Here is a 288,358-nt window from a genome sequence, read left to right on the forward strand (position 1 = left end):
GCTTTGCTGTTTACTATAACCAATACTATCTTTTTAAAGCCCTTTTACATTTAACATTTTGACAGGCACCTTTCACCAGTTGCTGTGCTGTGAATATTCATTTCACCAGATAGACCACACTGGCATCCAAAGAAGGATCCAGAAAGAAAGTTAAATATGCTCTCTCTCGCATCCAGACAGTAAGAACAACAGCGAAACATTCTGGGGAAGCCACACAGCACATTACTGACTTATGACATTTATCAATGTTAGATGACTACATTAGGCCTCTATGTTAGCAGACACAAAGGAGTGGTTAAAATAGCATGTTGAAAGAGTCATTTGGCTCTCTGAAGTGGAGATAAAACTGAAGATAAAGTAAGTCATTAGTTAACGTGAATAAGGTCTATGCAGCTTTTTGTAAGAACACTTAAAAGATCTTAGCTCTTAGTAACAGGTATGGCATTACTTCACTATCAGGGCCAAAAAAAATGTATCCTCCCCATGTTTTCTGCTTCACAGCTACTTTCCATCCCAGAGAGAGTTCACCCACAGCAAAATGATTTTTCATGCATGCATTAGAGCAGGCACTCCAGCAGAACTCTCAAAACAAAGGCACTCACTGAAATCTGGCGCTGATTTTCAGAGCTGCTGAGCACTTAAGGTTTCCAGTGATACCAGTAAGAGACCAGGATTATAAATATCAGTCTGTAGGTTCTTATTCCAAAGCCTATCTATCAGAAATATTGCTACTTTTGCCTTCTCTTTTTATCCCATGAGTTCTTGGCTGTCAAGATGAATAATTAAAATGACTATTTCAGTCAACTTTCGTATCCACATTACAGACTTTTTCAGCTGGTTCATTCCTCTTGTGATCTTGCTGGTTTTTGAGCAAATACACCAGGGAACATTTTATGCATTTGTTTTATAGCTGCCCCGCTGGCCATGTGGAATAAAATCACTGCAATTTACCAATCTAATCCACTTTCTTTGTTAGATTAACTCAACTTCACCTTCACTTCAGTTTGGTGTGCCTGAATAAACACACAGCTGCATAAGATTGCATCTGCACACCGCTGACACAAAGGCAGGATCCAACAAGATGGATAATAAACAGAGGTAGAAACAGGCAGTGCTATACCCAGCCTTCCACAGCAAAAGCACCTGCGATGAAGTCAAGAGCCTGGAATTACCAGAGGTGCACTCGTTGCCTGGCACTGAGCTCCTGTGAGCAGACTGCAGGATGCTCCCTGTTGCTGCCAGATTTGGAAGCTCTTGGCCTCAAGCATAGCTGGCCTGAAGGAGGTAACTTCCTGAGCACGCTGCAAATGATGTTCCCTTTATATAAATTTAACATTTTCCTGTGCTTGGCCATTCAGGTGGTGCCAGAGGGGATAGTCCTTGAATTGGTGGGTGTCCAAGAGCAGGTGTAATCAAACGCACTGCTAACTGCTGGGAACGTTCATTTCCCTGCTGTTCATGGAACATCTCGGGAGATCTCCAGAAGCAAATATGTCCTAATTAATAAATATTTGAGCAGCAGAATCTCCCAAAGAATTTGCCCAGACCCTGCTGAATGTTAGCTCTTGATACGATGGCATTTACCGTGTGGAAAAATTTAAAAGGCACACTGAAGATTTAATGCAAAAAGAAAAAATATATATATTTATGTCAGACCCTACTCACAGTGGCCATAAGAGCCCCTCACGTGGATTTCTTATACCATATGAGGAAGAAGTTGGTAGAGAAAGAGGCAAGCGATCTGCAAGCGGCTGTGCCGTGGAGGAGGCAGCCTGACCCGACACCACCTCAGAGCGAGCCTCGCAGCTGCAGGGAGCACAGCGCCAGAGCCTATCGCTGACCCAAATGCCGCCGAGCGAATGATATCCCAGAACTTGGCATCCAAATCCTGCAGCTACCAAACACACCCTGCTTGAGGCCACAGCTGTCAATTCTCCACCTAGACAGAGACGCCGAGAGAAGAGCAGTGGGGAAAAAAAAGGCAGGGGCACTAAGCGCAAGCAATAGCCCACATTATATTAAAGTTTCAGATAGTGGTTCTCCATTCCCCAGAGGCAGATCCTGTCTTGCTGGTGGGAGTGTGAACACAGAGGCTCCAGCTCAGACTTGAGCAAAGAGTTATTTCAGAAAAGGGGGAAAAAATATTTTAGCATTGATTGCTTAGCCTCCTGTGTCCTGCAAAACTCTGCTGCTCCTCAGAAATCCCCTGAAATTACCTGTAGGAGTCAGAGAGAGCATTATTCCCATGGTGTTTTTGAAGAAAAATGGCACAACCTAGGAGAGGGTTGGTCTCGGGGACTGAGACCATTGAACACTGGGTTAAGCATTAAGGACCGGGGAAAATAATTTTGCAACAGACCAGTGTACCAGTGATTGCAGAACCAGCAAACAGGACTGCAAGCAAAGTGTTCACTAACAATCACATACATTCTTACAAAACGTCTACTCAGCAGCACGGCAACGAGCAATGTCTGCCTAGCTGAAGAGTGAGCAAACAGACTGCTGAAAGATACAGCTACCTCCTTCATAGTTGCCGGCACGTATTGGCTGGGGTAGCCTTTGACTTACTCTAGGCCGTCAGCTAACAAGCCACGAAAAGCAATGGTAAAATCAGGCACAGTTAGACTTAGCAAATTAAAATGTCTGTGCATGTACAGACAAACTGTGTGCCTGCTGTAACCATGTGTGCAGGGTATTGCAAGATTCCTTCATCCCATCAACGTCCCTGCCACTGGCTTCCCGAGTGCTCTTGGCATACTGAGTATGATCTCTGCGCTTCACTAATCCCCTTTTGTAGTAAAAAGGATCTATACTTCTCTTTTGCTTGAAGGAGGGACATTTGTAATTTAATAGTGGTTATAAAGTACCCTGAGATCCTGGTATGTAAGGTAGTATTTGAAATTGTAAAATAATTGTTTATTACTGCTAAGATCACAAACAGAACAAATTAGGCCATCAAAAAGAAGAAAAAATAATAATAATTTGGGTTGGTATGTTATTTGCATCAGAAATAAAGAAATAATCATCTTCCCAAGTGGTGTTGCAAAGTACTGAAAACTTTTAAATACCACTTATTTGTTACTCTTAGCACAAATAAAAGTCTATTTCTATATAGAAAAGTACGAAAAAATACTCCTCCTCACAGGAGACAGATAACTGCTTATACTTCATTTCTACTGAAAACCATCACACTGTTGTAGAAACTTCTATTTCTCAAAGTGCAAAGTTGGTTTATTATAATAAAATTCCTGCTAGTGCTAAGAGATAAAACCAGAGAAGCCCTCTGTGATTTTACTAGAGCTAGCACACCACGTCAGTAGCAATACAATGGCTTGCAGAAAGTAATAAGGGAGTGTTTCTGAGACTCATTGCCTTATACACTACACCAAAAAACACTTCACTCTCTGAAATCATTTCACGAGTTACCATACTGAAAACACGATTATAATGAATAGAGTAGTTAATGCAAAATCACCATTTTTAAGATCTACCCCAATTTGTTACAGCATCTTTATTAAAAACTAGAGTGCTTTAGGGCCACTCTCCATGATATTAAAATCCTACTGCAGTTAAGGTCAACTGGGCATTAGGACAAAATTATAAAATGAAGTACCCACCCAAATCCTTCTCAGTAATGCCTGTATGAGAGGGTTTGACGTACCTCTTGGGCAGTGTATTGAAAATTAGCCGTAGGTGCCAGAAACAAGACTCTAGTAAGGAGAGAGGGGCATGGGAATTCTATTCTGAGAGTTTGCATGTGTTTACCAACGCTAAAGAAACCTCTCCATTTGTGCCCTTGCGTTTGGCTGCCTTATTTATAACTGGGCTGATGGGCAAGGCAGAATGCATCACATGAAGAAGCTTAAATACCTAAAATACCTGTGCCAAGCAGTAAAATTGTAATACCATCTACATATCTCTAGACAGATTTATAGAAGGACCTACCTTACGGATGTTGGCATAGAAGTCAGAGAGACTGATTCCTGCATAAATTCTCAGTGTTCCTAGCTGCTCAGTGCTGCAAAACATGCGGACCAAGGGCGGGGACTCTCCTCAAATGTTCTTGGATCGCAGGCTCATCTTCACGTTCCAGGATTAAATACGCAGGGTGAGAGCATTTTGCTTCCAGACACTGAGGAGAAACTGATCCTGAGCTAACTGAAGTCAATATCAAACTCCCCTAGACTGCATTAAAATCCCATTGGATTAAACGTACTTTACAGAAGGGGCAGTTTCTCATCTAAAACATCCACACAGCTCTAAATAAGCACATTTCCTTTTTCCTCCCACAGAAACCAAAAGAGATCAGGGTCTTGGGTAAGAGAATATCTTAACTGTATGGTCTCCATCAGCCACTGAAGTATTTTTTTAGACCTGTATAACGTACCGCAACCCTGATACTCAGAAATGACATAAATATTAATACATATTTCACAAAATATTAGCAAGATTAAAGGTAAAATAAAAGAAACTTTTGATTAAGTCTCTGGATATGATTTTCAGGCTATGTAATTTTACACCTGTCCCAAACACATTGCCATTGTGCGAGCGTATGACATGGACATTTCTTTTCTCAAGCTTGTACCCAAGGGAGGTCCCAGCAACACACGTTAACTAGCAATCAGTATCAAAGTTCCTTGTCTTCTGCTACCACTAACAGACACTGTTCAGCTACACAACAAAGCAATTACACCTTGAGAAATGATCAGTTATTAAAAACTCTTCATGTCATAGTATTGTGTGAATTAGGTATTCCGCTATTACTAATGCTTTTGTCAGAAGATGAAGATCTCTTAAGTGGAGAAAGATTCAAAAGAGGAAAGCATCATAAATGTTTAAGATTAAAAGCCTGTACTGCGGCATGGCTGTTAAGAGCACTTGTTACTGCCGCACCCGAGAGGGATAAATGGTAACATTAATATTTCACATCATAGTGATTTCACCAGGACCCATCAGATTAAGTGTATGGTCAAATTCAGACAAATGCACAAACAGGAGAAGACTACCACATCTCAGCTTTACACGTTAATATAGATTATTTTAAGATGAAGACTTACCTCCAAATTTGTGGTGACTTCTCCTAACTAACAAGCTGGTCTATTCCTCGAAGCAAGGTGGCCAACTTTTACTAGCTTAGAAAATGAAAACAAGTCTTTTTGATGCAGCAAAGTCCTTGGCTGTCAGTGCTCAGGCAAAGTGGTAAGGGCTTGAAGCAATACTCTTCAGATTTGAATGCTGAACCCCAAGCAATTGCTTTTCTGAGATCCCCTTGAACAGCACTGTTACTGAGAAGCAGAATTTCCACAAAACTAGAAAATGCAGTCAGCCGATTGCGGAGAAGGAAGCGGTATGGTACACTGTAAATGGCAGTCGCTTTACCTTTCTGCAGCCTCATTACTTAGGCAATGGACATGTCGAACTCTGTGAGTAGCAGCTTTGTGGCAGCGCCCCGAGTGTTTCTCACAAGCTGCTGACCTCTGAGGATGGTGGAACTGAAGACAAACAAAGAGCTCCATGCTTTTGTACAAATGCCAGGCAGAACACAGGTTCCTGATAAGTACCTAGACCAGCTCATAAAAATGTGAATAGATTTTATTTGTCTGTGAATATCAGCGATTATTTACACACATCAGATTTTTGCAGCAACGTAAAAAGAGAACATTCAGTTGCATTTGCACAGGCTCCCTTATCACGTGAAAAATCTTGGTCATCTACAGCCTCCTTAATGGATGGTCAGTGATACTCGGAGACTTTCCTGGTATTGTCATTTTTTTGAGATAGGTTTGAAACCCATTAGTAAGGAGTATTTTGTCTAACTATTACTATTCCATCAATGCAGCAAGCGGCTTGTGATCTACTTGTCCCAATGTTGAAATTTTCGAGACGTGGAAGCATCCTCTGAATCTCCCATGGCCCAACATCTCGGCAGGCACTCTCCTTATTTGTGTGTATTTATTTTTGGTGTCTGAAAGCTGCCTGAAACAATGTGCAAAGGGATTCATCGCACTGTAACTGGAATACTGCTCCACAAACTACTGGCATCAGCTGAAATGGCTGTGGGCTTACAAATATCATCAAATGCCAGTTCCCAGGATGTGGTCAATAAGTTATTTAGAGCATCTTTTCAGAACCCCTTCCTATGTTTTATCCCCAGCCCACGCAAGGTCGGCATCACACAGTTAAAAAAGAGCATGGCCTATTGTGGAATTTACTCCAAATATTCATCAGAGGAAGAAACCTCATCATTTCAGATATATTTTTAGGTGGTGGTATTTGACTTCAACTTCCTCCAGGCCTGTCCCCCTGCCCTTTTGATGAATCACAAGTTATCCAAACTGTAACAGGGTTCCTAAAGTTAAAGTTTTGTGAATTCACCCTGACCAGAACTTCCTATCACTGCGAAGGATCAGAATATACAAAAGGATATGCTTTGACTATAAGAGGTCTTATAGAAGTACATCACCTTGATAGTTTATTTCTCTACTCTGTTTCAGTAAGAATGCTGAAACAATTTCAGTCTCAGTAAGACTGAAAATCATTCAGGCAGCGCTGTCCACTTTCACTCCAGCTATCTGCCTAGCTGGCAGTTGCTATTGAATACTGTCCTAGCTGTTCTAACTTAATGTGTGGTCCATCTCATTTGTCATAGTTCTGCTAGGCTCCTTTGATGGCACAGATGTCAATCACACAGCTCTTTGGCTATGTAGCTTCCTCAGATTCAAGTAGCCAACTTCCTTCTTCTTTCCTTCAGCCCAAGTCTAGGGTTCTCCCTCCCACCAGTCTTGTTACAAAGCAGTCACCTCACCTACTGATTTAATATTACATGTACTGCACAGATCTTGTATAAGACAACTTTCTGTCCCCTACACTAAATTTTTCTCAGCTCCATGGAGGATCCTTTTATTGGAACTGGCTCATTCTCAGTATTCGTCCTCCTTGCAGTTGTTGCCTGCAATTTTATAAGCCAAAAGATTGACGTATTAAGTATTTCCACACAGAGAACTGAGTGCTCTTCAGCAGGGTGTTTTTATTTTCTACTTGATTTTACTTCTGTGTTTCCTATCGGAATTTTTTCTTTGCTACTCATGCATTCTCCTTCAGCACAGCTGAATCCTTTTTTTTAGGATCTGTTTGATCAGGTTGCCATTTAATGCTCTCTTCCAGGGCAGACTTGCATGTAAGTAACTATATCATAAATTCTTGTTTCATATCCCAGCCACCAAAAAAGTTGTTTGTGTGTTCTGCTTGTGCTGAGCTCCTTTCCAAAGGTTTATGTACTGATTCTGGGCCTTTCCAGTCATTTATAAAAAAAAAAAAAAAAGCAATCATTTAACCATTACTCTGTTTTTGTTGGTTTGCTTGCTTTTTTGGCACCACAAGGCTGATCAACCCTTGAAAAAATTTTCATGACCATTCTTTTCATTTCCTTATGAAGGCCAGAAAGCTTTAAAAATCAACTTTTCTTCTCTCATATCATTTGATCCATACACTTCACTTCTATGCAAATCTTAACTAATGTGATACTGAAAACTTTATCCATTTTGTGACAAGCCAAGCTTTTCTTTGAAACATTTTATATTGAGGCAATCTGTAGAAATAAGTCATTGTTGGATATACAAGAAAATGTCACTTTTTTCTATCAAGAGACAAAGAATTTTATTAGCTCTCCTTCCAAACCTCTCCTCATGAATTCCCTCTTATAAAGAAATAGTTCGTGTAGATTTTGGACAATGTCTATTCAGTCATTGTGCCTGACCAAAACAAAGAACGTTATTTTTCTGGCTTGTGAAAAACGTGGCTTGCATTGTTTCTGCTGCTGATTACCCTATCCAAAGGGAATGTCTGCTCCTCCGTCAAAGAGTAAAGAATGCTCAAGCAAGCTAAGGAATAAAAAAGCAACACTTTTGTGCACAAAAATGTGCCTGTACCCCTCTAGGGAAATTATTTCCTAACGTTGAGAAATAATTCGGGATGATCTTCTACTAAAAAAAAAAAATGCTCATATTTTAGGCTGAACTCAGAATGATTGGCAGAGACCTCTAGGAATTGAGTGTTTTGTGCATATTGATGCAATGCAGACAGGGCAGCAAGCGCTGCAACTGCAAGGTGCAAGTGATTCTCAGCTATGAAGTTTGAGTTCCAGAACAAGCAGAAGTGTTACGATTCCGGCGTTCACCCTCCTGCTTCAGAAGGAAGGAAATCGCTCCACCACATCACTTTAATGTGAAAGAACAGGAAATGCCAAAGTATTTTCCTTTTCTAAATCAATCAGTGAGAAAACAGAACAGGTTTCTCAAGACCTAAGAGCGTGCTCTGCAAAAACACCCACAATGTCATTCATGTGTAATCTGAAGCTAGCAGTACACTGCAGGATTAGTCTAACATGGAATACTCTATAAAAGGTCAAATAAGGATAAAATTTGAAAGAATTTCAGGAAAGAGTGATATTATTCTGAATTTAATTTGCCATGCCTTTAGCTGGTCATTTACCATACTCTCATATTGACCTCTTTCTCCCTCCATGATTTAAATTTCCAGATAATCTTAAACACAACAGACTGGGCTATGAAAGAAAAAATATAATTGATATGGGTTATTTTTGGAGGCTCAAATGTTTGGCCAAACTTTAGCAGCATAAAATTCAGGACACATGACTCAGAAGTTGATCCGATCAGCCCAAGGCATTAGACTTGAGCGTCAATAATTAAATCAGGTTCTTACAGAAAAATGTACTTAGGAGTATTGGACTTAATTTCCCTTTTCTTCAACAAAGGTATAATTGTTTCAGAGACTGGAAAATATTACAAAGCAGACTGCACATATTGTTTTGATCCTGTTTACCAAAACGAACGGAGAATAAACGTGAGAGAGTTAAGCAAGAACATGATTTTGAGATTTGTTTATGAATTTACCTATGGAAGGATTAGAGAAACAGCTGTTTGAGGACTCTACAGGATTTCTACAACTGCATGTCTAAGTGGAATGGAAAAACTATAAATATACCAATGAAGCACTTGTTTAGTTTACTGAATAAGCAAGCCATTGAATTTACAGCCTAGTTGCACTGAATTTACTAGTAACTGTCAGTTTGGATTGATCTTACTTTCCATCTAGTCCAGTAGCACGTCCCAGGTACCAACAGCCAGCACCAGAGGCCTCAGAAGAAACTACTTCAGCTCTGCGTTAGGTAACACTAGAATACTCTATTCCTGCCCTCGATCCACACATGCGTAAAGTCCTTCTCTCCTGTATTAAGAGAGAAGAAAACATTCCATTTTAGTCTTCTCTGGACATGAAATATTTTACTAAGTCCTCTCAGTCACCTTTCCATTAAAAGAAAAACAAAAACCCTATGCCACTAGCAAATTCCTTTCACACCTCCTTAAAAAGATGTGCCAAATCTTTTATTACTCATCACTTCCATAATAAAATACTTTCTTGTCAGAGTGTCTCCTACAAAATGTGGTAATTACCACATTGTGGGTAAACTGGTATTCCACTGTTATGAGAGGTTACAGTTGTTTGTTCAGTCAGCTCCTTCCATAACACTCTTAAGTCAATCAAGTGTATTTCAAAAATACCAGACTTTAAATTAGACCAAATATATTAAACATACATACCTGACAAGTGCTACTAAACTTCCTGCAATAGTTGGAACAATTTCACATTCTTTTCTAAACACAAGATTGGGATGTTATTTCATTAAAAAAAATATATTTTTTTTTGAGGTCTCGGGAAAGACAATATCTTTTTGTTCATATTTGCTTTCTGCATTACCGATTGAAAAAAATCTCATACTGAATATTGATAAGAAAAGTACACAGCATTCTAGAGAGGCTTCTCTCCTTGCCATTCACTGTTTCAGTCTAATATTTCAGCTTGGATTTGCCACTGTTTAGCAAGGGAGCCTTTGAGGTGTGTAAAAAATAGTCTATAAAAACGAGACATTAATCATGCCTCCATTCTGACACAAATTCTGATTTTCTGAAATTCAAAGTTGTTTTTTTTTTTCCAGTGATTTAAAGAGAAAATTGAAAACATTTATTCTATTGAAAACTTTACTTTTCAGCAAAAGAAAGTGACAGTGCTAGCCTGGAGCTTCTGCAGCTGCCTCGAACACCTACAACAGCGCAATGAATTCTGTGAGAGAAGGTATCCACGCCAGCAGTCCACAACCAATTAGATAATTAAAAAGGGTTTGTTTTGACACTTCTTCTGTGCCCATAAAGGAAATTCAAATTGGTCTACCTTCTAGCCACAAGTCTAACAAATGGGATGGATTTTAAAAGAAAATCATAGATCACAACGGACTATTGCGGTGCATTACATCCAGGATTCGTACCCCAGCCAGAGTTGCTACTGATGCATACCCCTCTTTGTTGGGGGGGAGGACGGGGGGCAGGAAAGCATAAATTACTCTCCCCTTTTCTGTTGATAGCCAATGCTCTTCAAAAAGCTCTCACAACTTTCACTGGGACACAGGCTTTAATACCAGCTTCAAGTAAATTCTTTAAATTCCCCAGTGCCCTTGTTGCATACTCCAATTTTATAGCTGTCCCCACCTTGTCAAAATTGTGCGTGTATATGGAGCTCCACTCATAATATGCAGGCAGAATCCTCACTGTATTTTTATCGTTACCTGTCTGCAGATACCCCCACACCCTTGTTGTGTACGTAGCAGAACTGCAAGCAAAAGAGTTTGTAATACATGGTACCAGCATTCCTTAGTGTATTACACCTCCAGGTTTCTCAGTCTTCTTTTTGTATTTTCTCTCGTTTCTTCTCTGACTTGCTCTTATCCTCAACAGCTACACTCATAGCGTACAGTCTAAAGCTATAAATGAAGAAGGAAGGGTCAGGCAAGTACACGGTCATATATAAAAGCGTTGCTTTATTTTCACATCAAAACAACTACCTTTTTAATTACTGCTTTGAAAAGGTAATGAGTTTAAAATGTCCTCTGTTTAATCTATTATAAACAGCCCAAGTCTGAACTGTTTTGCTATTACATTTTCAGAGTACACATGAAAGAGTTTTCTTTCCTAATCTCCCACCCAAGAAAAGCATTAGAATCTTACAATAGCGCAAGGAATACAAATACAGAGTCGACTGCAAGCAAATGCGAGGACTAAAAGAGATGCACCTAAAGTTTGGCTTAGTAAGTGTACCTTGAAGACAGGATTGTGGTCAACTCTAAGTGCTGAGACCCACTGAAGTTTTCAGTAAAAATGGGGTCTATTCAGAATTCAGCTCAGTTATTTCATTAACCATCCGATTTTGACACACCCGTTGCGGGTAACATATAAAAAAGAGATCTAGCCTTTTTAGTGAAACACAGAATGAACTGAGCTAATAAAGTGCAAAAATATATGAAAGGCGATACATAAACATTGGTCAATGCCTCTCCAATGATTCCTACCAGCCAAGCATAGATTATGATCCTCAACTGTTCATCATGATGAATCATTCAGTATTGCATTTCAGAAGACATTACACAAATTGATTATGGGTAACAAAAATCTATCTCATAATGGTTCTATGAATCTTAAGAATTTATAATATAAACATTTGCATGTTACCAGAAGTATTTCTTCAGCTCTTCAGTTACACCAATTGTGGGTGATGGAGGGTGCATATCTTTATTAAGTACTCAATTTTTATCAAAATTCCCCAGCTGAAGTGCTGTTTTGACATGAGGTACAGAAGCATGTCCAGGTTATATAAATCCATTGTCTCAAGAACTGTGGAAAAAATAATGTATATGGTGTTCTATTGAAAGAACGTGCCTTTTATGATATATTCCATCTTTGATATACTGCTAGCACACGTGGTCACGGAGATCCACTCCTAACTTTAGGACATATTAATTCCACAAGGATTAGTCAAACCAACAGGTTTCACATTTGCAAATGAGCTCTCTCAAATGAGCTTTGCACTGCCTCAGTCTGATATATTGATACACCATCTAAAAACCAGGTGATGGCATTTTTGAACTCCAGAATTAGATTCAAGTTTCTTGCAGAGTTTTGAAACCTGAAATGAAATATTCTCCAGAAATTTGAAAAGTAAATATAATCGCTCCTATTTATGACAAACACAGTGTTTTTAATTGGGAACACCTTCAGCAGCAACTACTGACTGTACTATCTACATGGAGAATAGAAGGCAAATAGTGTAACACTTCAGGTTAACACATCAGATCTCCTGTTTAAAATTTGTCTGAAAAACTGTTTGTGATAAACTAAACTATGTTTTTGACACAATAAGAATCTATTTTCCCTTAAAAAAAATCCCAAATTTCAAGAAAAGTGCCAATGTCAAAATACTTCACTCAGAAAACTAAAAATGTTTTCACTGCAATCAAAATTATCCAGGAAAAAAAATAGAAAAAAAGAAGATAGATTACTTTTTAAACACACTTACTAATAACACAGAATGAAACATCTAGGTTAATCCTAAAAGCACACACAAATTAATTTTGTACTCACAAATACCACACCTGCTTCCTTTGCATAGCTCCCATGGTCTCAGATACTCATTCTATTATCCTTGACTACTGAGCACAAACACGTAGATGTTATGGAGATTTTTGAGTGTGTTTATTTTCTGCCATGGGTTTATGGAAAATTGTTTTCCCTCATGAAAGGAGGCCTTACAAGTCACGCTCTCCAATATTCCAACAGGCAAAATTTAATCCTACATCAATGATACCAACAAATGATATTCAATGATACCAACAAATGATATTTTGAAGTTAACTAACTAAGCTTTGGTTTTCAGCTTTGAAGCAATATTTCTCCTTCTGGAAAGAGGGAATGCCCAATTTCCAAGCAAAATAAACAGTTCTTCTAGGTATAAAAAGATCCAAGAAAAGAGTACAGTTTTCATCTTTAGGAAATACTGTGGTTCCCGGTTCACACATACTTCTAACCATAATACTCAAACCTAAAATAACAAAGCCCTGTTATTTACTTCAGGCATTGAAAAAGCAGCCTCAGAATAGGCAGTTCATTATTGTCAGTAACAGGCAATTCTGTATTCATTATCATCATCAATATTAACACTGGATTTTCTAAAGATTAGGAAGCATGCTCATAATTAACTTTCATTATGCTTGTTAAACTTTGCTACACATTCAACATGACCTGAGGACAAGACGTCATCCTACTCTATCTCAAAGTACACTATAATACTACAGTGTAGTATATAATACTGTGTAAATCTACATAACATACAGCCATGTAACAGTCTGCCTTGTATTACACAATGTCACAAAATTTTCTCAACAGAAATTTCTGAAATTGCTTTATACAGCCATTTGCATACAATTAAATTCTAAGGCTGGGATTTTGCAACAAGATCATTTACTGTAATTTCACACAATTAATATCTAGTATCTCTCCTAGAGTCACTCACAGTGATAGCTTACCTGAGCTTCGGAATACTAAAGAATCTCCTTCACCACAGCATCTCCAAAATGATGACATGATGTACGTATCAAAACTCTCAAGAGTTCATAAACTGCAGCTACCTAGTTTCAGTCTTGATTGGCCCCAAATCACTTCCAATTCAATATACTGCACAGAGCTGTATGACATTTTTAAACAAAGCTTCAACCTCAATCAAAGTATTTTGAGCTGTTTTCCTATTATTTCAAAATGCATAGTTTTTATGAAAGTCATGATTAACATTTGATTCAAATGAGCACATCATACAGCGAAATGAGAGAAAACAGAACAATATTTTAATGAAACGATGAAATAGAATATCTTTAACCAAGTAAACATTTCATGCTGTATTCATCTTTCAAAGAATGTCATTCCTCCACGTCCAAAGTCACAAACAAAAAAGAAAAATCATTAGGCAACATTTTCCTTCTGTTCCCCCTCCTACCCACCTCTCTACCCAGCCAGTAGAGTTCGTGATATCAGATGATATGTTCTGACCACCACCTGGCACCAACCTGCTTCCAGATGCAGTATCATCACTTTGGACTAATTTTACCCGTTGCATATTTCATCTCCTCCATCCTCACCCACGTTCAACAGAGGTACTCAGATCTAGAGCCTTCACTTTTGAAAGTCATTTGAGAATCCATGCTTGACCTAGAACAGAGGAGAAGTCTTTCTGATTCATCTGTGTACCTTCGTGCCCAGAGCTCTCCTCCTGCATTCACTGCTCGAGGCTTGAGAGAGAGTGTTTCAAACTTTACATAGGTCTCCTTTGCAAGGTCAGCTTCCTTAGCAGTTTTGGGTTTCACACGGAGTTTTAAAACTTTGTATAGTAAGAAAATTATCAAAGGTAAAACAACCACGCATGCTGCACTGCTGGCCAATATCAGAATAGGAAACTGAGATGTGCTTTCATCATTCAACCTATCAGTAGTGAAAATAATGCACTGCTCTTTTGTAGGTGGCACTCCTTTGGGTGAGACACATGCCATATACTGAGTACTAGGTTGCAAACCTTCAATCGTGACTTTGTTTTTACTAGGATCCGTGCTCAGAGGCAACATGTCTTTATCTCCATACTTCGAATACAACACAGTCACTGCGGAGTTGCTTGAGGCATTGGCAGTTTTCCAAGTTAGGGTCACTCTTTCATCTGTTTCACTGATCACCCTCAGGTTCTTCACAGTAACATTTTGCTCAGCCATAGCTGCTGCCTTCAGTGAAGTCTCTTCACCTTTTTCACTTGCCTCCTCGATCTGTTTTGTCTCCTCACCTTTCTTGCTCATCTCCCCAGACTGCTTTTTGCTTCCATTTGTCACTGCCTTTGAAATTTTCTTTCCATCAACCATGGGCCTGGATTGCTTCTTGTCGGTAACCCTGGCACTTGTTGATCTTTCAGTGGTAACCGGTGCTGTGCTGGTTGACATGGTGCGAAGAGGTGTGGTGGTTCTCTCAGGTCCCTTCTTGGATTCCCCCGCTGTGGCATTCTGTCTCTCTGCCTCCTGCTTCCTTCCATACTTCTGTGGCGACACAGTTGTGGTAACTACACCAACCACTGTGACGGTAACGGCAGCTTCTGACATTCCTGCCAAGTTCTTCGCCTTACATCTGTATTCCCCTGCATCCTTGTATGAAATCCCTGTCAAGCTTATTATGGACCATCTGACACCCTCTCCAGGTGTTTCTTGAATTACTGTAGGAAAACAGAGTAAAACATTATAAAAAGGGAGATAAAGAAAAAAGTAAACATTTTTTGACTAGTTTTTTCTTTTTCCTATGAATTATTTCTACCAGAAGGAATCCTACGTATTAAACATTAAAAAAAAAAAATCAACAAATTTACACTAACTATGGAACTCCTTGCCATATTATATTCTTGCAGAAAAGTGCTCAGTTTAGGTCAGAATGGAATAGAATGTCAGGAGGAATTACAAGAGAGTTAGCAGTTTTATTAAATAAAAGAAAAACAAGTAAGGAGAAATCAAAATGACAAAGCCAATTAACTACGAAATACAAGTCTCACTGAGTAAATACAAGTAACACTGAGCACACTAGCTGTTTAAAAAATTTTGGGAAGTTACCTCTGCCATAAGATAATTCAATACTTTGGACTACTACCCTCTTCAGAACTAAGAGTTAAGATAACTGCTAACTACTTTGACGTAACAAGAAACTTTTCTGTTTGTTACTGCATATATATCCATCACAGTACATCACAGCAAGAACAGTATTAGACAATCACAGCCTCATTAGCATTCCAGGTAGGCACTGCAAATAAGCAATAAATATTTTCAAATAACGTAGAAAACATGTTTATGGGAAATCCCACATTTATAGTGCTGTGTTTTAAGTGGCTCAGTTACAGCCTCACTAACTTTTTTGTTATCATGAAAATTTTGAACCAAAAAGAAGATTTCAGTAATGAATGTTCCTTTCTGCTTTCCAGCTTCTGAATTGGTACCCAGCTATCCCAACCTCTATTTCCTCTTATTCTCCCCCCCCCTTCATCCATTTCTTCCCCACACAAATTGTTCTTATTACAGACCACAACCAGAATCAGAACAGTCTGTCGGACCTAGACAAAGAATAGCCAATATGGTGCAATACCTGGTCCACTGTCACTTAGGATAATGATCTCAAAGCACAAGCAACCCAATAATTTCAGGCTCTCCCATTTCCTATAAAATGGCTATGCCTATAAAAAAGCTATTATACCTGTATAGTTCACTGGTATATTGTCTGACCTAGTCCACGTAAGCTGTGGCGTTGGGTACCCGGTTGCATCACAGCGCAGCAGAACATTGCTTCCCAGCGGGGAGGTGATTTTTGTTGCCGATGTCATCACGGATGGCTTAAGACACTGCTCTAACTCTGCTCTCTGGAACAGGATCCCTGCCAGGTTCTCAGGTCCGCTACACGAAACCAGTGGATCAAGAAGGACAACTGAGGTGTCCACAATTTTGGAAAATTCAATTAGCTTTGAAATGCGACAGTCACAAAACCATGGGTTGTCCTGCAAACCTGAAGGAAGAAAGGGAGTGGAAAAAAAATTGTTGTTAGGCAATATCTGAATATTGTGATTACAGTATGACACATGACTATCACCAAGTATAATCAAGCAGAGACATGGGCCTGTTCTGAGTCAATCTTTTTCAATTTTTCTTTTTTTTTTTTTTTGTTAGTTAGTGGGGTACTTTCTGCAGATGTGAAAAAGATTATAGACGTTTATTAAGTTAAACCTTTTCTTCACATAAATTTACAGGAGCATAGTAATAAGATGGCACTACCTTTGCTTAACTTCCCTATTTTCATAGGAAAAAAAGCACTTTGAAAAGATGTCTTAAGACTGATGATACATTTTCACCTGCCTGCAGCTTCTGAAGAAAGAGCTTCTCAGGCTGTTGTACCTTGTCACTTCCCTCTGCTCTTAATGCCCCTTTGGGCTCTTACAGTTTGATCTTCTCAAGCCCTTTCTTCCATGCTTGCAGAGAACATGACGATTTAAGGGTTTAGAGCTTACGCAAATATATTTGCCCTTTGAAAAAAAGGATATGGGCTAAGGAGAAAAAGCTTTAGGCCAATAACATCCTTTTCTGACTCTGAAGCACACCAATATTCTTAGAAATCTGGTTTTAGTTTAGGACAGTCTCTGAAATACATTCAAAAAAATAGGAGAACAGAGGAAAATGGGAAGGACCCTGGAAAAAGTTGGCAGCTATAACATTTTCATGATGGCATACAAGAACAATCCCTCTCTTCTGTTATAGGCTATAACATTTGCCTCTTGGTTCCAACATCTTTGAACAGGAGGCTTCCCCTCTTGATGAAGTTATCATGGCAAAACAGGGCAGCTATTTCCGAGAAATATGTCCAAAACCGCAGCTGGTGTCCATTACTTGGCTATGTTGATCTCAAGAGAGCAACACCCACTTTACCAGGTAGAACACCACCTAGTGTATCACTCAGGAGTTCAAATATTTTCTCATTTGATTTCTATTTTTGGGCATAACTTTTTCATTTTATTCTAGCATTAACAATAAGCAGAACTTACAGACTAAAACGAGGGATGGTATGCAAGAGTCTTTTGCTACTGAATTTACTGATTAGTGCAAGAGACAAGTCACAGTAATTAATTTAAAATTGAAAGAAAAAACTGAAACACTTGCCATTATTGTTCAGAGTATTTCTAGGAATTATCAATTCAGCTAATGGGAAAATTCTGCTTTTCATTTTGGAAGAAACCTACTGATGAAAGAGTACATGAATAATTAACTAGCAGTTCCTTCGATCACCTGACCGAGATTAGTTTATTTTGAGCATCATGGAAGTGATTGGTTAAAACAGTGGTAAACCCCAATTAATCCCCGCTCTTTAAAACAAGACCTGACCTGAAGGGATTCCGCGACTTTGACGTCACAATCCAATTTCACCCCTTCCAGACACAAGAGGTTTTACATCTATTCACCACCTACTGCCTTCAGGAAAGGAGAAGGAGAAATCTAGGAAACTGTATCAGCAGCCACTTTTCTTTAAAGAACAAAAGAATAATCTCCAAAATATACAACTGATTTCCTGCGAATGTCAAACATTCACAAGCAAAAGAGATATCACCTGAATGTCTTCCATATGTCTAAGCACATCAATTATTTCCAGTCAAGCATATGCATGTCACTATTTGTGCTCATCTTTTAAGTTATGGGAGCTTTAGTTTGTGAGCTAGAGATAACATTTTTTCATTCTCACTTGCTTATAAGGGGCCAATTTTCGTCACCGTGTTAAGAAGGAGAGACCATAAGTGCATTTGAAAATGAAATTCCCCTTAAGGTATAAGAGGGGAGACAAGGTCCCCCAGAAACAAGGACTCAACTGAGAGTCCCCTGTAACAAATAATGGGGAAAAGCACGGGAACTCTCCTGTACATCCTCGGTACTGCCTGGAAAGGACAGAAGCACGGGGCTGCTGGGCTACAAGTGGATGGAAGGGCAGGAAACTGTGGGTCCACAGCATTAATCAGGACTGATCTGCAGCACTGGTAGGGATCACATCTCACATGCAAGGCAGCAGGCTTTCCCTTACAGTGAACGATACAAAAAATATTTCTGCTACCTTTCTGTCCCCTGCATGCTTTGCTACAGGAAAGGATTTTATTATTATTATTGCTTCTAATACTAATGCAGTGCTGAAAGATCTTTCAAAGCTATAAACACATGGCTTTCATGTTCTCCCAGTGTCTAAGAGGAGAACCAAAGCTTCTGCAATCTGAACAGAGTAACAGAAACAGGCAAAATAGAAGGAATGGCAAAGCAAAGCCATTAGAATAGGTGGGCATTTAGTCTAGGACACAGGTTTGATCATCTCAGATCATTCTGAAAGACTGGTTTCAGTGGATGAAGAAAGCTGTCATCCTAGAAGAGACACTACTTTTGTGTTTCAGTGCAAAGGAAAGAGCTGTCTCAGCTAGTTGTCTCATCTCCCCATCCATCATGTTGCCCAGTGGAACTGGCTGAAGAAGCAGGACATATATAAATACATATAATACATACAGCCACAGGAGTTCCTTCCTTGCCTCCATGGCTCATTCCTTCTATTTATCTGAGTCTTGCCAATACCTGGCAGTATGCGCATTATCTGCTGTAAAACATACACAGCCATTGTAAGTCATCGAATTGTGTAAATTCCCAAAATAAAAAGATGAAACCACAATTGACTTGGAAGCAAGGATAAAACACTGATTTTGATTACACTTCAGTTAGCTATTGAAGGGAAAACAAATGGGAATGTAAACTTCTGCAATTTCACAGCTTGTGTTTACAAGGTGGTAGAAGTGAGAAAGAACACATGAAAGAATAAAGAAAAGGTTACAAAAAGGTAGAAGTTGAAGAAACTGGAAAAAAAATGTGGAGCTCTAATAAAGCAATGAAATAGGAAATTATTTTCCTGAGGGGATACTAAGAAGAGAATATAAAAATAAATATAAGTCCCCAACAGCATATGTATCTGTTAGAACACCAAGTATTTATAAATTCTGGCTTCTTTTGCAGAAATATTAAGGCAGCTTATTGACCTGAGTAAGAAATATTAACCAAGGCAAAGCAAATGTTGATAAATATTTATGCATTGCGATATACCAACACAATGTATGTTAACATCAAATAAGGATTATAAATTGTTCTATTAAAAAAAAAAACAACTTCCTTTAATCTAGGTTTAGCATACTTTAAATTTGCTAACAGATTTATATGTATGCTTGCTTGTACAGGGGCAAATACGTATATATGTATGTGTGACTGCATGCATATTTTTGCAGCCTTCTCAGTAAGCAGGATTTCCCCACGCCGTGTCAATATGGACTTTAGCGTTTGAAATAGCTATGAGCAAAATTTCCTTTGTAAATCAGTAACCAGTCTCAGACCATAGCTCGTACTTTATACTGTGTTTCAGTTGCTGCAAAATGGGAGTACATGAAATATCCACGTTTTTGGCCAATGGAAATATTCACCACAGCTTGGGCCAACCTACCCAAGGCTATCCTCTAGCTGAAGCTACAGAATTTTTGATCGATGGTTCTAAACAGTAAATCCCACTTCTCTCACTGTGTCCGACACACTGTAATTGCTAGGGAGTAATTTTGGGGAGAGTGGCATCTACCCCATAGCCCAGCATAACCAGTGGGATCCTGATGGACCTGCTGAGTTTCCAATTTTTGGCACCTCTACACGTAACAGAGGCAAGATTTCATCTGTCACTCTGTCAAATCCTGGACCCCTCCGTTCCTCTCAGTGACTCACTGGATGTAATTTTCCATATGGAAAATGTTGCTACCATCATTCACGCCAGAAATATCAATCTCTGTACAGCAGCCAATGCTGAAACTTAGCTGTGATTTGGATCAAAGAATTAGGTCATAGCTCCAGTGCTAACCAAGAGAGGGCCAGATGAACTCACACCCGGGTCCCTTGATCGTTTCCACTGTTTGTTGTCAGCTCATTCCACAGCTTTGTTTTGAACTGTTCCAAAGGGCGATCTCCAAGACAAAAGCAGGGACCAAGCGTGCTCTGGGGACCGCTGCCTGAAGGGAGCATGGGTGAGACCGCATCAAGAATGGCTCCCTCCATCCTGCTTGTTCTCCCAGTGCAAGCCCAGCAGGCTTTGAACCTTCAAACTATGCTGTGCGCCTGCCAGTCCGCCAGGCATGTAACACAGGTGCTGTGTCAGAGTACAAGGGCACTGTTCTGTGGTTTGCAATGCCATTCTTGCTTTACTTCAGCCAGTCTGAGTTGAGAAAAATACACTACTGCCACCCGCTTACATTTTAGAGACACTGAAACATCCCATCAGGCCCACAGAAAACCAAGGGGCAATTCCTACAAACCACGGAAGAGCCAACTAGCTTTAAAACCAGAGCTGGCCCTAAGGATGAGAGCCAGAGAGAACCACTCAACCACGGGGCCAGGAATCATTCCCTGAGCCCCTTCCTTATAGCACGGTGTCACATTGAGGGGCACCACGTAGCATGGTACAATCGAACCACCCTGAAGTGCAGAGTTTGTGAACTGGCACAAGGAGGTGCTAATCTGCCAGTCACCTGGCAAAAGCAGCCCATGGCTTCTCCAAGAGGCCTCAAAGCGCACGCGGGGGACCATAAACTTTCTCTTACATGCGACTCTTGATGCTCAGTCAAGACATTACAGATAAAATTGCCTCCTGGTGTTAGGAAATACATAAGCGCAAATGAGTTTGGGGGCTTTGCAGTTGTTGATGCTGTTAATTAAATACAAGTGACAATCTTGTTTTGCCAGAAGTAGGAGAGGAGCTAGTTCAAGCCATAATTGCTTGCACTAAGCAGAATCTGACTGTTGTTTTCCTGACTAGACAAAAGCAGCATTTATTTGCTCTGGGTTCCAGCTTCTAGCAGTGCTCTGGCTGCAGTTACCATTCCTTGTAGGTGCACGGGCCAGACCGAATGCTCCCACAGAGCACCACTCTTGAGCACCAAAATGAGCACTGTGTGCGATTGTGGGCATCACATTTTTCAGAGAAACTTTTAAAAAAGAGTCTAGAGGGAATCAGTAAATATGGTAGGAAATGGAAAATCTCATAGTCGTCTATAAGAAACAGCTGATAGAAACAGTGCGACTAGCTGAGAAAGGAAAAGGCAAATGGGAAAGGAAAATAACTGAAAGGTTACTGTAAGAGAAGGCAATTAGTTTTTCTGCATGCCCGTCTCATGTAGGACAAGAGGTAATTAGCTTAGTTTGCAGTAAGGGAGATTGGGGTTGGATATTAAGAGAAACTTTCTCGCTGTAGTGCTAGATAAGCACTGGATGAGGTTACCAGAGAAGGCTCTGGAGCGGTCTGCCCGCAGGCTTGGAGAACAGCACCGACTTGGCCAAAGGTTAGGAAGAGCTCAGTTCACCTGGATCTGCATCCCAGCAGGACAGAGGCCTTTTTGAAATCCTTCCTAATTGCATGCTTCTGTGCTCCTGACCTCCGCTTCAGAGGAGAGAAAGAGCATCTGTGGGGTATGACCCTCCTCCCTCAGCCTCCAGCAGTCCTCGCGGAGACACGAGGGGTGTCGGAGAGGAAGCCACGTCACACCTTGCTGCAGTTGTTCTAAGACAACATCTCCTATGGCTCGAGCATTACAGAGACACCTCGACTACTAGGGCAACTTACTTTTTTTTTTTTTTTTCCAACCATACATTCTAAAAAACTGACTCCTCTATAACTGTCGATCGACAACAACCTAAGGATGAGCCTCTGGCAATGGGTGTGAGCGGCATAACTACAACGTTGCAAACTGTTATCTATTAATATAAATAAAATTTACACCTAGTCGAGACTAAGTAAACTTGTCAAAATAACCAGCAACATTGAAAGCATTACACTTTCTAATCTCCAGAGGAGGGGAACTTTTTTTTTTTATTCACTACAGAGTTTCTTATACAGCAAGCTCTGTACGTCTGCACTGAGAAGCAGGCATATGAAGGCTATACACCATCAACAAGTGAAAATTCAGCAAGTTGTCCACAGCTCGCCTAAGGCAGGCTGACTCAGCACATGGACAATGGAAGTACTACCCACCAAACCATAGTCTCAGATCCAAATCTATAATGACTGCACAGAGCCTCCCTCTGAGTGTAATATTAAAAAAGGAGAAGCGAGGCTCAGTTTGTACCCAGCGTGCATTCCTCTCTGCAGAGCTGTGCCCAGTTACAGTTCATAAATGAAAATGATCCAAAGGTTGCACCCTAAGTCTCTGGAAAACTCAGTGCTTGTACCAGAGGGGTTGCCAGGACTAAAGGGAGCTGGCAAAACGTGTGCACAAACAGCCTGCAGATGTGTGGGCAGAGGGGGAGGGCAGGCAGGCAAGGGGAGGAGAGTGTGTGGTTTATTGTTTTTGTTTGTTTGTTTGTTTATATATATATAATTTTTTTATTATTATTATTTATATATATACATATTTTTAGTAGTAGCAGCAGCAGCAAGGGCTACGTAAGGAAAGGAAGCCGAATAACCTCTGGGACTCCCACATGAGGAGACAGATCATCAGGAGGATTAGATCTAGCACAGTCAGCTCCGAAGCTATTGCCTCCTCTAGCCTTCAGTGTGGGGACAGGACAGGGACACCAAGCTGGACTTACAGCCTTACAGCCTTTTTTTTTTTAAAACCCTGCATAAACCAAGATCCTTTCAATGCTGCAGATCTACAGTTCCGTGTATGTGGGGAACTTGTTCAGCCCACGGGCCTCTATTAAGTTAATTACGTACAATCTCATCTGAAAAAGAGTTTCGCGTTACAGTTTCTGCTGTGAAACAAAGCAGCTGAACAGATGAACGCTGAGTAGTGGCTTTATATCAAGCAGGTGGGACTACTGGGCAGCACAGGGCAGGGCAGATCTCCACCCATGGGTACAGCACTCCTGCAGTTAGTTTATGGGGAGCCAGCTATTACCTGGTGCTGGTTTTCCCCCCTTCTGCCTGCTACACTACACTGCAAAAATGCCAAAACATGCACTTACACATGACAGAAAAGAAAGCTACTGATGGACCTGATCCAGCCATGCTCTGAAACTGAAGAGAAAAGGGTTACCTGAAAGGCTATGAAATGAACAGAAAGTGAGAAAATAGAAATAGAAATCAAAAACAGAAATAGAGCACAAAGTCACAAAAAAAAAAGAACTGACATGGTGGTCTACTAGAAACTAGAGATGGAATAAAATTATGAACCATGACAGTCTGGCCGAGCTATTCTTAAACCCTCACCTTAAATACTACAAAAAGTACTGTGAAGTTGTATGCGTTAGAGTCCTGTTTTTCCTCTTGTATTCGCAAAGTAAATTGGCAAAACTTGAGGATAATCAGTCCAGCTTTAGAGCAAGCAATGCAAAGCCAACACGAGTCATGGGAAGAGCAGAGCTGCCCCCTCTCAAACCACCTCTCTCTGCAGCACTGTATTTCAGGACAGACTTTCATGCATTGACTCTAGCTACTCATTTGGCTTGTGAGCCACTGGAAAAAACAGCTGCAAGTGGACACTATCTTTGTTTTAAAATTTTCTATCACCAGCAGAAAATAAACTAATTGCAGAGCAAACCAGAAGGATGACCCGGATTAAAACCCTCCTGAATCCCAGATGGGTACCCTTGCTACGTAACATTTAGGTACACGTTAGGTAGGAACAAGACAGGCTCTTTAACATACCCAAAACGACCCTCTGGGTCGGCACAACGTCTGTGCTCTTGGGGGGGACAGCTTCTGAGAAGGGGGGCCAAATGTCCATCAGGTCTGATGGCAAGGTGGTTAGCCTGTTGCTGGATATGTCCAGATAGGTGAGGTTCCTCAGGTACCTGCCAGCATCGGCCGGGATGCTGGTCACTTTGTTGTTGTGTAAGTCAAGAGTCCGCAGATTCGGCATCTCTGCCAGAGATTCCCAGGGGAAAGTCGAGAGCAGATTACCATCCAGCCGTAGCTCGTGCAGCTGTTTCAAGTTGTAGAAGCTGCTGATATCGATGTTGGCTACACAGTTGTAAGTTACCCACAGGTACTTGAGATCTACTAGGTAGTAAAAGGCTTCAGTCGGGATCCTTCGTATGACAGTTTTTTCTATTCGAAGTTTTACAGTGTCCACAGGAACATTCACGGGAATCTCAAACATGTCAGGGTCATTGCAGAGCACAGACCTAGCATCGTACAACAAAAATAAAAAAGAGAGTTCTGCATTTCTTTATCACAAAACTTATTTCTGATTTAAATGCAAGTGCTATTAATTTCTGCAACACTACCAGCAGAATAAAAAGTGACTAATCAAGAACAGTCTGCATTTAAAATTTAAGGTGACAAACATGGATTTTCTAAAGAGAAAAATGAATATAAATAGCAATGATACTTCTATATGAAATCAAGATTTGTTTTATTCTAAAGCGCGTAAGCAACATCTTCTATCATTTTACTGGCAACTGAGAAGTAGAAGAAATTGTATAAGGAATAATACATGTATGTACCTCAAGTGAGAGCTACTTGACATATTTTACTAAAATTAAGATTATTAGATACTAATTTTTCTGCATGGTGAACAGTCAAAGTATTTATGTATCTTCCTTTACCTTTCAGAATAGACCAAAAATTGAGAATGTTTGCATATTTCTCTAAATGAGAGATTTCTAGCCATATTTCTGGTGTCTTAATAGAAACAACCTGCTTTTCGAAGGTTCTAAGGATGTTCTGTTCCCATGATTTCAGTGAAATGAGATTTCTCAGCATCTTCAAGAATCAGGATGCTTCCCTTCCTTTCGGGTATGTTGTGTGCACACAATTAGTTTAAAGATTCTCGTCCCGTCAAGAAACCTGTCTTTAATTCTTTTCTCCACCTTTTCCTCTATATTCTTCTTCCATTTTACTTTCTCCTCCTGCAGCTTTATACTAGATATGTTGTGACAATAAATAGGTGAAACAGTATCTCACAAAATTGACATGACAACATCAATATCATCAAATTAACCTAATTCTTCATTACCCAAAATTATATGATTTTCCTACAAATTAAGAAAAGAAGAATCTACTGTAGTTATTTAAACCAGAATCACTTTACAGTAGACAAACAGTTTTGTAGAAATAGAAAGGACATTACAGGAGAAGGAAAATCAAGGAGCAGCAAAAAAAAATTGCCTTGTGCAAAACCTGAAGATTTAGAGTAGCTAGCTGTTAAGAACAAAGCCATTAAAACAAAGCATAATGACCATCTGCTCCTATTCAGGAACACTGCTAGCCATGTAACACTAAAGTAAATTATGCCATTATTTCTAAGTAACCATGCTAAACTGTAATTTGCAGTGTACAAGAGAATATTATTTCCAGTGTCCTCAGTCCTTTTGCTTATAAATTGCCTTGTATAACAAATAATAAAATGCATACCTTGTTCCAGTGCCATCACTTCTGCCATGGTAAATGCAAGTGCATTGCGAAGGACAAAAACCACACGCTTCTTCAAGAAAGCTCATTATGAGGTGTAAGTAAAAAAACAGATACATCGCTTCCTCCCAGCAGAACTGACACAAAAAAAAAATAAAAATTGAAAACTTTATTCCTATGCACTCATGTGCAGTGTGCTAGAAATGTGAATGTAGACATCCATTTAGTAACAGCAGATTACATCAGATTAGCTGAGATCTGAAGTTGCTTAACCTTCAAATGTATCCTGAAAGGGATCAGTTAAACCTGCTTGTTCGTTACCATGTCAGAAGAAGGCACTCTGTTTCAAATTATATGCGACATGTTTCAAGGCTATTTTAATATGCAGTTGTGGTTGCAGGGTTAGTACATAAAATACTTCTTTGCTCCTTCTGAAGGAGTTACTGTCCATATGGTGTTACAAGGTTCCAGGAAGAAAGCTAGTACAGCACGAGGATATCGCATGACATTTACTTTAATACCAAAAAGTACAAATTAAAAGGAAGCTTAGATTCTAGAACTTCCAAAAGATCTTGTAGAGATGGGTTTTAACAATAACACGCATGTATTTTAAATAACGGTTACACACTTCAAAGCCACACTTAAGGTGTATGCATACATAATAATATCAAAATAAAGTGATGGAAATGAATCACCTGTTAGTGCAAATTGTACTCAAAAGTCCTGTGAAGTTAAATCTCATGTGGTCGGGTTTAAAATACACTTTCTAAAGTATCATTTTCCCACCACTTTTGGAGACCTCAAAAAAATAATGTAATTGGATTTTGTTTTTCTATATTTGATGCAAATTAATTAATTGAATATTTAGCTTTCCAAAATGACTGTATCAGTTAACGTGGCACTCCATCAGACAGACCCTAGAGCTCTTAGAAGAACAAGAACCTGGGAAATTAATTTTAGCTGCGTAAAGTCACGGTGGCTGAGACTTGTCTGAAGGACCACAGACTTCGGATTGGCCATTGAGAAGATATTTATTCTCAAAACGTGAGAATCATCAAGAATGCATGCAATACCCATCCATAACTAATTCTATACACAGTCATCCTGAATAAATTCATTGCTCTCACTGTGCAAGTTATTTTTTGAAAAATATACAACAGACCTATATAATCATGAGATTGACTTAGAAATTTTAAAAATCACTGTACAGATTTACTCAGTTTTATGTGCCATCTGAGTGTCAAGCTTAAGGATGCATTTTGTCTCATTTTCACGATTTGCTATGCAGTCACCAGCACTACAATTTCATTTTCCATTTTCTATTCCCACAAATTCATTTGATTCTCTGAGACAAAATTTCAAAAATACATGAAATGTCATTAAACTCTTTCAAAATCCTGAAAGCTGACATCAGGTCCTATAGAGTTTAGCTAGATATTCTGATAAACTTAACATGTTCACAGAAACAAAACTTCGCAAGGCTTGTCAATACAGATACTTGGTATAGAAATAAATACAAGTATGGAGAATCCACAGCAATTCAGATCTGGAAACTTTCAAGGGAAGCTGAGAGAAAGTCATTTACAAGAGGAATTAGAGGTGCAAAATCTATGCTACTGAACCTAAGCACTTCCTGCTTCAGTTTCTCTCTGCCCAATGTCACCTTTTCCAACCCTGTAAGAGTCACACTGAACACTTTACCGACCTTTTTTGTTTGGGCCAGAAATATCAAGCCAATAAGCCTCATTGTTGAAAACTAAAGTCTTAGTGCTTTGTTTTTTTCTTTATTATTATTTTTAACCTATCTAAAAACCACTTTAAAATTTGATTAACAGAAAACCAATGGATGAAAGAGGCAAACTGATGTTCCAAAAGATTAATTATAACCCAGATTTGATTCCATTCCACATAATCTATGCAGACAAATGAAATGAGTTTTACGATGTCAGTGGACTTTGTGATATGCTCATGGGCAAGGCATTGTTTATAGTTATCTCTTGTCTTGTTTGACACCGCACCATTGCCAGGATTGCCCTCCGAAACCTGCAAAGGACAAGAAAGGGAAATCGGAAAGGTCATTAGCTGGAGAAACAAGCACAAACAAAAAGTGGATAAGATGGCCTTAAGTATTACAACAGTTTTTGATATTAGTAAAACTTGCTTAGTAAAAGGTTGTGTATTTGGAATTCAAAAGGATCTGAGTCTTTTTCATGTTCAGGGATAACTCAGTCAAGTGTTTCTTCCACAACAAGGGTCACAGCAGCTTTTGCTTATCCCAGGACTGGGTATAGCTACAACAAAGGAAAACTTACAAAATGAGGAAAAAAGATTATGTAATTTCTTTGGTTCAGCAGGATCAGACCAGATAACCTAGGAAGAGATCGCAAGCTCTGCTTGTAGGCTGGTAGTACAGAAAGGAAGGACGCCTCCTTGCAAAACCCAGTTCCCACTTGGAGGCAATGGCTTGGTTAGAGCATTTGATATACTTGCTCAAAACAGCCGAATAGGCTTAACTTACTCACTTTAATGGAAAGTGTCAATCCATCCTAATCAATCACTATGTGGCACATCCCAAGCCAAGAAAGGAACTCCTAAGAAGTTGTACATCACCGAGATGTTACAATTTTTGACCTTAGTCCTTAAAATAACTAGTCTACTGCTGATGAACCCACCTTCCACAATGAGTCCCTCTGTGAAACCACAAGGGTTTGTGGTCAAAATGACCATACAAAATCTTCAATAATGTGTTCTCAAAAATCTTTATCAATTTAGTATCTTCTGATGCTGATCCAAACAATTTCTTTTTAGACTTTCCCGTACAAAAGGTCACCTTTGGTAAATCAACAGCAGCTTACCCTTTCACCTCTTCACCAATCAATTTGTTGTATTTTACAGATGATCTTTCTATGGCTACATGGTATGCTAAAATCATGAAATAGACCATTATTAAATTAGGATCACTTACTTTTTGTTTGCAATGACATAAATGCATGGATTGTAGAATGTGGAAGATTTTGCAAACAGAGGAGCTATGATGGCCATTGCAGGAGAAATTTTCTTTGGGTCCCCAAAGGAGGACCATAAACACACAATGGAATAGGGAGACCATGCCACCAAGAACATTACAATCATCACAACAGACATCTGTAAAACAAGAGGAATACACAAATAACCTGAATATTAAGATCTTACAACGTAACTCCAAAAGCATATGCACCTGTGTGAAAATGGAGCTACCCAGAACCAAATAATGACATGTAAATAAGCACATCTGACAAATTTTGACATATTATAATAAAATCTCACTTTGGGGATTTAAGTGCACATTATGCTTTATTTTGCCATGCTGTTGTTTTGTTACATACAATTTTCCTTCATTGTTAGCATTAATGATTATGTAAATTCATCCATCAAAAAATTAAAGGGACACAGAAGACTTCACACATGAATTACAGCCGCCACTTCAGAGGTGGAAATGCACTGCATGATACCAGCAAATCCGCTACTCCAAAATGCATGTTACAGTAACTGTACCACCGCTTTCATTCTCATATATATCTGGAAAGAGGTGCACCCCAATATCCACCAGAGGGTAGGTATCTATGAAAATAAAATGCCACATTTAAAAATGATCAGGTAATCAACATTATCTAAGTCATCGAAGATACCAACTTTTCCATAAATTACCCTTGTTTAACCACTTTCCAGCTACTTCCTCTGTTTTCTGTTCAGGTGTAGGCAACCTGAAATTTACTTTCTAACCTTGCTAGAGAGAACATCACAAGCTGTTTCCTGAAGGTAAAAGGCTCTGCCAGAATGACAGGTTCCCCTTCAAAATAGACCTGAGATACGCATCAAGAAAAAGAAGTCAGAATGCAACATTTTGCTCATTCTGGAGAGCACAAGTGGACAGGAGTGGGATCAACTGGGACAGGCTTCTCTGGCTTTTGTCAGGGACATAAATCAGTAACAGAAACTGGAATGGAAATCACAAATTAATCAAGATGACAAAACAAATCACCAGGAAGCCAAACAAAACAGCAGGGCTCTTTGTATGCACAGGATGCCCTAGCTTTGTTTACCTATACCCATATTCTGTCCATCAGTGAGGAAGAAAATGAGAAACAAGAAATAAACAACTACTTTGTGCAAGCTGTTCTAGAGTATCACCAACAAGCAAGCTATGACTCTCTCCACAGAAGATTCCTGTTTAAACACAAACACAATATCTACAGATAATTACAATAGAATAGTGATTTTCACATCAAAGAACACTTTCATTTAGAAGAGTTTGGTGCACAGAAAGCTTAAAAGATGCCAAATTGTGAAAAATTAAGCAATCCAGTTCCAAAGAAGGATAATGCTGAACTCCAAAACTTCAGTCTTTTTCCTTTTTTTTTTTTTTAAATGTAACTCATGGTCAACGGTAAAGCATGAAAAATGCATCTTCTTCACAAATGTCAGTGTAAACCTATAACTGAATCCTCAGTTTAATGCATTTTGAAACTTCTTCAGAAATGTGAGATGTTCATAATTATTACTTGTCAATTTTTTTTTCCAGAATTTATCAACGAGAACATTTTCCAAGGAATGTTAAGTTTTTAAACTTAAGGACTTTCTTTTCAGTCTACTCCTAATTTCTGGCTTTTTTTTTTCTCATGTCCAACCATAAACCATATATTTACACAAAATCAAAGGAGCCAGTGCACTTAAAGATTTCTCAAGGACTCTTAAATGTTAAAAGAATGTTAACTTTCCAGGCAGGATGTATCATTCTATGCCATAATTCACATTTGCTACTCTTTACCTAAGAAAGAGAGAAGCTCAACAGACTGAAAAGAACAAGGGATCAGAAGAACTGCACAGCTTGGGAGCTTAGAAATGTGCTTTAATTTGTAGGCCATAAGTGTAAATCAGAGTTGACCAATCCATTTCTGACCAGTTACACCTGTGAACCTGGCAGAGAGCCTAAGGACTCCGCAGTCAAAAAGAGTAAAACTATCTTAGAGAATCCTCCTAGGACATCCCTGAGGTACATTTTTATGCAATGACAGAGGGCAGCAGCAGGGCAAATTCGCATGGCTCCCAGCCTTCAAAGTAGCTATTTATCCGGAAAGAGTATTAGACCAAGAGTAAGGAATCCAGTGTTGTAAGTCAAACCAGGAGTTTTCGCCAAGGCTAAATTTCAGTTAATATTTAGTAAGAAAAAAGGAAAAGAGAGAATGAAGGAAACAGAAATGTTGCACTGTTCCTTTGCCCTCAGAACTCTGGGGCAAAAAAACATGCTTAAAATGAAACATGCCCTCATTTACCATACCTTTGTTACATCTACTTGGTCAGACCAATCCGTGTTGATGCTCTCCAGGCAGTTACTGCTGGTGTATTTTTTCATTGTCCGGGAAACATTGTAATAACAGTAAAACATGACTGTTAAGGGTACAACAAAATTAACAGCAATTACACTCATTGTGTAGGAAACAAAGGACCTGATAAGACAGAAAAACAAAATACAGTAACTTGCAAATATCCATCCGTGAAAAGTTACTGAAGAATATGATATTTTGATTTCATTATGAAGCTCAAAATAAGCTTTTACAGAACTAGGAAAAATTTCTTTAGCCTTAGTTTTTTTATTAGCAGCTACAAGTCTTGCAGTTTTCAAGCATGGCTCATTTTCTTATTTTAACTTATTTTCTGGAGTTGCTCTAGATTATTTCCATTGTTTTTAAATGACTTTTATAAATTAGGCTTCATACTTCCGCAAGAAGTTTGTTTTTTTTGTTTGTTTTTGCGTTTTTTTTAAATACAGTAGTAAATTCAACAGTCTGAACCATCAATACGAAGGAATTTAAAAGAAAGGGTGAGAAGGAATCTTACGCATCATTTTTCCTCCAATTTACTGTACATGTTGCTCCAGTTGGATCCGGAGCATAGCCAGCCCAGCCTACGGTAGGCATGGAAGCCCAAAAGATGGCATTTATCCAAGCAGCAAGGATCAGGGTGGCATAGGTACGGGTAGTCATTCTTCTTCCTGCAAAGGAACACACACAATCACAAACTGTTGTCATGCACAATAAAACAATACAGTTTGAGACTTAGTTCATAGAAGCCTGTGAGTGAATGATTTTTGACTAAAAATACAGTACCTATATCAGGCCTGCAGATTGTCAGGTAACGGTCAACTGCAACAACAGTGAGCAAACCAATACTTGCCATCCCAAAAAAGATATTTAAGGCAGCATAGATCTGAAATTAAAAAAAATAATAAATAAGCAACATATCCTTTCTGAGAAATCTTTCAAAGGTACAAACATAAATTTGTGAACTGAATTTAAAGCACTATGATACATTATATTCAGACAGTGTTCTCTTCTGTAAACAAGAGTACAGAATGAACTAATTCAATGCAACGTAGAGGTAGCTCATTTAAAACTAAACGTTTCATAAGCAACCTGCCTATTTGCTCATCAGAATTCCTAAACAAGGTTTTATTTGGTTTATGTTGACATGAGTCGTGCTTCATATGACCTCAAGAACTCCGAAAGCTTTGGAAGTGAGATTTCACATCAACTTCAACCCACTGTGAGTCTTGATCTAAGGATAGTAAAAGTAAGGCTTCTTGTTAAAGAATGACACAAATTTTGAGCTTGAAATAATTGGATACCCAGGCAGGTGATGTCAGATTGCTATAAATACCTATTATATACAGGCCAAAAATATATAGTGCTATTAATTTTTTTCAAATCACATTTTCAGCATATACCTTCATATTACTGCTCATTTTTCTGAGCACTTAAGCCCAACAGCCTGTTTAAAAGCAGACTTAAATCACGATACACGGTGAGCAAATGGCACTCCCTCTCTGCTACAGAAGCACAATTTGTCAGTTAGTCTTAACTTTTAAAAAATAGATAACTATTAAAGCTAAGCCAGATCTTTAATGGAGCCCTTTAATAGCCTTTCAGGCCTACACCTGGGAAATCCTTAGTTCCATCCTGAGGAAGATGTGTTTGTTAAGCAAAACCCATTAAGGTCTGTCATGCTCACCACCAAAACAGCAGCCATATCCAAAGTCTTTTACCAACCAAATCAGTCAAGTAAGTCAAATTACAATCTTTTTCATTTCAGGACTTCATGTCCTAAGATCTTTTTAAAGCTATTTGAAAATATCTAAGGTTGATAAATGTAAGGTTACATGTCAAAATTTTCAGACTTGAAATTACAAGTTTGGAATGGAATTAAAACCGGATCCTACGTGCAGAAATTGTTGACTTCACAAAACATTAGCTGCAGGTCTAGAGTCAAATTTTGCATCTCCAACTCTTAAAAGAACTATTATCAAGTAGAGCTATTACTCATTTCTGTTTGCGTTTAAGTGCTCAAAACTTTCTCCCTGACTGAATTACAATACCTGGCATCCAGTATATCCAAATTTCCAGCTTCCATGAAGGTCTGAGGCAGCTGACATGGGGTAGCCAATGCCACTGACGCCGATGTCAGTAAAAGCCAAGTTGATAATAATTGCATTGGTTGCTGTCCGAAGTTCTTTGTACTTAACAAAGATCCCTAGCACAACAATGTTACTGAAAATGCTTATCACTCCTGTAGAAACAGAAAGAGAAACTTTACAAAAGATGAAGACAAGCCAGCAGCGCACTTACAAAAGAAAACGCAGCCTATTGCAATATTTAAGTCCTAAACAAGTTTTATATTCAGTCAGGCACAGTTTTGCAAAGCAGAAAGATACCTGAAAGAGAGAAAAGCTTTTCTTATTAGATAACTTGCAAGCCAGGCATTTTCTAAGCCTCATCAAGCAACGTGGACGATCCTTGCGGCCTGCCGCAGCGGCCTAGCTGGGCCTGCATCGGAGCTGTTTTCTTCACCTGAGCAGCTCCAAGCTCTAGGGCTGCATCACAACCATGGAACAAGGCCAGTTTGTGAACATCCTCCTGCCTCACTAATCCCCGTAATTGCAAACCTTTCTGGGAGGACTTGGTCTCGTTACCTTGTTTCTTTCCTTTCTGACACAGGTTTCGCCTCTGCTTTCTTTGCAGAACTAGGACTCCAGAACCCAAGCTCCATATGCCCCAGAAAGTTAAAAATAAGCATTCCCCAAACCCCAATGTAAGTACTTTTACAATTAAATTCTTCAGACAGATGCAACACAGGTGGCACTGAGCATAGTTGGACTGTGCCCAAAGACTACTATTAGGCAACACAAGAAATTGCCAGTAGACAAAGAGTAGTAATAAAGAAATACAGTACTAAAGCTAGCATCTACACCCTCCAGTCTTCACGTCCAACAACTCTGGAATTTGTTTGGGACTTAGTAATGCTACCCACGGTGTGCAGGACGCTGATCAGGACCCTGTGCAATCAGCAAGCTTTTTCTGATCCTAGTGACCTATATTAAAAACCCCACATTCTTCTTTTCTCTGTCTCTTCCTCCCTATTCTAGCCAAATCCTACTGCTCGGCCCTTGAAATAAGTTTACATGGCAATCCCACAAAATGGGGTGGTTTTTTGTTCTGATTTCATTCTCTTTAGACTCAGAAATATTCAGAGCAAACGACTATCCTGTAGACTTCTACCAGCCCATCATTAATAACAATAATAAGAGCTAATAAGGTTACAAATACCATTTTGCACCTCACCAGAGAAAGACTCATAAACCTTATTATCAGAAAAGCAGAATTCCAGAATGTTCAAGAAAACATGGCCGTTAAAACAAAACAAAACAAAAAAAGTAAATAGTAACAGGAATTTGTAAGTTGCTCATAGATTTCCTTGTCTCATACAGCAGTCACAATATCATTGAACCAAATACTAAACTTACAAACACTTGTATAACTTGAGCACCTTACATTACAAGTGCAGAATGGAATGTTACGTTGGTAAAAGTCAAACACCACAGTAACCACGGAAATGCCCCTCAGAAATTTTCTTTTTTTTTTTTTTTCTGTTAAAACATTTCACCCCTGAAGCAAAACACTGTACTTTTCAGCATTACAGAACTGGAGGGGTAATTCTGAAAGGAGCTTGAGGGAATAGCTGTCTCCCTGGATGTAGTGCAAGAAAATACAAAATAACAGCATCTGGCTCTACACAGGACTTTAACTTTGCATCCTTATTCCCACAGCTGTACAGCCTAGCAGACACAGAGAAGTACATACAATTGGGCTCGGTGAAATCAGAGCAGCAGGCTACCCAGCAGAGTGAAACCCAACCTTTGCCCTCAGAAGCGAAATAAGGTCTGCACTGCTCTCACAGGTCCCATGACAGGCACAGGGTAACACTTTCACACCCTCACGTCCTCTCCAACTCTGGACTCTGAAGAGCACACCCATCTTCTTTCAGTTGTTGCCCACGCTGCTCCAGTCCCCTGGCAATACATCACCCTCTGTGATGAGGTTTCTGCTCCTCTACTGGCTCCACCAAGCACCAACACGGTGTTCAGCTTTTGCCGACATACCTCTGTGGAAAGGGCACTGAGGTTTTTAAGTTTTATACAATGTTCTTCCACCCCTGTCACTGCCGATGCTGCAGAACAGTTAAAAGTCTCTAGCAGCAGCTTGTAGTCAGGCTACAAACATGCTGTGTTCAAATACTAACATCAAATCAAGAGGGTTAGCAAGAAAAAAAAAAAAGAAAAAAGAAAAAATCAGTTTCAAGCACTTCAGCTCTACGGTTGAATTCTGAAAACTTCTGCTGGCGTCAATGAACATACCCCATGGATTTATAAATACCAGCACACCCCCCAGTGCACGAAACCAAGGAAGACTTTCCTAGAGTCAAATACACTCACAAAAAGGAGTTCCACTGCAACATTTCATTAATCCATACCTATCTCCTACATTAAAAGAAGCTCATTTAAGAGATTCAGTTGATTTGATTTTAAAATTAAAAGTGGAAAAATGATAATTAATTCTCAGCTATTTCTCTTTTCCATTCTCTTTTTTTAAAACCCCAAGCATGTCTTTTCTCAGGTAGAAGTCTCCTGCATATATAAAACTAACGTTACAGATGATGTTGGAGGTGCATAGCCACACAGATGCCATCACCTATTGTATTTCACACATTTCAGGAACACTGTGATGCCATGAGCCCCTAAAATGAACAAAAGCGGGAAGCTAGGGACCAGATGTGAAATAAGCAGCGCCTTCAATGCCAGCTCTGCCAGCTCTCTGTTTCTCCAGGCAGCAGTTAACGAGAGCTCATTTCTTAGAGGGCAGAAAGTGCAGAGTGAGCCCAAGACTTTTAGTAACCTGATATTGTCAGCCAGGACAAACTCACTGGATTCAGAAGAAGCATGTAGATGCTGCCATTTGGCCTGTGAAATATCTTAGGGCTAGACAACTATTCCCATATTTTTCCCATTAAATCTTGTGTTTTTTTTTCAATATGCAGATAAAAAACTCATATATGACTTGATCAGGGACAGAAGACTTTCTTATTGTTCCTCTTCCCAGTGAAGCGACGAAAACTAAAGGTAGACTGAATGCAAATACAAGCCCCAACAGCACAGCAGGACACGTGGGTAGTAGCATCAAAATAACGAAGTAGGTTAGGTTAGGTCCACGTATAACATGGAATTTACTTTTCCAGTTAGCATTTAAAAATGATACCAGAGCAGTTCACCATTACGAGGTGGAAGATAACCATAAGGCTTCTTCCCGCAGGCTGAGTATGCCTAAAATTAGTATACTGACCATCGCAGACTATAATACCTAGCAATGACTTCTTTCTCAGAAAATAAAGAAATTACTTGTCAAAGAAAGAAGTATTCAAGACTTTTAAAAAGTAACATAATGATGAACACTGTACCTGTCCTTCATTCTTTTTTCTTAGACATCTCCTTATTAACACATTTTCCAGATGTGAGATTTGCCATGGTAAGGCATTTGAAAAGCAAACAATCAGACTTTCAAAGGTGCTGTAGACCTTACTGTCAAAAACACTCCTCACAAAGTAAGCAAAGTTCAAGTCACAGCCAAAAGACTTCTTAGATTCCCCAGTTATAATAAGAAATAAACCCAAGGTGTGTTTTTTTGGTTTGTCTTTGTTTACTTTTTAAAGACATTTAATTTCCATAACTGTTAACCCCACTGCTAACAGTGCAATAGCTTTTATCCTTAACACCAGATGGTCAATCTATCTGGAAAGACCACCTTGTTACATACAGTGTAATCAATCTTAATTAAAATATAACCAAGTATCATACATATCTGCAGCAGCTAACAGATCCAGTTACCTGCAAATAGTATGGTAGCACTGCAGAGTGTATCGAGTCTTCCAATACTTCACAATCGTCCATCTCCACAGCTTCTCAACAGGTCTAGTTATCTGTGTAACTACCAATTTCTGTAAAAATCTGAAAATACCTATTGCCTTTGCATTCAAAAATATTCCCTTTATGAGAACAGGGATTTGATACTTCCCACTTCAAACAGATATGCTAAATAAGACGTGACCATCATCAATACTATTTCATATAAACCCCAAGTACATTAATATTTTAGAGTAATTCAAAAGGCAATTAAAATGTAGAAAATGTACGATACAGTCTATGATTAAAGTATTTATAAATGTAATTTTACGTAATAAAAATATAGAATGCCTCTTTTCAAACAGTAGGTTTCAGCATTTGGTCAGGATGATATTTCTTTGCAACAGCAGTCAAGGCTTCAGAAAAACATAGCTGCAGCTATAACAATAAGAATGTTTTAAAAAAAAAATAAATCCATAATCATTCAAGTTTAGCTAAAGGCCATTGCAGTCATAGACAACGCAAAATGTCAAGCCTTCCAGTGTGCTTTTTCCAACATGTCATCAATGAAAAATACAGCTGCAGGTGGAGTCTGCTCTTCTCTGATTAATGACTAGCTCCCTCCCTCCCCGTCACATTCCAACCCTTCCCCTTACATCCCCCCAACAGACACCCCTCACATGCTCAGACTACACGTATATGACCACGAACATGTGGCCCAAAAGAAATCTCAAGATAGCTTCAAGCACATCACAGAAAAATGCAAGATGTGACAGCTATGTCCTATTTTTATCTCTTTTGCAAGCTGGCATAAGTTAATTCTCACTCTCTTCTATAATTACATATCAACAAAATGTATTTTTCAACGCACAACGCTGGCTTCAAACACAGACCAGAAAACTTATGTTTCTGCACACTTCGTTCAGCCCGATTATTGTCAGAAAACTATGGATAAAAGCTATCAGACATGTGTAACACAAAAATGAAATACCATTGCTGTTACTATACAGAATGAGCATTCAAATCTAGTTCTATTTAAAAAAAAAAAAAAGTTATGCAACAATTTGCCAATGCCCATACCTGCTGTTATTAAGTAAGCTGCAACTATGTTGTGCTCAGTCTGCGTAAAGGCTGAATGAGTTTCATTGTCACTTTGTGAGGAACCGGATGAATCATTCCAATGCATTTTGGACAAAAGAGACTGCCGTCTGTCCTCTGCAATCATTCATCAAGACGAAGAAACGCTACAAAGCCCTGTCAGGCAAATTCTTTCATTATCCAACAGACTCACTGAACAATTAAAAAAAGAGGCGGGGGAGAGCTGCCCCACCATTGACAGCCTCCAAGAATGATTTAATTGGACTAAAGTGCAAAGAAGTTTATGCTCCCAATCTATGCAGGAGAAAAGCTCGTTAATTAAAACAAAGAACAGCACAGAACTGCGTACATTTCCAACAGGATACTTAAACTTTATTCTCACTGCTAAAGAGATTAAGTGTCACATGCCCCCAAACTTTTTGCTTCAAACCTCTTGTGCAATGCTTCAGAAACCTCGGTAAAAATTGACTTGGGTCAGTTGGTCATCAGCCTGGCTTGGAAGTACTTCCAGTCACCAGAGAGCACACAACATAAAAGCACAAATATTGATGTCTTTAAAAAGCGTGGTATGTTTATTCTGAAGTCCATCCCTTCAAATACATAAAGACCTACTTTCTCCTCAAGACTCTTAGTTTGATTTAAACACCCAAACTGACAACACCCACAAGAACAGTCCAGTATTTTCTAAAGCAAAGTGTGACTTTCAGAAAATTCAGTTGTTATATTTTTCAAGCAGCCCGGTCTGCAGAAAACGGGTGTTGAACGTGCCTTACAAGCCTGAACACACTTTCTCTCCCAGACACACACAGGTAGGCTTGGGCAAATTTTCCTAAGCAGAAAATAATTAGACATTTTCCAAAGGCTCCAGCAGTGGGAGATCGTTTTCTTCTCTTCGGTGATGAGGTACCAGCACACCAGCGAGATGCTAAAGGCCTTGTGCAAAACCCTGTGTAAATATTAGCTGCAACAAACCCTTGCCCAGAGCTTATATGCAGCATCAGTCTCAGCAATCAAAGCTGTTTACCACCAGCTCCCCTCTTTACAGTTTTGTTCTTATAGTGGGGATAAAAGTCACAAGGACAAACAACCAGTGCTACTCATCTCTAACCTGTGAAACACTCCTAAAGCTTTCCCTCCCGCTCCTCAGCTTTCCAAAGCAGACATCCTCTGTCTTTCGGCTATTTCAATCTAAAGGTATAAGCAAATGTTGATCTAAAACTTATGCAGTCATGACAATTAGTCGTCATTGCTACAGAGGATCACAAGTCACAGTTCTACCAGCAAAGTTGTTTATGGTACAGAACTACCTTCATCCACTCTCAGTTCCCAGGGTAATCGTATTAATACACTATTTTTCCTGCCAGGAGAGAATTAGGCAGGATCAGGGTGGGAGTGGATTCGAAAGGGAAAATGATCTGTTCAGCAACAAAGCTACTTCCCTAGTGCCCCATTGTCCTGCCATGAAAGATAAAAGCATAATGAAAATTTAATACCTTCACTTTCCTCCCCTGAAACTTTGGCAAGGTTTACAAAAGCATCTCTAATCTCAAAACTTCCACAGAACTTGGAGCTTGCAATGCTGACCGCCTCAGAAAGCAAAGCATCTCTATTCTAATTCAGACAGAATTCCAGACTTGGGTAGCAGAGTTAACGAGACCATGCAGATTTTATACATACCTGTTGGTTAAAATCAGAATTTCTAATATGTGCAGTCCATCCTGTTTCCATCTCTGCTTAAATTTGGCTAATATTAAAGTAACAGGAACTGAGAGGAAAAAAGTCAAAATTAAAGACAGATTACCTAAAAGTAACTTCTTTTCTAGAACACAACAGTTTATAAAACAAAGCCAAAATATAGAGAAATTCACTATTAAAATACACTAATAACCTCAAATGACAGAGCTTTTCCGTTCTACTTGGCCCAGATCAGTAGGAACAAAACGCAATTCCTATTTGAGTCGATTCTTCAATTTGTAGATACCTGCATAGATATGGGGCAATGCAAGACTCATTACGGGGCTTAGCAAGTTGCAAACATTTCAGTTACATATAAAGTATTCAAAAGCATATTTCAATCCACAGGTAGTAAGAGTAGAGAAACTTACTGTTTGCATTAAAAAGAAATCATCTCACATTTATTAAGTGTATCAACACTAGAGGGCTGTATAAGGCAGTGCTTCCCTTTAATCTTACTTCTGTAAACATTAAAATGGTTCAAAACTGAAGGCAAACAATTTAATAAATTATATTTTTACTTCCCACACAAAGTCCCTAGATTTAAACTGCTGATTAGAAAAGTTTGAGTCTGTAAGCAAAAGACTTTTAGCTGGCTGAACAATACACCCTGAAAAATGTAAGGGACTCCAAAAACCTTTTTACTTGTCAGGCTTGATACATTAACCATCCATTTTTCAGTACACCTTTTCTTGCCAAGACAATACTTTGCACTACTGAACGTAGCTCTGCACCACTATAAAAGTGACTGTCAAGTACTGCCTCAGGAAGATGTCCACGACTTCTTGTCAGTGCTAGAGTGCTAGAACGGTGCATTCCGTTCCACAACAGCCGGTGCTGCAGCCCTGGGATAAAACATCCCAATTATCTTCTGCACTTTGTCAAATTTCTGTCAAAGTAACATAACAAATCTGTGAGCTCTATTAAACGATCCTCCCACAGCAACTACAGAAAAGACAAGGACAGAAACATCCCTCCAGATATGACTTTTAGAGACATTCAGTCTTAATAGCTAGGAAGCTTTACTGTACGCTTTGTGTGTTATTCTGTTTAGCAAAAATTTAGAACCCACATTAAAATTATATATATATAAAACCAGAAGTTGAGCGTGGCACAGACAACAGGTTCAAGATACCTTAAGCAATCTGATCCCAGTGATTTACCAGCTGCCAGTCAGCTGAAAGTTAAGCCTTCTGCCTGGGTCAAATACTGCGGTGGCTAACACATTCACTTGCAGCCACGTTCTGAAAACAGGGCTCGGTTATCAGATGTGCTGCCTCAGCCAGCAGCGAGCACGTGCAGGCACTGACGAGCAGGCAAGGACACAGGTAGGGGACGCTGCTACTGCAAGGGTCCTGGGCAGGGAATCCAAGCTTTTGGGGCACGCTGAAGCTGCTCCTGAGCTTCAGAGGAATTCTGCAACTCCTAGCTCACTGCCAGAGCAAGCGACACTCAGGAGGCTCTTCAGGTGGCCCAAACATTTGCCCCCGAGGCTGCTGCTGGCAAGGAGAAAGCTAAGGAGCACCAAACTGTCATTGAAAGCCTTCAGCACCATTAAGCCACCCCTCCCCGCACGCACTTTCAGACTGCAGTGTGATTTGCACAAATATAAAACCCAAACACTTTGCATACTGGGATCAGGAGCACAGCGGCAGAACCACAGAAAGGATTTGAACAAAAGGCTCAGGCGAGGGGGAAAGGTGGCATATAAAATCATGGACCCTGTATTTTATTTCATTCAGCATCACATTGCAGACAAGAAGTGACATTTTTTAAGACAGTAACATTTCTTTTTTTTCTATTACAATTAGCAAGTGCTCAGGTTAGGTGGGATCAGGTGCCATAGCACAGAGGTGGCAAGGCAGACTTGGGATTGGATGGGCCCTACCACAACTAAATACATTCTTACCCAGCACCTCGTAAAAAAGACAGGTACCACCACACAGCAGAAGTCAACATATGAATCCAGACACTGCTTCCTCATACGGCAGCTCATTTCACACCCGATTGCTAAGAATATGATTCTATCAACATTTGAACATCCTAAAACCTCCTCAAAGATTTAAGATTACGAATTCTCTCTGGATATGTGTGTTTATCCCATCCAACTTTGCCTACAGGTGTAAGGCAGGTAATCCACTTCCCTGTAATCAGAGCCAGATCTTTCCTCTAGGACTACTATGGCTAACATTGGTCTTTACTCTCTGACATGAAAGTCTTCTTTTGCCTTGCAACACGGCTTCAGACTTGAGCACGACTCACTGCTCCACCTGCTGTGAGATTCAAAGCATATGCTTCGTCTCCTATGCTGCAGTACCGGCACTTCACCAGCTGCCACATCAACACAACTGAAAGGTGACAGCAGCAGTCGGCTGAGAGCAGGCAGTGAGAACGGCACTACAAAGCGCAGATTTGGGAACAAGAGCGAGGACTGCGTTACCCCAGTCTTCCAAATCCAGAAAAATAAGGAAAGAGCTATGGCAGCTACCCACAACTAGGCACTGAAGCTTCAGTGAAGGAACATGGCACAGCAGAGGATGCAATCACAGCTGTGAGAGTTCTGACAATTCCAGCTGCAACGCAGATCAGTATTGTTTAGTTGCAATGTCGTATCCCAGAGAGAGCTTACAATAGCTACAAGATTTTGTCTGGATGAAGGGCAATTCTAATCCTACCATGCCTCAAGTCAGAGCCCTAAGTTACTTCGGCCTGGCAACACATAGTAACGGAAGTCTAAATGCCTTTAGAAGTCTGTATTTAATTGACCCAATTAAATTTAAGTCTGTAGTAAGGGATACCGACTACTTTGTTGCTATTACTTCCCAATTGTGCTGTGGTTGAATAGTAGACTTCAATTCTTATGAAAGCAGACCTAGCAGAAGTTTCAATATATTCTTGCTTTTACCGAAAAGCATTTTTATCTGTTATCCAACATAGCATGCGTTCAGACTGCATAACTGAATCCTTGAAGCTTTCTTCCTAGCTTGTTTCAAGTTTTGTCTCAGAGATGATTCAAAACTAGGAGTCATGTTTGTTGAAATGACTAGTAAGTGTCCAGTTCTGGCACTGACAAATTACCTTGCTTTGTTTCTGTTAAGCAGAAGGCTACTAGAACTCATTTTCCTGCAACTGTGTTCATTATTAGGAAGTATAACAGTATGATCAATTTCAAAATGTACTCCTTTCCACATGCTCAACATATTTTCCATGTAGATTAATCTACAAACGTCTTTTCAAAAATGCTTGGTATAAGGGTCTGCCAACACTCCCCACTCCAGATGAAATCCAGGGAGGAAGATTCTGCTTCCCTATTCATATTCCATTTCCAAAGTTAAGGATGGAGAAACACAGGGTGCTTCTCCATGCTCTAAGAAGAGAGTTACTAGCTTTTCAACACCCCCCACAATGCGTCTGATTAAAAAGACCGAATCTGTACTGAAGGCTCGTGCTGCCTTTTTCCAAGACTTTTTAAAGCTATGCTTAACTGAAAGCACTGCATGCAGAGGAGCCCTGCGAAGGGCTATTTAATATCAGCCCTCCGCGAGCTCAGAGCACCAGAACATCAAAACCCCAAGAGAAACAGGCTAAGAAGGTGAGGACAGTTAAAAAGCCTTAGCAAGTTTAGTATTGGTGTAATTTGATACAATTAGGTGACTTAAGAATAGAATTAACCTTGTTTTGTTCATTAGACGGTATCTTCTGAGAACAGGTCTTAATGCCTTTGGCTTTCATTGAGATCCACACATAAAAACCCATAAAATACTCTTTGCCATCTTCCTTCTTTCATATATGTTATTACGCATTAAAAAAATCTGTAAACAAAGTTTTTAAGTTGGTAAAAAATAGTTCACTACGGTTATTTAAAAGGCATGTCCATTTTAGAGCAACCAAGACTCCACGTAAAAAGGGGATGAGAACAAGGGATCAGTCACACATGGTAACAGGTTCATACTGACAAATGTGCAAGTAGTGAACCTGCTGTTTCTTTTCCTAAAACACATTTCAAATGATTGTTTACTCCAGACTCCAACACGAAGTCAAGCATTGGCTAAGTCATTTGTCAGAAGCAAACAGTTTAAGAATAACATTGAATCTTGGCTTAGTTTAAAATGTTGAAGCATATTCGAAGCAAGCTTCAGTTCTTTCCGTGTTGAAAAATAGTCATTAACTTAACAATAATGGTCATTCCATAGCTTCAAGTTCTTTATAAAAAGAAATTTTCGGGATCCTTTAGGATTTTTTTTCTTGCTCTTCACCTCTGTAGATGATACGGTAAGACAGCAGGAAGATAATCGTTGTTCCGTTCTTAATATCCTCTCCCTATTTTAAGGAAGAAAAATATACTGAATAATTCACAACCTCAATGCTTTTAAAGCAAATAAGTGAGACACAAAACTATATGAATTGGTAAAATAATTCTTCATTGTTAACTCTTCAACTTATAGTCCTTTTTCATGCAGAAACTAGCATGGTCTTTACAAAGCATCAAAAAACACGGAATACCAAGCTTTGGTTTAAGCTAGCTACTGTGATGCACAGCAACCTTTTTGCATGAAACTACGAATACCGATATGAGATAAAAATGTTTAATATTTAAAAGTTTAGAAATTGGGAGCTATTCTTATTATGGAAATATAAGAACTGCACACTCACCCCGAAAGCCTCCTCCACCACCTCTTCCTCCTCTGAATCCTCCTCCTCTTCCTCCACCTCCTCTGAATCCTCCTCCTCCTCTTCCTCCACCTCTTCCTCCTGAACAAAGGAAAGAAATTACACATAACAAACAATTTACCTGCTCCTAAGAAGTGTAACAACTTACTTCATTTACAGCTTCTGAAAAGAAAACCAAACCCAACCAGAAATGGTTAACTGTGTCATCCTGGTACCTTCTCTTGTAGGGAGCATCTGCAGCATTTTAGGTGTTGCTGAGTATCCAGCGTCTAAAATTCTAAACACGCTAATGAAACTCCAAGATAATTTTTGGCTGTCATAAAAAAAAGTTAACCACAACTATGATATGTGAAATCAATAGAACAACGAACTTTGAAGTATTTGTGCCTCCCACCTGCACAAAAGGGGGCAGGGTGGGGAGGAAAAAGAAAAAAATCTAGTAAGAAAAATACTTAATTCCAGCTTTAACTAAGTAGTACATTACAGATCATGATCAACAAGCAGGGACGGATGAGATCTACCCTATCTTCACCTCTTCTCTCAAAACACTGCATTTCAAGTATTTTGTCCAAACGAGATTTTTAGAGTGTATTACAAATACAGCTTTTGCTGGTTTGTGTGGGTATAATCCACTGCCTTTTACCGCAAGTTAATTAGTGCTCATGCTTTCTCTCTTCGTTATATATCAGTATACTCTCTTCCCTGCACTTTGAAGCAATTACTTAGCTAGCTACAAAAAACAAGCTCCTGCCTTTGGAAGGATGTCACTGTCTCCTCCACTGAGCTATCAAACAGAAAAATGCATAATGTTTCTCTTTAATAAACACAACTGTTTATTCAACTATTTAACTGTAACTTTACCAACAACAAACAAGCAAATGTTCTGCGGCTTTCATTTTTGGGATCTCACCTCTGCCGCCGCCTCTTCCTCCTCCACGTCCACCACCACGTCCTCCTCTACCACCTCCTCGGGGAGCACCTTTTTCTCCAGGAGGCCTTGGCAAAAACCTCTGAAGCGGGAGCAGCTTTGCTGGATCAATGTAAAACTGCAGGAAGAGAATTACTTTAGGCTTTGAGAATAGGCTTTTTAACTGAGGTTAAAGAGCACTTTAACATCTCTCTTTCTTTTCAAACACTCACAGTCTGATCTTAACCCATTGTTATAATAACAAAATGTTAGGAAATCATTAAAATATGGGTGATATTTGTATTTAATGGCTTTCATTCATTACATCTTTCTTCCTTTTTTGTTTTTTAGGAGAGGAAAGAGCATAAAGTTGCAAAATTGAGAAAGATGAGTAAATGAACACATTTTCAAAGTACACGTAGCTTTAAAAGTCAATAAACACTCAATAAAGTATTATAATCTAACTGATGACATATCTAACTGATAACATACACAAGAATTGTGCTACTGAGATTGGCTAACCTTTTGCATTTTTTTAAATGAAGAAGCTTTCATGTTCTCAGACAATTTCACTGAAAAATACTGTGAGTTTCGTTAAGGAACACACCAGGAATAAAACATTAGAATCGCACTTTTGATTATCACACAAAGGAATTCAGACATTTCAGACAATATCTAAATTAGCATTTTTACAAATGAAGGTAAACATCACCACCACAAATTAAAGTTACAACTGAAAGATCCGTAAAAAACATTTCTAATTTTTCCTCATAGTTACAAACGCTGTATTTTGTGGTAAATTGTTTTTCTTCCCATGTATCAAGGCATAAAAAAGAACATACTGGTGAAAAGAGTATATAAAAATGTAATTGTAAAGAAACAAATCTGCTTGGCCAGTAACTATCTCTATAGCTCCAGAGTGACCACAGGGTGTATCTGGAACAGCAGAGATGCTGCAGGGCCTTTGCTAGTGCTGTGCTGGCTCGTACGACTGCCTGACTGGGGGATGAGATGAGGCAGCAGGGGCTGCTCAACCCAAGCACAAGCTCATCCTTATCCTACAGGGATGTGGTGGCCACTCTGCAGCTCCACAGGCAACCCTCTACTTATCCTGTGACTCTTCAGCATGTAAGGGCATTTGTGTGTAGTTCCCAAAGATCGCGAGCTGCTGCTGGCCAACTCTGCTCAATAAAACTCAAGATTTGGAGTTTGGTTCTTTGGTTCTTGGTTTGGTTCTTTGGAGAACCAAGGAGCTGCAAAATACACTCCAGCCCCCTTTTTATTTCTTGGTACACTGTAAGAGGAAAACAAGTTTCTGAAGCTCAAATAATCCTGATGCAGAAAGCAAACCTGTAAGTTAATACATTCAGACTGTGAGAAGGTTTTAAACCTGTGTGTTTACTCCCCATTTAGAGAGGGACAGGAAAATGAACTGTTTTCAAGTTCTACATCAAACCTTTTGAATGGTCAATCAGCCCTTAAAAAGCAAACACCATGTCACACATTTTTGAAGGATACAAAATCTTGTAGCTGTCCAAAGATTTCATCCACTTTGCCAATCTGTTCCTTATTATCCAGGTACACGGGTGCGTTGAAATAAGGCACCCTGTTTTCTTCTGTTTTACACTTACAGATGAGTTCATCTTCACACGGATGCATGAACTCTCCTAATACTGAAATAAACGAAAAACAAGCTGAAGATCTTGAATAGTCCTTTTACGTTAAAGAAACAGAATCTCTTCGTGTAACTTACAAACTACCGTTTCTGGAGGCCCCTGGTCGTATCCGCCTCTGTTGAAGCCTCCTCGGCCGCCTCCCCGTCCGAAGCCTCCTCGTCCACCACGATTAAAGCCACCTCTGTCGCCACCGCCTCCTCCACGATTAAAGCCGCCTCCTCTTCCTCCTCCTCCGCCACCTCTTCCTCCTCCACCTCCTCTCCCACGGAAACTCATCCTCTACCTCCTCCTAAGCTGCGAAGGCACAAAACCACCTGGTTAAGAAGCAAAAGACATTTACGAGTTGATGAGGTGCGAACGAAGGTCACCGGCGGCCCTGTGCGATGGCTAGCTGCTTCTACCCTGGCTAAAAACACGCGGGACAGACATGGGGGGGGGGCAGCGGACACCCCCGGCCCCTCCACCGGGCCCGGCCTCCCTCAGGACCGTCTCCCCTCCCGGCTCGGAGGCGGTTTGGCCGGTCCCCAAGGGCCCTAACGGTTTTAACGGCCGTAACGGCCGGGCCCCACGCGCGCCTACCCCTGCACACGCGGGCGCCGGCGTTGTCAGGGCGGCCCGCCAAGCGCTCCGCCTGCCGCAAAGGAGAGCGAGGGCCGCGCGGCAGTGTCGCAAAAGGGGGGGGAGGTTTTGCCAGGGGTTGTCCTGGCGTCGTCTCCCACCCGGCGTTTACATCCTCTTATCTCGCGCTTGTTGCGTTTTCTTATCTCGCGTCCACGCTAAAACGAGTTAAACTGAGCCGCGTGGCCAGGGCAGGTCCGTGGGTTAATGGTTAAGGCTTCCCCTGCGCCGTTTTCACGCCCGCTTTTAAAAAAAAAAAAAAAAATCGGGCTGGTGGTTAAAAATTAGACACAGATCTGCCAAGGGGCGACCAGGGGGACCCCGGCCGCAGGGCTCCGCTGCGGACAGGGAGAAAGCTCGGCCATGAGGGCGGTTTTCGTGGCGTGCTTGTCCCTCCTTTGGGTTTGTGGAGCGGAGGTAAGGATTTGTTGCGTTGGGGGATCATTAACTTAATTAAATGATACTCGTAAAGCAGTTAGAAGGTCATTACTATGAAAACAAAGCCAGCTGATTTTTTAAAAAAGTTTCACAGTTGTTGTATTTCATACGTTTTTCTCCAGCCTGGTTTGCCTATCTGAGTCTTGCTACTTCGCATATCGATTCTGCCAGGGGTTTACATGAACAGGCTTCTGGAAAAGGTTTTAATCGTGATCCTATCCCGCAGCCAATTTGCAGGCATGGCTGACCCCACAAAGGTGCAGCAATTTCCCCTCTCCCCCTTTTTTGAGAAATGAGACCACAGCCTTAACTTCTAACGTGGCGACGCCGCGTGTTGAAAGGCCTGAGGTTGTGCTGGGGAACCTCTTCCAGCAGAAGTCTGTCATGAAGCCCAGGCAGGCTCGGTGTTCAGCAAACCCCGAGCCTTTCAGAGAAGCCCCCAGGTAAAAAGCAACGCTTTTTGATGGCTGTTCACTCAGGACTTGGGAGAAACGCCTAGTGCGATACGGGAGTTGTGCCAAGCCAGATCTGGCTCACGCTTTGCCATGTGAATCCAAGAAGAATGCGTTGGATTCTACTGACCTGAGGAGAGCAGGAAGAATTTATTAAGATCATACAGTCATTAAAGGGGGGTGGGCGGTGGGGGGAGGATTAATTTCTGCCCCAGCAACATCCCCACTGACTTTACTCAGGCCAGGATTTCTTCACGAGAACTTTAAACTTAGGCTCTATTGATTCGGTGGACACAGTGAAAGCTGATAAATCCCATTTGACGACTGGCTTTCTCTCCCGCGTTTATGCAAAGTCCATCCATACATTTTTCAAGCTTCAACATTCTTCCTACTCATAGATCTTAGTAAGCAAAAGCACGCAGCCAGCAATGGCTCACCTAGACAGTCAGATGGAGGATCAGGATCCATACTTGCAGTCCAGTAACAGCCAGCAACCCCACCACAAATCCACTGCTCTGCAAGATAGAGGAAGAGAACTGATAAGGAGGAGCATTTATTTTTCACATTTCTTGAAGATACTTACACTTATTGCTTCAGCAGTCTTGCCTTGAAACAAATAATTAATTTTAGACTTCTTTATTCGCTTCTAAGTAGTTCCTAAATATTTATAAGTGGTAGTTAAACTCAAAGCCAACTGGACCAATGAAAAGGTCTCAAAAAAAATCAAGTTGCTACTTTTTAAAATTTTATTTTTCTGGTGTTTAAGTCCCCTTATGTTTTAAGTTGTTTACAATCCCGTTGTTGTGGAGTGTTGTAAACCACTGGCTTAAAATGTTTATCATCTGTTGGGTGCTTCAGCCAATGTTTGAAGAGTAAAGAAAATAAAGTGTGTGGGAGACCAGTAAAAGTGAAGGTCACACCAGCGGAACAATCTTAAAAGGAAGAAAAACTGAGAAAGATGAGGTCGCCAAGACAAGGAGATAAACACCATAAATATTTAGCATTTCTTTGCTCATAAGATAGGAAAAGGTTTACAAACAAACGCTTTGTTGAGGTCAGTAGGGGATCTGCAGAAATGTTGGTGCAATTCCTAGTCCTGTTCACTGTTCTTTTATTTATTTTGTGCCTTGCAGAACGCAACACATTATTCTGCAGAAGAACCATTTTCACAGGTTGGGCCTTCTGAGCCAGTTGAGCAGGACACTTACCTCATAGAAGAATGCGTAAGCAACAAATACACGCACAAGTCCTGTGCGAAAGTTTTTTGTCACCCATGGGAACGATGTGTGGATGGAAAATGCCTCTGTAAGCTTCCCTACCAGTGCCCAAAGAATGGCACTTCGGTTTGTTCCACCAACGGAAAGCAATTCAGCACATACTGTCACCTAAAGAGCTATGAGTGCCAACGTCCTGAAGCTAAGTTTCTGAACAAGGGAAACTGCATGTTTACAGGTAGTAGTATCTCCTCTTCCAAAATGTATCAGTCATTCGTTTTTGGCCAAGTGGGTGCTTTACTCTTTTTTACAGCTCAGAAAACTTGTTCATTTCCTTGTACTAGTAAAAATATGAAACGGAAAGTGACAAGTCCTGAAAATTGACAGTACCTGATGATTTTCTTAAAAATAAAGAGATTGAGAGGCCCAGGGTACGCTGCTGCTGGTAGCTTGCTCAAATCATCAGGTAGGAAGGGAAGAAATAGACAAAGGAAAAAGAGCTCAAAGGTTTCCGGTGGGGGTGCTGAGCATGGTGGGAGGCATGGAGGGAGAGGGCCTGCTGAGCACATGAGCAGGGAGGGTATATTTTGGGGAGCAAGAGTCCAAGGAACAGAGTCCTGCCGCTGAGGTCGGGCTGGGGTACGTGGGAAGAAGGTAAGGCACGGTCACCTCAGTCTTCACTCTGCAGATTTCATCAGAACAGAAAGGTGTTCCCCTGCAAACCAGCAGATTTGTACGTTGGCAGGCTGCATCGAGCTGCTTTTCAGTCCCTGACTTTGTCAGCTCAGCCTTTGCCTAAGTACACAGAAAAAGGGCTCTGCAAATGTCAGCAGTAGCAGCCACCGTTCCTACCCATCTTCCAGCCCCACCTCTCCTGCTGGCAGGAGGGGCAGCTCCAGCGCCATCCAACTCTCTTTCCCCACAGAAGCAGCAGCTCAGCCCGTTGTCCTCAGGGAGGCAAAATTTGCCTTTGCATATTCCACTGAAAAGCCTTGGAGAGACTCCGTGCGCTCCTCCTGTGCTCCCCATACAACTGCAATAAGTCGAGGCAGGGGGAAGCAGTGGGCCTTGGCTCCACTGCAAGCAGCACAAGCTTTACTCCAAAGGTAACAGAAACAGGATCTGGCCATCTCACTTGAAGTGTTGCTGGTTGATTATCAAAAGTTCTCTGATGAAAGTCTTAGGCTAAGACGCAACCTTTCCTCAGCAGAGCTCCAATACTCCTACGTGGCATGAACCATTATCCTCATTTGTCCTGAAACTGGTATATTTTGAAAAAGTGACAGGCTCAAAGTCATAAAGTCAGTCCTCAGAAAAATCAAGAATCAAGCTCCTGAGTCCCAACCTACTGCTCTTCCCATATGAACTTTGGGTGTCTGCTGGATACTTTATGTCTCATTTATTCCTGTGTGGTCTTCCCACTAAATACACCTACATAATATAATTTTATTTGGGATTTTTTGGATTTTTTTTTTTTTGTAGAAACGTTTAAAATCTCGGAGTATAAGAATTCAAGTTTGCTTCAAGTAAAGCCTGTGAATATGGAGAACCTTTTTGTATGTGGCAGTAAGTGGACTATGAATGAAGCAAATGTGGCCTGCAGGCACCTTGGCTTTGAATTGTAAGTTTGGGGAATTTATCTCCCAGTAACTGCAATGGATTTGAGAAAGTAGTGATGCTTATATAAGGGTCAGTCACAGCCAGCTGTTAAGGCAAAAATTTGCCTTAAGGCAAAAAATTTGCCTGTTAAGGCAAAAAACTTTTCTTCCAAAGTATCTCGTACTTACTCTTGCACCACTCCAAGGGAAGTCTGCTTTTTTTCCTTAGCCATTGGGAAAATCAAATAAATTCTAAACAATAAAAGCAGTGGCTAATCCATTGTGAAATTACAGAACTTATTATTATTTCTGTCTTCACAGAGGTGCTGAATATTACCACACTGTCTTCAACATCACAGAATACACCTTAAATTCGTCACACTGTTTCCGAATAACTTGCAAAGGCCTAGAGACAAGTCTTGCCGAATGTTTTATAAAGAGGAAACTGAGGAATAGTAGTGATGGATTTGTTAGACTCCAGTGCCAGAAAATTCTCCGAGGTTAGTAGGTTTTGGGTTAAAAATTTATTTAAGGTTCTTCATGTTATTTTAAGTATATATATTTAGGATCTATTTTGTTGAACTGTCAGCCACAGCAAACCTGCAATGAAACCTTTTTCTTTTTAAATAATCCTTTGCAACATTTAAGATAACTGAGGCAGTCTTGAGTTCATGACCTTGGAAAATAATTCACTGTTGCTCCTAGAATATTTGGCAGATGGTGCCCCAAAGTGGACATATTTCACCCACGGTTCTGGTTGTTCCCCCATCTTTCCAAAGGCACCGAGGTATATTATACCGTGCAAGTCTTGCCTCTCACAGGTTAACTCGTCAGGAGACAGGTGATGACCTCCTCCTCTTTGCTTGGGCTACCAGGGAGATCAATTAGGACGCCAGTCGCAATGTAGCCAGACAAGTGCGACTGTATCTGAACTGCTAGTACCTTCCAGGAACATCTGGGGCTCCTCAGTTTCTCACTGATACAAACAGGAATCGAGTCTTTGTTCTGACTTCTAACAGCTTTCCTGTCCCTGTAGTGTGACTTCTTTGGCATTGATAAGCATCTGTCAGCCCGAGAGCTATGGTTTGTCTCAGTTTTTAATTGTGCCACAGAAGCAGCTTAGAGACACTTGATGAGTTCCTTCAAGAGGGGGAACATGCATCACCTTAATCACATAAATCATTTACAGGGGGTTCGAACCTCTTATTTAATCCCTGTCTACAAGAAATGAAGTTCACTTCTGCCACACTACTGAAAGATGGAGGCAGAAAATAAGTGGTCACACTGAAAGTTTGAACAGGAGGCAATGGAAAGGATAAAAAAAGACTCCTCTTTACATTACTGGGTCCCACAACGCCAACTGTTGATAGGCCAAACTATTAAATGAATAAAATGTGTAAGCTGAGTATTTCCTTGGGCAGTTGTGAACCTACAGGCATTTCCACGCTAACTTTATTTTCATCCTGCTGCACAGAATGTTCAGCTGACGAGTTTACTTGTGCAAATGCCAAGTGCATTTCTTTGACCAAAACCTGTGACGGAATCAATGACTGTGGAGACCTAAGCGATGAACTGTGCTGTAAAGGTAATAATTTCCTTTCTTAGCTATTTGAAAATCATTTCAGCAGAAAACCACACCCAAAGAGTACTTACAGTGATGTAACAATAAAATATCTTTTGCAAAGTCATTACGTTAAGGCAACCAAACCATAATTTCTGTATAGGAAAATAATAAAAAAAAAAAGTACATTATTTTCTGAAGCAGGCAGGTGATCTCTGAGGATCTGGATTTCCTCTGAGGATGAGGAAATACAATGAGATTATTTACAAGGCTGTTGATACAAAAAAAAAAAAAAGAAGAAATAAAAAAAAGAAGTAAAAAAAAAAAAGAGCTGTGTTAAATAGAATGAAATGTATTTTTCATAAGGCAAAATCAATAGTAATTAATCAAAAACGTTTTTTTTGTTTGTTTCCAATGAGCTACCTCTAATCCAAAGTAAGATCTTTCTTACATTTCTTACTAATACAAGATTATCCATAGAATGTGTGTGAACAGTTCCCGTTGCATAGGTGTTCATTAACACCTTCATGTTCATGTCATTCTTTCAGCACCTGCAATTCCAGCTGTAACAACTTTTATTAAAAGCAGATCTAGCATAATCTGAATGCAGGAGAATACGTTCAGAAGTTGGGTTTCAGGCGCCAAACTGTAATGTGGGTTACAAATACCATCACTACCCCTAAATAATCTTGATTTTGTATTTTTATAATTGGCAGTACATTTAATCTGGTAATCATGAAAACGTAGCGACAGGAATTTTGGAAATAATAATAAGTACCTGTGGCTTCATTTATTTAGAGGACATTTATTCAAATCCATTTGACCAAAATAGTTCCGTTTCAGCTGTATGGATTTTAGAAAAAGAAGGAGAATTTTAGAAGAAATAAGTTACTAAAGCCAGTAATTTCAAAATAGGACTCAATTCCTAGTGCTACATGTATACCATTCAGTCAAAAGCCTAACTCGGACTCTGATTTTGGAGGGAAATTTGACCCAAGCATCATAAATTCCTCATCTGAGATGATCCATAATGCTGGTAAAACTGGAGGTCCTTTGGCTGAGGTTGAGTGTAGGCACATGGGGGTGAAACTGGTAAGGAGTGATACCCATGTCTAAAACTACAGTACTGAACTTGTAGGGAGACTTTTTTTTTTTTTTTTTAAGTCTTAAAACAAACATCAAGATAGTAAAATGAGGAGAGCCAAGTATTCATTTCATTTTACACTTACAGAGCCTGCTTTCACGATCTATTTATGAACAGCCAAGTCCCCCATAACATGGATATTATATTGTGTTCACATTTTAAGTTGGAATTCTCCTATATTACAGAATGCAGAAACAACAGTTTCCACTGTCGGTCAAATATATGTATTCCAAATAAGAATGTCTGTAACAAAGAAGTTGACTGCCTCACAGGAGAGGATGAAGCTCAAGCTTTCTGCTCAGGTTTCCATTTGAGACATATTTTTATTTCTTTTCCTTTCATTATGCTAAGTTACACCTAGAGACTACACAATGCATATTATTAACTTATTTAACAGGTTAGCAAAATCGAAATGCGTGCGAGAATTAGTCTTTCTGATGTTATGGTATGCTCTACATACTAGGAGACTAAGAGAAGGTTAGGTACTTTTCCTTGCCTTCCTTCTAGAAAAGAATGGCCAGAAAACTAAATGAAATAAAAAACAGATGACATTTTAGGAGATATAAAGCAGATTATGTCTTTTGCTTATTTGGCCATCTATCAAACTGATATCTCATATTTCTGAAGAAAATGTAGACAGAGTTGGCAGGAATATCTTCCTCACATGTAATGAACAGTTAATATAATAATTCTTCTGTGCTGTTCTCCTCACCATCGAAAAGATTTTGTTTTGAACTTAGATGTTTTTCCTTGCTCTGCTAAGAGACAAAGTCTAAAGCCAAAAAGTAAACATTTTTGGTACATGGTAATCGGTAAACTGAACTCGAAAGGTAAACACTGTTGTCAGTAATATGAGAACAGACCCAATCCTCAGCCCCTACTTAGGAACTGAATTCAATGGGCATTTTGTTTGAATAAAAGCTGACAAACCAGATTCGGGAAGCATTTAATTTATTCTCGTGTTGAGTAACCTCCTTTACTCTATTAAAGGAGGTACACAGAATACAGAAGCAGCATCTAAATCAGAAAGAAAAAAAATAATCCTTTTATCTAACGCTCCTTTGGGCTTCAGAAAGCTCCAAAAAGTTGGTGGGGCAGGAGGAGGAATTTCTGGTGTTTCCTGGTGGAGGAGAATGGGCTATCGCTGTAGAGATTAAAAAAGAAAGGAGGCCATTTCACAGGGTCCCTTTGCAGAACAGTTCTGTAGGCAAGAAAATAAGAGTAGATGTCATATAGTTACAAACAAGTGTCTATCTGCTGGATGTAGGTCACTTGTAGGCTGTGGCAGCCAAAGAGTGCCTAGTAAAGGAAACGGTAGGCACCATGCTTAAACGATGTTTTTGTCCGTGTGAAATGGTGCACACCTACACATTTTAAAAGTGTACTATGATTTTGGCACACAAACATACATTTAAGTAACAGAGCAATTTTAAATATTTGCAAAGATTTTTAGTATTTTATTATTCCACCACAGGCAAAGCAAAGCGTGTTGAATATTACAGTATGGATACAGGTAAGTAACTAACCATCCACAAAACACCCCATACCTGCTTATTAGTGGCTTTCTAGCTACCAGCCAGCTGGCCAGATCCAGAACACTCAGATATGTGGACTTGATGATTTAGGAGTACACACTCAGGGGCTTACCATTTGCCTCACTTTCCACTAATTTCAAGAATGCCATAATAATTTATCCTGGCCGAGGATCCACATCTGCATGTTTTGGCAGCTGACAGAGGTAAACTCCAAGCAAATCTATGGGAACTGCTTTTTTTTTTTTTCTGAACGCTAGCAACAGTGGAAAATAAAAAGAAATAATGTGATGCTAAGACATAAGCAATTTTCAAAACAAAAACAGATGCTGAAATTTTTGGTCTTTGCTTTCTTGCTGCTTCAGCTACTCGCATACTCCCAGCACTTGTGATTTCAAGATAAAGATAAACCTGTCTCCAAACAGAGAATGAATGCCTGAATTCTGAGACACATTTTTCCTTTTTGTTAAAGAAAGAAAACTGACAAAGACATTTCTTCCCCAAATAAACTGTGGTGTTGTTAATCACACGTTAACTCGACGGAAAAGAATCGTAGGTGGAGAAATTGCAAGCAAGGTAAAAACAACAAGCAAACCTTAACAAATATGTGCTCATCTGCATTCATTCAGTATCAAATTAAATGGGTTTTATCATTCTTCTGTTAAAATATGCAGAAATAACAAAATCAGCAACAACACTGGTTTCATGTTTTGCAGCAGTACTGGCGCTGCACTGAATGAATGTGAAGAGGAGCACAATTTATAAACTAAAACACCAGGTTGCAAAAAGGAGCATTACAGGATCCAGCAGAATATTTAAAAATGTAGCTAGAAATGACAATTCTAACAGAACAGAATACAGACAAATGTAATACTTGATCGTACCAGATCAGATTCTACATCTGTTCCTCTGACTAGGAATTTCATGACAGAAAGCTGGGGGGAGGGAGGCATTGCACAAAGTCAGAAGATTGAGCAAAACTGCTGTAATTTAGAATATGCACCCTTTATGTCCTATACTATATCCTATTTAATTATACCCTATATATTGGGTAGAGCCCAATTTATGGGCAATTTCTCAACATCAGATTTTGAATTTACAGTCAGCTTTAGTCAAGGAGATGAGGTGATACAAAGGATTGTTTTTCCCTTTATGCATGAAAAATAGTACAATTATAATTTCACGTTATTTGGGTTTTTGTTGTTTGAATAGGGTGAATTCCCTTGGCAAGTGGCAATTAAAGAAACTGGCACTGAAGGTGCAACAGTGTACTGTGGAGGGGTTTATATTGGTGGCTGTTGGGTTCTGACTGCTGCACACTGTGTCAGGTAAAAACAACAACCTGGGAAATGATTCCTTTGCAAAGTAGAAAGATTAATTTGGACATTATTGCCCTTCTCAGCTACTTGTTTGCTAATTCCTGTTTGCCTATTGAATAAAACAACTGAAGACAGCGACTCACCCACATTACTGACAGGGGAGATTCAGAGAAAGAGAGTTTTGGCTGTGAGTAGAAAGATGAAAAAGCACTGATGAGTTTAACGAGACAGCACTAAACACAGAGGATGGCCTTTAGGGGTTTTGCCCTGTGTTAGCTGTAGTACTCAGCAGTAAGTGTCATCAGCCTTGCGTTTGCTACACTTTAGAAAAACCTGGACATCAAGTCCAGAAAGAAGCTATATGTACGCAGTATGAATTTTTATTCTACAGAAACTTTGATAAGATGCAAAAGTTTATGGCTAAGTGAAACACACAGTGCCTGTGCTAGGTTACAAAACATATTTTATTTCATCGTTTCTTTTCCAGAGCAACTCGAGTTCACCTGTACCGTGTCTGGATTGGACTGTTGGATACAATACGGTACGACAGAGAGACAGACACCTACAGGCTAAAGCAACTGATAATCCATGAGAATTATAATGCTGCAACGTATGAAAATGACATTGCTCTGATGGAGCTGAAAGGTCATGGGAAAGGAGAATGCTCCATGAAATACAGCACGCCTGCCTGCATTCCCTGGTCAGAGTATATGTTCAACACTGGTGATAAATGCAAGGTTTCTGGATGGGGACTTGAGAAAGGTATTTGATTTAGTGCTTACTACTAGAATGTATTATTTTTATCACCGTGCTTCAAAGTGTGGTCAGCTTTCATTTTGAAAATGATCACAGGAGGCTGAGCACAGAGAACATCGGTCGTGCTTTGGCACCGGGCTGCCACTTTGTTCTCTTTTCTGCACTGCTTCCTCTGTTGTCTCAACTATTAAGTAAATTGCTGTGGAGAACACCTCTGTTTGAGAACTGCCCTGACCAAAAGAAACGTTCAGTTCCCTGAGCAGGATGACCCCCTGGCAGCACATGCATTGGTGTCGGTAGCGGAGCAGAGAGCGTGGGAGTGGGAGCGGGGTGGCAGGAGTCAGATGGCAGCATTTGGAGGACATGCACGTAGCAAGGAAACTGCTGTGCTGTTCCCCTACACGCTTCTCAAAGGAGATGAGAGCGTTTCAGTACCTCCTAGGCATCCAGAGGTGGCTGAAATTACGGATCTCAGATTTACCTTAGCTGTGGAGAGCTGGTAATGGCATCGAACACATGGCCCACAGCCACTGCCCCGTCCCCGGACCCGAGCCTCAGCCAGCAGTTACAAAACTTGGCACATCCGAGCACATCTTAGCCGTGTACAAGTTCAACCCCAGGAGGGCTGCACGGGGACGGAGCGGTCCAATGCAGTCGCACTTTCAAAGATTTGTCTCATATCACAGAATGATTGCAGCCCTGTGTCAGAGCTGCCGCGTGCTGTTTGTGGGGCTTTTTCTGTCCAAACTCGGTAGCAGTCCTTAAAGCAAATACAGAGCTGGGAATTATGAGCAAATGGACAGAGAACAAAACAGAGAACGTCCTTAACCTTGTAATGTATTGTTCACCTGTATCTTCAAAGTCTGGGCCCCTCTTCTCAAAAAGAAGAACTGGGAAAAAAGGTGACAAGGAGGATTGGAGGCATTTCTCCATTTCGTAGAAAACAATATACTGGTTTCCCGGTGTATGGAGACCTTGATATGGAAAACATGGAAAAAAAATTGAGGAGGACAAGAAAAGGGAAAGGGTAAAAATACAACAAAATGAAACTACTGTATTTAATGCTGCAATTAAACCACGCTGCTTTTATTTTGATACATATGGCCAAGGTACTGCATTACGTATGGGGTGAGTGTTAGTGGCAGTTTAACATACCTCGTCTATAATAGTTAAGGTTATATTCAATAGATAAGCAAATATGTAACTTTCAATTTATGATATTAAATGTGTCATGCATTTATCATTTTTAACTTAGAAAAGATTATGCTTTTCTTTTCTAGGTTATACCAAACAGTATGTGCTCAAGTGGGGCAATGTTAATTTATTTCCGAATTGTTCTGAATTGTATCCAGGACGATTTTTTAAGAAAATGGCATGTGCAGGCAAGCATGAACTTTCTTACTATAATTTCTTTACTATCAAACCCACAGTTTCCAAGGTCTGACGTTACTGGCTGGGAAATCTTTTAGACTTGGAAAATACGATAAACCAAATGCCACTGTGTCACCACTAGCAAAACGCTAGCCATTGCAGCCTATCTGCACCACTGCTCCATAGCTATATATAAACAGTTATGATGACAGTATGCCAAGTTTTGGTCCTTGTGGGCAAATTTCAGCATGCAGTTGGAGTTGTGTTTTCTAAACACACAAGCACTTTGCAGCCCACTGAACTTCCTCCAACCTTTATTTTATCCTGATCCGGGAACATCTTTAAGCAAGTGCCTTTCTTGGAGGACATTCGTAGTTCTGTTGACTAGGATATGACCATTTATCTGCTTGGACATTTGCTACCAGCAAACTGCACCCCAGGAAAAATACTATAAACTTTTCAAACCAAGATTAGTCTGGCCAGGAAACCGGTTGTCACTCCTAGTACTAAAATAAGCATTTTGAGAACACATTTTTGCTTCTCAAGTAACAAAAGGTATTGCCAAATACACTTCTAAAAGAACAATGAGCATTCAACTTACAGGACAGATAGTTTCAACTGTTGTTTAACTCTGAAAGTAAAGGCAATATTTAAACAAACTACTTACCACGAAAAAAAAATCACAAATGATTTGGCTTTTATATCTAGTTTTTATAAGCATGAGGCTGACGCGGATACAAACTTTGGAATTAGGGACGGGTATCCACTGTAGTTAGTTATACAAGTTATACAAGTTATTAATTCAACTGAGTAAGGGCAACAAAATCTAGCTTTATAGGATTAGTCATTCCAATTCTCAAACGTTCAGAATGCTCTTTCTTGGTAATGTAGAGATTTGAGAAAGATGTTACATTTTTAAAAACACAGGGTCATGCTGAGTGTGGGTTCCCTCGTACTACTAGGTCAAACAACCAAGCAGAAAAGAGGAGTAAGGATGTTAAAAATTAATACACTTTAACTGAGTCTCCAGGACAAAGCATAAATTGTATTCTAGCTTGCTGGCAATGTTTTTGTCAGTATCACACCCTTCAATCTTAATTCATTTTTCTTCAGGAGCACTAAATTTGCTGAAGTGCAAAACAAGCAGCTTTGAGACCTCTGAAGCTTGTAAGGAGCACTGAGCCTACACGCTGTGTCTCAGGGCTGCTGTCTGCTGCTCCAGAAGGTCCGCAATAAGTGTCCTAACTGCAAGGACTCAGTTGAAGACAGTTGCGCTCCCTCCCATCCCATCATTCACGTTTCTCCTTGGCCTGCCCACCTCTTTCCATAAGGCCTGTACAGCAATTAATTTTGAGGCTGCTACCTCTCCGTGTAGTTCAGATGAAACTGGCCAATGAACTACTGGGTGGAGAGGACACCAACGGCAGACACCTCAGCATACACACATCATGGTAGCTTCACTTCCATAGGAATCAGCCTACAAATCTTTTTTGCCATTTTGTTCTAACTTTCCTCCACTTTTTATGAGCTTCTTCTAATGATATAATATGCAATATGGCTGAATTCTTCTCTATTGCACAGGGTAAACCAAGAAACATATCACTGATGTCAAAGCAAATGAGCATTTGGGCCAGTCACAATTATAAAGAGGGGCCCTTCGTGAAAAGAAATAGGAAGTGATAGACCAAAGAGGTTAGGAACCTCCAGTACTGGTGACCATTAGGCAAACATCTGTCAGGCAGTGACACAGACCTAAAAAAACTCCTGTGCGTTCCTTTGTGTGCTCGCTTGTATATGAACTTTTGTTTTTGTTTCCTTTTTTGCTCCAGGTACTTATGATGGCTCCATAGACAGTTGCAAAGGGGATTCAGGAGGACCCTTGGTCTGTTTTGATGCAGAAAACGTGGCGTATGTCTGGGGTGTTGTGAGCTGGGGTGAAAACTGCGGGGAGGCTGGTCACCCTGGTGTCTACACAAAAGTCGCCAGCTATTATGATTGGATTAGCCATCATGTGACAAGGAGTCTCATTTCACGGTATAATATCTGAAGCTCAGGAAACAAAATACTTCCTTGTTATCATCCATGCAATAATGAACACTAGTCCTTTTTTACAATCAGCAGCCATGTGCCTTAGCAACTATGAGTACAAATCTTGAAATAATGTATTTTGAAAATGCTTAATTCTCTGTGAATACCACAATTTTGCAGAAGCCTGTAGAAAAAGAATTTTATGGTGACATGACTTCACAGCAAAATTCTCTAATAAATCCATGCTTACTGCAGGGAACTTGAAGTGTCTATCTTCTTGTCATTATTTTTTTCCTTTCTCCATACTTCACGTTGTATTTCAGCTGCAGTTGTTGCTTATTTATTTATTTTAAATGGACAACCATAGTGAAAGCAGTGCTTGGGAAATGACTGCAGCAGCAATATGCAAGCATCGCAGAAAGGACAGCAAGCACAGAACTTGAAAAGAATTCCATCACCTCAAGGTCTAGGTCATTAGAAACCCTCAGGATGCTGCTTTGCTTGGCAGTCGATTCTGTAGGCTTACTGAGAAATTAGACTTCAGACCCCCTGTTAACTGACGGATTGAATATGATCGTGATGTTTCTTACTCAAAGATTACTCTGGTGGTAATTCTTTCAGCTAAAAACTCAGACAATTTTTAATGTAGTTAGTACACTGTGTCTGGTCATCTAGCTTAGGGCAATTTTTGTCTTAATTTAACCACAGCTAGTCACAAAGAACAGAGGAATTTCAAGACTTAACATAAACTAAATAAAAAGTGTCTTTACTGTCTTGGGTTTCCTGTTTATGTGTATTTCCAGCATCTGACAAACTCTTGACATCATATAGGGTTTTTTTGTGTACACATTTATAAAACAATATAAATACATAAAAAGTCTGTACGTTACGCATATAGATTTAATTCTACACAAACAAGTTACAGACCTTAACTTAAAATGAATACTCTCAGCCAGAAAAAAGTTTCTCAAATTAGCACAAGCTTCCTACAGCAATATACAGAAGCATGAAAAAATAATGTGAAAAAGAAAAAGACAAACAAACAAAAAAACACCAAACCACATCCTTACAAGGGCCAGATCCTGTACTATGCAGTCAGGGGGAATTGTGCCACTGCATTAACTGACACGGAAGCTGAGACATTCAGCAAGGGTTATCCACAAAAAGAATTATGCAGTCAACCAGAAGAGACACTAGCACTGTGCTCTTAAAAGGGCCAGAATTCGGTTTTTGGATTGGTACCTTCAACACAGAACTGTTAAATGACTTCAGGACCATCTCAGTCCTGTCAAACCGCTCAAGAGTTTTATAACATACTTCACTGGATTCTAATTTACAAGAGTTTTAATACCTATTTTACTTTATCTCTCTCAATGAATTATCCCATTGAATCAATAGCATTTGTACACACAAGTTGTTGACAGGGGGAGGGAGGTGCTTTTTGTGTGTTTTGTTGCATTTTTTGCTGCTGGTGGCTATGTTTTTTAATAATTCAACACTGTCTGCTTCAGACAGAAGTTTTATGTTTTCCCTGACTTTTCTTTATCTTCCACTGTCTCGCAGAAAAATCAGCATGAATTTATCAAGTAAGGACCCTGTCAATCATCAATAGCTGAAGTTAAGGGTATGAATTACTACTCTTACCTGCCCCTAACAAAGCTTCCTATTTAGGAAGGCATTTAAGCATATTCTTTCCTTGGAAATACTTTGCTGAATCAGGGTCTTTATGTAGTAATCATAGGGAAAGGCTGCTTTCAGGACAGGTGTAGGAAGAGCTCCCTCTTTTGTTTGACTTAGCATACGTCAACTTTTGCCACCTATTTCTTCAGTTAACTCTGATTAATACTAAATGCAGAGGGTGCAAAGAAAAAACCGTATTTACCGTGTATCTTCCCACTCTGACTGTCTATCTGGAGTGTTTTCTCTCCATCTCCCGTTTTTCACCACAGTTACTTTTCTCCTGAGATCCTGGTGCTAGCACGCTCGGGGCAATCCCATGCACCTTAAAACAAAGATTTCATTACAAAAACTAAGCCAGCTCCCACACGGCTCCACTTCACCCCCCTCTAAGGAGCATGCAGGATTTAAATATATATAGACAGGCATGGGTATGGACTGGGAGGTTTAGCAAGCGGGCTCATTTCGGTCGCTATTCTGCAGGCACAGACCTCACATTCCCAGCGCTGAGCACTGAGGAACGGCCACCCCCTACCCCGCCACCCCACTCCTCCAGCGGCCCCCTCAGGTTTTGGGGCGTCCCCTCAGGTTTTGGGGCGTCCCCTCAGGTTTTGGGGCGCCCCCTCAGGTTTAGGGGCGTCCCCTCAGCCTTGGGGTCGCCGCCTCAGGCTTGGCGGCGCCTCCCCGGAGGCGGGCTCGGGGCGGCGCCCGGCGGGCCGATGGCGGCGGGCAGGCGGCGGGGGCTCGAGGCGAGCGGCCGGCCCCGGGCATGGCCGGCGCCCCGCTGCTGCCGCTGCTGCTGCCGCTGCTGGCCTGCGCCTGGCTGGGTGCGAGCCAGGAGGCGCCGCGGACCCCCGACTGGCGGCTGACGCTGAAGACGATCCGCAACGGGGTGCACAAGATCGACGTGTACCTCAACGCCGCCCTCGACCTGCTGGGCGGCGAGGACGGGCTGTGCCACTACAAGTGCAGCGACGGTGAGGGGGCCGCCGCGGGGAAGGAGGGAAATGGCCGCCCGGGCCAGGCTCCTTGGCGGTGCCTGGAAGCGCCGGGCCGCGGCCGTGCCCTGGCCTTGTTGTCGCGAGGTAGCGAAAGGAGGTGAAGGGTCGCTTCCCAGATCCGGATTCGGATCCGGATTGGGTCGGGGCGCGAGGTCTGCGCCCTGGCGGGGGGACGGGGCTTCAGCGGGCTGCGGAGGTGTAAACGCCCGGGTGGTGAGGGTTGTTGTTGGATCCGTTTCGTTCCGTGTGTTTTTCGTTTAACCCTTAGGATTGTCTGCATACTGGCTGTGTACAAAGCATGGAGCGCTTTAAAGTTCATTAGTACTTCGAAGAGCCATTCCTTTTAAATATAATCCTGTGTATTGCACACAAGTCTTGCATCGATTGTAGTGACTCTCATGCATCGATTGTAGTGACTCAAGACTTCTTTTTTCTTAATATAGAAACTAAAGTGAATACTTGCTCAGGTGTCTTATCCCCCCTTGTTGACAAGGTGCTTAGTGCTCCTAAGCCGTAACTTGGAAAGACTTGGTGATATTCAGGTGCTTGAATACATGCTTATGCCAAAAATACAGCCGTCTCAAGCCCAGCAAATGGCTGCGGTGAGTTTTGACGGTACTAAAATTCTGCGGAAAAATATATCTGAGGTATTATAAATTGCCTTTTACAGGATCAAAGCCCTTTCCTCGCTACGGGTATAAACCTTCACCACCAAATGGCTGTGGATCCCCTCTATTTGGGGTTCAGGTAAGTCCATTTTGGGGTTTCTTTGTGCGTGTGGATTTTCAGACATGGAATTTCCTCAATGCGGGTGTTTTCTTCCATATTCTAAGGATGAGACATCACCCATGTACTAAATCCCTGCCTTTATCAGCTCCAGCACGTGCTTTGGTAACAACACGTGGGAAATACTAGTATTATAAATGAACAAAACGTAAATATTTTCATCAGCATCATAAATGTTATAGGGATAAAATAGTGATGATGATTAACTTCTAATCTTTTAACCAAAAATGTTTCGTTCTCACAGTCTTAAAAGCACTGAACAACTGAACAGTAGCCCTGTGAGAGTGGAGGGTTTGGCTCCCACCTTACCAACGCTAATCCATTTTCCTTTAAAGAAAATATGGGTCGTCTTATGTACTGGGTCTGACTGGGATGGAGCTAACTTTCTTCATAGCAGCCTGCATCATGCTGTGTTTGGGATTTGGGGCTAAAACAGTGTCGATAGGTAACACACCTCTGGTTCTGTCTGTTGCTGAGCAATGCTTGCACAGCGTTACAGCTTTCTCTTTTTTCCCTCACTCTGCCCAGCAAGCCCGCTGGGGCTGGGCAGGAAGCTGGGAGGGGACACAGCCAGGACAGCTGACTCAGAGAAGGGATATTCCGTACTGTGTAGCATCCTGGTTAGCAGTAAAAGTGGCGTAGTGGAAAAAGAAGGGAGCAAGGGGAAGGAGTTACCTTCCAAGGTGGCTGTTGCTCTGGAACATGCTAGGCATCAGTCTGCTTTGTTTTTTTTTTCCCTCTTTTGGTCACCTATTAAACTTTTATCGAGAACTGTGTGTTGTCTTGCCTTTGCATTTCCTATTCTCTCCCCTGTCCTGTGAGGGGGCAGGGGTTAAGCAGGCAGCTGTGTAAGTGTTTGGCTGCTGGCCGGGGTCAAGTCAGCACAGCTTACTAGCGGTGAACAGCAAACTACAGAGATAACTGAATGACAGCTGGAGTGATTGCATTAGTTCTTAATTTCTAACTTTTGTATTCTATCATATTCATAGACTGTATCTTCCTTACGTAATATCTCAAGATTCCAATCTTAATTGTACCACCAATGGTGTGGGGGGGATTTTCTTCACAGTTTGACATCGGGATCCCTTCGATGACAAAGTGCTGCAATCACCACGACAGATGTTACGATACTTGTGGCAATAAAAAAAATGACTGTGATGAGCAGTTTCAGTCCTGCCTCTCCAAAATTTGCAGAGATGTGCAGAAAACACTTGGAATATCGGAGAGCGTACAGGGTAAGCTTGAAAAATGCTTTTGTTTTTACGACTTTAACTGAGCTTGTTTGGCAAAGAATCTTTGTGCAGCACAGTAATGCCACATTTTCTTAAGCTGAAGCTATTGCTGAAAGATGCCTTGTTCGGTCCCTCTGTCACGCAGCCCAGACACTCGTACAGCTGAGCAATGACACAGCATAGGAAAATGATCAGGGCTAAAATGGGGAAAAAATAATGATTCCCTTGTAGGAGTACCTAGACAGGAATACAACCTGATCAAAACATACGTATAACTGTAATTGTTGCATTTGCTGTAGTGTAGCTCAATATTCACTGTTTTGCTGGCTGAGTTCTAAATGTCTACTACGTGTCACTGCTAGTAAACAGTAGGACAATACTGAATTGTCTCCTTTTATGAAATAAGATACTAGAATAATATATTGTGATAGTGGAAGCAGTTAATGGTGTCCCTTAGTGCATACATTTTAGGTTTTTCCTGAACAGCCCATAATCCTATGATTGGATTCCTTCTGATTGTTGGCCTGCATCTGATCAATGCATGACATAACCACACTTAACTTGGACAATGGCACTTTTACAGTAAGTAGTCCCACCGAGAACAATCAGTTTTTAGAACAAGCCTCCGTTTGAACTTCTCAGATCCACACAACTGCAGAGAAGTCATCATGCTAGTGCTTTGTGTCAAAACTGATGAATATTTGCTCAATTCTGTTGAGTTGCTGTTAAAGGTAGCAACCTTTGCATAAATCGGGATGCAAAAAGCGAGGGATAAAACAGTTCTTTCATCTTGCCAGAACTAAGTGATGTTTCTAACACTGGTAACATACCATATTCAATGAACTTTCTTGTTTGTTTTCATTGGCGTAAGTAATACCTTCATTCACAACGTTAATGATTCTGTATTGGTTCAGTCTTTGGTTTGACAGTCTGTTCGCTATGCCCAGAGCAGATTGCTTTTTAAAATCCTTCTCAGTTTACCAGAGTCATGTCTAGTAGTTTCATAGTCCATCTAAAGAGTACTTCTCACTTAACTTCTCTTTGCTTGCAGCTTGTGAATCAACTGTCCAGCTGTTGTTCGATGCAGTTATACATTTAGGATGTAAGCCATACCTGGACAGCCAGAGAGCTGCCTGTATGTGTCGGTATGAGGATAAGACAGATCTCTGAAAGATATGGACATCTTACGGTTCAGAATGAAGTAAAAGACTCAGCTGGAATGAAGCGAGACTTTAGCTAAAGCTTTACACTTTCCAGGAAGTAATATGTTAAATGCTGATGTGAATAACTGGTTTGAAAGTTACTGTGATATTCTTCCTCATGTTTAAAAAAAAAAAAAAGTATCAAGTCTTCGTTATCTTTCCCTTTACACTAGAAGCGTGGAAACTGAAATTAGATTCCTTTGGTGGACATACACTGAGGGTATGCTATTGTAAAACACCAGTGCTATTTTAAATTAAAACAAAAATGCACAGTGAGGAAATCAGAGGCACAGAAGAGTTGAATTCTCAGGTGATTTTTAATGTAGGTCAAATGTTAGGTTTCCGAGCAGTTGATGCTCCTGATAAGATCTATCAGGAAAGAGTGTTTTGTGTGAGTTAATATGGCATCTTGCATAGCCAATACTTTCATGCTTTTGGTACAACTGCCTTCAGTTCTTTCCGACGTATTCTGTCCTGTGGGTTTGTTTTAAAACAAAACAAAAAAAAGCCCTAAGCAAGGGTATATATCTGCACTATGTATTTCTACCTGATTCTGTATCAAACTTACTTTTGCAGCACTTTTCAGATCAAATAAGTTGATCCTTCTAAGGCTTGACTGCTAAAATGAACAGTTTGCGACCTAAGGATATACTTCTGATTTGAGAAACTGCTGGAATGTATTTGTAATGTTACATAATTCTAAAAACGATTCAAGTGTTTATTTTTCAAATAAAACGTGTTGTGTATTATATGCATAGAAAGGATATATTGTTCGAAGAGGTTGATTTATATTTGTTTTGTGGCACCACTTGGTTACTATGTTCATATTTGCTTTCATTTAGTCAGTTCTGATTGAAAACTAGAAGAACGTTCCACGGATAGGGTCAGCATGTCCAACAAACCTTTTTATTTAAAATGCCTGCTGTGACACTGGCAGAAATTTCAGCTTGTGTTTCTATCGTGTATTCCCATGACCTCTGTGAGGCTGACAAACATCTGAGCCTTTATTTCTGTCATCGATTTCTTCTGTGACATCTCTAGCTGAAATCATCAGATATCTGTATTATTTGGGATTTGTCCTCCGTCCTGATCTTTTGTTGCTAATCTCCAGTTGTCAGACCTCAGTTAACTTTTGCATTAGATCCTGTCCTGCTGCTCTGTTTTGCCTTAGAAATCCACTGAAGACGACTGAAAATCAAGATACTGCATTGGTGAACGGGGAGCAGAGACTGTGTAGAAAGCCTAAAATTTACCTGACTTGTGAATTGTGATTTCTCTCCGGAAGTGCTTTTATATGTTTTTGCTTTACCGGTTGTTTGTGTCGTTTTTGTTTTTCACTAGAGCTTACTGTACATGATGCAATATAAGTGCCTCAGAATAAAGTTCCTGCTGAAGTTCTTTGGCCATACTTTTGTGTTTGTGACTACTAAGTAACGCTGCAAGAGACATACTACTGCCAAGTTTTATAGAACTGTGTTTGAAGAACTTGTGGTTCCTCTGAATTCGGTGAAATTTATTTTGTCATAGAATTGAAATGATTCTGAACTACCCTCATTGCTTAAAATTAAAACTATGATGCATTTTCACAGGGAGTGCAGAATAATATCACAGTTCGACTAGGTAAGTCAGGTAAAAGTGAACTTCAACTATGTGCTTATATGAATGAACATAGAAGAAAATTTTCACTGTTGGGAAGAGCTGGGCTTTGTTCCCTTCTGTATTAACCTGCAAATACATCATGAAAGTGTTTCATAGTTTCCCTCAAACTATTTATAATACTAAAAAGAGCCTTTACATGGCTAGGTAACATGACAGATGACATGTTAATAGTTCTGATAATAAACCAAAGGAAGCATTTATATTTGAGGGAGCCTTTGCCTAAGTTTTGCCTGTAGCAGAAATCCTTGGTTATAGTTTCCTGCAAATTATATCAAACATATTACAGGCTACAATGCCAAAGGGAAACCTAGATATCACCCTCAGGATTACTAATGTCATTTAACAACTTTTATATATATATATATTATATTGCAGTTTTGGCATTTGGCTCATTACTGTGTGCTTTCATGTAGGCAATAGCACTATTTTTAAATGTCTCACTGATTTTTTTATTTGTTACAGGTTTTAATACGATTATGTCCCTCAGGCTATTTTGCTTGTCTGCATGATTTGAGCAGCAGTAGCATGTCCAAAAATCAAACAACCTTCTTCAATCTGCAGTTTTGATACATCCACAATGCTTTCTGAATAAATAAATAAATAAATAATACCCACTTTGGGTGGATCTACTGCAACAATCCAAGACTTTCTGAACATGTACGTGCAGGTATAACAAAAACACATTAAAATAAGCTGGAAATGCACACCAGAGTCAAACATTACCTCCGTCTTCCTATGTGTGCTCAAATTACTGGTGACTCAGCTGAACGCAATGGCTGACTGAGTATGCTCTTAGCCACTAGCAAAACAAAGTGAAAAAAAAAAAATGTTTACTTAAAATGGGCTTCTTGAGATCTAAGCTAACTGCGGGACTAAGGAATATGGCTGACATGAATGCAAACTGCTGAACAGAGCTGTTTCGGAGCCCAAAATTTTCCGTTTGCTCCTTCATACAGAATTACTGCAGCTGGGGGCTTAGGGGCAGCTCTGGTGGGAGCTGAGAGGTCTGGGGGCTGCAGTTTGAAAAAGAAATGAATCTGCTTGCTAAGAGACTAAATGTTTTACAGCGTAAGAAAGATGCTATTATAAAATAGCATCCTGTTTTGACTGAAGTATACACAAAACCATTTTAAACAATTTTATCTTGATCTAGCTGACTACAGCAGCTTGAGGATGACAGGTCCAAACAAGGGGAAAATAAGCAAAGACAGTTAAAAATACCTGTAGCTCCACCAAAAGGGAGACACCTTGTCTAAACCATGTTATTCACGGAATAAACCTGTGTAAAACAAGCCCGACAAGGTAAAAATACCCCAAATCCCCCTTTAAAGCCACCTCCTGTAGCAGCATTGATCTCTAGGAGCTTGTTCACACTTACACATACCTCCTTTGGTGCCTGTAGCAGCACTGATCTACAGAAGGCTAAGCATACCCAAGGGCCACAGAAATTCAGACCCACAGCATTACAAATCTCCTGAGCTCTGCTACAGAAGGGTGGTTTTGTCCCCAAACCATCCCGGCTCTGTCATCGCCCAGTGATCGGTGCCCATAAGGAAGGGGGCTGACAAGGTGGGCGTTTGTGAAGGCACCCAGGCACGCTCTGTCGGCCCCTTGGCTCTCTTCTCAGCCAAGACCAAGGGCGATGTGCTGCACAAACAATCCGAGGTTACAAACCCACCTCCAGCCTGACCCCCCGGGGCTCCCCTCACGCCTGGGCGCCCCGAGGAAGACGCATGTCGGGCGCCTGAAGCCTCAAGGCGAAGGAAGCAGCCTGCGCCTTTAGGGGGACCCCTCGCACGGTCCTGAGCGCCTCCCCAGCGCCGAGGGGGACGCCTCAGCAGACGACAGGCTCCATCCCGAGGAAGCCATTCCTCCCGTTCACCTTCGGGGAGCCGGGGGCAGGCCGAAGGCTTCCCCTTCCTTCTCCCGCCCCGCGTCCTTCGGAGGCACCCAGCGGGCCGGCCGCCATGTCGGGCGCCGAGCGGCGGCGGGCGGCAGGTAGGAGGCGGAATGGCGACCGCCCGCCCCGGGGCCCAAAAGCGGCTTCTGGGGGGGGCCGGGGTGAGCCCCGGGCAGACCCCCGGAGACGGGGACGTGGGGGACCGGGAGAGGGGCCCGGGCTGAGGGCAAACGGGACGGCAAACGCCGGGCTGGGGTACTGCTGGGAAGGGGCTTGTGAGCCGCTGCAGCTCGCGTCTTCGCGGGGGAGGCGGCTCGGGTCCTGTCACCAAAGCACCACTTCGTTCAAAACACGGGCTACTGGAAGGGTAAAAAATTAAAAGACTTACAGAGGGAAGCTTTCGGTTTCGGTGAGATGAGGCTTGTATTGAAAGGCTCCTGCCCGGACTGCTAGGGCTTGGGTGCTGAGCCCTGTGGCTGAAGCCAGGCGAGTTACAGCAGGATACCTGAAGGGCCGGTGCAGGTGAGAAAGGACAGGCAGCAGCTGATGGGGGTTGCAGCCCTCAGGACGAAGGGCCCACGGTTCTCCTCTGGGTTTCCCCTTCTTTGAGAATACTCCACGCTTTCTAGGCGTTAAACAAAGGCACTAACGTTTCGCCGCACATAGTAAAACCTTGCATTGGATGTTTTAAAGTTCCAACCCTTGGCATTCTCCTTTTCGTAGCAGGAGGCAAAGCTGACCTTGGTAAAACATACCGTTTCTTCCTTAGCATTATTTTCAGTATGTTTTGGGTTCCCCAAGATGCCGTTAGGCGTGCTGTAGAGTCTTTGTGCCATGTGGCTGCCGGTACTTCCCAAGTGTATTTTTGAAATATTATGAGATGAAAATGTATCCAGGAAAACATGCTGTCAGATCCCAGGGTAAATTCAGTGCGTACCTGGTTTTGGATTCCTTTGAAACAGTCCACAAGATTCAAGACAAGTAGTCCCATTGAGAGCAAATAGTTTTTAGAAGAAGCCTGTGTGAGACAAGCAGAAAGCTTTCCATAAACCACTTTTTTTTCCTTTTTTTTTTTTTTAAAGTAGTGTTTACTTGAATGAAGCTGCAATGTGACAGCAGCAATAAAAAGCTCAAGGCTAACCGACTAAACAGAACTAAAAGAACAAGTAAAACATCCTTCTCTAATTTCCTTTGGCCCAGGCAATCTGTGGTCTTTTTATGTCTATATGTCAGCATTTCTGTCTAAAAGTTTGACTGTAACATTTTTAAGGTCTGTTAGGGTTTTTAGGGGTTCCCTCCCCCCTCTCTTTAAGTTGAGGCAAAAGCATCAGACAGATCTCAGGTACACAAGCAAAAATACGGTGTCAATTTAAACATACAGCTCTCTGGCTCATGTTATAAACAAAACCACAGGCACAAGTACTGTTGCTAGCTTTTATCTGTACTTGTTTTCAGTATTTCTGTCATTAATCTGACCTACGTGTTGTTTCAAGCAAACTGACATAGCTCTTTATGCACTGGGTCACTGGTGATATTCATAAAACCCACCACTTGCAAGCATGATCGATATTTACAAATATGAAATTTACATGTAAATAGTAATGCTGACTGGCTTTGAGCTGTCCCCCAGTCTCCTTTGCTACGGAGTTCAACACAGGGGCTTCTAAAGTCAGTTCTAGATTTCTGCAAGTTTTTTCTAACGTCTTTATGAACTTTTCTTCTCTATCAGTGCATATATATGTTAGTTCATTTTGCAAAAGACTTTAGTCAGATGCAAAAAAACAGGGAAAAAAACAAGTATCGTGTATACAAAATAGTTTGTAATATATGCGTGTGTGTGTGTGTGACCATGTCTTTTTTCTGTTCTAATTGCAGGCCATGTTCAGTTGGATAGCAGATCTACATTAACCGCCACAGGTAAAAGATAGTATATAGCTGTCATAATGGGGTAGTTAGTCTCCAGTGGTAGTAGGAGGAGCTGTGATTTTGTAGCCCACTGAGATGTTTAAGCAAAAGGATTAAATATTTTGGCCTAAACATCTGCAGGTCTTCAGTTTTACAGCCTCCCAACACGTGCATGTTCCCTGTCGTTTCCACAGTGTTACCTTTATGTGCATTATTCTACTGGAGATACATATATCTGTATAGCTTAGCAGAAGAAAAGGTACAAATCTTGCATCTTTTCAGCTGTTGTTAGCTGTATGTATGGTTATAGTGCCTTCTGTGACTGATATGCTGCGTCCCAACCTCAAAGAGAACACTCAGTTCTGTATCAGCAGCACCACTGAAACAAAAAAAAACACAAACACGGGGTATTTTTAGATTATGTAAAATCCTAACTATTGGGCTTAGGAGACTCTGTTTAAATACAGCCAGGTAGCTACTTATATACAATCATAACCTCTGAATACATAGCTATATAGATAGCTAGCTAGATATAAAATATTCACATCTTGACCACCTAGAATTCAGACTGTTGGGGTCAGAATTTTAAGAACAGCCTCCAAAATTTTGGGGTACAAATGCTAATGAAGCTGTTAAACTGCATGCCTACTCAGCTGATGTGTGAATGAGCTTTTGGTTTACGCTAACAGCTAAACTTTATGGCTGGATGCACAGTTTAAAATTGTTTCTCTTAATGATTTTTTTCAAATCTCTCTAACAGACAGAAATCAGAACATCACTGAAGTAGATGCTCTTAACAAAAGGTAAAGTTCTGATGGCAATGATAGAGAAATGACCCACTGAAGTCAGTTGAAAGTTGCCTACTTTCTATTAAAAGCGTGAATGGATTATTCATTCAACCCCACCCATTTATAGAATACGTTCTTAGTTTTAACTACATGAGATGTAGAACTGTTCTTGAATTCTGCTGCAGATCTTACAAAAAGTTTTATTAACCAGCTGCTCATAATAAAGTGGAGAGGTAGAAATACTTAATGGAACACCTCAGTCACTCTGCAGTGAAACAAAAGCATTTTGGAATAAACTGTGATCTTTAAGTAACTTCTGCAGGCAAGTGTTCTGAACTTCCTCCACAAATTGCACCAAAACTGAACACAGCAGGAAATAAACAGTAACATGCCAAATATTAAAGCTCTGCCTACAGACATTTCTAGGGCAGCATGACCTGGAGTGTCATTCTGTACACCTATAACACTGGCCTTATCTGTTGCCAGGGCTATTGGCAGAAGTCCTTTAGCTTCTGTTCCCTGCGCCACCGCCTCTTGTCAACAGAAGCAGCAAGATTGTATGCTTTGTCCCTCTAAATATATCCATGCCAAAGCTTGGAAAGGACCTTTTGGGTCCAGGCGTACAGTCCATAGCATGCTGTCACAGACCTCTATGTTATGTGTGCTCATAAAACAACAAAATCACTGAACGCTACTCCAGACTCTTATTTGTTGCCTTAATATTTAAAATTCTTCTACTCAGAAGCTGGGTTGATCATTTGTGCTTGTGCCAGCACTGTCTCTCAGCTTTAGTGCTTTGTTGCTTAATTGTTAAACACTTAGATGAACAGTTGTACCATCTGAGCTTTCATTTTGGAAGGGTAAATAATACCAACTCATTCTCCTCCTGCAAACAGTGCGTATACTACCTCATCAGCCACTATACACTACATAGCCAATTGCTTATGATGCAGCACTCGGTTTATTTAGAACTTGAAGCAAACCTCACACAGTTAAAATTCCAAATAAATAAATATGCGCCATTCAACTATGCTAAAATAATGTTTAGCTAAAAATATAGTGTGGAGAACTGGAGCCAAATCTGAAGGTCTTTTATATGCCTCACTGTGTTACTAATGAGACAGCCTCCTGAAAACTGTAAATGCAAATACATGGTAGATAAACTATTCAACACTACCTGATAGAGCCTTGAACCTACACAATGCGTGTTTTTACTGAACAGCTTAATGTGCCCAAGCTTCTCAAAAAGACTCAATGATTTAGTTTTTTTCTATAATATTACACATTTTGCATTTCTGAAATTGGATTCTCGAAGTTTCTAGTCAAGTTCAGAAGCCTCAGCCAGCAGGAATATGGGACGGGAATTTAACTAGCCACTAACACTCATCAAGAAAATTCTCCATCCCTGGCAACAGACAAACATATGACCCTGCAGAGCAATACAAAATGAACCATCAAAGAAGAGGAGTTGCACTGATCTTCAATCATGAGCGCTTTTATTGGCAGTTAATGCTGCCAGAAAGACGTGGGACTTCTGCAGACAGAAACAATCTGAAACGCAGGTAAGAAACTTGTTTTTTCCACCAAAGCTTAAAAAAATAAACTTCAGAAATAAGCAGTTACCTAAATCTTATGTTTAAGAACAGAAGAAAATATCTCACAGACATAAGCACCTATGCAACCTTGGCAAAGAAAGACATAAAAAAGCTTCAAGGGACATTCCTCTTAGTCACAGAAACTGCTGGCACGTCCTGTGACTTGAGAGGGTCTTCAAAGCAACTTTATGTACTACACCTGCACTGGACACCCGTTTGAGACCAACATCTTCACTTTTGTTGGTTTTTTTTCATAAATAATGCATAAACATGAATACTCATTCTCTCACAGTGAAAGCAATTGAGTTGGTAGGAACTGACATATAATTTGAGAAAAGGTTTTTACTAACGCTTATGTGTTTTAACAACAGCTTGACAGACCTAGGATTTGAAGTCAGAGATTTTGATGACCTGAAAGCAGAAGATGTACTGCAGAAAGTTCATGAAGGTAGGATACTATATATTGGTTATGTCTATTTGTAGCAGAATTTCTAGATATATTTTTCTTCCAATTACTATGTTCATCTAGCTTAAAATACTTCTTGTGCGCCAGTGGAATTGCTTAACATTAAAGGGACTTAAGTGTTAGACTGAAGATACTTTTATTATAATGTAAGCAATCTTCTTTGGGAGAACCAACAAAGTTGCTAGGAGCTGAAAGTAGTTAACTTGCAGCTAGAAGTTAATAATGTACTTTTTACTTTTAGTGGCATTACTCTTCAGCCATGTTTAATTATTTTAACTTCACATCTCTGCAGTATTACGCTATCTGAAAATAGGGTTCGTTTGAAAAATGATTGATCTGAGATTAAATAATAGGATACAAATGTGCCATGTTTTTTACACCTGAAGATCATTTTCTAGTCATCTAAACACCACTTGATATTTCAGCCTCTCTGGATGACCACAGCGATGCCGACTGCTTTGTTTGTGTATACTTGAGTCACGGTGAGAATGATCATGTTTATGCACATGATGGCCAAATCAAAATTGAGACAATCACAAACATGTTCAGGGGAGACAAGTGCCCGAGTCTGGTAGGAAAGCCGAAGATATTTATCATTCAGGTAAGGTTTCTGAATTCGTTGGTGTTGACACTGACCTATGTCATCTTCTTGTAATAGAGAAATCGTTTTTTTCTGAAATAGTCTTCCCATAAGAGAAAGTTTCCTTTTTATTTATTTATTTTTTCATTCCATGACCAATACTCAGCGTCTCTGTAGAATTTAAAGAATCAATTTAAGGCTTTATTGGCTCAGAAATACTGCTGGTGTTAAGCAGTCAAATAAAACCCGTACGTAATCTCCTGTTTCACTCCTTCATTCAAGGGATAGCGCCAGTTGGAAGGGATGTCAGGAGGTCTGTGGTCCAGCTTCCTGTATGCAGCAGTCAGCTATGGGGTCAAACCAAGTTACTTGGGGCTTCAGCCCGTCTTTATCCAGATTACAACTAGCAAACGAAAATGAGAACCAGATTGTACTTTAGTTGTTTATAGAGTGATTCTAAGAATTACCTTTTTTCAAATGAAAGCTGACATAAGCACAAGGCTGCTACGAAAATCACCACATCGATAATATTTTTTTTTCATTAGGACTCATTTAGCTTTTTTTTTAAAAAAAAATCTGATGCCAAAGATGGAAAATATTTGTATATTTCATATTACAAGTAGTACTTGGAAACATTTATAAAATATACTCATCAAAAAGCAAATTAACTTAGTCCAGTTCATAAACTGAGTTCTTTTACAGCAAAAAGAACAATCAGTATAATATTTACCTTCGGAAATCACAGAGAAAACAGCAAGGACAGAACTTCATCACTGTAAAGGAAAGAAAATTTTCACGTTCCTCTTATGTGATATCTCTTAACTAATGCCTGTTACCTGCTTTGTACCTTTTAAGTGTGTTCTTACCTTATTCTCCCTGTATAGCTTTTCTGCAACACTGATAATACCGGGTTAATTTACTGACTTCTCACCAAAAAAAATAATCCTGCAACTAACAACTAGAGAGTGTATAATGATGGCTGTCCTTCAGAGCATTTATTCAATGCTTGTGCAGGCAGAAGGTTAAGTGAGGTGATCCCTTCTCTCTACCCAGCACCTGTGAGGCTGCATTCAGAGTCCTGTGTCCAGTTCTGGGCTCCACAGTACGTGAAAGAAAAGGACTTAGTGGAGCAAGTCTAGCACAGGGTTGTGAGGATGATTCGGGAACTGGAGGGTATCTCTCATACGAGGAGAGGCTGAGATTGTTCAGCCTAAAGAAGAGAAGGTTCAAGGGGATCTTATCAATGTATGTAAATACCTGATGGGAGGGAAGGAAGAAAAGGAAGCCAGACTCTTTTCAGCAGTGCACAGTGACAAAACAAGAGGCAGTGGGCACAAAAAATGCATGGAGCCCCATCTCAACACAGGAACTTTTTTTTTAAACTATGTGGGGTGGTCGAACAGCGGAAGATGTCACCCAGAGAGGTTGTAGAGTTTCCCTCCATCCTTGGAGATGCTCAGAAGCCAGCTGGGTATAGTCCTGTCCTGGACAACTTGCTTTAGCTGATCCTGCTTGAGCTAAGAGGCTTGGGTGAGATGAACTCAAGAGGTCCCACGTCCAATCTCAGTGATTCCGTGATCATCTCAGAGCTTTTAGTGGACTTCATCACCGAGATTTTAATTGATAGAGATCGAAATGGGTCATTATGGATCCACATTCACGGTTAATGAGGAACATACTGAATAGGAGTCCCCCCTGCTTAAAAGCATCGTAGAAACAAAGGTGAGCTTCACAGAGGTGAGGGCAGACTTATCCTTCTCTCTCTAACAGGCATGTCGAGGTGATAAACATGACGATCCAGTTATTGTTCAGGATACAGTAGACGGCACAGAAGAAACCATTGTTAACGAGACTGAAGTGGATGCAGCTGGTGTCTACACCCTGCCTGCTGGTGCAGACTTTCTCATGTGCTATTCTGTGGCACAAGGTAAAGTTCTATTATTTTACATGTGTGTGTCTGATACTTCAATAACAAGTTTGGACACTTCCTCATTCTGCAGTCAAAATGAGTACGGTTCCAGGTCATCTGTTTTGCATGTCTGATAAGTGACGTCTTATCTGAGAAGGAGCCCCATATGTTAAGGAAAAAGTAAAAACAAACCATCAAAATTGCAGTTAATTTGCCAAGCAGAGACGTTCTTGTCATAATCTTGTTGCTGAGCTGTCTTCTGACAGCAAGTGTTTCCCTTTTCTCCAGGACTGTAGTACGCTGGTGCCTTTTAAGTTTCCCTGTACTACATGGCTGTCCTCCCCTGTCCACCACGTATCTTTGTCCTCGGTCCCATCTGCTCTCTTGCAACTTGCAGATACAGTCCTGTGTACAATAAGCCACCTGTCCCTGAACCATACTCCACTTGGCCAAGCACTATAAGTGATCTCAAGGACATTTCCTGTCTACAGTTTCTAGAAAAATTGCATAATTGACTCGATAAGATTTACACCCGTTATTAATCTCAATGATTATACTTAATGGGTGAGGCTAGCAAGGAGTAACTCGTGAATGTTTATCGGGTGGCAGTGGGTACTTAAAACTGAATATCATTTTATGTTCCTGTTCTACAATAGGTTACTTTTCTCACCGTGAAACCATAAATGGCTCCTGGTACATTCAAGATTTGTGTGAGGCGCTGAAGAAGCATGGCTCTTCCTTGGAGTTCACAGAACTTCTTACTGTCGTTAACAGAAAAGTATCGCATCGCAAAGTGGATGTGTGCAAGGACATAAATGCTATAGGAAAAAAACAGATTCCTTGTTTTGCCTCAATGTTAACTAAAAAATTGTATTTTCATCCAAAATCTAAGTAGGTTATTATTTAGCAATGACAGTTTTTAATACTGGCTGTAGAAGTGAGAAAAACACTATCTTAGATCAGGAGACAAATATTCTATACGATTATTTGCAAAAACACTGAGATCAAATCTTATAGTTGGTATAGGCAATAGTTTCTAAATTCTTAAAGTGATTTTAAAGATAGTATTACAGCTCTGTTCCTCTCAGGGAAATTGGGAAAAGTCTGCTGGTTCAAGACTAGTAAAAGGTGCTCAGATTTCATTGAAATGGGTACTGTAGATAACTTTAAAAGAAAAAAGTAAGATTTTTGCTTGCTTGCTTTCTAATTATGGCACATTTTTACTATTTCCAAACCTTTTTAAATACTGCATTAGGTTAACTTTTCTTGCTCAAAGAGCACTGTTTACAGGGAATACATTTCTAAGACATCTTTTTAAATCTGTGTGCGGTCATATCTGCCTTCCAATTTTTATTGATTTATCAAGGATGATTTTTTAAGACTTTTTTTGTTTTAATTTTCTCTCAACACTAAAAGGGAACTTTATTCCTTGAGTGCAATTTAGTATTAATGCAAATAAAGTGCTTCTTCTGCTTGCAAATCATTTACATTTGTGCTACAGTTAAAGCTTGCTGGTGCTTTGCAAGGAGTAGAGTGAGCAGTAGTGAAGTGAGACCACGAATAGCTTGCTTACGTACTTTGGGTACAAATACACTCCGTGGTGGTGAAAGCTCATCTTGTATAGATCTCAAAGCAAATCATTTATAGGGTCCAGGGTCGCTTATAACTCTGCTGGATATCTCTAGCAGCTCTGTAAATTACAACATGTACACACCTTTATACTTCAGGCCGTGGTGTTGGATCAGCCTCTGCCTCCCCTCGGCTCCAGAGCTCGGCTGTACACTGTCCTTTTGCATACAAAACTGACAGCACGTTTGTCACCATAGGATGTTTCAGGTTGCTGCAACTGCAGCATCAGTAATTGCAATTCCATATGTAACAGAAGTACTTCCATATGTAATGGAAGCAAATTATCATTATTTTTTTAATTAGTTTTTACGTTATTGGTACACGTGCTTAACTCAGGGGGATGATGGAGAACTCAAGCTGAGCAAAGTGGCTTAATCCACTTTCCTGGGTATAAAATAATTGACTTACTGGCTCTGCTTTACTTAAGTCCTTCCGCATACTGTGTTCTGAGTCACAGATATTTAGGCTTAATAGGGCTATTTAGAAGCTTTGTATAAATCATGTATGTGTGAATGTTTTGATAAGTCCTGTCAATAAAATGCAACAATAAAACAAATAATTTTACAGTAAATGAGTTTGTGTATGTTACTTTTCCAGCAATATTGACTAAAACAAACAGCTTACTTTGGATGCAAGTCTAACCTCCACCAGTGGTGTTAAACAAACAAAATCAGAGAACAGAGCTAGTGAAAAGGAAACAGAAAGCAAATCAGTAATACTTAATACAAGAGTTACTTATTTACTAAGCTAGCGCAGTGCTATAGTCACAGTCCTAAAAAGACAGCCCTCGTTCTAAAAAACATCCCTGTCATTTTTACCAGGAAGCAGAATACCTCCATTTTACTGAAGCGATTTGACAAATATCTGAAGAACGTTGCTTCAGCAACTTCCTTAAGGGACTGAAAACATAGAGCAAATAAAAACAACGGAAAACAAAACAAAGCCATCAACTGAGCAAATCATTTTTATAGATATTTATTGTAATTTTCAAAACTATAGTGGTCAAAAATATCCAGTTTCTATAGGGTAACTAAATGTTCACATCAGGTTTGAAAGGACAATTCTAATGTATACCAAAACAACGTCAGTCCTTGCTAGTAATTTCCTGGATCGGAAGTCTCAGGTGCAGAGGTTGGCGTAGACGCCTCAGGGATTCTTCTGCCTGCAGCACGAGAAAGAAGACATTGGTCTTGTGCAAGAAACCAGACGAATCACATGGAGGACGCTGAACATTTACAGACAGGTCATTCAGCCCATCTCCAGAGAGCAGTGTATGCCCTGTTACACCACCTTTCCCCCACCCTCCCCAAAGGATTATTTTCCTGAAATTACAATTACAAAAGCCATACTCGCAGTCTGTTGAAAAAGTATTAGACTATCTAACCTTATGCCAGCTTTGACTCATGAAACAATACCCTTAACCACAGGTCTTGAACTAAAATCAGGGGTAGTTTCAATTTTCTTTAATGACACGCTGAACACTGGGTCAGAGATGGGATGGGAAAATAAGAATTGAGGAGTAGGATCTGCTACTTTTCTTTTTTTCCCCATGAAGACCACATTGTTTCTCCCAAGCACACACCCCACCTTTTCTACAATACAGGAGACCGGATGGAAATCTTTTACCTAAGGAGTATGATTAAGCTGTCAAATGCTGAACTCTGCAAGAATGTCTCCTTCCAAGGAAGGGAGAAGATTGTGTTACCTCATCAGCGCCGCAAGCCTCAGAAAGCAACACAGCTATTCTATTAGAACTGCTGGGAATGCAACATAGTCAAGTATGGAAAAAGCAGATGTGCAGGGCTCAAAAACTAACCTGTCTGAAATTTAACTCATGCAGTCTCCCTTACCGATGATGTACTAAAGCAGTCTATATGTCAATGGCAAACACTGGATGGTTAAACAGCTCAAACTGGTTGATAAGCAACGCGCTGCTCTGAATGTAACAAACCCTGAGGTCAATTTCTGTTAGCTGAGAGTTTACTGAAGAAGTCTTAACCCAGAGGCTACTACATTATTTAAGGACTGTATTTAAATACCTCTGCTACGTCTTCTTTTAGTTTGTTGTACTGTTCCACATTGAAATGCTTGGCTTTTGATTTCCGGTAGAAGTAGTGGAGGAACTGCCTGTCCTTAACATCAGGGTAAAGGTAATCCTGGTGAAGAAAGAGGGGCACGGATAAGAGGTTAGCAAGAAAAACAAGTAGAGGTCAGAAAAATTCAGCCTGTTTCAGGAAGGTTTATCTAGTTCAACAGATGTGTGCACAGATGCACACACAATACGTGCGCTGTTAAGAAGCTACATGTAGAGGTGTGATCCTAAGGGCCTTTCAGACACATGGCAGAAATCATTTTTATCACGTCTACAGGAATTCTCAACCATAATAATGACATAGCTTGATCTTCATGACTGAAGCCACCTGAGTAAATGGATATGACTTTCCAAGGAGGCAGAGAAAGTTCAACAGTTATTTCTCCAAGACTTTCCATCTCAAGAAAAGGTGCCAACAGCTGTTCTAAAAAGCCAAGTAGTAATCTCTGTATTTAGAGATTTATGTATATCTATATACGTAAAGTAGGAATACCTCAGCCCTTCTTACAAATCAGTGAGAAGGAGTAAAATTCAGAGCCAGCTGTTCATAAGAATAGACACATCCCCCCTTTTCACTAAAGGAAACTGACATCTCATGAGGTCTATGGATCCATTGGTATTATAGAAGGAAGCAGTGGTTACTCTTCCACATAACTCTTTAGTAAACAAAAGAGTTTTGTATCACAAAGTCGGACATCCAGATGTCCACTTTGGGAGTAAAGTACAGAGCTAAAATAGGAAAAAGAAGCTAAGTCTTACAGGATTGCCTGTATTGTGCAGCTCAGTTAAGATCTGTTGTGGTTTTTTTGTTTGTTTGCTTTTTGTTCATGAACTGGCACAGCACTACTAGCTGCTCTCCCTTTACAGCAATGAGCCAGGTGCCATTTACTATTGAAAATGGTCTACCAAGATCTAAAATAAAAGGTAGATTTCATTCATCACTTCTCATTCCCTAGGTTATGAAGTCCTACAGGCAGTAGGAGTTCTGCTCAGCACCTGGTCTGCAGTGCACACGTAACAGTACCTGGCTTGACTTCAGATAACGTGTTGTATCAGTCCCATCAGAAACCAAACAAGCCCTCATCTGATGGCAAGGCTTCATACCAAATTATGTGTTCATCAGAGCCCAAAACATTATGATTTTCAGAATCAGTTCTTCTTTACAATACTCTTCTTTACAATACAATAGACATTTCCAGGAGGAGGACTCACCTGTTTAGTAAGAACAAAGTAGGCATAGAAAGCCATGGCACTCCCATAAGTGATGAAGTACGTGACCGGCTCCATGATGTCCCACGAGTAGACCCACCACGTGAGCCATGCCAATGCTCCACCTTGTGTTGACATCAGAGCTAAACCAACCCACAGAAGCCTGGAGGTCTTTGCATCTGCTCTGTCCATGATTTTGGCTTTCATCTACGGAGAAGAAATACGGGACCCTGTTCAAACAAACAGTAGTTGAGGAGCTGCTTGTCAGTTGCACCATATTTACTCCTGCTGGGCTGGATTCTTCTTCAGTACTCTCCTTTCACTGACTTAACCTGTCAAGTAAGAAAAGGACTGAAATCCAAGGGCAACCAGACCTCTTGACTGCTGTGCACCAACAGATGCTGCTGTTAAATCTCCCCTCCCCTACTAGAGATTTACATCTGCTGGATTTCCACTTATCATTCAAGGCAGCTCTGGTTGATGCTGAGGCTGTCCCCACGCAGCAGGTCTGAAGCCAAGGAAAAGTTTTTGCCCATCCTGTCAGGCTCTTTCTGGCTTCCTCTGCTCAAGTTTGGTTACCTTAACTTGCCTCAGATCAACATTTATACTTTCTCCTCTTGGATTACAGCAACCATTAGTCCACACAATCTGCCTTGATGCCTTGTTGACACAGAAAACCCTATCCTAAACCACAGATGATTTTTATCTCACTATTGTTTTTTCTGTAATGAACTCAGAACTCAGCCAGCAAAGTGGATGCTCAATCCCAATGCTAGCCATGTGTCCAGGTGTTGTGGTTTCTACCCAGGGAACACACAAAGCAGGAGGGAAAAAGAACTGAACTGAAAATTATTTGAATTGAATTTGAATTGACTTTGTTTGCGTGACAAACACAGCAGACACACCCTAGCCTTTCATGCTGATCTCCTTCTATCACAGGACTTACTCTTGATAAGAGGAAATGCTTTTGTATTTTAAAAAAATAAATAAACAACCCCCCACCCTCTTCTTCCAACCTGTTCAAGAGGCATCAGCTGTTCTTTCAGGTGGTCCAGTTTCTGTAGCAATTCTCTCTCCTTCCTGATCTGGTGATCTTCTAAATGCAGAGCCACGAACAGTCTGTGAATCAAGGATTTGATATCTTCCATTTCAGTAGCATGCTCACTACTCAGCTTATCTGAAGAGAAAGTGTTTGTCATATGAAACATTTCAAGAATCTACCCCTCTCCATTCTCTCTCCCCACCTCAACCCCAAAAGTAGGATCATCCAACGGTACAAAACCACGGAGAAATTGTTTTCTCCTGAGAGGTTCCACTTGTCTCAGATTTCCCACGACTCTCACTAGATGAAGTGAGATAATCAGAGTTATTAAGCATGGCTCTTACCTTTTACAGGAGGTGACACACTGTATGCTGTGCTGTTGATAAGAAGCTTAAAGTCATTCCTCAGTAAGACCTCCATCAAGGTTGCATCAGAAACCTTGCTACCATCTGCGGATGAAAGATTTAAGCCATAAACTATTCCAATTGAAAATAATCTTAAACCTTACCTGATTTTTATCAATGTTTGCCATTATTACTCAGTAACTGATACTAAACAGTAAGGAGGAACGCATTAATACTGAGTGTGTGCCTAATGCCTTCTCTACAAGTAGCATTCGGACTTTACAGTTCTCTGTGTCACTAGGTTTTACTACTACTTTTACTACTATTTCACTAGGTGGTCTTCAGTGCTTTACCCCAATGCGACTGTCCCTCTGTATTACACACATTTCTCACATTTAATTTCACCATGCTCTTCAGTATTAGCATCTCTATTTGCATTGTTTGGATAAAGGAGACAGTATCTGGCTGCAGACCTTCAAAACACAAACACACACACAACCAAGGACCTGAAGCATGCAGGAAATTTTGAACAAAAAAAAAAAAGTTATTTCCCCAAGCAACTCCCACTCAACAAATAATAATAATAATAAAAATAAATAATAATAAAAACATAGCGGTCATTAATGAAGAAAGTGTCTCTCATAAGAGATTTCATAATGCATATCTGAGCAAGCCTTTAGAAAAGGAGGCTCAGGGCTTACTTTTAAAAGCCTCATTGAATGTAAAAATCAGATCTGCGAATATAAAAATGGATAGAAATATAATGATATTGTCCCTAATATGAGCAGGCATATTGTATTCTCTTGTGTTATGATTGTGACTAATACTGGCACTCCCAGCGCAGCCGACCTAGCAAAATTCACACACTGGTAGACTTGTGGTGTCTTGAACAACTAGTTGCATCCATGTGAGAAATGGATCCCTTCCTATCTGACATTCAACAAGAAAGGGCAGAGGGGATTCAAAACCTCTGCTGAAATTTGAAGGATCTGTTCTGTCCAGTTTTTTGTTTCCCTGTTTGAAGGGGCCTGAAGTTTGAAGCAACAAAACCCACCACCTTTCTTTAGTGCATTACCGCTATTCTCACCTGCTCATGTCAGTACCTATCACAGCTCAGCGCAGCTAAGAGGCACGGGAACACGTCGCACCCCACGAGGAGCTGAAGAGACAGCAAAGGCCCTCCTGGAGTCAGCAGCAGCAAAACGTAGCGCTGGCTCCCTGGAGCTCTCACTGGCCTGAGCCCAGCAGGTCCCAGAGCGACCCAGTGATACCAGCACCACCGGGGGGTCGGGTGGCTAAAGAAGCCTTGGACACATCACCGTGGCATGCGGGGCTCAAAAGCCAGAGCCCAGCTGCTCCCCAATTCCTGTTTGACCTGGTCTTCATTTCCTACGTGTGGCATCTTCCCCTGCCCCTGCAGAGGGGTGCACAGTAGCAGGAAACAGAGGCTTTATTCTTGAGATGAATTATGATCAGGCTACAAAATACGATGAAGATTTTTGCATGCAAAAACTTGTCCTGGTTGACTTTTTTTGTTTGTATTTTGTTTGTTTTTTCAATTATTTGTTCACTGTAACTCTGCGCCCTGGCCCCAGCTGCTGAGATGGAGGCTGCTGAACTCCACGAGCTACTGCACCATCTGGCTCCCCGACCCACCTGACGTGGGTAAGAAAGCAAACCCGGAAGGCTATTGCTTTCAGTCCAAAATCTGAAATGTTAATGTGCCCATCCACTTATTCTGCCACCCCCCCCCCTTTTCTTTTAAACGGTGTAATAGAACATGAAACCTCATTTGCATGTAAATTAAGGTGACATTTATAAAGTGACATTTAAGCAAAAAAATCCTTTGGAAAAAAATGCCAGACAGGCTCTTTGTTCTGGATCTGATACAACACACATTTATTAACCTGTCCAACCTTTCATTAGCTGAAAAGCAGGAAAGTTTGGGGAGGAGGGCTTGTTTTGTTTCAGAAAATTCCATACGGGCATTCCTACACCTAAGCACAGGTGTTCAAATGTGGACAAAAGGATATTTTTTGTCTACAGAAATTCTGCAGATCTGCTGACAACGAAAGTGGGCCATCAAGTACAGCACTAATGCTTTCATTTAAGGCTGGGCTTCATTTACTGGCTAAATGACACAGAAAAGTGTCTGCATTAAATCAAAACTTAATAATTTTTCTTTAGTAATAAATGTTTCAACTCTGAACACTTGACCAATAGTTTCTCTTTACAGTATCAGTTTCCTAATGAATTAAACATCTAAGCTGATCTCCTCCTTTACAATTACCCGTCACTTGAAAATACAGAGTAGAGAACCAAAACAGTTTTAATCAGAGCAGACGGGGTTTTTACTCCAAAGCTGGGGGTTTAAACAGATGAAAACAGCCCGAACTAGGTGAAAACAGCCCGAACTGTGCTTCACAACCAACTGAAGTTCGCACTGAAGCAGAATGAGTAGTTAACGTGGAGCTTTCCTGACATAACACAGAAAGATGGGATTCATCACTGAATCACAGACACTTATTTCATGGATGTTTCTGCAGAGACAGCAGTACTGAGAGGTGACTGTTTGCATGTTCTTGGTTAGCCCTGCCTCAACCTCCTGAGGAATCATCTTCAGTGAAAACTTGCATGTTAAGGGGAAGGCCAGCTGCTGACAATGATGATTTGCCACAGTGCCTTCTGAAAAATACAGGACACTCTCAGAAAATTATCTTTTTAAAGAGAATTTTCTACCTTTGCTGTCCAGCAGATAGAACATAAAATCAAAACCATGCACAAGCTCTGGCATACATGAAGCTCACGCACGCGCTGGGATCCACACAGATCACACCTCCATTGATCTAGAGAATGCAAATACCTTGCTCTATGTGATATTTTTCTGCTTTACTAAGTCAACTTTCAAAGACAACCAAAACAGCTTCTCCAAGATCCATGGCTTCCTAATCTAGAAGCATCGATCTATTTTCAGTCCCTGCAGCTCCCTGAACTATCAACCAGGAAGAAAGGGCACATTAAGAGTGCACACAGTTATGAACCTTTGGACAACCTGCCCTGACCCCATCCTTTCTTCTGTGTGTTATCTGATGGAAAATAAATCTTTTAATAGGGATATACCATCTTTTTTTGAAGGGTGGTGAGGAGCTGGGTGTGAGGAAACAACTGCTTTTAGTTAAAGGGCTGCACACCTCCCCAGAAATAACCACTTGCATTCGCTGAAAATGAGGGGAAGCCAAATTCAGGCATCTGTTGTGTCAGATTCAGCCAAGAGAGCTGCATTTCAGTTGTATGTTTGAGATCAAGTCCCCTCCTAGTGCAGGAGTTACCCAGCTTTTCAGAATTGCTGTGCAAAAACTGCAGAGTGCCATCAAAATACAAACCAAGTTGTCTCAGAAATAAAGTGGAAAGCCAGTTTAACTAACTGGATGTTACCTTTCAGCAATGAGTAGACCAATGAAGCAAAACACATGAAAAATCTGAGCTTAAGAAAATTACCGGAATGAATGGGACGATGGAATAAACAACATGCTACAAGGAGAAAAATCATATCAATGCTAACATGTAAGTATAGCCTTTTCTTTTCAACCCAAGGGCCCCGAAATACGGTACTCCAGCTGATTAATGAAACCTCTCTGAGTTTCAAAGAGCTGCCCTTTATCATTGCACACATTATCTGGTTGCTTAGCTCCTAATACATTTTACATAGGAGTTCACATTTGCATTAGGGGAAACAGATTCTTCCAGCTCCAGAGAACAGGGAACAACTGGCAGACACCGTATTTAGGAGCCAGACTGGTTGCCTTTCAGAACAGTCACAGAGAACAAGGACAGAAACAGATACCAAGGAAACCAGAAGAGACTCATTTATTCAAAAACAGCAGGACAAAGAGAAGCTACCAGAAAAAAAAAATAATAGAGGAAACTACTGGGGAAGTTATAATATGTCCAATTCTGCATTTTAAATCAGCCTTTCTAAAAAGACTCAGATACTGAATTTGAAACACCAGCAAACCTCAGAAGTATTCAGGAACTATCCCAAAAGCAATGATGCTAAACATGATGGAGGACTGAAATCGTTTCAAGTGAGAAGTACAAAATGAATTAATTCCTTTTTAAATCAACTGAAGACAGACAGGAATGTAAGATACCTGTTGCAAAGACTTCTGCTTTCACAATTCCTTTATCTTCTCTCTGTACATCTTTCAGGAATGCCCCCACTGTCGCTACCATTGGTTTAACAGCAAACTGGCAGCGTTCCCTTCTTGTGGGCAACGTCAGAGTTATCACGGGAAGACCATGCCTGTAATTAATAGTCACTTCTGGGAGAAGAACAACAAACGGAGTGAAAAAAAAATATTGTAAGTTGCAGCTTAACTTTAAAAGTTGTTTTTAAAGTACAGGATGAATAAAGAAAACCAAGCATTACATTCTACATTTCCTTAATGCACGCATTATGATGTCTTCTGGAACATACGTATGACAAGCAACTAACTTCATCTCACAGCAGAAGCCACACCACCGAACCTCGTGAGATACGTGCTTGCATCTCTCTCCTTAGCAGACGGAGACAAGCACCCTTGTCCCGGGGAAGCTGTCCGAAGACCCCACCAGGAGCCTTACCATCAGATGGCACCAGCGTGCTGTAGCGGGCTCCTTCCCGGCGCGCCCAGGTCCCGGTTTGCCTCCAGAGCTGCACCTGCAGCACAAACACAGGAAGCACGTTTCAGAAAGGTTAGGGCGCAAGGGGGGTCTCGGCAAAGGCAGCACCCAGCCCACCTGGTGTTCTGCAGCACCCCGGCATCTGCAACGTGTCCTAAAAGCGGGCACGACGTTTACCTGGAGTCTTACTGCCGAATAACAGAATGGCACTCAATTATATCGGATAAAATAAAAGCCACTACAGCCCAAGATCGCTCCCCTTTGCTTCATGATTACATACTATTTATCAGAAGTTAGCCATTGACATGCATGGCATTAAAAGACGCCACTGACAACGCAGCTTGCCAAAGCTTGGCAGGCACACACGAAGCATCCCCTCTACACTACACCCCCGGAGTAGTGGGCAGAGATGACCAGGACCACTCATTCCTCCGGGAAGCTTTAGGGATGATATACCACATTTGTCTGAAGGCCAAAGCATTTCAGGATCTGCAGGCCAAACCCCTTTGAGAAGGCAGGAAAGGCAAGCTACAAGTGAAGAAGGTCTCTTCACTGAAACTGCCTGTTGCCTTCACGTGATTTGCTTTTAAAGAATCACAAGCTCGACTGCTTGGACATGAATGTCCCATTAGGACAAAGACAACGTTTATCTGTGATAAATGAATCTGTCATGCATTGTGTATTCCAAAGACACTGACTTTGCCCTGGGTGTCTACCTGGAACAAGCACTTTTCAGGAATAAATAAACTAAACCACACTAAACCACTCTGGGGATGTCCAACACTGAGAAATTTGTGTAATGCAACCTTCAGGCAACAAAGGCAGTCAAAAACCTAGATGAAATAGCAAAATACCTTAGACACGAGTAGTATTAAACACACACAAGGGGTAGCAGCCCAAGAAAGCCAAAAAGCTACAATACACACTGTAATTTGGTCATTTCCTCACCCAAGCAGAAGAGTTTCCCTGCAACAGAGCACACACATACTTACCTACCACCAGACTCCATCTGTGGGAGGCAATTACACACACACACAAATTTAGAAACTTACAGCCTAACAGCAAGGAGAAGATGTTCAGAATTTGATCTGTTTTACGCAGAAGACCCTGAAGCACGCAGGTTATAACAGCCCGTGGTAATACTCAGTAGCCTTCCATACAACTGTAAACGTGTGTTACTTGTTTCTTCTAAGGGTTATTTACAGGTTTGGGATTGTTTTTAAAACACAGACTCTTGACATGCAACTTTGCCATCACAGTCTAGATGCCTGTTGTCCAGCCCTCCCCAGACACTGAACCGCAGCCTGCCTGTATCTGAAGGTTAATTCATTTATTTTGCTGTGAATTTGGGCATCTATTTTGTTTATGGAGGAAACAATGCATTCAACAATGAATGTATATTTTAATATATTTAGTAACTAATATAAATGTATTAAATTAAAAATATTTAATATGTTCAATTCAGTTTATCAAAATGAGATCTGTTAAGGTATTTAATCCTATTATTCCCTAGACTTTAACATTTACCACTCATGATCCATTGAAAGCATCTTTATATGCAGAAGACTATCCATTAAAACCACCAGCAAAGAATTTGTGAAGAAAAGCAAAAGCCATGGACCAGTAGAATTGAACTGAGATCCCGGTAATGAACTTTTTCTCTGCAAGCACTAGGTGGATTAACTGGGAAGCACGAGGGGCTGAATTAACCTTCTCCCTAGGCCTCCGGATTTAAATCTCCAGTTTCAGCGAAGTTATTAAATCATGTGCTTGTCCCCTACAGCAGAATTGCCGTGCCCTTTTCACGCTGCTTGGAACAGCAGCTGCTGTGCCACTGACAAGGAAATGAAGGCAGCCATCACCGCAGCTGAAGGGAGGGCTTTGCGCTGCAGGACCAAGGCACGACCGCCTGCACGAGCACTGCTGACAGCTGGAACAGCCGTGCCGCGAGCTGGCTGCATCACAGCCTTGAGATCCCGTAAGAACGATCTTGCTAACTCTCTTACATGTGAGAGCTCACCTAGCCACAGAAAGGCTAAAGAGAGATGTTTTTAAGCCTTTCTGCAACAGAAACGCACGCACCTGGCAGGACGTCTGGCTACAAGCAGCCACAGTGCAGTCACAGCCATGTGCTGAAATCTGGCCAGGGGCTTGTAAGCAGCATTCAGGGGTTTGTTCAGGGGTTTTTGTCCTCACCTCACACAGGACGCCTGGCAGCAGTGCTCGGCCACGGCACAATGGCACGAGTTGAGGGTAGGACCCTGCCAGCAGAAGCCACCACAAAATTAACACACGGCATGGTAACCGATTGGAGCAACCCAATGTAGTCAGCGTGGAAACACCAGCTGGTGCACAATGGAAAATACGTACAGAGTTTAAGGAAATATTTCCATTCCTAAGGGTCTCCTTAGGTTCCAAAGGGCTTAGGTCCCTAAGGGTACCTCCTGTCTCTCAGAGCAGGCACGCCGCCTCCCCGACCTCAGCAGTGGCACTTCGGTGACTGGGTCACAGCACAGCTTCAGGCACTAGTGCAGCAGCACGAACGAGCCAAGCAGCCAGAAACAGGGTGGGGGAGAGATGAGAACAGCAATATTGCTTTTATTTTATGAAAACAAACTAACAAACGCGTAATTTCAATCAAACATACAAGCAAAACCCACCACTTTTGAGAGTGGCAAACCACCGAACCTACCTACATCGTATTTTCTGAAATTAACTGATCCGGTGAGCAATCTTTTACGAGGCTGGGTGACTGCTGCTGCAAACTTAAGCTCAAATTTCTGCGTGACCAGTTTTATGTAAGGAGCTAATATCACCCTCCCTATAGGAGGGAGCATGAAAGCCTCCGATCTCTCTCAGCACTGCAAATGCAAACCCAAACCATAACTTCTGCTCTGTGGAAAACTGCAACGCAGGCAGGGAAAGCAAGAACAAAAAGAGCACTTTTCTCATGAAAAAGCTACCTTGCATAAGGAATTCTACAAAAAAAAAAAAAATCACCCCGTGGACTTTCTGAGAACACCATTTGATTTATTCCATTTTGGTTTGCCTTGCCAAAAGATTATGAAACACTCTGAATCAAAACGCAGCCAACCAACAACTACGTATTTAAATCTGTTTTCTTTGCTTGTATAAACCTGAGAAGATAGGGCACTTTTGTTATTTCAACAGCAAAAATGGGGTACTACTCCCAGAAGGCTCAGGTCCTCTCTCAGCTGCCCGAAGCTGCTCGTTGCAGCCAGGCAATTCCTGTTCTTGTAGCATGAGGTGGGCTCGGCAGTGCCTCAAGGAAAACTCACAAGCAGCCTTTACAGAAAAATTAGTGCCACAGCCTGCTACTGTCAATGCTATGGTCTCCCATGTTCCCATTTCCTGCTCTCTAAGGCAATGATATGAAAGAAAAGCACATTAACACAACACACTGCTCCACTAAGCGTCAGCTTTCCACCCTTTATTTTAATTACGCTGCATTAAAACACACAGTAATTAAAACCTATCTTGCAGCAAGCCTTCCAACAGCAACCCAGCGCTACACTTTTTCCCTGGGCAGGAGAGGAGGTAAAAATCCTGGGGGAAATCACCAGCTGCAATGCCTGAGGATGAGCCCTGGGGCCTCCAAGCGCCACCAGAAGGGGCAAGGTAGGACTCGATGGGGAACACAGGGAAGGCACCGCTCCAGATGCTGCCTCCTTGTTTTATCAGGAGGGGAAAAAAGCCATGTTAGCCACTGTTCAGTGGAGAGACATGCTACAGATAGCTGCTTTTATCTTCTGTACTGTCTTGCATATATATTTTTTTCTTCATCTCTAATAAAGACACCCAGAAGGTCTCTGCGTATTGAATGGTGTCGGCTCCAGCCTGACTCTAAGAGAAACAAACTGAGCAATTAATTCATCACGGAGTAACAATCTGCCATTCGAGATCAAGCTATCTCCAGACATTCCAGAAAGGTTAAAAACCAAGTGAAAGGAGGAAAAAAGCAGGTGCTGTCGCAGTCCACTGGGCTGGCAGATCTCGAACAACCGCGATTACCAAACAATGAATCTGTATTCAGCCCGGGTTTGCGATAACTGCACAGAATGTATTTCCCTTTTTAAAATGAGTCACCACGGCCTGTTTTGGAGATATTGACTGCTAGATTTCTGTGCCGTGCTTATAAGCAAGCACACAAGCAGGAAAACAAGGTATCAGGAGCCCTAGCAGCCACCTACCATCATTTTGCAAGTGCTCGTTTGAGCTGCAAAAACACCTTCTCCCTCCCTCTCTTCAACTTTTCAGTAATTTGCCCCCTTGCTTACATTGCTTCTCTACTGGTCATAGCTCATCGTGCAACAACGGCTTCAGCACAAACGGCAGCTCCAAGGCATGTTGCTGAGATTCAGCTGCGTCCTCTGGAAGGCTTCAGGCCAAACACAACCCCCCGCAGGAGACAGCACAGATTCTGGGCTAACCGTGCTGTGCTAGGCTGCATTTCACCCTGGGATGACACTTCTGACACGTGGGAGTATTCAGGATGTACTTCTCCTTCCTAAATTTAAAAAAAAAATAAATAAAAACGATGACAAATATCCTTATTTTCCCCTGACTCAGCCTTCCTGCCTTACCAGGGGCCTACCACACCTCCTGCCAGATGATCCACGTGGCTCTGTGGGGACTGCACTACAACACGTGCATCTCGACCCTGCAGCTCATTCCAAAGCCCCAGAGTATTTTTAAGCCCTTCCTCGGGGCAAATCCAAGTTTGAAAAAGTAACCCAGAGGCCTCTTGCAGCAAAGCAGTAATTTCAGTGTAAATATGTCCCGGTGATCTTGAAGAAGGAATGGCAATGCAGCTGGCCCTCACTTTTCAGAGGGAGATGACTTCCAACAAGCTTAAGGATGGGCCTTGAAGTGAGACAACTATACAAGGAAAACGTATTATTAGGAGGAACACAAAGAACCACCCAGTATTTCCTCTTGCTATTTCATCAAACCTTCTTTCTCTTCCCTTCCTACACTGGGAAGCAGATCTAAAAGCCTTCCCAAGTCCAAGGCACCAGAAGTCTCGCATCTTTATCCAGTTGCGATCGAGCCCGGTTGCCCGAAAGCTGCAGTTCTTCCCAACCTGCTTCACTTTCAGGACGGGAGACAGGATCCAACAGCTAGAAGGAAGTCTGCAGATCCTAAAGGGGTGAGGTTTTGAGAGGGAGGGATTACAGCGTGAAAATGTATTTGTGCTTCACCAAAAGTGAAAGCAAGCCTACATCCGAGAGCTGTGCCATCTGTTCTCCAACACCACTCCAGGTCCGAAGATTAATTTGTCAGCACAGACAGGATTTGTCATTTGTCCCGCATAATGCATCTCTGCTCTGCTGCCATGCTTTCAGAAATCCTGGCCTGGGAAATGCTGCAATATTTAAGGGTACCAAGAGGGACTTTGCTTTCAAAAATATGCTTATAATAGATCCCGTGAGATAAGAAAAGTGGGCTTGCTGCATCTCTTCCTACAAAGATCCTACAAAGAGAGTATCTTAATGCACACAGCTGTTTCCGTATCTCCCTCCAAAAAAGTGCTCCAACTCATCTCTAGGAGAAACAGTAATTCTTCAAATTGCCAGCCAGGAAAAAGCTTGTTTATATTTCAGCTGAAACGAGATAAGAGAAGAGAAGTAACAGAAGGATGTGGAGTCAGATTTATACACTTAGAGGTTTACCAGAGTTTTAGCCAACTCTCGTTTTTCTCTTAAAGGGCTTTTGGGATTGAAGGCACTGGACAGGTTGTAGCACACAGGAAAAAAAAAAAAAAAAAGGAAGTAATTCAGAAAAGAGAGCTGCTCTTTAGCACTTCCATTTAGAATGGACTCTTCTATTTAGCATACAACTAACCATACCCATCCCCAAACAATAAAAAGCAGGGGGGTGTTATATATACCTAAAAGATGAACTTCTGAGTTGTTTAAGCACTGTATTCCCAGGCTCTTTACTTTCGCTGTGCAGACTTCCAATGCCTCACAGCTCAATGCCTTCGGGCACTGCTTGACAACACCTCTGTTCCCCACCTCTCTAGCAGACTTCACCTCTTCCCCGCTGTGGACACGACCTGTTCCCTTCATGTGTTCCTGTTTTGTAACCTCTTGGACCTCCCCAGGGTTTGACCACAAACCACGGGGAATCTTGACACGCCAATAAACCCAAGCGGCAACCATTGCTCACCTTTCCATTCGTAAAAATAATTCATTGCACTCTTCTTACATGTCAGCAGCTACATTTTACTTAGTTACCTTTTGAAGAGCGTTTCCCATCAGTTAAACTTGTGCTCCTGTTAAAATCCCGCGGATGCAGCCACGGCCACGCTGAGCCCAGCAGGCAGCCAAGCAGCACACAGCCTGCGGCAACGTTTCCAGGAATGACCTGTCCATATAGTTATTTAAAAACAACAGACCATAAAAAGATGTCTTTATAACAAACATCCATACCTCTGTTCCTTCATCTATTTTTTTTTAAAGGTCTGCAGTTAGATGAGCCCAAAGACTTAGGGCAGGCAGCTGTAAATAGGTAGCTTTCCAATGGGAAACTACAATTTTCTTTTGATTAGTTGAAGAAAAATAGGCAGGGATGGAAGAACTGACAGATTAGAGCAAATCAAAAGCCCTTCTCTGTCAGTGGTCGGTATTAATATGCATGTACAAAGATTTACATCCTTCATAACAGACAACTGTAGAGTAATTCCCCAAAGGAACTCAGTGGTTAGTTTATATTCCAGCTTTGTATTCTGTTACTGCACTGTGGATGCTCAAACTACTTGCAGGGAGTGCTTAATATACTTTTTAATCTTGTTAAAAATTAACCAGAGAAAACAATGGCATAATAAGGCAAGTAAGCAGAAGGCTAATCATTCTCCTTCCCATAGCTTCTGATGGGCAACATCAAAAAAATGTCTAAGGCAGCCACTATAAGAACATCCACAGCCAGAAACCAGAGAACTTAAGAATATAACTTACAAGAAACTTCAACAAGTTTTGTCAGGAACTGTAAAGCTGCCATTTATTAGATCCTGGCAGCAGGAAAAAAATATACAGATATTTAAAAAAAAAAAAAAGAGACAAAAGCCACAATGGTAATAACCTGTAAGCAACAAGATTCAAGGGGCCACTACAAGCACACCAGTGACCAGTAGGGTCACGAGCTTCCAGCCTTTATTCAGAGAACAGCAGCAACAAGCTGGGTTCAGCACCAGCACCCCAGCTACAGAACCACTTTACCTGGGAGGACAACTCCTCAGAGGTCTACATAAGCATTAGACCAAAACAAAGCAAAGAAGAACCATCAAACTATGAAACTCATCTGAGTAGATGACCTGTTTGTCTTCTCAGAAAAGAGCTCTGCTGGGAGAATGAGCTTCAAAAACAGTCCTGCCAGAAGGGAGACCGCCAAATAAAGGTTGCTGCTAGAGCAGAGACACCCAGAAAATCCACTTCCATTTCTGGGATGAAAGAAGCGCAGCCGTGCTTGTTGAGGCCACACTGACCCAAGAGTTCAGCAAAGGTCCTGATGAGCATCTCCTGGCACTTGAGGACTTCTGTCTAAGGACCTACCACTATCAAATATTCGTGGACAGAGGTTTCCAACCTTGCCAGTGCCCCAAGAGACATGCCAAAGTGTTGCCAGATGTCAAGAAAAGACACTTTTGCTTCCTTTTCTATCTTTCTTGTGGAAGTCTCAGCTTCTGGAATGGTGATGGAAGAAGACTTTTCACCTAAACACATCAAAAGGCTGTGGCTTTGCTGATGCTGCCAGCTTCCACGCTGCTGACACCTGTCCACCCTTCAAAGTCTTGACTGGACGAGAAGCCTGCACGTTCGTAGCCTTTCTGCAGAGCAGGCAAGGAGAACAAAGAAACATTTGCAGTAGAGATCTCCATAGGCTTTTTCTAAAGCTTATTATTCTAAGAAAAACAATTAAACCCAGTAAGAGAAGATCAAAGCCCCCGTATGCCCTGCATGGTGTGTTCGGATGCACCCGCCGTGCCCTCGGGGGGGGTAAGCAAATCTGCATGCTAGCTGCTCGCTTTTCACCCCAGAGCCTTTGAACTCCAGGCAATTAGGAGCTGCTCGGCTTCCTCTTCCTCTATGAATTCACTCAGGACATTTACTTGAAGGGCTGGTGCAAAAGGCAGGGAAAGCAGCAGCCGAAAGCTCCCGCCCTTCTCCCCAGGCCCACCAAAGCATCGGCATCTGTCAGATGTCGTTCTTCCAATGCAAACAGATTATCCCCAGATGCTCTAATGCAACGACGGTAAGGCAGCATCTCTTACCCAGCTCCATACACCTCCACGAAGCTGCCACGGAGGAACTGGGCCGCTGCGGCCAGCAGGCTCCCTGGTGCAACACCAAATAAAGTCTGCTTTATGCAGGCAACTTTCCTCTAAGCCATCTCCGGTAAATCCTCTCACCTGCCTAACTCACCAATTGAAGCTGGCAGTTCAAGCCCAGTTTTGCCTCCAGAGGTGTCCCCATTTGAGTGGAAGCATCGCTAAAACGAGCCCTAAAATAAGGTAAATAAATCCAGCAGAGTGCTCTGCGTCAGCTTGTGATGGTTACAGCCCGTCCTACACAACAAACCACAACTCACGTTGGGCACATTGCATCCACTTTCTCTTGATAAGAGCAAAAAAAATCATCCTTAGAACACTAACACACAAGGACAACCTTCATTTTAGATACGCTAACTAAACCATTTGCTAATGCTAATGACTAACAAAGCTAATGACTATAAAGTGGAAAAGTATACGAGCTGAATTTAAAGTTATACCTCGTCCCTAAAAGATAGGGACCCCATTTCTCCTTTTTGTCAGCTTTGATCTGAAGGAGTATGTACAGTACAGGTCACCTCAGAAGCTGCAAAAACTCCTTCCTCTGAAGGAACCTAAAGCATCTTCACTGTATTTCAGTCTTCCTAAACGAGGCAGTTATGATATATCTAAATTTCTGAATTTCCATGTGATGGAATATTTTCCAGGTGAAATTTCTCAGCTCACTGGGGGCAGCTCAAAGCTTTACAAACTCCGCCGACAGGAGGAGAGGGGAAAACCCCATTCCTTAACGCCCTGCTTCAGGCTGGGACTATCACCTGGAGTTACGGACCATCTGGGTTTTCCTTCTGCTGCGGCATTGTGGTTTGTAAAGGAACAAGACATCATCAGGCTGTATGTCTGCCTGCTCTAAGCAAGCCTCTGCTACGACAGGAAATCAGTTAACTGCACGGCCACCAGCCACTCAGTCATCAATATTTAACAAGTGCTCAAAGATCCAACAGTCTGCATCCCTCCTACTAGGACGCACGTAACGTTTGCACATTAGAGCTGTTAATTATAAATTAAATGCGCTTACAGGGAGGTTACTCAAAAGCAACACTTAACATCTGCTTACTGCTGGCAGCAAGCTTGCCGTTCGGTGCTACCAAATAACGGGGAGGAGCAACGCTGCTGAGGAGCAAGCGTGAGCTGCTCCACCTTACTGCGTTTACACAGCATCCTTCAAACAGCAATTAATTTGTATTTAGAAGAACTTCAAGGCATTTCTTCCCCCGCTTCCCGCTGGAGGCTCACTGCGGTGGTGTGAAGGCTTCGGCGTGAGGAGGGGGCTCCGTTCGGCAGGCAGGGGACGCACGGCTTCCCAGGCACGTGTGCTGCTGAGGGGAGAGCAAATCCCACCAAGAGACTGCACGGTGCACCAGGCACTTCCCTTTTTGTGCCTTTTTTTTTTCTTTATTTCTAAATTCTTTTCCAAACACCTACCAGCAACAGGTTACCAGAAGCACCAGACCTAATGTGAACTCACAGGTTCCTCCTCCTTCACCCCACGGGCCACGTTTTAATGACGACCTTTCCTTGCTGTTTGTTATTTTCCCAGCTCGTGACAAATCGCCTCCACCTCCTTCCCTTTCTCAGCACACCAGGTAGCTACGGGTGGGCTCAGGTCCCGTGCTGCATGCCACCAAAGGCCAACTGCTCCAAGACCCATGTTGCTCCTCACCCTTCACGGAACAAGCTCCACAGGGAAAGGTCCGGCTCCTGCTGAGGCTTACAAGCTTTTCCAGCCACCCACAGACATTACAGCAACACAAACCAGCAACTGAAAAGGCACTCGGCCGTGGTGGAGAAGCCCTCTCTCAGAAAACAGCAGCTCACTGAGGTTGTTGTGGAGATCAGGAGAACTGCCGGAGGCTGAAGGAGACAGCTCGTGGATTTCCACCTAGCAGAGTTAGCTGCAGCAATCAGGCCTTGAGATTTCCACATGGACACTTGGAGGGATCTGGGCTACATCCATCACCTAAAGCGTTTGCTTCATTACTGCATGGGACGAGAAATGAAGACAGAAGCATATGTTTGTGCATCAGGCTTTTATATCGGTGTGACTAAGTGTTATGTCCTCCTCCAAGTTGGATTGATGTCCACTTCTAAACCCCCTTCTTTAATCTCAGAAGGTACCTATCTAGAAAAAAACGAATATCCTCAACGTTACTCTAAAGAGTAAGGTATTTTAAGAATTTTCTCTAGAAAAACCAATCTGGTTTTGTGCTACAGGTCATTAATGGAGATGTCAAATCTGGATGACTTATACTGGATACGTATATTCAGCTTCATAGGAGAGCAGAAATGTTTGCATGTAAGAAAGTGTATGGAAAACATGCAAGACGACAATCCTGTTTCTTCTTTTTCTTTTTTTTTTCCCTCCCCTTCTCCTCCGCCAGCCGTCTCCTCTGAGAAGCAATGAGCCACCTTCAGCCTTTTGGTAATAATACTCTTCGAAGATGTTTGAGATTTACGCTTCCAAAAGGATAAAGCAGATAACGTACCCAATGCACTAACGGCTAGCTGAGGAGAACAGGGGGGCTGCCAGACAATGAAAGCTCTGGGCATAAATACCTATGGCAAACACCGCATCGGTGAATTCACATGAGACCCACGGGTACCTCTCGCTGTGGCTGAGTGGCAGAGCACCACTAACGTTATCTGAATTAATTCTCCCCCGTTCGAAATGCCACAAGTAAAGCTTACTTTTTATTGAAGGTTGAAAGCTCAACAGGCAACAAGCAGCCAAATTAATTTGTTGAGCTAGCACCCAAACGTGCTATATAGGATATACGTGAATTGAAGTTCATGTAAACAACCACACTGAAAGCTTAATTCGAGCCTTTGCAGTAATAAAAACTGAATATAATCAAATGCCTGATTCGATCAGCCAAACAGCAGAGCATTACACACATGAGGATGGCAAAGAGCTCTGTTATGAGCTTTTATTTTCCCAGCTTTTTATTAGAAAGAATTGCATGCGACGCATCGCAACGCATTAGCATCGTTTGCATGCTTCCCAATGCAACCGAGCACATAACCTTATTTAAGCTGCCTCAACACTATTTCAGCTGAGTTACCTCCTGAGCAACCAAATAAGGAACATCAAAAGGCAGGGACCCCTGTTTCCACCAAAATTTACTCGTTTGGGGGAGGCCTGAGTGTGCTCCTTCCCCAGTGCTCCGCATCGCATGCCAGCGGGTCGCGATCCGGTGTCCACGTCTCACGTGCAAAAAACACGCACACCACCAAAACACACACGCACACACCCCTCTGCCACTGAAACAACACTAGAGTCCAGGGGGAAGTTTTGTCAGTGCTGGCTATTGTACAAGAAACTCCCTGAATTCTTGCCCCGTTTAGCACTGGACATACTTAGACCAGAGCATCACCGCCTGTTGGAACTTTACCTTGATAGCTGCATCGTATGGAAAGGAGAAGACAAAAAACTTCAGGCGTTGGTGGTTTTTTTTCCCCCCTCCTATCCTGGCTGTTATTAAAAACAACGAGACAATCAAAACAGCATCAGTACAGACCAAAAAACACACCAGAGACACGTGGGATAGAGTGGACCAGTGGGATCGATCCTGCCTGACGTGCTGCATAACGCAGCAAGACACACCAGTGGGCAAGAGCTCTTCACAGCCCCGTGAAACACATGGCAGCACTGAATTCAGTTACTTTTGTATTCTCACTTCACTGACATCTTATTTATGAATACGATAAGTACAATTTAGTAGCTATTACCAATCAGCGTATCAGTAGCTCCATTAGGCTTTATTGGTTCCTACCTCAGGTTTGTCAAATGTCAAGATTTTAAACGGATTATACTATCTTTTGCAGACTCCTTCTACAGAAAGGAGGAAGACAATTTTTCAAGTGAATTTTACAAGGAGAATCGGCTCCAAGAATATAAATCACAGACGAAATGCAATAGAGATAATAGCAGAAGATTTCAAACAGCACAAACATAATCGGTGCTTACGGCTTCCCTGCAATCAGGAGAAAACTGCTTATTTTCTTCTCCTCTTGGTCAAGCCAGCCTGCTATTTCATGCCTCCATTATGGCGTGAATGATTACCTGTTTCCTTACAAAACTGCATACCAGGCGGAACCCAGCCTTTGTCAAACAGTGAGTAACTGACTTCCCTGCCTTTCTGTTTTGAAATCCTAAGCCGACAGCTGCAGGCGGTTCCCCAGCAATCAGTAGAAAGTCTTTAGCATCATTTTAAAACAGAGCTCGCTTTTGTTTCGCAGTTCATCATGTTTCACATGCAGGCGAAGTGGAGTCAGAAGTAAAACTATTACTGACTTTAAGGGACTCAACTTTTTCTTCCATGGAAAGACAGGCTACGTCGAACACTAAGCGTTATCTCTAGAGGATTAAAGCAGCAAATCAAAGAACCCTTTTCAGCCAGAGTTTCACATTAACTGGCAGGTAAATGAAACCCTGAAAACCACGTGGACTGGGCTCAGCCAACTCCCAATTCACTTCGAGATTTTATTCTGGTAAGGAATGGTAACATTATTTTGGGTTTATTCAACATGATCCATCTCTGTTTTGCTGCCAACCAAGCGTGTTCATTGTTTGCAGAACCTTACTGCTTGCCTTCCAGGCTCACCTCCCAGAACAGCATCCAAACAGCAAGGGGAAAAGCTCACACACTGCCTCGGCTCCCCGGGCAGGGAGGCGAGCAGCGGCCCCAGGGGCTGCCAGTCCTCACCCGTCAGAAAGAGATGCTGAAGCCCCACACTTCTTCACCAGCCACCTTCTCCACTGTGCTAGTATTTCTTGCTCCTTCCTCCTGCATTTCCAGTAGCTTTACATGGGAGTTTTGGTACGTGAGAATAATCATAATAGGCATTATCAAGAGATGACTTGTAGCATCAAGAGACAAAGGCAACTCGGTATTCGTACCAGACAGGAACGCAAACATCGAGACCTCCTTCGTGAAGCTCCCAAACAGCCTCAGCAGGCTAAAGATTTTTTTTTTTCCTTTAAAAGATGTCTGTCACACTCCCACCAGCATGCTGAACAGAGGAGAGATCCATCAGGTACCCCAAAACTCACCCAAATCCACCTGACCAAAGCGGCCAAATAGTAACAAACAAGACGGCAACAGGAGAAAACAATCGAAACACAGAATTACAAACATTTCTGTTTGCCATCTGTTCTGTTTCTCTGCACTGAGCAAAACAGATAGTCCTTCTCACTGCCTACGAGATAATTGGAAACAAAAAAACCTCTGGCTAGTAAGGCTTGCTTCACATCATAACATAAACACGACAATTTTACTTCCATATAAACAGACACTAGAAGACAGGCTCTAACCTGTGGTTTCAAATGCCCAGCACACTGCCTGTGCCCGGACAGAAAGATGGCCTAGTGCTTTTGGCTGAAAGGCAATTTCTTAAGCAGCAAATTCATTGCAAAACTATTAATCTTCCAGCTCAAATTCATCTGTTTGGCTTCTGCCTCACGTTCTGTACAGCTGGCATCAAAGATGTCAGATATTTATTCTTGCCAGACGCAGTTACGTATTGATGTTGTTTAAGTTGTGGTTGATGTGCTATGTTCGTTCCAGTATCATAATTAAAACATTAAATTCAACGGCATTAACTGCACAGTGCGAGTCGCACACGCTTCTGATTTGGACACGTGAATCTGGGAGGGATTCAAGTTCATTTACCTAATTTGTAAGAGCAAACATTGACAAAACCATGAAGTACCTGATTCCTCTTAAGAACGTCCACATGATTTTTAATAGTTACTTTGCACACCTTTACACACACGTTTGTGCTTTCCTTACTGTTTAACCCTACAGGAGTGGGGCTCAGCAGGGCAGATGGGACCAGCACCACACTACCACGTGCCTCAATCTCACATCCAACGCCACTGCCACTGTGCCCGTGGCGACACCCCTCCCTGACCCCCAATTTGCCTTTTAATCACCCCTAAGATCTCGTCTGTACTTTACTATTACCATCTCAATATTACAGCAATTAGGTACAGCCTGCATTTCTCCTGTGTCTGAGACATAAACAAAAATTAACTCCCAATTAAGGCGGCTTTGTTTGTTTGCAGACTCAAGATTTGACTACTGAGAGCAACCCAGAGCGGGCAGACCTTCCGTAACAAGGATAAACAACGTTGCTGCAGGAGCTTCGTGGAGCACAGAGGGACAGATCCAGCAGGAGAAGGACAGAAAGGGTTCGAGGAATCTCTGTTGGGAGGGCCGCTCTACAGCCCCACTACTCCTGCAGCTTGCCCAGCCAGCCTTAGGTGCTCGAAAGCATTTCCTTGAATCTTGAAGAAGTCACCTACGGGAACCTGTGTATCTTAAATCAGATCAGAAAAGAAAAACAGACGCAAAAAATAAGTAGAAGTCAAGTGTCCTCTGAAAGGAAAAAACAGCCTTTTTCCTAAAAGGAGAGTCTCTGACCTAGCTGACTACATACCAGTTTCTAGAAGGCTCAGACCAAATATCCAAAAGGCTCAAATGAAGATTTGCAGACACTGATTTAGAGGGCTGGAACATGCACAGATCCAGAAACTTGAGTAACACCTGAGCACAGCAAAGCCAACCACAACCTGCAAGCCACAGGGAACACCGACAGCGTGCTCCTTTCTCCCAAGATGCATCTAATTCCTCAGAACCTGCGCTTTCTCCCCAAACACTCTACCTTTTGCTGCTTTCATTGGTTTTCATTTTATTCTACAAAGAACAGCACAGAACAAGCATTAATAGGACAGAAAGGAAATTAAAGCTACTGCAATGGGACAAGAAAAGTATTCAGCAGCTTTTTTTGAGATGGACACTGCATAGTGGCAGACAAAGACAACATCCTTGTCCTTCCTGCACAGAAGGGTGATGTCCTGCTCACAGATGTTTCGTATATTTCTCCAAGCTGTCCTCTTTCCAGTCTGCATTTTCTTTCATAACACAGCTTCACCTGGCTCCCAGCAAGACCGTTTCCACATCCCATTCCTCTTCTCCCAAGAGTGCGAAAGGAAGAGCTTCCACACCGAGCCAAGCAGAAGAGTAAAACAGCAGAGTTTCCTCTAACTTCCTCCATCTAAAAAGTTAATTTGTATGTAAGAACTCAGACAGGAAACAACCGACCTCAGCTGCTGGGTTTCTACTTCGACAGCAGCAGTGTGTATTTAACCTACACAACCGTTCCCATGACAGTGCCCTTGGAAAACAAAACCAGTAAGTTTCAACCACCTGCCTGCAGACACTGCGGCCGGGCAGCTACGCTGTACAAACTCCTCCACTGCTGCATGCTTTTACAGCCCATGCAGTTAGGCAGCGATCTGCTTCCTCCTCCTTACTTTGCAAGGAAAATCAGCCAGGCTTCCACTGAAACAGGAGTCAGATGACAAGCCTGGACGCTTCAAAATCTTCGAAAAACGCAAATGAGAGACAGAATTTTTATTAGAGGCATTTATCTGCACTCACAGTTTGCATCCTCAGGAGGAAACAGGACGAACGCTCGGTGTCTTCGTGCCTCCTGGTGTTTCGCCGTCAGCTGCTGGGTGCTCAGGCACAGCTATCAGACAGCTCATCCCCGCACCCAACGGCTGTCGGGGCTCAACCACAAAGCACCGAGTCTGCCAAAAGCCTTTTTTTAAAATGTTTTTGGAAAAGATGAATGGTTAGAGGCAGGAAACATGTTTTTAATCTTTAGAGCACTTAGAGATAATTTGATTAGAAGTCTCTTCTCAGTCTAATTGAGCATCTCTGTCTCTGATCCTCAGACAACCGCTGCAGGCAGGGAAGTACAACTACCTACTTCATCCAAATTAGGAGAAAACAAACAGCACCGCAGCTGGAATGACTTACCAAAGGTAACACACAAAGCTTGTGGTGGAGCAAAGAACAAAACCTGTGTGCCATGTCTGCAGCATCTATGAAACAGCACCATGTGTTTCCTTATTCCAGCACCTAAGCTTCATCCCAACAGAGAAAAATACTAACAACTGACATAAACATTACATTTTGAACCGTCCATCTGTCTTCATTTTAAATCTATTATATATATATATATAAATAAATCTGCATAATTGTGTTGATTCAATTCTGTTTTGATCAAAGCACCTTTTTTTTGTGTGTGTGTGTTTGCTTGCGGTGCTGTCCAGTTTGCTGTGTGCGTAGCAGATCACATGTCCAGAAGAATGCACAGCACCGAAACCCCAAAAGGCAGCTCCTTTCTATTTTCTGTGCTTCTACCTCTCATGCTTGTGAGATTTATGAACCCCAGTATTCACTGCTTAGGCCAGTTATGTCTATTTAATCCTTACATGATTCCTAACAAATTAATCTCTGCAGCTTCTAACCATTTACACTGCCTGTGAGTTCCCTTCAATCATCATTATCTTTATGGTACTAGGAAGCTTGAAAGCAAATTTACTATTTCAGGTACGAAATAGTATGAGTGCTCTTATTCCCCTGTCCCCTGAAACAATTCCTCCTCCACATGCAACCCAAAAGGACACTGGTCTTTCCCAGCACCCCAGCACATTCACGTGGTGTCCTCATTATTAAAACCTTTTTTTCAGGGGTGAAAGTGCTGTGACAACACCAAAACAAGCTGGCAAACCCACGGCCATGCCTGCAAAAGCAGTTAATGAAGAGGAGAGAAGCCCTTGCCTGGTCTCTGCACCCACTGATGTAACACTAACACACACCACCACTGGGAGAGTGGGCTTAAAAACTCTTTTGCAAACAGCAAGCTAAAGAGGACTTGCTGTTTAATTTAAGCAGCAAAATCCGACCCCATTAAACCACTACACTCGTGTCCACTTTACCAGCCACCCCAATACAGCCAGCTCCCATCCTCACGTTCACAGGAGTGAGCTCCAAGACAGCAAACTCTCTCACACTGTGCTTCACCAACCGTACAGCTGAAGCAGAAACTTCGTTTTCTGCAGACCCTCAACAAATATTCAATATATTCCGCTTTCTTTCTTTCTTTTTTTTTTTTTTTTAAAGGAGCCAGACATTAATTGTCCTTGCTGAAGAAGCAGGGCCCTTTGCAACCATTTCCCCAGAGAAATGTGATCTCTGCATGGTTTATTACCTTATGATGCTGACGGGTGAAGAAAAATGAGACTAAGAGCAGTCCGCCGCAGGTAAATAATTAACCACCGGAATAATGTCAACCTATTTCTCAGCTTCATTCTCCTTAACTATACTTTGGCATCATGCTTTGATCTTCACCACAGGGCTGAAGCTGGTAGCATATCTTATTCAACAACGCAGGTGTATTCTCCCAACTGGATGCAAACAGATCCTGCCAGAAGACTAAAACAGTGTTTAATCCAACGTGAACTTCAGTCGCTCCTCCTGTCTGTTCAGATAAGGAATCACCTGGATGTTCGTTTGTTCTACTCGTGTTGCTTCAGGAGCTTCGGCTCCCCACGTCAGGAAAAAAACTTGCTCTTTTTGCGAGCTGAGAGGGAGAACAATTCTTATTCTTCAAAATTATTTGGAGGAGACAGAGGGGTGACATTTTGCAGCTACGGATCAGCTGTTCCCCAGACAGATATAGACCAGGGCAGGAAAGGACAGACACGGAAAAAGTCATCCAACTCCAGGCCCCTGGGGCCATGGGCTAAGGTCGGCAGTAAGCACAGAGCAGCCCAGATTTTTGCACCTCCCAGAGGTTGCCAACCGAGTCCTGAGTCCCGGCAGTACCCGCAGCTCCGCACAGCAGGGATTACAGCACCTGCCCTTCTCCTCCCTCGGGGCACTCGGAGGACGGAGAGGCTGGAGTTAAAGCTGTCACTTCGCCCTCTTCATTTTCTCTTCCCTTCTGGCTCAAGTCTCTTAAAATCACACTTGCAGCAGCAAGAGCGGTTGCATCTCCCCAGAAAAACAGATTGCACCGAATCCTCTGAAGCTCTGCTTGTTTGAGGGACAGCACACCTGGCTTCCACCGAGTCAGCGTGCTTACCTCTGCTCAGCAAAGGGAACGGCAGCGTGACAGCACCGCGCGTGGCAAGCCGCTCACCTGGACTTACAGCATCACCGGAGAGACGCGATCGCTGGCCTGCAGGCTCAGCATTTCATTAGGCCTTGCCTCAATGCAATTAAGATCTTAATGATTTTTTTTTTTAATGTTTTCACATTAGGTCTGCTAAGGCATTGTCAGCAGCAGGAAGGGCTTATTGATATAGATATCAACAGGCAACTTCTCAACAGGCAGGGGCTGTACCTGTGCATGGCAGCCATTTAGCTACTACAGCATACATCAGATCAAATTAACTTTTTTAAAAAGTTAACTGTTTTTGCTCTGATAACTGTCATTCTACAGTTGCAACCAGAACATGAAGCAAAAAATCCTGAGTAAAATCAGTAAATGACAGAGCTCATACCTGGAAAAAGTTTAAAACAAAGCTCGAGACTCCGTTTTCCATTGCAACCTGGGCGAAACAGGTACTTCATCTACTTCATTGGCATCAAAAGAAACCGACTTTCCTTCAGTTTTGAAGAAACTCTGATCTTGTGCCAGAAAAAAGCAGTTGACAAAACTCTAAAGTTTGGTGCTGAAACTTATTCTCTTCTGAGACAACACCTCCTGCATTCAGCCAAGTCAATCTTTAACTCAGGCCCACACATCTGACCAAGGTAAAAAACAGAATTCCAGTCCCAGAACGCAAATCAGACCCATCAGCTACTCACAGATAGGCACACTTTCCAAATTCCTGTGCTATTTTTTCCATATCTCAGGAACTGCTTATCTACAGGACAAGAATCTCAGTTCTCAGAAAACAATGCCGCATCTCCTTGACTATGAAAGCCTGGAAAAAACACAACCCAAGTGCACCTCAAAGGCTCAAGTAACAATGGAAGGCAGATACACAGAGCCACTGTATTTTGTGTAGAAAATAAGTACCTAACGTTTTTGAAAAGTTGTGACATTATAAAAACACACACAAAATACTCAAGGACTGCTTGCTGTCAAGTGACTGAACATGGACACCGAGAGCACCATGCATTCCTAGAAAGAAGGAAAACGTTCTCCATGCCCTATAACTGACTGTGGTTAAGGGAATTATTAATTTTACCTCATGAACTCGATACTCTGACAAAAAGCCACGTGAAAAAGCCATGGAGAAAATGGCATCACCTGCGCTCTCAGATGGTCTGCTGCTTTGCTGTGATGAAGACAGATGCTGAAGTTGAGCTAAGTTCCCCACAAATACACAGTAAAAGGATTCTTGTAAATCTCTCAAGTGAGAAAATCTGCATCTTCTTGAGAATACAGAGCCTTGAGGAAGCTGCAGTAGCTTACACCAAACACCCCTCTGACTTCAGAGAGTTTTCCTGGAGTGCTGAAGAACATCTGAATTTTTGAAGGCTGGCTTACTAACAGTCTAGCAAATGAGGAAAAAAGTATCTAATTAGCAACAAGTGAGTAATACAGACACATAACTGTGTTTACAATGTGCCATCATGGAAGAAAAACACAAGGGAAAGAGCAGTCACAATCTCTTTGACACCAACATATTTTGCTGCAATCTGCTTTTGTAGCATGCCAGCTCCACGAGTGAGCATTTGAAATGGATTCATGAACGTACTGAAAAACCTCTTCTATCACTTGTTCTGCGGGTCTGAAGAGCACAAGAGGCCAATCAGTCTCTGTACTTGTTTTCCACATATCTGTGTTTTACTTCCACTCAGAATCACACAATTGAAGTTCAGTTCAAAATCTGCCTTCTTCCCTATCTACTTGTTGCAGCTGGAGTCTCTGAAGCAACCTGCCAACTACTCACATTTAAGCAGAGGCATCAAGGCTACAAAACAGTAATTTAAACTCAAAGGGATGGCCTGAACAGCTCTGCGCTTAGGAGGGGATATAAAGACCACAGAGAACACGTTGTAGGGAGCAGAGCACAGTGCTACAAGCCAGGACCCATGCAGACAAACTGCTCGCTAAATACTGAGAGTTTGGGCTAAACACAGTGGTCCAGCACTTTTGTTCTTTCACCTTCACCTTTGAATAAGCATTTTTGTTCAACATTTCCCTCCCTCTGAGTAAGTGCTGCTGGGGTTCAACCATATTTTCCCGAACTTGAATTTTTCCTGCCCATCTGACAGCTGCCACAAAATCCCGTGTATTTTTCGTAACGCTCAGCTCCTCGAGTCACAGGACTACACAGCAGGCTCGCTCACTGATACCGAGCTTCCTCCAAACCCTAGAAACTATTAGGAAAACCATAAAAGCCAAGAGCAGTACCTAAGGGCTTGAATTCTAAGCGTTACACAGCATCCCAAACGATCAGCATATGAATGATCAACATGAACCTTTTCGTTCAGGCTGTTAATAACTTCTGATAGCATCTACCTTATTATGTTGCTTCGTGCAGTTACCTGCTCTACTACAGTTAGGAATATTCCCAACTTAAAAAGAAAACTTTTGTTATACACAAAGAAAACTACTAACTACTGATAGTTAATGCCAAGCAAGACAAACCACGCTTGTGGTGGAGGGTATGGTTACAAGATCTTACATCCCAACGACCCCAGGCTGTATTTGTACTCGAATGCCAGCACAAATACACTTAGCACAGGCTGGAACAGGGACTCCCCAAAGGCCATTACATCCCCGTTAAGCAGAAAAATAGCACGGCCACTGCAGAAGGCAAGGCAACCACCACGCAAGAAAGCAAGCTGATGTGCACGCTGCATTAGGAAATGCTGAGGAATGGCTCTGCTGTGAGGGCTTGCCCAGATCAAAGTCCCATCAGGGTGTGAACTATAGCAGAATATTCTCAATTTACACTTTCACTGCCACAACGAACAGCTTGGGGTTAGGACTCAAGGAGCACACGTGGCTTACCAGCTGCAATTCACTCAGAGGGCCAGGGCTACCTCACGTCCCTTTAAAATTACTTTAGCTCAGTCCCATTTCCAGGGTGCTCGCAGTGACAGGGCACTGCAGGACCAAGCCTGTAAGCGCACAGCTCTGGACTGTGATCTTTGGAGCACGCCTGGTTTTACTACACCAACAAGACTGCAACCACCGAGCGCACACCTTTGGCTGCTGACTAAAGCACGCAGACCTAAATATGAACTGTGCTTTCATACGCTGCAGCGTGTCAGACTTTATGGCTTCGAACACAGATTGTTCTCATTTAAAGTGACCATAAAAAGGAATAGCAGAGAGCACTCTCACAACTAACAGATTACAACAAGAAAAGAAGCGATGGAACTCTCATTGCAGAAATTTAGCTGTCTGCATACTGAACTGGGCCTAGCTCCAACTTTGGAGGAGGAAAATAAATAAATAGTGTTACCTGTCTCATAAGAAACTACTTTTCCTTGAGAGCAGCCAGCTGAGAAACCGTACCGGTCAGACTGACTGCAGGTAAAGGATACTGCCGTGGTGCCAGTGCCTGGGCGTACATCCTGGCAGGAATCTTTCCTCGAGATTTTTATCACACTTCTCTCAGCTCACAGGAGTTTTAAGTCATTCTGCAGCGTGTCACCTCCCAGCTCAACCGAGGGCAAAGCCCCAGGAGCCCACCTGTTCTGAACCTTTACAGACTCCTTGTGCTGCACCTTTAGCAGGGCTTCCGCTTTGGATATTAAAGGGGGAACACTACAGCTTCCAAAACTTCTCCAAACCAAGGCGCAAGCTGCCAAAATGTATGCCACGAGCACGGGCACCGTGATGCCTGGACAGCTTGGGATTCATTTAAAAACAGCCTTGGAGAATGCACAAACAAGAATCCAGGATACAACCAGCAGCATAAAAGGCTAAGCAGGAAGGCGTGAACTAAAATAAAGCTCACGCCTAACACAGGTACCACGTGGGGTTTAATCCCGGGGTTCGGTTACCTCGCACAAAAGTTCCTCACGAAGGATCCCTGATGCTTGATTCAGTTCCTCCTGTCAAACACGTGGCCGAGGCAGATGAGATGCACTTACTCTTGGTTCTGGCAGCAGAAGAAAACAGATTGCTCAAGATCACAAGCTGCTGCGCCTCAGTCCCCTCCCAGCCCAGATTTAGCAGACTTCCTGCTTTTAGTTAAAAATATTAGTGGGAGTCGTGCTCTGAAAGGCCAGTATTAGTGACAGAGCTGGTGAAGTCATCTCCCTCAGCTCCAACAGTTGACGAGCCTGGGGTGAACTTTAAAAAACGATACTGTCTTTTAAGAAGCTGGCGAATTGTGAACGATGCCCTGTTGGCTTTATCTGGAGTTTTAACATTCTGAAAAGCTGCAGGGAGAGGGGCAGAAAGGGGCCAATAAATTGAAGCTGAGCCACTGGGAAGCTAAGACAAACTCATAACCTTGTCATTTCACAGGCAGTCAGCCTACTCAACCACGTCAGTTATACAAACCAGATGCACAGCTCTTACGGTGTAGCGGAGAAAGATGACTGCTTCGAGTTTCACCATTTTATCGATGTTAACAGCGTTAAGCATTTACTTGAGCCACCGGTCAAGACTCTTGACCAGCAGTGCCCAGTTGATTCAGCATTACTATCCTTGGGCACAGCACTTCAAGACAGCCAGATCGTAACTTCAGTTCCTCACGTAGCATTTATTGCACTACTGGTGCAGTAAACTAACACATTCAGGCATTACATTTGTATTACAGGTGTGTTTCATCCACCAGGTTGTTATTTTTGTAACCGTGTTTTCCTTTCACTGTTTGCAATCTCTCCCTTCACCTTCATCTTCTTTCCTTCTTCTGGGCAAGGCAGAAACAGGATCTGCAGAAAAGAAAACTGAGCTACCCCGTGGTTACACAGTGGCTTCGTCATCTTCTACAATTTTTCAGACGGTTTAATCCATCTTCGCTTATTGCAATTAACTTAAAATTTGTCCATTCACAAACACGCCTATTCAACCACGTGCACCAGGCTAAGCCAAAACCTCTGCCCCACTTCTGGGCAAAGAAAACCTTCAGCACCCAGCCTGGCGACTGACCCCACTGCACCGGCAGAACACCACCAACTCTCCCTCTGCCCCGCAGCTGCAGCCTTCAGCCGCAAGCTCGGGTTTGTGCCAGGTTTGCTCTGCGGGCCAGGAAAGCTGCCACGGCCACACTCCACGGGAGAGGCCAGACGTGGAGCAAAGCACCTCAGGGGCTGGGCACCTTCATACCTGTAACTTAAGCCCTGACATACGGGCGAGGGAAATGTTTTACTCGAAAAGCAAAAAACCAAGCAAACAAAATCTGCCTTCCACAGCTCACACCGCGGGATATGGTGGTGCTCTGCGGGTTCAAGAAGCAAGGGAAGGACATCAAGTAACAGGCTGCATGAGAAGGTACCGAGAATGAGGCAGGTCTTAGAAACAAAAAAAAAAAACCTTGCAGAAACCATGGCAACATTGTTCTGCGAACACTGTGGCACCGCAGGCCACCCAGAACAGGTAGGTGAGCGTGCCCCCCACGGAGAACAACCCGCAGTAGAGCAGTCTGACCAAACTGATTTCCTGATGACACATAACATTTGATTTGCCAGGGAGAAGAGTAATGTGATTTCTCCTCCACTCAGGCAAATACGTTTAAAGACGCTTTTGTGATCTCCAAATCAACCTCATGGTCTCTCGCTCTACTCTTAAGCGACAACAGGGAGATACTGGGAGGATGAAATCGCTACCTGCATTGCAAACTAACAACACGTTTCATTTACGCAGACAACTTATTCCCTCTCCATCTGACTAGGACGTGAAGACTGAAGTCATTTTGATCTAAAATGACCAGACAGTAAATGTGAAGATAATTGCTTCGAAATTGTTTCTCTGAAGGAAAAAAGAGTAAATTATCATCTTGCCTGCGCATAATGTACTCAATGTTTCTGCCCTTTTGAAGATGCACTGACTGTGCTCATCATGATAAACACCACTCTTAAAAGCCTAAGTTTCCTGTTTTCACAGTGAACAACTTTTTCTGGTTTCAGTCTGGGGGAGGACTAAACGTTTCCTCAGCAGCAGCAGAGGCTGTGCCCTCCGGCCATCACCACACAAGCCCAAAGCTGTTTATCCACGTTTACCCAGCCTGCTGACATTTGCCACGTCCTCACAGAGCATGAGACTGCTCCTCCCCAAGCCAGCATGGTAAAGAATTGGTTTATGGACCAAAAAAAGTTTAATCTTCAGCAGGCAAGCAGCCAGCCACGTCCACTTTTAACTCCCATTGCTGCCTTCAGCTATAGTGTTACAGCAAATACTGCCACTCTAACGTGAGGGATTTACTTTGCTAGTGATGGATCTGACCTTCCAGAGCCTAAATCCACACTTTCCCAACGCTTGGGGATCGTGGAGTTTGGGTCAAGCATTCCCTGTATTCCCATCTATCCTCACAGCGATCGGACTACAAAGGCCTCGTAAAGCGGCTCAGTTACAAGCGGTGCCCGGCGGTACGTTTACAGGGCACGCTGCAGGAATTAAGGAAGAGCTGGTCTGGCAAAGACAAAGTGCATCGGGGACAGCATGCAATACCTGCACTGGATGCAATTTCAGAATGAGCCAGGACACATGGGTCAGCCGAGGACGGAAAAGGTCAGAGCACGTAACTGGCAGGCCTGAAAACCGTCCTCTTCCTCGCCTCCCTGCGCAAGTTCACAGAACAAAGAGCTCAAATTAATCGTTCCTTGGGCTTGTCGCTTCAGCCCGGGACACGGTGAGCAACTGTAAGCACGGCAGAACTGATCTCACCAAAACACCACCTCTTCCCCTTGAAAACCTCACCACCGAGTTCTTTACCAACATCCTGGCAGAAGACAAGGCACACACAGAGAACCCGTCTCTCCTTTCACCTTTCTGGAAAAGAGCAAAAGAGAGAAGGAAGCAACCCAGAGCAACAGCTAGTGCTAGATGCCCTTAACAGAGACCTCCCATAATCGACGCCGTATTCCAACAAGGCCCAGAAGTGACAGCGACCCTCCTCCAGACTTAGAAGAACTTGCTGTCTTCTCACCCGGCTGCAACAACCTTCCTGCCGACGAGCACCTCAAGGAGAAATTCACCTTTGCTGCTGACGTGCAAGCATGCTGCCAGGGTAAAAAGAGATTCTGGAGAAAGTGAGCCCAGCAAAGCCTGGCTGTCCCATTAATTCCCCTTTACCTCATTTCCCTTCATGGGGAAGGGGCACGGGGGTAAATCAAGATTTGAGTGCTTAACTAGATGTCGAGAACAGGTGTACCGTTTGCTTCCACTCCAATGCCAAAAACTTCAGAAATAATTCAGAAGGTCAAGTCCTCAACACAAAGAAACAAAACAAAACCAAAACAGCCAAACAAAAAACTATCAATCCCTTTCCTTCCTCTCCCACCCTTTCAGAAATTAAGATACTACAAGCTCTGGAACAGGCTCTCAATTTTTGACCTTTAAGCTTTAAAACAAGATTAAAGAACCACAAAAGAGCACCAAAAGCAAAACACGCACTATTACAAGAGACTAATACTCTTAAAACACACACAACTTTTGTAAACAGCTTTAAGTACTCGGTGCTTTAGCAATGATTTGTGGTAAACCTTCAGAGCACCCAAGGCATTTGCAGAGCAATCTTCTCAGACATCCTCCAGAGGTCTAGTATCAGTTTTTTTCCCAGGTACAGAAAAACCTGATAGCAAAGCCTTGCTCAGAGCGCTAGAAGGAACAGCACTGGACTCGGATGTTCCTCACCCCGTAAGGGATAAGAATTCACACCAGCTTCCAGCACTGCTGGGATTATGGCAGCACCCACTCCAGAAAAAGTCGCAGCACCCTTTTCTGTCCTCTACCTTACAACCACTGCATGCCCGATACAGGTACCATTTTGTGGTATGACCATTCCTCAGCCTTGCAGAAGGTGCTTTTCGTTTTCTCTCCGAGGAACAGCCATAGTCACACAAACGTCAAACACGCATATCTACTGACACGCAGAATAAGCAGAAAACTGGTCTAATATTCCATGCAAAGAGAGCTCATTCGATCTAAACATTCAAATTTGTTGCTTTTCTGCCACCTACCCTGTCGGAAAAAGCCCCCACCAATTTCAGGGAGTCAGACGGTCGATGCCAGTTTCAAACGCTGAGTGAAGCCGGCTATGAGAAATTCCCTAAACCTCAGAGTAAACGAGTGCTTTGCTGGGAATTACACCTACAGACGTTTGATAATTACACCGGCACCTGCGAGTATCTCACAGCCCACTCACTTTCTGCAGACTCTACACTGGAGAGAGAAGCTACACAGAAGAGCTGTATATACATGAGTATACACATACAAAGGATGATGAATTTCCATGATACATACATACCTCCCCACATACCTGCTATACATATATCTCATATTTATCAGTTCACACGTGTGAGCTTTCTTCCATAAACAATTCAGTGGGGTGTGTGTTCTCATAGATGTCCTCCAGCACAAGCACACGGCTTCTGATTAGAAAGCAAGGTTTGGATCACGACGCCAACTTTTGTTGTTGAAAGGGAAGGAAAGACAGGGGAAGATACGCCCAGCGGCCACAAATTATTTCCAGTCTTGGCTTCAACTACACCTCAATTTCCAAAGGCCCTGCGTAGGCTGCAAATACACAGCGGGGACTTCAACCACATTTAAGGGAAATACTCAGCTGCACAGCACAGTCAAGATAATCCACTCTGGTAGCCGCCTGTGATGTCCCGGCGTGGCTGCCTTGGCAGAGTATCTTACAGATCCCAACTGAGCAAAAGAGAAGGGGTAAAAGGAAAAACACAGGGAAAAGAGGAAAGACACATTTAAATTATCCTGTGGCTGTCTGGACACATCTAGAGCGTTACTCCCAATGCTGCCTAAAACCTAAGGACAAACTGGAAATGTTTAATGCTAGAAGTATGATGGTAATTTGGGGGTAAACAAGAACAACTAAAAGTTACTAAAAGGAAGAACAGGAAAATATTAGACCCAGTCTGAAGAACGGGGCAGTCAACAAACTTATCAGCTGAAAGCATTAAAAGAAACATTTTTGACAGATACGGATGGCACTGGGAACTGACAAAACAAGAATAAAAAGCTCCCTGGCCTGCTTTTTGCAGATAATCAAGAACAATGGCTCTCCAACTGTCTGCAGTTTGCCACTAGGAAGAAATTTTTCCTCAGCAACAAGCATAGACGATATCCTAACTCGGGAAGAAAGCAAATGCCCAACATTTCTCACAGAAGCATTTGCGAGTTGATCTTGCCAGCTGACACACAATCCTTCCCCGTGTCTCCACACTGCAGATGCACGATTTTAGAGCTTCACACCTAAAAGCGGAATGCTTTCTGAATTAACCGCGTTAAATATAACTAATGCTTTGAAAATGGAAGTTTTTCTCATTTCACTTCCCTCCTCCTCACGCATACTTGCTCAAAACACGCCTTGCCCTTTGCCCTTTGCAGGAGATGCTGTCACCATATTACGCAGTATCTCCATACAGCACAGAAACAGTTTTTGCCAGAGGGGACCGTGCAAATGCAAGTGAACCTGGTTTTAAGCCAAGAGAAACTGCCTAGCACAGGCTGCATCCACCACAGCTGCAGAACATCCCCGGCGCTGTAGGCAGCCTGCTGCAGACCCCCACGGCACGAACTAAACTGTGAGCCTCATGTATATGAATGGCCATAAAAAGCAACACAATTTTAGTTTCTCTGCAGTGCTGAATCTAACTAGATCATCTTAAAAAGAGAAAATAAATAAATAAATCAGCCCCTGCAATGTTGTCTGGCTCGAACAGTTCATGAAGAGACAAGGAAAAATGGCAATTTTCAGCTCGATCCTGGTTAACACATCCATTCTCCGTCGTGACATGGTGAGAGGAACTTTTCCTTGCTGAGGGTCGTGGAGTCAGCACGTTTCTCTGAGCACAGCACGAGCAGCGGGAGTTAAAACCTGCAAGCCAAGTAGGAAGCGAAATAGCTGGCAACCCCTGGGTTTCACCACATACCAAATAACTGCAGCATTACAAATCTGGGATTCTACCAAAACGAATCGCATCCTTCTGGGAATAATATTATGGGTAGTAATAACAAGGTCTGTCCAAAGAACACAACAACACGCCGCACTTAGCTGGAAAAACTACGTGCCTGTATAAATACTGAACACTTCTCAGAAAGATAAAAGAGCCGTGTACACAAATCAAATCACGCAACTGAAAATTCAACTTTATAAAATTAAGTGGAATTTGCATAAACATTGCTCTGAAAGCAGAGCAGCTAATCAAAGGAGGTGTGGATTTTGGTTAAATGCTGAGCTGAGAAGATGACAATGGAGGATCCCGCTCTTTAGGACAGGAACCCCTGCTTTTACAGAAAAATTACAGCAAATCTGGGTCTCTAAAGTGGTTCGTTTGTCCCCAGGGCAGCTTACTTATTAGTCAAAACCAGAGCACACAAATACGCCGTGTACTCACGCACCTGCTTGTCGGCACGGTACCACCTGCGCACCCATCTCTGCAGCACGTGACGGCTAACCCTGTGAGCAGCATCACCTCCAGCTTTGCAAATGGAAACCCCCAGCTGGTGCCACCAGCAGGTATCTGGGCAGACCGATCCCCATCATGGTGCATGATCCCTGTTAGGGATCGCGGGGCCACAGACAGCACCAGCACACACTGAGGGCGAAGGCAACAAGCAACCAAGCTCTGCTCTCCCGAGCTGACCACAAGAGCTCCAACCTTTCCTTCCAGAGATGGAGGCAAAACACTTCTTCAACTGAATGATTACGACAAACAGAAGAACTAGCAACGCACACGAGCAAATACAACCCCCCAGAAAATGAAAGAAAAAGCAGATGGGGAAAAATATCAAATAGTCACGCCAGCGTTTGCACTGGACAAGATGTACATGATCTGACGTTCTGCTCGACATCAACATCTAAAGAGCTAAACAAGCACAGTAACATTTTTCCATTAGCTTGAAATTACAACTACAGGCCATTAATTTAATTTTTATACTAACAAATATTTTAACTGCCTTAACTGTTCTGCCGAGACGTATTCACAAATTTGAAAGGCACCCAAAGATGAAAACAGGAAGGGGCAAAATCAGTAAACATGCTTCATCATCTGTCGTGCTAACGGCTCTGTAGAAAAGTTGGAACTCTGGACTGCACATATAAAAAGCATTCTATATTAATACTTTCCCAACACTTCTACTTTAGAAATGAACAAGATCTCCTATTTAACATTTTTTCCAAATTAAGAGTTTTCCTCGACATTACAACACCCCTCTCCCTAGCCTAGAAAAGCATAAGAATTTAATTCCTGGATCACGTCGCTGTCATGTTCCATCCCAGCAAGCCACAGAGCTGTTCGTTTTTCTGCTCCTTCCTATAATGGCAGGAGTGCCAAATCAAGAGCTTTTCCTCCTTCTCTTCCTCTCCTTTTTGGTGCATCTTCTTGAGCTTTCAGCCTTATTTTGGAGCCTTCGAAAAGCATGAAGCTTGCCTGCAAAGCGGCACCCTGGATAAGTCAGAGGTGATGAACTGACTATGTAACGCCAGAGTGTGCTGAACGGCAGTGTAAATGCCCTCTCTGAGAACAAAGATGTTTTAGCACTCTGTGTTTGAACCGTAGAAGATGAAGGAGGCTATGCCAGTATTTATTTTAATTTCCTTCCTTAAGCGTCCTCATAACCCACACGTGCCAAACCAGAGAGCAGCCATTCAGATTAGCGGAGCAGGGGCAAATTAACACTACGGGATCACGCAGACGGGTTTCTGAGCGGGGTTTGTGGCTCGAGCTCTCAGCAAGAAGCCAGCAGCTCGCTCAGGAGCATGATGTGACCCTTCGGCGGGTCCCAGGGCTCGCACAAGCCAGCCCAGTGCACGTCCTTCTGCCACTGAGCCCTGGGGCTTCCTTCTCGTGAACACGACAGGGACAGCGTTGCGCTGCATTTATTTATTATTGAAGCCACATCTTCAAGCGCACTGAGGATGGCTGCTACTAAAAACAGTAACCAAGGGTTAAACCACTCTGGGAACGCAACCACACGGGCCTTCCGCACCTCCTGGACGCTCCGAAGTCGCAGCAAACTTTTATTTTCCTCACCCTCCCCAACCTGCTGGGGCTGTCCAAGCCCAGCGGACCCACAGCCCCGAGCCCTTCGCACAGACAACTTCCACAACAACGCCTCGCCAGGACCGGGCAGCGCCGCTCCAACCAAGCAGCCACCACCGGCTCGACCCTCCCCGGGCCCCCCCCAGCGCCCCAAATCCCCCGTCCGAGCCCCTCAGGGCCGGGGGGAGGCAGGCGAGAGGCGGGGGAAGCCCAGCCCGTGCCCGCCGCCCACCCGCCTCACTCACCTGAGGCGCGGGCAGGGGCGGGAAGCCCCCCGCCAGCAGCCGGCGACGCCGCTCGCCCGGCAGCCAGCCGCTCCGCACCGCCCGCCCCAGCATCGCCCCAGCCTTCCTCCTCCTCCTCTTCCTCCTCCTCCTCCTCCTCCTCTTCTTCTTCTTCTTCCAGCGCCGCCGTGGGCCAGCCCGAGCGCTGGGCGTTGCCGCCGGGGCTGGGCGGCGGTGGGGCTCGGCGTCCTTCCCCTTCCCGCCCGCCGCCGGGGAGGAAGAGGAGGGTAGGTCCCTGTGGGTAGGGCCGGCTGCCCCTCGCCGTGAAAACGGTGGACAGGGCTGAGGAGCTCGTACCCCAACCCCCGCACCTCATGGAGGTGGGGTGCTGTACTGTTCAGTCCCCACAGCGCCTGTTTTTGAGGCGCAGGGGGGTCGCTGCCCTCTGTTTCGGCGGGATAAACGCGCTCGGCTGTCACAGCACTGAGCGGCCAAACGCAAAAGCGAGCCCTGCCGAAGTTCATTATTTCCAAGAGAGTTCTATTTTACAGGAAATTGTTGGCAGTTATTTGTTCCACATCAGCATATCTCACATCTCTTATCGCCACAAACGCAGCTTTTCGTGTTCAGTGCAAACCACCGAAGCGGTGAAACCCAGGGAAGCGTTGGATTTGCCTGTTTTCTCAGCTCTTCGTAGCGTCCCTCCACACCAGCGCTGCATACAACAACACACAGCTTTGCCCTGCGCTGACAGAAGGGTCTTGAAGAAACTGGGCTGCTGCAGCCCTGAAGAGTTTGTCTGTGGAGCGTGGAAAAACTCTATGACTGCTTAGACACCTGATGGCTCCAGGGGCTACATAAGCCCCCACTTCGTTCATTTCCCCAGCTCTGGAAGGGAAATGTGAATGTTAGCCTTTTCAGGGCACTAGGAAATAAACCGTGTGTCTTTTCCATTGACCAAGAGAGCCAACAGAACACTTTACCAGCTGGGGCTTGTGCCACTACCACGTTTAAAACGATGACTTTGCCTCTTCAAAAAACCTACCCTTTGTTTACATTTCTCACCTTTCAGATTGCTTTGTGAGGTAACTTCTGCATTGTTCGCCAAGCAAGGCCTGTTTTGCATCTTTCAATTTCCTCCATTAAATATTATCTGTTGGCTGTAACTTTGATTCTCTCATACCTCATAAAGGTATCTGCACAATACTTCACTTCTAAACTACCACATATCATTAATACCTGACAAGGACAGATCTACATAAATATCATCCTTGTATTTCTCTGTTCACACACAAACATTATATGTATTAAAAAAAAAAAGTGAAACATCACTACAGTCACAGATACCATAAAAATGGGTATAAAATGGGGTGAATGGCAAAGTTGCTTTAGCACAACCACTAAAACAGGGTCTGGACCTGCAGGCTATTCAAGTGGGGGTCAGCTTTTAGGATGAAAGTAAATATAGCGGAATGGAATAAAGTTAGGTGATGCACCTCCCAAAAAAACAAATCCTAGTGCTTGTCCCCGAGCCATTACTGAATAGCCTGAATTTTCCACATAGTCACAGGGATGAAACCTGGACTCCTATGTTTTCGTGAAGAGGGGAGCATATAACACCCTTTTGCTCCTTTCTGGGCATGGTAACAAGACCATGGCTATTTGGTGCAAAGACAGTTTTTTTTTTTCTTCCCCCCCCCCCCCACCAGGGAGAATTATGTTCCCTCCCAGTGCACAGAGAGCAAAGATCTCTTCAAAGCACACAAGAGCAGCTCGTTGCAACATGTCAGCTTACTAATCCTCCTGCTCTAGGAGAGGAGCGGGGTGAGACACCTCCCCAGCTCACCCAGGACAGACTAAAGCTCTGTATTTTTTAGGGAGCGGTGTGTCACGCAGGTAGGATTCCCAAACCAGGCTGCCGGAAGGCATGCTGCCACAGGGGAAGAGACCTGGACTTTTATTACAGAGAGAAATTCTTACTCCAGGAATAGGAAGTGCTTCAACTGGGCGGAGGGAGGATCATAAATTATGCTCTTACTACTGAGTTGCCAGGCTGTCCAAACAGCAGGGGAGCACTTCGCTGAGGCCTGAGTCATGCCTGTGAGGAGCTTGTCTCATCTGGTCATTGCTCTTCCCTCCCTCTACTGAAGCCTTGTACTGTGCCTCGGTGGTTCCTTGGGCTTTTGTGCGTGCTTTCTGTCTTGTAAATTAATTTCTGCTGAACTGGAAGCATGAATTCTTATTAACAACTTCGGTACAATTTCAGTGGCTGAAATTTCAGCCCCTTATGCAGCAGGCACTAACACTGGCAATGGTCTTTTTGGGGTAGGAGTTATCCCTCCCTTTGACATTATCCTTCATGGAAGTCCTAACTCTTGCTCCACTGAGTCCCGCAGGCCTGGCCTAGTCCCTTCCCACCACACACACACACTTTCTGCAAGGTTTTACTTTTTATTTTTTGAATAAAGCAAGTCCTAAACTCCAAAAGTATTGCTTTAGGGAGAAGCCAAAACATTGTTCCTGCTACCTAAGAAACCACCATTGAGGAGGGAAGATAGTTCACTTTTTGTTTTTAAACTTCTACCAGAAGCCATATAACAACTTATTTTTTTATAACACACACTGATTAAAAGACCGAGGTAGCACTGTTCAAAGTTCACCGGAACAACACATGAGGATGAAAAAGAATAGAATAGGGGAAAGGGCAGTGATATCCCATCTTTATGTCAATCACTTCATGGATCTGAGGAACACCATCAAAAATTTAAACACGAAAAAGTGAAAGCCCAAGAAAAGCAAATTAACAAGAGGACAAGATACCAGTGCATCAAAGGCAGGCTGGCACAGAGCAGTCGGGCATCTCCAGGTGCCCCCAGCTCACAACACAGGAATCTACACAGAGCAGACGACACAGAGCAGGGAGCACGGTCCTGCTCGTGGCTTCTCCTAAGCTCTGCTCCGGACAACAAAGGCAGCACATTCAGGTGCACAAGAGCCAAGGAGCAGAGAAGAACCCTTAACTATAGACAGTCCGGACACATTTAGTTTTTTGTTTGCTTCAGCTTCAGCTTTTAGTACCATTTTGTATTCATAAAAGCTAGGGTTTACAGTAGGTCAAACTTTTTGAAAGCACGGTATCTAGAAAAGTTAGTAACAAATGACCGTATATTCCTAGATGTTATTTGTCCCCTCAGTGATTTTCTAACACAAAAATAAATTTTTTTTTTTGTAAAAAAATCTTTTTCAAACAATTGATAAGAATGACATTTTCAATGGCTAGTAGATTACTAAAATGGTAAATCATCACCAACTCTTCCTAATGCTTGAGCATTTTTGTGACGGCAAACTTCACTCAAGAAACTCACAAAGCCTCAGTGTCTCACAAGGGGGGCTTCCTACACGTGTGGCAAAGAGATAAAACACAAGAAAAAAATATTACACTACTTTATTGCCCAACAGAGAAAAAAAATCAACTTCTTTCCTACTGGAAACAGTCAAAAAATATATATAATTTTTGATCTGGTGCTTTTCTTTTAATGGTTACACAATTTGAAATCTGTATTTGCTGATGGCTCTGGGGTGGTGTTCTCTTAACAGTTGAAAATCAAATACCCAGTACTTTTAGAAAATATACAACAGAAATCAGAAAGGTAAATTGGTACAAGAGAAATAATACTAAAACTCGCTTTCCTTCTTTTTTTTTTTTTTTTAACAAGTTTTGAAATGTTTCCAGAAGTTTTGCCAACTCCCCTCTCCAATTTATCTCTTACAGAAGCATGCAGCCACTCAATCTTGTGCATGATTGCTATTCCTAATTAGGCATCTCCAATAAAAGTTATCACTTCTGCTAAAGATCTTCAGAAGAAAATTAAAAAAAAATAGGTGAAGTATTTAATGCTTTTTGTTGTTGTTGTTGTTATTAAAATCGTAAAGGAAAGACAAAGGCCCTGCAAGCAGATAACCTGTAATCGGTCAGACTTCAGGATTGGAGTAAAAATTGGAGAATCATCGATAACGTGTTTGTTTGAATTTTCATTGCTCTTGTAACAATCTCTTGTATGCAGCACAACCCATGTGAGAATTCGCTTGCGACACTCAACCCCACAGGATGCCTTTGGAATTTGCTGTGCAAATGAATCATCAGTAATTTGCAAGCAAATACAAAATATTCTCAAGAGACCTCAAATTCCAGTTACTTGCAGTAGTTGCAGCCAAACTTTCCAGACTCCTGCATTTGACTACAACAATGTCAATCGAATTAAAGGCAAGCAAGGCTGCTCTGTTTTTAATTCTAGGGAACTGGCAGATAAATACATCAATAAATCATCATAGTCTCTCTCCCCACTTGCATTTAAAATTCCCAGTACCAATGTACCAAAAAAAAAAAAAAGGAAGAAAAAGTGTTACACTAAATCTCAGAATTACCTGGATCCAGCAGGCTTTTAGTTGGAACTTAACCTTTGTAATTCTGCAAAAGTGATTATATTCTACCTCATTTATGAAAACCTGAAACATGATACCATATGTAGACCCCACTTTTTTTTTTTAAACAATACATCAAAAAACTAACACATTAAAATCTGAAGAACTGCACTTAAAGAAAAAGTCACTCCAGTATTTCTTGACATAGAAACTGATATACTTGAGGTATTCAATAAATTCTTTTTTTCTTGAGCAAAATCTACACCATGCATCAGCTGGGAGACTTGAAACAATTGTTTGAGTTCTGGTGTGTTGTTTGAGGTATTTATTAAAACACTGGAGCCTGCTAATGCCCAGTATCTGTACCTTCACTGCTTGCTCCCAGCGTGAGAGAACAGACCTACAAGGTCCTGCGCTCATGACCTCTTTCAGGGACTAGGCAATCTTTTGTGCGACAGCGCTGCTTTTGCACAGGGAATGAAACCACAGGTAAGTCTGTTAGAAATTCAGCACGAGGAAGAAGATGGCTTCTCTAAACTAGGCTGGCTGCTGCCACTCCTCAAAAATTCAGGATAGGCTTCAGCATAAACTCATTTTACTTGAAATCAGCTCTCGGCTCATGCGCTGCTCACACCATGCAAGTACCACCACGGGGAGGTCTCTGGCCGCTACGCCGTACATTTCCAGTTTCTTCTACCCGTATCTGTAAAGAACTTTCTTGGATGAGCAGCAGGAACGCAAATCAATGACCTATGCTATTAATAAAAAAAAAAAAAAAAAAAAGGCCACTTCTCCTCCTCCAGAATAAAGAATTTGGTAACGAGAATTTTCTATGTGAGCAAGACAAAGATTGCCAGTGAGAGCCTCAGGCCTCCAAACCTCCTTCTTGTTTCAGTCACTCACTGAAACTGGCCACCAAGCTTTTGCAGGATTACATCCTGTCCAAGATCAGAAGACAGCACCGAGACAAAATATGGTCAAAAATATTACTCAAGATCGTGCAAGTCCTTTATACATGAGTTAACACCAGCTACTGAAATCAATGACTGAGGTTATAAGTACACCCTAAAAAATCCAGGTCTGTCCCACTATCTTGGAAAGTTTTTTTTTTTTTTTTTTTAAAATAGAGTTCTTGAAATGTATTTGGGGTCAAAAAAGTAATACTTCATATTTGAAATTACTAAAGAGCTCTTGACTGTCAGGATTACTAACAGTTGATTTTGGCTTGTTAAAACAAACACCACCACTAATGACTGAAAAACATCTTGTCAGTATCTGACAAAATGTACAGAAAGCCGAAGTCAACTGCGCCCACTCATCTTTTTTTTCCAGAGATATGAAGCTCTACATCAAAATTAACGAATAGGCTTATTTCTGATATGTGTGAAAGTTTAATACAAAATTATGTTTACTACTAATTCTCCAGGAGCTACATTACATGTCTTTACTATTAAGAGCCTCCTGGACTGTAATTTCTCCATCAGTAATTCACATATTCCTTTGATGTTAAAAGATGTAAACGATGCTGCTTTTAGAACTAAGAAATGGAAAGGGATGCCAGCTGTATTTAAAATGTAGAGAATTTGAATCAGTTCCCCAAAAGACTTACTTAGCCAGGGCTGGTATATCTTTCCCCTGGCTAATTCTGAACTTCTCATGAAACAGGCGTGATTCATATGACACAGAGTTGAAAGCTTTTTGGGAAAAAAAAATGAATCCCTAAAACAGTAAGAGATCCTCTTGGGACAGTTCAACACTTGAAAAAGATACAAAAGCTTACCTCTTATCTCCTCACCAAAATATTATCCAGTGGGCAAAAATCTTTCAAGTTTCACAGTGTGTCTTCATGGGGATTCATTTTTTGGCATGCACCTTCAGTACAGTGATTTGATCCAAGCCACTGTAAGTACAGCCATCTTTCAGACGCTACTCCCATACCTACAGATACTTTGTTGTTCAAAACACTACAATCAAAGTGCTAAATCCACAGATGTTTTGATTCAAAATACTTCTATGGGATTGTCGTCTTAAATTTGAAAACAACGATCAGTCAGGAAGCGTATGTGCTCCACTAACTAATTTTAAAAAGTCACAACAACAACAAAAACCCTAGATTCTGTGCTGTGTTAGGATTTTACTGAACAAATAGCTCTTGCTGTACTTGTTATAATTTTTATATACAAAAAATGATAGAAGAATAAAGCCTTAAATAATGGTTTTACAGAACACGTTGCAATTAATCATGGAATAGGATGTTCCTAGGTATTCAATACCAAGCTCACAAGTCATGGGGCACTTAAATTGTAACATGCTCTTCTCATCTTTGCAATTACAAATAATTTTTGAGATGCCCCAGTCTTCAGCAGTGTGTAGCTTTCACCCACTGTGAAGCCATATGAACAAACATATCAATACCGAAATCCTGGTGGTCTGATTTAGGGACAACATTCAACATCACCTCAGACATTTATTACATGATAATTTACTAAATGGAAAAAAAATTCTCAAGTAATTTCTTCTAGGTAAGCTTCTTTTAGGTAACTTAAAACCATTTAGTTAAGGACAACACACATAAATTATACTTTCCCCAAACAATGAGTTGATGCTAACATGAAGAATAACATCACTTGAACAATTTAACTAGGGTAACTTTTTTAAAGCATTTGCAAACCATAGCTATAACATTTTTTCTCAACTATTCAAGTTCCGTTTTCAGGGGATACGGCAGTTACGCAACATGTTAACATTCTCAAGACTACTGTAAAATAAAATGTAATCATACTAATTATTATTTACTTTTTCGTATTTAATCATTTTAGTTATATTTCATCAAACGAACAAAAAGTACTACGTATGAGTGACTATACTTTGTGAATTATTTCTAATGTGTCACTAAAAAAAACTGAAACAAAACCATCCCAATTTCACAACAAAGTTTCAAAATATGAGCTAAATCCATCTGAAACTTCACAATTAAGTTACCAAAACATTAGCAAGAACAAGGTTTTGGAAAGATGTAAGAATGTGACTATGTGACTGCATTTTGAAATTTGGTGTTTTAAAGCCTTTACTTCCCTTGTTGCAAGCTAATTCATTTTTACACCCCTCCTCACCTTTTTTTCCCCCTTTAGATCACAGCAGAAATCATATCGTCAAGTTAGACTGAGTGATTACCCATGCTTACTCTAAACAGCAGACAAAAGTTACAGAAAACCTGGACCAAGACTACAGCAGTTTACAAAACGTAAAACAAGGTTAGCAGATATGTCTTCTTTAGGATAATATATAAGGAGGGTTTTAGGAACTTTAACTATTGTATTGTATCGATAGCTCATTTCAGAGAGTGCAACGTTTTTTCCTCCCTTCCAGAGGTCTGCAAAATAAAGTGGTAAACATGTTCTCTTCAATATATAGTTCAGTTGCAAAAAGATAGTATTTGCATAAATATCAAAACACATGATAAAGCAAAATATTTTTAATTAGTAAGCCAATCATAAATAAATCCACCTAAAAATTAAACAGAACAAGAAGCTGTGTTCCTTCTACATGGATTTTTTTTAAGCATGTTTTAATAGTCAACTTCACTGTCTAGCTTGGGACTGAAACAATTCATCATTGAGCACTCAACAATTCAGCACACTGAGCTAAGTCTTTTTTTTAGTTACATTTTTACATTTTCTTTACAAATGTAATACTTATGTACATTATATATTTTATTTCTACAATTCATTTACTTTAGTGAAATTCTACAACTTTCAAAGGGAATTCGCTGAAGTCTTTACTAAATATGAATCGTTCCTTTTAAGAAGAAATTCATATAAACAGCCAACATACAGCACTGCCCTTTGACATCTCTGTTAAGAATTTGAATCTTGAAGGCCTACCATAATAAACGTAAGAAAAAAAGGCTTTACCTAATTGTACATTTCATTAAGAAATATCATCCCACATAGCTACATAGAATCACCAGCTTGCAATAAACAGAGCACCATACCGCTGCACTACTGGAAACGTGGATAAACCAATTTAAAGTTTACTACTGAAAACAGCTTCATCATTCCTAGCACTTTTAGACTGAAGTAAATCTGCAAAACTCTTCTGGAAATGTATACATCTCCTCCTTTAGCTGTAAAGTTTCCAAACCAGTGCCGATTACTGTATATTGTGAAGAACAAACATCCACTTTTGTAACTTTCCATATACTTCTCTCAGCCAAAGCTTCTATCTGGAGTCAGGATTTTTCTTCTAGTTTACTCCTTGCTCATTTACAAATCTGCTGTTGAATATGAAGTAAGAATTCATAATAAGAGAAAGCTGCTTCTGTCCGATCTTCAATTAAATGCTGAAAAAACTCTGTCTTGGCAGGATTTTCATCTCTGAAAGAATAGATAGAGGAACATATTTTAGTCATTTAGCAAGAGATACACTGTAAATTCAAGCAGAGACATAAATTCTAATGAATTGCTTATCGTGTTTTGAAGTCTAGATTCAGCCCCAAGATAGTATAGTACAAATAACCCAGAGTTAAGAAAAAAAGCCCCTGGAGTCTTTGATCACTATCAAACAGCAGCATCTTTTTAACAAGCATAACATGGGAGAAAGGTAGGTGAAATAGCACTTAAAGTATCTTGTAGAAACACAAGAACAGAAGCATAAAAATGATCTAGTGTTTAGATGTACACAATTATGCTGATGGCAATGAATTCTGAAAGCGTTATATTAATCCCGATAAAGATTAAACCCAGAAAAAATTACATCTGTGTATACAGAATTTGAATGTTTTTTCTTTTTTCCTCATTTGACAACAGCATTTACAGATCTCCATTGCAAAGGGGTTTTAGATAACAACACTCTATCAAGCGTAGAGGAGATAGTATTTGGTTTCTTCTGAGCTAGACACCCCCACTTTTCAGTGTCAGTTAGAAACTGTAAGTACGACTTGCCAATAATCACTCGGTATCTAACAGAAATACTTACTTTATTACTTGAAGAACTGGGCTTAAAGGTCTATTGTCCCTCAGCCAGGCTATGAAAGACCGCGTCCTTTCTGAAGAAAGTGCAACTACCTCAGGGAGTTTTGTCTGGTTGAAGGTAATTGAAATAAATTATCTTTTATTATCAGAACTATTTTAAAGAACAGATCCTCATATTCATGACATGGCCCAATGACAGAATAACCACCATTTCTATTATGAAATTACCATGTACTACATATACACATTTTTTCTTCAGCTTAAAATACAATTCTGTAATATCTGTTTTATAGGAAGTAGTACACCTTTATCTTAAACTGCCTTTTACATGCAAAAGATTTTGCAAAGTGAGCTCATGTAAACAGTGATCTTTTTACAATGCTGCTTTCACAGTTTTCCTGCCTTCTTTCGCTATCAACCAAGTTCCTACATGCTGTCTTTTGCACCACTGAAAAGATGAATGAAACATGGAGAAACAAAATTTGAATTGTAAGCAAAGTTCAATGCAAAGATAAGGGATTATCTCGTTGGAGAATGAGCTTAAAAAAATCCACCACCACAAAAGCGCTTGTTTGAGGCATTCACTGAACTAAATATACCAACTCCAGGGTTAATATAATTTAGCACAAAACTATAACAGGGAGGATTTTTTGTGTTACATCCACTACTGCCTTTGTAGTAAATGAATGGGGAATATAATTTAAAAGCAAAGATGGCAACTTCGTACATTACTTTTTTCTCTAATTTTTCATTACAATAAATGCTAATTAACATCTCAAAAAGAAAGCCATCCTTTGTTTATTAAAGTTTTTCCTGAAAACACTATTGATAATACCACTGGTAGATCAGAGGGAACAATTCTGTCTTGCTAATACAAGCAAAATACAAAACCTTGAACAAGCAGTCCAGTTTTATAGCAGTGTTAAAGCTCACCACTCTTTCTGACCTGTTCTCAGAAGTACTGCTTTTCTTTTGCTTTTTCCCTTTGTATCTTCTTATGTTTCCACAGTGCCTAACACATTTTTGGTACTATCTGAATATAACCATTCAATTCAGAACTTTTCTAGAGTATCTCAACAGGGTTCATCCTTATCCCCCAGTTGTTGATATCTTGGAACCACTCTCCACAGGAGAGGGAGTCCTCTCGAATTGCTGCTTCGTTTCCCATAGAAGATCATAGACACAGGTTACAACATAACAATTCCTATGCCAAAACACACATTGAAGGGTCTTCGATGTTCTAATAGCTAAAAGCATTTTGTTTGTCCAGACTCATGCCTGGAAGCTGAACAAAACCTAATTTTACTTGACATACAGACCTTTATATATTACCCTTCACATACAGACCTATCCTCTAATATCATAGACCTGGTATATCACATTGCGTTCACGTAAGATTTCAAAAAATCGTATCAACAAAAACCCCTTCAATCTGAACAACTAACGTTTGTGAAAGAAATGAATCAAGAAGTGGTCTACACAATTTCACAATATTTTTGTAGGCCCAAATGCGTTTCAAAACAAAACAAAAAAACCAAACCAATTATATTACGGAACTTTTTTTTTTTTTGACATTAAGTGAACACATTTATATTCTTTCCTTAAAACTAAGTGACAACTTATGTTTTCTATAGAGCTGGCAAGAAGTTAGATTGTGTCCATAAAAAAAAAAAACTAATTCACAGTTACATAATTAAAAACTGACGATTCAGAAAAAAATAGATTAAATATAGCTTCCAAATGTAAGCATTATACAGCACAGATCATTAAAACACCTACCATCTTCTGTGGTACTGACGCATAGTTTGGGTATCCAAGGACATCTTTTATGAAGTTGTTATCACAGTTTTTTCCAATCCAAATATAAAAAGCCTGTAAGATGTCAGAATCATTTTTAGTAAAGGCCTTGCATACATTTTAGATAAAGAGACAAATACTAATGAAATTGGAATATTACCAGGAAACACCAGTCATGCAAATTAATCACCTGAGAGCTCCAGTTGCAATTCACATCTCTATATTCATTATTTGTACACCGACTTAGTAATAATTGGTACCATTTGGAAAAAAGATGATTAAATGTCCAAAATCCAGTTAAAACAAATACTGAAAGGATGCAGGACATGTCTATATTGGTACAATTAATGTATGTTACCTCCTAAAATACAAAAACTAGATTTTTATAAAGTCACACAACTCTGTCAGTTACTTCACACTGACTTCCAATCTCAACAAGCTATAATAAAGCACTAATTACCAAAACACATTAAAATAATTATTTTGGACATCTGAAGACAGAAACTAATTTGACATTCACACTCAGCCCCTGAACTTCAATGCACTTTCCTTCTGCAGTGCCATTACAGCAGCCTATTTTATTGCATTATTAGAGTAGCATAATGTTATATCCCATTAAGTGTTTCTAGCGTAATTCCTATGATTAACTTAAACTGTATTTACAGGTTTTATTCACTCTCTACAAATCCCTCAACTCTTGCAACTCTTATGCCATGAGCCACATACCATAAAACTACTTACATTTGTGTGTAACTGAAAAAGTTCCTCCCTCAATGACAAGTGCTTTGTTATAAACAGACTATAGTACATGCAATTTAATAACCATTAAAAGAAAATTTTCAAAATGGAAATCCATTACTTCCAGAAAAAACAAAAACAAAAAACAACTTGATATGAACTCTTGGCATATTTCAATTTGTCTAGCATGAAAAAATGAACCTTTGAAACCTTAATGTGCAATCTCGATTAGAGATTTTCCACAGATCAAAAATATGAAAGCCTTTTACTGGAACACAAAGTATTCTCAAGTTATTTAGGATGCTGATTCATTATACTGCTAAGGTTGAGTTGGCTGCTTTCAACAATTAAGCATTATTTTATCTTTTAAAAACAGGAATGTGCAAAACTGGTCACTTACTGAACCACAATCCATAAGAAAAGCTCCTTCTCTTGTCAACTTCTCTGCAGATAACTTCTGAAGAGGAGGCTGAGGAACAACTCTGTCATTTACATGTATTGTACTCTGTAAAGAAAACAACAGTCAATAATACCGTAATAATAATAAATTGTAATTCAGTATTTTTGTCTTAAGCAGGGGTGAGAAAATAGGAAGAAAAACACTGGTAATCTCTACAAATGTTTTGAGAATTCTCATATAACAAAGTGCCATGTTAAATCTAAAACGTTCACTTAGATCAACCAATTTGTTTAAAAACACCTTCAAACTAATTTATGGGAATGGCTACACGGCACTAAAATTGATCAGATCAATCTGGTTAGAGCAATGCTGAAGAAAACAAAACAAAACAAAACACCACCAAAGAAATTCCCAGCATAATTTCACATTAAAGCAGACTGTGACAAGACTGCCTCCCCTCTTGGATAACACAAACAGACTAAATAACTATTAAGTCTTACTTCTTGTACCTAGTCTTACTTCTTACTATTAGAAATAAATGCATCCATTTCATAGGCTGCCTCCCTTCACGAAGGGCTTACTAATAAAAACTCGTTTTGTAAAAAAGTACTTCCTCAGTCTGATCATGACAATCTAGAAGTATAATTGCTTCATTCACATCAGTCAGAGGAACCACTGAAACTCTGTTATTTCACGCAACTTTATCTGGTTTCAATATACAATACCTAGTATTCTCTAACAAATTTTATCCATTTCCCACTGAGAGTTCTAACACACAAAAACACTGGATAGCCATCTAAGGCATCCAATCTTCTCCGCTTTCTTTATATAATTGAAATTATCGTGATCACTGAAAGAAGGTGAAAAAAACCACAGATCTCTTCATAACATACTACTGTACCTGCATATAAATATATATATGTGTGTATATATATGTAATAAATTATGGAAAATGCCCAGTTTACATTACAGTAACAAGTTTTAAATAAATTACTACAGCACATTAAGCGACACTCCATTAAAACTAGAAAATATTACAAAACAGGCTTCGTACATTACCTCGTCAGTTAGCTTGTCTATTCTGTACAAGTTGGGATGTATCATTTTCATCAGGTGAATGAGAGGCTGACTCTTTATCTGGCACATCGCATATACACGATCATCCAAGCGTGTACTAGTGCCTGTTCTAAAGGCTTTCTGTAAGAAAATATTGTTAATCATGAAACCTGTATTTTATGTCACACCTAAACAGTGTATTTCCTATTTTGGGGGATTGTCAATTAAAGATAACAAAGCTTTTGTAAAGACATGCATCTTACCTAGATACATCAGAAAATCCCAGTTTATTATAAAAACATACGCTATGTTAGAAAATTCCTTATTAAATACAAGTTGAATACCTTTTAAAACTTTATCCATTCTCCCTCCTTACTGATGAAAAAGAAGAAAGATTAAAAAAAATCTCCCACTGTGTAAAATGTTTGTGTGGTAGGACCAGCATTTCACATTTTCATGCTTTATGAGTGGTTACTGGCCTTTGAAATTCACTGACACAATGACATAGGAAGAAGAGAGCCCAGCAGGGTTCAAAAATGATACTCAAGTGGAGAGTAAGATGGAATCTGATTTTATATTAGCGAAGACAAAATGGTAAGAAAAAAATGGAAATATACTTCCGTATCTTATAGCAGAAACCAGGCTCTCATAGAATAAAGATTTATTTCCTAACTCTCCATCCTATTGGATTTTTCAGCTCTCCCCCAGAAGCAACCGATAAGACTATTCTCTCGGTAACAACACAATGGAGAAAGCACCATCTTCTGATTGAATGGAGAATATTCCTACAATCAATGTGCAAATTCACCTCTCCACCAAAGCTGTGTATGCAAATCCTCTTTTTCCAGTTTTAGTTTCTTATTATTGCTAATAAAGGTAAAACCTCTAAAAATTACTTATTTTCTCAGCAGCTCTTACTCTAAGCTATCTTTTACCCAGATTCCCCTGATACTACATGGGGCTGTTTTTTTTTCCCCCCACTATTACTTGCTTTACTTACGTGAGTGCTAAAAAGTCCTAATCAGTATATTAGACACTAAAATCATCACAAAGCCAAATAAAAATAAATGATTATGATCATATTTCTTACATAATTTATATAAATCTTTGTTTATAATAAGAAAAAATGAACACTCAACTGTCAAGCACTAAATACCTTGAAGCTATGAGATTTATTGAAGATAAAACCCTGCAGTAAACTCTCATTATATTTAAGTATGACTTTTGTTAGCACAAAATATATTAAAAAAATCAAAAAGCAGTAACTACTTTTATGTGAACTTTAAACTGTTCACTTTAGCTTCTTTAATATGTTTCATTTCATTTCCATGGAAATTAAATTTTCCTTCTTAGTACCTGAAAATACAAACACGTGCACTGAAAACTGTATGATTTTCCTTCACAAAATAAAATGAAGTACTAATAAGAGACTTACAACAACCCCCTTGGGCAACTTTAATTAGTTGCCAAAAGAATCTAAGAATTGCTGCTACAATATATATTATGATTTTCACTGTAAAATCAAGTAACAAACTATATTTTAAAATTCATGTAAAAACAAAAAACTGTTCAGGCACTAATCAGTTAAAATAAGCTTGGTCATTTTTTGTTTCCATCCTGTAAGTTCAAAAAGGAAAACTCTATTTTGATAATTATAGGAAAGGACATTGCTCAATTCCTCCAATGAAACAATGAATCAAACGTCACTACTACTAGCTTACACATACCTGTTTGAGAAGAGCCAAAACATACAATGGAAACAACTTGAGGGAATTTGGTGCTATCAGCATGGACTGCTGCAGATTTGAGGCAGTTGACATATACGCTGACAAAGAATCTACCACAGCATTAACTAAGGCATCTCTTGCATCTGCAAGACTAGATGAAACTGAGCGATCCACCGCTGTTGGATTAGAAGAATAAAAAAGGTTAGTAGAGTTTACCTCATTCATTCCGTTTTCCATACAGAAGCTTCCTTTTACAATGCTTAAAAAAATAAAAATAGGAGTTTTAATACTTGATTTAAGCTGTAGTATGAACACGAGACTACGTACACATCATGTTTTAAATATTATGCAAGTAGGTTAGCTATTGATTAAATTATTCGCTATTGCACATCCAAGATGATTTGCAACAATTCTTCTGACAAAAAATCAAAAATAATGTTCTCTCATCGTTTCCACAGCATAACAGTTTGCGCAACTTAAGTTCCATCTTTCTCTGCTAAGAAAAAGCTGCAAATCTTTTGGTTGGAGGAAGCCACCTGCTGGACTGAATGCACATTTGAGACAAGATACAGAAGTACTGTTCATTTTTTGTAATTCATTTGACTACTAATATACAACATGGCATACACTAAAATCCTGCACGGAGCCATAACATTCACAAGCAGAGATCAATCTATGAAACATCCACTTGTGGCCCATGCGTAGGGAATAAGCAAGGATCCTCAATCTAGCAATGGCAGGTTGAAAGCACGGAAAACTAACACAGAAAGTGGAGATGTCAGAAGTACTCCCCATTCCCGTTTTTTTTTTTTTTTAAAGCACAAAAAAAAAAAAAAACAGGAAAATGAATAGCCAGGCTTCATTTGCTACTTTAAAAGAGAACACCTGAAAAGACATTTGAAACTCACCCATGTTTGCTAAGAGGCATACAACTGCTTGTACATCTGCTCCTGCATATACATCAGCCAACGAATTTACTACAGGCAAGCAAAGTGTGTGCACTCGAATTCGACGTTCACCTAATAAAAATAAGTAGAAATCATCACACAGTACTGCTTGGTAGGAAGAGGTATCCAAATTCAGTCATTACAGCGCATCTCCTCTCGTCCAAGACGCACTCTTGGTAAAAACACACCAGTCAGGAGTTTGCTGTAATGCCATTTCTCACTCCTGTCTCAAATTCTGAAATGCTCTCAAGTATTCAACTGAATAACCAACACAGGTTCATAACATGAACTACTTTATAATGTCCACACCAAGCATTTTGACTGCACAGATGAAGTATGTAGTTTGCCATTCTAAAATTTGTGGCATCCTCCACAATAGAAAGTAGCTGCTATTCTTTATGCCCACCCGGTACACTGGCATCCACCACCTTCATGGCTCTGTGATTTTGGATAAATTAAGTGCCAAATATGTTACTGCTTATAACAATGATATGCCTTTTAAGGAAAGTTGTTGAACAAGATTACGTAAAATTGAGATAAATTCCATTTTTCCATCAAAATAGAGCTTATGAAGTTTTATGTTATGTGACTAACTGCCAAGTAGGTTCCCTAACTTTGACAAGATTCCCCTAAGTTATAAAGATCAACAAAAGGCTGTGCAAAGAGCTATACAAACATTACCTTAAAAACAAACCCAACAAAAACAGTGGTCAATTCATTTGAATGCCTTTACCTTTGCTGGAAGTATACAAAAGAGCTGTTTGAAAACAAACCAAGGATGTGTCAGCGAGACTTTCCTCAATGGACATTTGTACTGCAAATCCAGCATCAGGATTGACATTGGCAAGGGATAATAAATCAGTTGATCGTACAAAAAAGTTCCCATGAAAAGTGTGTATAGAAAGACCTAGAAGCAGATGAAATAATTCAGACAATGAGGTTGTAACAGCATGAAAAACTTCCTTCAATAATTAAAGCCCACAGTCCTTATGTTTTAAAAATACAGTAAAAAATATTTATGCCAAATATTAAGCAGAATCGGTTATTATAGGAATCATCACACCTTTCAGAGTGATCCCATACATTTCATGTCCAATTTTGAATGCTCCAAACTGAACGATGCTCTTACACTACACATTTCAACGTGGTTGAAATGAGATGGTGCAGTCTTAACTAAAAACTGGAACAAAAAAACAACTAATATCCAAATAGCAAAAGCTAACAGCACATACTGATGGAAAGGTGACAAAAATATGATTCTTCAGTGAAAGAAACACAGATTGAAATTTAATCTTGTTGAAGACTAAGCACATTCAAAATGACAGTTAACATGTTTACATGTGTTTTCCCATATGTAAGAGTATTTACAATATACCTTTTGTGCATCTTATGCGCATAACTGCCTCAAAACCAATCTTCCTCGTAAGGTATCTTTTAAGGTCTTTTTGCAACTTTTCAGCCTGAGCAGGATTATGGATATGATGAAAAGACGGATAATAATAGATGCACCCAGCAGAGTATTTGGACATGCAAGCTGTGAAGGAAGAAAAGATGTTAGAAGGTAAACCGTGAGGTCAGGACATGAAGATTGTGTAAAATGTTCTTCAAGTCACATCTGTATTGACCTTTTTCCTGATATGAACCACATCTGTAAGACGACAAGAGCTGCCCTTGACTCAGGCCACTGAAGACATTAACAAGTCACTCCAATACACAGTTAGCTCAATATACACTTACTTCAATAACCTGTCTTAGCTGCCAAAGGTAGTACGGAGTGCTTGCAAGAATATTTGATGACGTAGACATAAAACTAAGTGTGTGTGCAGAGACAAATCCTAGTTTAATACTGAAAGGTGAGTACTGCGTTCTCCTGCTATGATTAAACTTTATTCGTTTCCTGCCATCTACCTGTTTTCTATTTTTGAGCAGAAGAGTACTTTCTAGTTTAAAACTGAAATCTCAGAATAAATTGTCTTTGATACTACCAATCCAATACTCCTGTTCTTTTCTGATATCAACTTCTAAGTCAATTCCTATGCAGTATTAGCTGCATTTACAAGAGTGCATAAAGACTTACAAGATCAAAGAATTCCTGAGGTAGCCTGTGCTTTTCAAAGACAGACAACACTTTGGGAGGAACAAATACATATATTAGGCACTCCTTACCAAGAGAAGCTAGATCAGAATACTGCGAACTTAAGAGAAATAAATCCACAGCAATCTGTTGGCCTGAACAGTCCAATGCCAACTTCTTATAAAAATCCGTAGCTGGACCAAGATGTTGGACCACCTTTGGTGAAAAAGTTACATGGAAAAGAATTAAAATAGTGATTGTGCTTCCATAAGAATTTAAGGAACAACAGATATACCATTCAATAGCAAAGTATCATAAGTAAGTTTCATTTAAGTAAAATTTTATAGGCATTTCAAAATACCCGCAGAAATTATTTTATGTTGCACATTCTTTTAGATCATCTTTACAAGCAGGTATAATACTCACTTCAAAGAAGTTTACACTCTCATACAAATAAACATGCATGTAACTCTAACATTTACTAGATACTTTATTTACAATGCCAAAAATAATAAGAAATCGTGTTTTAGGTGTAGTTTTATATATATATATACACATGATATATATATATATATATTCAAAGCCTTGGTTGATAATAAATTGAGTCAAAACATACTTGCAGCTTCTTCTCGCTGTCAAGAAAAAAAGGTTTTGCTGTCGAGAAACACACGCATGTATAAATTATTGATCATACATGCACAGACACTGAATATTTAAAAGTTAGCTAATTGCTATAAACAAAAAACAAGAGTTGGTCTATAGACGATGTAAGTCAGAAACGTTCAGTCCCTAGGCTCCTGAGATGAATAATTAATGAAATTTTTATACCTTTGTGCTTGACCTTTGATTGGGATCTTCTCTGGAATGCAAAAGCCCTGCACCCAAGGATGGTAACTGCGTTTGAAACACAGATATCCGACCTCCTGTTGGAGACATCAGTTTAAATGCAGCCTGAAGAGCAGGGCCCAACGCGCTGTGTGTTTCTCTTGTATTGGTGAACATATTTGGGAATGCATTCAGTAGATCTTTTATCAGCTGCAAAATAGATTGAAAGCGGCTTATGAGATTTACAATCTTAAGATTTTCTGCTATTTCTAAAAAGCTGTAGTGCCACCACCAAAATGATGAACAATCTGTACCAAATATTTCAGCTCAGTTTAAACAAATTGGGAAAAACAGTTAGAACTTTTAAAACTACACTGTGTTGAACAAAGTGTAATATTTTTATAATTAAAAAGTAACACTGGAATTACACATAACATATAGTCTTGAATTAAAAGTTTTTTTAAAAACATCTATTTTGAATATTTAACTGCTTCAATGTAGTGATCTATTTTGAGTAGTCATACCTCTTTGCTTTCATGGAGATTTACAAGTAAACTGTCTGGTGTAGGAAGGAAAATATCTGTAGGGAAAATGGAAAAAACACTTTAGTAAATAAAAAATAACATTAAAATAGAACAAAACAGCTCATTGTCCATAGATACAAGTGCCACTAAATAAAGTCTACTTTTCTGATAACATATTAGAGTGAAAAGTAATCTCAGCAAAGCTTGCTTTGTTCAAAGAAAAAATTAATATTTGAATTGCACTTGTTAAAATACCAACTATTCTGCAAAAAGTATACGACTCTTTTTGAAAAATACATTCCCTCTCATTTTAATAAAATTACCCTAATACCAGAATATGTAAGAGGCAATCTTTCCATTGGAGTTAAAAAAAAAAAAAAAAAGGAGCTTCTCAAAAATGTAGTTACTTACCATCAATATCTGAAACAATCAGCATCTGAGGCTGAGATAAACCTTCTTGCAAGTTGTAAAAATGAACAGTGCTGTCAAAAGTTATGAACCCTATTCTTGTTCTTGAGTCTCCAGGCAGCCTGAAACATTAAAACAGAACAAAACAAACCATTAAGCCCTAAATTTCTCTAAACCAAAATCCAGTGTCTCTACAATGCAATATTTAGTTATCCTGTGGACCATATTTTTATATATAGCATTAAAAACACAGTCAGAAAAACTAAATGGAATTTCTAGAATTTGCAGACTAAATGGGTCTGCAAATATAACTCATCAAGTGCTGAAAACCTTGACTTTCAACAAAAGTAAGAGGCAAAAGTTGGTTCTTGCCATCTGGATATAAATTAATTGGATGTACTGATTTTTGTGTAGGCTTTGCATGAGATTTCATGAATTTTTCTAAAAAATAAATTAGTATACTTCTGAGAATCTGTTAACAAAATACGAGTAATACTCTGAACAAAAAATATAATAAATGTAAGAGAAGAATTATATGTACATGCTGGTGTCGTTATCAAAAAGAAAAATTTCCTAAGACAACTTTGTAGAAAATAATTTTCAGAGTTTCATCCTCTTTTCATCCTCTAAAGAATGAAAAATTAGTTTTCAAAAGACATGACCATAGTGAAGTTTATCAATCCTCACATAAAAGCACGAACAAAAATCCCACACATATTGTTCCAGTGCAAAAATGAGGAACATACAGAAAGTGGCACTGGTTGATCTAGGTAACTGTGATCTAAAAAACCCAACTGACAACACAGTTCAACTAGGTAGTCCACACTAGTGGTCACAGCACTCCAGCATGCAGCACCTCAGCTGCTTCAGCACACAAAACCTGACGAATTTAATTGCTGTAATTTAATTATTTTTGTTGTTCTTAAACATAAAAGAGCACTTCAGATGTTTGTAGAATCAACATGTTGTTACAAGTTACAGCTAAATATTCTTTGCAAATAAATATTCTTTAAGCAAATTCTTTGCAGATCCATCTTTAATCACATAAAGGGAAGATGCCTCTCAGCTGGGTTGTTGTATTTTTTTTTTTATTGTTGTTCTTGGCTTTAAGATACATAAGTTTCATTTCAGGATCTCATGCAACAGAACATCTGTCCTTGAGAGACAGCTCATTTAAACCTTATATGCAAGTTTTCTTCAAAACTGTAGGTTAGTATTGTTCATAATCACCTGTTAGGTAATTTGAAAAGGTTATTTATAATCTTACTTGTCTAGGTTTTCCAGCAATGAATTGCAGAGTATTGTCAAATATCCAGCCTCCACTGCATTATGAGAGACATCTAAAACAAATAAATATACCGCAGGCTGAGGAGGACGAAGCTACAAAGTAAAAAACAAACAAAAAAATAAAATAAAATAATTCAAAAATCATATTAAAAGAAATAGTAAAAGTGTTTAGTTATTAGAAAGGGACGTGGGCAAAGGGAATACTTCGAATAATACAAACTACACATCATGAAATAAAATGAAATTAAACAACTAACAGTCATGTGAATAGATTTGAACACAATTCCCGGCGGTTAATAAACCCTATTTGCAATAAGCACAAGTTACGCTTCTGAGTGGAAATCGGATATTTAAATCTTTCCTTCCAACAGTAAACTCAAACATAAGTGTTTTTTTTTATGCCAGATACAGACTTTGCTCTTCAAAACTATTCTTTCTGAATGTGGACAACGCTATCCATTAATCTGAGTTGCAATATTCTACCTACAACCTTTTTCCAGCCATGTAACAAGCTGTATTTATTCATTTGAAATATCTTGGCTACCCTGTTCCAATTCTAATTCAAGAGAACAATTTATTTTTGCTGTGGTTATAGTGTCATTATGAACAGGACCTCTTTCCACGCCTTGTTTATCCTTCTAACAAGGATACTGCCGCAGCAATCATAGGTTGATTCCTAGTTAGAATCATGTTTGTGAGATTACTAATTAAAAAATTGAACCCAATTTAATTCTTTCATTATTTCACTATCGGTCTTTCAAAACCTCTTCATAATGTGGGAAAGACCCAGATGCTAGATTGCATCAGACTCAAAACAGACTATACAATGTTAAACTGCACAGGACAGCTACATACATTGTAATTGCCTTTAACTGACAAATCTCTCAATATACGTATTTGCCAAAAACCAAAATATGAACTCTTCTTTGGTCTTAGAGGACCTTCATGGGAAAATTAATATGTACCACTGGAGTAATACGCAATGTTAATTGCAAATGTATTTATATTAATGTGCAATTTTGTGGAAAATCGCCATGAAAACATTTTTTTTTTTTTTTTTTACCATGTAGTCAGAGGAAGCAATGAATTCCACTGTAGAATTTTGGACCTCTGGACGTTTGTGCGGCTCTCCGTAAGATCGTGTCAGGGGATTATACATAAATTCTTCAGGAACTACAAAAAAAGTTTCCAAAATTTATGTTTGCCACCAAACAAAAACCATTATGGAATCTAAACTAATGCAGACATTGCAATTAATTAAAGAAAAATAATTCAGATTAAGGATATATAACATTTCAAGTATCCCACATAACATCAAAGGTAAATAGCTAGAAACAAAAAAAGCTTTATTTTCAGTAGTAATATAGCTCCAAATTTAAAACAGAAATGCAAAGAGTATTTCACAACAAGCTTCAATCTGTATTGTTTATGATAGTATCTGGCTTAGGTTGCAGACATTAGCTGTCATCATCCTACCATTTGCATATTGCAACAGCAGTTGATGGAGTAAGTTCATTTTATTACAGAAGTAATCAGGGTAATTTGATTACATCCTCTCTGTCTCCCACAGAATTGCAAAAAGAGCTTTTCCTTCAGGAAATGCACGTTATGTCTGACTTAAAACCTCGAGATTTAAAAAACACATTAAGAACTATACTAGCATCCATTTGGAGTACCCCATGGGTGGATATGATGCAAATACTTGAAAGAGATATTAATGCAAGCATCTTCTGTTACAAAACTTACCATCATTCACTCTGTAGCACAGATTGCATTTCCACCTCCTTTGATCAATGAAAGAAACAAAAGGGTTGATATATGTCCTGCAGGATCTGCATCTCACTATCGTGCTTGATGTTATTACTGGTAATTGCTAAAAAGAAACAACGGAAAACTGTAACAAAAGGCATGTAATACATTTTACGAAGAACATTATTGTACAGTACAGTGCATAAAAGCTTCAAAAGCCTATATACTCTATCATCTTTCATTCTATCTTTTTTTAGGCCATTTTCATGTAGCAGTAACAATGCCTATTAAAAATTCCCTTTAAAATCGTAAATAATATTTAAAATTATCTTAATCCAATCTCATTCATTCTCAATGCAATAAAATCTTTAATGAAATCAAATTACACAGGCATGATAACATGCCTACTATGGTAAAAGAAATTATCAAAGACAGGATGACTTTGACTAACAATGCTAGACAGCAAACCTTACATGTCAAAGAACACACAGGATACGAAAAAAAGGTTGCACTAGATAGTTATTCACCTTTTAAATAATTATAAACAAACCAGAGGGAGAAGAGTGGCTTAAGAGTTCTGAACAAGGCTTCAATCATATATTGTGTTCAGATTCTACTGACAGCAATTATCATGCCAGTAATACTCCCATTAGCACACCTCTTTTCAAGAGAGCAAAGTAAACACCTTTTTAAGAGGTATATGACAGTTTTGAGTCCAACAATCAAAACTTCAATTCAGAGCTTCAGAGAACTACTAGTAGCAAGCAAATCTTGGTTAGTCATTCCAAGAAAAAAAAAAGTTAGGGCAGGCATGTCCAAAGTCTTTACAAAGTTCAGTGAGGTAGCAATTGCAAGCTTTCTTTTGCCTCGTTTTTCATTTGCAAACTTTTTTTTTGAATTGCTAAATTTAGCAATTATACTTCATTACATTTTATTCTGTCTAAACCAAAATGGGACATATACGTGCATCAAATATACATATATTAAAAAAGTAAGCTACTTTACCGTTAAGTCTCTGAAGGGATGTAGCAACAAACCCAATGGAAGCTTAGCTTTGTTTAACAAAGCCTGTGTCTGTGGAATATTTGTCAGCGTACATCGAAATGAACTGAAAAGAAATTAAAACCACTTAGTTGAAAACTTTCAAAAGATGATAAAAACATCATATTAACACCCGATTTTAAAGAACTTTGACATTTAAGAAACCACAGATTTAATGAAACTGATTTAAAGATAAACAAAAGTAATGGAAAATGATTAAAAATCCTCCTGAAGAATCAAAACAAAATCCCCCCAATTTCAGCAATGCAAATACAGAAAAACAAACTTAAAACAAAGGAAAAAACTGCTTTAGGTACAATGCTCAATTTAAAATGACAGTTTTTATTCATTCTGAAGATTTTTTTTTTGATGAAGTAAAGAACTAAAGGAGGAATACGAAATTTACTAGTTCTTAGAAAGTAAAATTTATGTAAGAATATGGTAGAAAAGAAGCTCAAATACTGGAAGAGTCACAGCCTTTTATTTTTGTTCATGTATGTAAAGAGCAGGATTGACTTCAAGCTAAAAAAAACGCGCTAAAGAAGCCCAAGGCATCGATAGTACTGTCCAAAGTGTTCCATGCCTAAGACTGATTTTGAGACACCCAGCTGTGCCTTCTGTTTTCTGGTGGGACCATGCACTGTCAATATGGCAGTCACCTTAGTTAATCCAGGGCAGTGGATTTTTATTTTTTTAATTAGAATTAAGATCTTTGTGGGAGAGCAATTTTCACTGTATCTAGCTGCACTTGACTTGGGAAAGCAGATTAATGATAATTAGAGGTGAAAGTATTCAACGTAATTGCAGTATGATGGTGATAGAACATACTCACAGTTGATTTAGTATATTAAGGCATGATCATCATAGTTTTCTGGAACAAAATCCTATGCAATATTATAAAAATATTCCATGAAATGTACTGCATAACATGAAAGTGTTTATTAGCAGATTTTTTTTTAGATGGATAAAACAAGACAGAGATTTAGCAGGTTTCTTAATTTTTTAATAAGTAAACTATACTCACACTGCATATGTTCTGACATGGACAACTTCAAGTTTTGCATAAGGATGCAGAGGATACTTATTTTCAAGTGAACAGGATTATATTAACTTTAAGATTTCAAATTAGGGGCCTGTTTACACATTTTTTGATGGTTTAAATAATTAATAGTAACTGAAAAACATAACATGCTGTTCTAGACATACTATACTTACTCTGGACTGCAGTTTAATTTCCTAAGATCAGAATTCAAGTTAGGCACAGGAGCTGGAACTGAAGATACAGGCAAAATATTCCTGTCTTGTGTAAGGTTTACTGGTCTCAAGCCTTCTGGCTGCTGAGAATGCTGTAGACTTAACCCTCCTAAGGAAGAGGACAGCTGGTTCACACCTGGATATTGCTGGAAAAAAGCAAGAGCATTGCAAATCATAAATATACAATCATGTTTATATAACTTATGACATAGACAGCGGGGTCGAGTGCACCCTCAGCAAGTTTGCAGATGACACCAAGCTGAGTGGTGCAGTTGACAGAACAGAAGGAAGGGATGCCATCCAAAGGGATCTGGACAAGCTTGAGAAGTGGGCCCACGTGAACTGCATGAGATTCAACAAATCCAAACGCAAGGTGTTGCATCTGGGTTAGGGCAATCCCAGACATGAGCACAGACTGGGAGAAGAATTCATTGAGAGCAGCTCTGCAGAGAAGGACTTTGGGGTTCTGGTGGATGAAGAGCTTCACATGAGCCGGCAGTGCTCATGAAAGGCTACCTTCAAAGTTAGATCAGGTTGCTCATAGCCTTGACGAGGCGAATTTTGAAAGTCCCCAAGGACAGACGATTTCACAGCACCACTTACTCTAATGCTTCCCAAAAGCAAACTCTGAAGAATTTTCACTTTTTATATCCAACTGGAATTTCACCTGTTGCACCTAGCAGTTTTTTGTCCTTTAACAGTGTGCTCTGGAAAATAACTTAGCTGCATCTTCACTATCATCCACCTGCTACGTGGCTGGAATCTGCAATTAAGATGCCTCCTTCTCATTATGTCTCCTCAATGAAAGAGAGGTCTTGGACTTCATCATAAGCCTTGCTGGTTCTATGAAAGAACATTACAAAGCTGTTGCAAGCTTAGGAGCTCAAAACTAGGTTAAGCTTTGAGTTTTCAATTTAAAACAATTTCAGATTCATTATACATAGTATTTGAATTCAAACAGTGCTATCATAATAAAGATGATTAACACAGCTTTAGAGAGATCACTAAGCTGTAAGTTTTCCAAATTAACACCTGCCAGTACTCAAGTTAGTGCCACTTACCCCTGAAATCACACAAAAAAAGGACAAAAATAGGTAGACAAAGCTATGTTGAACAGAATTATTTATTTCAACTGGAAAAAAAAAAATACTTCGTCAGATTTTACATTACGTCTGTAACAATGAAAGCCCTCAATTCTGACTATTACATACTTCCTTATTGTATTATGCTCAGATCAATAAGGAATTCTGATCATGAACAGCAGTAGTTTTGGTGGATTTGCTTGCTGGGCCTATTTCAGAAAGAATGGGATATACAAAACAGAAGGTTTGGTTTTCTACACCAGGGGTACCGCTACGAGCAAACGTGTGCTAGGTGATAAGGCACTTCATTACACTTCTTCACAATTTCCTATCAATAAAGGATAGGCCTTTAAAACAATAAACCTTAAAATTGTGGCTGCTATCAATAACCAGTAAAGTGAACTGGCAAAGCCTGATTATTTGGAGATACACTTAAAATCTTACTTCAGAAGCCTTCTAATAAGAAGTTAACACCAGCGCTATGACACAAGCATTATACTCAGAATTTAATGGTCCAGAAGCTGTAAAAATAAGACTTGGAAAGACTTTTCATTACTTCATCAAGTAACTTTCAGAATAAAAATATGAACCTGTGGATAATGCTGAAACCCAGGATGGTGGCCTGGATTACTGGGCTGCTGCACAGGAGTAGGTGGCGCTGTATTTTGGTAGCCAGGCTGCAGTGCTGGATATCCATAACCAAAGGGCTTGGAAGTTTTTGATGTTTGGGGGGCTGATGGAGCAGGAACTGGGCTGCTGGTCACAGAACGTGTCTCTGGAAGGACAAAAAAAAAAAATCCCACAGATACTCAATATACTTTCTATTTCTTAGTTTCTATGTAAACTCCTGAATGCTTAACAAGCAACACTTTTTCCACTTATAATTTTTCGCACTATCCATCAAGATTTTTTTAATCTTCATTGACTATATAAAAAATTGTAAGCCATTAGCAAGTCAGAGTACTGGAGCTGATGCTGATAAGGAGGGTACACTTGGGAAGACAACCATAGACCTATGTGTTTATTAAGATAAACTTCAAAATGTTGTTCTACCAAAACAAAACAAACCCACAGCTTTCAAAAAAGACAAGCATTGCAACTAAAAAGTAAATATTTTATATATATATATATATATATAAAGTCCAACCCCATCCTTGTAACTACATTATATTCCAAGATTTGCCCTTGACATAAATTGCAGAAGAGACTATTCATGCTCAGTCTCTCTAGCTACTTATGAATACTTTTAAAACATAAGGTTGACATGAAAGAACTATTCTCTAAATGTAGAGAGAGTTCTTTTCTTGAAGTAACTCAAGTATATCCCTGCAGCACAGTTTGGTCTCACTGTTGTTAAAGATTAAATTGAAGCAACATATAGTCCTCAAATCATAGAAAATCCAACAGCTGTAAAGAGACAGAACTACTCCTACACCTGGGGCACAACAACCCCAAGCAGCGCTACAGGCTGGGAGATGAGTGGTTGGAAAGCTGCCTGGCAGAGAAGGACCTGGAAGTATTGGTTGATAGTCAGCACTGGAATAGGCTGCCCAGGGAAGTGGTTCAGGCACCATCCCTGGAGGTCTTTAAAAGATGTTTAGATGTAGAGCTTAGTGATATGGTTTAGTGGAGGACTTGTTAGTGTTAGGTCAGAGGCTGGACTAGATGGATCTTGGAGCTCTCTTCCAACCTAGATGATTCTGTGATACTCAAGAATTTAATGCCTTCAAATACGAGATAAGTTTCAGAAGGATTCAGGCTTGGTAAAAATCTGCAGGGAAGTGAAGGGTGGATCACTCATGAACCCAACCTCTAAGAAACTAGGTTTGGCTTGAGCAGTTGGGGTGGGGATCACTTAAAGCTGACCCTGTTACTCTTCAAGAAAAACAAAAGGAACAAGCTATTTTTTAATACACCTTCAGCAGGACCAAGAAGCTTATTTATTAGCTAAGAAATTAAAATTCATAATCCTGCAGCCATGCCTTTTCTGCCCTTAACTGCAAGGGCTAGACCCTATATGGACAGCTGCATCAAGATTTTGACAGACTTCACTTTAAATAGGAACCCATCACGTAAGCAAACTACTGTGACATTTTCCCAGGTCAGAGCAATGTCAGAGGCAGACACCCCCAAAATTAATCCAATCATTTAGAATATTGACTAACATATCTACAAGGAACAGAATCTTTGCCACCTATTCCCAATATGAGATTTCAAGACTGAGTTAGTCTGGTAGTAAGATCATATAATATAAACCTGACATTCCTGATATTTCTAGAGATAAAAATAAGTGACATAGCATCCATATTTTTCACATTTTCTTTACATGTAGAAAAAACAGAAGAAAATAACCTGATCCAAGCATCTCTGCAAACTGTTACCTTTGGTCTCTCAAAACGTCAGTGGCGTGTGTCAACTATTATCGGCTACTAATGCCAACACAATCAGGCAAACAGCATAACCTAGAGAAAGATACCTGCTTTCACACAGAGCATACTTCCGGCACTAGCCTCAATATTACAACAGAAAGTATGACTTATGATACAGGGAGGTTTTATTAAACTATTTGTCCAACTTTAGCGTTAAAACTGTGAGATTTTTAAAAAGCAAGCTTGGTTTTCTCTGATGATTTGCCCCCTTCCATACATAGGTGAAAGGCAACTCCTCTAAACTGTTTGTTAATTAATAATAATCAACATCAAAATCAGGAAAAAAATCATAGCAAACATTTAAGTCAATTTAAGCAAACAATTTGAAATCAACATGCAACAACAAACGGCTCACCTGGATAGCCACCTCCTTCCAGGGCATCATAATTGTTCAGAACAGGAGAGGCACTGCTAGTAGTAGAAGAACTATCAATTGCTAGGGAGGGAAAAAAATAAAGTTAGGTGACTCAGAAACAGCAAATTTTTGAAAAATTTTTAAGAAAGACTAAGATATTTTCAAAAAAACTTATATAAGAAACTGAAGAAAGATTCTGGGGAGAAAAGAAAAAGGGAAGACCACTTCAGCCCTATGACTTGAAAGCAATTATCACTGCAAAAAGGAGAGGGTAAAAAAAAAAAAAAGAGACAAATAATCAGCATGGTATTAAGCAAACACACACCAAACATCAAAAGAAGGAAAAACAGGAGGGCAAAAACAATGGAAAAAAGTTGTTCCTTGAAACAAAAAATATTTTTCTAATAAATTATCATGTGTTTCTAGACTAGGTGAAATGAAGTAACATATGACATTGTTAAACTAGTCTCTGTCATGACTTCCTCCACGACACAAGATTCCTATTGTCTTCAGAACAATCACATACCATTCCCACTCCAGGCAAAACGGATGCATTTAATTCTTTCTTCCTTTCTCTACTGTTGTTATTCAGAGCTTCTTTTGTTTTTGATGTAAAGCTAATTTCTACTGAAATAGAACGAACAAGTCTGGTACAGCCAAAAGTAACTATGTAAAAAGTACCTGTGCTAAAGTAATGAAAATAAGGAGTCGAAATTAGAAAGAGGAGATGGACAAGCACATGCTGATTGGTTCTGGAGGGACTGCTAATGCTTAATTCGTAGTTCACCCTATGCACATATTCTGAATATCTGACTGTAAAACATTACATGAAAATATATTTTAAAATATTTCTACTGGTGCCATTTTATGTACATTTCCAAAGAAAAAGGGTCAATGAGATTAAATGTATGTGCTCCTTAACAAAAACAGGCCATGAAATTTAACAGAAATGTAATTGTAAGTCAAAATTAAAAAAAAAAAAAGTAAAAAAATTTTGTGGCAAGACAAGCAGTACAGATGCAGAGGAGAGATGCTGATACTGCTCTACTCAGAAGGATCAACCGTGACCACACATCCCTTTGTGAAGCCAAAACTATTTCAAGGGAAACACTTCAGTGGCCAAACACTTGAGATTCAATCCCCCCTCAACTGATGTTTCCAAGTAAAGATGCTCCTGCAGCTGTGCGAATATAACATCGCTGAAATCTGGGAAACATTATTAATACCAAGGCAACGTTATGATGGTATAGAATATTTTTGAGCATGTTGTCTTTAAAGCATTCAGGTAAGAAATAGAAAAACAGGTCCAAAAATTAACGATAGATTTTACATTAAAAAAAATAATATATATATACACATATATATAAAATAACACTGTTAGACTTATACATCAGTTTCCAGTCCTGTATCCCCCACACCCTCAATTTTCCCTTTGGTTTTGAGCGTTATAAATTAATGTAAGTGCAATATTTATTTATTATTATTATTTATTCTATAAAGTGAAAGAAACAGGATTCATTATTATGTGCTCTACCACGAATAAGAACATGGCTTTTCTAGGTTTGCAAAGTCCTAATACTGAAAAGCCAAAATACACTTTTACTAGGTCAACAAGATCAAGATTTTAGTTTCCAACTAATTGTTTTCATCTGACCAGAAGAATTTTTCTGCATTTCCAAAAAATACCAGAAGGATATATGCACAGCTTGGAACAGCTGAGACTAGTTCAAGCTTTCTGATTTAACTATTATGTCACTGGTTACAGACAGTTTTCTCCACAGTAAGTTGTATTCATAAAATCTTAACCATCTCTAAAACAGCTCCATGTAAAATTTGTTTATTCTTTTCCCTAACAAGATATTAATGACACAGTGACTTGCTAAAAAGGAAATATTATATACTTCAAGTCCTGCTGGAACAGGTAAGAGTTCCAGCATAATCTGGCAAATATGTAAAAGTAGAAAATATTTCAAATGCATGCTATAATTAATCAGCTTAGTCGTATTTCTACTAAAAACATGAACATGAATTCTTACTGAGCATCCTATATACTTACTGAAGACCTTACACATAAGGCCTTTCCTTCTCAAGGTCATTCAATTTTTTAAGGCACTGATGCCTACAAGAATTACGTTATGCCCCATTCTGTCTTCTCCTCGTGAATATGTGGTTGTCTACAAAAACAATGAGTTGTGCAGTTTCCTGCACACTAGGCTCAGACTCTAAGCTGGCCACAAGTATCTGAAATCTCACCGATTCTTCTTCAACAAAAAACACAGGAACTTCCACAAAATGAAACAGTTGTCCTATGCTTAAATTAAACTACGACAGCTGTCAATTTACTTTAGTACTGTAAGCACCAAGCAAGAGAACACATTAGGAAAAAGGGGAAAGAAAAGGTTTATAAAGGAAAAAAATAGAAAACTGACTAGACAGAAACAATGCTTATAAAATACTTTTAGGATTATGTGATTATTTACATCAGTACGACTTACACTTTTACACAGTTTGTTAAACTGTTTTGCAACATACTCAAAGATGTAACTACCAAAAAAAAAAAAGCAGCTTTGAGAAGCTGTGTAAACAGAGACAACCAGATGTACAACACCTGTTTTTCATAAAACCACTTGCATATCCTGAGCTAGAAATCTGTTAGGATTTACATTCACCCCTGGTGATAGGGCATAAACCAGGAAGTTTATGGGCTGCCTGGGTGCCCTTTCATTCTTTTGCATAAGAGATTTAACTACAACGGTAGCTCAAAGGCTAGGACTTCAGCAGAAGTACAGAACTTGAGAAATACAGGTGGCAGAAAGCATGAAAACTCTCTCTGGTAGGTTTAAGGAACAATGTAAGGAGAAAAAGGTTGCAGCTGACAAAAATTGGACATCTCCTTTGACAAAAGCCTTGGGATGAGATTGGACAAAGATATTTATCTGCAGGACACTCACTAGGGAGCCCTGCAAGAAAAAAAAAGAAAAAGACCAAAAAAACACAACTCTCCCAGTTCTTTTAACTTATTCTGAAGAACTGGTCCAAACAGCAGCCGCATCAAAACTGCCAAAACAAACTTTGTTTTGCATTAGTCAGAAGAAAAAAACAAAAACTCCAACACGACTCAAGAAACTAAGGTAGCAAGAGGTACTAAGCTAGTTTTTAAAACCAGGAAATTTTGACAAATACAGACAGAATCCTTGCAGCCAAGAACATGACATTTCAATCAAGCAGGACAAACTGCTTCTTAAAAACATCAAATGCACTTAATTTCCCCACAAAGCAAGCAGGATAAAACTTAACCTATCTTCCTGAATTGCAGAGATGTGCCATAGGAGGAGGAAGAAAAGCAGCACAAATGAATTCACTGCCTTAAAATAAACACCCTTATCACCTTTCAGTATTTACTACCTTAATTATAAGACTTCTCCACATATAGAATGGGAAGCCAGGTAAACACTGTTTAACATGATGATAAAAATGGTATGTAGTTGATTAATTTGTAAAACAAACAATTATCAGTCTGTACTTCTATGGCTTGGTATCTTTGCTTAAGAGTTTAAAACCCACTGAAAATCGAAATGGTAGAACTCAGGGAGTCTTTTAAGTTGTGAATATTATGTAATGAGATACATAAAACATCTGATATTAATATGACAAAAAAAACACACCAAAACATTTGATGGCCACTGCTGAACCCCTTTTTGCTTACTCTACTATTAACATTTGGAAAATTTCTAGTTAATTCGATTCGTGATGAGTCAGAGCAACTTTCTGCCTTAAAGGAAGAAAAATAATTTCAGAGGATGCAAATATGGAACAAAACTTGAGTAGGAAGAGAACAAGATACTGGTGTAAAGCTAAAGCCAACCTGCTTCCTCATCCTCCTCATCCTCTTCCTCATCATCTGAACTTGATGACAAGGGAGCTGGTGCAGAGCTAGCTTGATTATTAACATATCCACCATACTGCATGCCTGTGAAGTGGAAAGCACAAACATAAGAGTCAGACAGACAGGAAAGATGAAAAACAAAAGTCACAAATCATTGCATTAAAAGTGAGAGAAATCAGCCATTCCAGAGAAAATCCCAACGTGCAGATAGTTAAATCTACAACCCTTGATCATCTACAGCACTAGACCCATAGTTCATATGTGAACTATGTACAGCAGAAGCAGTTTTTAGTGGGCTAGTTAAGTGTTAGTAGCATACAGAAGTTAGCAGAAAGTTGTGTGTGTGTGTAAATTATTAAAAACATACGTAGAAAGTCTATGTGTATGTATCAGTTTGGTCACTGGAATACTTTCATAAAGTGATATGCATATATAAATGTGTTCTTTCCCAGGTAACTTTAAGTTGCATTATTAAAACACTGATATACAACTTTTGCTTGGCACACCTGCCCTTTTAAGGCAGCAGGCACTCACTTTGGAATTCTGAACGCTGCCAGATGTCAATGAAACAAACTGCTGCTGCAGTGTGTTAAGAGTACAAACGTACACTCCAGCAACACATCCAGTGAAATTTAAATCAGGTAAACCTGAAAACTTAAGTGTTATTTTAAAATGGTGCCTAAATTCATGCTCATAGACCATATTTGAGCACCTAAATACACTGTCCACTGGTGACAACTCACAGGCACCTCCAAACCATGTATATATTTTAACACAGTATGTACTTCAAACATACGTAAACAACACACAAAAGCAGCACATACACATACCATTTTTAAACACAGTAAAGCACACAGCAATGGCTTATAATTAATGTGTGACATTACTAATGCAGCCTAAACACTTCCAAGAAATCTCAAGCTTCTCTTGGTGTGGGGCAGTGTTAGAAAAGATTTTAATACATGTTTGCAGTCAGGCAGAGAGATCCTAAGAAGAAATGCAACTTTCTCTCCCAGCAATCCAGTGGGCCATTATTGCAAGAAAATATCTTAAGGCTTCAAAATTGAGGAGTTTGGATTTTTTTTCCCCTGTAGAAACACTGTGTCAGCATCACTGTTACGTATTTTTTTCTAATTTTATTTTAACACTATAATGCACTACGGAAGTGTTGTAGCTACGTTAAACAATCTGAAACCACTGTGGTAATTCATCCTCCCCTGACCCAAAACTTATATCTGCTATACCAATCTTTGTTTTGTTTAACACAAGGCCTACAAATGCTGTTATTTTCCTGTCTTTTTAAAAAAGGTTACGAATGAACCCAAGAGGACAGCTTCAATTTCATTTAAGAAAAACAACATAGTCAAGGCAAAGAGCATCTGTTTACAGATAAAGTAAAAAGAAAATAGAACAAAACCCTATCACAACATTCTTGAGAAGCTGTAACTTTGATACAGAGTTTAGAGGAAGAAGACGCTGTTAGTATTTCACTTCATCTGGCGCATATCGCTCCCGTGACTCCGGTCAAGTTTCTCCATAATACAAGACACAAGGATGAAGGCAACCAAGGCACAATACTTCAGTTTCTCTGTGCTGTTAACACACAGGACTAACTCGACTGCTTCATTATTCTCATCTTTTACGATGGCACTGGATGCACTCGATACAGAGGACTGGAAAAAAACAAAACAACCCCAAACCAGACCACAGCTGAAGAGAACACATTTTTTCTCAGGCCTAGGAGAATTCTGTGTTATGGTGAAGGAGAAAAATCAACTTAAAACCATTAACGTGTAAGTAATGGGAAGAAGATTCAGAGCAGAACAGGATAACAAGAAATGCAGTGTAACATAAACGTAGAGCCCAAGCGAAAGATGCTCAGCCCAGCATGAGTGCAAAGACAGAGCTCTGACATACAGCACATCAGTAGGGCAAGAAGGGAAGTAGGTGTGCCTGGAAAGGGCACAGCAATGCAAACGTGCCAAGCACGGGCCAACGGGAGGAAAGGAGTGAATCAGTCATTCTGCTACGCCCCTTTGGAGGAATGCTTTTTGGAAAAACAAACGAGCAAGCAAAGAAAATCCTATTGCTAACAGTCTCCCTTTTCCAGTTACTGGTCATAGACATGAAGTAGGCAAGTCAGAAAGAATACAGAGAAGCGATAGAAATATGCAAGTGACAGAATTAAGTAATGACAAACTATGCCATTATGAGGTCTGGAGGCAGGACTGGTTTGACTCTCAGCTGCCTAAGCAGTTTGGGTGTATTTCTATTTTTGTTGCCAGCAGCACTCCCAATTTCTGCATGTAGGATACTGTAGCATTCTGCTAGCACAACTGTCCAGAATAACAAACAAATCTGGGAGCTGATTTGTCCAAAAAATAAACTAGTTTAAAATGTCAGGCTGAGATGGGGAAGCCTCCCATCCTGGTCCACAGCCCAAAGACAGCCCCCAGCGGATAGCACGTGGGAGAAAGCAACCGAAGGACACCCATGGGTGGCTGAACACAGCAATTCAAGTGCCACCATATCGATCCAACCACACGCTCAGCTGTGCAACCCAGTTCTGCTTAGTATCTTTTACAGTGGCCAAAACTTGTTAAAATCTTCCACTCTTAAAAGTGTGAAAGCTTACTTTGAGACCATTATTTATTTTGAATGAGATTACTTCACCCATCTGGCTTAAAATGCAACCACAAACGTAAACTGCAACAGCTGTAAACCCTGTTACTAGTGCACCTGTATTACAGTAACAGCACACTAATGCTTTATCCCACCTTATTTTACAGACACCTGTAAACATCTGTGGGAGGAAGCAAAAGGCTAAACTGTGTTAAGGACTCGTTTGTCTATGAAATAAACTAACTATTTAGGTATTTTAAGCAACGACCACTCATCACAAAAGACTCATGTGGGTTACGTTTCATAATAGAAGCCCCACCAAAAATGAAATAACTACATGCAAAAATATACTATATTCTAAAGCTCTTTAACTGCCTCTCTACTCATTAACCCTCATATTTTCCAATGCACATACCATGACATTAAAAACACCCTACTATTCTATTCCCAACAGTAATTTTTACAACATGAAACCTCCTCTTCTCCACTCTTAAACTCTTTGCTTTACATTATTTTCATTTACTCAACAGCTCCTCTCATCATCACAAAACCTAAGGAAGTCTGTAAGGTCCGACAGGATACACACACTCAGAAGTTCATCTCTACGATGTCATTTTCAAGTGGATAGGTTTATCTGCATAACTCAGTATGGATATTTATATAAGAAACATGAATGAAACAGGTTTAATACAGTTTAAGTGTTTTTTTTTTTTTTTTGCCTCTGTTAGAACTCAGCCAACTAAATAATTACAATACTTTAATACTGCATAAGAATGTTCACACCGGGGCTTAAAACAAACAAACCAACAATTCAAATTGTTTTTCCAGAATGCTTCCACGTAGACAACACTACTGCATAACATGACTAAAAAAAAGACAAAATTAAAAAAAAAAAAATCAGTCTATTTCACCACTGCCTGAGAAACACTTGGAATTCTAACAACCCAGAGAAATATTCAGATGCGTTCGATTTTTTCAGGGTGTTAATTTCAGCAAATGAATTTATCACACTTAATCGTTGATAAAGTTTTACAAGAATACATCATATATTTCAGAGTCCTAAAAAGAATCCAACTGCAAAAAGTTTAAAGTTTTCTAATGTTTTATAAAAATATCATCTAAGTACAGAGACATGCGCGATGACAGATATGGATTTACTAATGCTTAATGTAAATACAACCAGATGGATTCAAACTCTTGTTGACTTTGCTATATGCTCCTGACACACACATATATAGGGTTGGTTGTAAAGCATGCTTATTCAACTTCATATATACTGCACATTATGGCAAGCACAATTAAACAGCTGAAATCCATTTTGTCACTTGAAACATTTTCGCTGTTTCTTTGGAAGTTGAGCAAGAGTTTTTTTGAGCAAACACATCTGCAGAACAACTAAATTCTATCCTGTACCTAAGCAAACTATAAAACCGTGCAAGAAACAAGCACAATTAGAAAAACTGAACTGTTTTCCTTGAAATGGTACACTGTAGAAAGGTCTTGGTAGCAATGAGTAATTATTTTTGTAAGATACACAGAACCAATTCACAAGCAAATTATTTCTTTGCAGTCCCTACCCCACTGGAAAAAAAGAAGAAAAGGAGGAAAAGGAGAAATTAGGACATTTATGTCAGGGGGCTTTGAAAGTTAAGAATAAAAAGCATGCTGTGACTATCAAAAAATGATTTTGAGAATTATTTTGAAGGCTAGCTATACCACCTTGCTCCGGACAAGAATCATTGTCTGCTTGTGCCCTACACACTAAGTTATGTCTCCAAAAGAATTTAAAATCCTGAAATTACCAAGAGAAAACACAGCAAAATGAAATCACTGCAATAAAATAGATTTGGAATACTTGACACAGAAACATTTAACAGTCTAAAAGGCAAGTCAAAACATCAGGGTAGAATTAGCATGGCAAAAGAAGGCTCAAGACCCAACTGATTCTTTGCCAACAGGCCACCAAGGTGAGAATAGGAAGAAGCTCAGTAAGAACCCCCTGTTCTCCAACAAGAAACCCTGCAGCAGCTTTCCAAAGGAGCTTGCAGCTAGGGATTAAGACGACAATTTCATTATTTCTAGTTTAAGTCTGATTTTGCAACAAGCTGATTACAAAAGATCCTTTTAGGACCTTCTTATAAGAAGTCAAAATAGTGAGAAACTTTTTAGAAAAACAAGTGAGCTAAGAGAAAGGCTTTGTAAGGAAGAGACACAGGCAAGCCGAAGACAGAGTACAGCTAGGAAATCAAACAGAAGAGCTAAAAAGAAAAAGACAGAACGACAGACCTACAAAACAAGAACTCTCAGGAGCCTGACAAAGACACAAGAGCAGTACTCTAGTGAGACAAACATAAAAGAGCAATAAAGCTTCCAGCATTCACATGTGCACGTGGAACAGGGCAGAAGTCTGTATTGTATCCTCCCATTCCCTTTTAGTACCTTCCTGAAGAGCTGACTCAGGTGACTGTGTGACAGAGGGGGACGATCGTGGCTGTGAAGAAAGTCCCGAAGCAGATGTCCTTGCTGAGGAGATCACAGCAGGGGAAGCAGATGTTCCAACCCCAGGCTTGGTAAACTGAATGCTCTGGCTTGCAGAATGCACAGGCTGTAAAGAATCAACGCTACCTGAAAAGGGAAGAAAGCACAAACACCATTTGTATTTGCACAGGCAATTACACAATGCAAGCAATTGTATTTAATATTGATTTCACAGTAACTACAAGAACACAGTACTTCGGAGAGATGTCATCATACAAGTAAACAGGAAAGAGGAGGTTATCTTTTTTAACATTAAATGTTTGCAATTTAAAGAACTCCACTAAAATTAACAGAGTGTTCAACAGCAAAAAAGGAAGACACAATGCAGTATTAAAAGATCAAGCAGAAGCTGAATTAATCCATTTTTGTTCCATCCCCAAAACACGATGCTTTCACAGGTTCCTCTTCCTAGGTAAGAGGAACAGAGCCCATGCACGATCCCTCCCCAACAATACTCCTCTCAGCAGCAGGAAACCTGTGAGGCAGCTGTGTAGCACAGCAGCAATCTGCCTCCCCTGCAGGCTAGAAGCTTTGCAATTTCGTTACTCAATTATGAGACCCATATTCTAAGCAATCTGCTTCAATCAGCCCTGAGTATGCCACAGAACTTCTGATGTGTTTTAAACATCTGGACTAGATATAATCTGCTTAAAAAAAAAGTCAGATTAGTGCTTTGAGAGATTTAACACAGTCCAGTCAAAATTCCTATCAGATAAGGACAATATAACTTCAATTAAGTTAGTTTTAAAGAGAGTCTCTCCTTGTTTATAAGTTGGAAAAAATCATCATACGATGATTCTTTTTAAAAACTACTCCTTTCTATAAACTACTGACGGACCAAACTGTTAAAAACAAGAATAGAAAGAAAATAATTTGACCAACCTGACTCAGCAAACACACAGAAATTAAGCAACGAGATTCAGTTGTTTTTATTTGCCGAGTACCAATTTAGGTTACCAAAATCACTAGAGGATTCGCGTGTAATTGCAACTCGGCTTCCTCCGCACACACAGCTGAGCAGTGCATACAGCCCTAGACTTCCTCCTAAATAATGGAGCTGGCATTTGAAAGGACTTCATGGGGAAGTTGAGGCTTCCTTTAGAGGGGCAAAAAGGGGAGGTTTAAGATGATTCTCCTGCTTTTCTAACTTACCTTCAAAATCGACAGCAAAATTTTCACCATCTCAATGGGCCCTTTATTACAGTGCAATTTTCAAATATAGCATGGAGCTATGCCTACTGCTTTTCTGCGAGTATTATCAAAATCTGAATTAAAATACATACTTCTTCCAAGTAGACACACAGCATTTTCTACTGAAATGTACTTGCTGTAATTTAAGCTTCTATACACGATGTCTTGTGGATACCCCATAGAAGCACACGTGAGCAGAAATGTTGTTAGAGAGCTCCACGGCTTCCTCAGGCAAGATCCAGTAGACGACGAGGGAGGATCTTTCACATTAGTGCACCTACCCGGCTTCTGTAGCAGAAAGAGCTGCATATGGGGTTTGGGTATTTTCCACACCAAGGCGACAGAGTGATAATTGCAGCTTTAGACACCTGTACTGCTGCAGAGCATGATAAACTCTGGTGTCACAACCAAAGCCAAAACCTGTTTACACCTGGATTAGCCGAAGATGAAATACTTCCTTGCCAAGTCCAAGATTTCTATTCTCAAGCATAATCTATCCAAAGTATCCTATAAATGACACAGTTCCTTCAGACTTACTGTGAGAAAATGTTTTTAAACTTTGACCAAAAAGATATTTATTTTTTTCTTCTTACAGAAATCCAACCTACAAAATTACAAATTATTTTGCAACCCTAGAAAGCTTTGGGAAGCCATACATAACTAAATACAAAGGATTCTAATGGAAACTTGAACAAATTTTATCTCTAAAAATGCATTGTTAGTAACTCATCTCATGAGACAATCTACGGTTAAAGGAAACATGCTATCAGTTTTTTTGTTTTTTCTCGGTCTAGCCGGTAACAAGATTGCACCCTGTTACACAAGTACTGATCAATTTAGGATGATGCAATTTAGGATTGTAGATCAAGACAAAACTGGGCTGACCATCAGTTTAAAGTTTCCCGTTAGCTTGTCCAGGACAAGCCCAATTAGCCCATGCAACATCCCGACAATCGCTGTCACGAGAAGCACATAAAGCCAAGACCTTTGTCAGACTGCAGTAAACACAAACACTTTGTGACAGAATTTTCTACATTTCCCCCAATACTCCCTCCCTCCTTCAATGTGCACTGACTTGTCCTTCGTGCCTTTCACTCATGAACAATCTCCTGGACTGAAAAAAAGCAAATGATTTTGTAACCAACCACTCGGTTGCAAAGGCCACCTACCAATAAAGATCTACAGGTAAAAGGTATGTTACGGACACGATCTACAGAGCTCTGTAAATCAGAGGTAAATCCTCATTTTTCCTATGCACTACCCCAGAAGTTTTCATTCCGTTTCCAACTTGAAATCTAAACTAGCAAAGTAAATCATAGTAGTATCTTTGTGTTTAAGAAGAGATAGGAGAACCATCTTGAGTTGCTATATGCATGATCTTGATTTATTTCCCCCCAATATAGCACATAATTTCTACCAAGACATTTACCAGCTCCCCACAGCTTGGTTTTCAGCAGCATCCTATCTGTACAACTTTCTACACCTTGGCTGCAGCCCCTTCCCCTTTTTCCTACCACACCTATGCTAGATTTACAGAACTATACCTTAAACTCCTACAGATGTGGGGCAGTGAGGACTCGAGACCCTGATCTGACATAAAGGGAAGTACAAGTACGTTCATGAGATCGTGAAATTGAAGCGTCTCCAGCTCAAGCTGCCTGCCCACAGCACAGTCGACAAGATCCATAAAGCAGAGAAATCCATACCAGGCACCCTCAGGAGTCCTCTCTCACTTCCCCTCCCCCCCCCCCTTAAGGAGTGGGGGGAGACTCAAGTAAAATTTGGGCATCCTTGCTGACAAAACACATGGATCCACACAGACTGGAAAGTACCAAGAAAGTCTGAATGCACCAATTTCAGCTGAAAAAGCTGGAAAAAACAATAAGGAAAGCTACTGACCTAGAAAAACAAAAAGCCTAAGTAATACAGCATGTGTTATTTACATAGGACATCATTGTTTCCATATAGATTCATACCGATACTGCTATGCTGAAAAAGAATTTAAAACTAAACGAGGGCATTTTTGTTAGAGGAAACTAGTTTAAACCAGTCAGAAGAAAATCTGAAATATTTGTTTCCTACTTAATTTGCACTCCCTAAAGCAAATAAAATTATTCTTACTGGCTGGTATTCATCAAAACAGGCCAGCTTCCAGAAAAACATTCTTCTTACATTTCTTCTTTTCTTCCGCTGAAATTTCAGCGAGCTCCACGGAAAATACTTTAATGATCTCAGATAGTGGCTGACGAAGTTTTAGAAATACAACATGATCTTCTCCTGTGCCCTCAGCTCAGTGGTTTGATTTTAACAGGCATCAGCAAATTTGGGGCTTTCAAAGGCCGTGCACTTATTCTTTAATTGGTTTATTTAAAAATCCGATTGTAAGTACAACACTTACAACTTTTTAACTCAAGTGTAAAACACAGAAATTACCACATTTCAGAAAGTTATGCCAACCTGAGTTTCTTGGGCAAGTCCCGTGTAAACACAGGGATTTTATTCAATATTTATTTTATTCAAAACACAACATTCTTCTCTATAAAGCATGTCCCATTTTCCTCTCAAAGAGCTCTCAGCGTTCACTAACTGCACAAAACTAGTATTGAAAAAGTACAGTAAGTCGGTAGCATCCTGAGTCCTTCCAAGGTGTACTTATCTATAATTTAAGGACTGTGAAGGGTCCTCTTTCATAGCACAGCAGCAATGACAACAAACTGCCTTCTCAGTATTCTAGGAGTAGGAGAGGGTAATAAAAATTGCTTTACGTGAACCGTTTTAGAAAGCATACTTCGGAATTTCAACATATCAAACAACACTCAAACAATTTCACGCAGAACAGACTGCAATCGTTTTCCATCATTTCCCTCCTGGAGAACAAACAGCAGGAAGGATGAAACATTCCTTCTTACAAACCATCATAATTTCCTTAAATTCCTCGTGTGTTATATTCATACTCTTTCCAAAGATGTACAAGAAATGGCAAGTCATTTTCAAGATTACTTTTTTTTTTCTTTTTTTTTTTTTTTGAAGGGTGCTAACGCTTCAAATTCTATACAAAGTACTCCACCTGAGAACTGTAAAACTGCATTGGGAAATTCAGAAAGTATATCAGTGCCCCAAAAAGTGACTCAACTACGTCAGGACCAAACATTCATTTGGCATCTTCTACTAGCCTGGTGTTATAGCAATTGAATTATTAATGCATTTTAGCCAAAGATATTGAATCCTACACTTAAAAAGAAAAAAAATAATCACACAACAAAAATGGTCAGGCTTTGTCAAAGGCAGTCTGCCTAGCCTCAGACTTCGTAAGTGATGTCATTCTGTAAAATTAAATAATGACAGGCTGGTATTCTATGAATCCTAATTGTGCAGTTGGAATTAAATCTGTATCTAATCAATTGTATGTGGCAATTCAACCTGTTCAGATGCCTACAGTGACATATAAAGCAGTCAAGTACTAGCATAAGAGTGGGACCACGTCAATCCAGGCTTTAAATTCCTATGAAACTGCACCAAGGCTGCTCTTTGAGCAAGATTTCCAGCCTGCCAAACCAATGCTGCCAGCAAAACAGCCCCACTTTCCCTTCAGTCCACCTACTGGTTGCTACCTCGATTTGCTCTCTCCCAGTCAGCAAATCCAGAGTCATTTGCGTGTTGAGCATGAACCAGGAAACTGGTTCAGGCTGAAAAGAAAGAAGTTAGGCTCCAGATAAATCAGTTCCACAACCCAGTTCACTGGGTTTTAAATAAGCATGCCCCCTACCTTTGAGTAAGGTACCTTACTCAAAGGTAGGGGGCATGCTTATCTCAGAGCTTTACCAGCTCAAGAAGAGTTTGAGTAAGAGTAACAAAAACAGTGGATTAGTGTTTATTTTCATAACTACAAAGCATGTACCTATTACACACTACTACCACAATCAGTTCTATCATCAGCTCTTGGAAATTTAAGCATGAAATTATTACTTCTTCTCGAGGCCACATGTTTACTCAATCACTCCCTTAAGAAGTGCACTGAATGGCTCAGGAGTAAGGCATCCGTGACTGTTCTTCAGAGTCTGGCCAGCTATGTTGCCTCACCTTCAATACGGCTGTTCCTTACTATGAAAGATACGAAAAAAATAAGATTTCAAACAAAAAGGAGGCAAAATAATAGGCACTTAAATGAAAGACTTCTAAATAAAGCATTTACAGTCTGAACAAACAATAGATGGTTTTCATACGACTACTGCAAATCTATTCTGGAAGGATTCTGAACAAACAAGAAATCTTTTCCATACAACTACTGCAATAGCCTAGATGGATACCTGCATTCTGTAAAGTCCAGCTATACATTCTGTACCCAACAGAGTTTATTTTTCAGACATACTTTTAAACCTTTAGTCCGTGAAATAATTTTTTCTATGCTCAGCCTTGAAATACCATTAATTTCAGAAGCTTTTTAAAACTCTCCCTTTTACTTTTCTTAACAGTATTTTGTTTCATTTTTGAAATACTAAGGAAAATCATATAATTGCAACACCATATAGAGACAGAGTTCAAATCTACTATTTCATCTTCTAAAACTGTGCTAAAGGATGCCACTCTGTATTACAGTTTCGGGAAAAAAAAAACAATAACAAAAAACAACTAACACTGAAAATGAGTTCAACCTTGACACGTACTGTATGAACTTGATTTAAGCTCTGTTGGTTTCCCCAGTCAAAGCTTTACCATCATCAAAACCATGTTTTTCATGAGTCCTTGGTCTTAGGCTACAAGGACTCTGAAAACAATTCCAATGCTTAACTATAATCTGAAATAACTGGCATGAAAAAAAAAAGAAACATTCTACAATTCTCAAACATCTGTCTCATCAGAAAGGAAAACTGTTAGTCTTGCACAGCTTACAAGTGAGAACTGCACACCACCAGAACATTACCAGCACAGTAAGACAACCAGAATTTGCTTGCATGCACTATTTGGAGAATACAGCCTCATTCAGATGAAGAGCAAAATGTTTCCCTGTGCGTGCCCTCCCACGTCTCTAACCCCTTCCACCTTTCTTACCCTTCAAAGCTGTTGTCAGTTTTCCCACGAAGCAGCAGAAGCTGCAGCTACCCGCAAGGACTCAGTCTGCTTGTCCTCACCACCTCATTCTCTACTGCTGCATCCACGTGAAAATCATTGTGCTGTTGCTTACAAAAATCATCTAAAAACACCTAAATGGCTGTCTCATTCAAATGCTTATTAAAACAAACAAATAAACCAACCACACAACTAACTGCCCCCTAACCCATTTAGGATTCCACTTTTTCTGAAATTTCTGAAGAGAAGAGCACACGCATGTTCACTTAGGTAAATGTTACAGAACAAATTTAACTCCTGAATTAACAATAGAACTCTCTAGACAGAGATTGAAAAAAAAAATTACATTTTCAATAGACATATCTAAGAATCTACACCTTCCTTCGAAACAGCACAAAAGACTTCCCTTCCAAGCCAACTTAAAAATGCAAAAAACAACAACAAACAAAAACACACAACCAAAAAAAACCAACCACAAACCAACCAGAAAAACCAAAACCCTAAAACCATCTGCCCAGTAGGGTCTTTCGCTGCATCGCTCAGTGGAACATGTCAGTGATACGATTAGCCGCTGTTGTCAAGACTGTGATAACCAAATGAGAAATGCCTCAAAAACCAATAAAGAGAATTCAAACTTGTGATAGAGAATTTTACGTACTGAATAAGTACAAAACAACAAAACTGTGATTTCTGATGTTTCCCAGGCACATCTGGAAGTTCACTATCTTTCAACTAATACTGTACCTGTACTTATTTGGTTGTTTACTTTAGCAACTGATCCAGTGAGATTCCTGCTGAGGTTGTCCGGAATGGGCTGAGCAGATGAAACGGTTGGTAACGCTGAATTATATCCCACAGGAACATGCTGTTGAAGCGAATGAGGTACTGATGTACTCGGGCTAGAAAACATATTTGTCTCTTTGAACTGTCCGGCAGCAGGTAGGCTCTGAGAAGTAAACGCCTGCCCGTATATGCTGCCAGTAGCTGCAGGAGGATAGGAAACGTTAGGATACATGGCACTAGAAACCACGGGCATAGCGTAACGATCAGAATTAAGGGGAAATCCCTGAGATGCCACTGAAGAGCTGACAGAAGTGCTGTAATGATTACCAAACGCTGAATATGACTGCTGAGCACTCGTATGCAAGTAGGATGCAGGTGGTGTTGCTCCTTGAACAGGTCCTTCAGCCGGCCCCGCTGCATGGGGAGGTTTGCTGTAGAACTGCTGCGATTCCCGGGTATTCAACACGTTGGTGCCCACAGAAGGGGCCACGACATTTTGTGCTGGTGCTGAATAGTAGGTGGAGTGGTAACTAGCTCTATACTGATCATCCACGTGTGGAGAAACAGCTTTATTGGGCACTTGGGAATAGTGTCCTGAGGGCGCACTGTAGTTTGGAGGATGCGAGCCATAGCCAGAAGGGAACTGCATCGGACTCTGCACAGGACCTGAAATGAAGAGAAAACATCTCGATATATTAAAGGTGCATCTGCTAGTAGTGCCAACGAACTCTGTACCTACTGCAACTAACAAACAACTGCTTTCTTCTTGATTTCCCTCCCTATCTTTGGGGTCAACGTCCATCAACAGAACAAAAAAAGTACAATGCATGTAGAATACCATGTTTGAAATAATTTGCAAACACATGAAAGTACCAGAAAAACGGATCCTTTCCATGCCAAGATCCTATGCATCACAGCTCTATTTTGAATATTTTAAGGTTTTAGGAAAATATTTAAGCAAGTAGTGAGCAACGGTAAGCACCAAACTGGTATTTCAGTGTCTGAACATAACAATACACCCTACAGGAACTGAAAATGAAAAGCTGCAGACACATCGGTATGTCAACATTGTCTTGACAGCTCCCCAACATGGTGACCAAGATAAAGTGCTTTAGAGCATTTATTTTCCTTTATGTTATTTTATGCTTTTACAAAAAAAACCATCATTTTTACGAAACCACGAGGTACCTGACAAGGCACTTATGTTTACAGCCTGATACTTACATCAGGTAGTGGAGATGTTTGTATCAGAGAAACTGACCTCAGCTGTCACTGCAACTGCCTCTGCAACATTAGAGGTTAATTACATACTGGTCCTGCAAGGGTAGAACAAGTACTTGCTTGTTACAGACCAAACATGAAGTATGTCCTTTTTAAAATTATTATTATTTTTATTATTAATTGATCAATGGTAAATCTTAAAGCCTCCCTCTTTTCCTGCACCCTGTTTTTATTTTCTAGTGAACCGTACATGCATTTCCCTGGATCATTTCCTTTAAACTCACCACACCCTACTGCTTACATCCCGCTGTGTGCCCGTGTTATTTCCCAGCTCTCAGGGAATAGAAACACACAGCATGACACCGTGCCACTCACATTAAACAGCAGCTGTGGCAATAATGAACTGTCGATTTGCCCCCCTATATTTACTATGATAACAAAATACAAGCATTACTTCTCTTGTACGTGCTTCTGTTGAAGAATCAAATTCAGAAAAGTCACTGTTCTCAAAGTAACATCCAGGTGGTCTATGATTAACTTGCAAGGCAACTTTAATAATGATTTGTTAACAGAATGTTGTAAGCAAGGAACATACTGTCCAAAATTGTTCTCTGATAAAATTAAAAATGACTTTTCGTGACAAACCCAGAACACTGAGCAGAAGAGAAAGGTAACAAACAAACAAACAAGAGTGACTTGGACCGCTGGGCCAAGAAACAGAAAGGCCTTTAGGGAATAAGCATAAGGAGCTTAAGAAAATACAGACAAAAAAAAAAATAGAGACGTACTAACAACTTGGAGCCATACGTAATTTTATGCTTCTGATTCACTGCTTTTCTGAAAAAGTGGGAGCTGCTTCCTAATGCTCTGTAGCTTATTCTCCTTTAAGGGAGAATGATTTTCAAGTTAGTGACTCACCGACAACTAACTACAGCCTGCACTTACGTGACCTTTAGCAGACTTTCAACCTGCTTTTTGGAAGTCTGAAAGAGCAAACTGAAAAATACACAAATAACATATGTCTGTCACGGCTTACCGCTTTAAGCAGCTACAACATCGAAGGCAGCAAGGAAAGTTGTTTTAGCTGAAGAGTCTGCGCATTTGTTCTACTACGGTATGGTATGCTGAATAAACTAACTGAGCAAGTATAATTTAGAAACTGGTTTAGGAGCACCTCACTTTAAATAAAAGGCTGCACATCAAATCATCTCATAAAGTCTTGCAGTATCCAGCTCTGGTTTAAAAACACATACCATAAGGAGAGATTATATTACCAGTGCAAGATACCAGTTACCACACTACAGAATGTCCAAGTTGCTTTTATTCCTATTCCTGACATCCATTAGGAGTTTAGAACTGCACAAGAGAGTACGAATCCCATCAAGAACTCATTAAGAAAGACACAGCTGACATCTGAAAAGCAGTCTTTCGGATTTCAAAATCCTGGCCTTTCAAAGCAAGTTTTTACAACTACAGAAGAAAGATCATTCCCATTATCTGAACTGAGATTTTTGTCCATTTGATCATGAAGAACGTGAACAGAAAGTAATTTTTCAGTGCAATTAGTAGCTGAAGCTGCTAATGATGACTAGATAATTGGGCCGTTTTTAGCACTGGAAATGTGGGTACGTTTTTGGTGTCATTTTGAGATCTGGTTAACTGCACGATCTGTGCTGGTGTCTCAGGCAGTATACCTTCCTCTCAAAACACTTGACAATTCTCTTCCAGAGAAATGTAAGAGGAGTTGAAAAACTTATCTGCACACAGAAAGCGCACCGCTAAAATGCCATCTCCATAGTGGAAAGCAAGGAAACTCTCCTTCCAAAGACATATTAATACCTTATAATGTGTAAGTACATGTGCATTAGTAGGAGAACCCTGAAAGCCGTATCACTTTTTAAGGAAAAAAAAACACTATAGGAGGGAAAAAAAAAAAAGTGCCATGGCTATACGAACACCTATATAAATTAGCAAAGTTTGGCTTTCTAGTGTCGCGTGTGTTTGTATTCATGCCCAAGCCTTTTCTTACCTGAATAGCTGAGCCTTCTGCCACGCACCCTCCAGGTACATATCCCTACAATAAAACCGCCCTTTCTAGTCAAGAATACCTGTCAGGTGTCCACAGCTGTTATCATCTCTGTGTCCACTGCAGAGAACACTCACCGCAGCTCCCTGGTCTCTCTCTAACCAGATGGACATGGGGCAGCTTGACCACATCTCATCAAGCTCTGCACATCCTTAATTGCCAGCAAAGGACCCAGAAAAATCAAGTCACTGCTGAGCTCTCGCAGCAGCTCAGTGATGGCATCAGTCAGCCTCCCGGTTTCACAAAGCTTTCAGGAATTTCATACCTCTACCCCCGGTATCAAATTTAACTGAAACTATCCAGAAGATCAAACTTGTGAGGAGGGATGAAAACCAGTCCTGAAGGACTTCATAATTGAAATGATGATCCTGAAATATATCATATATCATCAGTATCCTGATGATACTAACTGTAATCTCACAAAACACTCGTAGATAACACTAGTCAAAAAAGCTTCTCGAGAAACATGGAAATTCAAAAGAGTTAACCTCTCAGAGTTACAAATTTCAATACATTATACTGTTAACACTGAAGTCTCCAGTGGCTACTGGAAAAATACATCATTTTTTAGTACTAATTTAACAAGCAACATCTCATTATGCTGGTATTCGGAAACAAGTCATTTTCTGGTTATGTATAAAGCTACCTGTAAAACCGCTACAATAAAATTTCCATGAACCTGCAAAACTTTATTCAGAAGAATTGCTGGTACAAGCCCCTGACTGACGAACAAAATACCAGGCAATGACCCCTTTCTTTTTAAATTACTGAATTTAAAAATGGAATCAAACCAAATACATGGAGAGGAAAAAAAAAAAAACTTTTTTTTTTTTTTAAACTTACACTAACACTAAAGTCCCCAAAGGTCTCAAATGAATGCGGTCACTGGACTGGGTAAATCCTATTAAACACAAAGCTGAACATCCTTGTAAATATCACTACACATGCAACGAGTTTCTTTCTTTCTGTAAGAAACAGCCTCCCTTTCATCAGATCCCCATAACTTCAAAGGTTTAATCTGAAAAATCTAGATTTTATGAAACTAACATGTATAGCACTCTGCAAACAACTGAAACAACATGCTATGGTCTATTTTACAGCCAATATAGAAATAGTTGTATTCACTAAAGTATCTTACATTTAACCTTCCTTATACTGATGTAAAAATAAATTTCAAAAGCAATGACTATCTTCTTTGTGAAATTTCGTTTCTATTTGACAGAAGTTCCCATCACTCTTTTTCTGTCGCTATTCCCCCTTCTATTACAGTTGTTAAAAAACATAATAATTAAATCCCGTGTTACAACTTCACAAGATTAGTACTTGAAGAAGACCGATAAACTCATCTAAAAGCTTTGGAATAGTGTTGCTAAAACACACGAAATCACAAATTCAGATTTCTTAGCCTACCGTGGTATATATCTGATGATTTGTAGGCATCTTATGAACACGGAAGGCAAAGGTAAGTTGGGCAGTTAGCAAGTTATATGATAAAAATGCAAGATAATTACTACACGCTATAAAACTTCTCAGAATTAAAAAAAAAAATAAGCATATGTTTGATTCACAGTAAACAAATAGTTTACTAGAAGGTTTAAAAGATGGAATATTGACAGCAACATGAAACCAACTAATTAAAATAATAAATCCTAATGACGGCCCTTTAAAATTACTGTTTCATTCAGTTAAAAGTACAAGGGGAATACGCAATGTCAGTTTCTGTTTATTTCTGTGAAACGTAACTCCAGTTCATTGAGGAGGTTGTATCAGAGTCCTGACAGCGTGGCATTTTAACTAAAAGCCACGTAAGTTGGAATTTTGTGGGTAATTCAGAGAAATTTCAGCTTTATAACACTAAGGTTTGAAGAGCGCATCCGAGGCATTAGTTTCTCCCTAAACTACGTGCTTACCTCCCTTTTCATTCACCGCACTACCTGTGGGCAAAACCTCCTTCGGAGGCACGTAGGAGCCCACCACCGAGCCACCCTTGGGACACGAGCAATATCCACGAGAGAAGATTTTGTAGGTCATCACCCTCAACAGCAGCCTGCGCAGAACACCGCCTGTGCACAGCGAGCCTGGCTGCGAGATAAAAGGTTTACCAACCGGAGCCAAAATCCCGAGGGAGATACGAGGAGGCCCGATGTCGGTGCCAGACCATCGTTAGGCGGGGATGGAGCAGAGGCAGGCTTTCTAAAAACTTAACAAAGAACTGGTTTCGCAGCCCCCGCGGTTTAAAAGCAAGGAGCTAATACCTCGCAACGCGAAAAGCGAGCCACTGCTTCGGGAGTTGGCAATATTTCATATTCTCCGGCCAGCCACGATTCACAGCTCCCCCCAGCCCCACTCCCCCGCTGCACGGGCACCCTGACCCCGCAGCACCAAGGACCCGACCCGCCTTCTCCTCCCTCCCCCCCAGAATCTCCCTCAAACCCATCCCGTTTCCACACCCGAGGCGCAGAAGAGGCGAACCCCCCCCCCCCCTCCCGGAGCCCCGAGCCCCGCAGGCCGGCGGCCCCTCACCGTTGTGGCAGCGAGGAGCGCCGCCCTCGGTCGCCGCGGCCTCCCGGGAAGCTGCGGGCCCGCCCGGGTACATGGCGGCGGGCGGCCGCGGCGGCAGCCCGGCGGGCGCGGACATGGCTCCCCGCAGCGCTCCGCCCCCGCGGCGGCCGGGGGTCGCCCCAAGGGCCCCGCTAGGACCGGGCACGGCCGGGCAGGGCTCGCAGCCGGGCCCGAGCGCCGCTCCCGCCGCTGCCGGCCGTTAACGCCGCCGCCCACAGCGTCCCCTGGCGGAGCCTCCGCGCCCCATTGCCGGCGCCGCCCTCCCCCGGCTGCGGGCGGCCCCACGGGGCATGGCCCCGCCCGCGGGGGTGGGCTGCGGGCAGGGGAAAGGCCTCGGGGAGGCAGGGAGCGCTGTGGCGGGGGGTTTCTTTCTGTGGAGGGAGTGTGGTCTCTGTATGAGGGCTGAGAATCGTAGAATCACAGAATCATTAGGGTTGGGAAAGGCCTCTCAGATCATCTGGTCCAACCATCACCCTGCCACCAATGTCACCCACTAAACCGTGTCCCTAAGCGCCACGGCCAACCTTTCCTTGAACGCTCTCGGGGACAGTGACTCCACCACCTGACCAGGCAACCCGTTCCAATGCCTGACTGCTCTGTCTGAGAAGAAATGTCTCCTAATTTCCAACCTAAACCTCCACTGGCACAACTTGAGGCCATTCCCTCTTGTCCTATCACTAGTTTTCTGTGAGAAGAGGCCGACCCCCGGCTCCCCACACCTTCCTTTCAGGCAGTTGTAGAAAGCAATGAGCTCTCCCCTGAGCCTCCTCTTATCCAGGCTAAACAACCCCAGCTCCCTCAGCTGCTCCTCACGGGACTTGTCTTCCAGGCCCTTCACCAGCTTTGTAGCCCTTCTCTGGACACGCTCCATGACTTTGATGTCCTTCCTCATCAACAAGATTGAAAAATGTCACCACACTATTCCTCATCAAGAAAGCTGAAAAGCCTCATCTCGCTTTCCCTCATCAAGGCCTTGATGAGGAATAGTGAGGCAAGGCTTTTCACCCTTCATATAGACCTTATGCTCTATATTCTCTAAGCAGAATCAAAAGTGTTGTTGAGCTGCCCCCGTTCAGCTGGCAAAGGACCTCCTTCCAGTTCAGCGCTTTCCACAGGCAGTCACACACAGCCCATGTTATAAATGACTGAGTCCCAAATAGGATTGCAATCAAAGTTTACAATTTATTAAATGAATAGAGGCAAGCAAACAGCGCTGGGTGCACCAGGAGTCTCTGCTCCACCAAGACGCACACCCATTATGCAAGACGGCTGATTTTTTTTATCCTCCTAGGCTAATACATATTCATTGCTACTTCTAGAAGAGGCAGGGTTATTATAATTGGTTTCCCAAATCTGAAGTCCTCCCAGGGGCGCCCGCGTATCAGTCTCTGGTGGTCTCTCGGGCGGAAGGCTCATATTCTTCCTCCTTATCTGGTGGTCTCTTGGCCTGATGTCAGAAGCTACTGCATGTCCGTGCAGAGTCAGCAGTTTTTCCCTAAAAATCCCTTTGTTCTCTCATCACCTAAACCCAGGCCTCAATGTTAACCCTTCAAAGCCCTTAGTGGCACGAATTGCTGGACCATTCCTTACAGCCCATACTCATTTTGACTGTGTGCCTGCCTCTACAACCAGTCACCTGTCATTCTCTCAGGCACTATTAGGTGCATTGCTCAAGTACTTCATTCTGTAATGAAGTTGAAAGGGCAAAAATACATACTGGTGATCGTAGCAGCCCTCATAAAGACCAACAACATTGAGTCATCTTTACTTGTTACAAACACTTTACCAGTTCCTTCCCTGTCTGCATGCTGTTTTTCCTACTAGTTATGCGTGTCTGTCATTAAATACGTGGTTAATTGCTTTGCCCATATGCTAAGCATATGATCCAGCCCTGTTACAGTTACTCGTTCAAAGCATGCAGTGCGTCTCTAAGTATTGGAGAAACTGACTGTATTTGAAAGTGTCTCGGCCTGCACACCCCCTGATACTATGCAGAGGTGCCAGATACTTGTGCAGGCCTCCATCAGTCATCTGAGAGACTGTAAATCCATCTCTGAACAAACGATTTCTTTAAGCTAGCGAAATAAACAGTTTCTTTACCGTGTCCTGATAAGCTAGGGCAAGAAATAATGGGCTCAACATGCGGCAAAGCTCAGGTGATCTATTAAGAAAAAAACATTACCTGAAGATACTGAAGGATTAGGTGACATGGGAGTGGTGTGACGTTGCCATAACTAAAGGACTCTGAACAGGTAAGACAAACATGGTGAGGGTCCTGTTGTCATCCAGCTTTGGTGCAGGTGACCTGTTGGAGCACCTGCCAGGGCTGTGTCGTTGCGATAGGATTGACATATTCCACTGTTGGAGCTTGTTCTTTAGAACCCATCTTCCATCCCCAAAACGTATTTGTGTGAAGTATACGACAGCAAAATTATTCAGAAATAAGGACAACTATTTTTTTTTTTTTCATTCTCGGTACCATCTTAAAAGGTGCGGGAATGCTTCATGATACTACTACTGTCCTTTGCCACAGCATGCAGCACATGTGAAACTGTATTTTAACAAAGGTTTTCCCCTTCCAAAGACTTGTTTCTCTAACTCCCTAATCATACCATGAGACAGTGAATATATCCTGTATCACAATCTGAGAAAATTACTGCAGTACCTATTTTAATATTTCAATGTTTGCTCAAACAGAAAGGGAAATATATCACTGGGCTAAAATATCATTGTGCTAAAAGCAACTGCAAATTTTCCCATTGTTTTAAATGCTTTTACAAAACCTTTTGCATGGTTAATTAATTATTTTCCACAAACAATAATTACATGGTGGTTAAACCCATTCACTCCTAGGAAATCCAGATGTGTTGGCAGCTAGAACACAAGCTCCTAATGGAAATCCACCATAAACTCAAATCCATTAATTTTATTTTCCTCATTTATAATGAATCTGAATGCGTTAGCAAGAACTTAATGCTATCATGAAAGGAATAACACATGAGCTGGCTCAACTAGGCCGTTGCTTCCACTTAGTTTGGTAACAAGCTCAGAGCAGTAAGAAATTCTTTATGGTTCTAAGGAATGAGAAAATGGCCATAAAGCATGTGGCCACTTGTGCAAAAACGAGAAAGAAAATAATGTGTAGCTCCTACCAGTCAATTATTTTATTCCAAGGTGCACATGGCTCATTTTCCTTTGTATTACTCTGAAGTTCCCTAAATATGCGTATGAATACAACTCTTAGCCTCCATTTAAAAGAGTAGAAATATATCAGTCATTATGCACCAATCTGTAAACTACTGTGTTTAAAGACTTGATTCTGCAGACATAAGCAACTTTACATATTACTTGGAATAATTCTATTTTTGTTAGGAAATTCTATGTCAGAGTTAAGAAAAGATTGTGTTTTCTTCAGCCAGGTGGTAAGGCTTAATTGCTAACAGATTTCTCTTGACCTTTGGTGCAGGAAGTCTTGAAATGACACAAAAAGGTCCTTCTGTCACTTGGGTTTGGGGAAGGAAAACATGACAGTGTATCTCATTACCTGTAATCTGATAAAGGGGGCTTTAAATGTCCAAGCCTAGAGAGCAAAAGTTATTTTTGCAATGGGGAAAATCTGGGAACAAAAATCATTTAAAGCTGTGTTAGAAATAATTTTGACCTTTAACAAAACTAAGCCAAGTCTCTTCCAGTTTACCATATACTTCAGAAGCAGAATGCCAAAATTAGGTGCTTTTATTATCTCCATCAACAATATATAGCTGTGGGTCACCCTAGTTCACTAATACATTTCTAATTATTTTCCTGCTTTTCTTACAGGAAGTAGGCCACTTCAGTGCAAAGTGAAAAATCTTCATGTTTTCACAGTCAGAAGTCCCAAGCTGCATTCCCGTTGTTCTATCTCGGTAAGTCGCCTGTAATCACCATACTACAATTTCTTTCCAGAATGCAAAAGACAAATCAAAAATCTTAATGTCACTATAAAGTGTGTCTCTGTTTGGGTGACCTCTGCATCTGACTGAAGGATAAATCCCTGGATCTACTGGATGAGTTATGTGTTATACTTCATTTGTAGCTGGCTAATTAGTATAAGAGGCCCCAGGGTAATCATGTTCCATTTTAAGTAAAAATCTTTGGGAGATCTAAAACCTAATAGAGAAAGAGAAATCAGTTGTGACACAACTCAGCTTTCTTACAAGTGCAGATTTCCTTTCCGTGCGGTTTATTTCCTTTATTATTCAAGTAATGCTGCTCACCCTCTCTTTGGCTGATGGTATGCAGGGGAAAAGAATCCTGTTTTGTAATCCATAGCTGTTCCTTTAATCTCCAGTGCTTCTTTGTGAAGAGATCTTCTTTCACCTGGATTTGTGGTTGGGCATGGTCTACAGCCAAAGGAGGAGTGTGGTTGCCTGGCCGTTGCCCCTCTCAGGGTACCTAGGGACATCAGAGGAATTTTTTTTATCTCAGCAATGAGCAGGGCTTCTGTCTGTCTTCCTCAAGCACTTGACATATTCAGTTTGGGTACACAAGACTGAGCTGTGCTTAATTTTAGACTATTTTTCTTTTTCGTGGGGTATTTGTGCCTCTAATAGAAAAGGCTTAGAAAGCAACAGGATCTCCCTGACTGTAGTTTCACCAGCTCTCAGGAAAACCTTACACGTGCATTCTATACAGACAACATCTTTACTAGTCCCTATGAATATAACTACAGGATAAAGGGAACTGTCACTGCCATTACCATGATGGTAGTGCTCCAGCCACCATTGACTACCCTGGCATCAGCAACAGTCTGATTGTCATCGTCCTAGAGTGGCTATAAGTGACATAAAAGGATGATTTAGCTCTCCTCTGGACCAAGGCTATGAGCTCTGCAAACTGCTACAGCTGATTTGATAATTGCTGAATATAGCTATATATTATAGCGTTTGTGTCCGAGAAGTCACAAGACTAAAAGTCAGAGTAGTTCCATCTTGTAACCTAATGATGGGTCTCTTGTGTTTACAGGCTGGTCTATAATTTCTGTGATACCTCTTCAAATCAGGAAATATGACATATATTCTGATTTATCATGACTTACATTCTTACTTCTGTCCAGAGAAGTTGTAGATGTTGCCCAGAGAAACCGTGGATGCCCCATCCCTGGAAGTGTTCAAGGTCGGGCAGGATGGGGCTTTGGCAACCTGGTCCAGTGGGAGGTGTCCCTGCCCATGGCAGGGGGGTTGGAATCAGATGATCTTTAAAGTCTCTTCCAACCCCAACCATTCTCTGATTCTAGGATTCTGAATACATACTCCCAGTTGGCAATTATGCCTGGTAAGCCCCTTGAGTATGCAGTGTAGGTGAACATACATATCTGTATCTATACTTGTAATACTCTGGAGTGGTTTCATCAGCTGCACACTTCTGTCTCCGGCATTAATAATTAGGAATCACCAGGCAAGCTGTGGCTAAGGAAGAGCCTGCAAGTCAACTATAACCAGAGGTCTAAATATTTTCATGAGATTTTTGTACAAAGAGAAACTCTGGATAGAAGATTTTGTGTGACCTTAGAGGACAGCTGAACAAAAGCAAGAGAATCTGGGGAATTTTTTGCAGCTAGTGTGCTTGCCACATCCCAGCTGTAGAAGTGTAGCTATGCCTTGATTCAAACAGACTGAGCTTAAGCTCATGAAACCTTTGGAGTTTTCAGCTATTAAAGTTTTATATTTTTCTGGTAATTTTTATAAGACCTGTAAAACTAATAAACCCCTGAAAGATCTATTACTCTCTGGCAGTTTTTTATAGGTTTTCCATTAAGATGGAACAATGACTCATCTAAACCATTGCAGCTCCCTTCCTCCTCCGGTGGCTCCAGATGTGCAGCTTGCCCCCAAAGCTAACCTTGCCATTACATCTAAAAGAGCAATGTGGTGCAAACGGGTGAACCTATGTCTAAAAATAGTTTCTCTGTTAGTCTGGATGTCTGACTAACCGGTCCCCTTTGTATCTTTGCATGGGCACTAAGAAATCTAGTGACTCAAACCAGAAGACAAAGTTCCTCCCCTGCATTACATGACTGCACAGGCACCGCTGTGTATGTACGCCGTGGGTCCCGAGGAGCTCAGTCATATGGCAACACCCTTGGCTTCAAAGGGTTTCTCATGTGAATGAGAGCAGTGAGATAGGCTCATGTGAACTGCAGATCAAACCGTCCAAACTAAAATAGAAGATAATTAAACCATTCAAGCACAATTAAAACTTAAAAGTACCATGCTGTGGATTAGCAGCTTAACGCCATAAACCTGAACGACGTTGCAGTAACATTTTAGAAACTCTGGTTTTCTGTGTACATTTGAAACAACATAAGAAGCTGAAATTGCCTCTATATTTATCTGAAGAGACTGATGCCCTCCGAAACTAATTGAAAAATTCCTCTCACAAGATGTTTTGGCAATAGTTGGGAAGTATGTCACGGCAGTTAAATGTTACGGACTCTGGTTGACCAGGGCTAGATTCTGCTCTTACTGCCTTGTCCTCTTCTGTGGGACTAACAATGAGGAGGCACCTGAAACTCCATGCTGCTGAGAAAAGACTTTACTCAAAGGCATAATAGCAAGCAACACATTCTCCCTTTGCAGTTGTATATTTATAGTACTCCATCAAGTACTACTTATTTAAGGTCAGATATTTTAATGAGTAGCACTGCACTGCTTTCAACCAAGGGAGGAGCATGGAGAGTACCTTTCACTGTGTGGAAGGATAAATAAAGGTAATTAATAGAAAGCTTACAGATTGCAATAATAGAAGGTGAGTCATATAACATTATATACATGAAAAAAAAAGAAATTAAACAGTAATAGTTTCATCTCCAAGCAAAAAATAACTAGTAGTATTAACACAGAAGGACATGTTTGTATTAATCTTTTCAGACATGTAAACTGCCCATCTAAAAAAAGCCTTCTGTGTTTATTGTTATTCTGACAGCCCTACCAGTCTCAGTCTTACTTTAGCTGTTTTAACTGTGTCTTTTCACCCATCTGTAGCTTCTTTCCAGCAGCTACCTTCTAATCTATTTATTCATTTAGTAGTTTGGGAATTAACTGTTTATTTTTACACCACTGACTTTTGTTGAAATAAGCGGTGGCACTGTAATTTCAAATTGTCCTCAGCAGGAAGGAGGGGAGTAAGCCCCTCTATTAAGCACATCTTTTGCTAAACACTGCAACATTTAATACCCAGCAACACAAAAATTTAGTGATATTATTTCAATAATAAAGTGCCTGTGTCTAAATATTTTTCTGACGTAGAGTGCAATTTTTCATACGTAAAGATCAATTTACTTCTGGTGTGATGCTTTTGCTTTAAAAAGAATTGAAAATGGCTCTCTGCCATCTTATCTTTTAGGAGCAGCTTGTACGGTGTGGTTTCACTTTGCACTGGAAATAGCGCAGGAGCAGATCACACCTGCAGGGACAAAGGGGAAGCATTTTGTTTACGAAAGAACAAGTAGCATGATCTGTAACGCAATTTATGAGGTGAACTATTTTTCTTTAGATGTTTGCTATGACTTAGGAGAAGCAGACACTGCCGCTTCTTGGCCTATAGTGAGAGGAGTCTCTGGTTTTTCTCTCTGCCTGCGCAGCCGGTTTATGTCTTGAGAGAAGCTGCAGCTGAAATCATTTGCAGAACTGCCTCTGCCTCAGGAGATGCTAGAGCTGCGTCCCCTGCAAGGGTTGTACCTGGACCAGCGTTTCTTTATTTCCACTCTTGCTTGCTTTAATAGTGCTTAAAGTTCAAGCACAATCTATCCTGAAGCAAACAGATTTAAAAAAAAAAAGTTAAGAACACAGCTGCAAGCTCACATGCTTGACTGTTCCTCACAGCTAAATTCAGTCCTCAGTTATACGTATGGAGCTCCTTGGAGCTCTACCTTTAATTGCTTTAGTTGTGAGTGAGATCCCAGTTCACGGGCATTTACAGAGGTAGATGAACAATTGCTGGCGAATTATTTTCTACCTGAAAAAAGGCAGCTCTCTATTGACACCATTTGGGAGTTTGATTGAATGTTTTCAGTTTCAGAAATATTATCTTTAGCACTTTGGACATTTGTAGAATGTCAAAACAAAGGAAGGATGATGAAAGTATGGGTATCACCTGAAGTGTAACTGAATGATACATACTGGTTTCAGCCCCGTCACCCTTCTTTTTCTCCTAGATGTCAAAAAGCCTTTTACATTTTCATACCTAGTTGTCCCCCCCAAAATTATTATTTTCTTTTTGGCCAGGAGATCAAAACAACCATTTTCTTGTACTTATTTTCGTATTTAAACCAGTATTCTGCTTCAGAAACATGTGCCCAAAGTTAATGGTGTGTTTAAGTACCTTCTAGATTGAGGATGCGTAAGTCTAAGTGTAGATTCTGAGGGCAAAATGTGGAGAAAAAATCAACTGGACAGGCACCTTTCCCACAACAATCTGATTGTAAGAGTGGAGATTGCATTTATAGGGGATAAATTAACTCCACGTGATCCGAGGCCTCTGAAGCTGAGAGCTCATTCCCCCCTGAGAGTCTGGAGCTGTTCAGGAAGAAGCAAACACCACCATGCGACAGCGCTCCGCTGTTTTCTTTCCACCTCTAGGCTAGACTTGAGCAGGGCAATTGGGGTTAAACTTAGCCTTCATGTACAAAATTTCACGCTGTTGCTTCCTGTAGGAGTGACAACTTCTGTAGTTCCTGTTTGCTTTTTATATGCCAGGGTTGTGCCGCAGAACCAAAACCTTACATTCATGCGAAGTGGAGAAAGGAGAGATAGGAGGGAACTTTTTCCTGTAAGCACCTAAAAAGCCTGTGCTCAAAGATTTTATTTTACTATTCCCGGAGTACATTCATGAAGAGAGCTGGCCAAGCACAGGGGGAACATAAATAAATGGATCCCCCAAAAGAGTGGCAGGCATTCACATTTCACATCTGCAGGAGCTATAACCAAGAAGCGTTCTGCTGACTTTGGACATGAATCCATCCCCAAGACTCACATTTTATGTGTCTGTAGGTTGTGTGGATTTCAATTAGAAGAAGTCACTGATTATCAACAAATGTCAGGGAATAACATTATTAAGAAAAAAAAAACTTTTTTTTTTTAAATTAATAATTTATTTTCAGAATTTAAAAAAATACGCTGGAATTTTTTATGTTTCCATTAGTTTATAGCAAGTCAGAAGCAGTGTACAATATAGCTCCATTGCTGGCATGGAATGATTGGCAAACCAGTAGGATGTGCCACATTCAAATTAATATTTACCGAAGCAGCATTGCCAGTGATGCTAGCTACTAATAGTACATAAGAGCTTTTTCTTGCCTAGTTTGCTAGGTTTCACAATAGTTCAGAGAAAACTGATTGCTCTGCAATCTCTGCAGCAGCTTCTTCCTACTTCATAATCCTCTCGGAGACAATCCTGGTCCCTGTGTGCTGCAGTGTCTTTGGGCTGCTTTGGTGGAAAAAGAGGAGAATGAGTTTAGATTTAGGTGGGATTCTCCTACCTGGGAGAATACAATACCGGTTAACAGAGGAGTCCTGTGGGGAGAGAGATGGAGAGGGGAATACAGAGAGTGCTGCTGGTCCTGGACTTCAAGATCACATGAGCTCAACACATTTCTAATTCTCACTTCAGACCGAAGATGTGTGCAGTTAATTTTCATATACTTTTTTTTTTAATTTTACCTATTAAGGAGCATCATCATTCAGTTCTTTTGAGGATTTGATCCCCTAGTTCTTCAAGTGAACTTTTCCTTTCCAGATGCAGTGAAAATAGCATTTTCTTTGCCTTTTCTACTTTGCAGTCTATCTTCATTCCACCCCCCCCCCCATGCTGTTTTTCTTTCTATATTAATCTGTCTAAAAAGGCAGCATTTAGATGTAAGTGGTGAATTGTTTGAGGTTGACTTGTTTGGCTTTTATCATCTGGCCAGTGACTCTAAGCTGTATTGTTTTTCCAGGCTGCGAGACCACTGAGACAGGGCCTGCGTCTCCCTGAGTGTATTGTAAATGTCAATCACACAGGGAGCGCTCAATAAATAAATAATACCGGTTTGGTTACTGCTGCATGATGTTTTCCCTTGCCAGAGAAATTATAGTGGAGCAGAGATCAAAATGCATATGAAATTAAAAAAAAAAAAAAAAGGAAATACTTCTCTGGTTTATCTGGGCAGAAGGCAGGAAACCACATGAGAGCAGACTCCTGCACAAGGTAGATGGTATTTTGCTGAATTTTTTTTTTTTTTTTTTTTTTTTTTTTACCACTGCAGGTAAAATACTTGGCGTGTTTTAAGGTTCTTCAGCAGGCTTCAATAAAAGCAAGACTGAAGCTCAGTCACGGGCTGGGGTAGTGCAAGCATGGCTTTGATGACCAGAGTTAGGCATGAATTCGGGAGGCAAGTTCCCTTCAAAGTAATGGACTTGCCTGGACTCAGGGAAGTGCTGAAGCATGTGCCTGACATTTAATCTTGACTTCAAGAGGAACTAAGCAGGTGCTTAGACTGCCCTGAATAGCGATCGTGTCTTGAACATGCGCCTTTTGTGCCGTACCCAGCGCTGGCAGTGGCCAAAGGGAATTCAGTGGGCATTCAGCAGCTCAGCGGATTATGTCCCTTCTGGGAGTGTTGAAAACACCGTGCGTGGTTCTGCTCACACTGATGAGCCTAGCTCCGGCCTGCTAGCTAAAGATTAGAGCCGGTGTTAGCAGCGCCTGTAATCTCTCTGCTGCATTGAGCGTGCTGAAATCCTCCGCATCTCTCTCACCTTTCTGCAGAAAGTGCTGAAGTACTCCCCCGACTCTTTGTAAACTGCTGGCTATCCAGAAATTCTCCGCGGTACTTCTATAATTTCTTACGAGCACTTTTCTCTTCTCAGCTGAGTAAGTTCTTCATTATAAACCGCGTACAAAGGAAGTGGATACATTTACCATTCCTGCTGATAAAAGTCAGGAAGCTAGTAGCATTACCCTGCTATAAATTAGTGCAAATTTAGACCCGATATCTGATTTGAGACTTGGAGGAACTCTTCCCACAAAGGACCCTCGGAAAGGGTCGCTTGGCAAAGCTCACCCTGCCTTCCTCTGCAGCTGGCGAGCAGGATTACGACCCGCACAGTGCCAGAGCCTGTCGTAACTCAGGCACCAGCCCTCAGTGCAAAAAAGGTAAATAGTGCCGTGTGTCATTATTTCCAGCGCCCGACCCCATCTGATGCCTTCTTTACCGCACAAACAAATGGGGATGTAATGAATGAAGCGACAGAAAACAAGGATCCCCTTGCTGATGGCATTTCCCGCTGAGCAGGGGCGGTGAGACCGCTAGGAGATGCTGCTGCACGTGGAATAGGACCACGAATAGAGGACGAGAGGAAGGAAGAAATGCTTCAACACACACTGAGCCACGGCGCATTTTTTTTTGTAGGCATTTAGAGGGGAAATTTGAGACAGAAATATGTACAAGACTGTTGTGTTGAGTGAAACAGTAACTCACAGTTTTCAGTAATTTGGGAGGGCCACTTTAGCACTTAAGAAAAGGCATTGCCTTTTGGTCTTATATAAATTACTAAACCAGGAATTTTCTTCTCTGATCTAGAATATTGACTGCTGGGATTTGGGTAACAAAAAGAGCTGTGTTTCTCTGTGTGGAAGGGTTTAGCCTGCGCAATTATATGACTTAAACATGTACTGAAAAAACTTGCGGGATAAAATGAAATAAAAATTCAGGGATGTAATTAAGCAGAGAAATTAGAAATACTCCTGGGAATTCAATTTTTTTTTTCTTTTTTTTCTTTTTTTTCCTGTGGCTGGGCAGAAACCTGATAGGTTTAATGGTGATTCCAGTTTGAATCTAAGGTGTTGAAAAAGCTTTTGCTGGAGCCATGTTGAAGGACTTCCAAAAATATGAAGATTAACTGTAAACTTCATTTATGTGTTTATATTTGCTTGTCGCTGTAGCAAACTCCAGATGCTGTGCAGCTTTATCACCCGCTGCAGCGGCTCAGGATTCCATGAGTGCTTGCATTGTTCGTTTGCCATTAGATAGTATTGTCTTTTGCTCTCTTATTATGATTTCGGCCATAAAACGAAGAATGGGAAAATTAGTAAAACAATGTAGAATTTTTATTGCCCTTTGGCAACATGAATGGCTATTCATCCACAGGGAGCCCACTTACCACTAGCAATTTTTTCTCTGTGCCTTTCTTGACATGTTCATTCAACTCTGGGAATTTTTGGGAATACTTTTTTGGTTTGTTTTGCTCTGGGTTCCTTGAGGGTCAGGTGGGAGAAGGGATATTTTTTAGAGGTATTTTGGTCATGTAAGTTGCTGCGGTTCTCTTGCCCCCATTTTATAGAATAAGGCTAATATCTTCATACTTGCATGTTTATTTTTAGATACCCTATTTCCATATTTAGTAAATGCAGTTTTCAGCCATGCAGAAAAAGAGGCCATTTTTTTGGCTATCTAAATACATAGAATTAAGTCTAGAATAGTGTATAAATAAGTAGCTCAGTTCCCAGTCAGACTCAACTCCCTGTGTGTTTATGCTTCCCCCTCCCCATGCATATACTATAGCGTGAGCCTAAAGCAAGTGTATATTTTTTAAGGTACCGTTTTAGAAAAAAAAAAAAGTATTCCTCAGCCACTGCTTCCGTTGCTGCTGCTGCCATTTTTGCAGCCAGATCCCACCGGCAGCTGCTGCTGAAGGTGGGCATGGCAGCAGCGATAGGAAACAAGGCACCGGCCCGTGGCAGAATCAGCAGTGTGGAAGGCGGGCACGTGTGTGGGGAGCAGGGGGCTGAGGGTCCAAGGAGGATGGAAATCGATGTGGTGAAGGGGACACGTGTGCAGCTTGAGACATTTGATATTCTTCCATCGGTCAGCGGCAATCAGGTGTTACAGTACAACGCCAGGTCGGCCTTGCCAATAAGCCAGCTAATTCCATGGTGCTGTGCAGGGAGGAGACAGGGAGATAAAAGTGCACCGAAAGGATAAAGTAACTATTTACACTTATTTGGGTAAGCTGAAAAACTTATTCTCGATGGGAAAAATCTGTGCTGATGAGCCCTAAGCAACCAGGAAAAGTATGTGTGTAGAACGGGGAGCTTAGTAAGAAATAGTTTCTTTTTTGCTATTTCTGTTCATAAGACTTGCAAATGTCCCCTGCGTGAGAAGTGTACTCATGCTGCTTCCAAACATTCCTATGGGCAATAGAAGTATTTTTTTTTTTTCTTTCTCTCGGAAACCGGTTGGGATATGGGTCTGTTTTCTTCTGCCGTCAGAACCCGATCCTGGGTTGTTTTGGTGTCCGGTGGCTTCTGGGGGGAAGGAAGGGGATGGTCTTAAGGTATGTGTGTGCTTTTCGAACACGTGGAGGAGTGGGCCCTGCCACAGGCAGCACAAAGTCTACTTTAGGCAAAAGCCACCGCTATTACTTTACCATAAAGTGGGTGCAGATGTTATTGGTGAGCAGGGGAACACTGGAAGCCTTTCAAAGGAAATGCACTTAAGGAGGGATTTGAAGGAGGAAGTGGCGGGAGCTTTGCACGTGAGAGGTTATGATGAAATGTTTCGACTTGATCCACAAATGACAGGACAACATTCAGAACAGTCTCACCAAGCAAATCATAGGATATCTGATCTGCAAGTGTCAAGCCTGAAAAGTCCCTTGGCTGCTCGTGAGCATTTCACGGCGAGTTCTTACAAAAGTTAATCTTAAATGTATGCCCTCCTTCGGAAGGAGGATTAACAGTGCTCCTAGGAGCATCAAAATGGGTGACATACTCAGCAGGACAAGAATCTGGATCAACCAATCTACAGTCACGGAGAGTGAGAAAGGGACTAAAGATAGAGATCGATGCCAACATTGCTCTTCTTGCAAACAGGTCTGCTATTATATGAAGTATTTTGTATGAAATTAATTTCAAGCTGGCACTGGGGAAATGGAAAACCCATTGATGTGCAGATCCCGGTGTTTTCAGTGCTCACTGGAGCAGTTGAGAACTTCTTGGAGCTGCGTTCGGACACTTTTGTTTTGTGTTGTCAGAGACTGCCAGCACTACTTTAACCTTTCTAAAAAGTATATCTTTCCCTAGTGATTAATTTGGAGAAGGAAAATACATAGACTGAAGGAAGGAAGGAATGAAATAAATGTAAGAGGAAGAAAGGAATCAGAACAGCTAAATGGAGGCTCCGGTCATTCTGCTCTCCCATTCTCCACTGTTTACTTTAACTGCACGCCACTGCAAAGTTCAGCTCAGTTTGTGTGAATTTATAGGGGCTCTCTTCATTATTTTTAATACGCTGGTGCATCTGAACACATTCTCACAGGAAAAGGAGGAATCTGGACTTATAAATGCAGTTAAAATTAATAGTAGTCCTGCTTCTCTGACCCTTTAATAGCCATAAAACTCTCCAGACAGGGGTCAGATCCTTGTCTCATATGGGTTTTCTACTGACCACTCACCCATGTGAGTTACTGCAGGCTTTTACAAACAGCAGAACTGCAGAATTGGACCTTTTGGTTTTCTGCATGCACCCTGCTGTGTCGATGATTAGTCTTTTTCAAATCAAGAGAGATGAGATAAGAGCTGTAAGCTCCGCTAACACAGCCAAGCCGTGTATGGACTTCGGGTGATCCACTCTCTCCTCTTAAATCACTGCCTGATTCCTTCAATTGCTCAAAATCCAAACCCAGAAACTAATCTATCTATGGCCAAAGTATTTCTGTTCCGAAAAAAGCCAGACAGTGAGTGCCATATGCAGATTTGGGGCGCTTTTTGCTGCTATTATTTTAAGGTGATGCCTTCTGAGTAGCTGCCATTTCTCATTGCTCTCAGAGCAGACTAGCAGCTCAGACTGTTGCTGCTGGCACCGTGCCTGTTGCAGAAATAGTTTATTTGTATAGGTTTCTGATTCTTCATATGCAGGACACTTAATGCATTTTATTCATTCTTCTTCTGGCTGAAGGTGGCTGGTTCTCATTCTCCTTTTATAGTCTGAACTATAGTTCACTAGAGTGAACAGCTACCAACTGCTCTTGTGGAATGAGGATGAGGGTTTGTAGTAATTTTCTCCTCTGTTACTGCAAACAGCTCTCTGGTTCTCTGCCAGCTACTTCAGTGCTACCCCACTGTGATCCCACCACTTGTGTTTCAGATCCTTCGGTCTCTCCTTCGCTATCTAATTCCATGCACTTGCTTCCTGGCAAGGTCCCTCAACAACACGACACCGCGAAGCAAGGCTAACATCCTCCACGCTAGACTTTTCATACCGAGGGTTGAAACAGGCTCTCCGATCTTGGCAGACACCTAAAAAGTGGGAATGTTGGAAACTTGCTCTTGGATTGGCCATTCTGGGGAAACGAGCTTCACTGCTCTGATTGTTTTTATGCCTTTTACAGTCTCGTAGGCAGAGTTTTACTTATTTTCTTGCCGGAATCAATTAAGAGCTGTTGATTACACCGAGGCTGCATTGCAGTGGGTTGAAAATCAAAGGCCAAGATTTTCAAAATGTTTTGGGAGACGAATAAGTAGCATGCTTCCTTCATAGCTGAAGCAGTTGCTGAGCTGTTGGAGCACAGAATGTATGCAATTTGGGCCATTTATTTGCGTTCCTAAGCATGATCTTTTGAGCTAACTTTAGGTACTTCTTAAAAAATTCCTGGCCAACCGTCAACAACATAATCAACAAGCAGAGAAGTTAGTTTTAAGTAGACCACCCTGAAATAGTTCTGCTTTTGCTGGCAATTTATACCATTCCCCCCTGGATCTCTCCCTTGAGTGGAATATCCTGTTGGATTTACTGTGGTTTCACCATAAATATGGTAGCAAAGTCCCCTCTAAGTTTTCTCACGAGGAAGGATTCAGCTGTGAATGAGGAAATAAGGTGTTACAGATAGCATACGGCTTGTTTATAACTTTTTTTCTGGAAAGTAATTATCTTCTATCACCTTCGAGCCATACTTCTTGGATTCTTTATCCCGCAGAATAGCAAAGCTCTGCTAAGCAAAGCTATTTCAATTTGGTCTTGTAATAAATCGATAACATATATTTTGGCCTTGCACAGAGAGCTGGGAAGGCAGTGTATCTCGGTTGCAGCGGAAAGAAAAATATGCTTTTAGAGGATATGTAGGCTTCTGTGTTACTGTTGGGAGTTGCTCCCCTTCTTTGATGGAAAGCAGAGGAACAGAATTCACCTAGCGAGCCTACGGGGTGGCTTTTAGTGCAGATGTTTCTGAAGCTTTAGAGCCGAGCACTCAAATAGGGCTCTCTGGTGTGGGTGAGGATTTGAAGCAAAGCTTGCCCAGACCTCACCGAGGTCTCAGACTGACACGTGGGAAATATGTGTATACTGCCAGAGCCCATAGGTCTCTCAGGGGGCAGCTGCAGTTCACTGCCTCAGTTCCCAGCTGTGGAGGTGACATGCAGTAGTTTTCCAGGAACCAAACCTCGGTAAAATTAACCAGCTGGCCTTGGGCTCCTCTGTTTTGGGACTCTTCTTGTGGGTCAGTTTTGGGAATGCACTGATATTAGTTTCCCAGGGACCCTGAAGAGTTTTACTGTTTTGTTCAACGGTGCTGGGTTTAGTGGTTTATATCCTGAAATGCAAAAGTAAACTGCCTTCCACAAAGTTCAGAAAAGAAGTGGGCTGCTTGTCTTTTGATGAGTGTTGTGCAGAGGCATTAAGACTAAGTGTTGGGGGGATTGTGCAGCCTTTCCTTTAAAGGTTGACAGTCAGACTACTGGCATTTGGTCCTGACACTGAAATCATAACTACTGAGAACAAGCAGGTATGGAAAGCAACCTGTAATAAGTCCCATGATAATGGAGTTTAGCACTGGTATGGTGTATATTCATACGCTATACTCTAGTGCTGTCATAACCCCTTAAAGCCAGAAAAAAATAAATAAATCACTAGTAAGATGTGAGGAATTTGTTTCAGTATCGATAGATATTGCACCTCGAGTGCAAATTGCTTAATAACTAGGTATATGTGGGAAAGCAGTGTTGTTTGCAGTAAATGTTTTGTACAGTAATACATGTGAAAAAAGCGTTAACTTTGTGCTGTGAGAATAGGTGAGTTTAGCAAGAAAATCCTGGAAGAAATTACCTTCCAAAAAATTAGCCTTCCAGACCCCCGTACAACTTCTCCTGTTAGTTGCTTTTTAACCTTTCTTCTATCCGGTCTCCCATTAAGGATCTGTTCTGGTGTCTTTTGCATCCAGAAATTATCAAATCCAAGTTTACTTCACTATTTTTATCTTTGTTTTTCTACTGACTTACACCTTAAATTAGCAAAACCTTTTTGTCACTCTTTCTTTCAGTTCAGATGTTGTGCTGCACATTGCAGGTTCCCACCAGCCTTGCTGCTCCGTGATTTTTGTAGGTAATTAAAAGAGATGGTAATTTTTGTAGGACTGCACGCCCCGTTGTAAAACATTCCTTCCAACGTGACTTGGGTGTGAACATCAACAAGACAGCAGTGTTAAAGGGTTTTTGCTGACGTGGTAAGTCTGTGGCAGTGTCCCACTTTGTTGAAATGTTAGCTGGTGTTTGAGGACCTGGATTAACACGCACCCAGAGAAGAAGAGCTGCTCAGAGCTCTGGTCAGGGACGGACCAAAGGACAAGTTATTAGTAGGATATTGCTTAATTTTCTGATATATGCTGCTGCTCTTTTTGACGCATCCCTATTCATATTTCCTTTAGGACCACAGTTTTCTTTTAAAGGAGGGTTACTGTCTACACAGTTTTAAGTTCAAACAAGAGAAAAATGTGTCAAAGTTGCAGACCTGCTGGAAGGAATTTTCTATTTCTTATTTGCAGGAAGCTGGACTCACTTGGGGCAGGTCTGCCTTTGTTCTGTGGAGCTAGGAAAGCGATGGGTTTAGAGATATTGTGTTTTGCTCCACTTCTAACAGATGGCTTTGACCATCTTTAGGTATAAATTTGGATGGAATAACTTTAATTCCTGTCAAAATTACTTTAGTTTTCAATTTGTTAGTTCATTCTTGCATTGAGAGTAAACCAGAGGAACGCATTAATCAGGATTAATTTTCTGTTTCCGAACACTCTAGGTAGCTGTAAAGTAATAATGGGACAATGACTGGTTATTTTCTTTTAGCTTCTTGGAATCCCAGGGCTGCAATGCAGTCTTCTCAAGGTTTAACATGCATTTACTAACAGCATAAGTTCTAACCACAAAGCATATGATTAAAAAGTGCTGAAAGAAATGTTGATATTTAATTTCCTTTACATTAGCAGTGGCATTCCAAAAAGAAATAAAACTTAAGAGTTCAGAAACTGAACAAGCAAAAGGGAGACTTGGGGGAAAGCTTCGGTTTTCTACTGTGTATTTGAGTTTACTTAAGGAAATGTGATTTACTTGTGCATGTGGAGCAGGGAGACAGCAATACTTCCCTCTACGGCATCCTGGACTAATTATGCCCGAGTCCTGGACATGCCATTGCAGGAAGAGTTAGTGACAAACTCATTTTCTTGCTTTTTTCTGAATTCCCTCCAATTGCGGTCTGAAGCAAGCTCGTCTAAGCAGTAAGCAATATGATATCCACATATATTAGCCAAAGCAGTAAAAGATGATAGGAATGAGTTAATACAGCATGAGTGAATAATGTAGATGGAATTGAGGGCTCTGGTGTGTGATCCCTGTCAGACTTAGCAGTGGCAACTAAATCCTGACTGCCCCAGATGGCTGTCCTGCCCCTTTATTGAATGGTACTGCTGTAGGGGAATTCCACTTGAATTCCTTTGAATTTTTGGTTTCCACAGGCAATTGCCAAGGCTATCAGTGTATCAAAATCTTTGCCATTTCCTTGACTTTGTTACAAGTGTTCACTCTATTTTGCAAAAAAATCAAAAGCAGGTCCTAGCTCTGAATTGTCTGTAATCTAACAGTCAAACCATGACATGGAATTCACTTAAGAAATGGATGCAAGTCTTTTCCAACAGCATGTAGATAGCTTGCCACATTCACACTATCTGAAGGAGAGTTTCTGTGGCTGCAGAGGAGCTCTGGCAAACTCAGGAGGGAATGAGATGACCCTTCCACACAACAGAAATTCAGCAACGAATCAAGCATTTAGAGAAATCCATCAGAAGACACACTGTCTGAGAGCTGCGGGAAAAAGTGAGGACCCCAGAGCCCGAGGAAAGATGAAAGGCATCCAAAAATATGGCTCACATTTCTTGTATACAGGTTTCACAAAGCTTTAGGGATCCTAGAAGTTGACGACTTTCTTGTACAAGAGCATGAGCGCTGTTCTTCCCTCAACCTTGGTAACATGAACAAAAAGTACCTCCTGCTCCCTATCCCTTTTGCTCAGTGGAGGCATAGATGCACATAGCAAAAGATTACATAGATGTACAAGCAAATATAGTTTGGTAGCAGAGGGAGGATGAAACTCGCAACTGTAAACAATGATAATGCTCTGAACTACCATCTGAGCATGGAATTTATTTTACATTCCTTGGAGATGTACTGAGAGCTTTTAACCCTGCTCGTTTCTCCCTTTGAAATTGAGCAAAACTAAACCAAATAAAGACTGTGAGACTGAGTCCAACAGGCAGACCGAATGGGGTTAGTGTGGGAAAGCTAAATATAGGGAGCGTCTCTAATAGGAGCTGGAAGGCCAGGAATGGAGCAGCGTGGCACACAAGATGCAGCACGATATTCAATTAACCTGAATTCAAGAACCATGTTTCAGTCTGTGCGGCTCTGCTTGCCGAAAGTGTGCCTCAAAGCACCCGTGATATTTTGGTGAGGGCATTGCGATCTATTGAGATTTTCACAACCCACATCTAAAATCTATTTTTATACTTCATCTCTTAAAAGAAAAAAAAAAAAAAAAAAAGGCAAGCTAAGCCAATTTTCTAACAAGGTCTTAGAATAATATTCGTTGCAGGGCTGACAACCTTAATGGCCAGTTACGGATGAGCTACAAACCCCGGAAAATGAGGCTTATAATGAAAACTGCAATTCAACCATGTAACGATAGCATTGCAAATGGGATATGGTAATACCAAACCATTCCCTGCCTGAGTGACCTGGCTACCTTGGAGTCCTGAGGAATTTGCTCGCTTCGTACTAATCTTGTCTGAGCTGAAAAGAAATCAGCAGACATTTCCTTAGATGCAAAGCATCAGAAATGTCAATGTATTGAGTAATATCGTGGCTTACTTCAGGTCTGGAAACTAGAGAAGAACGTCTAGAATATGCTGTAAATTGTTGGCAAAGCGTAGGATAGGCCACTATGAGAAAGGAGAGAGGAAGGAACAGAGAATCAGTGCTTTAAAGGCTTAAAGCATGCCCATAAATAACGGACAGATGTTTTCTATTGGAGCATCCACTTATAAAACAGCTTCACCCCTGCAAACCGGCACACCGCAGCTTCTTTATATAACTGCAGCATAACGCAGCAGCGCTGAACGCTTGTGCGGAGTGCTTGTGGAAGGATGTTTATTTGTAAACCATGACAGGTAAAATCAGGTAGAGTGAGGAGCAGGTGGAGTGCCTCTGAGAAGCACCCGCTTTGTCTGTGCTCAGTGGCGCGCTTTTTTGTCCGCCTTCGCAGAGGATGATGTTACCTTCCTGTGGCCGGTGCTAGCTGTTGGTTCTGAATACTACTTCTTGCGTTTATGCAAGACAATAAAGCATCCAGAAGGATGAGATTTAGGCTGTCCAAGGCCAGACAATTTGGGGCTAATGTACTCTCCGTATCCTTGAGTCCGCTTCCATGTGCAAGTGCATTACGGTGTTTCGTTACCAGATCATGTAACAGTGTGATGTGACAGTGTGACCTACTCTCCAGCAAAACAGGAAACGTGGAGAAACTTTTTTATGTTATCCACATCAGCAGCTTTCCGTACTAAAAGTGACATGCCCTCCGTGATGGGATGAGCGTGGGTGCGTTAGTATTCTTCATGCAGCATCACTCTTGTCATTATGGTAATGGCAGACTTTGCGTGCTTAACCTATCACTTATGAAAAGGATATGTTTGTTTCTATAGGACCAGATTGTTCTCCGCCCGCGTGGACTCGAGTAAGAGAGACAATTCCAGGATTAAGGGGCTCAGCAACGTCAGTAGGATTAAAGCAAACATTTTGCAGAAGTGACTGGGGTTTTGTGACTCTTTCTTTTAAGTGTTGTTTTTAATGCATTCCAGCAAGCGCTGTTTTTCACTAGCATCATCATTTACCGCAGTGCCTCAGCTACAAAATTCGGATCCATAACTGGACCAAAGTCTCAGCTTTTCTGGCCTTTCACAAAGCCAGAAAACCATGGTTTATCACAGTCAGACTCCCTAAGAACAGGACTCGATGTCAGGAGATTAGGGGTCATTTTCAAGCAGTAAATCATTTCACCTGTTTCTGAATCCGGGGCCCCTGTCTGCGAGGTAGCACCGGCATTTGGAAGAACTCTCCCCGGCTGCCCCGTGCTGAGGAAGCACATCTGTAGGATCAGCAGGGCAAGGCACGAAGGAAGGAGTTAGCCGGGCTGGGAGTTCGCAGCATGTTAGCTGCTCGCCGTTAACTCTGTAGTAAATGTTTCATTGTGCTCGCAAAACCCTTCTTAGTGCAGATTAAGGCTATCCACACAGGAAGCCCGTGCAGAGCAGCAAGGGCTGTATAAATTCACACCTTAGCTCAGTCGGTACTAAATCTCCCCCGTAGACAAGCCCACAGCCTATCCACCCGCTTAGTTTGCACTTCCCGTAATGCTGCTTCTCCTAAGTGCCGAATTTTTGAGTATGCTTGCAGATGTATTTTCCTTTTTGCCTTTGAGAGTCACTTGTTACATCTTGCCCACTTGGCAAAGAGATGTCCCGAGGACCTGCTGGCTGCTGCACCTGCTCTCACGTGCAGGTCTCTGAGCTCTCAGCACTCCGTTAGACTGCTGGAGGTGGTGGCTCCTCACCCTGCATCCACTGCTGTATTTCCAGCTGCTGCTGGTGCTCTCTGTGGCCATCCTCCTCCATCCTCCACGACTGGCTTTATCTTCCCCTGCAGCTCTTGGTAGCAGTTAGATTAGAGCTGTCTGAGAAAAGCAAAGCCTCGATGCAACCTAAGCTTGAACTCCCTGACTTACCACGAATTTAGAGATTGGCATGCGCAGGGACCTTGTCGAACCGTGGCTGAGTAGAGCTTTTATCATTTAATTACTTACTTTGCTATAAGCTCAACACCTCTAAATTGTTCAGACACCTTGGGCTGGGTACAAAGCTCTCCATTGTAACCCAGAAATGCTATAAACTTCTTAATACCTCCTCCTCCTCACTGTTTTTTTTTTTTTATGTCTCAGGCTTGCTGTCTGTTGGTTGGGTGCTAAGCTCTTTGGGATAGGATCGATGTCCTTCCTACTTCACCAGGTTCTAGCTGAATGGGGGACCCCTATCCCGTTACGTGGGGCCATAGCCACAGTACAAGTGATGGTGATCATGATTACAGCTGACACCTGAAATAAATGGCACTCCACAAACCTTTTCCACTTCAGCTGCATTAATACAAAGGGCAGAGAATAAAACCATGATCCCAATGTTGAAAGCTAGGATCAATCTTGTAGTGTTACAGCTGTAGTTCCCCTCCCCTTTTCACGACCAGATTAGACACCTTATTAAGAATATTTTCTTGCATGCTTTGTGTTATTCCTTTGCCCTCAACAGTGAAGGAATGAAAGAGCAAGCCCATCTTTTCTACATTTTCTCTCTTTTCCCCTTTGCTAAAGTGTGTGGGACTCAATGTCTAATCTATACAGTTTCTGGGGCAGGCTACTCAAAGAGAATACACCATTATTAGCAGAGGACATCACCGAGATGCTTGAACAATGCCCCATTGTGAGAGTGGAGAGAGATTGTTGATGGTTCAGCTCCAAGTCGTGAATTCCCTCTAGTAACCCCATAGCTGACCCACGGGAACCTTTTCTCCTTGCCTGCTACCCCTCTCTTTCCTTGAAAAGACTTTGTTGCCGTTCTGTTAATAAGGGTACTCATTTGCATGGTAATTTGCACTTCCAGCTCACAGATAATCCACAGCAAGGATGTTGCTTGAGTTCTAGACATTAAAATAAAGGGTCCGGAGACCTTAAATGTTTTATTCAATGATGTGCTTTGCAGAGGAGAAAGAATACTGTTCTACCTCCGCTCTCAGCTTCTGGACTCTTTCAAACACAGGGTTATTAATGCAGTAAGTGGGAAATTATTTTCAAAATCCTCTCTGAAATCTTGATTAGGTGAATGCCCATTTCTGGCAACTCAGACAGCACACTAACTTTTTATCATGAGGCCATCATAAATTGCAGATTTTAGTGGAAGTTGGAACCACTGCTGGGAAGCCTTGCTTGCTCCATCATTGCACATGGAAAGCTCTTTAGGATGGACACATTGTACTTGTTTCCTCACTGAAAATCTTCACAAATGCAGATTTTGGCTTCCTACCCAGAGCTTTGAAGAAATTGCTCTGATAAAATCTCTCCTGCCCTCCGCAAGAGTTTTCTTTCTTCCCCCAGAGTTACCAGCGTGTCAGTGCAAATGGGTTTAGCCAGGGCATTTAGCGGAGCTGGCATATTTGGAGAGCCAGGGTGTAATTCTCACTTTTGACCCTGTATGCCTTCACACGGGCACTAAAATTGCAAGTCAAATGTTCTTTTAAATACTCAAGTGAAAACTGTCTGGGTGATGATGATCCCTGGTTTCTGCTCAGCTCTAAGTAGATAAGATTTATGACAACCTTAACTTTTAACATCCATGTCACAAGCAAACACTCACTGCTAGTTTTGCGAAGGATGTGATAAATAAATATATTTCTGAGCTTCAGCATTTTCAAGTTTGATAATCTTGGCTTTCAGTTTCGTTTTGTTTTGAAATAAGTATAAGCAGGTTAACTTCTGTGAATGTGAGTGGTTAGATTTATTGACTTGACAGGTTAATATTGACCTCTTGTCTTGGTCAATATTTGCCTAGGAGGATAACAAATTTTAGTGCCTGTTACAAAAGCCAGTAAGTATATAGTACCTAGAAGAGAAGAAATTTATAGTGCTAGAAATTTTATTAACCAATAACGAAAGCTTGGTAGAACTAATTATTTTCAGGTTAAAGTCAAATTAATCATCCACTGGGATGCTTTAGGGATTTTTTTTTTTTTTAAAGAATGGTCAAGCATCTTGACCTGCAATTTGGAGATGCTTAGCTTCAATTTATCCAAGTTTAATAAAGGAAGCAGGAAAAAAACAGCAAAGATGATTGATTTATAGTTAAATAAAGCCTTTACTTTAACCAGAGGTTAATATATTTGTGTTCATGTGGGGAAAAAAAAAAGCCCACCAAAGGAACAAATGCAAAACTACAATCCTTTTCCTCTCAGTTCAGCTAACTAATAGAAAAAGTGATTCTTTGAGCAGCGCTTGTTACTGCATTTGTTACACAAGCGTTTACTAGAAGTATCAGGAAATTTCTCTGCATTATGGCAATGTCTTATTTAGACTTTAAGAAAGAGGAAAAGAAAGGACAGGCAAACATTTATCTCCAGGGAGGCAACAACTGATTCAGCTGCAGCCAGCCGATCCCGTACATTTACCAGAGTACATTCCTCCAGGGCTCCCACACTGCTGACCTACAAAAGGTGAGCTCTGGGAGCTCACCGAGTTGCTGTCTTCCCAGACTAGACGCAAGACTGTTAACGACATGAAAAAGGGAAATATTTTCTCCCATTCTCGTTGCTGGAGGAGCCATTTTCATCCTTCTAAAGGGTTTCCCACTGCTCTGCCACTTGATAAAAAAGGAGATGACGCCGATCCCATCGCACATTCTTCCCATTGCTCTGGATGAAGGTATTTAATAAAAAGGAATGTTCCTCTGAAGTTTTGTCTAACTCTTCTCTGAATTAATGCGGGGCAGCTCATGCCATTCCACAGCTGCTGCCTTGTTTACATATCATGGTTTAGAAGGACATTCCCGTCACGGGACATATGGAGCATGTATGTTACATACTGCATTCTAGGATAAGTCTAGTTAAATCCCATTTTTACGGCTTGAGTTTTTAAGTCCCCGAGAGACTTTGCCATGGGAGACTGACAGGGGAGACAGGTGTGTCGCGGATCCAGCCTGGTGACAACTTTTCAGATTTGGCCACATTCTTCCAGCAGCAAAGGGCAGAGCAGCTGGCAGCCCCCAGGCCCTCTGCCTCTGCGGGAATGCCTGTGGCAGCGGGAAGAATGGGCTGCTTCACCTCTTCTGTGAGCAGCACGCCTGCCACACAGCCACCCCGCCGCTCCAGCACGCCAGGTGAGGCCCCCCAGACACCCTCACCAGCTCCACACTGAATGTGAGCCTGGGGGCTTTGCTGAGGAGATGTTGAGCGCTCTCAGACAGTGATCAGCTCTCCCGAGCTCCCTTCTGAGCCCCATGAGCAGGGTGGTCCTGTCCATTGAGCACCCAAGACGCAGACAACCTGTGTGTGCGTGTTTTAGGCAGCTCCTTTGAAGAACAGGTGTGCGATGCGACTGAGAAAGCCAATTAGCAAATAAAGACTGGGCTTCTTCTGACTGCACTACAGCTAAGGGCAGTGAGATGGGAAGCAAGGGGCTAAATTACATAGATGTGGAAGGGAGGAGAGGACGTCCTGCCTGTTACCGCTCTTTCCCCTCATGTCGCATCCTTCATGGGCTGCAGAAATGTTTCTTCAGAGCTCGAGGGGCAGCTGGCACTGCTGGCCAGAAACAGGCCTTCCTGCAGAAGCGTGTGGTAGGGGGCAGCAGGCACAGCAAGGCCTCCTTTCGCCGCACTGCCACCGGCTCTCACCTGGGCAGTCCCTCTTGCCTCTCTGGCGCGTATTCACGATGCCTTTGTAGCAGTGAGTGGGATGAAGAGCTGCACCACTTTCCTATTCAGGCTACAAGTCCAGTCACAGGAAAAGCAGCTAAGAAAAAGCAGAAACCAGCCACCTTCTTTGGTTGTAAAAGAGGAATGGTGTAAGAATCCGGGATGAAATCCCAGCCCCCCACTTCCCTCATATGTGGTATAGCCAGCAGGCAATCTCTCTTCCGAGTCTTTTCTTGCAAGATGTTATAGGTATTTCTGCATACAAGCTATTTCCTCTTCTTCTTTTTTTTTTTTATATTTTTTTTTTCTTTGAAGGTCACTGTAAGGGTGAGCTACATTGTTACACAACTCAGCAGAAGCAGGTGCTACAATTACCTCGTCTAGAAAATAACGCAAGAGCATTTGCTCTTTTGCAAGGAGTGCAAGCATCTGGGATCTTTCCTCTTTCATGGTAATCTCATTTGCTGTGACATGAATGGATTCAGATCCCTGAATTTTCCTCAGAGAGTATCTCTAAGTGCCCACCAGCTGATGTGCAGGAACCGAGGGGGCTGTGGGGAGAGCGTTGGTACAAGCCCCCTTCCTTTACAGCCGCCTTCCTCCCACCCTCCCCCAGACCCATTCTCTCTCCCTCCTGATAGCAGCAGCTGTGTCTGGTGCCTCCACGCAGCAGCAGAGAGGACGATTTGGGCCTGAAGTGGCCTCGTTGTTTGGAAATCACCTGCCGGAGAGCACAGGAGGGCAACGTGCGGGTGCCTGGGCCCCATCTCGCCGGTGCCGGGCAGTTGGCCCGAGGATCAGCGGTGGGTGGCGTGGGCCCCCCGGGCCATCTGGATGTGGCATTTGGAACTTTTGGCTTCTTCTTCTCATCTCAACGCCCAGCTGCCTGCTGGTCACACGTGGCCGTGGGGCACGGGGACGCGAGCAGGTCGCGAGCCATGCTGGGCTGTGTGGCGGACAAGTGGCTGGCCTTGCCGTGGCAGAAGGCCTCGGCGGCGCAGGAACTCTTTAATTTGTGACAGCATCCCTATTTGGATATATTCCTCACACTACTTTTTGCGATGTTCCAGGAGTCTGTCATGTGGGGTACTTAAAATGTATTCTGGGATTCTGACATATTTGGAGCTGGGTCAGATGTGGAGCTTGGTTCCAGATCAGATTCTCACTTGCCTTAAGACTAGTTGTGGTATGAAACTCTAGACTAGGGTTTGTGTTCAACTTAAACAATGCTAGAAGATGTTCTCGTAAGAGCTCAGCTATTTTGGTGGCTACCTGAGCAGTTGAGGTTTTAAGTAAACGAAGTCAGTAATGATTGCTAGACCTTTATTGGCATGGTCAGAAGTCTCACTAAAAAATATGAGGCTTTTTCTGAAACCTAACTGAGAAGTAGTCTTTTTCTTAATAAAGCTTTTGGCCAAGGGTTTGGGTTCATATTAGGGATTTAAATGCCTCTTTTTTTCTAAGACTTTCCCCTTCCCTTATTTTTCTTAGCACTGAGTGAGCCAATAACTTAATGAAGTGGAAGAAGAAAGATGACCAAAACAACATAGCCATGAAATATCATGTATCTGATGCTGTTGAACACTGCTATCAAATTTGTCATTGTGCATGTCACTGGCTTAAAACTCAGAAGCCAAATCCGAAACAGAATCAGAATGTAGCAGAACATTTATTTTGGCATATTAAACACTGAGGCATGTATTTAGAACAGCTTGTGGAGGAAGAGTCACACCTCTGAAATCAAAACGAAGCCCATGTTCACACCTCACGTGTGAAAACCGGGCCTAAAAATAACGTAATAGCTTCACTACGTTACACACACACACACATACTACAGGCAGAGCACAGCCGTAGGGCAGAGCCACTGGTGCTCCCCCTGCCCCAACACTGCACAGGCTTTGGGGGCTTCACCCCCAGCTGCATCATCTGGTTTGGTTCCACCAGCAAGGCCCCTGGCCCACGTGCACCCCAGCTGCCTGGTAATGGGGTATAATCAGGATATTTACTTCCAAAGCACGCTCACGGCCTGATATAAAGCGGTAATGTATGCCCAGGCTGGTGCAGCTGCAGCTGCTCAGCACCTCTTGCTGTTGCTGCAGGCAGGGGCATTGCCGAAAGGTGCCCCTCTCCCTTCAGCCTCTCTGTTGGTGACCTGGTGATGCAGAAAAGCTCGGTTTGCTCACGTGCTGTCTGTGCGTGCAGTGCTCCGTGTGCCACCTTACATACGGACCGCGTGCTAGCGCAGCTCCCCATCTGCTTATGGAGCACAGTGGGCATCACAGAAACGCGTCGTGCCGCTTGCGACAATTACACCATTTTATTTAATAGCGTGCTGACTAACAGCTCTCCTAGATACTCGGCATAATCATCCCCTCTTCCAGCCCATTAAGCGAGGAGGAGTCAACTTGTTTCCTCCCTGCACTGTTCCCTTGGGAGTGCAGATGCAGAGAAGAAACAGCCCAGTGCGCTCCCCTCATGCAGAAGGAATGCTCTTGTGAGGGGCCCTTGGCTTGCTGAGCAGGAGGGGGTCTCCTCTCCTCTCCTCTCCTCTCCTCTCCTCTCCTCTCCTCTCCTCTCCTCTCCTCTCCTCTCCTCTCCTCTCCTCTCCTCTCCTCTCCTCTCCTCTCCTCTCCTCTCCTCTCCTCTCCTCTCCTCTCCTCTCCTCTCCTCTCCTCTCCTCTCCTCTCCTCTCCTCTCCTCTCCTCTCCTCTCCTCTCCTCTCCTCTCCTCTCCTCTCCTCTCTCTCCTGTGACTCCCTGTAATTTTCAGAATAACCGAAACCCTCTGCCTCCTTATGTACTGCCTGTATTACTAAATGTGTTTGAGGGACTAATGTCTGTGAGAGTGAATCAGAAGGTAAATCAGCTGTTCCACCAACAAGAAGTATTCAAAAAGCATGAATCAGGCAGGTTTTCATAAAAATATCACGGAACTGTCTATGAATCTTCATAGTACACAAAACAAATTTATTTTCACGTTCCCTTGTGGTCTCAGCCTTTAGCACTTGCATTTTAAACCTCTTCCAAAATCTGGAAGGCACAAACTTATCTCTTTCTTGTCTCTTTTTAAATTAAAGAGGTTCTTGTGCAATCCTGGCTCTGGGCACCAGGTTTCAGAGAAGCCTTCCTTCCCTGTGGCCCAGCCCATGCACCTACAGCAGGAGCGGCATCCACAGCACCTGCCTCGCAGAGGAGGATCAGAGCTCATTCAGAGACATCTGCAAACCGCTGGCGGCACAGCCCTGCTCAACATCCGAAGGAAACACCAACAATATGACAGGGAAATAAGGACATAAAAAAAGCCTGAAGAGGAACACCAAGGGGATGATGGCTGGGGCTATCTTTGATGTCAGGAGGCCAGCGACAGGCCAGCGTGTTTGCACGCTGGTGATGGGTCTGGAAGCTCTTTTGGTTGCCAGTTTTCCACGGGTTGCAGTGCTGTGCCTGCGAGCAGCTGAGGCTCTGCTGCGAGCATCCAGCCAGGGGCAGCCCCCCAGCAAACAGCTGTGGTGGTCTGAACGTGAGCACAAACCAAAGGGCTTGCTTTGTGGTGCTCACAAGACCACGGCTCGCAGGAGGAAAAAGGAAAAAAGAGCCAAAAGCAAATGGGCGATTACTGGAGTCGGTGTGTATTGCTCACACAGCCCCTTCGTTATGCACACCCCCTAAGAGGTACCCGGCATGATAGGCTCCTTGGTCTCTCTTGCCCTCCTGCTGTAACTTTTCCAGCTCGGATGATGCTTTCTTTTAGCACTCCTTCATTACACAGTCAACTACCTGCTCGCCTGGGAAATAAAGGTTAATTGGCCCCGTACAATTACAGATTCATGTCACAGGCACCCGAGATAGATGAAATTAACTAACAAGCGTTGCAACAGCGGTAATGACTAAGCTAGAGACACCTTGAAATTGTCACCCAAAGCCAAAAGTTGTGACTAGCATACTACTCAGGTAACTGTAAAGTATGAAGTTATACAGGCATCTTTGGAAGCTCTTTACAGGTGATTAAAGCGGAATTAATCCATGATAAACTGCAACATCCCCAAAATCACATATCTCCAGATTTTTTTTTTTAATTAAATTTTATGCAAGTGACCTTCTATCCTCCTCTGTCCTGATACTCCATTTCACTTCGTTAGCAATTAGTACCACAGAAAAGACATCTTTAGCTCAGAACAGATTTTCAACTCATTTAGCAGTTCATTCTGGGATGATGGAAAAACAATTGAATCAGAGACTGAAGCTGAACGGTTCATCTGAGTACAGAAACGCTGTTCATTATGCTGGCTGTGTGCAGAAATGTCACTTTCTGTCTCAGGCCGTCATTCCAAGAACAAAACAGCACATGAAGCTGTGTATTAACTCCTAATTCTGCCCACCGTAATGGTTGCCACAAATCAGTGGCACCGCCTATGGCAGAGACTGGATTCGTTTCAAAGAGCTTCCTCTTCAAGAGGACCTACGGTCAGCTCTCCACCCCAGCAGGGCTGCTCAGCCCTACGTCCCACGGCACGTGTCGGTTAGCTGTGGAAAGGTAAGGATGAAAGATAACGTAAAATAATGTTAATATTTGTAAATAGCTCAAAGAAGGCTATTAAGGAAATGAGCCTTTACGCTAGTTTTATATCTTCGTATGGTTTCAGGCAAGCGCGTGTTCCTTTTCAGGGCAAGCCAGAGGAAAAGTAGTTTTGGTCTCTAAATGGGAATGGGTTTAGTGAGGAACCAAACTGTGTCTCTTAAATGGAAGTGCAAATGAAAACACTGTATGCCTGGCTTGCTTGAGAGACTTCACCAGAGGAAAGGGAAGGCAAGGCAAGGCAAGGCAAGGCAAGGGGTCTTGCTAGTCGGGTGAGATGCGATCTGTGCTTGTATAGACAGGGAAATAAGAAAATAACTTCAAGAGGTGAGAAATGCCAAAGAAATAAAATAGGTATGGTAAAAGAAGGTGTTTAAGAGGTTTATTCTCCCTGAACGTATTCCCTCAAATCTTATTTAATATTAATGGGACTTAAATACACAGCTCGTGGGGAAAGAACAGAGACCCTTATGTGCTTAAATAGGACCCTGCTATTTGGAGCAGCGCAAGAGGTAGCTGAAAGTAGCTGCCTAAGCTGTAAAGAAATGTGGAGTACAGATGCACAGCATGAGCCACTGGGAAAATAAAATAAGTCCAATAAAACAGAGGAAATAAAGAGATAATTGATGTAAGGGCCATACCCTAAATCCAGGTAGCTTCCTTGCCTCTAGTAGATCTCCTTGACTTGCATTAAGTATGTAGCCCATAACAAACAGCTACTGCTCACTCTGGCCAGCAGATAACTGCAAAGACACACACACTTTTGGCAGCACATTTCTATAAAGAATGTTCCTTCCCCTTTTCGCCATGCCATGTGATAAATGCTGCAAGGAAGAGGCACATCCTTGCACACCTTTTTATTTAGCCAGAAGGAAAATAACCCAAGAGACAGCACCACAGGTATTTGTATTGAGCTAAGAGCTTGCTGGAGGCATTTAGGAAGACGTGAGGGGCCAGTGCCTCTCAGCAGGAGAGCTCGAGCAGCCTGCAGAGCTGGATGGTGCAGAAAGGGTGGCTGCAGCTGGAGAAGGGATAAACTCTGCCGCAATGACAGCAAAGGTGGGAAGTAAATCCAGAGTGTGCTTATTTCTGATGGGTCTCCTGACTGCAGAAAACCAATACATGTTAGCCTCAAGTCCGGAAGGAGCAGTGCTCTGACAGGCTCCCCCGGGAAGCTGGGTCCTGCAGCGCTGCCTGATTTGCAAGGGTGCGAGTGGCCCTAACAGGAGCCTGCCCCTGGCATATCGGCACTGCTTTGTCAACAGATCTTTTCAAATCAGAATCTAAAACTAAAAAAAAAAAAAAAAAACATCCTCCAGATGAAATCACTAAGGCAACAGGCAGCTCCCCTAAAGCCAGAGCAGGAGCGCGGTTATCCCGAGTCCTGGCAGCCCACAGCACGGCTACCTAAACAAGAGCCAGTGCAGGAAGCTTTACATCATGCTTGTAGGGCATAGAGTTTTACAGCTGATTTATGGCGCTGGTTTCAGAACTCTTTGCTCTTTTAGAAGTATATGGGACTTTTCCTATAAACACGGATCGAGGGAAAGGCTTTGGAGTATTTTTTGCACATTGTAATCATATACAGGCATGCTATCACTTGCAAAAAAAAGGTTATATTCCCTCTCTCTCTCTCCCTACATATATATATATATCTCCCCCATTTTATTTTAAGCACATGGGCTGGGTATTCCTGTGGGTAAACCACCTAAAAATTAGTTCCAGAACAGACATGTTAATGGAGACTCAAATAACTAAAACATATAGTACAGCTGATGAAACCTTGGCAGCAAAATATTAGAGCACTGCCAGAAAAAAGTAGATTCCCACCTTACAGCCAAATTTTATTACCCGTTTGATGACCGATACTACCAGTTTACTTTGGTCTTGGTAACTTTTACATATTTCTCACGTTCTGGAGATTGATGTGCAACTGCCTGCAGTCATAGCACCGAGGACTGCGATGCTGAGGGGTTTCTCAGGTTAGCCTAGGGGGTCAGCCTTAGTTTGACTCCTGGATGCAGACTCCCTGCCCATATGCCAGTGTGCAGCGTGGTGTCTGGTCACATCGTAGGTCTGTCCCATCCCCTCCTGTGCGGCAGAAAGCTGTCAGGCACTTGCTCCCATCCCTTGAGGACTACAGGACATGTTTTGTGAGTTATGGATACCTCTTTGCTGGCTTCCTGAGGGGAACAGCACTGATGCCAGATTTTATCACGAAGTTCATTGGAAAAGGTATCTTCACTTCCTTTCAAACCTGTCTTGCAAAGCATCTGCTGTGTTTCACACAGGCTATGGCCGATTTCTGTGGAAGGGAGCGATTCCTGTGCAGGATTTCCACACACCAGCAGCAGAGCCAGCGTTGAGGGGCAGGCTTAATCCTCAGCTGTGCTCCAGCTGATATCAAAGAGCTTTTACATTTAATAAGTCTTAAACACTTGCAATCACAGATGATGGAAACATACAGGAAAATCCAGTAGGACCAAACTATCCTCTAGGGTAAGATGGAACAGAAAATGGAGAGCGTGGGATTTCCTAAATGGATGCAAGTCCATGCTCAGTGGTAATGAAGAATTATACACAAAGCACCATGCTGTTCTAGGAGGAGGGTTTATCTAAATATGATGACACAAAAACAAACAAACAAACACCACTGGAAAAGTGATTTGGGGTATGTGTGCGTCAGAAAGCAGATATATGAGTAAGTACCCGTGAAGAAGTCTTCTCCCCAAACCTTTCTTCCTCTGTTTCATCCAGGAGAGCAGACCCCAAGCAGAGCAGACCCCTCTCCAGAGAGCTTTTCTGCACGCCTTGTCTCTGCTCACATCACCTGGCCTTCCACATCAAGCAGAAAATACTTCAGCTGCAATGATCAAAAACATTCCCTTTCCTGCCCCACCAGGGGAATGTCGCTCCCAAAGCCTGTTGGGATCTGCTTCAGTCCCTGCAACAGGGACTGCTGTAATTTTAGACCCTCGCTGTCCTTAACCAGAAACAGCCAGAAGGACAAGTTTTTAGAGGCTTTAACCAACCCAGAACAAAGCTCTCAGCTGGAAAACTCTTCCTTAAGTACTTGGCACACTTTCTTGCTGTGAGACATCCCCAGCATCAGGTACAGGGCAGATCTCGTCATCTGCTGAGCCCAGATAAGCTGGCTTCATCCTGCCAGGTAGTCCATAACAAATTCCCCTTCCTCTTACTTCCCTCCAAACGTTACTGCTTTCTGCAGCATTATCACGGGGTTGCCCTTCTGTCCCAGCTTTCCCCTTTATCAGCCCTCACCCTCACTGATGTTTACTGTCGGTCCTATATGACCAGCTGCTGATGTATTCCTGCTTTCCTATAAAGACAGCATCTCTCTCTGCTCCCTGAGAGAATGAGAGCAGGCATTTAACTCGTGTACCTTTCAGCTGACCGGTTTTGACAGTGCAATCTTGGAAAGATAAAGGAACGGGAAAGCTCGCATTAACTCCTAAGCAGACATCTATAACGCAACACGGCGAGTTGCTGGGGAGCGAACGTGTGGAGGCCTCTGGGTTAGGGAGAAGAAAAGCAGGGCTATGGACAATAGAAGAGATCTGGTGCTAAGGAGCATGACTGACACTGGGGGTGGCAAGTTAACAGGTCACCTCATGGCCCCTTGCTCCCTCAAGGCTGTTCTCACCAAGCTGGGCCTCCACAGCCAGCACTGTCATCGAGCACTTAAATTTTCTTACTGGCACAGCAAACTGGAGGGCAAAACAGCTTGGATTTGCCTTTGACATAAAAATAATAGAAGTAGTATTAAGCATATGACAGCTACAAGAAGTCAGTGACAGCAATTTGAAGAATTTGTGCCCCTGAAAGACCCAGTGAGGTGTCTGGCAGCTGGAGGCCTGGCGGGGTTGAGATGATGCAGACACAAGGCCGGGACCTGTAATCCCAAGCAGCCGGGCTACTTTATTTTGCTTATTCACATAAACACTTGTGAAATCTACAGGAGATCTATGGATTCTTTAGCTGATAATATCTCCTTCCTGGCCTCCTTTGTCTCTCTACTCGTGGAAAGGAAAAATGTCCTAAATTTCCTGATTGGGTTTCAGACACTTCTGACTGCCAGTGTACTGTGGGGCTATGGCTCTCAGAGGCTGTGCCCAGTGACATGCTAGTGCCATCATTTTCATGATAATGACTTAATTTTTGTCCAGACATCACGAGTATGCTTGCCCATTCTCCTCCCCAAAGAATTTCTTTTTTTTTTTTCCAAAAAAAATGCTCATGTCCTTTGAAAGTGGGTTAAATCTTCTACTATTAATGACATAGCATTTTGAAATTGTATTTGAACAGTGAAGAGGGGACCAACATTGATAGAGGTAGCCAAATCGGAGATTAGTGGAGAAAAACAAACAAACAAACAAACAAGTACTAAAATTTGGATTTCTGTTGAAACCAACTTTGATCTGTTCAAAATATCCTAACAATGAGAGACTGAACCACTGCTGGGAAAAGACAAGGATTTCCACTTGTTTTCACCATAGTAATTTGGTTAGAGAGAGGAACATGGCCCCAAGCAGAGTTGAGGAGGACAGTTTAGAATAAAGCACATTCCTGAATATGGAGTGATTGTAAGAAGTTATTTTATTCCAATAAGCTAGCTGGAATTAGTATTATTCATTTTCATTTGTACTTATTTATCATAATTTTGTATTATTTGGAATAATAATGATAGTTATTTCTTATTCAAAATTGAAAAAAAAACACACCCAACAACACCAGACTTCTGTTTTAAAGCATTTGGAGGACACTGGGAGCCAAGGGAAGAATTCCTGCTACAACTAACCTGTTTTAAGGATGTAAATCATCGACAATACTTATAGAGATGTTAGTTATCTGCATTATCATGATTGCCACAAAGCTATAATTGCCAATGTCCTGTGCTCTTCACCTTCACATTTCTAGTATTTTTTGCCTGTGTGCTGGGGCATAAAAATATCCTCAGAGCTACTGATGCCTTTTTTCAGAGGTGGTTTCCACTGTGATCCCTCTACTCTTTATTGTAGTCATCTCTCTAGGAAATAAAATTTCTCCTTAAACGTAACTGTTTCTGCATACAGAAATTTAGTAATGACCTCACATAAAATAATAGGAGAAAAAAAAAAAAAACAAAAAAAAAAAACAGAAATTGGGAATTAACAAGATGTAGAAAAATCCCCTGCTGTATCCTTTGCTTTTTATGCTGGATCCTACATCTTGACCCTCATCTTAGCATTTCTGTGTCCTCCAAACACTCCAGCACATGTGCAGGATTGCTTTCGTGACTGATCCCATTGATTTGGATCCGGCTAGACGTACGAGTAACCTTATGTGTTAATACAGGGCTTTGCAGGCTCAGAAACTCTTCGTCCCAACTTCATCCTCACAGTCCTCCACAAAGACCCTCCAATTCCAGCAGCCTTTGCTTACAGACAGATAAACAGAGCAGGGAACCAAGAGACGTGAATTGGCCTGGAGTCAGGGCAAGGAAGCCTTGTTTTATTCTGAGCTTCTCGAGTCTGGTCTCCTCGTTCCCTTTCTGATTATGGCTCTCCGCTCAGTGAAAGCCCTGCCAGAATGTCCCAAGCGTCGGCTGCGTTTTAGAGCAAGTATTTGAGGCTATGAAAAATGCAAGGTAGTCAGTGTATCTGTTATGAAGTGTTTTGTAATACATTCACATGAAAAACGCTCGTGAATTTTAGTAAAAAATGATATACAGTGTCTGAATTTTGTCTTGAATCAGTCAGTTTGTGGGTCTAGCAGAACTGTTTTCATCATGTTGAAAAAGGAAATCCTGTGAAATATATTAAAATCCAGATGCAAGGGGTTTTTGTTATTATTATTTTTACTATTTTTATCAGGTTTGCCAAAATACCAGCAAGGTTATGGAACTAATAAACTAAATCCTATGCTCATGTGACTCAATTGCCTCTAGTCTGAAGATAAGTCTGACTTAAAGATTCAAATATATGGAGTGTTTGTACAGTAGATGTGAAATGAGTATATCTAAGCATTAAATCACGAGTAAGTGTTATCCATCTGCTAAGTATATTAATGTACTGCATCATGTATGCTGTACTTTAATGTGCTTATATTAAATTTAAAGTGGCAGGAGGCAATCTATTTGGATATTTGAAAGTGAAATGCTTTTCCTTTTTTTTTTCTTTTTTTTTTTTTTTCCAGAACAGTTAAATGTTCTGGTTTTCTGGTGATTCTGTGCCATCTTGGCAGGTAAGACGAGCAGCTCTTTGGGAAATCCTGTACTGCGTAACATGTGAGGCAGCTGAGCAGCAAGGCAAGTCACAGAAGTGCTGGATTTCACCTCCACCTCACGTTTTACCTACATAGGTAGACAAAGGTGGAAGAAAATCTCATTTAGGGCACAAGAGGCACAGAGGGTGAACTGGGCAGGAACACGAGGAATGGAGGATGTGTCCGACTGAAGACACAGTTCATGTCCACGTGCAGTGAATAATGTAAAGGCTCGGTTTGGAAGCAGGAACGTTTGGAACAGAGGTTTCAGGTCTGTCCTGGAGCGTGCATGATGGCTGGTGACTGTTGGAGCCTTTATCCTCATCTGTGTCACCTCAGCTCGAATGCTGAGTCCCGGACTCTGCTTTCTGCTTGTCCTTACCCTGTACCTCCTGCTGTTCTTGACCATTTATACAAAACACTTTATAAGCAGAACATGACCTGTCATTTCAGCAGAGGGAGGCTTATTTTTGGCCTAATTCTAATGGCAAGTTTATGTTGTATCTGGTAAAGAAATCCAGTCGCGGATCGTGGGTTGGTCAGCCAGAACGTGGCCCGCTGTAGACATGGAAATATGGAAAGAACTCCAGACACTCATCCTGTCTGGCGGAAAATCCTTATCTGCAGGCACCGTGCACGTCTTCAAACGCAGAGCCGTGCCCTGCAAACAGCAGCATCTTGCGTCAGCGCCTCCGCCCCGGCCGCACACGGGATCTGCTGGAAGGTGGCGCATGGAGATGGGGATCTTCCAAGCAGGAATGCTCCTCTGCGTCGGGGAGCGGGGCTGCCTCGGCTCTTCCCGCACCAGCATCTCAGGAGGCTGCGATTAAAATCCCCTCCTGTCTTCTGCTGCTCTTCCAGGCAGGCCGCTGCGGCTCTGCGGGCTCCGGTGCTCTGCCTGTGCGTGGTCTCGGCCCGCTTGGTGCATCTGTGGTACTGCTCCGCCTCAGCTGCCAGGCACACACCCGGCCTTTTGAGCATTTCAAGAGTTTTGGAACCTGGATTTAGGCGGCATATCAGCTTAACTGTGACCAGGAGCGTCCGAGTGGTACGATTCCTGCCTAGCAGCAGTTAGAGGTGAACAGCCATCTGTTTTACTCCTGGGGTAGGGGTTTGACTCCTGATATCCAGTTATTCTCTGAGATTCAAAACCCCTAAACCTTTATTGATAAAAAGCATAAAAAAATACTTTTTTTTTTTAAAGGGGGGAAAAAAAGGATATCAGCTTTTTCATTGCCCGGGTAGCATTCTCAAGAGCGCTACAGAAGTCTGTTTTCAATCTCAGCCGCGATCCCAAATAGATGCCTTTGGCACCATCATGGCTGCGAAATAAGAAGCAGGCTCACTGGCACCGAACGCGCGCATGTCCCGGATTCCCTCTGCCTCCGGCTTGCGAGGAGGCAGCAAAAGCAGCGAGGCTGAGCCTTGACATCCTTATTTTATTTTTCATTTATTCTCTCCCCTCCCGTTTGTCGCCTTCAGGCGGTGTCAGCGCACTGCACAGCTGCTGCTCGTCCACTGGATGGTACCAAGCCCCCGAGCACCGCCGGGCACCGCGGCTGAGCTCAGCGCGGGGCTGATCCGGGTGGCCCTGGGGGCTAGCGGGCTGCTTGCCTCGGAAGCCCAGCGGAGGCCACCCTCGGCCATCGCTGCCTCGCCACCGCGGGGGCGCGCCGTGCATACATTATGCAAAACGCCCCCCCCCCCCGCCCAGGTGAATAAATTATGCTAATGAAGAAGGGGAGGGGAAAGGAGGGGAGGGGGCTTCCCCGCCCCGGGGAGCCCGCAGGCAGGTGGGGAGGGGAGGGGGGGAGCAACAAGTCCGGCGGCCCTGGGAGGGAGGGAGGAAGGAGGGGGAGAGGGAGGAAGAGGAGCAGCGGGGGGGGGGCTTCCCTCCCGCCCCAAACCCCTCTGACAAGTGGCCCGGCGGCCGCAGAGCGCTCCCAGCACCGGGCGGGCGGCAGCCGCGGGGGCTCGACCCGCTCCGGAGCCTCCGACCCCCGCCGCTGCTCGGGGGGCTGCGGGGGGAGCCCCCTCCGAGCGCGACAGCCGGCTGTCCGTCCGTTTTTTTTCTTTTTTTTTTTTTTGCCTTGATTCTCGCCGTCCTGCCTCCCCGTTATTTCGTTTCCCCGCCGTTTATTATCATCATCATCATCATTATTATTATTATTTTTGTTTTGTTGCCGCTGTTTGCAAACTACTCGCCTCCATGGGGGGCGGAGGGAAGGAAATAAAAGCCGCCGCAGCTGAAGGGTGCGAAAGCATGCGGGGGAAGAGCCGGGGAGCCGCAGGACGGGATGGCAGCGAGCGGCCGGGCTGCTCCGGGGAGCGCTGCCCGCGGCCGTGCGGCTCGGGGCTGGCCGCCCTCCTCTCGGCGCTGGCGGCCGCATCCTGCCTCTACCTGGGGGTGCGGACCAGCGACCTCCAGGCCAGGCTGGCGGCCATCGAGGGAGCCCGAGGGGGGTCCTCGGCCGCCGCCGCTCCGCTCCCGCCGCTGCCCGGCTTTTCCCTGGAGCAGCTGAACGCGATGATGCAGGAGAAAGTGGAGCGGCTCCTCGCCCAGGTGTGCGGGACCGGGTGGGACGAGGTGGGGGGCAAGGGGAGGATGCTCCGGGAGTGGGTACTGAGAGCCTCTGTGGGGTCAGGGGAGGCCGGGGGGGGGCGAGGGGGCAGCTCCGTGAGGCGGCCAGGGGAGCGGGAGAGAGAAAGGGATGGGGTGAGGATGGGGGAGAGCAGTGATGGGGGGCTTGGGGAGGCGACCGCTGAGGTGTTGGGGGTGACCGCTGAGGTTGGGAGGTTTGGGTGGTGACCACTGATGGGGGGCCGGGGTGCTCACAGGGTGGCCATCACACTGGAAGCCCCGAGGGTTTTCCTCCTGTGAGCCCCTGTGCTTATCCCCTGTGTTTGTAATAAAAATGCAATAAAAAAGCACGGGGGTGCTTGCGAGGGGTGGGGGAGGTGGGAAAGAGCTGGTGGGTTTCTTTCAGCAGTTGTAGGGGTGGAGGGGTCAGGGATGGAGGCTGGGTTGAGTCCAAGTGAAGGAGCCCCGGCTGGTTGTGCAGCCTGTGAGCGAGTTGTAAGTCGCAGTTTGCAGGCTCACGGTTTGCAGGCACGCGGGTCTGCAACGCTTGGCCAAGCCCGCCGAGTCCCACCACGCTGCTTCTCTCGCCCACAGAAGTCCTACGAGCACTTGGCAAAAATACGAGTCGTGAGAGAAGTGCCTCCAGAATGCAGCTGCCCACCAGGTAACAGGCACAGCCTGCAAACCTCTCCCCTCGCAGGCTTGTAATCCTGGGGGTTTGTGTCCTGCGTGTTTCAGATACGCCTAAGTCAGGTCAAGGGGATGTTTCTTCAGTCAGCACCTACGCATTGGGTGGGAAAGGTGTAAAGCCCAGAACTGTACTGCGTTTCCACTGTGGCACTGGATAGGATAAACGTGAGTTAAAAATCCAGCGCTAGGTTGGACGGTGCCAAACAATAACACTTATGAAGAAATTAACAATCTACCATAGCAAGAAGAAATGCACTCAGTCTTAAATGGGATAGTACTGAGTCAAGGCATTGTGTGCTCGGTTTAGGAAGTCAAACAAAAATTCCTAGTGAAAATTTATAACAAGGATTAAAATAAGCAGAGAATGCATTGCAAGTCAGCAGCGAGTAAATACGAGAGCTTTCTCAGTGGTGCCTTGTTTTCCTGGAGTAGCGGATGAAAGCAGTTCCCCTCGGAACGGATGGCAGGTTTCACACCAAGGATTCAGAACTGCATTTGTTTATGCAACTGGTGATGTTGCTCGACTTTGGAAATGGGGATTTCCAATATCGGGATCAGTTGTTTGTGTGCACACAGTGATATTGTCTGTGTTTTTGGTGGTGCTTTTTGACAGCCTGATGACTGTCAATATTGTGCTAGCTGTATAAACATCTGATGACGTGTACCCAAGTTCAAATGGCATCTTAAAAGCAAAGAAAATGATGCTAATGTTTCACGGGGTGATGTAGGAGTTCCAGCATCCTCTGTGTGATGAAGCACGATACACACACAGTGTGTTTTACATACCCTCACACCCCGTATGGAGAAAAAGAGCACATTACCTTTCCAGGTAGAATATTGACGATCATCGAGAGCTGAGCTGATGGTCATGTTTGCCAGTAGAACTATGCACTTGAGTAGGGCTCCCTTTTAGTTAAGGGTGTAAGCCCTGCCAAGCTCATTGGTCTGAAGGAGCTACTGAACTTCATTGTACAGTATTTTATGTACAATGTGCAGTATCACAGTGTTATGCTGATATCACAACTGAGAAAATATTTTACTGGCTGGTATAGGAGTTACTGTGGCTAGTGTGAAAAGAATAACGTACACGACAGACTGTTGTAAAGGAGCGCGTAGAATTGCTCAGCTCTTGGCTAGTTTTGATAAGAAACTTTGGTTTACTGCTGTACTATATAAGTATACTTACTTCCTTTAAGCCTGACGTGAGTGTACAGTGTTGATTTTATTTTTCTGTTGCTTAACTGCAATAATTACAGGGTTGAAGCTAGTGCATTAAAAATGGGGATTGCTCATCACGTTGTATGTAAAGAGGTACTCTGTGAGACCAAAATGCTGCTGAATATGATTCCAAGCAGCCTCGCTTTGTTCTCCTCGTTTAGATCCGTTTGTTATGTTTTCGCTTACTGCTTTCAGACTAAAGGTCAGTACCTACTGTTTCACAGTTGTGTTGTATGGTGCTTTACTTCCCCACAACCACTAGAGCTCCACATTATACCAATTTTTCCCTGACCTTTATTATTAAGAAGTATATTTTATCAAATAGATGATCATCAGCAGAATATCTTTCACGTGCATTGTAAAAATACTTACTTAGGTGGAAGTCAGAATAAAGTGATCTGGGAAATATCTTCAAGGGAGTAAGATTTATAAGATAAGAAAACTTCTATGAATAGTTTTTTTTTTTTTTTTTTTATTTCCCCCGCAGAGGAGACTGGCTGTAATGGGGATTAGAAATGTGATACAGAGCTTTTCACCCCTGGGTAGATATTTCAGTTTGGAAGCAAGTTTTATAGTGACTGGAAGGTATTGCCATGCGATAGCCTCATTTTGGACAGCTTAAAATGCATTGATGCTCTCGTGCTTGTTGCCAGTGAACAGGTGTCTACATCAAAATGGCATCATCCTGGGAGCCGTGTCTGAGAGAAGAAGAGCAGAGCGGCCCCACCACCTGAGTGCTGGGCTTTCCTGATGGCAGGTATTAGGCAGAGCAGGAGAGGGTAGAGCAAATAAATTGTTGTTCCTTCATTTGGTTCAGTTTGTTGGGCTTGCTTTTAGGCTGGACCCGATGTGCTTTTATTTTTATCCCTAATGCTGCTGTTACAAATCTGGATGGCTATGTTCAGAAAGGCATTTGGTTTATTAGGAAAAGAATCATGGAAACTCTTTTTTTTCCTGTTGTCTTCTATTTGCAATGCCAAAGAGTAAATTACCTCTCTGCTTCACCACACAGCTCCATTTTTGGTGCTTTATTCTGCTCAGATACTGCATTTCTTGCCTGGGTTTACATAATAATACAATATATGACTGTCAGAGATGGCTTTGGAAAGCCTTCATGGTCCACAGGGGATTCTTGAATGACCCCTATGCTGTAAGAAAAGGGCTGCTGCCACATGGCCACCAAAGAAGTTTCCATCATCCTGTTCTCTAAAGAGAAATAAAGATTATTTAAAAATAAGTTCCTTTGCCCTCTACCAAAAGAAGAGAGGGAAGTTCGGTTTGTACGTGTAAGGGTGAGAATGTGGTCTCTGATTTAGGGTTAAAATTACGCAACTGATGTAGATCTCATTAGTTCGAGATGCTCATCCCCTCGTGGCTCTCCATGGTAGGAACTGCACGTTTGAAGGAAACTGGGTTTGAGTGGCTTGGATGCTGAAGGCAGCCAGATTCACGGCTGCTTATAACTTTCAAAGCTATCCACGTGTAGCTCCCTGTAACTCAACAGTAGTCTTCAATGTTGTCCAGACTGCAGAGGAGTTACATTTCTCAGATTTTAAAAACTTGGTTTTCACCAAATGCGTTTTCTAATTATTGTTTATTTTCTTTTACAAGCCACACAATGTAAGGAGGTATTGAGTTTTGATTTTAATTCTGTAGGACTAAAACCAGATACCAAAGATTTTGTAAATATTTTTAAATGACAATAGCAGGCATTCTTTCTCTTAAAGCAGAGTAATAAAGTTTGAAATGTAAATGCATGCTGACATTCCTCTTAAATTACCTCAGTTCTAACAAGAGTGTTGCAGTCACTGCTGGCAGCTATTCCTCCGCACATAGGACTAGGGGCAAGCTGAGTGGCTAAAATAACTTTAAGCTTAATATATTCATTTTCCTTTGTTTCCCAGGTTTATTATTTTAAATTAATGTTTTCCAACCACAACAGATGAATGGAAATGTAGGTGTGTAGGTAACTATTTCGTATATCTTTCTTTAAATGGTTCCAGTGGCACAACCAGCTTTTACCAGGCCCTGTGCTGGATACTTACTGCTAAGTGCCAGGATTTATACTGTTGTGGAAGGAGTAACACTTGCAGATGACACAGGGCTACTCCTGATGCAGTGGAATTACAGGAAATTCTTAACTCTTAGTAGATTTAGACTCTTTTCTTCCAAACAGTACTCAAGTGCACACATAGCTTCTGTTGAAGCCTATGGGACCTAAGCACATGCTCACGTGTCTTGGTGGATTGAGCCTTTCTGTGCCATAGGGGTCAAGTCGTTTGAACTTGTGCTCATGTGCCGCAATGTCTCACTCCGTAAGCAGCCTTCAGCGAGCTCACTTGTGTGGTATGGTGAGGTTGGCAGGTGTAGAAGTGAAGTCTGTTGGTGCAGAAGGCTCAGACTTGCTAAGTGGTAAGGCGAGCAGTTAATTATGTGTGGTTCAGTAGGTAAGCTTCTGTTAACTTCGGTGAAGTGAGCTTTAGGACTGGGTGACCATTGCTTAAGAAAAACCATGATTTGGCCTATAACATTTTGAGAAAGCCTGTGAAAGAATGAAAGACAGACTTTTATCCATAAATGTTTCATTAACGGATTAAATTTTTTGCTACTTCTGGGAAAAATGTTATAATAGAGTCCTTTTTTTTTAAAAAAAAGTAAGTTATTATATAAATAGGAATGCCTATATGCCATACATCTCTTTAATTGTGCATTGGTGAAGGACAGGTTGCATAACATGATGGATAGTCTTTATCTCTAACTGCTGTGACACACTATGTGCACAGTATAACTTGCACGTAAAATGACTGCAGTTTTTCCTTCACTTCTTCCACAGAGCATAAGCTGAACTTCACTGAGGGGTACTTGGTGAAGCTGACTACTTTTCTTTTTTACTTGTAATTTATTTTTGTTTTTCTTCTTTGCCACAGACAATGTTTACATTCCTTTGCTGTTTCTCCGGTATTTTTCCCATCAAGAAATCTGCATTTATTTTCCCTTTGTGTTCAAATACCTGTAGGTTCAAGCCTTTTCCAGACATGGACACTGTCATTGTTCTTGTTTCCTAGCCAGCTATTTTGTGCTGTTATGGCAATCATGTCATTCTGATTCTCCATCTCAGTCTTAAGGAGCCCTATGTTTTGGCATTTGATGTACCTTCTCTTTCATTGTGCAATTTGTTATGATTTGCTTATAAAGCTTGTTTCAGTCTAGTTGAGTGTATATATAGTTTATATCAGATCATCATCAGATGAAACACCATAAGCCAAGTTTTTTGGTGGATGGAGAATACCAGTTGGTTTTCCTTCGGTTACAGTAAATCTAGTGGGAAAACTGTGTTCTACAGTGATAGTTCTCCAAGATGATGTGTATGCTGTATGTATTTTGGTAGCAGTATGGATGGCAAAAATGAATTCATTTTCTCAGCATCCCAATTTGCTTTTGTCCTTCTAAGCACCTAAGATTTGTTCCGACGTGGTGGAGATAGATGAACAGACTATACGATTTAGGCGCTCTTTGTTATTTCCCTGTGTTCCAGAAAGTCTGTTTCCTGGAGCATTTTGATTAGTGAGGCTGAGAGAATGGAGGGGAAATCAATTTGGGGGATTAAAAGAATCCAGAAATTATTATCAGCAGGGTATTACTTTTGTTTGTTACAACTTCAGGGAAGTATTTTTGTAAGACCAAACAGGTAAAGAAAAAGGGAGCCGACTTAAATGTTTACTGGCAGAGAGACCCAAAAGAAAATACAGATAGATATAGAAAGTAGTTAAAGCGTTTTTCCCTATTACTTAAAATTCCTGTGTGCGCTACCCATACCTAGCTGCCAGCACTACTTATTTCTGCCGTGTGTGTATCATCTATTTGCTGAATGCAGTGCTCAGCTTTAATTTTGAAATTTTTCTGACAGGGCTTTGAGCAATTCTTTCATACCTTCACTGGTTTGATATTTTTCATTTCAGTTCCTAGATAAAGATGTTTATTGATGTGCAGCAGCATGCAACCTTCTGGGTAGTCTGTCTTGTTTGGATGACTGATTAGAGATACTGTTTTTTCCCTTCAGAACAGATAAAATATATTTTATTGGCCAAGATATGACCTTCTAATTCTGTTGCCTCTGGGTGAGGAGGTAGGGTGTGCAGCATGATGAATGAAACGTGACGCAGCTCAAAGCAGAACTGATCAACAGCAAACTGCACCAGATTTCTCTTCTGTAACATTACTGATGTCAATGGCATTTACCAAAAGTTGATTTGATCACAGAAGTGTTATTAACAAATTATTTTTGTCTTGAGTTAATATTTATTGAGCTAGCACACATTGTCAAATGAGGTGTATTTAAAAAAAAAAAAAAAGAATTATTTGTCTGCATTAATTATTCTTTAATGCTTGTATTTGACTTTTGCAAGCCTTTTGCTTATATTTCCTTCCACATGGCAGCTGTCCATCTTGAAGAACTGCTCAAGTGTCAAAGCAGTTCAACTACAGTGGATCTTGCAGTGTGAGAAGTGACTGTTAAAACCACTTTAGGAGTAGTAGTTTTTTTTTTTTTCCTTAAATTGTCAGTGCTTGTATCTATAAATTAAGAGTCTTTAGAGCTTGGATAACTGAGTTCAATTCAACAGTACTTATGCTGTTTCTTCACGCTCACCCTCAGCCCTTTCTGTTAAGGTTAGCAGGCTGTTAGAATGTGTTGCTACAAGGATGGATCACTGCACCTGCATTACAGTGCTCATCCTCCTTCTCACTACCTTCTGAATTTACTGGCTGCAGCCTACCTGTCTATTTTTTTTTTGTGTGTGTACTTAGCACTGTAAAAATGAGCTAACTATCAAACTGACAGAATCTGTCTTTACAGGGCCTTTTAGGTCACCAGAATCATATAATTAATCTATTCAAGGTACATTTTAACACATGCAGAACTTGAGTCACGTTGTCTCTTCAGGAAGGCTACTGTACACAGAACAGTTTTCCCTTTCATTGTTTCCTGTGATTACACTGCCAGATTTCCTAAAATTTAGCCACAGAAAGGAAATCTGTCTGCTTCTTAGAATTATTAAGAAGATGTAAGAGGGTATAGAGTAATACAGTTTGGAAGAAGCACTTATTCCCCTGTATGACTCAAGTGGAAGCTTGCAGTTAGATAATACACACAATAGTGAACACAATGCTGCAGGCTTGCTTTTTCAAGGCTTGTGGTCTGTCACGCTTTTATGGCTTAGACTTATAGTAGAGCAAGCCTGAGAGCAGTGCCAGCTGAAGTTCATGTGCTCATCTCTTCATGAGATTAAGTAGAAAGAAGCTGTTTGTGAGAATTCAATAAAAATAGAATGTCAGAACAAATTTTCAAAACTGAGTGCCAAACATGCATGTGCAAGGTTGCTATTTATTTTTATGTAAATAGCAGCTATTTTTTCCTCTCTGTAGACTGCAAAATCTTTAGAAATACCGGTTTGGATATTACGTTTTATTTGTGCTTTTCTACTCTATAGCATGGAAGTACCAAAATGTCATTCTATACTCTACAAATGTATCTAGGCAATCATTGTCATGTATTTCCTTCCACATGGTTCACAACTGCTGTTTCCAGTCAGTCGTGGCTGGATCCAAGTTTTTGGATCTGCATCAGTTTCATGATTAAATGCAGCAGCCTCATGTAAACGTTCTCATCAGTTTAAAAATGTGCTGCTCAGTAAATTAGTAAATGTGTGGTACAATAAGTTGCTGGTGCATAGATGGGCCTGAGCTGAAAAAACATACTGTTTAAATACTTCCATAGGTTGCGTAGTTCTAGTGCTTAATACTCAAGTTAGGAAGTGCTTTCTTAGTGGGCAGGCTACAGTTTCCTTATTTGTGAAGTAAATCACTTGTCCTATCCTTCGTGTTCATGGAAAAAACCTGATCCTTGTGTGCTCCTTAAAACAGCCTTTTATGTACGTTGGAAGACAGTCTTGTCTGTGATGCTCGCTATAAAACTGATCCTTCCTGCTCCTCCCCTGCTCTTATGTCTTTCCTTATATATTAAAAGCAATTCTCATTTACATGTGCAGCCAAAGGTTTATAGGAACAGACATTTACTTGCAGTTGTAAATATTGTATGCATGTTTGGCAAGAGTTGTTTCTTGTGCTTTGAAAGCTTTGAAACAGATGATGATGCCTCATAAGCTTTCTGAAGAAATACAAAATTATTATACACTTTTGTAAATCATTTTCCTAGAGATATGTTCTTATGATTATCAAAGAAATGATGATAGTCTTCTGTAGGGCAAAGGAACAACAAACGGAATGAACACGTAATCATAGAGATGATAGAACTATAGTTCTTGCTTTTACTTCTAGAATGCTCTGAAAAATAATACAATGATTTCAGAGACTTCTACAAAGATATGCTCAACAAAGAAGCAATGTACCTTTTAAGCAACAATAGTTTCTCCTTCCCTGTCTTAAAAACTGAGCAGGAAGTTGTCAAGGATGAATGAGGTTTAGTTTTCTTTGAAGTGTGTACATGAGGAATAGATGAAGGTCTATTAAAATCATTGCATTTGATTTTAAATAGTCTGTTAGCCATTTATTATCTTAGTTTTGGATGTTTGTGAAACTTATCTTGCAACTATTGTGTGTTGGGCAAGTGCCTTAGAAAAATTCTCTAATGACTTGTTAAGTATTTAGGATTTTATTTATTTATTTTTAGAAATACGATTAAGGAATTTTTTTCATATGTTTACCTTTGCTAATATGTCTTGTTTGGGCTCACAATGAAGAGTGGATCATGTACTCACAAATTCTTGGAGAGGCTGAAAAGGAGGCCATAAAGGGAATAATGATGGACTTGAGTCCATCTAAATAGCTTCCCCTACCCTTTCCTGGTTCTTTACAAGCACAGCTGAAGGAGTATAGAGGAGAGGAAGAAGGGGATCAAACAATATTTCTCTCTGATCTTTGATCCTCAGTGAAGCATGCCATACTGTATAATGCAGCAGTGTGACATTTTGGTACTTCCATGCACTGCTGTACGTTGGGCACAAGGTAGGCTGCACGCCGAGTCACGATGACGTAGCTCAGAATATAGCTCACTTAATGTAACTGGAGGAAGAATTGGACGTCTTGACCTTGCAGGGAAAACCTACGTGAAACCAGGTGTCTGACCCACTGGTTTCCGCTGACCGAAATAGCTGGCTCATGCCATTTCCTCATACTATTTCAGTCCACTGGTATCCGGAAGGTGCTTCCTCTGAGCATCAGAGGTCTGTGGGAGGAAAGTACTTTATTTTCTCTTCCTCTTTCTACAACAAACAGAATCGGTTAGCTTAGGAGCTTGTCTCTACTATTCAGAAGAGCTTTAGCATTCTTAGGAGTAAGCAGCTGTAGAGTAAGAGCTGTAAATATCATGGGAGGAAGACTGTAAAAAAATATAAGTAGTGTCAAGGCCTTTTCTGCTCTGACATTTGCTACTTACCCTGTCTTAACATAAATCCATTTACTTTAAAAATACTCAGTGGGAAGATAATGACCCTAGCAGCACAGAGGAGAAAGTATCATACCACACGTATGTTAAAAGTTTAGATTATGAATGGGGTTCCTTCCATTTGTACAAGCACATTTGTAGCCTGTTGTCTTTAAGATTATGGTGGAAAACTGCTATTTAGAAAGATATCTCTTCTAAAACAACAGGGAGTGGGTTGGAGGGAGGAGTTTTGAAACCAGAAAAAATGTGCTGAAAATCAGATACCAAAATCTTTCCATTGGAGGTGTGGCAGCAATTGCGGTGGATTTGTCTGCGTATCTAAAGGCAGAATGGCACCCTGTAATTTGAAGGACACGAAGGTGTTAACTCTAGAAAGATATTTCTGTGATTAAGACCATGTACTGTCTGCAAACAAGAACATAGTTGTCTTCAGACTACCTAGCTTGTGCTAGTAGTACTAGTTGTGTTGTTAGGTTTCTTATACACCAGACGTAAGCTTATATATCAGATGATGGTGGGATTTTAATGGAGGACTGCAGTGCTAAAAGTCAAAGCTTATGCATCTTAAGTTGAGGAGGTATTTCCTTTAGCTGGCAGCTCTAATAATCTCTTTTAAGAATATGAGAGCCAGTTGCTTGAAGGCACTTCTCTTCCTCCTCCTCGTCCCATGCCCATTCCCTCTGAGTAAGCTCTTGTTCTGATGTCCTTGGTGTTATTAAAGCAAAGCCTTGATACCTGAGCACAGGGATATGGCCTCCGAGGATTAAAAGGATAAGCTCCATAGGTCTGTGGGTTAATATTCTCATCTAGAATTCACGTCTAGATAATGCCGAATGGCATCACTATAAAAATATTTTAATGTGTTGACTGTCTCTGTGCTGTCAACTCTTCTGCTGCTGTTTATCAAATGTTCCTTTAATGTGTGCATCTCTACTGCTGTACTACTGGGTGCTGCCAGCTGAAAGGATGACAAATGCTGGGAACTGTTGCTTCAGCTTGACGTTGAGGCGATTAATATAATATTGATTTCATGCCCTTCAGCTCTGAGACACAATAGCTGTCTCAAACTTTAGTAAAAATACTTTGAATCCTAATTTGATCCTTACACCAAGAGATGTGCTCTTTGCAGAGGTACTCAAGCACAGACCAACATGTGGTCATTGCTAAGGTGGCCCTTTTGGCAATGCTGAGCTTGAACTCTGTGCTTGTCTTTGCTCTCTGTCCTGGTGGGGTCCTTGGCAATCATTTGTGTACATCAACGTGGAGCTGGGGATCGGCTTTGTGGCATCTATAGATGAAAGCACCAGTGTTGTGGTTTAACCCGGCTGGCAGCTAAACACCACACAGCCGTTCGCTCACCCTCCCCCCTCCCTCTCTGGGATGGGGGAGAGAAACAGGAAAGTGAAGCCGGTGAGTTGAGATAAAGACAGTTTAAGACAGGAATATAATAATAACAACAATAATAATAGTGATAGTAGTACTACTACTAATAATGTGTATGAAACAAGTGATGCACAGTGCAATTGCTCACCACCCGCTGACCGATGCCCAGCCTATCCCTGAGCAGCCGGCCCCCCACCCCGGCCAGCCACCCCTATATATTGTTTAGCATGACGTCAGATGGTATGGAATACCCCTTTGGCCGGTTTGGGTCAGCTGTCCTGGGTCTGTCCCCTCCCAGCCCCTGCTGCACCCCCAGCCTGCTCGCTGGCAGGACAGAGTGAGAAGCCGAAAAGTCCTTGGCCTGGTGTAAGCACTGCTCTGCAACAATTAAAACATCAGCATGTTATCAGCGCTCTTCTCATCCTAATCCAAAACATAGCACCCTACCAGCTACTAGGAGGGAAATTAACTCTGTCTTAACTGAAACCAGGACACACAGCAATGGATCATGGTATTTGCTGTAGCTATATACATGTGTTTATGGAGAAGTCATAGTTAAGTAAGGAACATCTTGTGTACGTTTCCCAAATAGTATGTGCACAGAATACTGATGAACCAGAGAGGCTGAAAGACACAGTGGCGTGGCACCAGTTTAAAATGAACTAGTGCTTAGACAGCCATTGTCAATACTTACTTAGAGTTGGCATCTTTGTCATGATGACAGCCATGTTTGTAGAAGGCTGGCAATGTTTTTGCATGTGAAGATGAAGTGTTTTTCCAATGCAGCAAGCATGTAAGTGCACTGTATTTCTTTAGTGTTGGGAGACTAATCTTAGTGAAGAGAGATTAGTAGTGAAGTCTGACAGTTGTGGATTTATTTCACTGTAGGACAGCTTTGCATAATTCCTTAGTTTAAATTCTAGGCTGAGCCATATCCTGATGTGCAGGAGGAAGACTCTTTGTCACATTCAATTAAGAGGCAGTGCATAATCTGTTATTGTGGCCAGCTAAAAAGAAGCACCAACTTTGAAAAGTGAACCACCAGCAATGAGTGAAAAATATAAGATGGCTGAAATCCTCACCTTTTTTTCCTTGAAACTGTTTTGCTGCTACAAGGTGGTCTGTTCTTGTATTCTGAACAGTTACAGTCCATTCTAGGACAGTATGAAATTAGTGTTCACTACGTATATTATAATATAACTGCAACACTCTGGAAAAAATTGAATGCACCTTTACAGGAAACCACGCTTAATGGATTACAGCGAAGACAACTAAGCAACAGTCCTGTGTTGTGACTATTCTGTTATAGGGCTGTAAAGGCAGGGTAGAATGTGTTCATACTTGAGTTTTTCTGTGTGCAAGATAGCATTGATGTAAATGTTGTATACGTTAGTCAAAGCATCCTGAAGACTTGCATGTACAAAGTATTCATTATTACGAATAAAGTTACTGTCTTGAGGAGCAGAAGTTTTGTTCTCAAAATGCATTTCTCTCTTCTTGATCTTGGTAATGACCATGCTTCTCCTTGATTACTGAGACAGAACATAATCAATAGAATCTGATGTTCGTTTTCTGAGGATAATTGAGTGAGATCCCGTGTAGCGCTCCATGGTGGTTTCACACTGATGGCCATCTGAACTTCACCTTGATGCAAACTCCCCTCCAGCTTGATGCAATTGCATCAATTTGAAACGATGTAACCTTCTGGGAGTTTTTTTTTTTTCTTTGAGGACTTTAGTTAGTTTGTTTTTAAAAAACAACCTAAACCAGAAGAACCTTCATGGTAGAAGAGGTGGCCAATGCCAGCTCAGATAACTTGCTCAGGGACAGAAGCAGCTTCTTGTGTTACCAGAGTTTCTAATGCCCAAATGTGACTTTACTTTTTAACTGGTGGTATGTGAAAATAGTCTTTAACTGTAGTTCTGACTGACAACAGTCAGACCTAATATATGCAGATACATTACTTCATATGAATAGTCCCACAGATTTTAACTGAAATCAGTACCTACTTTGGAGTCAGATATGAGCATGCCCACCCACCACTTTAGATCCTTGTGCATACTTGTTTATATGTGCAGCCATTAACATTGACTTTAGCTTTGATTTATAGTTCTTTCCCATCGTATAAATGCTATTTTTATTCATTTACCATTTATTCTTTCCATTCTTTGAGTAAGAACATTATTTACGTTCGTACTTATAAGAATACTAAATTAGTTCTTTAATTTTGTAAGAGTTCTGGTCCCTTTGGGGATAGCCTGCACAATATTTAAAAAAAAAAGGTATTTATTTTTATGTGGGTTACATAGTCTCACATTTCAATTTGTAGTTCCAAGACCCTATGAGTATTGTACTGAAGACTGTTGATTAGAAGTGATTAGATCCAATTACGTGAAATTGAACAGAAGTGTTCAAAATACCAGTTTTGAGGTATAGAAATAGATAGACCAGTATGCATAGATGGACCTTCTTCATTTTCTTACCAATGTGACTGAATCTTGCATATGCATGTGTTTTTTACATAAATACTTCTCATGCTTACACAAGAGGTGTTCCTTCTGTTTAGCTCAGACTCCTGTTTTAATGCTGGTAGCTAGCTCTCATTCCCTGCTTTCCTGATGCTATGCTTGAAAAGTCGCTATTTGCTGAACCCAAATGTTCCCTTCGTTATTTAACAAGTTGTGCTTCACAAATTTCTTTGCCTGCAGTGATATAAAAATGTTTCACATGTAGGTCCCTGTTTGGGCTGTCAAAATCTGGAGTAAGTCTGTTAGCGGAGGGGAGAACATCTCCCTCTGTTGTTAAGACACATCCATTCTGGGAAGATAATCCACTTGTCAGGTAGACCTGTGCGGTGCCAGGAGTTGGACTTGATGATCCTTATGGGTCCCTTCCAACTCGGGATATTCTATGATTGTCTGTGACTGAGATGTGAGGAGGAATGCACCATAGTCAGAGACAAGTGGTCTGCCTTTTTTCAATGAGGAGTCTTCTAAGATAGCCTAATGAAGAATTAAGAGTTGACACAATCTTCAGAGGAAAAATAGTAAAACAGGCTTTTAACACTTTTCTGAAGCTTTTTACCCACATCTGGGAAAGGCTAGGTCAGGGTGGATTTGGGGATTTTGGTATTCTGCTGGTAGGCTCTGATTGCTTGCTCAGTCTGAGCAGTGGCTGACAGCAGGGTACATTGAAGTGTAAACCACTGAAAGAGCTTCTCAAAGCTTAGCAAACATGATGATGTCAAGAGGAAAAGGTGATGTGCCTGTGGGATGTCTTCTATTGAAGTGCAATTTGTGGACATTGTGTACTCATCCAAGATGTCCAGATTTCATGTCTTAAGGGGCAGATTGGCTGAGGAATTGAACAATGGCACAAGGTGGGATAAGTGCCCCTGATATTTCTGAGCTGTTTTGTAGGTGGTGAGTATATGCAAATGCTCGTTGCAGACTCTGGGTTTGTCCCATAAAATGGTGAGCAGGGAGAAGGCATAGCCTGAACGCTGCCCTCTTAACAGTGTGTGTTATCTTGCTGTGGTGGTCTACCAAGGAAGGTGTTTATACAAAGTTGAAGGCTAATGTGAACTAGCACTAAGTTATTCCCTAAGCAAGAAAGTGACCATAACTCTTTCCAATTCTACAACACTCCGTTATGGTCTGATAGTAACACTACACAAGTAGAAGTGCAAAAATAATATGCATGCTGTCTTCCCCTGTGCTCTAGCAGTGTTCCTCAAAGCTCCTAGGAGCTATCGGACTGCATTTTAACTCTATTGAAACGCACTGAATCATCATTTGCAAGTGTCAAAGCCAGTATTCTGTGGTAGAAGTTGATGCTGAATTCCTTAATGCACAGAGATGGACTTTATTCCAAAAAACATTACCATCCGTCCTTTCTTGACCATGGTGCTGTCAGCCCTTTATCTCTGATTTTCTTCTTTGGGCAGAGCAGGAGGGATAGCAGCTAAGGTCTGAACTCTGATCCCTTCTGTGGGCTGGTATTTCGCTAGCACTGAGCCAAAGTTATGGTCTCAGATTTCTTTTTTCCCCTGAGGCACGTTGATTAAATGTTTGGCTTGGTACCTAGTGATCAGCCTTGGAAAATGTATTCCCCATCACGTGTGGTTTTTTTGTGTCTTGTAAAGAATAGAACTTTACAGGAAAAGAATGGTGGGACACAATATTATGTTGCTGTAAATAATACTTTGAGTTAAACTGCAGTCATTTAACTTAATTACTAATAATAGCACTCGGGCAGGGATTACTGCAGCTAAAATTATTCTGACTGGGAAAATTCATGCTGGTTCCAAAGAACAGTTGTTTCCAAATGAAGACAGATACCTCCTCAAATCATCTTTCAGATGCCTAGGCATACTCTTTGACTGCATTCAGTGTTCCTTAAACTGTGTTGCTGGACATGGCAGAGTTACTCACATCTCTGTATTGTACTGTGTCGAGACACACATCTCTTTGTTTGGCCATCTTTGGTCACCTCAATATAAACCCTATGAAGCTGCCGAGTAAAAGTGGCTGGAGAAGGACTTTTTGTGATGGACAGCCCCCATGTTATAATGTGGGAGGAAGCTAGTGGTCTATGAGGAGAGGTTCTTAAGGGGATGTCTTTTCATGGCGAGTGGACAGATGGCTTTCTTCACTTGAGATCATGCAGAATACACGAGAGCACTAGTGCTTGCATCTGCACCAAGTGAGATTGCTTGGCTGCTCCGTGAGGGGAGCACGCCCTTCTCATAGGCACAGCAGGGGGACATTTACTTGTTGCTACTGTTCTCTCAGCTGCTTTGGGGAGAGAATAAGACTGCCCTTTTGTGAACTGAAATAGGTTTCTTAGTAAAACAACAGCTTCATAAAGGATGTCATTGTATACATACGTAACTTCTATATGATTGGCCCCCACTTTATTTCTGAAATGCAATCAAAAGCAAGTCTAGAACTGTTAATTCCAAATCCCTGTTGTTTGTGTTTTGGTAAAATACAATTAGTCTTTGTAATTATGCTGTCAAAGGATTGAATTGAATAAAAAGACATTTTTTATAGAGTAAATTAATTATGTGCTCTCTGATGAACAAAGAAGGTTCATAAACTAATTTTCCTAAACATACTGCAAACAATATAGATACTAATTTGATATAACTACTATTGATCATCACCAGGCAAGCTCATGTTCATTTGTATTCATTAAATATGCTGCATTTTACCAGCCAATTCATTTTCTTTTTCAGTTGTGTACAAAAAATGATCTTATGACATTGATATTTTTTGAGTCTAAAAACACCTCTTGGTTCAACTGTGGGGAAAAAGGATTGATTTCTTATTCTGCTGTCAGTGAAGAAGTGTTATAATGGGACAGAAATGGTAAAGATGAATAAAACGTTTTATCCCTATATGACATACATAGAGCTAGTATTCTTCCCCACCCTCCAACAATGCAACATTTTTTTTGTTGTCAGTGACAATATCTTTTAGAGATAATATGTTGAGATCAGTTTTATTTGTCCATTCATTATATGTATTGGGAGTATGAGTAAATAAAAATCTTGCTGACTTATTTGGTTGCTAACAGCTGAATAAATTTAATAGAAGCAACAGTTCAAAAATATTGCCCCAAAAGATGAACTGTAGGATCAGTGTTGTTAGTAATGTTGTTAAAAGTTGTGTTTTTTTTCTTCCAACTTGTAGTGACGTTTAGTGTATTTTCCTGTTCGTTTCTGTAATTACTGTTTGAACACTTGGAATTTGAGTTAGGATACGTTCCTGTGTATTACAGATAAGTTAATTTTTTGCGTTAAAAACAAAACAAAAGAAAAAACAACACTGAGATGAGAGATTTCCTTAGACAAACGGAGTTCTGGTAAGAATCATCTGCCCTTGGAAGTTTCAGCATTGTTAAAAAAAACTTGGAACTTGAAAGATCTTGGAGCCTTATTTGCTAAGAAAAGTGATGGAAAAATGCAGAAAACTTGTCTGCAGATGTATATATGTTTTTGATTTTTTTCTGATGTGAATCTTTTTTGAAAAATAAACAAAAAACTCACTTTTTAATGAGTGCTTTTCATTAAAAGATCCAGTCTGAAAAATGATGAGGCAAGAGGGAAAAAAAAAGTCTTACTTGAAAAAACGTCCATCAGTGCTACATGGCATTTCTAGATGTCTGGCCTTATAGGATGTCCAGGGGGTGGCAAACAGAATGCTTAGTGTTTTCTTCTAGTCTTTATAGAAGTCATCATCCATTATATCCAAAGCATGTCCCCCTAAGGTGAGAAGAAAATTTTTTCCTTGCAGCTGAGGTCATGAAATTTTTCTTATTTCCATTAATATAGATTCAAAAGTGATATTTCACTGGGGACTTATTATGTATTTCTTGATTTGGTAGAAATATTTCCACTTTGTTTGAAAAGGAACTAGATAAGTTTTCACTGCCCATATAGTGAACATTTATGGGGCTCTTGTAGTACACCACAGTTACTGAAAAATGATAGCTTTTATTCTTGGTGTCACTTGTTTTTTTTGTCTTGTTGGATAGACATGAACTAGATATGTGAGAAGCATCTAGTTGATGAATTCAGCGTTAAGTTTTTACTCCATCGGCCACCATCAAAAGTGTGTTTCTCATACTGAAATACTTTTTTCAAGGATTACATTTATTTATTTCCATGGTGTACAAGGTCTGGGCTAGATTTCCAGTGGGTTGCACTTACTCTAAAACACTTGTACTAGTACATAAAAAAGCTCAGAATAGCTCAGTGTGTTCTTCCTGATGGACCAGTGGTAAAACTCCGCCATTGTGATAGCCTTCAAACTCCACCACTATCCTACACTTCTTATACTGACCTTGATTTTGAATTAGAAACTGTTTACTTAAGGCTAACATACGTGAAACCAATGAAAAAGTGACTTCTGTGTCTTCCGTGCATGTGTTTTGTTTGTGGATGCGAGAGTTGTCAGAAGACAGCACTGAAGCTAATGCAAATAAGTGAAAAACAAAGCTGTATTCAGTGCAAGGTCCCCTTCTCCCTGCCTCCTATAAGAAATCATTGTCAGTAATAAAGTCTTTGAGGTAGTCCTTACAAAGAGTCAGGAGGCAGAACATGCCACGAGCACTTGAGTTGTTTATCTGATTTCTAGGGAGATTATTTGCATGTAGAGGTAGCTGTTGAGGTGTAAGAAAACATAGGCAGGAAAAAGAGTGGGTTAATAGGGTGTGACACTTCAAAGTAACTTTCTTTTTGCTTGTGAAAATGATGATTGAACCATCTCTTCCAGAAAGAAGGTGCAAGTTCCCCAAATGGATGCATTCTGGTATTGGCTGGATGTGTTGATAGGATAGGTTTTAGGTCCTTAGCTGCTTAATTGCACCTGTAGCTATACAGGTATATTGGCGCATTCATGCCCATACTTTTATGTTGATCACTCATTGTTCTGAAAATTGGGTTTTAAGAATTTACATTTGCATTTAAATGAGTTGTCACAAACTTCTAGATTTCCTCTACCTTCTATTAGACTTGAAGCATTTTTTGGGTCTTTTTCATGTAAAAATGCAGCCTGGACCATTTGTCATTTCTGATGTCTATCGAAGTTGCTTTTTTCCTTTTTCCCCTTAATTAAATGATAATTTGGCAGGTCAGACTTGCATGACCCTCCATTGTCCCTGTGAGCTTCTTAACATCTTCCGAACGCCTAGGCTTTTAACATTATATTGAATTAATGCACTTTGTGTGGAGATCTGGTGAGTTTTCATAAACTGAAAATTGTGTGATTTAATTTTTTTATATTAATATTTTAGATATTTGCAGTTACTTAGTTAAAGAGTTGGCTTTAGGATAAAATGTGTTCCCTTCAAGCCAATAGTACTCTTTAGACTACATTTTCCTCACAAGTTGCTTGTTTTCATGAATTCTTGTCTGCCTATGGTAAAGTGCCAAAAATAGTGTACACCATTCTTATATCAAACTGTTTTTATCCCCCCCTTACATACCATATAATAGGATAATTTTTGCCACAATTTACATAATTTAACTCATCTACACAATCTTTTTAGTTGTCTAGCACTGCTTTGATTATTGAAGGTAAACTGATGAGAAGAGTTTTAATCACATATTCATGGACTGTTGCTGAAAGGCATTTTGTCTTTCATGCATCCTTCCTCTGTTCCTTTTTGTGTTGTAGTTCCCACAATAAAAACTTGGGAGGGTCTGCAAGTGGTGGAGGACAGAACTAGAATTCAGATTTGAGAACTGAAAGGCTTACAAGAGTTATGAATTGGACAAATCTGAAAAAAACAGAGTGCAGTTCAAGAAGGATGGGTACAGAATACTTTGCTTGTAAACAATTTTGTTGTGAAGACATTGAGAAGTAGCTATTCTGAAGATATCTGTAGCTTGTAGTGAGTCACAGACTGAGCATCAGTTAAGTGTCCTGCTTTTATGAGAAATGCCAGACAGCCCGTATGAAACACGAAATAGCTCTTGCACTCAGGATTGGTAAGGTATCACTTGCAGAATTTTGCCCAGTTCTGGGAGTCATTTAGGTACAAATGTGGATCAAATGCAGAGAGTCCAGAGCACAGCCACAAGAACCATCAGAAGAAAGTCTAGTTACAAGGGAGTTTGAGAACTGGAGTGGTTTAGATTACAGCAGATACAACTGAAGGGAGCAGCAGATTTTCAAATATGTGAAAGTCAACTATGAAATGAAAACTGCGCAGTCTACTTTATTTCTTAACACGGGAGATAATGTAAGCAGTGCAATAGACTTTGATTTTTATAACATGTCCATCACAAGATGTTTTTTAAGAACAGACTTATAAATATGTCAGGAGTAATTTTTTTCCCTTATTGTATGGAAGTAGTCTAGATGATCTTTGGAAAATTCTTCTGATATTGCTTCTTGGTTGCTCAAGCATTGAATGTCCTGTAAGTTAAATACTGATTCATTGCTTGTGGTAGATGTCACTGTCTCATTGATTCCTTACAGAGGCATTACTTTTTAGACCCCAGGATTTTTTTTGTCATCTTTACACTTTGAATTCAGTTCAAAAGGCAGAGTATTATACCTACAGAAAGCATTACACCTATAGGTATATGATATCAGACATTTATTTACTTTTTTTCCCAAGATCATAAAGGAAGACCGTAGCTCAGGAAGTCAGGGGCTAAGTAGTACTGGTTGTCTATGAGAGAACGAGAGAGGGGGAGAGAGGTGCTGAGGAGGAAAAGAGATGACAGTGCTCCCTTTTTGAGTCATCTGTTGTTTCACGCAATGGTAGTACTGAAATACTGCAGCTAGCTGATTTTATTTCATCAAATTTGTAGTTTTTAAAGTTGGGCGATAACTTTCTAAACTGCCAAAATAAAAATTAGAAAATAAGCTCTGCTTCTAATATGGTTTTAGGGAGACAAGTGTGCTTTTTGGATGTATATTTATTTTAGTTGTAGAGTAACTACACTTTTTGTATGCTTGCTTGCTTGCCAGTGTTTGGTTTCTTTCTATCTGGCGTATTTTTTATTTGTTTGGTAAGAATTTTTACTTTGGTTTCAGTAAAACCGTATGTATCTTTTGAAGGTATTTTAACATGTAAATATGGCTTTATTAAGTTCTTAGTTGGTAAACTGACAAGTAAAAAAAAAAAAAGCAAACATGCCACAGCAGATATAAGTGAGTTGTTTCATAGTGTTTTTTTCTTGTGTGCTGTTGTTAACTTAGTAGATTATAGTTGTGTTTGGAGCAACTCTTTGAAACTAGTTTTTTGTTATTACTGTTATTGCATGGTGTATACGTAAAAAAAAAAAAAATAGCTCTTTCTACATATGTGTGTAAAACCTAATACTGCTTTATTCTTCTTTCCTCACAAACCTTCTTCACCTGTTTTCCTCTTCAAAAATGAGTTTACTTTGATGGAGAGCCTCCTGGAAGATATAACAGAATTGAGACTGTTTTTCATCATTCCTCTCTGACTCCTTTAAGCCTGTATGGAAACCTTAAGCTTTTATTCTCACAGATAACTAGAGATAGGACTAGAGGGAATGGCCTCAGGTTGCACCAGGGGAGGTTCAGGTTGGAAATTAGGTACATTTCTTCTCAGAAAGAGTGGTCAGGCATTGAAACAGGTTCCTAGGGTGGTGGTGGTGGAGTCAGTGTCCCTGGGAGTGTTTAAGGAAAGGTTGGACCTGGTGCTTAGGGACATAGGAATTAGAGGATTAGAGGGTGATCTTGGTGGTAGGGCGGTGGCTGGACCAAATGATCTTGGGGTTGGAACAAATGATCTTGGAGGTCTTTTCCAACCTCAAGAATTCTTTGATTTTATGATTCTATGAATGGGTGTGGCTACCTACTGTCAGAGTGGTGGATGAATATTTCTTAGGTTCAAAAAATCAAGTGTTTCACATCAACAGGAGCCTCCACATGGCTCGAGTCCCATTTTGACCAAGCTTGGTGCTTTCTGTGCCTTTTGTGAAAGAAGGTTATAGTCAACAGCATGGTGGTGTTGGCATCACTTCCGTACATGAGGTAGCAGCAGTGTGAATTTATGAACATGACTTGAAAGCTTGGCTGAATTCTAAAAACTGACTTGTAAAATTAACACCTTCATTGACTGTCTGCTCGCAGGCATGAAGTATAATTGACTTAAGTGACAGAAAATATGATTCTTCCTAGCCCTGCCAACAGCAGGGTAAGCTGGGTACTATTTCTCCTTAAGCATCATCAGAATGGTTGCATGAGTTATGAGGCTAATCATTCTCACTCATGCTAACACTCAAGCTCACGTTGCAGAAGTCTCTGCCAGTGAAATGATTGATATGTTCTGATTTACACAAGCTTTATGGCAGTAGCGTGCATAAAAATAAGAATGAACTTGTTTGGTATTTTTTTTATCCTTAGCAACATCTGTCAGCTTACTGCTACATCTTTTGGTTTGTAGCAGATCTGTAGAAAAACATACATCAGACATAAGTATATCTGTGTAAATCAGAAACATAAAACTGAAGATATCACTATCAGCTGTGAATAGTCAGTAATTTCACTGGAATTGACTTCCAGCCTCCCAAAGCTTTCTTATTGGAGTGCATTTAGGTAGAGATGTCTTTGGTGAAGACTTGCAGCTTACCATCTAAACTTGCATTCTGTTTAACTTTGAAATTACGTTGATATGAAACCATTCTCTTCAGAGGCAGTTGCTGACTGCTAAATCTTGCTATTTATCTGTCAGCCAGCACATAGATTAGTATTGATTTTTGAGAAATTGTTCTCGTATTGCTCTTGCAGTCTCTAGGGATCAGGATATACATGTAAACTAAATAATGATAGTTAAGTGTGCATATAAAACAAAGCACTAAGACCAGTGTCCTGACAACATTCAAGTTTCTGAGCTGGGCAATATGTTTAGGGATTTGATTGACCATCTCCAATTTGAAATCTAGGTGCCCCTTTGTAGATTATTTTTTTTTCCGTTTCTATAGTCCTTATCAGAATGGCAGCAAGTTCTTGGTGGAATCTGGGGTTTGGGCTAATGATTATGCCTTTTTTTTTTTATGCCTGTAAATTAAGGTTTTCAACATGAAAAGAAATAAAGCTTCAGAGGCAGCTCCTGGGACTCCATCCTCAGAGGAGTAAATCCAGGATGATAGGCAGGTCCTTGCAGGACCCTGCTGTGTGTCTCACGGGTTTGGCTTGCCTTTCAAAAGAGACAACTGTATACATTACACTAATTAATATATTTTAATAAGAGGAACTGTGTTCCTAGTAGTTCATCTGAATTAAAGCCCTTCATGAAAACCTGGGACACAAGAAATGCTGTAAATCTTTTTCTTATAAGTAGTTTTGTGTACTTAGAGACTTTGTGTATTTCTCTTTACCTCTGCTTGTTTTAAGAGTATGATTAACATTGCCACAAGAGGCAGACGGCCTCCATTTGGCCTCATTAAGCTTGCTTTTTGGCCTTTGCTCCCCTGTGGTGATGGGAAACTTGTCTGCAGTCTTTGGGGGATTTGTTAACATGAAGGCAGAAAAGAAGTTTCTTTGTTATCTAGATTCATTCAAATGGGGGTGATGGCTTTTTCTTTTATGAAAGGGCAAAGGTGCATAAAATAGTGTGAATGTCAGTTAGGGGGCTGTTTCTTGTAACCAGTGGGTTATAACCTATCCTTAGGATTTAAGCAATTTAACTATTTTAAATATGAATGATATAAAGGCATATCTTAGAATAGCACTTACTCTTATTTTATATGATCTTAGAAATGAGTCTGGAATAACAAATGCCTTAATTATGTCATAACAATATTGAAAAGGTAAATTGTAATTAAACTAGTGCGAGGTTTTGTGACTGTCAGCAGTTTTTTTAACTTATACAGAGCAGAATGTTGATGATATTTATGTAACTTTAAAGAATGCTGCAGCTGCTTGGTTAGTTAAACATGAAACAGTCTGTACGTTACGTCTGTGCACTGCCAAGGAAACTTCCACATGTCATCTCTAACATTTTGGGTTAAGAAATCTTGGTTACTTTAAATAACATCTTTAACATTTCCAAAGACCTTGATAATTCTACATTGTTAGAAGAACCCTGAAAAATGTTACAGTAATACCATGTAGTTCAGGTTGCCCAAAGTTACATCCAGCCTGGTCTGAAGGACCAATATGGCAGATGGAGTCCCAAGTCATGACTAAATGGACACTCCAAAAGGATGGCCCATAGACTAAGGAAATTATATCCGTGTGTATATGTTGAAGGACAGGAAGAGTGCTGGTGACTGAGGATATACTGGAAAGCAGATAGAAGCATCAAGCCATTTAGTTTGGACTCTGAGTATTTTGGACTTGTTCATTTCCAAAATATTGGAATTGGCGGCCAGTCCTTAGTGGGGTTCCCCAGGGAACCCTAGTGGGGTTCCTACACTTTAGGGCCACTTCTCTTCAACATTGTATAAATTATTTGGCTGCAGGACTCAAACACTAAGTAAGTTAGTGGGTGATGCTAAATTAGGAGGAGATGTCTGCCTCAAGTGTAGAGAGGCCTTTCAGAAAGCTCTCAATGAATTAGAGGCCTGGGCAATTACCAACAATCTGAAGTTTAAGAAGAACAAGTGCCGGATTCTGCACCTGGGACAGGGCAACCTTGTCTGTGTCTACAGACTAGGGGACGTGAGGCTGGAAAGCAGCCCCACAGAAAGAGATCTGGGGTTCTGGTTGACAGCAAACTGAACGTGACAGCCAGGAGGCCCAGCCGTACCCTGTAGTGCTTCAGGCCCAGCATGGCCAGCCAGGCGAGGGGAGGGATTGTCCCGCTCTGCTCTGCGCTGTGCGGCCTCACCTTGAGCACTATGTGAGGTTTTGGGCGCCACAGTAACAGAAGGATATTAGAGAATGTCAAAGGAATGCTATGAAGATGGTGAAGGGTTTGGAGCCTTAAAAATTCTGGTTACTGAAGTTGGTACTGGCATGTAACAGGGCCCTGCTGAAATGAGCAAATCTCAGACATCTCCATCTTAGTGACATTGCTCAAATTGGAAATGTCAAATGTCACCGTCTGAGCGTGATGCATGAACACAAAGCTTTAATTATATTTCTTAAAAATGATTTTACAAATGATCAATTTGCTTGGAATTATGATGAAGCCATATTGCTGTTCAAGACCACGATGAATCATTAGTTTGTTTGCTGAATATTCCCACGTCCTTCATGCAACAGATAACATGATTTGTCCTGAAACTATAAAAGACATTTATTATTTGAAGATGCAATGCACTTCAGAGGCTGAGATGCAGAGATGCACAGGCACTTGACCTCAAGGTAGTATTTCAGGGTGTAAATGTTTAGAACAGCTGCAGAGGAATAGGGATTTTTTGGTGTAAATGTGGCTGAGGTTTGCAGTGGAACTGCATCCAGGCTGTATTTGGTACACTTACTCATTAAACTTTGGGCTGTAGAGCAATCAGAGTGGGTGGAGTAAGAGGATTTGAGAAAATTATAACAAGTTACCACCCCCTGCAGACTTTTGATAGTGTCTGCAATAAATGCAGGATTAAAAGCACTCTTTTTCGGTGCATCTGAAAAGCTTTTTGTAGGAAATTGAAGCTCCTATGAGACTTCTTGTGAAGATATACTTCAATACATATATTTTTCTCTTTCTGGCTTGGAAGCAGTTTGACAACTTAAATTCTCCAGTTTAAGCCTAAATCTGTGTTCAAGAAACCCTTTTTGATAAAGAATGTGATTTGATTTCCAAGGTGAGTTTTATGAGAACCTGGGCAAATGTGTATATTCACCAAAACGTGGTAGTTGCATCTGAGATCGTTTTTGAGGCTGATATTTGAATCTAAACTCCGGGATAGGACCCTGGCGAATTAACCTTCACCTCCCATTGCACCTTTCCTCCGAACCTGAAACAAGTTGTCATAACTTTAAACAGTTGACATGGTTATATTTAAAACAAAACAAAAAATTAGGAAGTGCTACTAATACTTCATTACATCTAGTGTGTCATAACTGCTGATACTATATCGGGTGAATTTTTCTGAAGTTGCTTTTTTTTTTTTGCCTATGCAAAATGTCTCTGAGAATTATTCTCATTTTATGAGGCAAGAAGTTGATGTTAACAGTGAGGATAGTAGGTGAAAATGTTGTGAAAACAGTAGCAAATAAAGAAATTAAAGGGGGAAAATCGTGACAGAGACTTCTTGTCTTTTGATCTCTGAACGTTCAACTTCATTCTACTTCTTAGTGAAAGACACTTAAACTTTCTTAATGTTGTGATTTTAAGATGCTGTTTGACCTGACTTTTTACTGTTTTCCCTAGAGGTAAAGGCCATTCCAGTGTTAGGGGCACCCCAGATTTCCTCATACCTTTTGAAATGTCCTAGTATAACCAAATCTGTTTGAGTTCCTTGAGCTTGTGGGCTTGCTTGAAAGGAACTAAATATATTGCAGGTTTGCCTCTTCATTTCACTTTCAAGAAACTCATTAAAGGTACTGTAAAAGTACCTGGCTGCAAACAAACCAAGTTTCAATCTTACCTTTCTTCACTTTGTTAATACAGTTATCTGAAAAAAAGGTGGCAGCACTTGGAGCAGTGCTGCAGTGAACCAGGCATTTTCTGTGTAGGACTATTTCACTGATGCCTGTTCTAGAACCATACAATCTTTTCAGAATTAGGATGTGTTAAAATCAAGCCCCCATGTCTGTTTGCTTGTTTGTCTGATATGACTGTTAAATTTGGGAGTTCAGTGATAAAAGTGCTACTTGTGAGGATAAAAAGGAAAACTTGTTACTGGTTGCAGTTCTACGTAAATCTCACAGGCTGTAAACCATGAACATACAGGTGTTCTACAGGCTAAATCCAGTGTCATCTCCATTCATTGCAACAAGTACATCTGACATTCTGCAAGGTACAAACATTTACTCTGATGTATGGAATTCAAAAGCATATATTTAGCTTTTTCTTTTTCAAGTCTCAGGATCATATTCCTCAGAGATAATAAAGATCAGGTTAGTACGCATCTGTTCAGTAGAGATTATTCCTGTGTAAAATACATATGGGATGGTGGTGGTGAAGAAGACAAACTTCTGGATTTCCACATCATAGAGAGCTGCTGTAATTTTGCAAAGACAGCTTATGGGAGTGCATAAGATATTTAATGGAAATATAGTCATTTGATTAGGTGCCTTCAAGGAGCATACAATGAAACAGGCAAATTCTGGACTCTCCATAAGGACCGTATGACTACTGCTAGACAGTTTGCCTTTAAAAGCAACTTGCACACTACATAAAAAGGATGAAATAGACTGTAGATCACAAATTATTGTAGCTGGAAATACATGTCCTGCAAGGATTCCTGAACAATGAAAATGGCTGATGAAAGCCGCCTTTTCTCCACCCCCAGTTCTCTTTGTGAAATAGCTTTGATCTTAGATTTTTGTTGGAGAGGTATTTAAGTTTAATAGAGGTTAGTAGAATGAGCAGACTATTTTAGCCTGTCACTAATGAATTTATACTCCCAAGTAACTGGAAAGATGTCTTAATGTCCTTGTATTTGATGCTAGACTTGGGTGCACCCACCTAACCTGTTTAAGGTTAAATGCATATGTTCTTTTTTGAGAACGTGGTGTTTCAAGCCTATTACATTGTGTTCAAAGACAGCGAAAGCTTGGTCCTCAAGCTAAAAACAAACCAACTGTGCCCTGTACCCTCCTCCCCCCCAAAAAGAAACCCCAACAACAGAAAAGCCCCAACAGTCAGTCACCAAGAAAACTTATCAGCCCTCATACTTGAGCAGGATCAAAATTAGAGGTGGGGTCATCAAATGGAGGTTATCAGAAGGGCAGCAGTCTCTAAGCATGTTGGTCATACTGACAGAGCAAACTGCTTAGGCTAATGTATGGAGGGCACGTTTGATACATAGCATGCAGTTTATTTTCTTTTTTATGCTTAATTTTGAAGGACAGATATGATTGCTTTGTACTAGTACAAATTGAGAGTAACCCCTTGAAGTCAGCATTCTAGCTGTACTAATACAGAGATCAGCTTTCCTCTGATCTATGCAGGTAAGTGATAATTGTCCCTGCCATAAAGAAGTATAAGTACATTTCTGCTGTCACTTCTACAACTGTGATTTTGGAAAGTTGCCCTGTATGTTGACAGCATTACTCTGTTAATTTACCAGTGACTAGAACTGAGCCACATCTACAGACTTCAAGAACACCGCTGATCAGTAGCTTAAATATTTAGATTAGTGTGTGCCTGCTTGTAAAAATAGGATGAAGCCATCTTTTTTCCACACCAGTCAGGGTTGGGATTAAGCAAACTCAAATGCACATTTCACTAAATAAAAGCTCTTCTGAGTTGTAGAAGGAGCATCCATCAAACATGTGGACAGCTGGGGTAAAACAGTTTTTCCTTGACTCTTTTCTTTCTCACAGGTCTTAATGATCTTAATGATCTATGAGAATAATGTACTTTGTTATGTAGTCTTTTGATGTTATCATAAAAGATAGACATATTTAGGTTTTGGGTTAAGTTTAATGATAGGTGTAGGTTCATGAAGTACTTCGTATGAACTCCTCAGCTTGCTTATTCATGTAAAACCATAATGGCATAGCCCACTTAGCCATTGAGTGTGTTTTACATCATGGATTAACATTTCATGTTACTGACTGGAGGAAGGGGAGACATTTTTTTCTTTGTAAAACTGCAATGTAGTTTTACAAAATACTAATACATAATACTAAATGAAGTACTAAAATAGAACTTGAAAGTGTTCTTAATGGTTAAATGATGTACTTTTTAAATGCATTTCAGAAAAAGGGCAAAAGTTGGTCTTTGAATTCAACTGAGACAGCTTTCAAGTTTATTTTTTTGAAGAAGTCACTTTCCAAATGACAGACTACAGTACTCTTTATCAGTATTTAGGCAAATGCAGCTGGCTGAGTAGGTTGCACAAGTCCTTGAATTGGTTTTAAAGGCAATAGCATTAAAAAAAAAAAAGGTGATTCTGTTGGGGGGGGAAGTAGTCAAAGGTACGAAACTGCTAACATGTCTTACTTTAAAAAATGATTTTCCTGTTAATGGGACTTTGTTTTTCTTGAACTATCTGTGCCTGACATGTTCCAATGATCAATCAGACTTTTGAAATGTTAAAATAAATGTTAAAATGTTATATACTAGGAAATGAAGGATCTGGATATAGAGTACCTTTCAGATCAATTTGGGTTTCATGTGGGATGTTCCCTACCTTTAATTTGACAAAAAGCGAAGCCTATAGGAGGCCATGCTTTCATTATTTCAAATGCATGTTATTTATTATTCTATGTGTCTTGGTTGTCTGCTCTTAAAAGTCAATCTCTGATTATGTAAACATAATTTTAATACTGTTTGAATGATGTAACATATGGTAAAATAATCATTGTCATCATTAGAATTCTTTGTATTGAGTGAATTTCACAGTATTGACTAACATGTTGCTAGTGAATTTCCTCATTTTTATTTTTTCTCAAAAGCAATTGGAGTCCTAAAGCTACTCTGGACAGAAAATCAACTGTCAGCATTCTCCCTGGTGAGGGGAGATAGAGCTCTCTTGCTGTAAGAGGTGGTGTGGGTTGCAGAGGACAAAAGACACCAAAACCAAAAATCTATTAAAAAAAATCTAAAATCTATTGATGTTATGGGGTGGACATAATATTTGAATGCTTTGGGTACTGCCAAGATGTCGCTGTTGTCTCTCTTTCACTAGGTCGTGTAATAACAGACTTGGAGATGCATAGACTTTCTCTCTGGATGTTTGGGAAAAGTTATCTCTTGTATGAGAGGAGAGCATTTGAAATGCAGCACTCACAGCTCAGGCAGAGGCTGTGGCTTATGTTCATGTTTGCAAAGGAGCCGGTGGAGTAGGCATGTACCTCTTGTCCACCCCTGCAGTTCCAAACTGGCAGGGATGAATTATTGTTCTGGTGTTTGGCCCAGGTGGGAGGCAGAGTAACTGTTCATCAAGCTGTGAGCAGTTTGTGACCTACCTATCAAGTGCCAGTGAGAATGCTCTTAGGAAATCACCGGAGCTTTGTTGTGTAAGTTTTGGTAGGAAGTTTGTTTAGTTATGTTAAAGGCTGCTGAGTTACGTTTGCACGGTCAAGTCCTTCACTGTGACTTTGTAAATACAAAATTTAAGTCCTAATACTGACAGGAATACACATCTACAAATATTTACACAATATTTATCAAATGTGTTGTGCTTAGTTTTTAACATTAAGTTTGGTTTCTTTACTGTCCCTTGTTTTCTTTCTATATGTGTTGTGGGAGTTTGGAGAGAAGGGTTACTTCTGTAGCTTGTTGTGTAACCTTTTCATGAAAAAAGAATTTTCCCAGCAAGTTTCTTGCCCTTATAGAAAAAGCTACTGGAGAGGGAAACAGAGGATTCAGCTCTTGAAAGGGAAAGGGCAGTCTGAAACATGAAGGAATGAAAGTGTTCAAGTCATCAAAGGGTACTTAAAGACAGTCTCTGAATCACCAGCAAAACAAAGTCATTCTTTGGATTTTCAGGGTTGTGGGAGTCTGAATTTCAGGTGCCACTGTTTGGGATCTCAAGTGGGAAAGTTGCCTGCTTTTTGTGTGTATGCTGTATTTAGGCATCAAGGCTTGCACTGAATTCCTTTGCTAGACATCATGCTCTCTCCACGAAAAACAGCAAAGTTTAGAATTTGGGAAACTGTTAGTAGCTACTGTAAGCTGTGTGTATTTGGTTATTGCAGAAACTCACATATCTGATGCATATTTGTAACAACAGAAAAGTGCAGTTATTAGAGAAATCCAGGCACTACCGAGTAAATCACATTTATTCTGACATCAGTTAATAACACTTAACTGATTATTTTTTTTCCCATGAAAAGGAGGAGTAAGGAGAAAATAATGAAATAAGACAATCATTCTCCAAGCTGTCATCTGTTAAATAATGCTGAATTATCAGGCTTGATATTTGAGGTCATGTCTTCACTTTCAGTAAATTGAAGTGCCTAAAGAAACAGTAATTGGCTAGAGAAACTGAGGAGAAACAGTTCGTCTTGGTTGTTTATTTGGAAATTTTTAGTGGGGGTAATTGCTTACCAGAATGTCAAAAAAGCAGTGTTTGAGATTGATTTAGGAAAAGATGGTCAGAAAAAAATCAATGATTTTCACGTAAATGCATGTGGGAAAGCAGTTTGCTCCTAAGCTCTTCAAGATTGTTGTTGGCATGAAGAGAGTGAAGAACTCCCAGGGTATTAGGAATGTTTACAAGCTCTATGGAATGAACAATGTGTTAATTTCCATGCTCCAGAAGTGCCATAAATTTACTCTACGTGGAGTGTTATGGGTAGGCTTTTCTTGACTTCTGTAGCAGGAAGGAATTTAAGACTTTTCTTACTGAAAGGTGTTTTCCTTTTTAATGGAGATAAAAAAAAAAAAAAAAGGGGGGGGTGGGATACCTTTTTCTTCTTGAATTCTATTCCCGTTCTTGCTGTAATGTTGAAAAGAGGATGTGTGCCACTGGGCACTTGTGTTTATACTTCTAACACTGAAAGCACAGCTGAGGGACTTCACCATCCTGAAACGCACTTTTGCTTGGTGTGATTCTTTCAAAGAGCAGTACTGGCCTGGAGGTTGAGGTGCAGCAGAGATGTTGACTAGCACAAACATAAAAACTAAAAATTTTGTATCATGAAGTTTAAAAAGAAAGTAGGGGAAATACATGTTCATTGCCAAGGACTGGGAATTAATTCTGTAAGGAGAAAATGGAGAAAATTCTGCATTTCAGAAAACACAGACAGAGCTTGTCCAAATGCTTTGGTATGATAAACAAGCAATTTCTTCTTGCTGTACAGCATACTTGTGTATGTTTACATAGCATGTTAACAATATAGATGTTCCGGTGTTCTAGTTAGGTATGTAGATTTTTGGTGTAAGGGTGAGATATTGCACATGCCATAAATGAAATCTAGTGGGACTAGCCTGATATTCCATTTCAAATTCATGCATAATCTTATGAAACATTTCCTGCTGCTTTTAGTTTTAGTAGTAAGCTCTTCATAAACTTGCATTTGTGTAAAAGTAAAGCACTGCATGTTGGAAAAACAGCTAGGAATGAGACTGAAAATTTCTATTCAGTCTTAGAGGGGATTTTAGTTGCTTATGCTTTGAGCTACTGAACCATATACATGACTGTCTTCTGTAGGTGTTTGTTTTCAAGAAAAGCAGTGTGATGGGATGCATGAGAAGTGGGTTGCTAAGGTAGGTGGTATCCCACTTACGTGCTTTGGAGCAGTGACGCTGCTTTTACAAAATGAGATGTGCGTGAGAGGAAAAGCAAGGCTGCTAGTAATATTCAAGATGAAGTGTGTTGTCTATGTGTTAGCCCCTTTTTTGTAGAGCTGAAACAGCTCAAAAAGATATAAGTAATATATATAACGTACTTAAAGAAATGTTTCTTTACATGATGGCACATTTTAAGTGAAAGCTCATGTTTATCTTGAGGGTTTGAGGTATTGTGGAAGCACAATGCAATTGGTGCAGTAAAAGATGACTTAAAGGGCAGCAGGAACTTGAAGATATTGACGTACCTTGAGGGTGAGATTATAATTACTGGGGTTTCACTAACAGTACTTCAACGACAGGTTTAAAATGTCTCGTGTTGTAAATTAGAAACTACTCTGTTTTAATAAAGGCTGTCTTGGAGCAAAAAGGGGACTGAAGGTTGAGGAGAATGCTAAGGTGCAAGCAAGACTTGTAGTTTCTCCTTTTCAAGGAAAGAACCTTTCTCTACCAAGAGCATGCTGAATCGAATGGAATCATTAAATATTTTGTAGGTGCTGTTTTTTGTTCTACCATTTCGGAGAAGATGAACAGGCATTTTGACTTGACTGTTTTTGGGGATGATGTATATATGCGCGTATTCCCTTTAGGTGGTGAGAAGTTAAAACTTAGATTTTATCTTAAGTAGTGTTGAATGGTGCGTAGAGGACAGTACAAACGGCTGTAGATATTTCCAACGCCTGCACTCCAAAAAACATAGGACCTTACAGTTGGTTCAGATTGAACCAATGGTAGCGTTATTTTTGTGTTTAAATTTGGCAAGGTAAAAGTGATGCTTCATTAGACATGAAGGGTTTGTCTGACTAGACACAGAATACTTCATTTTGGATACTTTGGAGAAGTGAATAAAAAGGGAGACTTACACTGCTGAGAAGGTGTCTCCTTTCATCTGATAGCTTGGGCTTTGTAGTAGCTGCCCTGGATGCGTTAGATGGACCCCAGATTTCCCACATATCCACAGTGCTCTGAGCTATGGGGTAAAGAGAGAACAATTCCAAGCTTTGAGGGAGGTTTTATGACACTAGCTCTTTGTTTGTTTTCCCCCAGATGAAATTAGTCAGTGAATTTGACCTGGATTCATTAATCCTTTCAAGATGACTGAAACCACATGTTTACTGAAGAAAACCCTGTCTGCGTGAGCTGAATGCCCTTGTCTTGGATGTAAATGGAGAAAAAAGAATAGTGCTATGGAGTAGTCACTGCTTCACAAGATCAGGTCCAGCACTACTGTCATGCAGTTAAGAGTGAGAATTGGAAGAGCCATTTGTCCAAATTTCTCACGCACATTCTCTAGTGTAGCACGTTGTGTATATACTGCTGAAAGCACTGTGCTCTTGAGAGATTTTCTTTATTTAGGTTCAGTAGTTTTCTTATCCTCCTACGGTTGATAACTTCACAGAGGAACTTGAGCCCAGATAAGTAGAACAGGAAGTGTTTTAAATCTTGTGGATATGAAGGATGATGGTGTTGCTGTTCCATGTTAGCTTGATGCTGAAGAATTTACTTTTGTTTTTAAAATACATACTAATAATATGCTGCCTTTGCTGTTGTATTCCACGGGGTTGTCTGTCTGTGCACGTGCACATAGGTGTGACAAATTCCTTTATTGTATTCTTATTTTTTTCTTCAGATTGTATGCTAGGATCAGCTTTAGGTGCTATGCTGATTTTAAATCATCTGAACTTTTGCCTCTTCAATCACTGGCTATTTAGCTCACATTTCCCTAACATGTAGTTTAAACTTACCTTTTGATTAATGCTGCCACAAAATGTGCAGGTGCACTTGGGTGTTTGCATGGTTTACTTCAGTGGGTGGGTACAAGGTTACAAGAACTGATGTGCAGATGTGTGTTTTTTTTGAATGTATACAAGCATGTATGTGCTCGTCCATGGAGCTACGTAGAAAATGAGTTGTCATTCTGTGATTGGGAAGGGAAGAAAAGCAGAGGAGGCTGACCTCCTCATTACATCACGTCAATATTTTGTTCAAGGTATGGACGCATCCAGGTATGTTCATGATGTAATGCCTCGATCCTCCTAGCACTGTGAAAATCGTACGTATTTTTGCTCTTCTCCCTTCATCTGAAATTAATTCATGGGTTTTCAGAACCTTTTGTGCAAAGTCTAGTGCATATTTTCCTCTGCTAGATCAGTGAGAGTCAAAGCGAACCCCGCTGAAGTCTGACACAACTAGGAGGAGAGGACAAACGGTTATTAACTGTTTTGCTCTGGAACTGAAGCATGCCATTGCCTTTCTACAGCCTGTGGGCAGGTACGCCATCACTAGTCACAAGACAGAATTTCCACTGCCTTTCAGTAAGAGGAGAATGGTTTTGCCTTTGTGGCAGTGTCTGGCTGTATTTCTAGATAGAAAATTGTGTACTGTTTACACCTTGTGGCAGAGTGCTTCTGCCAGTTGTGGTGTGTGCAGGTTGTGTTTTAGTAGTAAGGATGTGGATAAACTTTTTACCTTGAGTGCTTAACGTGAGGCACGCCAGCTCCGTGACACTTACATAAGCAGCTGATTTCCCTTTGAAATCAATAAGAACACTTTGAAAATATGTCTTTTGATGTATGCTTAAATGCCTAACACTTGGCATCTAAAGTTTAAAGAACTATACTGCCATTGACATCTATAGCATGTGTGTCGGATCAAAGGCCCTACCTTCTGGGACCTGCCTAAATAGATTCATGGCAGAAGAAAGTATCTGAGCACCAGGTACTTTTATCAGCAGTGTAATCTTTCACAGGGACATGAGTTTTTTCAGAAGGATCTTTTTTTCAGGGGAGGAGTCAGAAAAGAGGCATGTGTTCTTGGTGTTGGAAGCCTGCTTGTGCCTTACATGCTGACCTTTTTCAGGAACAGTCCATCCATACATAAAGGAATGCAGTGCTGACAAGTTCAATGTAGTTTGGCTGAACTTCCTTAAAAGAGGCAACTGGGGAGGGGAAAAAAAAAAGATGCAGGGCCTGCTTTTTTTCTCACAAACACTTAAACTTTCTTATGTTTTGTTTTGTTTGTCATTGGATGTGACTTAAAGGCAATCTTTTATTTTTTCCTCCCCTCTCTGTTTTATTTCCTTTGACTGTATAAAACTTGTGCAATAAATTCTGTTGCAGTGAATTCTGTTTGGCCCAGTGATGCAAGCGCTTGTATGATACATGCTCCGGAAGGTAGCCTGATTAAATTTAATAAATCAGTTCCTCTGCTGTAGCTAAGGTATGTAGAAACTGAGACATGTATGGAGAATGATAGCTGGAAGATTCTTCTGTTTTACAGTCCCTTTAGATGTGTCAGTACAATGTTACTGCAGCTTTTCTCATGTTATACCGAGTATATTTTATCTAATATCTCATCTCTGCCCAGAAGACTGAATTATCATTGTATAGGGAATGTCAGTATTTTTCAAGAAGTGCAATTGTAGCATAGAATAGAATGCACTGCTACAAAGTGCAAGTTCCATAAAACCTGACATTGGTGGAATGATGTATTTCATGATGATACTGTTGAATTCTGTTGTTGCAATCTTATTGACCTGTTTGTAGTGTTTAATTGTGGTTAAAGCTTTCAGTACTCCTAGTAATTCATGATTACTCCACTTTGCAATTTTGAATGAACTGGAATTGCTTTGGAAAAGTATTCTGATACATTGCATACGTATGTGCTTGTGTACTTTTATTCCTTTCTGATACGAAGTGAGAAAATAGTTTAATTCATTCGCAATAAATAACAAGATTAGATGTTTGAATATGTCCCTAAATATTTTGACTTTGATATAACCCCATGTTTGGGAAACTGTTTGTGTCAAAATATTTTTGATCCGTGCAGAGAAATACTTACTGAAAATCTGTCCAGTCAGATAAACCCTGCATTGTTTGCTAGGAAAGTTTTATAATCTTTTTTAGTGAACCTGTTCTAATTTGCACTAATTTACAAAGCATAGACCCCTAGCATATGCCCCTAGCATAGACCAAAAGCGCAACTGAAAATTCGAGCAGGAGAGTATGGGAGAAGGCCCTGGAGTCACCCACCAGGCTTTATGGAGCTATTGGTGTGCCTTGTCGTGCATCCACCTCTCCTCTTACGTTCCCTGGGGTATGGGGCCTCCTTTGCCTCTTTCTGACCGGAGAACCCCAGGCTCCCTGCCCTGCCTGTAGGGACTGGCATGCCTTCCCCATCCATCTCACAGGAAAGCGCCACCTCCATCACCTGCCTGTTAGACTGCCGGGGAAGAAAAGGGCTGAGAGGAGGGACTGAGGCAGTGGCCAAGCTGTCCTTTCACGGGAGCAAGAGGGCATCAGGAGGCAGGGAGCCAGTCAGTGCTGTGGCCAGAGAAGGGGGATGCTGTTCCTGCACTTGCTGGGAAGAGAGTAAGGAAGACTTACTCTTGCAGCAGTTTTTGCCCCACACACTTTGCCTTCTTCCTAGCAGGCTGTCAGCAGGTGGACTATGACAGCCAAGCTCTGTCCCCACAAGCACAGGCAGACGGGGCAAAATGCTGCCTCTTTGGGCTGTCTTGCAGTGCTTGTGCCTTAAGCTGGCTCTGATATTTGTTATGGGAATAAAAAACAACTAATGACAGTAAACAACTTCGGAGCTTTACAACAATGTTCTCAAACGTATAACTGTATGGAGTTTAAATTGCACCTAAATTCCTACCTGACAAATGCCAGCGTTGCTATCTGCACAGTTTGCCTGCAGGCCATGCTGCAGAATGGCCTCAGTGCTATGAGCTGTGAGTCATCCAGTTTGTGAGCACTTGTAGTGCTCCGCTTGCTCTGAAGTGGGAATAACTCAGGAGCTCTTTGTGAGGTCTTAGGCTGTAGCCTGAGATGATTTCCTATCTCTTCCACCTAATGAAAGATTATTTCACTGTTATGCTATTAAAAAGATGCATTTGCTTTTTGAATGGGCTATAATAATCAGGGGATTACTGGAAACCTTGGAATCAAGAACCTAAGAAATTTTTTCAACATCTTGTTTTCATAATGTACCATCAGAATTGATTTTATCCGCTGTTCATCCTTAATTCAGAAACGATTTTTGACAGCATCCCTCCAGCTTTTATGCTGTAGTGATGTTCATCTGAATAACCACCTCCAGCAAACTAGAGTTCTTATTCTCTGTAAGAAATAGATTACATTTAAAAGATTTTTATGTGCAACTATCTGGTTACACATTCAAGAAACAGAGGTATTGTTATAATGCTCAGGTCTGTGATAAGAATTGTAAGTAAAACAGAACGCAGTGTAAGTGGTTCTCTTTCCATGACTGGTTCAGATCATACTGATTCAGGTTTAAGGCAGATGTCTTTTCCAGAGTGACAAGGGCAGATCATATGGTAGTGCTTTACATAGTTTTGTTCATCTGGACCGTAATTCATAAGGATCTGAAACAATGTCAAGTTACTCTTCTTTCTAGTGAAAATGTATAACGTTAGTGGCATGCAACAGTCGTAGCATTCACTCATTTGATTGTTGCCTGATTGTTAAATTGGCATGACATAAGAAAACTAAGTGTTTTTAATTCTTTCCTGGGGCAGAGGATATTAAACAGGAAGGATATTAAGTGTCAGGAGCCAGATTATCACTCATTACAAATTGGAGTAATGTCACTGAAGTCAAAGCGGTGATTTACACCTGCTGAATTTTTCCATAACCCAAGTAGTGTGCGTAAGGACAACAGCTCCCCCAGTGCATTGCTTCCAGTTCTTATAATTAAATTTTGATTTGCAGATGTCAGCAAGGGGAATTTATACTTGACAATAAAGTAATTGTCATCAGCAGCCACTTATTTTGAACAGTCTTTTCATTGTCAAGAAAACAGTGATAGTTTAGGACTGACAACAACTAGCTGTATAGTCCAGACTAGAGAATATTCTTTGGGTAAAAATGGATGTTTTCCGTATTCAAGTTTTGCTGTGAATTGGTTCACCGGATGAAGAGTTTCATAGTATGCGTACAATTTGTGAACTTGCTGAATTTATGAAATGTCCAGTGGGCAGGGATGGATGTTGGCAGTGATTTTTAAAAACGTCTGGGAAGTTACAACTGTACTGGGAGTTTAAATCCCAGTTGCAAGTGCCCTGCCAGCCTCAGTTTCTCAGCAGTCAGGAGACTACAGATTTTTCTGAAAGAAAATCAGTTTTAGATGTCTGTTATGTAGTTTATTCAGGCATTGAACTAAACTGCTTTTTGTCTACAACAACAAATGCAGCTGACTATGTAGGCATTAAACAGCACTCTGACAAAAACGAAAAGTGGGTGCCATGCCAAAAGTTCAGGTTCTTTGAAAAGTCTAATCCCATTTCAAGTGTGCATTCAAAGCAGTCACAGGCAATTTTTAACACATTATTCTACAATGACACCCTTTCTTTTGAAACGTAAACTATTCAAGAACTTAAATGCAGAGTGCAGTAATAGATTTTTAGATTAGTTTTATTAATTTGTATCAAATACTTTGGCTTTTTTACTTGGGCTTTTCAGTCTGGCTGTGGGCTAGAATGTGCTGTGTGTCTGAGGGAGGGAGCAGAGTGCAGAAGAAGCTCTGGAGACACAATTTGTCTTTGGTGCCACTACTGTTCTGAACAACATCTTAAAAATGTGCGGAACACTTCTATAAGCCCGACACGGGTGCGCAACAGCCCAAGAAGCAGGTGATGTGTTGCAGTTATGCAAAGTAGTGAAGCCTTTCTCACTGTAGAAACACAAGCACCATTTTGCAGCAGCAATATATGGAGGGAGGTCTTGCTACCAAATCCGGGTGTTCAACCTTGTGCACTCACCTGACAAAATGCAGAAGAGGAAGGGGTGAAGCAATACTCTGCTTTGACAGAGCAACCAAAAGACCAGGTCATTTTTTTAGCAGGAATATGACATGCTTTCTAAAAGGTTACTAAACATAAGGCTAATTCAGGTCCTGATATATATTGTTTAGATTCTGGTATATATTGTGTATGAGATCCTGCATCTCTTGATTGAGCCCAATGTTTCAGTTTGTGCTTATTTAATACATAAATTTGATCTTGTGCTCTCACACTGGTGTACTGAAGGGTGGATTTACAACATACTTTGAAAGAGCAATTGGGTTCAGATGAAATACCCTGGTTATCTGGGAGATAACAATAAAGTGGGGAAAAATGCAAGGTGATTTCTGCGAACATTGAGAAAATTTTGCTGCTGATGGCTATGGTTTCTTTTATGATCAGTCTAGCCAGTTAGAAAATAGTTCAGGTGTATCTACATGTGCCATAGCTGTATTGTGAGAGTGGATTTACTCTTGAGTCTTTAGTATCGTATAACTGACTGCGGGGTTGAATAGTATCCAGAGCTATGAAGAAAACAAGGTTCTACTTGAGAGGCATTTATTACCCTAGATCATGTTCTGAGTAGGATAGCTGATAGATAACGTGCACTGAGAATTCATAAATTTCTATTTAATGACTATGGCCAAACCTTGTATTGATGCTGAACAGTCTACTGTACAGTATACCATCTGGTGAATGCACTTGTTCTGTTCAGACTTGATGTGATTCTGGGCATAGGGCATGTTAGCTACATTTACGTTCTCCTGTGGGGCGAGCAATATGTTAAACCCTGAACCAGTTCCCAATGCTTCTGTAGATTTGGGAAGAGCTAAAAATGAGTAAGTGTTTTGAGAGAGGAAAAAAATCCCCGTTTTGGAGAGACTGAAACAACTGATCTGTGCTTCAGTATGTGATCTTAATTACCTGAAACTGGAAGCTTGAAACCGAGGAATTGAATGTCTCTGTTCATACCACTTCCTCCCACCCCTCTTATCTTTGTACTGAGTTCTTAAATCTAAAATGCCTTTTTGGAGAATACCTATTACAGTTACGGGTGGGGAATTGTCTTGAGAGGCTGTAGGACTGAACTCAAGTTCTGGAGGATCTCGTAAAGCTTTGTAAAGAGCTCTGTGAGCCTTCAAGTTGTCTCCCTCTATGGACCAATGCTAGCTGTAAGCAAGGCCGTGACATTGGCAGTGTCCGGGAAGAGGAAGGCACTTCTGTCTGCGTTTGGATGGCTCCACATCCTCTCTCATTCCATCACGCTGTTACTTCCTCTTTCTCACTTAAGGCAGTCATTAGCACTTTTTTATTACTTTGAAATATTAGAAGGGGGAAGCATTATGATAGTAATGTAGATGCTTGAACTTTTTGGGGAACATTCTTTTCACATAGTGGTGGTACCAGCTGCTTCTTTGGCTCTGTCTGGTTAATGCATTTTCTCTTGATGGTTTTCAAAATGTATGCACGCTGAAACCAAGACATCAAGGCTATTTTTAAGTGTAACCAACAGTAGAATGAGTGACTGAATTAGTACTTTGTTCTTTGGTAAGGGGCAGAAGTTTTAAGGCTTGCCTTCCTGTAGTCCCTACCCAACAGGATAACTAAATACCCTACCAAATAGCCACAAAATATGAAATGTTACAACATATTGTATTAATTCTTGCATTAAATTAATTACTTAATGAAGAGCATCTCCCATACAATATTTTTGTAAGGGATGTGACTTTTCCCCAGTTTTGGCTTCATCAACCTAACATTTTTTGATTATCTCTTTAATTGAATGCCTGCTGCCTTGGTTCACAATACAGCTTCTATACATGTTCTAATACAAGCATCAGGCTTACTAATATAATTCTCCCAGTTAAAACTGCCAGTTTCATTCCAATATGTTAAATAAAACTGACCTTTCTGTAAGAGGTTTTTAAAAATTAATTTGGATTTTAAAATTGGGTTTGCATATAGAAGTAAAACTATCTGAAGATACTGGCAATGGGTAGATCGTCAGTACTTAGTTTTTTAGATCATCACTACTTAGTTTTTTATATTGTCATTACTTAGTTTTTTAGATGAGTTGAAAGTTGTGCGGGGGGCATGTGTACTGTGGTGCTTTTGATGTTCAATGAAAAATGTAGATAATGAGAAGCTGACGAAGAATACAAAAGTTTTTCTCATGAGAAGCAAGGCAGAGAGACATTACAAAGGCTTGAGAGCAAGGGGGGCAATGAGAATACTATCTGTGTCTTTAGTGGTTTGTTCTGGATGCTGGTAATGAAAGACATTTGAAAAGACTTCTGATTAATAATTTATTGTACATTAAAAATAGCTGAATATTATATATCTTGTTGATTTCTTTGTGGATGTCATGTCTAATTCTTATACTATTCCATCAAACAAATGGTTTTAAAATGGATTACAATGTGAGAACATCATTTGATATGTGAGATTTGAAAGTGAGCTTTGTGGGGTGAGCTAACACTCCCTAATGCTAATACTACATTGTGTTAAGTGCAATGACATTGTAATATAATGCACGGACATGTAAATGTTGAGTCAGGTTCATTCTACTTACCTGTTGAAGTAAGTCAGAGTTCCAGAAAAATGCATTACTTCAATTCCCATTAAGTGTATGGAAATACTCCTGTATAGTAAAGCTTAGATTGACAGTAGGCTACTTAATGTGTAGAAAAAGGAGCTGCTATAAACATTACTGAGCTTAGATACCAATGAAATCTGATGACTGTTCTTATAGCAACGTGTGGTTGTGTAATGGTTGAAGAAGGAGGATTACAAGCTACCAAGACTGTAGATCTTCATAGTTCAGTATTGATGAGGTCAATTATTAAGTTAATGGAAAAAACAAACAAAATATGGCCCAATCTTCTTTGCGAAATTAAATCATTTTACTTTCTAGCTTATTGCTCTTGGCATAAATAAATATTCGAGTAGCAGATTCAGTTTCATTATTTGAAAACTGCCTGTTGGGTAAATAGTAATAATAACAAAAAATAACAATAAATAAATAAATAAATGCCTTGTTTGAAGACAACAGGGTTTTTTTCTTGCCCTCTCCCCTCCCCCCCCCCTTTTTTCTTTGTGGAAGTCTGTGTTGATAAAGAATCAGTCTAATTCTTCTGCTTTTAAAGCTCATTAAGAGTAGCTGTTAAGCAAGGTAAATATCATTAATATATCCTTTGCTGTATTTGTTCTGTGCAGTACAGGGTGGCTTATATTGTTGCTAGCTTTTCCTAATTCTAACACTTTTCTTAAAAAGAGAGAAAGGTCTGTAATATGACATAACACAAAAATGTGGTCACATTTCAGGACGCTCCAGAAAAGATACCAAATCTTAATTCTTCAGACCCAGCCTGTCATTCTGGCTTTTTTTGTACTATCCTTGTAGGGGATCACAGTGCTTTGCCCACTGGTTCTGTGTCCATAAGAAGTTATAAATGAAGTTTTCGTTAGCAGGCCATTATTTGCCACGTTGAAAAGAAACGTGTGCATTTATAAACTTCCATACTGATGCCAAAACATTGAAGAATTAAGTGGAAAAGAACAGAGGAAAACATGATTGTATTGTTCCTTAACACATAGTGCTGGTCTCCATCTCAGAAAGGACATGGTAGAACAGGAAATGTCATAGAAGGAGGTTAAAGGCTGACTGAAGCTCTGGAGCTTGGGCAAATCTATGTTAATTGATACAAAGCACTGGGTAAGTTTTATAGACTAGAGGATTGGAGAGTGCACACTATAAAATTCAGCATTTGCTCTCTTCTTGTGAGCAAACTCAGACTCAAATTCTGCTTTCAGAAACGTCTTACAAAACTAAAGGATAAAAATTGTGGTTGTTTATAGAAATATCTAAAGCAGAATCCTTAACAGGTTTAAATAATAATAATAATAATAAAGATTTTCTCTAATATTTTTCTTCAGGGATACTGCTCTTATGTTGCAACATAAAACATGTTTTTTTTTTTCCTGATGTCTTTGTGTACATCAGGGAAAAAAACCAAATGAACAAGAACCTGTCATACTTCTAGGCTTTTGCTAGTGATACTACCAGCTAGTTGTTCCCCATTTAATTTAAATATTTGTAATATTTTTTGTAAGCCTAGGGGTTTTGGCCTTTATGAACAAGGAAGGTACTTTGACAAATACAGATTACTGAAGAGAGATGGGATCCACTGCCTAGGAAAGGAAGGAGAATCATTGCTGGCAGGCTGGCTGACTTAGTATAACGTGCTTAAAACTAATAAACTTGGGGGATGGTGCCCTAAACCATGACACTCGCATACTCACAAGCACAGGGAGAATGAATGCACCTACCAGAGCAGTGAGGAATACCCTCCAACCCTCCAAAAAGGTTCTGTCAAAAAGGCTAGACGGTTGAAGGCCCAAATAAAAATGCCTCTACACAAATGACCAGAGCAACTGACATCATCTACCTGGACTTGTGCAAAGCATTTGACACTGTCCCACACAACGTCCTGGTCTCTAAACTGGAGAGACATGCATTTGACAGACGAACCCTTCAGTAGGTAAGGAACGGCCTGGATGGTCGCACCAAGAGTTGTGGTCATCGGCCCAATGTCCAAGTGGAGACCAGTGACAAGTGGGGTTCCTCGGGGGTCAGTACTGGTACCAGTCCTGTTTAGTATCTTTGTCAGCAACATGGACAGTGGGATCAAGTGCACCCTCAGCAAGTTTGCTGATGACACCAAGCTGTGTGGTGCGGCTGACATGCTGGAGGGCAAGGATGCCAGCCAGAGGGCTCTGGACAGCCTCAAGAGGTGAGCCCATGTAAATCTCATGAAGTTCAAATGCAAGTGCAAGATCTTGCACAAGGGTCGGGGCAATCTGAAACACGAATACAGTCTGAGCAGTGAGTGGATAGAAACCAGCCCTGTGGAGAAGGAGTTTAGGTGGTATTGGTGGATGAAAAATTACATATGAGTTGTCAATGTGCCCAGAAAGCCAGCCGTATTTTAGGCCACATCAAAAGCAGCCTGACCAACACAATGAAGGACATGGACCTGTTGGACTGAGTCCAGAGGAGGGCCATGATGATCAGAGGGCTGGAGCACCTCTCCTGTGAAGAAAGGCTGAGAGAGCTGGGGTTGTTCAGCCTGGAGAAGAGAAAGCTCTAGGGAGACCTGAGAGAGGCCTTTCCAGTACCTGAATGGAATGTAGGCCTTTCAGGGCCTACAGGAAAGCTGGGGAGGGACTCTTTGTCAGGGACTGGAGTGATAGGACAAGAGGTAATGGCTTTAAATTAAAATAGGGTAGCCTTAGATGAGATATAAGGAAATTCACCACTCAGATGGTGGTGAGGCCCTGGCACAGGCTGCCTAAAGAAGCTGTGGATGCCCCATCTGTGGAAGTGCTTGAGGTTTGGAATCAGATGGGAATCAGGGGGTTTGGAATCAGATGATCTTTAAGATCCCTTCTGACCCAAACCATTCTATGATTCTAAATCTGTCCTTTGGTTTGTAAATAAATATTTTGAAAAATCTTGATCATTGAAGTCTTTTAACAATCGAAAGTGAAATCGAGTTTCTTAATGAAATAAGAGCTATTGATCAAAAGCCACAAAGCAGTAAATCAAAGAACGTCTCTCCATTTCCTGCATAGCAATGTGTAGTGTTGAGGTATTTCATGGTTTGCGAATTGCCAATTTTTAACTTCGAGGTTAAGCTTTCTAAATTTTAAAACTACATGATGCATAAGTGTTTCTGCAGGGTATTCACAGATTCACAGATTCACAGATTTTTCTAGGTTGGAAGAGACCTCAAGATCATCGAGTCCAACCTCCGGACATTCAGGAATGTCAGTGACATTCCTACTGGAATGTCACTGAATAAAATTATTTAGCTTTCTTCCTGCCCCCTTAAGGGATTTTCAAGCCTTGATTAGGGGTGGTTGTTTTAAGGAGGAAAATCAGTCTGAGCTGTTCTATTGCCTTGTATGGTTTTCTTCCTTAGAAACGACACCACACAATGACAATTTTTGCTTGTCTTCATTTATGAATGTTTCTAAATCATTGGTTTTCTCCTAATGAATGAAATATTTAAAAGAAAATAGTAGTAATTAGAACTTAAGTAAGATAAGTAGAACTTATCTTTTGATTCAGTGAATTTTCCAGCACTTGAAGCATTCAGTCAAGATCAAATGATTTTCTAAAAGATATGCTGTATCTCCAGTAGAAATTATGGGGCTGTTGAAAGCAACAGTTGGTGAAATTCAGGGGGTTAAATGAGATGGATAATCGTAATGCTTTCTTCCAGCTTTAAATATCTGAATTTTTCAAAATTACTGGGCTGTTTCTGAGCCAGTTCAGTCAGATTTCTTGAAAAGGTTCACAGAATAGACAATAAGCCATCATAACAGCCACAGAAACATAGTCCTGGGACAGAACTCCCACTGATGCCTCGATTACAGGCTGACTAAGGATTTGCTTTCTGGAATAAGACCTAACAAAGTGTGAATTGTGTTGTATAAATGCATTTCCAGTGTGGGTTTAGGCAGGAGGTCAAAGGATGAGTGCCATTCACATAAATATGAGTGTGAAATAAAAGAATTAATTTTGGTTAACTGTGCACAAAGGGATCAATGGAATTATTAATCCCAGTAAGCCATTCATTGCTGCTTGCTCTTGTAGTAACTATAAACCTATTCTAACTATTTTTTTTAAAGGAGCGCTGAAGTAATTCCAACAAATGAAATTCTTTAAATGATCTGTATCTCTTGAATGTTTTTCAATACTTATTTGGTTCATTCTTTCAGAATTGTTCAACTTTGGTTTGATAACAAACCAAAAACGTCAGGCTTCCTGTCCCGTGTTCAGAATTCAAGTGGGGAGAGATCTTGAAAACTGAATATATTTGCTTATAGGTGAACAGGAGCTGTTAGGCATGGGGGAGTTTGGTGAACCGGCTTCTTCCTCAACACCACCTGCAAAGCTGGTGTGGTTAGAACTTGTACTGGTGTTTCTTCACATACCAATCTAGTGTAAAGCTAAATGGATCTTGCAGGACAGTTACGTGACAGAGAAGTAGAGCTATCTCAAGTAGACTTTTTAGTTGATAATCATATCTATTACAGCTGACCTATGTGCAGTTCTGTGAGGCACAGGTCTGCCCTTATGTAGACAGTGAGTTTAGGATTAGTGTCTTTAGAAGGGTGCCTGGATTTAGGAATGAATCAGTGAATTGAACCGGAGTATGCTAGGGCATCTGAATGGGAGTGTATCAACTCTGTATCGACAGGTAGATGCACATCTTGTCTAGTGGTAGTGGACTGCATAAACAGCTTGACATTTCAGCTGACCTACAGCTGAAAGAAATTATTTGGAAACGCATAGTAACCTGCTACATTAGCTGTGGAAGCTCAGTCCACAAGGAGTGTAGACGTGTAATTTTACCTTTGAAGGTACCATTATTTCATCAGGTGTAGCTTGCTGGACTTGACTGTTTTGCAGATCATGATGATGCCTTGTTATAATTGGACATACTGAAACCTGATGCAATTGAGTCAACAAAGTATTGAAAAAAATCAGTTAATGCTGTGTGTTTGCCCTACAAAAGGGAAAATTGGTTCCATCTGCTCAAATTAAATGTTGATTTAGACCTCATTTTCTGAAATGTAAACCATGTTTTTGAAAGAACTGCTTGGTAAATAATTTTAGGCTTATTATATGGATTTAGAAATAAATTAGAGAGAACTTCAGGCCTGTCTTGTCTTCCTTCCTTGGGAAAAGGTTTCATTCAATTGAACAATGTATTTCAGCATAAGCATATACAATACAGCCTCTTTTTGCCATGTTCAGCACTTTGTATACCTGATTGAGGGCTATTAAACTCAAATTTGATGCACTGGCAGAGTTAGCTGAGTCTTGTTTAACATAATTAAAATTCTGTGGTCAACTTTTTTTCTGCATTCCGTGGCCAAAAAAGCCCATGCGTGCTCTGTGAATGGCCTTTGTAGACAATCTGTTTGTCTCTACTGAACTGCTTTTGTTTTTAATAGATCTTTTCTGTATGGTCATTTCTGAATGTCTCTTCAGTGTGAGTTAAACCACTAATACAAGTACCTAGAGTGATCTGGAGGTCTGTTCAATCTCAAGGAGCCTTAAGGTTCAAACAAGGGTCTACTGAAGAGCAAATCAGTTAATGGTTAAGACAAAATGTAATGAGCCAAATAAAGAAACCACAGTTCACATAGCTGACATCATCCTATAATATCTCCCAGACAACACTGTGCTTTATAATGTGTTTGCATTTTTTTTTGTCTGTAGACAAAGATTTCAATTGACTTGAGTGCTCCAGAGGCAAAATTCTCAAAGGTATTTGGGTACTTAGAGGTACACATTGAACTTCTTGGGATTAAAAAATAATCCCTACATACTTATTTTGTTTGTGATTTTAGATAGATAAATACTGAAATACTTAATAGAAGTCCAATAGACAAGGTCTTTGATTTTCTGTGAGGTCTGTCAGCCACCCTTTCGTTTGCTACACAAAACATCAGTGTGGAAAGAGGTGAGAAAAGAAGAATAGAAGCTGAAGAGTTGGTGTTACTGAGCTTGTTTTCCACAGTGAGCAATGCATTTGACAAGTCTGGTGCTTGTTTATGGTGGTATGATGTGTGGGGTGACGAAGTGTGACTGTCTGATGTTTAAAACATGACTGAATAATTGATCTCTGACATTCTCAGTGTTTATATTGACAGACAGCTTATAGAGAGAGGTCTTAGATGTTCCCTTCTAGTGCAGCTTCCTCACAGATACCAGAATCACTTAAGAGGCTTTTTACCAGCCACTTGCTTGGGAGGCAAAAATGATAACTGGCCGCATTTTCACAGCAATACATTATTGCTTCAAATGGTAGCAAGGTAATTTTCTGTCAGCGTGCTCCCTGCTACCCTTTGAAGAGAATATGTTCCTGAAAGGCCGTAAGAAGTGAGGAAAAATAAAAATGGGAGGGCTTCTATACCTTGAACACTACCACAAAAAAAAAAGTGTTAAGGCATAAAATCCACTTGTTCAGCTGTTTCCCCTGTGTTTCCCAAGGTGACTTAGTGCTTCCACTTGTATTGGCTGGTTTTCAGGCAGCTTCTTGCAAGCCTGGGAGAAACCCATGGCCTGGGAACAGTTAGTGTAGCCTGGGGCATGATGAGATTTCTGCCCTTTAAGCATCTATTTCCTTTCTTGCCTGCATTTGAGTCCAGTCTATGGGCCTGAAGAGTTCTCATGTGGACATCGATCGCCCTAACTTCTGTAATGCAGGAATCCTGTCACCTGTAGCACTTGAGGTAGTCAAAACTCCAATTAGTTTTTACACTAGCTTGATTGTGACTTCTCATGCCATCACCTGTCATTTAACTTCCACCATTATTATGTGTGGAATGTGACTTTTTAAATGCTGGTTATTTAGGCTAATGCTGCATATGATCACTGTGATGGTAATAATTAACTCCATGTCTGGGGAGTGCAAAATAAGATCTTAGAGCAATGATGAGTTAATACTGCACAGTGTATTCCAGATCTGGAAAATAGTTTAGCTTTCTACCCTAAATCTTGTAAAGGCATTGGTAAATTCGGAACTGAGTTGATACTGAGAACTATTGTTTAGCAATCCTTTTCGTTACAATCTCTATATGACATGGCCCAAACTTTGTATGGTTAGTGCATTTTCAAAGCTCTGCGAACTTTTTTCTTTACTTCAGTAATTAATAACTGTAAGATTGATTAACATGTGAGATTCCCTGGTTTAATAGATCCCCTGGCTGAAAGTACCAAGTTTTAAGGAGACAGGAAGAGACGTTCAGTGGGAGCCTGTCTTCAGAACTGTCTTGTTTCCCTGGAAGTGAGGATTTCAATGCGGGTTTGAAATTGTGCTTAGTGTTTAATAGAAAGTGCATCTAAGCAACTGTGACTTTTATTGCAAAGGACTTTGCATATGAGAAATGGGAAAAATGTTGTTTTCAGCATTTCTCATAGTAAATCTAAATGCCATGGGGGGGGGGGGGGAGAAAAAAAACCACAAAACAGATGACCTAACCATTCAGTATTCCTGTAGCAAATCTGACGGGAAAGCTCAAGTTGCCAGCACAACTTCAGAGCTCGCAAAGCTTTGGGCTTTCAAAGCCCAATGGGTGATTAAAGTAATTCAGCAATATTTTACTCTTGTAGCCCTCTCACGGTTAGGTATGTCTTCCAGCTAGTTGTACTTATCACACCGTATGGGGAGTGGGGGCAGAAGCAGAGGGGTATAGTATTTTCTAATCATTTGAAGTAACTTGTTTAGGATTGTTTTTAATTAAAAAAAAAAAAGTCATACATTCAGTCTTTTTATCCTCCCAAAGTAATAATATATAAATTCCAAGAACCAGCTCCAGCTTTGGTCAATGCAGAAAATGCGTGTTTCTGCTTTTAAATGCATCGCTAAGGGTTGAAATGCTGTCGTAAGCACGAAGCCCTGCTGTCCAGCGAGGGAGAAGCTTACCTCTTTTGGAAACTTCTCTCTTGCTGTGAGTATACATGCTGTACATTGCTGCTTTTTGTTTGGCTTGCTGGCCATGCCCAAGGTGCTAAACTAGGTCTGTTTCTTACCTTGTAATCATTACAGAGGCTGTCAAGTCTCTCTTCATGTGTGGGTGAAGATACAAAGTACACGACAGAGAAGTGTGTAGAAGCTGTCTTCTCAAGATTAGTTTACGTCCACAGGGATTACTAGCTCAGATAAAATGCTGGTGTGGAGGCAGCATAGCAACATTACTCCAGTAAGACAGGTATTGTGGAGCTCAGTCATTTAGGATGCATACATAATTCTTAAAATGGAAATTTTGGCAAGTACAGCTTAGACTTGCTAGTAGATGTGATGGTGTGCAGACATGAGCGTATGTATGGAGAGTTCTCACCCCCTGAATGTGTTGATGTATTGAAATTGGTTGGAAGAAAGTGCTCATGGGTTTAGTTTTTAATAGTTATTAGTAGGGTTCTGCTTAATTAAGCAGCACAGCATGGGCAATTCCAAATTTAGGTTGGAGCACAATAGTGAGGATCTCAAGCCTAGTGAAGCCCAGCTTTTGCCTGTTCCCCTATATGGCTGCAGAGTATTGTAAGAGAAGCTGTATGTAAATGCCTGCTCTCCCTTCATTAACTATTTTCAAACTATAGCAGCTGTGAAATGAGAAGGGTAGGTAGGATTCTGGTTGCTTGAGAGACCCTTGAATACCTCCCATAATAGTGCTGAAAGCCGCATGATGCCAGGTCAGCTCTAAGATTAGGGAAATGCACAGATGGCATTTGGTGATCAGGTCCTTGTTTTCTGCAACGGCCTTGTATGGAAAACATTGACATAAAACCTGCAGGCCTCCTCCTGAGGAGAACACATTGAACACAGGAACTTAGCTCATGATACGATACCCTTTGTAAGAATTTCAGGAGGTAGAAAACTCTAGCATGTCCTAACCGTGACAGGCAGAAACACAAGACTATTGTACTGCCTGCATGCGTAGAAGTGAACTTAAGTGATTTCTTGAATAAATGGTTCTGTGTATACCTTGGGCAGAGTTGTGCCAGCATGTTGCTTTTCCACCCTTTTTTCCCTCTACCTTTGGAATTTTTTCCTGATATTTTCCTAACTATTCAGCAGTCAGAAGCAATAACAGTAACGGTGACTAACCATGGAAAAGGACACAAGAATAACAGTGCTACAGCTCCAATTAGAATGCCCCTAAAGTGAAGTTTTGGCTTGTATTTCTAGTGGTGCCCTCACTGTAAAAGGACGCCTTTTTCCTTAAGGGAAGGATGTCAATCTGTATATTTTTTGTGAGCTCGTTTCTTTTGCGTTTTCTTTCCTTATGAAGGCAGACAGAATCAGAAATCAGAAATGCATTTTTAAAAGTTATATCAGTCGGTGGTATCTCAAAGTGAGTTACACGTGGCAATTTTATGTTAAAATGGGCAGGAATGGAAGGATATACGATCTAAATGGGAAATGTCTCCATTTCTTTTGGCTGATAAAGCCTTAAAAGCTTTTTACAGGTACTGTAGTAGATCTCGAGCATGAGCATATGTAAGAAAGGGAGTGGTGTCTGTTTAATAGTAAGACCTTGAATGTCCCTTTTGCTATTCATGCAGTCACTGATATTATTTACATCTCTATAACCATACTTTAAGGTTGTGCCAAGATTTTTAAGGCCCTCCTCCACCCCTTCAGCTAATTGATTATCTGATGTGGGCTGCTTTGACTTGGCAGTATCGTATATACACAAAATGAGGTACAGGGGCAGCTGGCATGCTCATTTCAAATTTCAATGTTTGGCAGCTTCCGAAATCAGCATGGCGCATGCTGAAATACTTGGCACTTCACCCAAAAGTAATGCAGTCTTTCACTTAACCCAGTGTGAGGGTAAACAGGATGTTAGCCAGAGTTGCTTTGGTGTCAGATATCAGATTAAGGATAAAGCACACGGTAATTTATGAATTGAATGAAAAGTTTCTTTTTTACTCTTCTAGTTTTGTTTACATTAACCTACTTATGTGTTGTCTTCATAATTAAGTTGCCAACTATTATCTCTGTGTGTTTAAGTCCGAAACACATGGATAAACATAATGGCATAGAACAAAATATGGGTTTATTAACTCATGCAGTATTTACCAGTACAATGAAGCACTGGGAGAGATGATACTGAAAATGGCTTTGATAATTTAATCATGCTGTTGAAGAAGGAAGGTATAATTGGCCTAATGTGAACTTGTAAGCATTTGGTAAGGACGTAGTAAGTGTAAGTAACAAAGTGCCTAGAGAGACAACAGTATTTTACAAGGATGCGTAGTATAAGCAGGATTATACAGTTCTTTGTCTTTGAAACCAGTTTTATTTGGCATTTTCATAAGTAAACTTAGCACAGAAAAATGCATGATTATGCCAGTAAAGGAGTAGTCATCGATACAAAGAAAAACAGAAAGCAGCATGTAGAAGAACTGAATGACCTTGAAGACAAGAATAATAAAAAAGGGATAAAACAGTATAGTTCAAAGTGACTAAGACTCCCTAAATGAATAACTTATCATATCATCATAATTTCTGTTGTAAGATGGGTACCAGCAGGTAGGATTCCTGGAGGAGGGGAGAGACTTGAATTTTATTCAATCACTGAGGAATGGAGTCTTCCAAGTGTCTGCATTTGAAAACAAACATAAAAGTGAAATAGTGATAGACACTAAGAAGAACACATGCCGTTGTGCAGGGTATTGGAAAAGCCTTATCTGGAGTACTGCATCACTGCGTTCAGAGAGGTGAATTCATGCTGGAACAGGGGCAGACAAATTACAGCAGTGAAGAGTGCTTGTCTTATGAGAGTTTAAAGAAACTGGCTTCTTTCACCTTGCCAAGGAAAGATGAAGAAAAATGCTTCCTGCCTATATATGAATGGAACCAGGTTAATCATAAGGGAAGAAAAACTATATTTAAGCTCATGGATAATGTTGGCACAGGAACAAATAGGTGTAAACTGCTTACAGATGAAATTAAGCAGGAAACAAGCAATCTATCCATTAGATAATGGATATCCAGGTACGAGGCTCTATGTGTTCCTTCAGCAGAAATAGGAATGAGAAAATAGACTAGCTGAACAAGGTAGTTAGGCCAGTTTATGACAAGGTTCCTTGGAGCCACAGGAATTTTGTTGGGTTTATGTTGTTCCAAAAAGACATACTGAGCCAGATGAATTTCATTTGAGTCCTGTATTTTTATTGTGAAAATTCAAGTCTGTGTGAGCAAGCATAGCTTGTTTTTTGTGTTGAATCTAAATGGCTAGTCTAAATAATAATCCTTCTCTCCCTATTAGTAGAATAATCTGTGATAAAGAAAGCAAGCAAAGATCTCTTAGGTTTTCCTATGTTTCCAATGTCACATTTTTTCTTTGGCTCTGGCCTTTCTACAGTATCTACTCTTATGTGGCCTGTAGCCAGGTGCCCCTCATCTGTGATTTCACAATCTTGTGGTCAATTTGGTTACTCTGCACCTGGGAGGTTTCCAGGAAAATACTAGGTATTGGAACTTCAGCAGGTGGCACTCTTCACCCTAGGTCTTGTTCTAAAATCTAGTTTTCATCTGGGATAAGGTGGCTGCAAGACTAGAGTTGGGTCAGAAAAGAACCTGGTAAGTAGAACATAATCTACTATCTCTTCCCTAAATGTTAGGTAGAATGGTTTCTCTTGAATTGTTCCTGATGGATTTAGGTAGAGTTGCAGGCAGTTTGAACCGTAGTCACTGTTACTCCTGGATAATAATAATACATGTAGTGCTGGCCAGGCTGCTGTGGTTGGTGCCACAGTATTGAATTCAACCTATGGTACACCTAAATCTTCATTTTGGTGGTTTGTAAGGGGTCCAGCCCTGTTTAGCTGACATTGGATGGGGGTTCTTGGCCTAATGTAACTACACAAGAAGGAGGGTTTGCAGTTAAGCTGTCTTTAAGCTCTCTAGACACGCTGGCTCAACTATATCACTTTCCAGAACTCTAATGTTCTGGACCCTGTTTCTTCAGTTCATCTTTTCAGCAACCCAGAGTAACTGCAGATTATGATTTTCAGGAGGGGGAAAAAAACAACAAACAAACAAAACAAAAACACCATAAAACCAACAAACAGAAACACAACAGACTTCTGTTCAAATTTGCAGAAACTTTATTCTACCAAAAGAAAAAGAAAACTGATATTTACCTCTCTTTTTTTTTAAACTCTATCAGAGTATTTCATCAGGTTTGGTCTGAAAAGAAGTTTCTGATTCAGTGGCTTGATTGCCCCTTACCAAATAGTGTCACTTATCTGTCTTACTCATCGGCCATCTGTGTAGTTGATCTTCTATTTAAAAATGCTTTCGCTTCATTAAAAAAAAACAAAGGGGGTGGTGGTGGTATTGTTCAAGAAGCTGCTGCTTTTGACTCTTTGCCTATAAAACAATATCTTAACTGTCATCTTTTATGTTCTGATGACTTTCTAATCCTGCCTGCCAATATCATGTAATAAGATTTTAATGTAGGGACACCTAGCCTTTTTGGCCTGTTGTCAGTATAGCCCAGTCAACAAGGTGAACTATTTCTACTCTTTCTCTAACGTGTTCCTCTGGTTAGAGTCAATGGTATAGGATCTCCTCAAGTGTATTATTTCTTCAGCTCTGAGGCATATGATAACTAACGTAAGGAGCTGGTTTTGATGAAATAACCATGCTTCCCCCGAATGATCAGACATTATTTTCTCTTCTGCACTGCTGTTTGGTGTTTGCTGCGTGTTGCCAAGCAGTTCTTATAAAGGCTGTAGCATGAACTGAGCTGTGCTCTGTGAAGAGAAGATGCCCTACTGATGACAGCTGCTGTTGTAATAATATTTCTATTACTCTGTAAACTTTCAAAAGCAGAATTCAGCTTGTTTAGAAGTTCACACTTATATCCACTCTAAGAGGAGAGCAGGAAGAATATGTGATTTGAAATAGAACTGCGTCAGCACATACAGCTAACTAAATATACTTCTGGAGGATTGTGCCATGAAAAATGTCTGTCGTTGTGAGACCTTGTTTCCTAAACCTTTGTGTTCTTATTGGCTTTGTTACATCTAATCAGTTGTACTATCACTGTTTTTCATCTCAGTGTCATCAATGTGTTTTGTTACTTCCAAATAAATACAGTTATGTAGTATGTAAATACAGTGAGGATTAGGTGGTTGAGCTCAGAGATCAAGGTTCTGTCTTCAGTTTTTTCTCCTCCCTGCTTTGACTTTATTCTCAGAAAAGTTTCTATCTGAGCACTCTCACTATTGATATAATTCATGGTGTGATTAAGGCAATACAAAATATGTGCTTGGCTGGGGCAAAGTGGGTACATATTTTGCTGTGGCAGTGAAAGTTTCTCCTTGGTGTTCCTTTTACTGTGATGTGAGGACAGTGGAGTTCAGCCTGTATTCTTGTAGTCATTGACTTGTATATGGAGATTTTGTACTGGAGCTCTCCTGTGACTGATAGCTTTTATAGAGTTCACTGAAAACTCTGACCTTTAGCAACTCTCCCTCTGTCAGAATAAAGGAGTTATGTTAACATTTGTCTGTGTAAATTTTGCATTTGCATTTAACCTGTTTATGTATGTAAGGGCAGACTTAAAAACTTCAGAGCACATTTTAAGAACTGACAGAGAAAAAAAAAAAACACACTTTTAGGACAAAAGTGTCTTCAGAACTGTAGAAAAGATATCCAGGTCTTCCTTATCTGCTTTTTTAACCCTTCTGTGGTAGTGTTTATGTAGCATTACAGTGACATGGGTAAGTAACTCCTTGTCTACAGCTGTCAAAATATTTTGACTCTGTAGGTTTGTTCAAATCTTATGTAGAATCTCACAGGTACCTCTTGTCTTGGACCATGCTTTTAAGTAGATGGACACATGATCAGATAGGGTTTTTTCTTTTTGTTGTTTTTTTAATATATCTATTTTCGTGCAGAACTAAAGGCCTCTTCATAATTGCAATTCACTTGAAGAGAAGTTAAAATAATTAAGTCTTATTTCTAGTTTGTTTTCTAGATTGAACTTTTTTTTAATTGCAATCCAAGTTTTCACGTTGAATTCTGCTTTCCTTTAGGGCTATAGATACTTGAAGTATCTTGATTTGCTTCCAGAACAGCTTAAACTGCATGTGAACAAGTTCTGGCTGCAAATTAGGAAAACAAAAACAACTCAAAAAAAACTCATCATCATTAAATAAAAGTTCTGGATCAGCTTGCTAATCAATGATTGGGTAAAAAATCCTGATTTTTTTTTCTTTGAAATGGAGTTTGTTAGTTACTGTATGATAACAGCACAGCACTGAACTTGAGGACCTAGGAGGGCTGGCATGTTCCTGTGTTCCTAAATGCATTCTGTTGTAGCCGAAAGCACAACTTGACCTGGTTGTTCAAGTATACTGTTAACTGGAAAGGATGGAATAATTCTCTTTTCGAAATCTAATTGTGCTTCTGAGGTGAAGGGAATTATACCGGCTTGTTTACTTTAGACCCCTGCTGAGTGGGTTTATAAGTGACAAGAAGGCTGTGTGTACCTTCACAGCTGGGTTAAAATAACTGCAAGCAAACTTAGAAAGGCAGTACAACTTAACATATAAAAACATGGTATATTCTTTTTGAGAAGCCTGAGTATTTCCAAGTGGCAGAATGTTCTTGCATTAATTTCATATGGGAACAAAATTTTATTGAAGATAATATAACTAAATATTTCTGAATATAGCTATGTACGTAGCAGTAATAAATGTGCTGTTCCCTGGAGGAGTTTTTAATATTCAAGGAGGAATTCTGATGATAGTGCTCTACAGTTTCTCTGATCGAGAGATGGGAAACATTAGAAGCTCCCTTTGCCAAGGGTTGTTTGTATATCTGCGTTGTGGTCATCCAAGCTTGCTGGCTCCCTGGAGATAAAGTGGGTCTTTGGGCACTTTTTTTCCTCTAATGGGGTAGAACTACTGAATTCTCAAAGTTTCATCATAGGACTGGTTGGGTTTCCATAGCTGATTTAGCTGTCTTGAGATTGTCTTGGAGTATTAGTCAGAAACACATTTTCAGTAGGTATCAAGTTGTGTGCATCTACTGCAGCTATCCATTTTCCAGTGTGGATCTGTCCCTGCATAAATAGGACTTTCAGCTGCAATATAAACGGTTTTTGCAAGTAACTTATATGTGCGGATGCATTGGCATACTCATTTAGTCTACTTTTAGACTAGTAACAACTTCATAGTAAATACACATAAATATTAAATTGTATGTGAACAATAAATATGAATGTGCTATGCAATAATAGCATGTCAGTGATTGTCAATTACTAGGTTGGTAGCCTGAAACATCAATACCTGCTACATAGGTATGAATCAAGCTGAATTGAATGAATGATTTATTGTTCTAACAATGCAGAAACAGTCTGTGGTAACTCTTATGTTAGTAACTAGTTGATAACTTGCGCAGTAACTCATATTGGACCAAAAAAAGTAATCCAACACTATCAAAATTTGTCTTCAGACTTCAGCAATAAAGTGAAGACTTTGAAAGGTGATTTAGATTAATCAGATTTGAGCCTATACTGTCTTTAGTTATGGTGTCTCTGAAAGTCAAAACCCACAGATTTATATAGTGTTTATACTGTTATGAGTACACTTCAATCTATGGTTCAGTGGAAGAAATGTACTGCACTAAATGGATTGCTTCTCCTGCAAGTTTTTCGCCTTCTCTTCTTTAATCTGTTTCAGTGCTTCATACGGGAGTGGTGTAATAGTTCTGTTCTACCAGACACATTACAAAACAAGGTGCAGGCAGGCAGCTTCCTAGATGGCACTTGAGCCAGCTACAAATAGTATGTAAATGTGGGTACGTGTATTCTTCCAGAAAATACATACTTTACATATGGTACCTATCCAGCACATAATTCGGGGTAAATCAAATCTCTTTCTTCAGAGCAAACTTTTGGGTGACAGCCAAGCTGTACAGTCATCTTTATGTTGCCATTTTAACCTCATTTACAGGGAAAGGGAAAACTGCCTGGCTCTGCTTGCTGTCTTTTTCCCTCCACTACTGTGTATGCATACCGAGGTCTCTAGGTCCAGCTTCCTGTCTTGTTGATCCAGCTTAATATTTATACGATATACGTACAACATGCGTTCAGTTCAGAGTACACACAAATGTATCTCCTTGTGCAGGCTGTACTGCCTGGGTAGCACCCTCACCTGGCTCTGAATAGGTGACTTCTTCTGTGCCATCCCCTCGGAGTGCCAGTGAGTGCACACCATGAAGCAGGAGGAATCAGGGCTGCAAAGGTGGGCTCTAGCCCCCTGCCCCCCAAGCTTAATAAAAAGAATATGGACAGAAGCCAAGTATATTATACACCAAATTCACTTCCTCTGCAGAATACAGTCAAATGAAAAACACATGGAGTAGCTTGTTGAGTTGATTTTGTTCTGTGCTCTGTCCTGGTAATGGATTTGTTTTCAGAACTGAGCATTCTGCGTGTTTCTTGGTGGATGCTAGCAGGCTTGGAGCTATCACAGCATGTGGGACACAGTAAAACATGAATTTCATTTGTTTTCCTTGGCTTCTGTGTGTCATGATGTGTTCAAGATGATAGGGTCTGGAAAACTGTAAATTTTCGTTAAGGCTCAGGATTCATACTTGAGACTTGTCTTCATGCTGCAGAGGAAGTCTGGTAGTAGGAGGTAGGCTGGTGTTCAGCTGTGTTCCTGAGGGCGTACTGTATGTTTTGTTTACATTAAAGGTATGCTGACAAAGCTGCTGGCTCTAATATTGGACTTAATAGTTTTGTTTGGGTTTGCAGCTGTGTCCTGCTGTCCTTTCACTCTGCCTGCCTGCAGTTCTTCACAGGATTATATATTGCAGCAGCAAATCCTGCTCCAGTAACACCACAGAGGCCGGGATTCTGGTATATTTCTGTATTATCCTACGGGTTTGCCAAGCAGGTTGGAAAGATGGAGATAAGTGGTTGGGCATCTGTGCTGTCATTGTTTTGTAACCATTTAAGGAACTGTGAGCTGAAATGAGCCATATGACTTTTTTCTTCTTTATTTTTTCTCTCCCCTTCAGCCCTCTTCTTGAAAAAGTAAGGCTGGGGAAAGTGAAGGTAGGGTGAAGGTAGGGTTTCCCTTACCTTATCCAGTTAAGATGTATTGTTTGGAAGAGGGGAAAAAAAAAGTTAACTTTTGAGATTAGAAAGTGAACTTTTCATGTGTAATGTAAAAACAACTGAAATATTTTGACTTTACTTTGTAAACTACATAGGAAGGATTCAAACACTCAAACACACATATTGTTTAATATGTGTATTTTAAGAACAGCTGTAGTTGTAAGGGACTGTTATCCTGTTGTACTAGTTATTGTGGAACAAAAGTTACTCCCTGCCCAGCAGACTGCTGCTCTCAGGGCCTTGATTGTACAAGGCAAGGCACTTGTAGGGAATTCTTTGTAGGGCAAGGCCTTGAAAAGATAGGTAGCAGGCTAAGGCCACAGATGGCAAAAATATAGCTGGAAAGGCAGGAGCTCTGCCTTTCTAGTTACTGAAATGTATATTGACTTCCCACAAACTTGGTTTGGTCAAGGAGTGGTTCAGAGGGCACTCTTCAATTTAGTGATGTTTTATTTAGCGAAAGAGCACTTTTAGGTAAAGTGAAAATATTGATTCATCAGGCTCCCGTGTGACACATTTGATTACAAAATATTCCTGTTTGATGAGGATCTAGTCACCAGGGCAGATTAATAGAGAGATTTTCCAATCTGCGTATGTGGACCTCAGTGGAAAGCTGACCAAGATCACAAGTGAAAGCCAGTTTGCAAGTCCATGGCCTTAACTGATGGTTGCAAGTCATTATTTACTTCTGTGGAAATATATACTCCAGAACAGGGAAATATAGGATTTCCCAACATCACAGATAAGTAGGAGTTTGATATTACATGGAAAGGTAGTGGTGTTTTCAGAGGAATTCCACTGTCAGCAGCTTTCAGTTGATCAACTCGTAGCCTCTACCTGTGGTAATTAATTGCTAAGATATTTTATCTAGCTCATCATGGTAGATTGGTTGGTGGTTTTGTGTTGGTTATAAAGGAAAAAACAGATTCGAACTTTGGGCACTGGCACAACCTTGGAGTCTGCTTGCTGTGTGATGTGTACTTGGCCTCTTCAGAGCAGCTGCTCAGCTTCATTTCTCTCTGTTTCTTGTGGGGTGATGAGTAAAATCTCCCTGGGGGAGAGGGGCTGACAGAGAATGAAGAGACATCGAGGTTCAGAGCCTCAGCTGTTGAAGCTGATCACCCAAGCCAGATAACTAGGATTCTCTTCCGAATTTCCCACAGGGTGTTCTTCCTGCCAGCCTGCAAAGTCATATATGCGATTGGGTATTGCGGTAAACTTTGGTCTAAATCTGCTTTGGTCATGGGAATAGTAATCTAAAAGTGACTGCTGTTCAGCCTGATAATTCTGTCAACCTACAGTGGGGCTGAGCTCTTCGACACTTCCCCAGTTTTCATTGCAAGGAGTTGCAGCACCACTGAAAAAGCCATGTAAGGTAGCTGAGAACTGGGTTTCCTGTGTAATGGCCGCTGTCTCTGTGTACAGTTAAATATGCCCAACTTGCAGCTGTAAATCATCAGCAGTATGGTCCGTCAGGCTGATTGTGGTGGTAGATGGCAGGGCAGTGACACAGGTCCTTACTGTCCTTTGGTACAAATGACTGGTTCTGGCCTGGTGTGCCACAAGGCATCCCCGCCTGCTCTCAACGTTGTCTTCCCCTACACACGTGTATGGGCACAACCTGTATTCTCCTTGCATAGCTCCACAGCTTTTACTAAAGTACACCGAAGATGGGCTACACAAAGTCTTCCTAAGGCCTACAGTCTGCAGTCCTTCAGTGCCTTCTAGATTTACAGTTCTGTACTGCTGTAATGGCTTATCTGTAGTTACCACTTACAGCTTCTGGTACAAATGTACCACTGTACTTTAATGTCTTCTCAGCTGGCATTACTTGCACAAATAACCAGTGGTGAAGAGGAATGACACCAGCTTGTGTCAGGTGTGGATTTGCTCATTTTGGCTCTTAGCTGGAAGCTTTATGAAACAAGTTCTTTCCCGATTGCGGAGTGTGGCGTTTCTCCATATCATTAAGCCTAGCAGGTCTAAAGCTACCAGTGGGTAGAGACTTGTTTGCAATAGTTGAAAATTTATGTGGAGAGGGTAGGTTCAAAAAGTCTGCAAACATCGGAGCAGAGCTTGAGTAATGGGCCCTTGTGGTTTTCCTGTGTAATGGCGCTGTTTTTACAGGCACTTAAACTATGGGGGAAAAAAAAAGTTAGGCTTGTGTTTAGATAAGTTTCTTCTTTCAAGCAATAAATTTGAGTTTGTTCAGCTAAAATGAGTTATCTTTCATAAACTTGGGTTTTGGAGAAGATATGAAAAAATTATGGTGTAGTAGTCAACAAAAAGTTTAGATACAGTCACTTCAAAGTTTAATAATTAAGTGTGCCTTATTTCCTAGACTCATAAGAATTTTTCAAATTTTATTCGAATTTCTGTTCTAAAAGGGACCTCTCTTAAAGTGATGGGGGCTTCTTAGATGATTAAAAGCTCTGTTATCAAACTTCCATAGTTATCTGCATTAACAGCAGACTCAGCAACCTGCCCCAATTGGTTGGGTGCTTCATCATGCTTCTAACCTTAAGCCTGTAGTAAATCCCACTGTTGTCATTGGGATTTTTACCACTTGTGTATAAAGCTGAGAATTACTTTGGATTAATTTGAGCTTTATGAAATTCTTGTACTTCTGGATTTGTTTTCCAGAGATCAGGTGCTGCCTCTTCAGACTGAAACATTACTGTTTAGGTATGGAAGACTTTGTAATGCTACGAGATAATGAGGACAAGATGAGTATTCTGAGAGAGGAAGACTTTTTTCCTCATAGTACTCTAATATTTCATGTAAAGAATCTGCTTACCTGGATGCTAGGCAAATAAAATATGTTATGACTTCTTGGCACACTCACAGGGGCACCTGCCACACTTTGGTTTGTGAGTTGGCATTGGCACCTCTGGGCTGCTTTTGCAGCTGCAGCGGGACCCAACCTTTGCCCAAGCAGGGGTAGCTACAACCACTGAATCCCTGGGGGAGCCCTGGTGTGTGCTCACAGATTGCTATTTCCTTCTTCCACGTTGCTTCAATGTTGAAATAGCAGACAGGAGGGCAAGCCACTGCAGTGGTAGTGGGTATTGCATCTGTTTTAAGGTTTGTAGCAGCATAGTTTTACAGCCTAACTGTGGCTTTAGTATGATGGGTGAGCTGAGGGAACACAGCCGTTCTGACAGTTCAGAGCCCTAAATAGATATTATATTTCCCATATTCCTATCTAGCTAAGGTAATCTGCCTTAAACTCTCAAAGAACTTGCTCCTAAGAGTACAGAGATTTCAGTATTACAGGAGGGAAGAAATTTGCCTTTTGTCTCGGGGGCCAAGGGTGAATAACATCAAATTCTTGTAGAAAGCCCATGTCCAGACTGTGTGATTCAGTTATTATTCATGTAGCTCAGTGTCTTTAACAGATACTTGCTTGCTTTCAACGTTATCTGAAAGGATCAAAAAATTATTTCTGCATTATCTGGTCCTTTTGCAAGGTGGCTAGTTGGAGTCTGTGGAGAAAGAGGTCTCTACTCAGAAAGCAAGAAATACCCCTGTTCTTTACTATTGCTTTAGGAAGTTATCTATTACCAAATGTGGAATTTGCATTTGGAGTAGTGATGTATGGCCCTGAAGCTGATATGTTGTTGAGCTTTACAAGGAACCGTAGGTTTTTTCCCCCCAAAGCTATGACATTGAAGCCTATTCAGTCTATGCCTTAAATAGTCGTGACTGGCTCTAGGTATAAAAATGCCAGTATTGCGCTGTATACTAGACACCCAGGATCTGTGCAGGAAAGTTATTTTCTGCTCAGCCCTGTAACACTTCATGAGGATGGCGTTGTGGTCTTCAGACTACTTGCCAGTACACCGATTATATTCCAGTGCCCCCCCAAAAAAGAAGGCAAATAAGCTATGCTGCCTTATTGAGAAACTTCTGGAAGTACTATCTGTCTTGCACAGATGAAGTATGCCAGCAGGCATTTTGGACCTGCTCATGCAATTTCCAAACAAACCCAAACAGTCCAAAGCTAATAAAATGCTTTTCCTATAGTAATATTTTGTTCACTATGAACCGAAAAGAAAATATTCCTTGAAGTTTTTCATCTGGAACTGAGCCATTTGCTTGGTCACAGGACCCCAAAAGCCAAGAAAACTATAGCTGCCCTTTCTATGGTGTGTTTGAAAAGGGTGGGACAGTAAAGACATTGAATCCTGCTTGCTGTACAGGTGACATTATTAACCCTTCCATTTTTTTCCATGGTTTAATTATGGTCTGTCTAGAAGGTGTCTGGAAGAGGTCATTGCAGGTCATCTTTATAAGAATTTGCTTCTTTTGCCACCTCTTTTTTTTTTTAGAAAGCTCATTTTCTATACCCATAAAAACCTGAATAACCATTTTCAGTGATGTCTTTGCTTGTCTAAAAAAGTGCATGGAACAACTGCCTCATACATAATCTGTGCCCTGCATCATTTTTTTTTACCAATGATACCACCTTCCTTTAAATCCAGGTAGCAAACTCAGCACGGTATGCGATGTTGATGCAGAATTTGTTAGGGTCAGACGCTTCATTTCTCTTTCTTGTCCCTTTTGATGACATAATGTTGAGGGCACAGCGGGGCTAACAGCTGAGAAAATAGAGGTCCTGTATAGGGCTTCCCCCCTCTTACAGATTAGTTCACTGGGCAGGTGAACTCCAAAGTGGGGACAGGATGCAAGGAAGCAAATAATGAGATAAGAAACCATGACTTCACTGCTAAATTGGAAAATGAGAGAGACCTCAGGGGAAAGGCCTGTAAATTCCTTGTCTAGTGTTCTATTGGAATGTAAGAAGGCAAGAAAGCCCAGGAACTCTGGCATTCTTGTTATCTGTAGTTTTCACCTCATTTGTTATCCCTGAGTACAACAACAACAAAGGCAGGCTCAGAATTTAGCCTAAGATGCTTAATTTATGAGCACTCACTAATTAAACAGTCCGACAGCTTTTTTTATTTGTTTTTAAATAGCTCATGCATTTCTTAATCTCTGAAATAGAATTGTCAAATTGAGATAGCCAGACACACACATTGAGTTGAAAAATGTAGAGCCCACTTTTGCCTTTCTTTCATAAAAAGGATGTGCTTTTAACATAGAATATGGCCAACCCCATGTAGGTAGAGAAAAGGCAAGGATGTGCACAACCTTTGTAATGAGCTCAGAACTGCTGGTAGGCTACCCAGAACTGGGGGAAGGAGCAAGCAGATGCTTTCATCTATAACTCTGTTTTGTTTGCAAAGGATGTGTAGGTTGCTGTTTTTTTCTAAAACTGCACAAATTAATTGTCTTAAATGGCATGCAAGAGCTCTTTTTATTATTTTAACCTGAAGATGCTCTGGCTTTGTCCTCTTAAGCTTTAAAAAATGTTTAATTTTGCAACATGGCCTACTCGACAGTAGTTATAAGAGAACATGTATATCTTCCCATGTAGTTCTACTTATGCAGTAAATGGCAATGCCTGGAAAGCTTTTTTTCCTAAAGATGTCACATCTTACTCAACTGTTACTGGTACTAAATACCCTCTGATAGTGCTAAGACTCACTAAAAGGTTTCTCCTAATACTACTTAATATTTTCAGACTTAAGGGATTTTTTTTTTTATCGGGTTCCCCTCCATACCCGTTTATTTCTAAGGATTCAGTGTAGAGTGTTGCTTCCTAACATGCAAGATAATGTTCTGAATCTTTGAAGTACCAGTGACAATACAACATGCCGTCGAAGAGCTCTCCCAGCTAGATTTACTCCTTAGGTAAAGAGATGTAAGAGATGGAAGTAGATGAGGGAAAATAATCTGGTTTGTAGGATAGAATTTTAAAGTAATTTTTAGCTTTTCACTAGGTATGACGCCTAAAGGTATTGCAGCTCTAGTCTTACATAATAGAGTACCAGATGCACAGTGATATTAAAAGGAAAGAAACTTTCTAGTGTGAAAGTGTATATGCGAGTTGGAATCAGAATTTAGCTTCTGAAGTCCAAAGGAGCTGGAGCAAATGTTTGGGATCGTGACAACATATCGGAGGTCTCGGATGACCATGGTATAACCAGGATGAGACCAGCATGCATAGTTTAACCGTACAGGGCTTTGAAATCAGCAGCACTGGCTGGAGCTCTCCAAACAGTTGTTGTGTCAGGTGCAGCTGAGGCCAGCCACGGCAGGTTGCGTGGAAGGCAGGCTATGACGTGGTGCAGGATGTGTTTTTGCCAGTTTGGAGGAATTCCAAAATCATCTGCCCAGCCCATGAAGCTGTTAAGGTACAGATGGTGACTGTCGCCTTTGGTGGTCATAGTGTTTCAAATACTAACGTGCAGTGGACGGAAAGTGCTAACAAGCTATGAAATGACAACTAACAAGCCTGCGTAAGGGTGGCAGAAGACATTTGTGGGTTGTCAAATATGGTATTTTGTCTTGTAAATGAACTAGATCTTTAAAAGAAGCAATAAGTCAGTGATGATGTAATGTTATAAAATAAAAAACGCCAAGGCTCATCAAAATTAAGATGAAGATTGCTGGAACAAAGGTCAGTTCATAATCGTTTTTGGAGCTCTGAATACACAGCCAGTTCTAAAACATAACATACATTGAAAGAAGGAAAGAAACAAAACCCCAAATCCCATATGGTGGGTGTTCGTTTTTAATAGAATATTAATTCAGCAAATGTTTAGGCTACTCCAGCTGGACTCTTATCACACTACCTGTTCTAGCAGTGTGCCAATTTTCTACATGATGTGGAAAGATGAAGCAGTTAAAAAAATTCCCGAGAGTTGCCTGTCCATGTCTATTAAAGTACCGAATAAAATTGCAAAGCTTATTATGCTTGAGTTAAGGTAATTCATAGCAATATATCAGATGTCCTATTCCAACAAGTGGCATTGAAGTGTTCGGTGTGCCTGCATCCTCAGCTTAATGTTGGATCAAGAATTTATAAATGCTAAAGCATACAAGAAAGAGCGGCCCAGTCTTCAGGGCCGCGGCCCGGCCTTCAAGGCCGCTTTATCCAAATTAGGCCTGTGTAGAGAGGTAGTTAATGGCAGGATTTTCCAAGTCAGTGTAGTGTAACTATTGTGAAGGACTTAGATTAATTACATGGTGTGATCCATCACAAAAGCCAATGTCCTAGGGTTTTTTTGGTTGTTTTGAAGCAGCTTTTTAATTCAAGTGAGGTTGCTTGGGTGGATGTTGTTGGTGATGCCCTTCTACTGGCAAACTAAAAAGGATTAAGAATAAGTATTGTCTTCAGAAAGTTTCAGGACATAAAACTTTGTTCTCAGCTACATCAGCAAGACTGGTGACACTAGTTATAGTACTTCACTGAATTTCATATATTCTTCTTGATTTTGAGGCTTTATGCATTTCTGCCTATCTTTCTTTCAAATATAGAAAGGACTGCTGATTGTTTAAATTGCTTTTGTAGAATCTTGCTTCTTTTTTACTTTTGCATTATTTATAAAGTTAATTCTGATGACAATTTTGCAGCCACGTTTGTTGTAGATGAATGCAAAAGTGGATTCTGCTAGCGCCATAATTAAACAATGAATTGTATTATCTGGCACACCAAGCTCTGAAGCTTTACATTATTCAAAAATGTTTTTGTTATGAGATGGCACATTCTCATTAGCATGGATCTGGTCAACCAGGCTGACTCAGTCAGCCTGGAAAAATTGCAGACTGCCAGGCTTGTCATCTTCTCTTAACTTGAAAGAAAAACCTGGCCTTAAAGAAGTCTTGACTGGGGAGTGTGGGGACAGTACTGATACCAGATGGTACCCAACCTGTTAGCCCTGAAGGTACTCAGCTGCAAGCTGATGGAGAATGTTGAGGAGTAAGGATGTGATTCGAATAAAATTCTGTTAGTTCTTCAAATAAGAAGATATAAAAAGAAGAACTTGCTGCTTTGTATTGCTGAAGAAAAATGTTCCAAGCTTTAGTGATGCAACACCTGTAGCTGACTGAATACAGAGTTACAGTGGAGAAAAGTCATGAGTGTAGCTGCACTCCATGTGTCCAGTCCTCAAAATCATTTTCTTGAGTTGAAGAGAATATTTAGCCTTTTTCTAGGAGGAGATTTCTTAGAGCTTTTATTACTCTAAATTTGAAAACAGTTTTATTCCTGCCACTTTTATCTAAAACAAGCACTTTGTTGTTGCTTTTGGCAAGGAAATGAGCTCAGTAGCCAAGTCTAAATTTCATTTGCGTGAAAATGAGAGGCATCACAAGTTGGAAACAAACATCAAGGCTCTTCTGCTTGGCTTTGATGCTAGTTTTCATGATCCATAGGCACATTAGTACATTTGGTATACAGGATCAATTTTTTATTTTCTTGAAGTCAAGAGGGTTTAAACAATGATTTAGGGGGGGAGAAAAAAGCCTCACAGGATTTCATCCCGGAGACTGTCTCCGTTGTCTCCAAGACCTCTGGAATTTTCAACGAAGATGAGTTGTAAGAATTACTACAGGCTGGTATATATGTAAGATGTGTAGTGTTATGGGATAGAGTTGTGCCTTTCTGTGACACGTTGGTCTGCTTTGAAGGAAGTTGTGGAGAAAAGTGTTGTGTGTTTTTTTAATATTCCATCCTCTTTTTGCTTCAGGTTTCACAATAGCTACAACTGCAAGTAGCTCCCAGATACTTGATACTATTTTGATGGCCAACTCTGATGGAACTTGCTGTTTTATCAGCAAATTCAAGTATGAAATTTAATCTTTGTTTTCCTTCAGCAAATAATATTTCTGTGTTGCAGAGTTGTGGTGGGTGCCCACAAATCAATCTTTGGTCTATCATCTAGACTTTGCTTAAGCTTTCTTTCAGGTTACATAGGGAGCAATTAAGTGTTTTTTTCTTTTTTTTCCTAGAGCAGTATCTGAAACCGTAGAAATATTTCTCAAGTCCCAGGTGAGGATTACAGAAGGTAGTAGAGACACTCAAATAAGTTGCGGAGTTTTTTTAGGGGTGGAGTAAATAAGTAGGAGCTAGGTCACTGGCTTAAAGGTAGTAGAGAGTCCACAGAAAGCAAAATTAAAAGAATTAAAGTAAGGCAGCAGCTTGACTGTGCATCGATGAAAGGGATTGGCTCTGCAAATTGCAAAGGATTGAAAGTAGGCTTGAATTCTCACAGATGAAACTTCTGCTGATTCTATTTTACTGGTTATAATATAGCAAATAAAACAGCATCAAATAAACAGTCAAAGTAGTATTCACATACTTCTCTTAACATTGGATATAGCTCAAGAAGATCCCAGCCTTTAGCTAGTTTTTTGGACTCATAAGCAACAGTATACATATTACTATATATTAAAAACAAAAACAACTATTGAGATTATTTTGCTGATGAGTACTACCTCAGATGCTTCTTTCACTGAATAGAGAATACACACGAGTTCTCAGATACTGCAAGTAATTGCTGCACAGTATTTCAAATGGCAATATTCCTGACATGAAAAACAAGGATAAAACTCCATAGTGGTGATTTGGCAGTTTGAGGTAACCTCAGATCTGATCTGCCAAGCCAAAATGGGGTTTTTATAGGAAGAGGAAAAATTCAAAGCAAAAATAAGCAGAAAGCTTGTACCAGCTGTCCACACCAGAAAACGTGGAATTGCTGGTGACTGGATTTGAAAGATGTAAGCTATTGGTATCCTGAAAGATAATATTCATAAACGAGATAGCCCCAATATCGGTTCAGTCTGTCTACGTTAATATAGTGGTGCACATATTTAAAGTCATAAATTTGTTACATGTCACTGTGAAATGTCTGACTTCTGTGGTCAGTCTTAGTGATTTTTATACAGGACCCCTGAGCAACTGATCACCCATTACAGCTTCATTGCCATGAAATGAAATCAGTGCTGCCAGATGAACAAGTAAACTTTAGAATAATTCTCTGATGGCCTTTTTTTTTTTACGATTCCTCTTTCAGTCCTACATACTAGGACTAGTAGGAGATTAACTACATCAAAGCAGTAAACAACTGTTGAGCTAGTGGACAGTCTAAATAGTGCTGTAGAGGGTAGCATTTTTGTAACATTTTTTCTACATCTCATTTATGTGCAGTAAACACTGATAGCTGTTCTGCAGCTCTGTACAATACTTCCGTAACAGAAGAGTGTAACTATTGAACACTATATGAATCGTATGCTCTTTGGAAAACCTTGTATTATACACGTGGCATTTTGAAGAAACGTGATAGCATGCATGTATATGTAATGATGAGTCATGGGTTCTTTGGTTTACAAGTATTAAAAAGCCCATTTGTGTTTAATTCTGGTGGGATTTAAGTCAGATCCTGTAAGATGCTACAAGTTCAATGGGTGCTTTTGTTTTATTGTACATATGGTTACAGATAATATCCAGTGCCGCTTCTTTTTGAGAAGCGTGAAGTTTATAAAATAGGTGTGTGAGTACTCATACAGGATAAGGATTAAGCTAAAAATGAATATTGTGGTTGAACTACAAATACTCAATAAAGGAGGTATGTTACCGTTATGAAAACATCATGGATGGCTAAATCTTTATTGGGTATGTGAGTACATAATTCAAAAGGCTCCTCTGACCTTTCGTTTTGTTGTAGACCCTTTTGTTATATTAAGCGTGTGTGTGTATGTTAGAGATGGAGAGAATAACGAAGAGAGAACACTTTTTGGTACATAAAAAAAACATGGCTTTTTTATTTAAGCATCAATCATTCTCAATGCATTAACTATGTTTTATCAGATTGTTTGACCTTTGCTATCAAGGGAGTAAATGTAATTTTGCTTCTCTATAATGAAAATAACATCAGGAAATATATGCAAGAATGCTTGTTTAATTTCCTTCTCCCTGCATTCTTTCTTGGGAAAATTATGAACTGTTGTCTCAGTTCTATGAAACATACTTCTCTTGGTCTTGACTTTAAAATATGAACGCATTATTTTTACTTCAGAATAAAACAAATGATGTTTGGTAATAGAGGTAATCAAATTTGTATCTTTCACTATTCAGTGAGTGGATTTAAACTATAAACACTAAATTTACAAGATTAAGCAGTAGACTTAGATAAACATGTATGTATGTATATTTGAATTTTTATCTTTAATGTGTATTAATATGAACAAGAGACTAATAATTAGTAATAGTAAATTTAGTCATGACCCATGCTCTAGTACAATGTTGCTATTTCTGTGTAGGAATATTATCTGAGAGAATCAGAGAAATCTGAGAGAATACGGGCTTATCCATCTAGACTTCTGAATAACTAGTTGTTAATAACTAGTGGTGTATAGCTGTTGCAAATAACTACTGGTGTTTTAGTATTAGTTGGCAAATGTATGATATAGAGAAGACCAATAGCTGCTTACTGGACAAATGTAAGATATCCAACAGAGTATATGACTAAGAATGACAAGGAAATGGAAAAGGTAGGGTGAACAATTAATGTCCATTCCATCAAGTGATTGAAAAATCTTAAGGAAAATCACAAAGTTGTGTTACTAATTGTGATGGATTAACCTTGGCTAGCTATCTTGCCTTGGCTAACCTACCCAACCACTTGCTTGCTCCTTGGTGGGATGGGGAAAAAATGGAGAAAAAAAAATACAGGAACAAGAAAGCTTGTGGGTCAAGATAAAAACAAGGAAATTGCTTATGAATGAGTATTGTGGGCAAAACGATGCGACTTGGAAAAAATTGATTTACTGGCAATTAAATTAGATTTGGGTAGTAAGAAACAAATAAACTTTGATAAATAAATGAAAATAACACCTTCCTTCCCCCAGACTGCCTCCCCCATTCAACTTCTTTCCTTCATTCCAGACTCCTCATCCTGCCCAGGGTGGCATGGAGCCATTTCTGCTGCTCCTTGCCTCCCGTGGGTAATGGGCTCTCCGTGGGCTGTTCCTTCAGGAAACGTCCACCTGCTCCAGTGCAGGTCCTCCGTGGGCCACAGTTTGGGTATCTGCTCTGGTGTCTGGAGCTCCTCCTCCTCTTAACTGTACCCTTGGTGTCCTCCCTGCTGTTTTTCTACTCGTTTTACCCTCCTCCTGTACCAGTGTGGCACCTTCTGCCCTTTCTTAAGTAGACTTTCAGAGGCAGAAGCAGTTCGGCTGATGGGCTCAGCTGTGCCCTGTTATTGTGGACACAATATATAACAAATGGTTTTATCATTGTATTACTGAACTTTATTGTTTTACAAATGACAGAAGGATTCATAACTCAAGAGAAATGTTTCACTTTAAGTGAGTGATGTGGTCTGGTAGATCCTCATACGTGAACTAACAAGAGTGAAAACACTGACTCACAGGCACCGACCATTTTAATTTCTCTTGTTTATTTTGTGGCATTTCATCTAGACTGTTTCTAATACTCCAGATTTTCTGCACAAAACTTTAAGAATTATTGATGTCTTTTTGAGGATCACTCGTGTTCTGTATAAACTGCGCGTTATAGACTGGTCATTCTGTGCAGGAAGATTGTTTAGATGGTGATATTTCTGAGAAGTCTTTTTTAATGGAGTAAGATACTGAGCAAGAGGCAATGTTTAGCTGGTCTGGTTTTGGAAGATATAGGAAATTCCTATTTTTGTCCTGATCTTCTTTTACTGCAGTAGGGTAAACAACCTTTATAGACCAGGGTAATGCTGCATAGAAACATCCTTGGGTAGGGTGGAGAACTTTCTGCTGCCTTTTCTTGCTTCCTTGTGTCAATATGCTAGGAGGCTACAGCATAGTATGATCCAACCACATCATGCTGTAGCCGTTTGTGTGGTTTGGGGATTATGTGACAGTAGAGGTATGGAAAGCTTTACTAACAAGATCTTCAGAGATTATTCAATTGTGTAGAATTTGTGATTTAATTCACAATGAGTGAGTTATGCTTGTAGTTCTCAAGGAGTTCCCATTAGCACAGGATATCATGACGTATATCACAGGTGTTACAAAAGCTCCCAGTACTTCATGGATGTTCTGTGGATACTGTAAACATCACACTAGGATTATTGTCTCTGGCTGTAATTTCTAAGTGAATTCAAGAGAAGGGCAAAGAAATTTAGACTAGCTTTTCTGGACTAAAGATTCCTCAGGTCTGAGTCCTGGTCATTCTATGCAGTTTTAAATTCTGAACAGTTTATGGTCTTTGAGCACATCTCAAGAAGCTAGGTTAGTAACCTTGCTGTTTTTCTGCCATGGTGTCAGAGAGAGAAATCATTGTTTCTGCTTAACCCCGCAGATGCTACTGTGGCCTCTGTATGTATGAAGTGGGGATGCAGCTGAGGTCAGTGTTCCACGAGGAGAGTATCTACATGGCTGGGGCTTCATCCACTCTGTTTTCAGGATTCGTGTAGGCCTAGAGGTTTTGGCTACAGAGGTGGAACAGGTTTCATAAATTACATCTTTGATGTCTGTCTCTACTTAGATGGACTTTCTAGTTGATGGTATGATTTGTACTTAGCGTAGGGCTGGCAGCTCCAAGGGCCATGTGGTCATCTGATAATAAATCTGCATGGTCAGTTGTCAAATGGACTTTGAGAAAGGATTACTGGATGGGAAAGATGGATGCAACAATTTCCCCTCCAGTCTCTTCTCTGAATAGATAGCCACTTCTTGCTGTGGTACACGTAATCCAAATAAATTTGATAGAAAAAATGTATAAAGTAGAGCTTAATTTAAGTGACAGCCAGAAACAGAGAGGATAAGAGTTAAACTTATGTTTATGAAACGCATTTTTTTCTGAATTCAGAGACAAACTCAAGGCATGAAAATGGTGCTATCCTTCAGCAAGGAAGGTGGGGGATGGGGACTGGGGGGATGGGGTGGGGAACTGAAGAAATGCATTGCAACTAGAATGTCAAAAGGAAGCTAATGAGTTACAGCTGTATTTAAACAAAAAAAAACCTCTCAGGTTTTGAAAATTAGCTAGTGATGGATGGATGGAGGCTGTGACAATTGATATAGCAGTGGTGCCAAGCGAAACACATTTGTTACCAACAGGGAATAAAATATATGCTACCGAAACCCTTTAGCACAGCTTGGAGCTTAATATAAATAAAGTATATTTTTAAATTATGCCATCAGTCATTCCCAAGAAACAATTTCATTCTCTTTGATTTTTTTTCTCCTTCTGCATCAATTTGTGCATAAATACATGTTTCTGTATTATGTTTGGATAACGAATTACAGTCAAACTTAATAACCTCTTACATCCCGGCTGAGGAGGCAGTACATTCAGGGGTATGCCTTCATTTTTCATTGAGCATTCAGATGATCAAACTGTCTTAAAGTGTTTAAAATGTCACCATCTCATTTACTGTGGATTATCCGTAACAGTCCTAATAATCTTATAGTGTAGAAGCACCTAGAAAAACTCCAGTCATAGCCCAGCAGCACTGTCAGGCATGGGTAAACGTGGTACAAGATGGTAGTTGTCCTAGAGAGCTCACAATATAAGCTTCAATCCTGTGGTGCCCTTTTTTAGTAAACTTTGCCTTTTTTTTTTTTAATAAAGGGACATCTTTTCTGCTATTTTGTAGTAGTCTTCTCCCTCCTACCTCCCAGTGAGAACAGGATCAAATAAGACTAAATCTAGTGCTGTCAGATCGTGTATTTCATCAATGTTGCACCTCAATTTGAATTTAACTCCTGGTTAGTGCTCTGTGATTTGAGAAGATGAATATATGAGGCTGAAACCAATTAAGAAACATGCTCAATCTCCAGGGCTTTGGAGAGAGAGACATAGGAGACAGGAAGGAAGAGAGCCTTTATTCCTATGCTACTTTTCTGTACTTCTCACAGACAAAATAAACCAAGTGAAAGTAGTAAAGTAACTTAAATCTGACTCTAGTTGTTTAATAATAGATTGGATTTGTGAAGTACTAGGAGACCTCTAGTTTGTGTCTGATATTTCTAGTGTAAGTGTAAAAATCATAAGCGAAACAATAAAAATGACTGTGGCCATTTCAGAAGCTTTGTAAATCTTACTCCATGACTGATTTCTGTGTGCCCAGCAGCCATGACCTCTATCTGTTGATCAACATATGTTGAATTTAAATGGATAGATATAAGCTCACAATTAAATACTGCACACCTCTCTCATCCAGCGAGTAAAACTTTATGGGGAATGCTGTCAACAATACTTGTCTGTTGAAGGCTATTAAAATGGTACCAGTGGAATTTCTCAAAGAAATGCCTTAGCAATATGAATGGGTCTTCTGCCCAGCAGAAACTTCAAACAAATTGCTAATAGATGGGTAGAAAGCTTTCAAGAGGTATGTCTTAGCTTAGTCTACGATAAAATTTTATATTACTTAAACTTTATTTTTTCTTTGAACGGGGTTATTTTCTGATTAGGCCTTTGGATTGCTCATTTACATTTATGAAAGGACACTGCTATAATAATAAATATCTCCTCTTTTATTCCCCCCCCTCTAGAATTTACTTAGCAAGAAAATCAAAGGTCATATCCCTTTTTAAACAAAAGGGTCATGTCAAATGACTGTGTGAATGTAGAACTGGATATTGTGTTGGCTCATGATCATGGGAACACTGCAGGCCTAACTCATTCACCATTATCTGAGCTGTTTAATGGAAGTCAATTTGGAACAATTACATAAATTAAAAATGGGATCTCTGACATTGGAGAAGATGCAGAGAATGATGTCTCTAGTGTGGTTAAACAAATGTTTCTTCTCAAGGCGTATATGAACTTACAGAGCTAAAGAAATTGGATGGATGTGACAGAAAAATATTGGGAGCATGGAAGTACCTAAATTTGGAGAAGTTCCGTTAGAGGTTTTTGTTACTCTTCAAGTAAAAACATGAGGGGTGGGTGGGTGCCCTCAGTCACATGCAGCTTAGATCATTGCAAGGTCTCAAGAGTGTCTGCATGTCAGCAGTTCCCTGACCACTCTATCTAAAGCTCGGTGGAACCAAGTATGTGGCATGGGGCAAGTCCAAATTTATAATCATATTCTGCCAGTGTTCAGCCTTCATGGTAATATTTAAATTGATCTGCTTTATTGATATCACAGCTGGTTCACAACTGGAATATAAAAAAATAGCTGTTTCACCTGGAAGAGTTAAAAGGGAAAGAGGAATAAAACATCATATAATTCAGTGTTTATAACAAAAACAAAGACTAGTCTAGAATGCTAGTGAGCAGAGTAAGAAGTATTATATTACCTCCTAGCCCTTGTGCTTGGGTCTTCTTCAGAGGAGAGATTTTAGAGGCTTGGAGTGCTTTGGAACAGAGAATAGGAACTTTGCCACCAAATAACAAGCTAAGTAATGAGAGAATATTACAGACTTATGATTGATAAAAAGTTGAAACCAATTCTGGCATTCTTTGACTCTGAAGCCAGGGCATGCATTTCTGTTTTTTGTTGTTGTTGGGGTTTTGTGTTTTTGTGGTGTAGGGTTTTTTCTTTTTCTTTCTTTTTTTTTTTTTCAGAACACTTTTAATCCAGTGTGTGAGCCAATTCATATAGACAGGTTTGGAACTACAGATGCAGAAAAGAAGCACAAAATGTCAGAAGCTTAAACTTTTATAAAGGTTGACAAGACAGAAAGGAAAATGCAGGTGATAAGGGCAACAATATTGAAAGGGAACCTTTTAAAGCAAAGATTTTCCTAAACTTAGTTCAGTGATACAGAGCTGAATTTTATAAAAATAAAATAAAAATCATATAATGAATAAATCTGTCTTAAAGGAACAAAAAGGCTATTTTTTCCTACATGTAAGAGCCGGTAAACATTTGCACTTGAGTATTTTCATGCTCACTTTGAGTGATTTATACTTAAAGGCATTACAATTACGTTAGCCTTCAAGGGTTCAGGTTTCTAAATGCCATTTTGTTTTCTAGAGTAAGGAAGTGCATGCGAGGATTTCTTGTTATTTACTGCTTTTAGTTGGAATGCAAGATGTATCTCGTTATATTACCTGTAAGTGCCACCTGAGATTATCCATTCTTTTCTAGTTTTTATTTAATCTAATTAATCTCATTTATATGGTATACATTATTACGAACCTTTGTCCCAGACATGTCTGAGTGGTCAGTTCACCTTCACTTTTGCAGATTGGTTAGTATTTTTCTGTTGCTGTTACTGACCTCATAGGAAATGAAATACCAAACTCTTGGACTGAAGGCAGTATTTCACAATCACATGTCATTTTTGTAGTGTATGGATTCTCCATTGAACTGTTTTTTTTTAAATGATCATAAGTTGCAGAATTGTAAGTTCAGAACTGTTGCCTTCATAGATACAGACAAGAGGATATTCCTGGTGGTCTCTCTCACTTAAATAAAAAGTATTAGGTAGGCAAATAGCAGTTGCCTAGTCATAGTAGTATCCCTAGCAGGTCTGGAGATTTTTCTGCCCAGTACTTCCAGAAGTCCTGCATATTTATTTGACTTTCTTTTCATTCTCCTGGCATATATTATTAGTTACTTATAATGGAAAGACTTTTTGAAGACATTTACATATTATTATAAGGTTGGCTTTGTGACCTTTTTTAGGGGATATGCATTCTGACAACAGTTAAAATGTTTTGCAGGAGGACCCTGAGCTTGTTCTAGGCCATGAAACTTACTGGGTGATCATTCTGTGACCTAGAGCTCCCTTGAGAGTAACAGGTGCTGTGCTCAGCCTCTATAATGAAAAAGATGCTGAAGAAGTAATTGTCTACAAAAACTTAGTAAGCCTGATCCTGAAGCCTGCTACACTGAAATACAGCAGATATGAAGTACAGTCCCCGAAGCAAGTTTAGTGCTCCTTGATTTGAGATCTTAGAAGCAAGTAACCTCCTGTTCACCATCACAGGACGTGAATTCTAAAGATAATTGCAGGTACCTGCCAGTTACACGTCAACTCTTCTTGGCTAGGAAAGGTCAGTACTTTTTTAGGATATCCAGGTCTATATCTCCTAAGTTTGCTATCCCTTCACAGATGAGGGGGCTATGATGGGTCTTGTGAGCAACAATACATAAGCTTTGTTCAGTGTTAGAATAAAGGCTGGTAATTCATAATGATGAATTGTTCATTTTTTGGCATGACAAATGTTTTGGGGTTGACAGAACAGACTGCTAATGTGCTCAACACAATAAGAGACAATTGCCTCACTTGAGATGAACTCAAAAAAGCTTTCTTAGTTTTCTAACAATTTCATCATGTTAATTATCTTCTTTGAAGCATCTTCCTTGGGAATCAAGTTTCCACAAGATTTACAGAGATGCTACAAGCACAGCTCACTAGCTGGGACCCAAAGTTCAGTGTAACAGGAAGCTATGAGAGACATCTTTGCTTTGCATGTGGAATATATTTTAATCATGTACACTATTATGTACACTTTTATTACAAGAAGACTTGGTTTGCATTCCTACAGTACAAAAAACATTCCACATAACTCCAAGTTATAGCAAAGAGGATTATAAGTTGAAAAGATATCTGATATCCGCAGGTAATAAAGCTAACTATTTGGGGCCTGAGGGTTTTTTGTTTGAGCAATTATTCATTTGGCCTAGCCTGGGAAAACCATTAATCATAATGACCGTTTTAAAGTGCTCCCTTTCCTTCATGGGCTGGACCACAGAGGTCATCACCTAGTCATTCCGGTCAACAGAAAGGTCACACGTCTCCTCGTGCTTGACTACTGGCCCAGTGTGTGAGATGACATGGGGTTAACAAACGACCCCTCTTCTCCTAATTATAGGAAGCACGGCAAGCTTGTACCCATGGACAAGGTTCAGACTTGAAGGAACGTACAGGTGGTGGTTGGGCCAGTGGTTAAAAACTGAAACAACAATGTAAGCCAAATCAGTTTCACTCTCACCAGAATGAACCCATTCCAAGTGGTTTTGCAAGGGAGGGTTTTGCAAGGGAGTTTTCTAAACAACATATTTGAAGTAGTTGCTTCATCTTTGGTGACAATACAGTACAGGGAGAAACTTCTCATTGCAATTTGTATTGCAAATATTTTTGTTTTTGTAGTTTGTTTTGAGACTTTGATCCCTTGAAGATTTAAATATATTATTTAAATACTTTGCTAAAACATGTCATTGAAAATACTTGTTTTTTTACACATACATGCATATAACCAAATGTGTATTCATATTAATATCTGTAAAACATATCTGTTTGATTTCAGTAATAGACATTAAAAGGGGATATTAGTCATGCAGTATCGATGAATATACAAAAAGTAATTTATCATAGGCATGATTTTAAAGAAAAATCTAAATATAGTTTATGAAAATGTCTATGGGATTCATGATTTCATATTGGTTTTGTTTAAGCTTCTGACTGATAGAAGAGCATGGCGGGAGGAAAAAAACTCAAGATTTTGAGTCACCTTCACAGGGATGATTAGATGGTCTTTAATTCCCTGTACCATATGCATGCCTACCATCAATTTCTAGGAACTTAGCTTTCAAACAAACATTCATAACTTTTATGGTCAAATCCTGAGCCAAGTAACATGGGAGCTTGAAACTCGAGTGTTAAAAACTTTGTGTAAATGTTGGAAACATTAAACACCATAAAACTGTATCTGACTGCCTTGTGTTAAGCGTGCTGTGCTGTTCATGTACAGAAGGGCGTCTTGATGTGACATCTGAAGTGCTGTCAATGTGTAGGTGGCCAGCACTAATTCTGCCACCTATTGCCAGTCCTCCTGTCCACGTGGCTGGTCCCAAAGATGACCTGCCTAGGGTCTGAAGCAGGAGCTGGCTACCTGCTTACAGTGCCAGGGCACCATACGTTGCTGGCTCTCATCCTGCAGCTCCACTGTTGCGTGCAGTTTCATTTACTTGGCTTTTCATTTTATTCCCTTTACAGCAGTTGGCTGCAAGTTAATACTGAATTGCAGTTTGTTATACTCGTTGGGGAGCTCACACAGTATCTTGTCGCTTGTAAATTGCCTCAGCATGATGCAAGTTGTCATTTCAAATGATTTTTTTTTCTGTCAGAGAGGACCTGCATGGATTAAACTTTCTTTTATTGCCTTGAGAAACTTATAAAGCCTTTTTTTCTGCACTCTACCTTGCCAGCCTCTGCAAGGCAGAAACACATTTTGCAGGAAAATGGACTGCAGAGGGATGTGAGATGTTGTGTGTTTTGAAGCATAAAATAGATTTGCCATGATGTATCTATGCTAATGTATATTTGTGTGTGTATATATGTGCATGTGTTTTAGAATTGGTATATTTTCATCTTTTAATAAACATGCAAACTTATGAATTATATTTTACCTCCTTTCTGATACAACCATTTAAAGATGCTTGCATAATGCAGTTATACTAGCTGGCCTGACTGCTTTTCACTCGACATGTTTGTAGTTCTGACAAGTAATTAGTACTATTTTTAATCTAGTGAAGCCAGCACAAGTCAGAAGGACAATGAATATGTGAAAGTGATTTGTACTTAATCTTGTGACGTAAGTTTTATGCAGATA

At 40.7% G+C, this 288,358-nt stretch overlaps 8 protein-coding genes and 3 long non-coding RNA genes across 24 annotated transcripts in view; 5 read left to right on the plus strand and 6 right to left on the minus strand.

Annotated features, from left to right (window-relative positions):
* Positions 1-10,381: 10,381 nt before the first annotated feature.
* LRIT3 (leucine rich repeat, Ig-like and transmembrane domains 3) lies at positions 10,382-27,795 on the minus strand. 5 transcript variants are annotated; one of them, XM_083833960.1, is made up of 5 exons: positions 27,568-27,795; positions 25,866-25,999; positions 24,156-24,634; positions 16,167-16,472; positions 10,384-15,144 (listed from the first exon to the last, which is right to left on the minus strand). In XM_083833960.1, exons 1-5 carry the CDS (start codon positions 27,607-27,609, stop codon positions 14,042-14,044), a joined length of 2,064 nt encoding a protein of 687 aa, XP_083690086.1. In that variant the 5' UTR covers positions 27,610-27,795; the 3' UTR covers positions 10,384-14,041. The 5 variants fall into 5 exon arrangements, with proteins under 5 accessions (XP_083690089.1, XP_083690088.1, XP_083690086.1 ...); XM_083833961.1 differs by having other exon boundaries at positions 25,866-27,795; XM_083833959.1 differs by lacking the exon at positions 27,568-27,795 and having other exon boundaries at positions 24,156-24,668; positions 25,058-25,980.
* A 13,866-nt stretch (positions 27,796-41,661) lies between these two features.
* Positions 41,662-47,925, minus strand: GAR1 (GAR1 ribonucleoprotein). 2 transcript variants are annotated; one of them, XM_083833974.1, is made up of 7 exons: positions 47,794-47,925; positions 47,292-47,528; positions 47,057-47,211; positions 46,061-46,120; positions 45,542-45,677; positions 44,614-44,712; positions 41,662-44,280 (listed from the first exon to the last, which is right to left on the minus strand). In XM_083833974.1, exons 2-7 carry the CDS (start codon positions 47,488-47,490, stop codon positions 44,267-44,269), a joined length of 663 nt encoding a protein of 220 aa, XP_083690100.1. In that variant the 5' UTR covers positions 47,491-47,528; positions 47,794-47,925; the 3' UTR covers positions 41,662-44,266. The 2 variants fall into 2 exon arrangements, with proteins under 2 accessions (XP_083690100.1, XP_083690099.1); XM_083833973.1 differs by lacking the exon at positions 47,794-47,925 and adding an exon at positions 47,616-47,790.
* A 66-nt stretch (positions 47,926-47,991) lies between these two features.
* Positions 47,992-61,510, plus strand: CFI (complement factor I). The gene is made up of 12 exons (XM_083833964.1): positions 47,992-48,249; positions 49,856-50,174; positions 51,419-51,557; positions 51,856-52,034; positions 53,009-53,119; positions 54,425-54,541; positions 55,714-55,752; positions 56,244-56,347; positions 56,984-57,099; positions 57,578-57,852; positions 59,127-59,228; positions 61,047-61,510. The coding sequence occupies exons 1-12, from the start codon at positions 48,196-48,198 to the stop codon at positions 61,262-61,264; spliced, it is 1,773 nt and encodes a 590-aa protein (XP_083690090.1). The 5' UTR covers positions 47,992-48,195; the 3' UTR covers positions 61,265-61,510.
* LOC310898639 lies at positions 48,258-72,571 on the minus strand. 3 transcript variants are annotated; one of them, XR_014583502.1, is made up of 4 exons: positions 71,091-72,571; positions 63,128-63,247; positions 49,160-49,237; positions 48,258-48,852 (listed from the first exon to the last, which is right to left on the minus strand). It is a non-coding gene; the product is annotated as an uncharacterized lncRNA (long non-coding RNA). The 3 variants fall into 3 exon arrangements; XR_014583503.1 differs by lacking the exons at positions 48,258-48,852; positions 49,160-49,237 and adding an exon at positions 54,551-55,440; XR_014583504.1 differs by lacking the exons at positions 48,258-48,852; positions 49,160-49,237 and adding an exon at positions 57,859-58,820.
* On the plus strand, positions 63,594-68,551 carry PLA2G12A (phospholipase A2 group XIIA). Its single transcript, XM_083833975.1, has 4 exons — positions 63,594-63,899; positions 64,594-64,670; positions 65,779-65,944; positions 66,993-68,551. Exons 1-4 carry the CDS (start codon positions 63,692-63,694, stop codon positions 67,109-67,111), a joined length of 570 nt encoding a protein of 189 aa, XP_083690101.1. The 5' UTR covers positions 63,594-63,691; the 3' UTR covers positions 67,112-68,551.
* Positions 68,697-80,145, plus strand: CASP6 (caspase 6). The gene is made up of 8 exons (XM_083833972.1): positions 68,697-70,800; positions 72,578-72,619; positions 73,368-73,410; positions 74,811-74,957; positions 75,362-75,438; positions 75,882-76,057; positions 77,807-77,963; positions 78,602-80,145. The coding sequence occupies exons 1-8, from the start codon at positions 70,770-70,772 to the stop codon at positions 78,838-78,840; spliced, it is 912 nt and encodes a 303-aa protein (XP_083690098.1). The 5' UTR covers positions 68,697-70,769; the 3' UTR covers positions 78,841-80,145.
* A 388-nt stretch (positions 80,146-80,533) lies between these two features.
* MCUB (mitochondrial calcium uniporter dominant negative subunit beta) lies at positions 80,534-119,752 on the minus strand. 5 transcript variants are annotated; one of them, XM_083833967.1, is made up of 10 exons: positions 113,720-118,663; positions 111,106-111,203; positions 99,092-99,253; positions 88,885-88,960; positions 88,413-88,583; positions 84,262-84,366; positions 83,892-84,052; positions 82,879-83,082; positions 81,614-81,730; positions 80,534-80,736 (listed from the first exon to the last, which is right to left on the minus strand). In XM_083833967.1, the coding sequence occupies exons 3-10, from the start codon at positions 99,197-99,199 to the stop codon at positions 80,659-80,661; spliced, it is 1,020 nt and encodes a 339-aa protein (XP_083690093.1). In that variant the 5' UTR covers positions 99,200-99,253; positions 111,106-111,203; positions 113,720-118,663; the 3' UTR covers positions 80,534-80,658. The 5 variants fall into 5 exon arrangements, with proteins under 5 accessions (XP_083690093.1, XP_083690095.1, XP_083690094.1 ...); XM_083833969.1 differs by lacking the exons at positions 99,092-99,253; positions 111,106-111,203; positions 113,720-118,663 and adding an exon at positions 119,526-119,752; XM_083833968.1 differs by lacking the exons at positions 99,092-99,253; positions 111,106-111,203; positions 113,720-118,663 and adding an exon at positions 104,719-104,742.
* On the minus strand, positions 88,967-98,930 carry LOC310898640. The gene is made up of 3 exons (XR_014583505.1): positions 93,222-98,930; positions 91,616-92,787; positions 88,967-91,448 (listed from the first exon to the last, which is right to left on the minus strand). It is a non-coding gene; the product is annotated as an uncharacterized lncRNA (long non-coding RNA).
* LOC310898641 lies at positions 119,685-127,546 on the plus strand. The gene is made up of 2 exons (XR_014583506.1): positions 119,685-119,791; positions 120,121-127,546. It is a non-coding gene; the product is annotated as an uncharacterized lncRNA (long non-coding RNA).
* SEC24B (SEC24 homolog B, COPII coat complex component) lies at positions 126,718-170,759 on the minus strand. Of its 3 annotated transcripts, none has more exons than XM_083833956.1 (24): positions 170,510-170,759; positions 164,641-165,345; positions 157,540-157,725; positions 152,458-152,562; positions 148,593-148,673; positions 146,399-146,583; positions 144,688-144,872; positions 143,437-143,539; positions 142,429-142,555; positions 141,746-141,855; positions 140,663-140,775; positions 139,399-139,517; positions 138,988-139,043; positions 138,467-138,673; positions 137,731-137,854; positions 136,940-137,098; positions 136,298-136,471; positions 135,526-135,636; positions 134,618-134,793; positions 132,894-133,031; positions 131,835-131,939; positions 130,679-130,771; positions 128,904-129,007; positions 126,718-128,302 (listed from the first exon to the last, which is right to left on the minus strand). In XM_083833956.1, the coding sequence occupies exons 1-24, from the start codon at positions 170,622-170,624 to the stop codon at positions 128,188-128,190; spliced, it is 3,696 nt and encodes a 1,231-aa protein (XP_083690082.1). In that variant the 5' UTR covers positions 170,625-170,759; the 3' UTR covers positions 126,718-128,187. The 3 variants fall into 3 exon arrangements, with proteins under 3 accessions (XP_083690082.1, XP_083690084.1, XP_083690083.1); XM_083833958.1 differs by lacking the exon at positions 170,510-170,759 and adding an exon at positions 165,904-165,928; XM_083833957.1 differs by lacking the exon at positions 152,458-152,562.
* A 38,303-nt stretch (positions 170,760-209,062) lies between these two features.
* The window catches only part of COL25A1 (collagen type XXV alpha 1 chain), a 304,900-nt gene continuing 225,604 nt past the window's right edge, over positions 209,063-288,358 (plus strand). The window contains exons 1-2 of the mRNA XM_083833712.1: positions 209,063-209,788; positions 210,401-210,470. Coding sequence (XP_083689838.1) covers positions 209,435-209,788; positions 210,401-210,470 — 424 coding nt within the window. The 5' untranslated portion in view covers positions 209,063-209,434. The remainder of the gene's footprint in view (positions 209,789-210,400; positions 210,471-288,358) is intronic.

Source organism: Anser anser, assembly GCF_964211835.1.
Source record: "Anser anser genome assembly, chromosome: 4".
NCBI lineage: Eukaryota > Metazoa > Chordata > Aves > Anseriformes > Anatidae > Anser > Anser anser.

Bases quoted from the DNA above. Each gene is read 5' to 3' on its own strand.
- CFI (XM_083833964.1), top strand. From the start codon at position 48,196: ATGAGGGCGGTTTTCGTGGCGTGCTTGTCCCTCCTTTGGGTTTGTGGA. The intron at 53,120-54,424 runs GTAATAATTTCC...CCTATATTACAG, and splicing joins CGATGAACTGTGCTGTAAAG to AATGCAGAAACAACAGTTTC. The intron at 56,348-56,983 runs GTAAAAACAACA...TTGTTTGAATAG, and splicing joins GTGGAGAAATTGCAAGCAAG to GGTGAATTCCCTTGGCAAGT.
- CASP6 (XM_083833972.1), top strand. From the start codon at position 70,770: ATGTCGGGCGCCGAGCGGCGGCGGGCGGCAG. The intron at 74,958-75,361 runs GTAAGAAACTTG...TTTTAACAACAG, and splicing joins AGAAACAATCTGAAACGCAG to CTTGACAGACCTAGGATTTG. The intron at 76,058-77,806 runs GTAAGGTTTCTG...TCTCTCTAACAG, and splicing joins CGAAGATATTTATCATTCAG to GCATGTCGAGGTGATAAACA.
- MCUB (XM_083833966.1), bottom strand. From the start codon at position 104,332: ATGGAGGAAGTTAGAGGAAACTCTGCTGTTTTACTCTTCTGCTTGGCT. The intron at 88,584-88,884 runs GTAAGGCTCCTG...TTCTTCTCCCAG, and splicing joins CACGCTGGTGCCATCTGATG to AAGTGACTATTAATTACAGG. The intron at 80,737-81,613 runs GTATTTAAATAC...CTCGTGCTGCAG, and splicing joins TAAAAGAAGACGTAGCAGAG to GCAGAAGAATCCCTGAGGCG.
- SEC24B (XM_083833956.1), bottom strand. From the start codon at position 170,624: ATGTCCGCGCCCGCCGGGCTGCCGCCGCGGCCGCCCGCCGCCATGTAC. The intron at 152,563-157,539 runs GTACTAAAAGGG...TCCACTTCACAG, and splicing joins TGAGTCAGCTCTTCAGGAAG to GCATGCAGTATGGTGGATAT. The intron at 146,584-148,592 runs GTGAGCCGTTTG...TTGTCCTTCCAG, and splicing joins GGAAGGAGGTGGCTATCCAG to AGACACGTTCTGTGACCAGC.
- LRIT3 (XM_083833959.1), bottom strand. From the start codon at position 25,214: ATGCTGAGAAATCTCATTTCACTGAAATCATGGGAACAGAACATCCTT. The intron at 16,473-24,155 runs GTATGTTAAAGA...TTCTTCCTTCAG, and splicing joins GACCCAGAGGGTCGTTTTGG to GTTTGCAGGACAACCCATGG. The intron at 15,145-16,166 runs GTATAATAGCTT...GTTTTCCTACAG, and splicing joins TATACCAGTGAACTATACAG to TAATTCAAGAAACACCTGGA.
- PLA2G12A (XM_083833975.1), top strand. From the start codon at position 63,692: ATGGCCGGCGCCCCGCTGCTGCCGCTGCTGCTGCCGCTGCTGGCCTGC. The intron at 63,900-64,593 runs GTGAGGGGGCCG...TGCCTTTTACAG, and splicing joins CCACTACAAGTGCAGCGACG to GATCAAAGCCCTTTCCTCGC. The intron at 64,671-65,778 runs GTAAGTCCATTT...TTTTCTTCACAG, and splicing joins CCCCTCTATTTGGGGTTCAG to TTTGACATCGGGATCCCTTC.
- GAR1 (XM_083833974.1), bottom strand. From the start codon at position 47,490: ATGAGTTTCCGTGGGAGAGGAGGTGGAGGAGGAAGAGGTGGCGGAGGA. The intron at 45,678-46,060 runs GTTAGCCAATCT...CTCTTCCTGCAG, and splicing joins CATTTAAAAAAATGCAAAAG to TTTTACATTGATCCAGCAAA. The intron at 44,713-45,541 runs GTGAGATCCCAA...TCCTTTGTTCAG, and splicing joins AGGAAGAGGCGGCGGCAGAG to GAGGAAGAGGTGGAGGAAGA.